Raw genomic sequence first — 273,564 nt, forward strand, 5'->3', positions numbered from 1 at the left:
AGCAACTCAGCTAGTGTAGCTGGAAGGAGGAAGGTGATGAGAAGGTGATATTAAGAGCTCTTGGCCTTTCCCGGTTTTTTTCTGCCTCCCCTTCTCTGTGTCACTGAGGAGTGCCCTGAGGGTGCTCCATGTCCTGGGAGCTTCACTGTGCAGCACTGCAGGCCCGGGGGAGCAGAGCCATTGGCCCCATGGGGATCATTTTCCTGCTTGTGGATCACAAACTGTGAGTGGGGTGTTGTAGGGATGGGATGGGGGTGTTGTTATGGTGTGCTGCTTGGTTGGAGAGGGGGATGTTTTGGGAATGCTGCCTGGGTTCCTTTTGCTCTGGCCCATGAAGCTTGACTAGTGTTTTCCAAGCATGTGATGTCCTTGCCTGTTTGAAACTGTTGGCTTCCCTGCTCAGACATGGAAGAGCAAATTCGTGTTTCTCTGGTTGGGAGCAGCGTGTGAGCCCACTTTGCTGGCACTGGGCTGGGCTGGGCTGGGCAATAGGGGCTGCTTTAGCTGGGGCTTTGAGAGCCCCAGAGTTGAGGGGCAGCTCAATGGAGAAGGACAGAACCAACCTGTTTGCCAGGTCAGCTCCGGGATATCATCGCTGCTCTTCCCACAGGCAGGCTGCAATGTGAGAGGCTGATTTCCCTTTTCTTTCCCATCCTGGTTCTGCTCACCCAGCTGCCAGTGGACACCTGGGAGTACCTTGTTGCCACAAGTGGCTTCAGTCACCTCCTCTGGTGACTCCTGGAGGAAAAGGCAACACGTCTTTTGGTCGTTCAGTCATTTGGTGTGACCACCACAGAGGGGTCGCTGCTGTCTCGTGTCCCTCCCGTGGCAGGAGGCTCTGTCCTGGTGCCATTTGTCTTCCATACATTCCATTTATCTCCGGTGAGAAGCTTCAGGCCCAAACCATCTTAAGTGATCTCCAAAAGACAGTGATAAGTACCTTCCCCCATCATTATGGCTCCATTTTATCACGGTGGTGATAGCAATAATGGCGGTTGTAACCCCCATCAAGTCCACTTAACATGGTTCATTTTCAAAAGTCACTCAATGCCTCCTGACAGTCCGGCTGGGCGGTATGAAAAGATCATTTAACCCTGATGATCCGAGGGAGCCAGTGAGTGGGAAAAGGAGCCCCGGCAGCCGGAGAGGAGCCGGCATGGGGCGGGCAGAGGAAGACCATTGATTTTGTGACAAGGGGCAAAAGCACTGTCAGCGTGGAGTAGTGCGGTGCAGGGGGACGTTTCAATTAGCACTGCCGGGAGAAATCCCAGGGAAGGCAGAAAAGACCGGCCTGCCTCACCTACTATTTTAATTTTTTTCTTTTTTTTTTAAGGCGAAAAACGAACCCAAAATTAGAATCCCTATTAACAATTAGCGTAATTAAGGGCGACACGTTGTAATTTCAGCAGAAAGGTGCTTTCTGATGGCATGGTGGCCTGAGATAATTGCAGCCCGCGCTCTGCCGAGGCGCGCGGTAAATGGACGGCGCGCTGGCCCACCTGCCACTCAGGCAGCCCTGCTATTATCCTGCCTGATGCTGCCTCACCATCCAAAGCAAAGCCATCCTCTGGTGACCTCGGAGCCACTGGGAAATTGCCCCTGGAGCATGCTGGGTTCCAGAGAGTGGGGAGGGGAAGGAGCACTCTGCTTTGCGGAGGGGGTGCCCTGGCAGTGGTTGGTGCTGTTCTGGCTGTGCCCATGGCCGTGTTTGCAGTCATGGAGGAGATCCCAGGGCAGAGATGAGCCTCCCTTCTGCCTCTCCCACATGGCTATGACTCGCCACCATGTTCAGCACAAGCTTCTCCATCCAGCCCTCTTGCCAAATATCAGCCCTAGCATCCCTCCTTGTGTGTGCTGTTCCTCCCCAAAGAGAGAGGGGGTAAAGCCAAGCCCGAGTTTATGAGCTGTCCCCCTTTTCCTCACCTCTCCCCAGGCCCCCACTGCCCACCAGGGACAACTTGAGGACATGGCAGCTGTCACCTGCGGTGGGGGAAGCGCCTACCAGTGCTTTGAAAGCAAAGTCTCTCAGATTTGGCAAAGGACTCGCTCACGCTCTCACTTTCAGGTTAGCTTATCTGAATAATTACATGAGTGAAGCTATCCCAGAGTGTCTTGGAATATGCAGAAATGCATTCCATCTGTGTATGCCACAGCATCAAAGTCAAAGAGTTCTCCGAAAGGAGGTCAGTCTCACTAACATCCTAATTTGGGGTGGAGAATGGGGGAAGAAACACTAAAAATTAGAATTATATGCTGCCAAAACGACCCATTTGGTTCTAGGCCCAAAAGCTTGAATTTATTTTGGATTTGAGATCATTTTAGATTATAGTTTACGCAAGACAATGCGAAGCTTGAAAGCATTCAGCTGTAAGCAGAGCTGTCAATTGCATGGCAAAGAAGTGCTTTGATCACCAGGAGAGGAATCATTTGGAGTTTTTCCTTCACTGCAGATCTAGAACTTGCCGGGGAGGTTTCACCCCCTGTTTGGAGGAAAGTCTGGAGAGTGGATTTTTTGCAGCCCCTGAGTCTCTCTCTGCGCTGCAGGAGGATAAATCCTGGAGCTCACAGGAGAATCACTGCCAGCAGCACCTCTGCATCCCAGGGTGGGGAGTGGGATGTGCTGGGGCTGGAGCAGTTTGCTCCTGATGGAAGGAAGGCAGTTACCGGCAATTTACAGCATGTTCGAGGAAGTCCCTCGGAAGAGGGCTTAAGAGTTGTTGAGTCAACACGAAACAATATATCAGTTAATGAAGCTTAATAGCACTGAGTAAGAACTGCACTGCGGCTCTGGGATCCTCTTGCAAATGCAGTTACAGTCTGGAAAAGCGAGCCTGGGAAAGCAGTCCCTTGCTCCTGTCCATATGTTGTTCCCTCCGTGCTTTGCAACTCAGATGCCTTTAATCGCAAGCCAGTCCCACAGAGGTGATAACAGGAGCTGGCTGGCATCTCTCCTGCTCCTGCAGCATCAGCAGGATGGTGAGCCCTGGGCATTTCAGCCAGGCCTTCTCCAAATTAGCTCCAAACCCCAGCTTTCCCAACTGTAATGCCCAGGGTGGGGCTCTGCTCTCCTCTCTTGAATCCCTCTGGAGGTCTTTGAGTTTTGCAGGAAAGGGATTTTTATGAAATTGAGGTTTCCCCCATACACGTGCACTCAGGAATGAAGGTTTTGACATTACAGAGACTTGCTGGTGGTAATTTTTTTCCCCCTTTTTTTTGTGAAAATCTAAAAATATCTTGGGGCATCTGCAAAACTAGGGAATGGGAGGAGAAGAAAAAGTGCAAGACTACAAAGAAACTACAAAAGCATTCCCAGGATGGCAGATCCTTTCTCTATATCCCATACCCCTGCCCTGGGCTGTCCTACACAGCTGCTGACTGCCACGATACCAAAGGAATGGGCTGGGTGGCACCTGCTGGCGTAGGAGGGCAGGGATGAGCCCTAAGCACAGCCTCAGAGTTTTTCCAATTTAATTTTTTATATTTATTAAAAAAATAATAAATGACAAAGGTGTTTTGGGATGTGTTAGACCGTGGAGCTGGGCAGGAAGGGAGTGTGCCTGCAGGGCGTGTTTCTGGGAATTGCTGGGTAGGCAGTGGCTCTCCTGGAAGCACCAGCCATCCTTGGAGCACCTCTGGCTGCAGAGAGGAAGAGTTTATCACATCCCTTTTCCCACTGCTCCACTGTGTTTGGCTTTCCTGATGGCAGAGCCCCATCATCCCTGCTCACCTCCCACCCTGCTGGGATGCTGCTCCAGGAGCACTGAGCTCCTGTCTTTAGACAATCCTGACCCAGTTTTCTCTGGAGCACTGGGAGGCAGTGCATTTAAGGAGTGCTGTGTCCCTGCCAAGCTCCTCTGCCAGCCTGAGCAGCATCTGGGCTCCAGAAATCCCTTCAGGAATTTGTGTGTCTCGAGGAGGCCATTGCCTCTCCCAGCCTGGCCTTGGCTATGGCAGGACTGGGCTGTTCCTGCCAGAAATGCAACCAAAAATATCCTATGTCAGGCAGGTCTGGTGAGGGTGGGAAAGCCATGAGGAATGTTTTGGGTTGCTCTGGTTTTGGGAGTACCTGGGACTCGTGTGCTTGCAGGTGCTCTTTCCAAAGTCTGTAGCTTGTCCCAAAGTTCTTTTTTTCCTCTCATTGCTCCTGAGATCTCCCTCAGAAGGAAAACTGGGCCTGGTTCATCATATCTCTGTTCAAGAGCTGGGGAGGCGATGGTGACAAGGCCATGATGGTGACAAAGCCAGTCCCCTGAGCAGTGTCCTACTTGGGAAATGCTGACTGAGCAGGTGCTTGCAGGGGCTCACAGGAGGTGCCCTGGGCAGAGCAGGAACGGGGGGTTGACTCTGTTGCTGCCCTTGGGGTGTGGATGAGAACAGCACCTGCTCCAGCACCTCCTTGTACCAGAGGTTCCAAAGCCACCTGGACATCCCCTCATCACCAGGACCAGGAGCCACCTCCAAACTCACCTGGCCGTGACCTTGACCCCTCTCTGCCTTGCACAGTACCTGCAGTGGGTGTTCCTGCTGCAAACTGGCCCCGGTCTGGAAGGCAGAGTGGGAAACCCAAGAGGCCAGAAAGGCCCTGGATGTGTTTTGCTGGTGCTGCACGGGCTGTGAGAGCGTAGCAGAGCCGAGGGAGGCTGTGGCACGTCCAGCAAACCCACAGATCAGAGGGGGAAAACACCCTCTGGCGCTCTCAGAGTTCAAATATTTAGAATAAATGATGCCTGACCCTTTCTCCCTCTCTTCCCCTGCCTCTCTCGCCTTCCCCAGTGCCAGTTCCCAGTAACCCAGGTCCAATAATTCGGTCGTAATAAAATGTGACTGCTGGGGCTATTTTTACGGAGCTGGCACTCATTTGCATGCCGGCTCTGTGTGGGGCCCCAGGCAATCTTTTTTTTTCCCTCTCTCTTCCCCCTCCCCTTCCCCCCCCACTTCCCTCACCCCGCTGGCATCCCTCTGATCAGAAGTGACAACAGAAACACAGCCGTATTTCCCGGAGATTTACAGAGTTAGACGATGAAAGCTCAGAGGAGCAGTTACAATAGGAAGGGGGACGCGAGGGAAAGCAGCGGGGGAAGTTCCTAAACTGATCGTTTTCAAATGTCAACTCTGCTCTCAGCGGCTGTGGCGGCTCCAGGAGCCAGCCCGTGGCTCCGGGAAATGCCAGGGGGGAGCTGAGGTAGAGGGATGAGGATGGAGGAGCCTGGTGTGGATGGAGCAGGCCAGCCCAGTCCTGCTCATTCCCCAGGGCTGGAGAGCCATTGCTCCTTCTGGGTGGGGTTTTAGCCTTGCCCCTGTGCTGGTGTTGCCACCCCATCTTTTGGGGGGGTCACTGGGTGCGTCTGGGACTGCTGTCCCTCTTCCTTTGGATCTGTCAAACGGCCCAGGAGCAGCTCCTTGCTTGGCAGCTCTGGCCTCCTTCAGCCTTCCCAGCCCTGGTGTGTCCCCTGGGCCCTGGAGGAAGGACAGTGGCGGGGACCAGGTGGAGACATGGCAGGAGCAGAAGCTACAGGAAGGACAATGGCTGATTTTTTTTGAGGAATTTACAGTTTGTTGTGATTTCTCCCCTCCCAGCCTGGACAAGCCTCTTGGGCTGGGAGCCAAACAATGCCCAGGTAGGCTTGGGAAAGAAGTGCTGCTCTCCTGATGCCCAAGGCATCCTGGAGCAGGGCTTCAAATCCACATGTAAAGGTGCCAAGAGGCTCCCTGAGGTGATGCTGTCACTGGGCTGCAGGAGATGAGAGGTGGGGAGGTATTTTGGGGGTCCTCGATGAGGACTGTGGCCAGGAACCAGCTGTGGTGGCCAAAGCGTGCTGGTAAACAGGGCCCTGGGCACACAGTGCTGGGGATCCTGGAGGAATGGGAGCAAGGTGAGAATGCCAGGCCCTCTCCTTCCACCCCACCAGCTGCACATGGGCACCCAGCACCCTCACACTGGCTGTTTTGGCAAGGAGCTCCACTGGAGATGGAGATAAGAGGGACCTTCCCTGCTGGGGGTGCACTACAGGTGCTTGGTCCCCCCATCCTCTGGCCTGTCCTCACCCCCTCTCCACCCCCCGCTTCTCTCTGTTTCTCTCCTCAGCGCCACTGTCAAGCAACTTGATCACCTGCCAACCCGTATTGATTTTTGCTTCCCAATCTCCAAGCTGGATGGAAAGAAAAGATTAAAAACAGTTTGTCAGTTTGAAGTTGAATAAGAATTCAGCACAAGGGATATCACAGTGGTTTTGGGGGGGGCCCAAGGGGTCAAGGCCAGGGATGGCATTGGGGAAGGTGTAACCCTTTGGCACCCTGTGCTCCAGAGGGGGACCAGATCCAGCATTCCTGATGCCTGAATGTGACCTCCTGCCTGCTGCTGGGGGGCTGTCTGCATCCCTTGCCCTCTGGGTGTTTTTTTGGGGATGCCAGCAGCCCCCACAGCAGCATGTGGGATGCCTCTCCCCCCTGGTGTCCCTGCGGCTCCACTGGCAGTGCCCAGCCCCGGCACTCCCGTCCCCACGTGTCCCCTCCGCCACTGCCATTAGTATTCATGTGGTGGGTCCCCTGCTGTCCTTGTCAAGACTGAGTGGGCAGAGTAAGGAAATTTGCCCTTCAAAAAATGAGAATCATTTGAGTCAGGGAAGCTCTTCCCTGGCATGTGGTTTCTTTGGCAGCCCTGGGGATGACGAATGGTTCGCAGACATCCCTGTGAGGCTGAAAAAGGGGATTTGGTGGGGATTGGGAAGGGTTAGGGGTGCCCTGGGGTGGCTGGGCTGTGGGAAAGGGACAGTGTGTCCTTGCCCAGGGTCTGACACTCCAGCAGGTGATGAAGAATGCTCCGAGGCAAGAGAACCTCTTGGCTGCTTGGTTTCCACAGGCTCAGGGCTGCACTTCTTGCCAGAATCTCCTGAAAACTCCCCATGGGGTGGGACAGGGCTGGCAAGTGAGGCTGGGGGCATAGTCCTTGCTGATGTCCAGACAGCCACAAGCCTGTGCTGGTGCCCTGGGTGAGCGCTGCTTGTCCCATCACTGCTTTTTCTCCCTGTTTCTTTAAGGGAAAGTGAGAGCTAGAGGCTCAGGACTCTCATTGCTGCTACTATTTCTGGTCAGTGTCCAGCAAGGAGCTGCTGAGATGTATTTGCCTAACTTAAAAAGTAGGGTGGATTTACCTCCATTTATACCTGCAGGTGTATTTCCTTACCTAAATAATAGATGGTGATGTCCTCAGACAGGCTGGGCTGGCAGAGTTCCTCCAGGGTCAGCAGAGCTGTGCTGGCTAGCATCCAAAGGAGAGGGCCTGGTCCTTCCAAGGAGGATGTGCAGCAGCTGTGTAGGGAGAGTATGGAAAGGAAGGTGGCCCTTTTTCCAGGGGTCTGGACTGTAGCTCCTACTTCTGTCCCAGGAGACACAGAGATCTCAGCCAAAGCTGTAGTGTGCACCTCATGGTGGAGAAGCTTCATTTGGTAGTCAATGGGCAGAAACTGGCACCTCCTGCAGGCCTTTCTGCCTGTTCTGGGTGGTGTGGGAGCTGGGGCAGCTGCTGGCAGTCACCACTTGGTGTTTTTATACACTGCTTTCCCTCTGGCTAAATCGAGGTGGTCTTTGGGGAGCTTGGGACAGTGGTCCTGAGGACAAGTTCTGCCCTGGTCCCACCTCTTCCCTGGAACCCCTGGATCTCCTCATATCTGAGTCTCAAGGACACTATGGCATCTCCTGGGCAGGAGGAGAGCAAAGAAGAAGCCCTGCACTTGCCAATATCCCAGGTGAGCACGTCAGCTGATGTGCACTGACAGGCTGAGGGATGCCTTGGCTGGGGGAGCTGCAGGGTATCCTCAGCACTCAGTGCTGGTGACTGGGAAGAGGCAGCTGGACCTGCTGCTGGCCACCCTCTGCCTGCAAACCAGGGTGCTGTGCAGACTGGCTGATGGCCAGGAATGGCCAAGGGACACCAGCTGGGCTCAGGCTGTGCTGGAGAAGGCAGGCAGTGAGGTGATGGCTGCATGGCCCTGGCTCTGGGGTAGGAATGCACCACAATGCACCACGGGATCAGGGAGGTTGGCTTATCCTCTCTGTGCTGCTGGCACCCCACAGGTAAAACTGGACCCCAAAAAGCCAGGACTAGCCTTGGTGGATGGAGCCTGTGCTTCCCCTTCTCCTCAGGGTGAGGGCAAGGTGCTCTGGGGGGGCGGCAAGCAGGAGATGCCAGAACAAGTGAAGCACAAGAGGCTCACAGGGAAAGGTCATGGGGAGTTTTAAGTAGAAATGTCACTGCTGCTCTGTCACAAGGATCAGGGAGCCAGGGCGCATGCGGCCACTGGCTGAGGGCAGCTCACCCAGCTGTGCTTCCCTGGCCCTGGGGAAGGGCTGGCTCGGATCCCCTTCACCCATCACCTCCCTGACTCTGAGCTCCCTTTTCCCCCTTTTCCTTCTCTCTTTTCCCAGTGCTCATCAGCTCATCACTTTCCTCTTTGGCGCCACTGAAGGTGAGATTGTGGCGCCTCATGAGCAGGTGGAAGGGCAAAGGGGAAATCCTGCATTTGCTAATTCCAGCCAGGCTGTGCCTCGAATTTTTCTCATACAAAACATGGCCAAGTGAGCCACTGACCTTTGCTGTGGCTGTGGCTCCAGGTGCCAGCCTTTGCCCATCCCTCTGCCTGTCCTGGAATACTCTGTGTGAGGAGAAGATGCCATAATCCCACCACCCAATGGCAAGGAGAGGATGCGGCTGTGGAGCTGCCACATGGCCAGCACCAGCTCTGGAGCCTGCTTCTGATTTTTTTATTTTTTTTTTTTTCCCCAGCCTTAATTACTGAATTTCCATATCATCAATTCCCTGCGAGTCAGCACTTGACAGGGAAGGCTGTGGCTACTGTCCTTGCTGCTGCCATCAGAGAGCACCCTCTCCGTCCAGGGGACAGCTCTCAAAACGTTATTTTTATCTCTGTCTCATAAAGCCTGTTCTGTATAAATATATTTTAATTAATTAATAAATGGGATGTAATGAATTCTGGCAGGGTGACATTTGAGCATAAAGCAAGGCTTAAACAGATCCTGACATGTGTTAGCTGGGAAAACACAACACACCCGCGTGTGCACCACACACACACACACAAAATATATTTATATAAATATGTAAATTTTTTTACTCATTGGGATGGTTATGCAATGCAGAGGTTTGTGAAGGTCACATTTGGGTGAGAGGTGAGAGTCACAAGTGCTGCCTCTGCCAAAGAACCACGTAGGCAGTCCCCTGGGTTGCCTCTGTCCTGAGCTGGAGAGGAGGAGGGAATAGATTGCTTCCTCTCCCAGAGACTGATGAGATGTCTCCAAAGAATGGAGGGAAAGCTGGAAAAACCCTGTCTCATCCAGCCTGTGCCACTGGCTCTGGAGGGCCCTGTGGCTCTGCTGCACATTGGAGGAGGGGGGACCTAAATTTGTGGCAATATCTTGGATAGGATACTTGTATTCCTGCTGGCTTGTGGTCACGCTCCAACCCAAGTCAGAAATCAAACCAACTGGTGCCACATTTGTCTGGGGAGGTGATGATGATAATGATGCTGTGGTGCACTGCAGAGTTTGGGGTATTTTTGTTTCTCTAAAATAAAGAGAAAAAGAAAAAGAAGACAATGTAAGATAGTACAAGGAGTAATGGAATCAAATAGGAAGTGGGAAAATTCAGGTTGGATATATGGCAGAAATTCTTGGCTGTGAGGGTGGTGAAACCCTGGCACAGGTTGTCCAGAGAATCTGTGGCTGCCCCACCCCTGAAACGTTCAAAACTAGGCTGGATGAGACTCTGAGCAGCCTGGTCTAGTGCAAGGTGTGCTGGCCCATGGCAGGGAGGTGGAACAAGATAATCTTTCAGGTCTCCTCCAACCCAAGCCATTCCATGATTGTATGAATACTAGGAAAAAGCACAGAGCTATGCTGGGGCTCCCTGCCAGCTCTGGCACTGATGGGAACCTCCTATAGATCTGAGGGGTGGGGAGGCACTCCAAGAGTGGCCATGTTTTGGACCAGGGATTTGTAACCTGAAAGAATAAGGAAGATCCCAAACTAATGACTGGTTTGGTGGTTCAGACCTAACTTGGTTCTAGTGGCACCTTCTGGGGGAAACATTCATCACAAGAAGTCCTGTGCTTGCAGGATGGATACAGGATGGGTGACATGGTGGAGTAATGAAAACTTCACCCCTTTTCTTCCAGTACCTCTGTGCATCTGGAGGCTGCATTCATGCACAGAGCCAGGAACAGATCTGCTCCTCCACAGCTGGGATGCAGCTCTGGATCCAAAAGTGAAGAATCTTCTCAAAGCCAGTCGCTGCTGTCTGAGTACAGCCCACCTGGAAGAAGAGTAGGGTCTAATGGTGAACATTTTCCCATCTAAGATCTTTACAACAGGAATCTTCTTCCTTCCGAAATTTAGGGCTGTGAATTCATGGCCCTGCTCTGGTCAGAAAATGATGTTAGTCCTGACCACATGTGCTCTAAAGCGAATTACACCTAAATATATCAGTGTGTAAGAAGTTAAATACAATGCAGAGGAGTCCTCCATTAGCACAGAGGGGTTGCCCAAAGACCCATAACCCTGATAAAGCTCACAATCCCTTGGGATTGTCCCTCTCCATGCAGCTGCCCTTCGTTATGGCCAGCAACTGTCCTCATTGGCTTCTCCTTCCTCTGCCCAACCCACCAGGACTTTTCTCAACTCTGCTTGAGGCTTTGCAGCACCTTCTCTCCATCCTGGGTTATCCCAGCACCATATCTGCATCCTGATCTGCCTTTGGGGAATTTTGAGAGATGAAAGGGCACCTCCAGGACACCTCAACCTACTACAGTTGCATATGTACACGTGTTTGATCAAATAGGAGAGGCTTGCTGTTTGCCCTTCAGCTTTAGTTACGAGTTTTGGCTGCTGCAAACATCACAGGGTAGCAGATTTGAGGCTGGTCTCTGTGTGGGAGGGGGCGGGTGGGTAGACTGGGGGATTTTAGATGTTTTTCCTCCACAGAACGGGTCAATATTCCTCCCCTCTCCCTTGAGTAGCTAATAATATAGTGGTTGGCTCTTCTTCGCCCAGCAGGGTTATTGTCATCCTTGCTAAAGTTTGACATTTTACACTTTAGCTAAGCACAGCCTTAGGCAAGAAGCTGCTAAGAGACAGATTTCCTTATTAAAAGAAGATGTCACCAAAAGAGCAAGTCAACAAATATGCCACTGCCCAGAAACAGCCCTGCGACTGGGAGAGCCGCAGAGGGCGGTGAGCAGAGCCAAGGGTGGGTGAGGGGCTGTGGAGGGGACAGCCAGAGCCATCTGGGGACACGAGGGGCCTTCACCCACTGCTTGAGACTCCCCCTGCGGTGGCACCTATTTGCAGTGAGGCTCTGGGGACCTCATGCAGAGTGAACCATTCCCACCGTGGTCTTTTAGCTCCAGGGTGTTCATCCGGGTGTCTTTCCAAGCCTGAAAACATTTGCTGGGATTTTTTTCTCAATATTGCAGTCACAAAAATGCCAGGCACACATAGAAAGCTGCAGGCAGCTCCTTCTTGTATTTTTTAAAAAAATGTATAATCTGAGCATGCCTGGTCATGTGCCTCTTTCACTACACTGCTGACAATGGGGGTTTTTTTCTACCCTTTATGGAGTTTAAGGATAATACACTTAATAGCAGTTAGTGATGTCAGTGCTCTTTGGTATAGCAAATCTCTGGTGTGAGATAATCTTAGTTAATGATCAGCATAAAACAGGTAGAGGTCAGTATTTTAGCGTTGCTATAAATCCCACGTTTGCTGTGACTGAGTTGGAAGGGGACGATCCCATTAACCTTTCCATTGTATTGACAGGATGTGCAGCCTGCCCTGGTCACTCAGAGTGGAGGAGCTGCCTGCTTCAGCCCTGTGGACCTGCTGCCATCCTCCTCCTCTTCCTCCTCCTGCAAGGCTCAGGATGGTGTCCAGGGGGGTGGGTGCCCCATCTGCCTCTGCAGCCTTATTTAGGGTGTGTCTTGGTTTGGAAAGCAGGTGTCTGCCAGGGAAAGCTGGAGTTTCCCTTGGGATGGAGAATGTAAATCCTGTCCCTCCAAATTATTATAAATTTGCAATTAAGGGGCTTTCAGGCAAAGATATGGGAATAGGAATAACAGTTCTTTACTAGGAATATTAAAAAATACCAATGTAGTGCTACAAAAAACAAGCAAACAAAAAGATCCTAGAAACACTGACAATCAGAACACGACCTGACACCCTGTTGGTCAGGGTGTTGGGAGCAGTCTAAAATGAGTCCTCTTGGAGTGACAGATGTGGTTCTGTTGGAGTAGAGATGATCCTGTAGAAGGGTCCAGTGGTGCTGAGATGGGTCTGGTTTTCCTCTGGGAATCCAGTGCAAACAAGCTGTGCTGGTGTTCTGACTCTCAGGTTTCATCCAGGTGGGAATGCTGGGCTCCTCCCCCTGGGTGGAGCATCTCCCCATGGGATGATGGAATTGTATCAGCCCTGCAGTGAGCCTGGATGGCCGATGAACAGCAGATATCCCCTGGAGGGAGGATGGGTCATGGAAGAGATAAAAACACTGCCCCGCCTGGTTTTAACAGTTGGCCATTAACAGAAGGCACCCACCCCCTCCCCCCTGGAGTTATCAGGAATGGGTTATACAAGAGATAAAGAAAACACCTCCCCAAGTGGTTTCAACAGATGGCAAATAGAACACACACTTTTGGTTACATATTGCAACCCAAGGCAGGGTGACACTGTGTGATGGGAGAGCAGCCTCTGCCACAGCAGGGGAGGGCAGAGAGGTGCCGGCAGCTTTTACCCTCTGCAGGTCCCACCTTGGAAAGAACAATAGGCACCCAAGCCAGGCACAGGGGTGGGAGGAGCCCCTCTGGTGCCAAAATCTGGATCACCACCCTGTTTGACAGCCCCAGTGGGTTTGGGTGGGTCTGGACAGCTGTGAGCCCACTCCTGAAAACCAGGAGATCCAGGTGGTGTAGAAGGGGAAAAATAAGATTAAAAAAGTCAATGAAGCATCATGGTTAAGAATCAAATTGCATAGAAGTCAGGAAATAAAATATTTAAAGGCTCCTACAGGAGTGTTAAATCGGCAAAGGCTGCACTTATGTATACACGCACAGTTTTCCCTTGGTGTGGGCCTGATGGGCAGTGCCTGGGGTGAACCTCGCTGCTCCAGGCACCACTGCCAACCTTGGGCTCTGTTGCAATGCACCCCCACACCCCAACAGGTATTCCCATATTATGAAAAGAGTTCAAGCCTCATCCCCTGAACTTTTAAGGGAGAAGGACCAGAAACTTCCATGCTTTTCTCACCATAATTGGTCCAGTGTCAGGACAAAGGCACCAGTTGGACCCTTGAGCTTTTTCTCAAGAAATGTATCATTTTTCTATTGGGAAGAATGCAAAAAAACCCTCCTAGAGCATTAAATACTTACGAGAGAGCATGGAGCTTCTCGGTGCATTTTCAGGGTGTCTTAACAGGTGCAAGGGGTCTCCCTGCACTGTGCACAGCGTTTATTCTTTTGTTTTGTATAGTTTTTTTAGTTTGTATAGCTTTTATAGTTTTTAGGAGTTTTGTTCTGTATAGTTTGTTATTTTCTCCTTAATTAATGCCTTTTTTCCTTTTTCAAAACCCCTCCAATCATCCCTCTCGCTAATTATTCTCATTTCTGAGGGGCTGCTGGCAACCCTCAGAGCCTGATACACCTTCGCAGGGCAAAAAACACTCTGGCCCCATGCAGAGCTGTATCAGGGTCCATGCAGAGGGGTTTGGGTGAGGATGGAAAAGTCCTGTGTGAGGATGGAGGTGTTATGAGTGTTATGAGGAACATACTGTATTAGATAATTCGTGCTAAAATAGAGTATAAATAAAAAAGCAATAAGCAAATACCAATTCTGAGAAAACTAGGTTTGCATTCAAAAATGGGTGGCTCCCGCAAAAAGAGAAAAGGAATCAACACCTGAAAAGAAGGTCCCAGCCCTGGGGATGGACCATTAACGATGATTAATCAAAGGTACACCAAATCAAATAAGCCTCAACAACTGGGCACACCCAATGCGGCCTTCCAAAAAAATTCATCAATTCATCAGGCTCTACCCAAAAAAACTATTAAAAAAACCCAAAACTCTTTCAAAAGAAGACTCATGAATACACAATCCAAGCAAAAGTGGACAAAGAATCCAGCCTGGGGGAAAATAAAGAGTATAAAAACTAGACTCATGGTGGTAAGATTCATGAACGAAAAAGGATAGAAACCTGTCCCTACGTTCATCTAGTCTCAATCCCGGGATCGAGGCTGTCTTTTTATCGTGGCTTTCCAAATTTACTGTTATGTGAAAATAAACTTTGGATTTTTATTTTATTTTTCAAATCTAGCTGTTTCATTTATAACAGAGGGATGGCCACAAGGGCCCACCACAGGTTCCCTGTGGCACCATCCCCTTGCAAGCCCCATCCTGCCTCTCCGCCCTTCTCTGCTCCCAGTTTACAGCAAGGATTTGTCTTGGAACATTACTCAGAGAGCCAGGGTTTTGCTGCCTTCCAGACCACACCTTCTCCCTGCTGTCCTTGATTAGTTACCTTGGTTGTAGGGTAGCTCTAATTTGATCAGCGTTGGAAATCAGTGCAGAGCTGGAACCTTTTTCCCTGTCTTTCAACTGAATGGATAGAGAGGGCAGAAATAAAGGCTCCCTCGGGTTCTGGTTCATATGTCACCATGAACTGCATTAATGAATCACTGGTCCCAGAGCACATTTGCGGCTTGTTACCAGCAGATAATCCTGCACTGTGACCCAATTGCTACTTGGCTGCCCAAGAGGAGATCTTTCTCCAAGGCCCTGAGGAGCAAAGATGGGCTGGGCTGGAAGTTGCCCTCAGCTTTGGAGCTGGAGCTGATGCATTCATTAGGGAGGTTTTTCCTGGCTAGTGCTTGGCTTTGGTGTTTTTTTTTTTTTTTTTTTATTATTATTATTTTTTTCTTTTTTCTTTTTAATTTATTTTATTTTTAATTGAGAAAGCTTGGAAAAACAGCCCCAGAAAACTTGCTGCCATATCATCCTGCCACAGGAGGATGTCCCCAGCTTTGCTGGATGTCTCGTGCCTTTGATCAGATACTGAGAGGCTCCCCAGTGTTCCCAGTTGCTTCAGGCCTCTGTGGCATAGGGTGGTGGGGCTGGCACAGAGAGGGGGACACTGGGCACAGGAGGGAGGTGGAGGTGGTGAGGATGCTGAGGTGAGGAGACCATGGGACATTTGAACTCCAGAGGAGCTGAGAGGACACCAGCAATGGCAGCACAGCACACCCAAGCTGTCTCCAGACTGTTTTGCCTGTGAGGGAACTGCCATGGCTGGTGGCATGTGCCCAAACAAAAGTGCTCTGGTCTCTGAGAGCTGGTAGATAATCCGAGGCCAGGCTGAGTTCTGCTCCTCCTCCCTGCCCTCCGAAAACCAGCCACACACATTCTCCACAGAAAAGAGACGGTGTTTTCAGCTAAGGCATTTCTAATCCTGTAATTAGATGGTTTTTATCTGGCTCCTGATTTTGCTGGGAAGAATGATGCTATCTCCAGTGCACTTCCCAGGCCTCAGGCTCCTTCTCTGACATTGAGCAAGGTCACTCCAGCTCCTCCTGCCCCAGTGCCCAGCCTGAGAAAAGAAAAGGGGCTGTGGACGCTTTATCTAGAATAGTTATAGTAGCTATTTATTTATAATATATATTTATTTATAGATATATCCCACCTGGCTGATCCATGGGCTCCCCAGGACTGGTCATAAACTGATGCACCTGGCCCGTGGTGGCCAAGGCTCAGAGGAAGCTCCTCCAGCCCTGTGGCCTCCCTTCAGCCACCCTCATCAGCAGGAGCTGGTGACAAAGGCCCTCTCAGCCTCCAGGGAGGCAGCTTGTCCAAGGAGACTCCTAGTCCACTAAAACCAGAGGAGCTGTGAGGAGATAAAGGTGAACAAGTGAAGATTCACTCACTGGCAGGTAAGTTAATGTTTTCTTTTATAAGAAACATCTTTGTGAGTGTTTCCTCCGTGCATGGTGGAAATGACTGTGCAGGTCAGGAAAGTCACCAGGAGTCAGCAAATGCAAGCAGCCCTCATTTACTGGAAAGTTTATCTCTGCCATTGAATTTCCACCACAGAGGGTTTCATTAGGCCCACCAGACTGGTATAAATGGGGTGCTGGAGCAGTGTTTCTCACAACGCCAGAGCTAATTTCTCACTCTGTTTTTTTGTTCCCGTTGTTCACACGCTGGTGCTGCCAAGTGCAGTGAGAGCAGAAGCCTGTATTCAAGTCAGATTTTTTTTTTTATTTCCTGCATTTGAGCAGGCCAGAATTTATACTGCTTGGGTCTCCTTAAATTAGTCCAAGAGGATTTCATTTTACAGGCCTGCTTGACTGGGATCCTTTTGGCACGATGGGCTCAGCTTTGTATACAACTGAGATTCATATTTTATATGTGTATAAAAATCCCAGCCATGAATCTAGCAGCTTAAAACTTCACCTTCATTCTTTACAGCTCAATTCAGAGCACTCTGCACATTTCCAGCCACTTGGTCTTGCGGTTGGCTGAGCTGCAGGAAAGTGGCCAGAGATGCAGAGAAGGCTCCAGAGGGATGCTTTGCTCTCCTTGGTCACCAAACGTGGCCTGAGAGCCCCAAAAAGCTCCAGCTACAGCAGGTCTGCACTTCATGATGATGTCTTCCCTCTTTTGGGAATCCAGTTCCAAATCTGAAGTGAGACTTAGGGGATATTCTGGGGAATTAGGGCTATAGCAGCAATTTCAGACTCCAGGGAGCTCCAGGATTTCATCTGTGTCTTTGCTCCACTGGGGAACGCGTGATCATCTGGAGCTGTTGTTCTCTGTTGGTGTTTGTAGCAAATATCTTGTGATTGCCTCTGAGCCACCAGAGCTGGATGTAGGTGGTGCAGCAATGCAGGTGTTGGTCTGCAGAGTCCAAGCACCAAATTCCAGCCGGGGTCACCAGGCCAGGCTGCGTGTCCTGTGTGGGAACAGCGAGCTTCTCTGCTGCCCAGGGCATGGATGCCTGGAAAAATGAAGGTGCAGAGGAAATGGATGGTGGGAAGCACCAGGCTGAGATATTTGTGTAGTTCTAGGTGTATTTAAATGCTGCTGGGCTGGTCCCAGCAGAGCTGGCTCCTTTGGGCTGAAGGCAGCTAGACTGTGCCCAGCCAGCACCCCCCTGCAATGCTGAGCTCTGGGGAAGCTGCACCAGAGCAAAAAGCAGCTGGACTATTGCCACCTGCATCTAGTACTGCATGGGTGGCCTTGGTCCTTGTTTCCCTGCTCTCCTGGTGCTTGGATCCACACACAGGGTGCCTCCACCTTCCCTCTGCATGAGCCCAGTGGTGCAGCTAGGCCAGGCTCACCTCTGGAATGATGTGGCATGGCTAACTGGATTGGGGAGCAGCAATGAGCTTGGTGTGGGGATAGCAGAGTTCTTTCTGTGTGCAGATAGCAAGGATCTGCAAGATGTGTTGGGATACAGTGATGCTCCAAGTCTGCCTCTATATGGGATAATAGGGTGCTATGGGATGCTGCTCCACAGCTCCTGCTGCTGAGATGGGAAGAGATGAGTCCTCATCAGTCATTCTCTTAGAGGTTTTCCTCTTGGCTGTGACTTCCAGCAGGGTTCAGCGGAATTAAATTTTAAAGAAGATGGGATTTAAGAATATGGATGTCCAAATGTTGGGTTTTACTTCAGGCTTTTTTGGCAGTACCTGGTCTGCATTTGGTTGGCAAGCTCCTCTGTGAGGCTGCGCTGCCTTCCGGAGTCAGCCTGGTTTGGCTGGGGAGGTGTGAATCCCCTCAGGCGCTCGTCAGCCTCAGCAGATCCCTCCTGGTCCTGAGAGACTGCAAAGAAAACTGGAATAAGAGTGGGAAAGGGGTAGGCAGCAGGTCCTGGCTTTGCCTTGCTGGGTGTAGGATGGCTGTAGCAGGAATGTTGCTGCCATGTGCTCTGGGACCAAGCAGTTGATGGCCTGGGAGCTTTTTCCCACCACGAGTGAAACATGCTGCCTCTTGGGTTGAGAATCCAAAGCACAACCACTCCCTCCCCAACTCATGTTTGGTTTTCCAGTGGTTGGGTTTTATCGAGCAGTTCTTTATTGGATTTATCATGCCAGTTGTTAAAGCTTCCAGCTGCTTAAATTTACTTTCTTGTTTTCTCATTTTCTCATCAGTCTTTTCTGTGTTCTTTACAACAAAATCCACACGGCCCCCTATATCATTAACTCCACGGGCAAGTTAATCAAATTTACTGTCAGGCTCTGCTGTAGCTGCTGGAATGTTTCTAATTTCTTTGGAGGGGGATATTGGGCTTGCAAAGAATCAAACAGCGCCTCCATTTCTTTCTCCAAGAGGCACCCCAGAGTGGCTGCAATTCCCAAGCCAGCTCAGACACTCTGCTTCCCACTGTGGTCTCTCCTGTTTCTGCTCTCTCCACACCACCACCAGCTCAGTCCAAATTTGGGGTTTGAATGATTTTCCATGGATACCACATCTTGGTTGGGGTGATCCGGGAGAGTGTCCAAACTAAAGACCAACTTTTGAGCGGGAGGGCTGGGAGGTTTATCCAAACCAGAACAACCTCCTTGGGTGGAAAGAGACTCTCCAGCCCTCATCCTGGGCTAGCACTTGCTGTTCAGTGGCTGCATGAGGAGCCCTGTTGCATAATCCCCATGGCATCCTTGGGACTGCCACATTTATGGGTCACAGTGGGATCCAGAGGTGGAATGGAGACTGTCTGGAGTGCCTGGCTGTTTGCTGCTTGCCTGCCCTCAGCATCCCAAGGAGCAAGGACCTGTTTGGGTGTTGTGGCAGTCACAGAAAAAGTGGGGACTGCTACCAAGGCATGGATCAGAGGGACCTCACCCTGCTGCTGCAGACTGCACCTCTCTGGGGACTCCTGAGGGTGGCTGCTGGTGCTGAGGAGGGAAAAGTGCTCCTGCACTAAAGCTTGACTGCAATTTGGGCTGTGCTGCTTTGCAGAGTGGGCTGACATGGTGGTGCCTCACTGAAAGATGCTTGAGAGGCTTTATATACCTGAGGCAGCTGCCCAGGAAGAGGTTACAAGGAACTCACATCTGCCAGGTGGTGGGTCTGTTCAGACAATGGGGCAGGAGCTGTGTGGTTTGGCTGGAGCTGACCAGGCTGCTGGACACTCAGAGCCCTTGGTGACCATCCCCTGTGGAGCAGCCATCAGTCCCCAGGCCAAGCCCCATCCCTGAGAGAACCAAAGCCAGGGAAAATCTCTTCAGGTGCGAGGGCTGTGGGATTTGAGTGGGGTGGAGACACCCCATGCACGTGTGGAGATGACACAGCTCTCCTGCAGGGAGACCCTGGTGCATCTCCTGTGTGTGCGAGGTGTGAAACAGCTGCTGCAGGAGTGACACCCTGGGCTCCCTCCCAAATCACCACGGGACTGTGGGCAAGGGAGGAGCACAGGAGGAAAGGGAGGTGGGCTGGGAGTGGGTGAAGGAAGAGGAGGAGGAGGGAGGGAGGGAAGGGGGAGCATGAGAGAGAGGGCAAGGGGAGGAGGGACGGGGAGAGAGAAGTAAACAGGGATGAAATTGCAGGTAAAAATAAAGCCGAGGAAGCCCAGGTGGAATTCATGCAAAGTCTCCTCATCAACACTGCGACTCCCTCCTGTCACGGGAACTGTCATCCGGGCTCGGCTCGTAATGAAAGGGAAAATATTTTATTCAGATTTATTAATTTGAAAATGAAGCCCGCCTGTCGAGAGGGGGACAGTTCTTCTCAATCTGTCATCGTTGAACCACACGCTCCTGACACCGGGATTCATTTGTCTTGTCGGCTCTGACAGTCGGATTCTCCCAGAGCTGTTCCTGGTGGATCGCCCTGGGATTTTAAACCGGATGAAACACATTCCGACAAGGAACAGCCTCTTTATTAATGCAAATTACACGAGGAGGAAAGAGCGTGAGGGAGGGAGAGAGGGAGGGAGGGTGACGCCAGCAGACGCTCTGGTTCCTCTCCCCGTATCAGTCATTTGTTATTTACATTTATACACATTTTTCAGGTTTAATAAAAGGAGATCGGGATTTTCAGTGACATTTATGGATGGATTGTTTGGGGGGGGGGGGGGGGGGATGGCCCGCAAAAAAAAAGGGTATCCTCACTAGAAATGTGTGCAAAAAAATAATAATAATAAAAAAATCTCTGTATATATATATACTCAGAGAGGCATGTGTGCAAGCTCTGTCTCCCATGGGCAGAGCTGGATTCGGACAGGGAGAGCACATGGGCTTTCCCAGGGTGCAGGAGAGGTGGCTCTGAGCTGGGGTGGAGATGTGTGGCACTGCCATCGGTCTGATGACACTGCTGAGGTGGCCGATGGTGGCTCTGAACTGGGGAGGAGATGTGTGGCACTGCTGAGGTGACACTGCTGAAGTGGCTGATGGCAGGGCTGTGGCATCTCCCGGCGTATCAATAGGATCCACCCTCGGTTCCTGGTGGGAGTGACTGGCTGGAAAGAGTTTTCTCGGGGTTTGTGGGGTAGGAAATTCTGCCCTACCTGTGCATGCAGGGCAGGGGCTGGAGGCAAGGCTTCCTCACATCCATGGGGGATGTCACTGGTGAGACTGTGGCACCTGGGCATCAGAGCGACCTCCCAGGGCATGGTTGTCCCTCCAAGCCCTGCTGCTGCTCTTCCACAGGGGAGACAACACTCACCAAACACCAGCATCTTCCAAAGCCCTCTTGCCTCCCTCCTATGGGCAGCATCAGGGCCTCCAGGACAGGTTTTTGCCCCTGAGGATCCCAGCTGTGCTGAGGTGGGCTGGCTCCAGCCCCACCCCCGGGTCCCCTCAGCTCCTTGGAGCTGCATAAAACAAACGCCAGAGCCAGGAGTGTGGAGAGCCTGAACGTGTGTGTGTAATGATGTCTCCACAGTCTATGGAATGAATATTTAATAGCGCTTGTCAGCAAGATCTTATAGAGGGATTTCTGTCCTAAAATGCTCGTTAACTCTTGCCATTTCCACAGCAGCCTCAGTGTTTATGGTGGCTTCTGGCTGGTTGGTCACCTTCTCCCTAGACTCACCATCCCTCCTCAGCCAGGGCTCAGCAAAGTCCCCCAATGTCACCATTGTCACTCTCGGCAGTCCCATCCCTGATGAAGACAGAGGTATGAGACAGCAAATGGGAAAGCCGGAGCTGATGGATGCCCTTCTCTCCAGGGGCAGGTGGGACCCCCTGGTTTAGTGTCCCAAAGTCTCTAAGGTGACTCTGTGTGTCCTGCAGCCCCCCACGGATCCGAGCCCCCTGCCCCCAAAGTTCTCCCACTCTGCTAAAGCTCCATCAGGGAGACGTTCAGGCTTGACTTGAGGGCTGCAAGTGATGGAGAATCTACCACGTCGTTAGGCAAATTGTTCTGCTGGTTAATTAGCTTCACTTTTAATGTGCTTGGAGCAATGAGAACAGTAATTCACGGTAGGAACAGGGATGTGCAGTGAGGGCCTGGAGAGGTGTGGGAGAGGAGAATGAAAAGCCAGAGAAAAAGGACTCAAAATTAGAGCAGAGACATTTTTCAATGAATCTTTAGTCTGTGAGAAGGACAATGAGAAAAGAGAGGAGGAAAAAGATAAGTGAAGAGAAAAGAAGGAAACGTTTCAGAGGGATCAGTGTTATTTTTGAATTTGGGTTGAGTTTTGTGAATGCTATTTTTATGACAGAAAACTAAAGAGTAGAAATAACAAAATGCCATTTGGTAGCATCCTAGAAATGCACTCATGCACTTTTTGTTCTGGAATGGAAAGTTTTGAAATCTAAATCTTGGTCTAAAAACATGTTCATATAAGGAAATGGGGGGAGGCAGTCACTTGATGCTTGAACGTCGATGCTTGAAACCTTCCTCAAAAGCTTTCCCAGAGTCAGTGGACTCTTTTTTGCTTGCCTACCTCTTGCTTGAAATGAGGCATGTGCCTGCCCAAAGAGGAGCCCATAACAAAGAGCTTCTGCAAGTTTCTTTCTTCAGGTGGACCCACAAGTTGCTCTGAGAACAAACTCGGGGTTAATCCTTATTGTAAAGGTGCATTAACCCATCACGGTGGCACAGAAAAGCAGATCTTGCTGCCTGGGGAGCACAGGGACACCCTGGAGCCGTGCCTCAGCTGTGCTTCCCAAGATCAAGGCCCAGAAAACAGCAGGGATGTGTTTGGTGAGGCATCCCCAGAGCTGCTCACTTGCAGGAGAGAGCAAAGCTGGGGGTAAGGAAATGTTTCTGCAGCTGCCACAAGCCTGGGCTCACCTGCACTCAGCTGTCAGAGGTGACAGGGACATGACACCAAGGACAACCTTGGGAGCACCTTGAGGAGCCACCTGCAGCCCTGGCCCGTGCCTCAGCCCAGCCAGAGCACCTCTAGGTACTGCTTCCAAGGACCTCTCCACCTGGTCTGTGGGGACTGGCTGAAAAATCACTTCTGTCCTTGAATTCCTATTTCTTTTCAAACCCTGTGGCTAGGGCTCAGCCCTGGTGTAATAGGCATCTGCTTGTAGTAATCTCAACACCCCTCCCCAAACCTACTTATAAAATACTGTACCTTGCACCAATTTTATCTGTGACATCGCATAAAAAAAAAAAATCCATTAAAAGAAATAAAAGCAGGTGCAGCCTGATGCTGCAAACACTCCTTCACTCTCATTCTCTCCCCTTCGTTCTCCCTCTCCTTCACTCCCGGTGTTTGCTAGTTTGTATGATTAATTTTATCAATTTTCCTGACCTGCTTTGCCACTGAAATAAATATGACAGCTGCAGTGCTGCCTCAATTCGTTCTCTTGCCAAGTGAGCTGCTGAGATGTGTTTTCTTGTTGATCGCAGACTTTGGTAAATATCAAGTAAATAGACTGAAGAGGATTCATTTCAGCAGCTTGGATTGTCAGGACTTCAGCCCGAGAGCACATCCTTCACCGGGGAGACAAAGGGAGAAGGAAAGCTCCTGTCCCTCCCCAAAAAAGCAATCAAGAAATCCTTGTGGTGCACCAGGCTGCTGCCAGCCAGGCCCATAATTAGCAATGTCAGCAGATGTCTCAGAGGAGGCTCCTGAAGTCTGGGTCCTGGAAAGAAGCCCCATGGCCAGTCAGCCCCTGTGGGGTGTGTGGGGCAGGGTGGCAGCAGAGATGGAAGTGTTGGGCACTGCCATCCCCATCCTCTTCTACATCTCAGAACTGTCATGGAGAAAAGTCCCTCACCAGATTTTCCACTGTGAAATTGTCTCCTGTCCCTCCTCAGCAGAAGGTGCCCCAATGGGCCAGGGGTTTGGGGAGCACCAAAATCCTGGCTGGTGTGGGTGATACGAGCAGGGAATTTTGGTGATAACCTGGCCTTGCAACCTGCCTTCAAATGAATGGGCAGTGTCCAGTACCCTGATTTGTCTGTCCTGGTGAAATTCAGCCAGGAGTGAGCTGAAGGCTTCCTGCCTTCCAAGGAGTCTCTCCGGAAGATCTCTTTCCATGGTGAGCCTGGGAGTGTGATCAAAGCAAGTCTTCCCCCCTAGGCAGATGTTACCTGTGAGCACACACCCAGCACTGAATCCTGAACAGACCACTTGAATCCTGACACTTGCTGCCCTTGCACAGGGCTTTTCACAGGCATCTCTGATGGCTGCAGGGCTCTGCTGGCATGGCAGGACCAGGCTCCCTTGCAGTCCAGGGCACCCTCATTGTTGGTTATACATATGGTGCATTGTTGTGCACATGGAGAATTTAAAACATTAGGAGGGAAATGGTTGTGTTAGCAAATCCACCATATGGCCTGTTTAGCTGTTGTGGCAGGAGAGAGAGGGGAGGACTGAAATATCACTGCTCAGTGCTGGTCTTTCAGCCAGCAATGTCTCTGATACCACCATCTCAGTGATGGTGGTCTTTGCCCTCAGGACTTCTAAGTGCCTTTCAGAGAGATTTGGGATCAATCTCAAATCCAACCTCAAAGCAGCTGCATCTTCCCTAAATGGTGGTTGTGCATTTTTTTGGGCAGGACTCCCTTGTGTGAGTGCCTGGAGCACCAGAAGAAGTCAGGGCCAGAGCATCCAAACAGATTAGAGCAATGAGGATGTGATATGGGTTTAATTTCTGGAGCAACTCCTAATGGTGATGTGGACAGGAGTGATGCTGCTGGGTCAGCATTCAAGCACTGTGTGTCCTGCCCTGTTTGAGGGGCTTGGCTCTTTGAAAGTATTTAGCTATGCCTGTGGAGGAAGTAGACATGCTTCCTCAGGCATAGCCTTAAATACTTCCAAAGTAATGCTGGAGAAGAGTGCTGAGCAGAATTTACTGGTATGCAAATCCTTACCAACTAAGCATTCAACTGCCTCAAAAGTCCCTCAGTGGGGTGATGCTCCCAGTGTTACCGACCCCACCTGTACAAAAGCCTCGAATGTACCTTCTCCTCCCCAGGAAATCATGACATTGGGATAATGTCATGATTCAGAGACATCGGAATAAAACCCAGGGGCTGTTTTGTGCCTATGCAGACTTTGGCTGCAGTTTATATATAAGCTTTATTGCTATAAACAAAAGCCTTTTGCTGATTTCGAACAGTTTTGTATCTTTAGAGACTTTACAAGCAAGAAATGCTGCAGAGAAGGTTTTGCAGTCTGATGGAAGATGAAGATGATCCAGTGATCAGTAATTAACCAGCACAGCCCACAGACCAGCCCTCTGTCCGCTGCAGATCTCAGCAAAGCTGCCTTCACTTGTCACATCCAAACACAGGGAGAAAGGGGAAAAAATAGAAACTCCCAGCCTCCAAAACCAGAAGAGAACTTGTAAATGTGACCCAGATAAACACGATGCAGGATGGCATCCTTGAGTCAGCAGAGAGCCTCGAACACCTGCTCATGGACCTCCTCCACCCTGGCATGCTGCAGGAGGCTGCAAAGGCTGGGTGGCTGCTGCAGCATCCCAAAATTGTCCCCCCAAAACTGCCACAGCCTCCACCCTGGCTGTGAGTTGCTGAGCTTTGGCTCAAGAGCTTGAAACCAGGGGGCAGGACAAAAGGGGCATCATAAAATACCTGTAACTGAATATAAACCCAGAGACATAGGGCTCCCCTGCTGCCTCTGCTCCAATTTCCTGCAGATTGACTGTGCTCCCATAGCTTTACCTTTCGGAATTATTGCATTATTACCATTAACTAAGGTGATAATTTTCATTGATGACTTACTGGTGGAGGCTGCAGAGTCCAGGACTTTCCATCAGAACAAAGGTCTGGCTGGCTTTAGGGACTCCCTTCTCCTTGTCTTTGTACTAGGTGGGGCACTCAGCAACCAGGAGCCAGTGAAAAACATTTCATTTGTTGGAAATGTATTTGTTGCCCTTGGATGAGGCTCCAGACTTGTGGGTGAAGTGGTGTCACACTGCTGTCACTCCTTGCATGGATGTGCTCTTGGACAGAAAGCCCGAGGTGCAGGTCAGTGTTTTGTGCAGGGGTCTGTGCTGCTGCCAGACCTGGGCTGGTCCTGGGAAAGACACTCTGCACACTCTGTTAAGGAACATTTTTTTGGGAGCAGATGTTACAGCCCACTGCCAGGAGTGGTTGGGCCTAGGTGGGCTGAGCTGCTTTGGGAATTGTGCTGTTGTTCTCCTAGACTGTGTTATTTCGTAGAATCATTTAGGTTGGAAAAGACCCCTAAAACTATCAAGTCCAACGAATAACCTCATACTGCCAGGCCAACCACTAAACCATGTCCCTCAACACCACATCTATTCATTTTCTGATCACTTTCAGGGATGGTGAATCCACCATTTCCATGGGTAGCCTGTTCCACTGCTTGATCAGCCTTTCAGTGAAGAGCTTTATCCTAACACCCAATCTAAACCTATCCTGGCATAACTTAAGGCTGTTCCCTATTTAACCCAGCCAGGTGAGTGCTGCCCAGACCAGCCCTGAGTGTTCAGCATGGAGCTCAGTGTGCCTGTGCCAAAGGTCTCCAGGCCAGCTCCAAATTTCCCCAGGCCTTGTGAGCTCTAGGGGTCCCTTTTGGCTCTGGTGGAGCAGCACAAGTGATGGTGGCACCACAATGTGGTGCCTCCCAAAATGGAACCAGCAGCACCAGCCCTGCTGCCAATGCAATGGGCTGGGATGACCAGGCAGAGCTTGGATCATCAATGCCTGGGAACATCACCAGTCCACCAGGGAGCAAAGGGCAGCAGCACTCCCCTCCTTCCCACCAAGATGTTCTGATGGCTGCTATGTTGACTGGGCAGATTTTTTACTGATGCAGATCACCTTGGTCCAGCAAGGAGCTCCCGCAGCAGCCACTCCTCATCAATTCAGATACCCCCCTCCCCTCTTCTCAAGGACTTCTGAGAGCAAAAGGCTTGTGGCTACAAAGATTTACACCCCCTCAGCAAGGGTTAACCTCATCTGGCAGCCACTATTGTCTCAGGACAACTTGTCAGTCTGTGAGAACGTGCCGTAATGGATTTGAAGTGGATTGCTTAGCCCACGGAGAGGGTGATGCTGTATTTATTGAATAGACATTAAAAAGAACATTTCTCAATTTCTCAGCACTGAACTCGAGGTCAATGGATCTTTTTGGCACTGACATGCTGAGTCAACTCCTAGCTTAAAGCTTTTAGAAGGACCAGGGTTAGATGAAAGGATTAGACTCCGTCTTTAGCGTTTCCCTGGCAAAATCGTTGGGTGCTAAATCATTTATGTTGCTTTGCGGTGCTCTGCTTGGCCTCTCACTGTTACCTTGGAAAAGAAAAAAGAAAGCATTCTTCCCTTTTTTTGGATTGAAATGACACAAGTTGGTTATTTCCCCTGAGATGGGGTGGATACAGAGTGAGTTGGGTTCCTAATGCTGTTGGGCAGCTGCTGAAGGAGCAGCAGAGCCCTTTTCCCTGGAGAGGGAGGTGGATCTGAGGAGAGGTGTGGTGCCAGCTCACCCACCCGATGCTGAGAGGGCCTGTGGCTCTCTGAGTGGTAACAAATTCCCTGTGCACCATCAAGACAGGGTTTTAATAATGAAGCAGGGATTGATCACAGCAGCCGTGACAGCAGGGCAGGGCTGGCAGTTGGTCCAGAGCTGATCCCTGTGGGAGCAGGAGCTTCCCTCTGCCCCTGCCTGTGGGGCAGGATCCAGCCGGGGCTCCCTCAGGGGCAGGGAGGTTTTGCCTGAGTGCCAGGCAGCAAACAGGATTAACTCCAAGGGATTTGAAGTGGAGGGGATGAGGCTGTGCTCTGCTCACAGTGATAGTGGGGTGAGTCTGGAGCATGGCATTGGCTGCAGGAGGTGTTTCCATAGATCCCAACCTCTCTGGTGTCATGCACATCTCTGCTGTTCCCTGTGGCTTCAGGCAATTTTGTTTAGGCCCATTAGTGTCACACTAAGGACACTGCTGGACAGGTGGGTTTGGACAAGCCTGTCTAGCCTGAGAAATCCTTGGAAAGGCATTTTTGGAAAGGGTGCCAGCCACAGAAAGGGTGGTGAGTGATAAGAAGCTGCTGCTGGGCTCCTGCTGTGCATCCCTTGTCAATCACACTGACTGCTGGGGAGAGACGCTCCTGCATTGATTCCAGTTCCTCTCAGCAGGAGCTGGGAGGAGCACGGGCTGGATGGAGCAGCATTTCCTGCAGCACAAGAGGAAGGCAGCCTTCTGCCAAAGCACGGCCACATCCAGCTGAAGGTGTCCCTGCCCATGGCAGGGGGGGTTGGACTAGGTGACCTTTAAAGGTTCCTTGCAACCCAAACCATTCTGTAATTCTGTGATTCTACCTCCTCCTGCAGCCTTTCTGCTTGCAGACAGTATATCCCACGCTGGCAGCTTGTCCATGCTCCACAGAGCCCATCCCACAGCCCTTTTCCCAGGCCAGATCCCTGTTGCAACCAGCACTTCCCAACTGTTCCAGGCCTTCTGGTAGTGGTGCAGCAAATAAAATGCAATCCGCCTGTATCATAAAGTCCAATAAAAATGAAACTGAACATCCACTTTGCAGACAGCAAGTACACTGTAAATTTATGAGATCATATCTCGTGGAGGACAGGGTACTTAAGGGGGGAAGGAAGGGGCTGGCAAAAATGGGAGAGAGCGGCCGAGGGGTAGTAAATATGTTTTCAATAATGAAGAGGCCCGATTACCCTCTTTGCAATAAAAACGTGCGCAAGGCAGTGCTGCCGTAAAAATTACTCCCGAGCAGCCTGGCGTATTTGCACCTTGTCATCTTGTCAGCTCCGTGCAAATTTCCAAGGCGCAGGCAGCGGGTCGGCTCTGCGGGGCTCGCTCCTCCCTCCCCCCCCCCCAAAAAAAAAAAAAAAAAGAAAAAAAAAAAAAAGCCATTTCCTTGACAGCCCCGGCATCACAGGTCCTGTCGGCCGCCCCCTCCCGCCCCGCCGAACGCACCGGTTCGCCCGTAACCGTGGCAACCGGCGGGATGCAGGGACGGAGCGATGCGGGGATGGAGGGAAGGATCCCCCGGGTGCCACGTGTCCCGGGTTTCTCTCCAACCAGACGAGGGCGGTGGGAAGCACAGCGGGATTGGGGATGTGGCTCCTTGTGGGCTCCACGGTGCATGGCCAAGAGCCCAGGTCACGTCAGCAGGTGACATTTCACTTTTTTTAGGATGCTTTACAAAGCTTCCCCGGGGTGGAGGGCACCAAATGTTCTCCAGGGCACACCAACAGCACTGGGTGCCACTGAGATTCGTGTATTTAAAGGAAAAAATAAGCATTTTGTCTTGTGCCAGGACAAACCAGAGCAGAGGCTGAGGTCTGACCTCAGTCAAGGTGTTTTCTCAAGAAGTGAGTGTTTAAACTTATTGAAAGGAGGAGATATAAACAGCTCAGGAGCAGCTTCAAGTAATCTGAAAATCATCCTGAGCTGTCCTCAAATAAACCACTGCTGGGCCCAGAAGAAAGCAATTACACAGGGGCTTAGCTGAGCTGATTTAACAAAGCTGCAGTAATTAAACCTCATACACTTCAGGCAGGGGATTCAGCTCCGAGCGCTATCAGGATCCCGTCTCGGAAGGTAAATCTTTTTGGTGTGAGCAGCCGAGAGGATTTAAGCCAAGGTAATTCTCCTTTCCCTCTTTCCTGCCTCTTGGCTGAGACACTGCCCTGGTGGCTGCCAGCGGGGTTAGCAAGGATTTCTTTTGTGGAGCAAAGGCAGAGCAGAGCAGAACTCCCAGCCCGGAGCTGCTTTAGAGGACCCAGCAGGCACCCGACTGCCGAGGACAATTTAGTGACTCCATCCTGCAGCCTCAGTGTAGAAAATCCCATCCTTTGGGGTTCACGACCCCGACTGGGAGCCTGCTGAAGCTAATGGGAGCCTTTCTCCGGCCCTCAATGGGCTTTGAACCGCGCTGCTGAGGCGGAGAGAAAGCGCCGAGCGTCGGGGCCCCTTTGGGGACAGGGGTGGCCGGGCTGGGGCTCCCCCACAGAGACGGCCCCGCTGGGGAGCACCAGCCCCGACCCGCTACTGGAGGCACCGCCCGGCGTGCCGGGTGTCCCCGCCGAGCCATGGGCTGTGGGGATGGAAAAAAGGAACCGTGGTCGTGTAGCTTGACCTCTCCCATTCAGAGCGAGATCAAAGGAGGGCCAAGAAAGAGCAGAGGAGGCTGTTGTGCCCAGGAGCTGAATGGAAGATGAATGGGAAGGGGGTGAGGGGGTGCTGGGGGCTCGGGGTTGTGACAAAGCCGCGGGATTCAATTAGCGAGAGGAGCCGTTTCTGGGATCGCGGCACTAAAGGGATGCAGGGAAGGCAGGCAAGGGGTGTTCTCCATGTCAAGGGTGCAAGTGTTTGCATGGAGGGGCAGGAAATGGTGGGATTACGGTTCCTGAAGGTGTCCAGCTGGTGGTTAAAAGGGAAATGCTGGTGACTCTGAACACCGGGTAAAGGAGGCTTTAGTGAACAGCTGGTGCATCATTGGGTTAATGTGGGATATCTGTTCCTGGGAAAAGAGGAGTCTTGGAGGTGTATGGGTGACCCATCTCCATCACCAAGGGTGGGAGAACAGGGGAGACCCTGTTTTTTACGGTTACTCCTGGTCAGGGATGTGGAAGGTGCCCTGTTAGAGTTGCTGGGAAATGACTGAACTGGTGCAGAGGGTCAGGAGGAAGGAAGGACAGCACTAGATCTATGTAGAGATTTCTGGACTCCAGCACTGGCTGACCATGCCCAGGTAAGGCCCCCAGGGAAGCTGATCTTGAGGGGGGAAAAAAATCTGTTAATGAGGGGAGAGCCTGTCACAACTTCTTGTAGGCACAGTTCAGACCACGGTGCTGCAGGAGAAAGGGAGCACAGGAAAAGAGCTCAGATCTGAGAAAGAAACCTGGGGGAGATGAAAAGTAGGTCAGGCCATGAAGATCAAGTACAGAAGTGCAGCGTGCACATGCAGAGACAAGATCAGAGAAGCCAAGGCACATGGTGAGATGCAATTAGCAGGGGACATCAAGTGTAACGAGAGGCTGCTCTAGCAGTACCTCAGCAGTTGCTGGAGGACCACAGAAGTGTTGGTTTGGTATTTGGGGACAGGGAGAGCACTCAGCAGGTGATGCCAAAAAAGCAGCATCGCATTTGTTTTCCCCTAAGAAGGTCGGCTCTGATCCTAATTAAGTACTAAGGAAAAATACATTTATCTGTAGAAAGGGAGAGAAGTAGAAAAGAGATGATTATGAAGGCTTCAGTCTAACTGCAGTTCCTAGAAAAGTACTGGGGCCTGTAGTCAAACGTGTAAAAACTTAGGAGAAAACAAGGCTATGAGAACAGGTAACACATGTGGCTTCAAGGGAAATGTATCAGCATGATAGGCTCTCCTTGCCTTTGTCCAGAGAAGCTGTGGCTGCCCCATCCCTGGAAGTGTTCAAGGCCAGGCTGGATGGGCCCTGAGCAACCTGGGGTGGTGAAGGTGTCCCTGCCCATGGCAGGGATTTGGAATGAGGTGATCTTTCCTGTCCCTTCTGACCCAAGCCATTCCGTGACTCTGAGTAGCAGGTCTTAGGAGAGAAGACAAACAGCAGAAGCTGAGCATCCTGAGTTAGCCAGATGTTACTGGCAGGGTGGTCTTGTAACTTTCTCATCTTCATGAAATTCTAGAAGCTGAAAAAGTGCCTAGAAATTCAAACTCAGATTCACAGTGAAAGGCTTTGTTGAACAAGTGCACACAGGGCAACTCTGGTATCTGCTGATGCTCCATGTTTTCATTCATGACCCAGAATGGTAGAATGGGACTGCAGTTGTTTCCAGCTGACACAAGCCTATCTGAGCTGGAGAACCAGACTAACAGGCAAAATAACTCAAATAAATGGGAGAAAGGGTCTGGGGGAAAAAAAAAAAAAAAAAAAGGTGTGACTGGAGCAGGGTTGGTTTGGGGCTTTTAGATGTAAGCCTAGTGGCAAGTTTGGTCTGGCACGTGAATAGGTGTTGCTTCCACACACGTGAGCAGGATGAGATGATGGACTAAAATACACAGAGGGATGACAGAAAAAGAAGGTTCTTTAGGGAGAGAAGAGCAGGAGAGAACAGACATGGTCAGCTGGCAAACAGGACAAGGAAAATGGCCCAAGTGTCCCACTTCTGGAAGGACTGGGGAAAAAAGGTGAGGAACATGCAAGGCATTGAGAAACATTCAGCAGGTTGTGCCTCATACTAGAGCTGCAAAAGGCTGGGCCAGGAGGAGCTCTGACATTTTCTCAAACCAAGGTGGGACAAGGTTAAGGGATGGAATTCTCCCCTTTCCCCTCCAGCCCTTGTCAAGTGCAAGTCCACCAGAAGTGATGGAGACACTGCAGTGTAAATCCAGATCTGGGAGTGAATGTCCCCTTTGGGAAACTTGGACAGCCCAGGAGCATTTTTGGAAGGAGAGAACTGAGGAAGAAGAGGAGAAGGAGGAAGAAGAGGAGAAGAAGAAGAAGGTGGAGGCAACAGGTTCCAGAGGTGGAAGGACAGCTTTGTGATGGGCCATGTTGGCATCTGGGCTGTGTCCCTGCTGGGTCACTGATCTCCTGCACAGCCTTGGCCTCATCCCCGGGTGTTTTGCAGTCCACCTGCCCAAGCAAACAAAGGCCTCTCCTTGCAAGGTAGGAAAGGACCTGGTGTGAGACCATCCCTTGCTCGTGGTGCACCTGGAACCAGAGGGGTCTCAGCCCCTTCTCAGGGTTTTCATTCTTAATGTGAAGGGAGCCCCAAACCCCACGTTGTGGGAGAGCCTGGAGGAGCAGTTTCCACCAGGACACAGCTACTGCGCCTGTTTCAAGGAGAACATTTAATTTCAAAACCCAACAGATCAAATGCAGCTGGGGGGTGGAGCTGTGCTTATCTCTCGCCTTGTCCAGAAGTTGGAACAGCAGAAGAAACGATCCGATGGTGTTTTTTATTGTGCTTCTCCCCTTCCCCTCCACCAGGCAGCCATCAAGCAGGGATAATCTGTAATTCTCCCTGCCTAATTGTGCTGCCCGGCCACCTGAGCGAGGAAATGTCTTCCCTCTTCCCGGCCCTCCGGTGCCGGCAGGGACACGGGGCCAGCGCCGGCTGCCTTCGCAGCTGGCTGCCAAATCCCGAGATCCAAGTGTTCCCCAAGGTAATCATTTGCTGGGATGCTAACTGGGCCCGTCCGCAGAGTGAATTAAAAGGACATTCCTCCACCGGCTCCGGAGCTGTGGGAATCCTGTGGCTGTGCCCAAAGGGTAGTGGGGGAAATCACAGAGAAGTAACTGGAGCCTGGGAGCCTGTTTGTAAGGAAATTAAACTAAAAATGTGTAGAAAAACAGCCGTGGGGCTTCACATTTCAAACTCAGAGTGGTATCCAGTAGGTCTGAAAAGCTGTTTAGCATGTGAGTGCTGGCTCACAGAATGCAGAATCTTATTTTCGCTAAAATATTAGAGCTCTTCCCCCCTTCATTATAACCAAATGAAATGGAAAAGTGACCATTCGCTCGATTCAATCCAACTAAAAACCAATTGCAAGCACCCAGTGGTAGGCAAGGCATTTCTTCCCCATTCCTTTTTCCCTCCTCTCACAAAACATCCATTTTCAATAGGTTTAACCCAGAGCTGCCTGTTTTGCTATGAGTGGCAGAGGGAAAAAACCAAAACAAAACCGCAAAACCAACCTCCAAACAACAAGAACATTAAAATCAATACTTTATATTGTCTCTCTTTTTTTTTTTTTTTTTTTTTTTTTTTTTTTTTTTTTTTTTTTTTATGAAAAGGTATCAGCCCTGCCCGGCTCCCCGAGGAAGCTCCCTCTACGGGCGATGCTGCGGCAGCGTTGCTCCAGCTCCACGCCACATCCTGCTCCAGAATCCCATGGGTCAGCCCTGCACAGTGGGCACCAACGCGGCAGGAGACTTCCAGACTGTGAAACTTTTAGGTTGAATCCTTTTTGGTGTTTTGTTTTTTTTTTTCCCTATATAATAAGGTTAAAAAATAAAAATCACAAAACCCTTGCATTTTCATCTGAAGCAATAGGATGCTCTGGTGCCACCAGAATTGGTATCAGTGTGAGTGTCAGGGGCTGTGCAAAGGGGTGGATGTGCTCAGCTCTGAATGAGAATTTGCATCTTGTGATGGAAATCCACCTTATTGCTTTGGGAAAGTGCTTCTGTATTTCTGTTCATAAAATAAACGGGGATTCGGTGCCGTGGTGGGGAAAGCAAAGCCATTTGCATATTTTGGTGTCCCTGTTCAGTCAAAATTTAACAGACTTGTATGGAATACACTGAATTTTCCACCTCAGGTGCTCCTGTGATCTCTGATAGTGCAGCTGCTTGCTAGGCTGTGATGGAAAATGTTGGATTTTAACCCCATATAAAGGTTTGGAAAATGCTTCTACTCAGCACAGCCACAGTTTCAAAGCCACCATCAGAATGGGCATAAAATGCTATAAAGACATTTTGATTCTGAAATATTGGCACGTCCTTAGAGTAAGTTCAGGGTCAAAGGGAGATATGCTGTAGCTGTGAAATCAGAAATTCCCCTGCCTTTGTGGAAGGTTTGGAGTTTGCCAGGGGCAGGAGATCTGCCAGAGAGCACTTTGCAGTGCAGAGCTGAGGCTCAGCAAGCTGGAGCAAAACTGCTGGTGCTGGGGCCAGAGGCTTGGTCCTTCAGGGAAAAGAATCAGTTTATAAGTTTGCTGGTTCTGAAGAGAAAATTTGTGTGTTTTCCTGGTGTGTTGTCCTTCTCCAAGAGATGATGTGACAGCATGGGCTGGACCAGAGCTCCTCTGAAGGGTAAAACCTGACTGTGGGCACTGCAGGATGTGAAATAAATCTGTGACTGCCAATCCAAATCCCCCTGAAGTTCTTAGGGTGTTGAGGGAGGGGCACTGGACCCCAGAACTGCCATAAAATGCTTCTCACCCACTGTGGTGGGTGGTCTGTGGCCCTGGAGGTGGCAGGACAGACCAGAGGGTCTCTGGGCTCAGAGATGTCCCTGACAACCCTGCAAAGCTGAGTTATGTGGAGTCGTCATGTTAATGTACAGCCAGGGAGAAAAGACGGGAGAAATACTGCCAGGCACAGATCCATATTTTTCTCCATGGAGTAAAATACTGTGTAATTTTATCTAGTTACTATAAAACAGTTTATACTCCTTGTTTACTAAAAAAAAAAAAAAAAAAAAAAAAAAAAAAAAAAAAAAAGGAGGGGGGGAAGTCCTTCATATTTCACTTCCTCTACTGACAGGCTATGGAGGGAAAAATAGATGGTTTCTTCTGCATTTCATATTTCAAACCAAGTAGACCCAAAAGAAAAGGCAGCAATTAACCACAAGTACCAGCAATGTGTTCCTTGCCTTTCTTCTCTCCAGATTTGGCTACAAAGAATCAGTTTAGTACAAACCTATTTCCAGTCACGTTACAGCTTTTAGCAATAATTTTCCAAGCTAGGCAGGAGAGCAGTGCAGCCATGCTTGTCTTCCAGACTTCTGAGATAGGACCCGAATCTCACGTTTGCTCAGGATTTAAAATCCTTTACAGGATGGCTAGGAAATGGTCAGCACATATCTGACCATATGTTGGAGTAAGCCTATGCACATACACAGGGAAGGAAATATATGAGCATAGCAGAACCCAAAAAAATGGGCAAAAGGTAAAATGGGCATTGACTGCGATGCAGGTTCTCTACCTATGGACATCCAAATTTGTGCTTGTACATGCAGGGCGCTGTATTTTCCCTCTTCCCACTGTAAATTCCACATGAGCCCTGCCCTGTGTCTCTGTAGCAGGAGGAGAGATTCAGTCAAATAACCTGAAGTTGGAGTCAGGAGGCACCTGAGCATCACCCCGCCCACATCTGAACCACTTTGCCATCACTGTTTGGTTCCTTGTCACCTAAACAGCAGGGTTAGCTGAACCCTCATCAGGAATGCAGCAAAGACACGGAGTTCCTTGCCTTCCTTCTCCACACAGCCTGCACCCAGAGCTGGCAGCATCCTGTGACTAACTCTTCTAGACTGGATTTCTCCAAGGGACGGCCGGCGCTTAATTTGGCTGACTCCGCGCTCTGTGGGAGCTCTCATCCATGCCAGCTTGAGTCCTAGCAAAAACCCATCATCATTAGCCCTCCAAAGGCACAGCTCGGATATTCTCCACCCCCGTTCCTGCAGGCTGGGCTGCTCTGTGCATTCCCACAGACCGAAATTCCTCTGGTGGGCTCAATTACAGCAATCAGCCTTCATGCTCTTTTCCATGGTGCTGCTGCCTCCCGCTCCACACGGACACCCTGCCCGAGCAGCAGCTTTCCCACAGGTGTCAGGGGAGATGACACTGCTCATGCAGCTACACCAGGCCTGTAGGCAGGCTCTGTGCTCTTTGGGGGCTTGTCCCTGAGGGCGTTGTCCTAATTGGAGCCATTTGGGATGTACCCAGGCTCTGTATTCTGAGAATCTGGTTGGAGCAGAGCACTGAGCGTGGGGCTCTCCTTCGGCAGGGTCTTCACTCCAGTTTGCAGCAGATTTTTTTCTGGTGCAAGGCAGGGCTGGGCTGGGGAGGATCTGGCCAGTGTGCATTTCTCTTTGCTAACTTGGCAGCCTCTCAATGAACAAACCAGTAGAAAACAAATCTGGATCAGCCCTCGGCTGTGGTGGCCAGACCTTGGCTGTTAACTGGGCTGAAGAGTACCAGCTGCTCTGCTCCTGCCCCAGGGAGGAGAGGCCCTTCTGCTCTGGTCTGGGGATGAGAAATATGCCTGAACCAGCTCCTGCAAACTGGGATGGCTTTTAGACTCCAGCTCTGGATCCAAATCTAAATTTCATGGATTTACATGCTGCCTGAACCAATGTCTTGGCTCCAAATATCTCTCTGCTCTAAAAGGGCAAATAATACGGTGGTGACAAACTCTTTTTCTGCTCTTGGCTCTGGGTAATGCTGACTTTGAGGTGCTCTGGCTTGGGCTTCCCCAGCTGCATTGCTGCAGCCAGGACAGTGCTTGAACTGAATTCCCTTTTTCCACCCCTCTGGCAGTGGGTGCTGACCGGGCAAAGTGACTTGCCTGGATTTGTGCATCGAGCTGAGAATGTGTGGGTCATGATGCTTGAGCCATGGGGGCTTCCCCATGGGAGGAGCAGCTGTGCCCAAGGGGGACAAACCCTCTCTGGCAGGGGATGGAGAGCCAGGGTGGCTTTCCCAGCTCTCCCTGCATTGCCCATCTGACCACCGTATCCCGTCTCCTCCTACGCCTGTGGACCCCTTCCCACAGTTTGCTGATGCTCTTCCTCAGCTTGGCCCCCTCCCAATCCCCATAACTTGTGTCTGTCCAGCCTGAGGATGCATGGAGCTGACCTGTGTGGATTGGAGATGGTTTCTGGTTTGGAAGAGCTGTGTGTAGGGTGGGTAATGCTGGAGGCTCCACTCCCAGGAGGGGCTTAGCAAGGGGGAATAAGGACAGAGGAGGGAAGGTGTTATATTGGTTCTTGCAAGGCACTAACTTTTCTTTCTCAGAAAAAGACTGAACCTGGAAAACCTCTCACTCTCCCTGTGTTTTCTAGCAGTGCCTGTGCAGCAGTGGGGTAATGCTGGTGCTCAGACACCAGCTGTGGTCATGCAGGGCTCTGCATCTGCTGGGTGAAAGAAGATATCGCTGCTATAAATAGGAAAGATTTGGTAGAAGAAAGGTATTTTCCTATTTGCATAAATTTTATTGGTGTTTCATAGTTCAAAAGGCATCACCCAGCTTTGCCGTGGATTGAAGAGTGAGGGAGGAAACTACACTCGTGACACATAAAATCTTATCCATCTTCAAATGGGAAACACTGGGTGAGCTGCTCAGCAGCTTTGTCCCAGGTTTGCCCTTTGTGCCAGTGGCTGGAGTGGTCCCTAGCCCTTGCTGGGCTGTGATAAGCAGCAAAAAACATCCAGGGTGCCACAACACCCCTGCCTGTCCCCTGTGGCTGGGGACGGGGCCATCCCTGGACAAAAGGGTCCAGCAGCACTGAGCCATGGCAGGGTATGTATTACAGATGTGCTACAAAATCTGTGGATGGGGAAAGAGATGGGTCAGCTGAAATCCTGACCAGTCCTCAGCAGCACCTCTGAGGGGCCACCATGACCCCAAAGCTGTTGTGGGAGGTGGGTTTGCCCCTTGAGCTGTGTTCCCTGATTTGGTGCTCAGCTCCTACCCTGCTGCTGTCTCCCACCTCTTCTCTCCTCCTAGGATTCCCCTCCTGAAGCCGCCTCAACCTGCTGTGGCACCTTCTGTCAAACGCTTCACACGTTTGTCACCAAAATGTTTTGGCAGCAGCAGCATCTCTAGGTTTTGACATAATCCCGACAGGAGACTTTCTCAATTATTACTAATGGAACATTATGCTCCTCTTTGGGAACTCCTGCATGAATAAAAAGGGTCATTAATGACATCTGCGCAGAGCCCGGAAATTATTAGTCAACGCTGATACAGTTTTATTTTATTTTTTTAATTTTTACATATATATTTTCTTAAGCTCCTGCTAATTTCCCACCTTGCCTCCCACCCCCTTCTCCAAAGTCTCCCATGCAAAGTGGAGCCGAGTGGGTTATTGTCAATGTTCTTGCTTTTGTGCAGGTAAATGCTCTTCCCCTCCCACCCTTCCTTCCCTTTTATTCCCTCTTGGCTTCTTTAAAGATTGTAGCTCTTGTTTCAGTCCCAAGAGATCCCGTCACACCTCTCTCTGGGCTAGATTTTATTGCCAGTCACGCTCAAATATTTCTTGGACTTGGAGAAATCAATATTGCCCCCGTCCTACCAAGGCACTGCTGGAGAAGGAGCAGTGGCTGTGTCCTGCTGCCTGTGGACCTCAGGGCGCCCTGTCCCCACCCCTGCAGGAAGCTGGTGGCACACAAAAGATGCTGGGAGAGGGACTGGAGGTGTCCCCAAGTCCCACACAGCATCATGCAACAGCTCAGCTTGGACTGCTTTAGAGGACTTTCTAGATAGACAAACAAATCATTGGGGTTTTTTCTGTCCTTCTCCAGGTATTCCACATCCTCTGCTCAATACCCCTAGAGTTACCCAGAGAAGGCTTTTTCTTTACTTTTCCCTCCATATTTCTGCAGCAACTTGAGGAACTGTGACAGAGCCCTATAGAGATGTGACAAACAAAAGGTGTCTCTGCCCTGAGCCATTTCAAATGCCTCTGCAAGTCACGACTGTGAGGAGGTGACAGGTGCAGGGTGCATCTGTCCTGTGTTGGTAACAACATGTGGGTCTGAGCTCCGGGCTGATGGCAGGGGCACATCCAGCAGGACAAATCCCTGAGGTCATTCCTCTTGCTGCATCACTGTGCCAGCATAGGAGGTTTGGAGGCACATGTAGGGTTGGGTTTTGTTCCCAAAAAAGAGGAAAGGGGAGGTTTGGGAGGATGGTTAGGCTTTTGGTGAGAGCTCTTACGGCCTGTGGAAGAGGAGAAAACTGATGTCTTCACTGACTCAAAGCTTGTTTTTCTTTCCTGGGTTGGTATCAGTCAAATATACAGCACAGAGGCTGAAGATGGTGTTGGTCTCTACCCAGCAGGGAGGATCTCAGTGTCCTGAAGCCAGCTACAAGATTCCCAACTCCACAGTGGGTGTTTCCAGTTCTTCCCAACCCATCAGCTGTGACCGTAGGGGACGTGGCTGCTGTGGGGCTGTGCTTGCCCACCAAGGCAACAGAAGGAGCACCAGCTGGGCCATGGGATTGGGTGGGAGATGTGACAGCTGCCTGGACTCACTGCAGAGCTAATGCATGTCCCTGGGGAAGGCCAAGCAGGGTCCACCAGCACCCGTTCACACCTGGCACCTGGGTTAAAAAGGTTGGTGCTGTAACTCTAAAAAGGAAACAACTAAACAAGAAATAGACTCCTTCAAAAGAACAAAAAAGGGAAAAAAGTCCCTGAGAGAAAAGGTATTTCAACCCCTTTTTGATTTATGAGCTACTATAGGATATTGAGACGTTATTTACAATCGATATCCGCTCCTGCAAGGCTCCCGCTGGAGCCATAGACCTGCCTGCCAGAGGGGAGCCCGGTCAGCCTGCTCCACTGGAAGTGCCAGCCATGGCCTGCTGGAGCAGGCTATAAAGCTGGAGGCAGCTGTATATCTTTCAGAAAATGGACCTGGTTACATGTGTCTTTGGGCAGCTGACACAGGGATATAGTTTAGGGCTAAGACAGCAGTTCAGTAGCAGAAATCAGCATTCCTCAGCCTGGCCAATAACGAAATCTCTTGCGCAATGTGGAGCGCTCTGTGGCCTTAAAAGGTGCAAAATGGAGTTGTTCACTTGACTTATAATGGAATGGGGCCAATTTTGGAGCAAGAGCTGGGTTTTATTCTGGGATTTTATCTCCAAAGGGGGATTTGCAAACACTTTAAGGAGGATGGGGGGGGAAAAATTCATTCAGCATAAAATTGCATCCTGGCCAAATTCCAGTTTGGGTAATTACGTTCTCTCTGTGTAGTGGCTGCAGGACAAAGGGCCATTCATCACACTGCAAAGTGCTGCAAAGGGCTCCCATGTTCCACCGGAGAAGTGCCCGCGTTTGAATCCAAGCGAGAAAGTTTTCTTCCCGTGCTCTGGGCCACTCTGGAGGGTAATGGAGCTTGGCACTGCTTTTTAGGATCCTTTTGGGTGAGATAGAGGGGCAAGGACCTTGTCAGGAGCCGCTCAGGCTCCGGCAAATCTGGGTAAGTAGGGCGCTGAACAAAATAGATTCCTCACAGCCTCCCGTGGCTCGCCTTTCACCCCAAGGACATGTTTGTCTTTGCCGAGTGCCACCAGAGCTCCAGGGGATCTCTCTGGAGCAGAGGAGCTGGATTTCCTCTCTGCAAACCTCCCGTTTTGGAAATGCCTATAAGAAAGAAACTGGGTCGCATCCAGCCGAGCAGGGCTCAAGGACTTGGGGTGTGTTCAGAAGTGGTGCAGGGGAGCCTGGAAGGACGTGGGTGCTCTGCCTTCTTCTTCCCAGGTCTCCATACAGCCAGAGAAGAAATATTTGCAACCCTTCCTCCCTTCCTCCCGCTTTCCAGCTAGAGATGGTTATGCTTAAGCAGTGGAGCACAGTTTTCAGTGGAGCATTGGATATTGGGAAGGAATTCTTGACACTGAGGGTGGTGAGGCACCAGCACAATTTTGCCAGAGAAGCTCTGGCTGTCCCATCCCTGGAAGTGTCCCAGGCCAGGCTGGACAGGGCTTGGAGAAACCTGGTCTAGTGGAAAGTGTCCCTGCCCACAGCAGGGGGGTTGGACTAGATGATCTTTAGGACACCTTCCAACACAGACCTATGATTCCACGATTCCTTAGCTCCCTGGTATCTCTCTTTGCAGCCACTTCCTGTCCAGGCAGAGTGAGACAGCCCCAGTGCTCAGGGAGAGGCCAGGTGAGGAGGCAGCATCAGGAGCAGCAGCATCTCCACGGGGTGAAGGAGCCTTGTCATGCCCCCCACCAGCTGACCTGCCAGGGAGCATCCTTGGCCTATGTGCCTTGAGAGTGTCCCTTTAAAGCAATTTGTAGACTGTTATCCTGTATCATTAACCTAATTAGTGTAATTGCCGCCATTTATGTAATGAGTATAAATACTGGAGGAATCCCATAATTAGGAGATGTAATTAGGTAATTAATAGATGACATGGTAACAAAAATCCAGGGGAAACTTTGCAAGGTGGACAGTGCCTGTGTGCGTTTTGTGCACGTGTCTGTGGCTGTTCTTGTCAGGGTCTGTCACAGATGTGCTCCAGGGTCAGCCTCAGCCTGCAGCCCCTCCATATCCCAAAGGGACCTTCAGGAGATGTGAGAAGGCTCTCCTGGAGCTCTACAGACCTTGCAGAGGGGGTCTGGAGAGCCAGGATTTGCTTAAGGGGAAGAGCAGAGCTGTGGCCATTGACTTGCCATAGGGACACGATTTGCTTTTAGATCCAAGGTGAATTTAGCAAGGTCTGAGACATTCCTCAGCCCTACTGGAAGGTGGTTGGAAGCCCCATTTGTCCCACAGTGCCTCTCTGCCATGAGCACTGCTGGAAATAGCATGACAGCCAGCTCCTGCACCAATAGCCCAACCAGAGGGATGATAAGGGGCCCCAGGGTGCATTCGGCTGCCTGATAAAGTCTCATTTTAGTTCTCTTGTGGGTTTGGCTTAGAAAAGAGATTGGAGCTGGCAATTGTGTTTGTGCTGTGAAGAGCTGATAAAGTTCCTGCTGCATCTGAGGAGTGTCTTTTAGAGTGTCATGAGCTGTGAGTGCTTGAGCTGGGCCCTTTCTAGTTGTTGAAATGCTGACTTTTTCCTGCTGCTCTGTTTGTTGCGCCTCCCAGCCTGTTCACACTTCTAGAGAACTTATATGTCCAGATGTATCTGAAGAAAATAAGCTGCAGATAAGGGAAGCTTGTTCTTTGTTGTTTTTTGGTGTGTTGTTGTTGATCATCTGCTTGACAGCTGCCAGGAGGAGTCACTACCACCAGATTTCAATACCTGAAGGTGGCCTGGAAAAAAAAAATGAAGGAACTTTTGGCAAGGGGCAAAAGGGACAAGTGGTAATGGCTTCAAACTGACAGAGAGCAGGGTTAGATTGGATATGGGGAATAAATTCTTTAGTCTGAGGATGGTGCAGCACTGGAACAGATTTCCCAGAGAAGCTGTGGACGACCCATCCCTGGAAGTGCTGAAGGCCAGGTTAGATGGGGTAGTGAAAGGTGTCCCTCCCCACAGCAGAGGCTTGGAACAAGATGATATTTAAGATCCCTTCCAATCCAAACCATTCTGTGATTCTGTGATAAACCATAAGTATCTTGGTGTAGGATGTCTCCCCTGCAGAGGGTTCCTGGGCTCTGCACCTTGACCAGTGTACACTGGCTTGTTCTGAAGAAGCCACCGACTTTGTGGCTTTTACTCTTGGCCTCTCCACCTCCCTTCTACAGCATGTTCTCTCCAAAGGATGAGCTATTTTGCACTCCTTAGAGGAGCACTGCAGCCAGCAGGAAGCAACCACAGGACGTACATCACTGGAAATGCCAGCTCGCAGGAGAGGTCAGAGTTTGTGCAAGCTTTGGGTGGTCAAAGGCTGTGGAGTCCCTGGGACCAGCAGCTAGAGGGAGATATGACCTCACGCTGAGGGCCAGCCTTGCCTATGCCGTGGATTCTTGTCGTGGTGCCAAAGAAAATCCTCCCTGCTTTCGAGTGTTCAGGGCCCATGTAATGAACAGCCATAATGCAGACTTCATTACATAGCACAAGTGATTCTCAGGATTAAAGACTTCTGAAACGGCTGCTGCTGCAGTTTCTGACAAAGTATTTCTTAGTCCCTGTCTACCTGGGAAGTTTTATCAGGTGTATCATGATCAGTGGGTGTAGGTCCAGTTACACCAGAAAGAGTCTGTCTAGACATTTTAATTCCATTATAAAAAGGGCCTTTCTTTCCTTTAGCTTGAATTCCATTGCTTGCCCATGCCCTTCACAAAATCTGTGCCTACTTCATCAGTGGAAAACCCTCCATGTTTAGTTTAAATACCCACCCTGGACTGCAACAAAGCCCCCTCTGCCCCGAGGCCAGCAGTTTCTGCTCCTGCAGTTTCCCTGGCTCATGGATGGGGAAGTGGATTGGTGCTTGGCAGCTGCTGGGCTGGAGGTGGCTCTCTGTGTCCTATGGTCTTGCAGGACACTTCTGCAGTCTTTCAGCTCAACCTTCCTCTGCCCCTCTCTGCTTCCCAGTCCCTTGTTCCATGTCCCCCACCCTCCCACTTCAACGGGATGTATCCCATGGGGCACCATAGCTGGAGTCTGACCCTCCTCTTTATCCAGTTTGGGGATTTGCCTACTGAGATACCAATTTGCAAGAACAGTGTTATGTTTTGGCTCATTTTCCTTGCAGTGAGCTCTGAGACCTATGTGATCTCAGCTTTAAACCTGTTTCAAGGTCTTGCAGCCCCTTGCCCACTGCAGAGCTGAGTGAAGGTGCTACAACTCCTACCCTGTGATCATGGAGGGTGACTTGGCTGCTGGCTCTCAAAGGGATGGACTGTGAGGAATATCTGCCTCCCTCTGCCCTGGACCATCACATGGGTGAGGATTGTTGCTATTTCTACATTTTGCCCTCATTTTGCTCTTGTCTTTGCCCTCACCAGGCACCAGGCATTGATTTATTCTTGTTGCCATATCCAAACTGCTTTAACACAGACCTCCACTGTGGGTGCGGAGCAGCCGTACTTTCTCTTGTTCTCCTTCCATGATAAAACCCCTTTTTGCTGTGTTTCTGTCTCCCCTTCAAGGCTTAACTCTCCCTGAGTCCTGCCAACTTTCATTTTGTTCCTCTATTTCCTGATTTCAGATGTGTCTTCCTTGGCTGATCTCTTCTCCCACCTCATCTTTTTGCCTTTGTAGTCCTGATGATGCGTGAACACAATTTTCCTATCAAACATTGTTCCAGGCTCAAAGCCTTGTTTGCGTGGTTGTCCCATCTGGGTTTCACACTCTAACAAAAAAAAAAAAAAAAAAAAAAAAAAAAAAAAAAAAAAAAAATTACATTTCCTCCACCTTCAAGCCCTTAAGCTCTTCAGTTGTGCTGAGTGCATTAATAGTATTGCAATTCTGCCCAAACTTTGTGCATCTTCTCTAGTGAGCTTCATTTATCTCTGCAGGATCAATCTGAAGTTGTCTTCTAGGAATGACCAGATGTTCTCCAAAGCTGTGGCCAAACAGGCACCCATGGAAAGCCATAGATGTGATTAGAGACCTGGGTGTAAGTCACCTACTGGGAGCAGTTATCTGGAAGAGGAAGATTGAGCAAAGCTTTAACTGGGAGCAGTGAATTATGATTCTCTTAAGATGTGTCCTGGTTCAAAGCAAGATGGATCCAAGGAAGTCCCGAGGCTCACATTAGGCAAGAAGATTCTAATGTTGTAAATTTTTTTTTCCCTCCTAACCATCTCTGTCTACAGATTTGTTGGATGACAGGTTGCCAGGACAGTGTTACCAAATAATTATCCTGTGGCTCCTTAGAGTAACCTCTGCAAGAAAGTGTTTAGATAGGGAAGCCACGTGAACTAGTCATTAATATCTTATGGGTCAGAGTTACGGATGTTGCATTGTGATGAAATATGTATTTCTTCCTATTTCTTAGGAAAATGGGCTTGTGAGACAGAGCAAGATTTATGATGATCTTAATTAGTTATTTCCTAGCTTTCAAAATGTTTGGGTTTGAGAGATGATATGATAGATAATTAACTTGTTGTCAGACAGAGACTTCGAAAATGAAATGTTTGTTCTCAAAATATTATTTATCTCAATGTGCATTGTATGCATGCCATAGTGCACACACAGAGGTACCTATAGATAAACATGTGGATATTTATCTGTGCAGGGATATGTGCACCCCTGAGCCAGAGGAGTTAGGAATATGGGTTAATGCTTCCATAGAGGGCATCATTCCCGGCTCTCTGTCAGGGTGAGTGAAGCACACAGGAAGCCCTTCCCTGGGGGTTGCTGCTCTTCCTGCCATGCTTGTCCTCACCCCCCTGCTGGAAAGGTGACCCACAGAGAGTAAAGGGACTGTTGCCGTGCCCTTTCCTGTGTGGGGTTATGGGCTAGGGTGAAGGCCAGAGAGGTTTTCATAGGCTGAGAGATTTGGAGTTGTTCATCCTGGAGAGGAGAAGGCTCCACAGAGACTTTAGAACTCCTTCCAGTACCTAAAGAGGCTAATAAAGAGCTGGAGACAGAAACTGGGAGTGATAGGACAAGGCCAAATGGCTTTAAGCTTAAGACAGAGGGCAGAGTTAAATTAGATATTCGGAAGAAATTCTTTCCTGTGAGAGTGCTGAGGCTCTGGAACCAATTGCCCAGAGAAGCTGTGGCTGACCCATCCCTGGAAGTGTTCAAGGCTAGGCTGGACAGAGCTTTGAGAAACCAGGTGCAATGGAAGGTGTCTCTGCCCACGGCAAGAGGGACTGGAAAGAGGTGATCCCTAAAGTCCCTTCCAACCCAAATAATTCTATGTTTCAATGATAAGTCCTCCAAAGCAGCAAGTTCCTGGGACAACTGCCACTAACACGGTGCTTGTTAAGAGGTGGGGACTTGTGATATTTTTTGCTAAACAAGTAAAGCTTAAATGAAGGGAATTATATCCTTCTTTGCTATATCCCTGAAGGACAGAGAGAAGGCTGGAGAGAACCTTCAGGGAAGGCAGAGGGCAGGATTGCATTGACCCCAAAGCATGCTGGATGTGATCCCTGAAGCCGTGGCTGCTGCAATGCCTCGTTGCTGCGGGGGAGCAGAGCTGCTGCAGAAGAAAAGAGGTCACCTGGAAGTTGATTTATGGTATTTTTTTTTTCTTTCTCTTTCTTTTGCATTTTTTCACCAGAGCTTTATAAATAACAGACAAAAACCCTGGGGAAAAACCTCCCAACCAGCTGCCTGTTGTAAACACTCCAGGAAATGGGAGGTGGCAGGGGAAGAGGGAAGGAAGGCTAAATTTGGTGGCTTTTATTTTTAACAAGGGCTATTGCAATTGGCTTCAAACTCATGTCCAAAAAAAAAAAAAAAAAAATTAAAAAATAGAGCCATGACAAACTTTTGCCAGCACCAGAGGGGCCTGTGGAGCCGAGCACTCTTTCTGGCCAGCACGGCACAGACACGGGGTCTGTGCCAGCCCTTGCTCCAGGACTTGACAGCTCAGACACTGCCAAGGCCATCAGAGGGACAGAGAGCTCAGTGACAGAGATGAGGAGATATATTTCAAGGCAAGATTTCTCCAGCAAAGCCAAGAGAGGCTCAAAACTTTCCAAAGCAACCAAAGGAGGTTGCAAGTCCTTGCTTTTCTGCAGGACTGCTGTACTTGGGTCTCTGGTGCAGCACAGCAAAGCTGAAGTTAATGAACCCGAACAGCCAAGCAGAAAGCAAATCCTTTCTCTTATTTTGCTTTTACAAAAAAATTCTGTGACAACCCTCTCCCTCCTGACCAGCCCTTGCTAAATCTTGCTGTTTGCAACACCTGAAGTCGAGGCGTATAAAATGACTTGGCAGCATCCCTTTGACGTTCCCCTGGCACTCTTGGGAGAGCAAAGGTGTTAACCTTGGTGTCTTGGCTGCATGCCAGGGTAAGTAATTACATTCGGCCTCTATAAATTAGCCCGTGCTCACAGCCGGGGAGCCGCAGCGTCATTTCCTCCTGCTTGTGCCATGCCCGACATGCTCCACCCGGGCACTGGTTGCATCTCAGTGGAGGACAGGCGCAGGGAGCAATGGGGGTTTGCTGGTGCTGATGCTCCCTTAAATTGTTCTGAGGTTACAGGTCTGGATTTCCATGCTCCCGCTCCTGTGCTGGGAAAGGAGAGTGCAGAGCTGAGCAGGACTGGGCTCGCCACCCCAACAGGGTGACCTGATAAATTGCCACCAGTCAGCTGAACCTCAGTAACAGCCTCTCGGCTCACAGCTAAAATTAGCTGAAATGGCATGAAGAGAATTGCTGAAACCTCCACGAAAGTGATTTAAGGCGAAGCACGTGACCTTGCATTTGTCACGGGCCGGAGCACGCGCAGGCTGCTGGCACAGCGCAGGTGATGTGCGGGAGCCTGTTCAGCCCTCCGAGCCCTGAGCTGGGACTCCGTGGTTGGACCGCAGGCTCCTCCTGTGACCTCATCCCACTGGTCCCCAGCACTTACTCAGCCTAACCCCTTCTGCTGGGACCCAGCTTTAGGGGTCTTCAGCTGGTGTCTGGTTAAAGCTTTGGAGTGGACTTTGGAGTGCAGTTAATTTTTTTTTTTTTTCCCCAGAATGAAATAGGTTGAAGAAGACCTTTTGAGATCATCAAGTCCAACCTATGACCTTACACCTCCTCATCAACTAAACCATGGCACTGTGTGCCACATGCAGTCTTTTTTAAAACACATCCAGGGATAGTGACTCCACCAGCTCCCCAGGCAGAGGATACCTAATTTAAGGTTAGGTACAATGTGTTGGTCAGCTATGTGTGTTTCCCACTGCAGACACCAAGATAACCCTGTCCAGTCTGGGCTGAGATGGAGTGTGCCTTCATGAGGGACATGATAAAGCAAACAGGGCTGGAAGGTCGAAGCAGGAGGAGGTGTGGTGCTGCGTTCCAGATCCCTTTCAAAGGTTTTCTGCTTGGTCTTTAATTTCTGAGAAACTGCTGGATTCTGCACCTGGGATGGGGCAACCCTGGATGCAGGGACAGACTAGGGAGTGAGATTCTGGAAAGCACTGCTGCAGATAGGGACCTGCAGGTCCTGGTCAGTGGGAAGTTGAAAGTGAGTCAGCAGTGCCCTGGCAGCCAGGAGGGTCACCTGTGTCCTGGGGGGGAACGGACAAAGCACTGCAGGCTGGGCCAAAGAGGGCATTGTTCTGCTCTGCTCTGCCCTGGCGCAGCCTCACCTTGAACATTCAGTGCTGGAAAATATGAAAGATGCTAACTAGGCTGTTAGAGAGCATCCAGAGCAGGGCAATGAAGATGATGAAGGGCCTTGAGGAGAAACTGTATGAGGAGCAGCTGGGGGCTCTTGGTCTGTTCAGCTGGAGGAGACTAAAGGGAGCCCTTATCACACTCTATAACTGCCTTGTGAGGAGAAGATGAGGGGCAAGCACTGATCTCTTCTCTGAGGTGACCAGTGACAGGACCTGAAGTTGTGCCAGGGGAGGTGCAAGTTCAATATTAGAAAAAGGTTTATCAGCCAGAGGATGGCTGGGCCACTGGAACAGGCTCTCCAGGGAAGTGGTCACAGCGCCAACCTGACAGAGCTCAAGAAACATTTGGACAATACTCTTGGGGATGGTCCTGTGCAGGGCCAGGGGTTGGGCTTGATGGTCCTTGTGGGTGCCTTCCAATGCAGGATATTCTGTGATTCTGTGTTCCCTGGGATGCTGCTGTCCCAGTGTGGGTGCCCTTTCCAGGCTGGCAGCACAGGCTGTGGCTCCGGTGGCTGCCTGTGGTGCAGCAGCTCCACCTTTGCATGGCTGTTCTGTGTGTGGGGAAGGATTTCAAGAAACAATTGACCAAATGAAACCTCCGTAATGCTTCTAAATACTCAAACACATTAGACATGCCTGCCCAGCTCAGAGATAAATTAGAGCTATTATCACTAGAGCCCAGACAAACAAACGGAGGGCTCTCTCCAAACAAGCCATTCACTCAAGAGACTGGATTTACAAGGGTCATGGAAGCAGCTCGAGCTGCAGGAACGTGCTTTCTGTGGAAACCTATTTAAATTGGCCATATTGATTGGGGCAGAGGGAGGGGAGAGAGCACATCTCTGCCCTTTGGGATGTGGGGAATCACCTCCAAACAGGGACTGTGGTGCTGTGGGGTACTAACTGGCATTTTGCTGTCTTCAGTCAATGCTAGAAGTCAGAGACAGATCCATTTTGCTTTTCTCCCATGGGATGGCTGAGAGATCAAGGTGTGCAGGAACACATCAGGGATGCTGAGGCCTCTTTGCTTTGCCCTTGGATTTTTGCGTCTGCTTCCAAGGACGGATGGGGAGCCAAGCTGGTGGTAAGGTGGCATTGAGGGAGAGGTCAGTTCAAATCAGCATCTTGGGCATCAAGGAGACTGCCTGAAAGGGTAAATGGCAGCCAGAGCATGTATTTGGGGCTGGGGTTTGCACGGCAGCTACAGGAAAGGAGTAGATGCAGGGACAAAAAGGAGTAAAGAAAGAGATAATTATTCTGCTTGCTGGCTGTGATGGGCAGGCAGTGCCCTGGAGCAGGGTGGCCAGCACAGCTTGCCACCGTGGCCAGGAGCACCACGCTGGGGCTGAGCGTGACCGAGGCTGTGACTCGGGGCTGTGACTCAGAGCCCGGCCCAGGCAGGGTGTCTGGAGAAGGGCCATGGTCAGTGCAGGGTTTCAGGGCTTGGCTGGGCCCCCAAAGCAGCCTGGGGGAGCCAGGCTGGGGGGAGAGGCCGGGCTGTGACCGCAGCACCTCACTCACTTGCCTGGCAGCTCTGGGCAGCCACCCACAGAGGCTGCGATGGAGGGTGGCATTCTCTCCTGAGGGATGCTCTTGAACACAAAAAGTTGTTCCTCCACCAGAGTGTTGCTTTTTGGAAGACATCCAGTCCCCATGAGCGACCTCTGACTGATGATGAATTTGCTATTTCCCTTGGTAACTGGGCCTCCTGATTAACTATCCTCTCTGCTCAAAATTGTCTTTTATTTCCCATGCAAGGTTCCCTCGTTCAGCGTTGTCAAGTCTCACTATTTATTTTGGGTTTTGCTGCTTAGTGTGCCTTTTACCTGTGAGCCTAACGCACATGCCAATCTCAGCTATTTTCACTCTGTGGGTATCTGGGATCAAGTCACGACGAAGATTTTCTTTGACTGCTGAGCAGACAGAGCCCTTTCAGTCTTTTGCAGGGTTGAGCACAGGCAGAGCAGAAGCTGTGCTCACCACTGCCTTGAGCATCTCCCCGTGCGTGGGATTTTATTTAAAGTCCCAGCCTCTAGACTTGCACCATTACAAGGACCTTCCTTTCCTTTCTCTCTCTCTCTCTCATCTTTTTTTTTTCCGAAACCTGACAACTCAGTCTAGAAGACGAACAATAATAATAATAATAATAATAATAATAATTTGGGAATTTTTTAAAAGGCATCAGGAGTTCTGTGTTATTTTTGTTTATTGTGAGCAGAAGAGGTTTGGTGAGTAACTTGTAAAGATGCAAACTTGCTGAGGAGACACCATGGGGCTCAGGGGTGTCTCCTTCCATCCTGTGTGGTTCCTGCAGGCAAGGCAAACACCCACCTGAAATTCCCACAGCTCCTCTATCTGCAAACTCCCAGGGTAGGTTTAGTTAATGTGGGTGGCCTATATGGTCTTGACAGCTCTGAATTTCGAGCCTTCATCCTGTGCAGGTTCTTCTGTGTTGCTGGGCAGGCTGAAAGGCACAAGTGACTCCACCATCAGTGTTGTGCACATGGAGAGAGATGAAGTTTATTTTCTGGTTTCCTTTGAGGATCAGAGGTCCACTGCACTGTGTCAGCCTCTCTCAGCTGAGCTAATGTGCTTCAGTAATCCCATGGATTCAGCTTTCTTTGTTTTCCACTGTGTTTGTCACCCTCCCCATGTCTTCTCCTGGTGCTCCTGACTCTCCTGGTATAAACCAGGAATGTTCACACTGAAGCACCAAGATGTCTTGTCTAAAAATATTGAAATTCCATGTTCCCCCTAAATTAATTCCTCTCTTTATACTTCTTCACCAGAAGGAAATTTGTGAAGCTGGATCCAGAGCAATAGTATCTTTGGTGGCTGAACCAAGCTAGTTTTCTGTTGATTTAAAGCAAGTCCTCCTAATGGCAGCCTGCCCCTCTTAAATTTCTCCAGCCCTTGCAATGAAGATCTACTTCATTCACCATTTCCAAACTTCAAGATTTGGGTACACTTATCTGTCATTTCTGCTTCTAAAAGGACTTGGGAGACTGGGAGTTTGGGAGCATTCTCCAGCCCTCGATAGATTTTGTTATGTGTTATCCCTTCCATAAAAGAACCAAGGTGGTGCTCATGCCCTGAAATGCTTGACTATTTACTGAATGAAACAAAAAGCTGCAGCAAATAAGGTTTGTTGATGTCTTCAGGCCTGGAAAAAAAAAAAAAAAAAAAAAAAAAGAAGAGGGAAAGATGTGTGTGTCCAGATGTCCTACACATACAGGTTCATGTTTCCTACAAGGTGAAGGAAAGCCCTATTTGTAGCATACACCTGTGGTTACTGTATTTGCTTCAAACTTATCACATAAGGCCTAAATGAGGGTGTCAACAAATACTCCAGGGTGGGCATGTAAGACAGCAGTGAGTTGTGTTTCATGAAATGATCCAAGGAGCAGAGAGGAGATGGGTTATGTCCATCTGGCATGCCTTGATGAACCACGGTGAGGTTGCTTTGCCCTCATTTTCAGAGAGGAATGCTTGAAGATGCCCAGCTCTGCTCCTGTCCTGGTACCCCGGTGCTAAGGGGCAGGAGAGACACTAGTAGGGGCTCAGCTCCTTGGGAAATTGTCTTATTTATGTGATAGCAACGGAGAAGTTGGTGTTTCGAGGCCAGCAAATTAATTAATCAGAACACAAAGAATCAAACTTGTGTTCATTATTTTCTGTAAAACAAACACAGTCTTGCCTTCCATTTACTGCAGAAGCATTTGAGAGATTATCCTAGCAGAGATCAGAGCTCCAGCCAGTGAAACCCTGTAAGAAAGAGTCCGTGCCTCAGGCAGGAGACAAACAGACACAAAGCAAGGCAAACAGAAGCAGTGGCTGGTATTTGAGCACATTTAAAGGAGCTGGGACCGCGGGGCCAGCCCTGGGAACCCCAGGCCATAGAACCGCCCTCCTCCCTCCCACAGCAATGCTCTTAACATTGACCAAGACACGATCGTGCATGTGTTGCCCCTGGAGTCAGCGGCTGAAAAGCACTTTATGAGGCAGCAGAAACACAATGGGCTATTATTTTTAGGCTAGAGCCATTCACACATTTTCTCTGTAAAATGGGTACCCTCCCTCTTTGTTGTCTTTAGTTGTTTGTGCTCGCCTGATATTCCCTGCCCACCCGGCATCTAACAAAATGAGATGCTCATCTTGTCTGGGGACGTAAAATAGTGCAAATTACCCTCATCTGGAAACCCTTTGGGTCTGAACCTGAGCGCAGCGCTTCTGCTGTAGCTCGGTGTCCAAAGCAGTGGAGCTAATGACCTGAGGCTGCAGGGAAGTTTGGACACAGACTGCAGCTCCTTCTCCCAGTAACGCTCTCCTCAATGGATTAGAAGAAGCTTCCCTGGCAAACTGGGAAGAAGTCCAAGATGGGGAGCTGGTGTGATAGGAACTGACAGGGCTGGAAATTTGATTTCTGACTCTTTGTGCGTGTATTTCTTGGGAAAGAAGAGGGAGAGGGAGCCAGGGGTACTTTGAATCCTGCAATCATTAAAACCAATTCCACTTTTCCTGCCCCTGCCCACCTCCTGATATGTGTGTGAAACAATCTTTACAGCTACACAGCCATCAGATGGTATCGACCCTGCGGTGGAAATTGCTATTGACTGCTGCTGGTGCTGCTCTCTGCACTTCCGTGGCTTTTAAAGCGACACTCTTCAGGTGATTTCACTTTGCACTTGATACAGCCCGAGAAGCACTGCCTGAAACGGGATGGGAAGAGCCTGTGTGGGATTTGTGTGTGCAACAAACCCGTCACCATCCCTTGGCCACAGGGTGTTTGAGCAAGTGCGAAGAGATGCTCCTGCAGAAGCACTTGTTTAATGGGAAGATTCAGAAATCTGATTTTTTTTTTCCTTTAGTCCATCATGAAAGGATTCCTGTGTCTCACTACAGATTTTTCTGCTGCAATGCTAACACAAAGCCAAGACTATTCTTCCACCCCTGTGAAGGATCCATCCAGTTCTACACCAGCTGAGGACTAAGTACATTGATTTCTTGTTTTAAGAGGCACCTCTGATTCTATATTACAAATTCTCTCTTATCTGCTCTGGGTTCCAATGAAAAAAAGTTGGAAATAATGATATTTGCCTTTGATGCAAGTGTTTTGTGCAGCTGAAAGAGCTCCTCTCTCTCACAGAGCTCTGCCTTTGCTCCCTGGCTTCAGTCACACGGCATTGCCCAGGAGCAGCAGCTGGCCAGATGTGTCCAGTGCGTGAGTGCAAGGAGTTCCCTTTCTTGTTATCTGGAACAGTGACTGCCTAAAGCTTCTGAGCCAGCCCCTTAGCTTGAATGCAAATAACCACTGCTATTAGCTCTGAGCACTCCCTGACAGGCTTGATTTCAGGTCACAAGACTGGCAGGCTGCTGAGGTGTCAGGAGACGTGCCTGGCATTTCCCCACTCTCCAGCCCAAGCCCTAGGAGCTGCTCTCACTGCTGTACACTGAGCCGTGATGTTCATGTGGGGAGTGTGACTCTTCTCAGCCTGGCTCTGTCTCAGCTGAAGGGAGGAAGAGGTGGGAATAGAAAGGGCTGGATGCTGAGAGCATTTCTTGGTGGGATAGTTTGTATTGCCAGCCCCAAGCACTGAGCAGGCTGGGAAGGGAGATGGGGTTGACTGGAATTCAGCAGATCTGGGCACAGCTCGGATTTGCTGTAGAGGCAGTAAAAGGCCTGGCCTAGGAGGGGTTTAACATACCAAACACTGCCCTGCGTGCCTGGGGAGAAAGTACAGGACACTTGGGGTGAGCACATGGCCCTTGGCTGCTTTTGCATCTGCTGCTCACCCCGGGATGGCCACAGGTCGAGCATGTCAGCTGAGAGAGGGACTGATGACCTTTGCTTCTTTCATGGCAGGTTGCATCTCCCAGCACACTGCTTCCATTTCTCTCCTCCCACTCCATTCCCATCCAGCTCCTGGAAGCCTGGTGCTTCCTGTTCCATGGAAACAGGATGGGGACCTGGGATGACTCTTCTACCTGCTCCTCTTTGGACTCTGTCACTGTCTTTTTCTCTGTCTTGATTCTGATATTGCTCCAGACCCAGGGAAAGAACACTTAGTTGGGAGAGGAAGCTGGAACACAGGAGTTGTTTCAGCTCTTTGATTTGAGGCCAGGGCAATGTGAGCCAAGTGGGATCTTCCCAGCCTGGACCTTGAAATCCAGGTCTTCCGTGAGTTAAATTGGGACTCCTAAAAATTAGAAATTACTGTGAGTTAAATTTGTAGTGCTTCCAATGAGATTTATTAATTTGCATCCTTTTAGGGCCTTCCCCAGCATAAGACTGGGGAAAAAGTAGCATGTTAGAGTTGCCAGTGGCTTTTTGGTTGTTATGTGTTCTTTTGTCTTCCCCATTGCCAGAACCACAATGCCACCACCATTGTTTTTCCAGCCCTCTGTCCCCATCCCTTGGACACCTTGACTTTTGTGCTTGCTAAATGGAGGCTGGGAAGGCTGAAGCTGCTGCTAAATAAGCCAGTGTGGGAGCTGAAGGCTCCTTCCAGAGCAGTATCCAACAGTTCCACCTCCTTTGGTTGAACAGGACCTCCTTCCAAAGCCACAGTCCCAGTGAACTTGCCTTTGCATTCTCATGGCTGTGGCTTTTCCTGCCCAGCAGGTGCTGAGCTGATGGGGCTGCTGTGCCCCTCCTGGAATGTGAGTGTAGGTGGCTTTGGGCTCATTGCAAGATGTGCACAATGTTTGCTCTGCAGGCTTTGCTCTGCTTCAGAGGTGGTGACAACCTGTCCCTTTCTGGCTTCCCCTCTGGAGAATGGTGCCTAGGAAGGGCGAGCTGCTCCCCCAGCCCAGCTTCCAGCTCCACATTTCCCACAGTAACCAGGTGCTGCTAGAGTGTACGTGTGTCCTTATCAAACAAGCAGCCTTTGATAGTTTCTCTTTCTTCCGGGCTTAACCTGCCTAAGTCTTTTTGGGGTGAGATACAATATGCGACTTGACAGCAATTCGAGGTGAGATTTTTTCCTCCTGGGAAAGCATGGCAAGAAATTAAGCTTTGCAGGTTTGCTGCCCAGTCGACCAAGCAAAGAAAAGTCCTTGGTGAACTTGGGTTGGGTCTGGGGACAGGAGAGCTACTGCTGTGATTTGTGGTTATTCTCTCTGCAGCACTGCCTCCATAGTCACAAGTGAGAGGCAAGTGGTTTTGACACCTCTTTATGACCTGGGAGCCACAGGGAAGTAGTGGTGACTCGTGTTCCGGAAAGACAAGGTCATTGACAAGGGTGGTGCAAGCAGCTTTGGTTCATCTTACCATGCCAGAATCCAAATATTTTCAATTCATGGGAATTAAAGTGAACATCCTAGTTTTAGGCTGCTGGGTATTTGAAAGTGGGTGCTTCCCAAGGTGGTGTGCAATACAGGGATATTACAGGGAAAGCTGTTGATAAAAGCAACAGTGAAAATGGATGTCTGGTTTGAAGCCTATCTGTCCTACAACCTTCAGGGCCTGCCAGGGGACGTGTTTCCTGGGCTGTGAAAAACCAATATGGGACACAATCATGTATCAGTGATTATATCGATCACTGTCTCAGACCCATTCAGTTCAAGGACACCAGCACCTTTTGGAGAGGTGTTGCTCCTGCTCTGGGAGCCTGGGGAGGGTGTGGAATGCCTGGCAGTGCTGGTGTGTGAGGGGAGGTGACTCTCCTTTAGGGAATGCTGGGTCCATACTCAAACCAATTAGTAGAATGGAGCTGAGTGAAGTACAGAAGGGACCTGACTGATAATAAGCAAAAGGCTCAAATATGGGAAGTTGGGGAAGAAGCCAAATGAAAATGAAATGAAAGGCTAAGGTCCAACTACTGCAGTTGCGCAAAAAGGATGGGACAGCTGATAATAGGAAAGCCTGCAGGAACAATGGGTCAACTCCCCAGGGGAGAGACTGAAGGAATCTGTGAACAAGCCAAGCAGGGGCGGGGGGAGTTTATGGAAAAGTGTTTCAGCAAATTGGAGCTGTTGGCTTGCTTACCACCACGGAGACCTGCATTTCTCTCTGTGACCTCTTTGCTCAGTGCTTTGTGGTGATGGCCAGCTTGAGAGGAGCATGGGATAGTGGGGCCCTGACTCAGGGAACACAAGGGGCTCCTTGGCATGGGAGGACATTTCTCACCAAATGTAGTGCTGCAGAAGGGCCGATGGTGTTGGTTCTATCCCTCAGCTCAGGGCTGGTGAGAACTGTCTTTGGGGACAGCCTCAGACCCCTCCCTTTTTATGAAGGTGATACCAGAAACCTGTGGCTGAGCCTCTTCAAAGGCAGCCTTTCTTAGTCTGGGAAATCCATGGAAAACTCAGGAGAGGAAAACCAACTTCTGACAGCAGATGAACTCCATGAAGACCATTTGAAGAGGGATGGTGTGGTGGAAAATATTTCAAAAATCATGAGTTTGCATCTGAGATGCAAAGAAAGTCATTCTGGTTATGTCTAATTCACATGAGGCAGCAGGGATTTCTTTCACAAGACACTGTGACTGAAGCAGGTATTCCATGAGACCTTGGAGTGAGAACCTTGCCTCTTGCTGGTGGCCCCCAGAGGTAAGGCTTTCTCTTGGCTCTCCATGTCCCTGTCTGTACAGGAAGGCTGAGGATAAACCTTCTCAGTAAATCACCTGAAAACGGGCTTTCCACAAAAGAGAGCCCATCCTGATGGTGGTGAAGAGGTCTCTAGGTCTCATTAGGAGGCTTGACTTGTGAGAGCTCATGGAGAATCTGTGGAATAGAGTCATGTGTTTGTACCTCTAATGTGGCTTTTTCTCTTTCTTTAAGCACTGCACAAATGTGAGAGTCTCTAGATAAAAGTGAATTTAACAGCTATTTGTATCCTTTGAGGAACATCAGTACTGGTTGAAAGCAGGTAAAAGACCTTTTTTGTTGAGTCTGGAATGGATCTGCTTTTATTGGAGGACTCTATGACTGCTTTTGTTGCTATTTCCACTGATAGCTTTTACCTGACTTGTTTTCAAAATCCTTGTTGGATTCTTTTTTTCTGCCTTGAAAAACTGCATTTCCTTGCTGAAATTCAAGTTTGGGGTCTGGAAAAAAATGTCCAAAATGATTTTGCAGACGGCTTGCTGTGATATAGAAGTCCCAGAAATAGGACATTCTGTAGGGGAAGTCACCTGTTTATTTCCAGGAGGGTAGACAATTTATTTTAAACAATGCCATTTTCTTTTCAATTATAGACGTTTTTGTGGGAAAAAATTGCAGCAGTGTCTAAGAAGGAGCACGTGACCACAATTAAAGGATGTGCTGTGCTGTATCAGAAGGTAGCATTTAAACCAGGGAAAGGCTGAATATTGGCTATAACTCATTGTAATTATACCATCTATTTCAAACATGTAAATATGTTTGGTAGCACTTACATGTTTATGTCAGCTATTGGGAAAAGACATTTTTCTTTTTTGGTAAACTTCTGGTGGTAGGAAGGATTTTGTTACTTGTATTTGAATAAGTAACAAACAAATTATGTATCACAAATTTTTGTGTAAATAGAATTTGTTCCTCTCTCTTATGGTTGTAGGATTTTGCCTGTGGTTAGGTTATTTATGATAATTTCATGAATAGGTAATATTAATGAGCAATGTATTAATTAAGACATGAGCATGACAGAGTTGGTGTGACACACGGGTTGAAGGTGAGGCTGGGATGAGTGGGAATATATTTCTTGCTCTTCCCATTTTTACTGGGATCAGTAGTATTCAGCTCATTTTGAAAGGGCTTTGAGATCCCCAGGTTGAGATCCCTCCAGAAGGCCTGAAGACTAACACACAAACCCTGCAAAAACCTGAAGGCTGATTTAACCTGGCACCTGGAGTGAAGCCGTGTCTCTGCTCAAATTGATGAGAAAACTCCTTTTGCTTCTTGGGGACTGGGATCCTTTGCCAGGGGAAATCATTCTGAGCCTATTTCCCGTCCCTTTGACATTTTCTGTCTTATCAAAAGCCAAAGGAGTAAGGAAGAAGGTTAATGACTAAATTGACAAATAAACAATCAGTTCAAAGCAACAAGACGTTTCCAGGAAAATTTTAGAATTTCCTCTGAAAACCAGTTAGGAATGTAAACACTGCCACACTTCAATATTAAGGGGACCATCTATATGGCGCTTACTGGGTTACAGGGACTGTGGCTGTCTGGGAAATAGAAAGGGCCTTGGGTTTTCCATGGAAGATTTTCTGTTAAGAGGAAAATTGCAGAAGAGGGAGGAAAATTAATTTGGTCATGGTGAATGAAGAAGGGCATGGCCAAAGTGGTGTCTTAGGCAGAGCCCCTCTGATGGTGTGAGGTATGATCTGAGTACTGTCTGGCTCTGGGAGGTCAGGTTTGGGGCAGCAAAGCAAAGGAGTCTCTCTTCAGTAAAAAGGAAATGTTTAAGGAGTCCCAGGCCAGGAAGCCGCTTCTCATCCTGGGGGCTTTGCGAGTGTTGAGCGATGGTGACAGTGGGATGCTTCCCTTGTACTCGGAGAACAAGAGAGTGTGTTTGGCCTTCCTTTCCAAGGGCTCCACTTTGCCACAGTAATGGTGCATTAACAACAGCTTGATTTTCATTTAATAAATAATAGGAATTACGCTGTGAGGTAGCCAAGATTTTAAACAAGAGGCTCCCATAAACATTTTCTGCAGGAATCTGTGATAAACCAAAGATAGCGTTCAACGTACTCGGGGGGAGTGGGGACGCCAGACTTGGCCGCTGTCCATCTGCTATGCCACTGAAACAAAACCACTTTATAATAACCACAGAGGAGAGGAAGCGAGGAAGCTTGGCACATACACTTACACTATGTGTGGTGGAAATGTTTATTCTTTATTTCAGAAAGATTTAGTGGGTGTAGAGATAATAGAGCATAGTGCTCACTTGTGTCTTGGGGAAGGAGGGGTGATGGTGTTTAGGTTTTAAGGGAGTCCAGTGTCGGCTCCCATGGGGAATATTTTCGGTAATACCTATTGCAATCTCCTGCACTTGGAAGGCAGGAGGAGACAGAGGAATGAAATGTGCCTTTCAGGAGAGGTGTTGTAAAGGCCCCAGGATTAGTTATCTCTGACAAGAAGGATTTTACAGACTCCAACAGACGGCAGAGGCAGAATCCTGGCCATTTCTGCACTGGCACATAGATCCTCCATGGTCCTGTGCTGGGATGCTTCCCTTGGAGCAGCTTGGAGGGTCTCCTGGCTCCTGCTTTCTCCAGCCTGATGTGCTGAGGCATCACAGTGCAACTCAGAAAATAGGGAAGGATCTTCAAGAGTCAGGAGGGTCAGCAGGCCACTGCATCCCAGAGTCCCCAAGGTCCCTATCACCATGCTCCCTTTCCCGCTGTGCATGCTCAGCTCTGCTGCACTGCCTGTCCTTGGAGCTGCTCAAACTCAAACCCAAAAGACCCTGGGCTGACCTGTGGGGGTGGGAGAGTCCCTGCCAGGGCTTGAGACAGCAAATGTCTAGACTTGGTATGTGAGCAAGCAAGTGAAGGGATGACTAAGTGTCTGAAAGTTTGGACCTTTGGAGAGGAGTCCCTTGGCTCTTTGTTTCTTGGATACAGTTCTGCTTCCTGTGGAGCCATGGAGATGATAATTTTTTTTTTCCCTTTTTTTTTTTTTTCTTTTCAGAAAAATAAAAAATATACAGATATGTCTTGGGCGAGAAAGCAGAAACCTTTGAAAAATTTTGGCAAATCAAGACACATGAAGAACGTGTTGAGTGAAACATTTCAGAGTGACAAAAATCAAAACATCTCACTGTGCCTTCAACCGCTTTAAAACATTTTAATGGTTCGAAAGGAAATTTCAAAATGAAAAGTCGTGTTTTGCTTAAAACACTGGAAAGTGTTTCATTAAAAAGGAAGAGTGGAAGCAAAACAGTTGCCTTATATATTTTTTCTCTCCAGTCAACCTGATGGGTCTTTCCCCAGCCAGTGTTGAAGTCAGGAGCTGGGACTAGACACATCTTTTGTTGCGTTCCAAGGTGCCGGGAGCTGGCATCCTTGGATCTGAGAAAGGGACAATCTGATGAAGCCATTTGCCATGCAAGAATTCCTGAATCATCCTAACTTTTTTATTTATTCATTTTTAAATGCAAATGTGCAGGACAGCCCAGTCCCAGGGCCATACCTGCTGACCAGATGATGCCTAGAGATGCTTCCAGACACTGGACAGACTCAGATGCCAGGGAATGAAGAAAGGGGCTGGGGAAGTTCCTCCTTGCCAAACATGTAGGTTGGAATGGTGGTCTTGGGATCTCTGGTGGCTGTTGCTGTGCTGTTTGGGCAGCTGAGGAGCCATCAAGTGTGAGATGTGGCACCGCTGGCCTGCCTAAAGTGCTTGGACAGGCTCCGCACCGGGAAAGGAGAGAACCACAGAAGCAGTGCTAAATTGGAAGGGACCACAGTGGGTCGTCTGGTCCAAGGTTTAGAGAGAGAAACAGCACCATGAAGACAAGCTGGTGGCTGAAAGGACTCCCCTGGGGCCCACAGTGGCCGGGAACCCTGCTCGTTCCTGGCAGATCTGGAGACAGAGCGGGGAGCCAGAGCCGGCTGGATGGCAGAGGGGCAGTGCGGAGGCACAGAGGCTGCGGGGGGCCCAGGGGATGGGGAAGGCCGACAGGAGGCAAGGAGGGCTAAGGGGAGGTGGGATGGCTGGCTATGGGCAGGCAAGGAAGGAGAGGCTGAGATGGAGAAGGCTGAGGGGAGGCAGACTGGCTGAGGGGAGGTGGGGGGCAGAGGGGAGCCTGAGCAGCAGCCGGGGGCCCGCGGTGCTCCCGAGGGAAGGCGGAATGGCTGAGGCAGCGCTCGGAGGGGCGGGGAGCGCGGCCCGGGGCCCGGGCAGGGGGTGAGGGCCGGCGGGGGCCCCACAGCACCGGCCCGGGCCGCCCCTTCCCCCTTGCGGCGCCGCGCTCGGCCGGGCTCGGTCGCTTTAAGGCGCGGGCGGGGCGCGGCCCCGTCCCACCTCTGAACCCGGAGATTGACGGGCGGGCGCGCAGGGGGCGGTGCGGCCCGCGGGCCGGCCCTCCCGCCGCCGCCGCCGCCAATGGGGCCGGGGGGGCGGGCGGCGCCGCTGCTCCTTCCTCCCCCCGCCCCCGGGCTCCTCCGTGCCAGTTTGAGGAGTCCGGAGCCGAACAAAAGCAGGCGGCGAGGGCCGGAGCGGTGCGCGCAGGCCCGACGTAGGGGGGGGCCCAGCCAGCCCCGAGCTCGGCCCCAGGGTGGGGGAAAGTTTGGAGCCCTCCCCCGGTGCGCGGGGGCTCCGCCGCGCTCCAGCCGCGGTAGCTCCGGCGCTGCCATCGCGGGCGGCCGCCCCGCCGCGGCCACCGCCGCCGCCGCCGCCTCCTCCCCGGGCGCAGCCCCTGCCCCTGGCCCGCCCGCTGCCTCCGCGGCGCGGGGCTGAGCTGCCCTGCTTTTGGAGTCGCCGCCGTTTCCCCTCCCTTCCCCGGAACCCCCCCCCCTTTCCCTCCCTCCTCCTTCCCTCCCTCCCTCCCTCCTCCTCCTCCGGCAGCCAAAGGGATTTTTTCCCCTTTCTTTTTTCTCTCTTTTTTTTTTTCCTCTCCTCCCCCCCCCCCCCCCCCCTTCATTTTTCTCCTCCTCCTCTTCCTCCCCGCCGCGGAGCCGGGCGCCAGCGTGAAGGATAAATAAAAAGCGAAGAGGAAGAGGCTGGGGAGGAGGAGGAGGAGGAAGGGGGGGGAGGAAAGAAGAAGAAGAAAGCGAGCAAGAAAAGAAAGCAAGGAGCCAGGCGGCCAGCCCAGCCGCGCCGCTCCCGGCAGCCAGGGCAGGAGGCGGCGGCGGAGCGGGGCCGGCGGCCGGCGATGGATGACCAGCCGCGGCTGATGCACACGCACAGCGGGGTGGGGATGCCGGGGCACCCGGGCCTGTCCCAGCACATGCAGGATGGACCAGGCGGGGCGGAGGGGGAGGCAGGCAGGAAGCAGGACATCGGAGACATCTTACAGCAGATCATGACCATCACGGACCAGAGTTTGGACGAGGCGCAGGCCAGGTGAGAGCGGCGGGGAGCAGGGTGGGGGGCAGGTGCCGGGAAGTTTCCCCCGCGCCCCGGCCCGGCCTTTGTTGTCCGGCGGGGGCCGCGGGCGCATCGGGGGACGGGGATCCTGCCGCTCCTGCTGCGGAGAAATGTGGCCGGGGAGGGAGGGGAAAAGAAAGGGGACCGGTTAATAACACGCTCCCCTCCCTCCTTTATTATTTCCAGTCTTTCTCCCACCTCCCAACTTCGTGGCGGTTTCGAGGGGTCGCCGCGCCCGCAGCCTCCTCCTCCCTCCATCCACAAACTGGGCCTGGCTTTTCCCAGCCTTTTTGGGGTGGGGGTTTAGCTGCGGAGGGCGGCGGTGGTCGGGGCTCCGTTCCGGGCTCCTCCGAAAGAGCCACGAAGTGCTGCCCCGCTTTTAGGGCTGCTAATCATGTTCTTTCTTAGGCCCCTGTAGTGGTGTTATTTTTTACAGCTCGTTTCTGCGCTTTGAAGATGGTCATGGAAGCTTTGCCCTTTTTTGGGGGTTGTTTTGTTGTTTTTTTTTTTTTTTTTTCCCTTCTTAGTTGCAGATGTATTTAAAAAGGAAAAAATAAGGCTACGAGAGCCGGTATCTTCATTGTCCTGTGCTTCGGGAGTGCAAACCTAATGCGCACCTTCAAAGGCACTACCAAAAGTTCAGGGAGGGGGGAAAGAAAAAAACCTCAAATAAAGGAATTACAATAAAAAAGTTGCCCTGGATTGCCTGGGTTCCACTTGATATTTCTTCTGGGCTGCAAAACTGCTTGGTGTGTTGTCCTTCCTCCTGATATCTTTTGAAGCCCGGAGTTGAAGCAGATTGCTAGAATACATTGTTCCTGGAAAAACGCGCCGCACAGCCCCAAAACTCGCTTAAGAACTTGCAGAAGGATAAAAGTAGCCCCAAATCTCAGTTTCCATCCTCCCTGTCTCCACAGATTCTATAGAGCTCTCACCTACCAAAAAGGCTGGTTGCAGGGTAGATCTTGTTCATTTTCTTATGTTCTTGCAGGGGCAGAGTAGCTGTGAGGAGGAAATCATTCACTTTCTCCCCGGCCAGACCCAGAGCAGTGAGGGGCTCTTCCTTTGGAAAGTTGCAGGAATCGTGTGTGTTCCTGCCTGGATAATTCAGTGTAGTTAATCAAATCAATAAAACCGAAGCAGAACAGAGCTAGGAGAAAGCTTTATGGGTTTGCCTTGCTCGTCTATTTCAGCTGCTTCTTCACAGTACTTCTTTTTTTTCTTTTTGTAGATTATTATTATTTTTAACTCTGAGCTGGCAAACACACCGTATTTATCAATAACATTTGGCTTTGCATTTCCTACTTCGGTCCTACTGTTGCACGATTGTTTTGCTACCTCTTTTTTGTTTGTTTTTTCTTCTTTTTTTTTCTTTTTTTTTTTTTTTTTTTTTTTAATTAAGTTTTGGGAAGATGCAAAGTGCCAGCATTATTTGTAAGAGGGCCCTTACAGCATATGTATGTGATTTGCGTATACCCAAATGTCTGCGCCCATCTGGGTGTGCTGATAAGGGAACACTGTGGTTCTGCAAGGGTATATACCTTTGAGAGACTTCATCAGATATATAAATCTTTTTAACATGTTGTGGGTGGTGGGGTAAGTAGTGTGAATGTTTGCCAGATGTTCACATCGTCTTTCGCGTGTAATTTTGGTTGGTAAACAGAAATCCCCGTAACCGGCGCCTGATAGCAACAGCCCTGTGTGCAACTGAGAACCCTTGGCTAAATCACCCTGTGGCTCAAGAGGAAAAATTAAATCACGCTGTTTCTTTGCCCCAGCGGGCGCGTGGTGGGTTTTGAAACCAGCCAATTAAAACGCCCCCTCCCCAAAGTCTCTCCTCAAAACCCACAGGAGAACGGTCAGCTCTGGAATAACAAGAGCCGAATGGAGCAGCTTTGAATAGCACTTCCCTCCCCTTCCCAGAAGCAGCCGGCTGTGATTTTTAATGTGTTTACTGTCCCAATTGTAAAGAATTAAATTTTAACACCTGCAAATAAGCTGGATGTAAGTAGCATGGAGGCAGAGGAATGGGGTTGTCTCTCCATACATCTTTCTGTGCTCCAAGTTGGGTGCTGAAATTCCCTGAATTGACAGCTCTAAGCAGAGGATGTTTCCAGCACTGGGGCAAGGAGGAGTTTATTTCCCCTCTGCCTCACAGGACGAGCCTAATAAAGCACATGGCCTGGTGTGATACAGGAGGTGCGGGACAGGGAGAGCCTGGTGCTGTGTCTGTATTGGACGAGACAGTTGATCTGAGCTGGGCTCCCAAAAGCTGCTGGCTTTGCCGTGGAGCATCGCCTGCCTCGCGCCGGCTGTGGAGCTGCTCGGTGGCAAAGGCCATTTTCCAGCCATTCCCAAACTGGTGACATTCATCTCCCCTGACTTGAGTCGGTGGCTGTTTGCAGCACTGGGGGCTCAAACCTGCCTTTTCTACGCCAGCCCGCATGCATTTGGAAAGTTGTTCCTCATGGTGACATCCTGAGCTCACCCTCCCCTCTTTTCTTTTCTCTCCAGGAAACATGCTTTGAACTGCCACAGGATGAAGCCGGCGCTTTTTAATGTCTTGTGTGAAATCAAAGAAAAAACAGGTAGGAAATCAATGCTGTTGGTCCTGTATTATTTTTCTTTCTGCTCTTTGGGGATTTTATTCCCCCAAGTTTGTGCCCTGCCCTCGCCCCCCTCCATGCAGTAGTATTTAAGTGGGGAGAAATAACTCGTTGGTATTTAATGCTTCTGGCACTGGATTTGCATGATGTGGTTTGTGTCTAGAAGAGAAAATATCGTGGTTTAATTTGCATTGTATATCCTTTCTTTATTTATTGCTTTTTCTGGGGAGAAAAAAAATTCAACCCCCTTGCAATTTCTGTCTTGCTCTAGTTTTCTCCTTTAAGATATGACACTGCTTAAAATACAAAATAAAATCTGAATGCAGAGTGAGCGTGTGGGAAATAATCCTGATTAAACTGTGCAGTTTTATTACCGTTAGTATTCAGGTAAACACAAAGGTTTCTTACTTTTGTTTTTTTAAAGAAAGGGTTAAAATGCTCTTGTCTGCCAATCATCCAGGCTAGCTCATGTAAGAGCAAGTTGTCAGTTGCCTTTAGTGAAAGCAATATATTAGATTGTTAGCTACTTTAGGGTACTGTTGTTTTATGGCATGGGGTGTTCTCAGGCTTCTTTAGAAGCTAATGGCATGAGAGCGTTGGTTCTGCTGTTTCCCACTTTCCAGACCTCCTACCATGTACTAACACACTTATAACACATCCCAGGGGGGCATTTAAATTTTAAAAGCAACAATTAAAAAATAGCAGTCATCAATCAAGGGTGATCTTAAACAACAGATGCTCAGGGAAGGACATTTAGCAACATGCACCACTTATTTATGTATTTGTTGGAATCTCTTTTTTTTTCCTTTTTTTTTTTTTTTTTTTTTTTTTTCTTTTCTTTTAATGTAAAACAAAAAAGTAGGGGGAATGATGGGAATTTGGGGGGTGGTTCATCTCTCCTGTTGGCTTTCTGAGCTGACCAGAGTTGATCTGTGGGCTTTCCCATGCCGGTGTAGCTGCCTTGTTTTAGCACGCTGCAAAGTACTTGACTTTTCCTCCCTTCCCCCTCTTTACAACAAGGACTGAAACAGTCAATAATTCATATCTAAGCCATATAAGCAAGGGCATGACATGAATGAAAGTGACAATAAATATGATTGCACACCCAGTTGATATACATTGATAGTTACACATAAAAGGGGAACAGCTTTCAGAAACCTCAACTGGGTCTTATTTTTCTTTTTTTTTCCCATTCTTAAATATATATATATATGTATAAAAAAGCTCCCAGCATGAGCAGCTGATTGAAAATACAATTACTTGACTCTTGCAATATATATAAAATGACTAAGAGGGCCCTTTGTTAAGCGTTGTTTGTGCAGCGTGTAGCCCAGACAAAGCACCTACCAATGGCATTCGGCTCTCCGGAGTCCTCGCGGCTGCGGGGCCGCCTCTGACCTTCCCGAGGAGTCCTTCCCTACAGACTTCCCATAATAACCAGCAGTGGGTTTGGTATGGGAACCTCCAGACTGTTCTTACGCTGTAATGTGAGAGAGTCTACGTAGAGATAAACGTTCAGGATTTTATAGCGTTCCCCTGCGCGCCTCCGCAAAAAAACAGCCACCGAGTTCCTTTCCCTCTTCTCTCTTTATCCTTTAATTTTGTGTGAGCCAAAGAACCTTTGCTTCCCTCTTCTCCAAGTGTGTTTGACGCTGTATTTGATGCTCCGCGCGTTGTCTGCGCAGGGGCACTTTTTGGCAGAGTAGTTGTTTAATCCCAGCTCAGCTTTGCTATCAATGCAGTGGCAAAGTTAGGGAACAAGGAATGTGCTGGAACCAAACTTGGTGGGAAAAGCCAGGTGAGCTCAGGGATGCTGTGAAGTCCCGGTGAGCTGGGGAGGGATGAGGAACTGTACATAGCCGTAGTGCAATAATTCCTGTCTGCTAAGGAAAATGGAAAGAGATGGTATAGGAAGCATGCTGCTGGAAATCAGGATATTCCGGTGTGAGCTGGGGCTCTTTTTACATTTTTATAAATGCTGTTTGTTGGGGTTGTGCCTGGATTGCTTGGCTTATGGGGCTGTGCTGTGGAAGCCTCCAAAGAGGTTGACTTGAGATGGCTTTTGGAGCGTTGTTTATCTACCCTTGGATATGTTTGCGGTGAATTCTTTCACTTTGCAAATTCAAAGACCTCCTCCCCTCTCCCCCCATCTGCGTCCCCAAAAGTCACACTTCATAAGAAAGCAAACAGCCAGATGGTTTCAGTTTATTTTTATTATTTTTTTAAAATTATTGCTTTGTGGGCCCAATGCTAGGAGGAAGTTTGCCTTGTTTTTTCTGGGGCCGAGGGTACTGCCTGCGTCTGTTTGCTTACCCCTTCCTTGCGGGCAGCGGCGTGAAAGTTGAGCCAACTTCTCGCTTCCCACTTTCTATTTAACTTCCCAGATTTTTCCATGTGTGGCGTTTGAAATCCTGGTGATTGTTTGTGGTCACTGGTGGGTGTTTGGAAGTGCGTGCGTACATCTTCCCCCCGGCGTTATGATGTGCAGAAATGTGCGTTCAGTTACCCCGTTGCCTGATTTAAGTGACTCCAGAGCCTTACAGAGACTTTACCACCATCTCTTGCAACATTATGGCTACTATTTCATAGCATTAACCTTGTCTTGAGCAAACCCAAAGTGTCCATAAAGTTCTTAGAAAAATAGGTCATTTCTGCTGGCCAAAGAGTTGCCTTTTGCATTTGGGCTCTTTAGCTTATTTTAAAGTATTTAGTCTCACTTTTAAAAATTATCATGATAAAAAAAAAGCTCAGGGGGTTGCCTTTTGTCTGCAAACCTGGGGATTGCTGCTTTTGGGGTGATGTCTGTTTAAAAGTAATAAAAGTTGAGAGGTCAGGAGTATGTAGGGGAGGAGAAAAATTGCCACTTAAATATACGTTGAAGTTGTCGGTGTTCATTTGGTGTGTTTTCACTTGCTGTTGGTCGCTTTGTTGCGAGGGAAGGGGCAGGACTGCCTTCAAATGGCTGGCTGGCTTTTTGGAATAATAATTATGGAAATGGGAGGCATTGTTGTCCTAAATACAATTGATTCCTCCATCAATAGGGATTGAAATCGGAAATTGCATTCCTGATTTATAAAAAGTTTGAAGGCAGGGATAGGGGCTCTGTCTTTATGGCTGGTTTGTTGTTTTTTTGGTTTTATTTTTTTCTCCTTGTTTTTTTTCCCTCTCTCTTGGTATTTTTTTTTTTTAAGCTGTTCTCTGCATGAGCAGAATAGCTAAGCAGAAGAATCAGGCAAGGCGTACGCAGACGTGGGGTCCTTGGATGGCAAACTGGAAAATATCTGCTGTCAAAATGCAGCAGCATCTATTTCAGCTGTGAGCCTTTCCCAACTCCCATCTCGTTCGGCAGGGACCGGCGGGGAGAGGCTGAGCACAGGATATATGACCATTTAATCTGATCCTCCTCCTTAAGAGCTTTTCCCATCGTTTCACTTTCTCTGCTCATTTGGGGGAGGTGAGGGCATCGGGCAAATTCTACTTCTTAAAAAGACCCTGACTTGCATTTGAAATCCCACAATTTTTATTTTCTTACTCTCCTCTCCCTCCTGTGTTGAAGGAATTCAGGATTAAAAGAAAAATGTACATAGCACCAATGGGGGGGATTTACAAAGTGGAATATTTATAGACAGCACTGATTAGCTGTGCAGTTCTTGTTGAATAATGGGTTTGTTGCCTTTTATTTTCTTCTTTTTTTATTTTAGATTTTAGAACATAATAGCTATATAAGGTGCCTCTTAGCTACCTTTCCCTGTGCATTATCTTCCCCAAACTTAACTCAAATCAGATCTTTGGAGGAGGTAGGATTTTTCCCCTTCTTCTCTTCCTTAACACCCCTTTGTTCTCTCCAGCTCTGTATTCAATTAACACCCCCATTGCAGAACTGTAGTCTTTTTTTTTTTTAATGTCTGTTACTGTATTTCACTTCTGACACCTCTCTTATTATTCTTGCCTGCTATTTCTCTTTAATTTAGCAATTATGATATGGGGTTTCTTTTTCTTCCTCCCTCCCTCCCTCCCTTCTCCTCCTCGACGCCCCAAGTAAAACCCCACCAGGAGCAGCATGGGGAGAGGAGGGGCAGATGTGTGTGCACTGCTGGGGTTTTTGGGGTGTGGGGCAGAGCTTTAAGAAGGGTACACTGGCAAGCCCAGCGCCCCTTGGCTCAGGTGTTCTCCCAGGAGGATGGGGCAGCTTGCTTTTCTTCCCCCCAGCCCTTCCCCAGGGGATCAAATCCTGCCCTCCTCCTCATCCTGCGTTTCCACGAGGAGGTTTCCCAAGGCGCAGGGGAGAGTTCAACACCCCGATTTGAATTTCAATGCAATTCTTGCACCTAAGGCATCATTCTGCTGCTTGGAAAGAAAGCTCATCAGGAAAGTGCTCAGTGCTCCAGCCCTGCAGGATCTAGGTCTCTGCTCAGCTTTGGGCAGGTCCAGCCCTTGCCCAGCCGCTCTCCCTCCTGCCCTTCGAAGGGGAGGAAGCCTTTGCTTTGATATTTGTTATTATTATTTTTCTTTTTCCTTCCAGCTGAAAGGCTTTGAAAGCAAAAGTGATGCTTCTCTCTCTGTGCCAGGCAGAGTCTGCAGGGTCCCTGGTGTGGCTGCCCTGGGGGGAAGTGAAACATTTTGGGAGAGCAGGGCCTCCAGTCCGATCCATGCTGCCTGAGGAAGCCTCGCTGTAACTCATAATTAAATTGCTTCCAGAAACCTGATGTCTTCAAGGGAAAGGAGGGGAGGGAATGTGCAAGGGACTGGAAGATAGGAATGGTTTGGTAGACCTTGTTTTGGCGGAGGACTGAATTAACACAAGAGGAGTGGCTACCTCTGGACTGACTGGGAAGGAATGGAAACCAGTCGTCCTGATGGGAGGTAGGGCATGTCCCACTAGGTCCTGGTAGCTGGAAGGAGCAGAGTCTTCAGGGCTTCTCTAAAACAATTCCATTTTCTGGGCTTTTATTTTCAAGTGTGGTGGTGTCCATCAGGGATCTGCTGGGGCTGGATGGCTTTGGAGGAGCGTGCTTGCGGGGCGACTTCTCTTTTCCCCTTGTAATTTCGTATTTTCTTCTCCTCCCCTGGTAGCATGTGGTTGGAGCTCTTTGAATGGAGCAGGCTTAATTAGTTTAATCAAAATTGGCCTCCTGCAATCCTCCAGGGGAGGAGGTGGGAAGAACAGAGCTGCCAGTGGGCTCTTCTTCCCACCTCCTCCCCCTCGGCCGTGCCATCAAAGCAGAGAATCCAGGCCTGGCTCTGGCATAGCATTCCTGCTCCTGAGGGACTCCCCACGATTTGTGGTGTACAGGATCAAACCTGTTTGCTTTTTATTTCAAGGCTTGGTTTTTGTGGGTGCCTGATGTTGAGCAAACTTTGTTGTGATTGCAGCACAGCAGGAAGGTGCTCTTGGAGGGTCTGCTGTGTCCTGTTGCTCCCAGGCCTGTTTGCTCCTGGGAGATGGATGAGCCAGTATTCCAGCTCTTGATCCCAAGTTTCCAAGTCTTTGCTTGCGCTGGCCTCCCCAGGTTTTGAGTAGCTTTGAGTCCAGGGAAGGAGGGCTCCTGGAAGGTGCTGTTCCAGCAGCCCAGTCCTTGGGTAATTCCTGCTGACAGGACTGAAGGAGAACAAATCTATGTTCACTATTAGTGCATGCTGGAAAAATACCTGTGTTAACCAGATGTGGACATAAACAGCAGCTAACCAGAGCATTCTCTTCCATGAATGTTGGGTATCTTCCCTACTGCCTTGGGTCTCTCTCCTGTCCGTCTCCCCTTGCCTCTGCGTGATCCTGGCAGCAGTCAGTTTGTGGGTGAGTCCGGGGAAGGAGATCTTGTTACTGGGGCCTTGTAGCTGCAAATGAGAAACTCAGAAGATCTTTCAGGCCTAAATTTCTCCTGGGAAAAGTGGTTCAAGTTCCCTTATTTGAGACCTGCAGAGGGATTTCCTCCTTGGAGTGCTGAGTGTCTGCAAGCAGAGCTTTTCTAAATGCTCTCAAATGTGAGATTTATTCCTGTTAGCAGGACTTGTGCCGGCCCTGGGTTTGAGGGCAGTGGTTGTAAACAAAACACAGAGAAAACTCTGAGACAATTTCATCATGGGTTTTTTTTTTTTTTTTTTTCTTTTTTCCCGTCACAAGGAAATTACTGCATGCAGCAATCCTTGAGGGGAGTAGGGTGGTGGTTTAAACATAAATGGGTTTGTTTGCAGTGAGATATAGTAGGCTGTGCTGCTGGTGGTGCTTCTGCTGAATCAGAGCTGTGGATTTTGGCAGGGAAAAGGGAGGAAGACAGGATTCCTCCTCTGCCTTTGGTTCAGCACCTTATTCCCCAGTTCCTCCTTTAATCCTGGAGCTACTGCCTTCTCTGCTAATGAAACTCTGCAAAGGGTTTCGTGATATCTTGGAAATCTGCTGGGAAGCATTTTACTACCTTTTTTTCCTTCCTGTGCTTGGAGTTGGGGTGCTTTGGCAGACAGGAGAGCCTGTCTTGTCTACCCTGTGCACTGCAGGGGTGGTTTGCAGTTGATGCAAAATACGAGGGACCCTATAGGAGCAGGGGGTGAGTTTTCCCCTGAAGATGTGATAGTATATATTGTCTACCCTTTTTTATTATTTGAATTTTTTTTTTTCTTCCTGCTTTGCATTCCTGTGGCAGTTTCCCTATGCAGTGAGTTTCTCCTGGTGACATGTTTTGCTTTGGGAGTTGCTGTGGGGAAGGTGGGCTGCACAAAACTGGTTCCACGGCCCCTAGAGCAGGATGCCCAAGCCAGGCTCCACACTTTTGGGCTGAGTCTTTGGGCATTTGGGTGCCATGCCGGGAGAAGTGATGCTCCCTTGTGCTGCAAGGATTTGCCCTGTATAGTGCCTAGCACAGGGGGACTCCGTGCTGGGTCAGGGTTTGGAAGGAGGTAATGTGATTTACAGCAATGGATCTGGTTAATAATCTCCAGCAGCTTCTGTATACTCAGGGGCTGCTCGTATTCCCAGCCAGGTGTTTGCAGACCAGATCAATATGGCCCTATTTGCATGGGGCTGTCTGTAATCTAATAAACCAACCTCAATCTGCATCCTTTGCTTTCCCCAAACATCCGCTGAGTCCCGATCTGCTGGCTGTGGTGAGTGTTCCCCGTGCTGGGAGAAGGTGTTTGTGAGCCCTGCCTGGCTCCTGGGCTGCCAGCCTGGGGTTACACGAGGCAGCCCAATGCTGCACCCTCTGCCAGAGCCCAGGCTCTGCGAGCACCATGGGTTTTTGGGTGTGCTGGTGCTTGGAGGTGCTGCCTGGTGCTTTGCAGATGACCACCTCCCCAGTGTGCTCCAGAGGTGTCAATTTTGGGGGTTTTCTGTGAAATCCATGTTTCCTTTGGGGAGCATCTGCTGGGAACTCCCTTAGAAACCAAAAATGATGGTTTTGTGGGCTGGGTGGTCAGCAGCTTCTGCTCGAAACTGCCTTGGAGGTGCTGCTTCCCCCAGCGACTTAAATAATCCAGGGTGGTCGGTGCTATAGGGATAAATTACAGAAAGCTGTGGCCTGAGGAGGCTGTGGGCTGAATACATTAGTGTGTGTTGTCAGGCCAGGCTCAGGAGGGACTCAGGTGATGCTTTCTCCCAGTGCTGGGAATCACTTGGCCTGGAATTATTGATTTGCAGCTGTGTCAAGTTAAAAAAAAAAAAGGAATAATAATATCTCTTGGCCTTGTGTTTGTGAGCTGTGCCCCTGTATGTGTGTGTATATATATATATATTTTTTTTTTTTTTTTTTTTTTTTTTTTGAGCTGGAACAGAAAGCCACTTCTCCTGGCTCCTTTTCCTTGTGGGGAAGGCAAGGCAGCCAGAGAATGGGCAGCCCAGTGGAGGGTTTGGCTGCCAGGGAAGCTGTGCCTGCCGAGGAGCAGAGTGCTGCTGGTGATGCTCTGTGTTTTGGGGAGGTCTCCACCACAGATAATGGAAATCTCCCTGTGACACCTTGAGGGAGCCATACATTGTCACTGTCCCCTCCCTTCCCAGCTTTTTATTTATAGGAGAAGCCTTACCCAAAATAGCTTTTCTGCTTGCCCTAAGCTGATGGGCTCTTTCCAGCCCCCCCTGCCCTTTTTATTCTCCTAAATGTACTGATAAATGGAAAACCCTCGGAAGAGCCAGTGCTGTGAGGAGCTGCTCTAATCTAAAATGATAACTTTGCCATTTTACTTCAGCCTTGTTGAAAAACGAGCAGAGCTGCCTTTGCAAGTGGGATCAGCCTGCTTAAATAAATGCTGGTGCCTGGATTTTTGTTTCTTGCCTGAGTTACAGGCCTGGAAACTCAGTTCATCGCTTCCATGTCCCAGTTTTGGTTTCACACAACCTGGCTGGCCTGCCCATCCTCGTTACCAGAAGAGGAAAATCAAGTTTCTCTCCTAGCTGGATAACATTTCCAAATTCCAGAGTGATGTTGATTAGCAGAATTAGCAGTGGCAGGTTACCCAGCAGAAATACCCTTCCAGTTGTGAAGTGTTCCTTGCTGGTTGCTGCTTCTTTCCCAACTCCAGCGGTCCCGATCTCGGATATGTCTCCACAGCATGGGGATTTTTCTCTCTTAACTCAGTGCAGTTGTTTCCTTTTGACATTTGATATTTACAAGGCTGGAGCCAAACTGAAAGTGAATCTGCCCATAACTCTATTAAATGTGCCTTTCTAATTTCAGCATTAATGTTTCAAAACCCAAGCTGCTGGTGGGTGTACCTACGTTTGTTTACACACATACTTTCTTTTTTTTTTTTTTCCCTGTGCAGTGATTCTCTGGTGAAACATTAGGAATGATACAATACCTGAAGCCTCTGCATGGATTGGTCTCTGGCTTTCAGCTGTAAATTTAGCTTTTAACTCATAAGTCTCTAATTTTAAAAGATTGCAAGTGTTTTAGGTTAGTATTTTTTTTTTTGTTTGGGAGGAACCTGCTTATATGCAAAAATATTATTGTAATATATGATTCATTTCAATAATATTGCAAGCATTTTCAATAATATGATTGATTGCAATATTGCAATAAATTGCAAAAATATTATTTCAAATACTGAGATAACGTGATGAATTTGTAATACTCCAATTATTGCAGATCTCTAGACAAAAGGCTAGAGATTGCAGTTCACAGGGTAAAAGGAATTAGCTGGAAAGAGTTGTGGCTGTCAATCCTGACTTGATAGTACAGGACACGGGACTCCCCCAGTAGGTTTGGTGTGAAGCTGGTGCTTTTCAGAAGAGCACTTGTTCACGTTTAGGGAAGTTACAGACAGTGGGACATGCTCCACTGGTTGGAAGTGTGTTTTGAGGGGTTTATGACTCTTGCTTTGAAGGGATCACCTCTTTATTTCTGGATTCACAAGGCTTCTGGCTACAGCATAGTGCTGTGCGTGTGCCTGCAGAAAGCGAGGAGCCGCTCCCGGAGCGGTTGCGTGTTTGGGGGGAGCAGGTGGCAGGAATGGTGTTTTCACTGAATGTATTATTCCCCCGGAAAATCCTGGCTGTTAGATCTGGTCAGCAGATGTGAAGTGTCGATCGGTATCGGCGGTGGGAAGGGACTTGCAATATACTTTGCTAATGGAGAAGAACCCAAGGAGCAATTCCCTGATTTACACTTTTGGCGATGCGAAATGAAACCGTCTGAAGCGCTTTGCTCAGCGAGCTCTTAGCAGACCACTTCTTCCTCCCTACTTCACGCAGATTTTTCCAAAGAGGCTGTTTCTTGGCTCCGTTGCTGGGTGGACAGAGGTGGCTGGGAGGCATGGACGCTTTAAATGCATCTGGAGGCACAAAGCATCCATGGGAGCAGGGAGCAAGCGGCAACCGCTGTAGCTCACTCCAAAGCCCCGGTGCAATTCTGTCCCCAAGTGGCTGAAAAGGTCATTTAGCACAAGAGCAAACGTTGGGGTTTTATTTCACTCCCTCAAATAGTCAAATTAACATCTTTCCTTTGCCACAGGAGCTGCTGGAGGGGGCATCCTGAGAAGGATTATAGGGAGGAGCACCTGGGCCTGGGCTGTTCCTTTCCCAAAGGTCCTTGGCTGCTATTTGCACATCCCAGTGTCTGACTGCAGCTGGCATTTCCTCAGTTTGCTGGAATTTACTTTCTGCCTGGTGAGGGCATTGGGTAACATTTGCACACCTGGGCTGCTTAAGCTGTGGAGGGGCTGGGGGGATGTGTCAGAGAAGGTCAGGGGTCTCTGCTTTCCTCATGGGTAGGAGGGAGCAGGGAGAGCAGATGCTGGTACTGTGTCCTCTCTAGAGCCAGCAGCAGGAGGGGAAAAATGGTGTTGTGTAATGCCACGGTACCTGTGCAACCATCTGGAGCTGCTCTGATGTTGGGTAGATGCAGGGTTAGCCCTGGCTCTGGAGAGCTCAGACCCTGCTTGGTTTCGTCTTGTGAATGGGTCCATTGGGCAGTGGGTGCCTGGTTGGTTTTTATTGTGGTGGAGGGGGCTATGTTTCCTTTTGGATAGGATTGCAGTGCATGTCTGGCAAGTGCACAGCCCAGGGTGGGAGTTTTCCTTGGAAATAACTCTTCTGCATGCAGGTCTAGAAAGATGGGATCCTTGTAAGTGCTTGAGGGGAAGGATGTGCCAGCAGCACGATAGCATGGCTGGAGGTTTAGGGAGACTATCTCTAAGGGCAGACTGGAACTGTTTACCATGAAAAACTCACAAGTCATATAGGAGGAGGTGAGGCACAGCAGAGAGTGGTGGTAGGGGATATCCCTGGTCTTTCCATGTGTCCTGAGGCAGTGGCTAAGTCCACATGGGTAGAAGGACAGATTTTTATTTCCCTTTTTCTGGCGTGTTTGATTAGGCCTTTCTGGAGTTGTTTTGCGAAGGCAGCATTTCCAGGGGTCTGAGAGCCAGGGGCCAGGACAGAGAGTGAAGCCCATGGTGCCACAGTGCTCCAAGACCCTGTTGGGAGCATTGGGCACAGCTGGCAGAGCAGGCTGGTGCTGCGGGCAAGGGCAGCCAGTGGACCTGCTGCATCATCCCAGGCTGGGATTAGGAAAGGAGCTGTGCAATTGGGAGAGGTCCTTGTGGTTTGTGTTTGCAAGGAACTCCATCAGGGTAGTTTCTAAGCTGCTGTTTAATCAGAAGGCTGTCTGCTAATAGAGAGGGAAACGCTGGGTGGGTCTGTGCTTGCGGTGCATCCCCTCTTCCTGGTTCCTTTTGCTTGTTTTTAATTGCTTTTGCTTCACCCTTTGGGACTGCTACCCCAGAGGCACCCAGGTGCTCATCAGCACCATTGGGTAGCGCTTTCCAAGGATTTCCTTGGCCTCTTGCCTATTGTGTGTAGTCGTATCCTGCTGCCTTCCTCTTGCTGCATCCCCTCCCTGTGCACAGGCACCGGTGCTGGGTCTGACCCTGGTCAGTGATTGCCCTTGCAGGTTCCCGAGGGAAGCCAGTTCTGGATCCTAAGAGTTGGCAAGGAACATGGAGGAGACCTAAACAAAGAACAAATGAGAACTATATGGAGACAAATGGGAATCAGATTTAGGAAGCAGACGAGACAGGCCTTTGGAAGGGGCAGGGGGTATGTTTGCTTTAATCAGTCTCCTTGGGTTTCAAGCAATAATAAAGCCGATTTGGTTTTTTTTACTTTCTCTTCCCCAACCCCCATTTTTTCCCTCTGTTTCGTCTTCCTTGCTCTTCTCAAAACAGCCCTGGATTCAGCAGGACCAACATCTCGTTCCCAAGCTCCCACTCTCTGCAAATAGGATTACTGGCCAATCCAGTCAACATCCTGTCCATTTTTTCCCCCTCCTTCTGTCTGGTTCATGCTAGTGGGAGCTTGTTGCCTTGAGACAAGCTACCTTGGCTGAGCTGCTGGGTGCAGGTCCCTCCCACTGCCAGATGAACTTTTTGGAGTTTCTGAAGCGAGCAGGGGAACAAACTCTTCCAAATGTTCTGCGGTTTTCTGCGTGGAGTCGATCTGCCCTGGCACACTCTGCGTGCTTTAGAGGCAGTCCCCAGAGATTGGCTGTGCTTGGAGGAGATCAAAGTTTCTCCATCAGAGGTCTTGGGCAATGCCTCTGAGATGCTGGAGTGACCTCCTCACATGTGCTCCTCTAGGATGTGATGGTGGCTGCAAGGGAGGACCCTGCTTTCCCAGCCTGCACAGACAGCTTGGTTCCCTGCAGAAATGTGCTTCCTTCCCCTTTTTCTTTCATTTTTCCGTGGTCATTGTGTTGGTGCAGAGCAGGTGAATCTTGGGAGGGCTGGGGCTGTGCGTAGCTGTGAGTCAGTGAAGCCGAGCCTTTGATCTGTTCCACTTTGTGGTTCTGGTGGTGAGTTATTACCTTTCCAAACAGAGAGGCCAGATTGGAGCTGGGATTAGTGGTCTGCAGCTCTCCTCTGCTGGGCACCACAGAAGGGATGAAATTTCTCCCAGCCTGAAAGGGAGTGTGGCCCCTGCTTGCTGCTGTGTGCCTGGTTGGGGAGATCTCACCAGTGCCTTTTGCTGGGCTGCTGTGTTTGTTTTCCAGGGAGACCTTTCTTGTGCAGAGCTGGTTTTCTATTTGCTGGTGTTTAATTGGGAGACAAGGCATCCAGGGTGATCTCCAGCATGTTCCAGTATATTGCTTTCAAGTGCTCTCCTACGTTTTGTAACTCGCATAGTCTCTGTCTTATGTAGGATTCTCCATCCTGGAGAGTAAATTCACCCAGTCTCCTGGGATTTCCAGGGAAGGCTGGTGGTGAACAGCCTCCAGTATGTCCCTTGGATTCCCAACTGCTCGTGCCTTGGGCAGAGACTTCCAAGGTGGCAGAGCTGGTGTTCCCAGCCAGCCTGTGGGGCTGAGGGTCCCCTCTGGAGTTCAGTGGGTGATGCTGGTGCAGCATGGTGGGGTGGTTTGTCTGGGACACCCTTCATGCCCAGCACTCAGCAGCTCTCTCAGGAGCACTGCAGAGTTGCCTGTGGAGTTGCAGTCATTTTCCTGTCTGTCTTGGCACAGCTTGTGCCAATGCTCTGCTGATCGATAATCCTCGATGGAGGCTGTCCCATCCCAGGGCAGGCACCTTGGCTGCTGAGCAAGAGCCATTCAGGAGAATGTGTGTGGTACCTCTGCTGCTCAGGAGGGGCTGATTTACCTAATGTCTGCAAGATTGCCACAGAGCTTTCCAAGTGGCAAACTGGTTTGGCTTAGCCCTGAAAAACGGAGTGAAGCAAAGGATCCAAGTATGCCCTGTGGTGACTTTTCCAGGTCCCAGAGGTTGGCATGAGAGAAATCACTTCTGCCCCAAGAGAGCCTGAGCCTCCTCCCTTGCTCAGAGCAGAAGAAATCATGGTTGTAAACCTTCACCCCAGTACGTGACTGTCCTGTAGGCAGTGTTCTCTCCCAGCTCCTCCGGGTGGGTGCCAGGGGAGCTCACGGGTGCTTCGGTGCCCTGGCCCTGGCTGCATTCCAAAACTCCCTGCCCTGCGCTGTATTTCATCTTCCCATGCTTCCAGAGAGGTCTATGTGCAAAATACTTCATGTTGCTGCCAGAAAGCTTCCCTTTACCCGTGCCGTGGTGGGGCTTTTAAAAAAAAATTTATTTTATTAGGAAATTCCCATTTGGTTTCTTTAAAAAGCAAGCCCTTGTGGCTGGCCCCTGGCCCGCCGCTAACAGATTTGTTTGAGAAAAGGCTGCGTTGGCATCCTGCTTTATTGAACATGCCTCCTGGGAAGGCGGTTTGAATATCCTTCTGTCTCCTCGGAGCAGGGAGCTCTCAGGACTGCCTGCCGCCATGGGGATGGGGAATGCTCTCCTCTCCCTTTCCCTCCCACCCCTTCCCCTTGTTCAAGCCTCCCTTTTCTTTTTTTTTTTTTTTTTTTTTTTTTTTTGAGGAGAGAGAGAGCGCGCTGCGCACGGTGTGTCCCGCTCCATGCGGCTTTTCTCTTTCCCCACGGAGTTCATCCAAAGTTCGTATCCAGACGATGAACAAAGTAGCTCAGACCTTTTTCTGACTCCTCACCCTTTGTCCTCATCACTTAGTGACAGACAGGAATCAAATGCCACAGACAGGCTGACGGGACGGGGCTGTGTGAAAGTCCTTGGAGGAGGAGGAGTGGAGCAGTGCTGGCTAAATGGGGGACTCATGTTTAAACTCATCTCCCCCTCCCTGGGGAAAGACCAGAGCTACTTTTACTTTGAAGGGCAGAGGGGAGGTGCAGTGTTTTTTATATATATAGATATATAAATATTTTTTTTTTCTTTCAGAAACCGGATAAATTTTTAGCGACAATAGACGTAGGGAAGGAGGACCGGATGGAGTTAGGCTCAGTGTTTAGCACTGGGTGTGCCTCCCGTTGGGAGCAGGGGAAGGAAGGGGCTGCAGGCCATTATGGATCAGAGGGATGGAGGCTGCTGGCCTGCCTGCATTGCCTCTCTGCTGGAACAGCTTTGCCCTAGGGAGAAGGGGGTGCATTGTGCTGCAGCCTGACTGCTCCTAAAGGCTGGCTTGGTCTTCATTTCCCCTGGCTCTGGAGCTCTCCTCTGGGTGGTGGGTGGTACCCCTGTGAACGGGCAGGGAGCTGGGTTTTAGTGCTGGGGACCTTCTTGTCTAGACTGGGCTTCTCACTGCTACCAAATCTGGGAAGGGACCAGACCTGGTGTTCTGGGTGCTCTCTGGGAACTTGCTTTGGCCTGTCAGGAAGGGAAAGGAGCAATTTAGCCTTTTTGTTCTTGAGCCCTTGTCTAACTCAGCTGTCAGGACTGGGATAACTCCTGATAGGTATTTATCCCTCTTCCAGATGTCCTCCCCAGAGTTAACTTTTTTTAATGAAAAATAATGACAAGTCCCTAGACAAAGAAAGGATGTAAGCACCTCATGGCAGAAATTTTGTGGAGGCTTTTGTGGAAGCTGGGTTGGCTGTAGCCCAAGTCTAGCAGAGTTTTGGAGGGTAAGACTCAAGCCTCCAGGGAGAGGAGGTCTCCACAAAATGTGTGGTGACCCTTTTGGTCACGGTTGTTCCTCATGAGGTGCTGTGATCCAGCAGATGTGCTGCTGGTGCAGGGGCCACTCTCTCGTCAGGGAGATGTGAACGTCCCTTGCATAAACCAGCTCCATGGTATGAGGCATGAGTGTGTCATTGGGAAGGAGGGGAAACACTGCTGTCAGAAAAGGACTTTGAAAGGACCATTTACATTTGGTCTTTAAATCCTGGGAAGTGCTGTGGGTGAGAGGACATTCTCCTGAGTTGTTTGCATGTGGAGAGAGACAGCTCATGGCTAAAATAAGTGAGGTTTGTCTTCCTTTGTTGGGTGAGGAGAAACAAAACCGTTCAGCGAGCCCCAGGACTGTGTTCCCCAGGGAAGTGAGGCGACCACCTCCTTGCCCCAAGGCACAGCAGATTGAGTCTTTATCCCAAGCCTGGCTGCAGCATTCCACATGCCTCTAGCTGCTCTCAAGCCCACACTTGTGGGGGTTATCTTGGAGGCAGCAGGAAGGGGCAGGGTGGTCCAGGTTTGTTTGCTGATGTTGCAGAGCTTGCTGATCTGGGCCCTGGCCAGCTCGGCTGACTCACAGGAATCCTCTCACGAGTCTCCTACACCCTCCATTACCTGATCCAAGTGCTTCCTGGCGTGAAGGGAGCTGTGCATTTGTGCAGCTCATGTCTGCCGCAGGCTGCCCCGGACAGGGACCACAGCCTGCCTGGCCCTGTCACCCTTCGCAATGCTCGTTCCCATCAGTAGTCACCATCTTCCTGACCCCGCAGACATCCCTAAGTGACTTTACAGAGGCATTTGCTCTGCTTGAGAGGTCAAAGGAGAGACCTCCTTGCTTGTTTAGGAGGGGTGTGTGTGTTGAAGGGGTGTCCATGTGCCTCTTAGTTGATTTTTGTAGGGCTGTTGCCTTTCTGTTCATCAGTGAAACAAGTCAGATGTAGAGGAAGATTGTATCAATGAAGGAGTTTTTAGTATCCACAGGCTCCTTCCAGCACTCCCTATCTCTGGTAAATGGTCAAATCGAGTCAAAATTCCCACGTTTTGGTGCTGTGAATGCTGCAGTCCCTGTTGAGCAAAGGCGGGTGTGAGACGCTTGCAAATCCCCTGCCTTGCAAGCTGGGGAGTCTCCTGGAGTTCCTGCCTTGCCAGTCATGCTGTGAGGTTTTTTGCACGCAGCTTTACCTTCTCAGGGAAGCGGCTGGGGCACGTTCCCATCTGAAGCTGTACCCCTGTGAGGTGCTTGGGTTGGCAAAGCACTGCTGTTGCATCAGGCTGGGCCGTGCCCTGTGAGCACAGGGAGAAGGTTCTCATGCCTGTGGCAGGAGCATCGCTCAAAATAGTTCCATATTGTGGCTCCTCTGAGGACTTGGGGAGGTCTGTGGGTTTGTGGCTTGTTTGCATGTGCCACACGTGAGTTTCTGTCCCATGGGTCCTGCTGAGTTGCAAGATTTGGGTGTTTGGTGGCTTTCTGGCCTGTGGCTGCCAAGCTGTGTGTGATGTTGTGCCAGTGGTTTGCATCTTGTGTGACGTTTGCAGGCGCTTTGTGGAGAGCTGGAGGGCAGGAAGGTGCTGGTTTGGTACAATCAGGGGGTCACATCCCCACTTAACTATGGAGCAAACCTCTCTGTGTGCTGAGGGGCAGTCTGACCTGGTACAGTGGCGGGGAGGCATTTTTGGGGTCTTGCAAGCCACACCCAGGGACTCCCTGTTTTGTGACAAGGGGACATTGAGGGGCCTCACTGATCCCTCACAGAGAGGAGAGTCCTGGATGTCCCTGGGTGCCAGAAGACTGGGAGCAGCCTTGTGCAGGACGGGAGGCTGGAGAAGCAGTGCTCTCCCCTCTTGTAGTGAGGTTATGCCCGTGGTGGGGTGCACTCATCTAGGACAGTGGCTGAGGTTTACGTCTCCCCTGAGCTTCCCACTTGTAGGGCCTTGGTGCAGTCTGTTGATAAAAGGGGAAGTGGTGTCCTGAAAATGCCCTCCTAGGTGACTTAATCACTGAGGTTTTATCACCTTTCCAACAGAGCTGGCGTCCCACTGCTGGTAAAAATTAGCCACTTGTTCAAGGTTGTGGGCTCTCCGTTTGGCAGAAGTCCGTGTGCATGGGTACACAAGGGGATTTGGGGTATTGCAGGGGAGCTCTGCTGTGTGCCTTGATAGGTTCCCCATTCTGCATCCCAGGGAGTGCAGCAGTGTCCCCCAAGGGGTGTGATGGGTTGCTGAGCCAGCCCCGGGCAGACCTCTACTGCCATGTCCCCCTTCCCCGCTCTCCTGCTCGGCGGCAGAGCCTTTGTCGGCCGGCCAGGACCCGCAGTGCTCAGTCAGCCTCCCTGAAGTGCCAGCCATGCGGTGCTCGGGTCCTGGCCCCCCTCCTCGCCTCTGCCCCAGCATTTATCAGCAACCTCCCTTCCCTCCCAGCCGCCAAATTTTTTCTCCGTGCCGTCATCCTCCGGCCAGAAGCCGCCCCGTCCCACTCTCTCTCCCTCCCTCCCTCCGAAACCAGCCCAGAACTGCTAGGCAAACATTTTGCCTGTTGTTATTACAGTATTCCCATCTGCATGCTTAGTCATAAACCCCTTTTAATTCCAGCCTTTTTCTGGGGCGGGGTTAAGAGTTCAAACCCATCATTTTTCTTTTGGGGCTGGAGGCTTACAAAAGCAGCCCGTGGCGAGATTGTTCAGTAGGATGGGGCCGAGAGCGAGTTTAGGGAAAGGGGCGGGGGGAGGGGAGTTGCACACAGCGGTACTGGCTGTGCAGTCCCTCATCCCCGGGGAAGACTTTGGACTTTGGAGGTTTGTGTGGGGCTGGCTGGGGCAGGGGGTGCTTTCTGCCAGCCCCCTCCTTTTTCCCTTCCAGCAGCTCCGACCCAGAGGTGGATGAAGCTGGCCCCTTGGTGGGATGGCATCAAATCATGCTGCTGCTGGTCTTGCTTCCTTTGCTGGAGTCTTTGGATAATAGAATGCCAAAAGGAGAGTTTCTGACTGTGCAGGGAGAGGAACAGCCCTGGACCTGTGCAAAGGTCTCTCCAGGAGAGCTCCCCAAGAGCAGCTTGATGCTACTGTTCTTCAGTCATGCAAGGGATGCTGTCAGACTCCCTTTGCCCAGCTCTCCATGCCCTTACTTTAAAAGGCTGTGCCCTCCCCAGTTGGGGTGGTGAGGGTCTTGCTCCGTACACTCTGTCTGCAGCTGCGCTTACCTCTACCCTGTGCAGGCACCTCCAGGCTGGATGAGCCCAGATACTCCTCCACATCTCCCAAAAAACACTGGGGTCTATTGCTTGTGAGCCTACCTGGACTTCCTAGGTGGCTGTATTAACAGTTCCTTATTGCCTTTGGGGTGTGGCTGCTTTTAATTCCCTCTGTGGCAAGAGTTCCTACATGCTGGCACTTCCCAGCAGCCCATGGTAAGGAATTCCTGCCCTCTGTCTCCTTCCCTGGGACCTGAGTGGTGTGGGTAAGGCAGCAGGAGGCAGAGAGCCCCTAAGGGCTGTGATTAATTCCTGTGCAAGTTTTGGTGCCTGCATCCTGCCCCTGTAGCTGCTGCTGTACCCCTAGACTGGCTGCTGACCTGAGTCTAGTGGGAGATAATCCCTCCTTCTTCTTGCCTATGGCAGATACAATGCTGCATCCCTGTGGGATGGAATATGGACCAGTTGTTGGTTTGGGGCTTGAGAGGCATTGGCATCTCCCTGTCTTTGGGCAGGATGAGGTCTTACCCTGCGCCCCTCCAAATTAAAAGGTCTCAAGGAGGAAAAGAAATAAGAATGTGCATTTGGGTTGACAGAAACGTTGTACAAATTTGTGCAGCTCAATTTCCCAACATGTTTCAGTAAAGAAGAATCTCCTGCTTGGCTTTTGAGAAGCATTAAAAAAGATGGACACGTCTCATATTTACATATTTGAAATTAAGCCTTTGCCTCCTTTATTAGAAGTATTTCTCTGAAATTTGACTTCAGTTTTAAGTTACAAATACCTTTAATGACAAATCCAGCTCTCAAGTGATACTGTTAAAAAAAAAGTCCTGAAAGAACAGCTGTTCTGTTTGGGCTGTTCTGGTGGAAAGTTACTCAAAGGCAGGAATGCAGAAACAACTTCCACTCCTCTCTGCGTATCCCACCATTCCATCTGTGGTTGTTACCCCACATGGACTATGTGATGGCTTCTCATTGTAGTTTTCCCACCCCCTCCGCTGGTTTTCTTAGATGAAGGGTTTTATTCATGACAAGGTAGATATTGAACAGCCACAGGAAAACAATCTAAACAACATGCTCTGATTTTTAGAGGATCAGGTAGGAGCTTTCTTAAAAACCACTGTGATCTTGCAGCTTCACCCAGGTGGTGGATCCCTGGCAGGATGAGTGGTCCAAATTTGCATCTAAATTACCTCTACTGCTTGATCCCCTAAATTGTACTTCTAGGTGGAGAGATTTTTTTTTTTTTTTTTTACGTGGGTGCTGAATGCTTATTAAGCTGCCGTAGAGGGAAGGAAGCTTGTCACAGGAGAAATTTGGTTTTAGTCCCCATTAATCTCGCAGGCATTCATTCTGCCGGCCTGAACACTTGGGTCCCTTGATGTGATAAGCCTCAGCATGTGTTAGATCTGCACTTTTCTCTTTGCAAGTGCAAGGGTGGAAGGGGAAAGGTCCCGCTGCGAGGCAAAGCAGCTTGTGAGCCTTTCCGCAGGCCTGTGCCTGTGCGGGGAGCAGGAGGGGGGCTGGCCGGCTCCTCCAGCTGTGAGCACGCCCGGGATTGTGTGCTCGGAGCGCGGGGCTCTGCCTACCTGCCCTTGGCGTGCCTGGCAAGCCACGGCTTGCAAGGCATGGCCAGGTTCTGCACACAGCCTGCCTGGCTCGCTGCAGCCTCCCCCGGCTTCGGAGGGGAGCTGGGCGGCTCACAGTCTGCCACCCACTTCTCGGCCTTTCTGAAGGGGTGCTGCTCTTTCCCTGCTGCTGCATGGAGTCTTGGGAAGCAGCTTTCAGCTCCACGAGCAGTCCTGAGCTGTGCTGGCTGCTCGGAGATGCAAGAGGAGAGGCTCTGCAAGGTGCACACAGCGTTTATTAGACCTGTTTAACAGGAAGCTTAGATCTCAAAAAAGGACTGGCCAGGCTGCCTGGTGCGGGGCAGGAGAGTGGCTCAGCCCTTGTGCAGGAGCCAAAGGAGGTGTAGGTTTGGTTTCTGGGCATGCCGTGCTGTTGAGTGATGCTGGTCAGGTCACTGTGCTCCCGTGCTGACCTGCCTGTGCGGCAGGGACATCTGTATCTGCAGGTCTTACAGCTCTGTTATCGATTAAAGCAGCTCGGGTTGTTGTGGAGGAGGGAGCCAGCCCGCCTGTTGTCCTCTGTCTGCAGCCTTGCCTCGTGCAGCGAGGATTCTCTGGCAGGATACTGGGCAGGAGGGGGGCACTGGTGGAGTTGGTTTTGAGTTTTCTTCAGGGAAACAGAGACCACTGATTCCAGAGGTATTTGAAACCTTTCCTCTTTTCCACATCTCCATCCTCAAAGTAGATGCATCCTCAGGATTTGGATACTTGTGGCCGTCGCTCTCTGCAGGTGCCAGCAGGGACATTGCAACACCACGTCCTGCCTCCCAAACAGAGCTGCTCCAGCAGGAGAGGAGCTGGTGCCCCAGTGGAAGGGCACTGGGGTTACATGATCTGTGTTTGAAGATTTCATTAAATCAGGATTATTTTAAAGCTGTTTCTGTGTACAGTTTGACATTCTTCTGCAAACGGGCACCTTGCCTGTGCCAGGAATTGGGAACGTAGAGTATGCACATTCCTGCTCTTCATCTCCTTTTATTTGAAAATGAGAGTGTTTGTGAGATATTTTTTCCCCCCCCCCACCCTGTGTTCGCCTGTGCCTTTTGCCTTTCTGCTGCCCAGTGCCTTAATTACAGCTGAGGAAATGACGTGCTGGTAAATCTTGGGAAGAGGCTGGCCCTGCCACATGCCAGCCCGGGACGTGGCCGCACCATCCTGGCTCCAGCTCCCTCCCGACCACGAGCACGTTTTCATCACTGCTCCTTCAAGCTCTCTCCCTCCTTTCTTAACGTGCTGCTTGTGTAATTGTTGGCTGTTTGTCCGCTAATGATTATAAATTAGCGGCCGAGTGTATAAAAAGTTAATGAAGTTCTGTTGGTGGAACCATTACGCCTTCCCAGGCTGGCACGTACAGGTCGGCTGAGCCGGTAAGAAAAGCCAGACACCGAGTCCGGCCTTTCAGGGGATCAGATTTCAGCTCGCTTGCTCTTTCCTGCTGTGTTTTTTCTTGCTGGATGGAGCCAAAGTTGAGCACTGGGAATGCCAAAAGGTGGCAGGTGATATTTTCTCTGCTGTGGAGTGCAAAAAATCACCACAGTGCTTGGATTCCTCCTGCCATCACTTATTTCCAGCCCTCTTGTCCCACCGTTCCAAGGGCACATCCTCTACTTGTCTCCTTCCTGGCTATTTCAGGACAGCGGTCTGAGGTTACCCTGAACTCCTCAGTTCTGGCCTGTAGCAGATTTCTGCACATGGGCTTCTTGGGTTGAACCCAAATTTTTCAGACCCCTTCAGCTTCTGCTGCTTTGCTTCTTGAGCATCTAACCATGATGTGGCAGTAACAGCTTCTTTCATCACAGAGCTCATGTACAAGGTGTAGGATGGGTGTTGGAGGAGATGGCATGATCATACAGGTATAAATCTACCTGCTGTAAACCGCCCACCCCCTTAGTTTTTTCCTCAACACTCAGAACTTGGCAGGACTTTAACTGTGTGCCCTGGCATTTCTCTGGGTAGAGGCAGGCTTGGCATAGGGCTTGCTAAAATGAGCCCAGTGGCTTAGGGGAAAAAGTGCTGATAAAAAAAGAAGGCGTCCTCTTTGCTGTGGTGAGATTTTTGGAGGTATCTCTTGGGCTCTGGCACCCCTTCTCTGAAAGAGCTGTGGAAACTTGGCAGTAGGGCTGTCTTGTGTCATCCTCATGAAAATTCAGTTGAATTGGGAGGAGATAGTCGTCTGCTCGGCAGGTCTCCGAGGAGCCCGCACAACAGCCAGACCCTGGAGAGTGGCTGCCAGCCCTATGAAACTGCAGGCTAGGGGTCCCCTCTGGTCATTCCTCAGTGGAACTTTTCCTGGACAGTGGCTGCTGCAGAATGGGAACAGGGGGGAAATGCAGCTCATGTAGCTCCTTGGAGACAGAACAAGGGCCAGAGAGACTGTGGGATCCTGCAGTGGCTGTGTCATGAGGTGCCTGAGTGCCTTGGAGAAGGTGCCATCTTTTCTACCAGACTGTTTTTTCCCAGATGAGATGATCTGTGTTCTTGTGGTGCTCAAAGTGTGAACACCAGTCTCCTTGGCCCTCTTCCAGGCTGAATGATCGCTTTCAGCATCCCTTATTTTTCCCCTGCTGAGCTGTGCTCAGCAGGGCTCCTTCCTGGGCCTGGTGGGCTTCCCTTCTCCTGAAGAATGTGGTTACAAGGGTGCTGGAAGGGTGGCAAGAGGAGCATGAGCCTTGCCAGACCTCCACAGGGTGTTTTGGGGTGGGCTGGAGCCACTGGCCAAGCTGCCAGTGTGGATAGCCAGCACAGGGCTGGGGAGAAGCTCCCTGCAGTCAGCAGGAGCTTTCCCTTTGACTTTGCCAGGGCTCAGATAGGGCCCTGGATTTTGGGAATGACTCAGTCAACCTCTGTGTCCAGCTGCTGGCACGGGGATTAATGACAGGAGGCGTGGGTGAAATCTGGAGCTGAGGGTGGTGTGGCAGCAGCCCAGTGGCCTCGGGCACGTGGTGGGGATTATGGGCAGGAGTTCTCCCTGCCGGCTGCAGCCCTGCTGCTGGCTGGTTCTTCAGGGCTGGGCTGGGGGTTTTGGGGTCTGCACATCCCTCCTTCAGCAGAGGAGACGCATGGATCTCCGGGTTTGGTTGTGCTCCTCCTGTGGAGGAGATGGCCAGCTGGGAGCTGCTGCTTGTTGCTGGGGAGCTGCCAGTGATGAGGAGGGGTGACTGGGAGAGCCCCCAGCCCCTGCTCCCGGGGCCGGTGCCTTCTTCTGCCCAGGGCTGGATTTCGGGGGCGCAGGCATTCCAGGAATTTGTGAGGAATTAGGGAGCGGGTGGGGAAGAGCGGGAAGACTCATGCAACATGAACCATCTGGCCTCTTCAGTCTCTGCGCACGGCAGTGTCTGGGATAAAGGAACTGATCGAAAACAGACATTGTTTGAGACAATAAAACCGTATTACACGTTAATGAGAAAATACATTGGAGAGCCGAGGGCCTGGGGCAAGCTGGGTGTTCTCTTCCCTCTCCCCTCGACCTGTGCATGGCCTGGTGCTGTGCTGCCCACAGGCAGTGGCAGCTCCTTTCCCTCTGCTGTGGGTTTGCTCAGCAAGGCAGAGTGCTGCAAGCAAGGAGGGTTCAGTGCTTGGCTGGGGTGCATTGTCCCTGTGTCCCTGTCTTGGAGGGGAAAGCATAATCCCAGCAGGAAGGCAAAAGGCAACCTCCAGCTCTGCAACGTGCATGGTCGCGGGGGGGGGGCTCTATTTGCACCTCCTGGACTCCCGCTTGCCTCAGGCTCCTGCAGTTCTTCTCTCGAAGATAAAGGAGTGGGTTAGGGCTTATTCCCTTGTTGTGGGGCGAGTGGCACAGACTGCCTCCATCTACCTGGCACTGCCTGAGTGCTGTGGGAGAGCCCCACAGCCTTTGCCTGGCCCTGTTGAACTCACAATCTTGGGGACCCTAGCACTGTGCTGGTTATTAGATCCTACAGGCCCTGATTTCCGTCCTGCTCTTCATCAACTCGTGCCTTTTCCTGTGGGGTGGGCAGACACGCTCTGCCTCGGGATGTGGGGGCTCACTTGAGTGTCCATGGCTTGGCAGAACTCCTGTCAGGTTCCCTTCTCACTCTTCAGATGTTGGGCTCCCTGTGTTTTTCCATGCGGGAGCTGGGCATGGGTTTCTGCATGTCCTGTGCTCCACATCCCCTCCTGTGAGGGAGTTAGATACCCTTGGGAAGAAAGGCAGGATGGATCCTCACCTGGAGGAGGCTATTGACTCCCGCTGGTTTAAAGTCAGGCTTTAGTGATCTAATGACTGGGCTTTCAGGCTTCCTGCCACCCTTTTTTTTTTTTTTTTTTTTTTTTTTTTTTTTCTCCTTTTTTTTTAAATCTTAGTAGTGGCTGAAATTTATAAGTAAGGGAAAAACAGGAGTTTTGAAGGTGGGGATGGAGAAGCAGAGGGGTTGTGGGGGGTTACATGTCTGGACTCTGTACCTCCCAGCTGAACATTTTTGGAGATCTTTCTTCACCTCAGGCAGGAGCGGGAAGCTGATGGTCCATGACAAAGGCCCCTTTTCTTCTCAGGGCTGGTGTTTTCATAGTGTTGGGTTACATCCCCCTCACTTTGGGGGTGGGCGGGAAGGGGGCATTGATAGAACCTGACACAGCTACATGATGTAATGTTATTTTTTCGGTACCAAAACGAGGCAATTTTTCACTCAAGGTCAGCAGAATTTATGTCAAGCCCTGCTGTAGGGAGGGAGCCTGGGATGGGGGTACAGGATGGGGTGTCTGACCCAACCCTGCACCCCGACACCCCCTCTAGCCCTGCCACAAACACTGCTGCAGAGGTAACAAGGACAGCACCCCCAGACTTTTCCCCACTCCCCCTACCCCTTGCCTCGTGCTTGAGCTAAAATATTTTAATTAAAACGGATTCTGTTGGGAGCGTGGAGCCGGGGAAGTCCGCTGCAGACCCTGCTTTTGGTCACTGGGCCCTCAACATCTGTTTCCTATTGAAAGCTCCTTTGGAAAGGAGAGCTGGCCCCTCCTCCTATCCCCAGTTTCAATCCCTTTGGAGACCGACATGCAGCCCAGCTTTCTAAGGGTTTGTCCCCCTCCTCAGCCTTCTTTCAGCTCAGCCTAGCTAAAGTTTTGCTTAAATAAAAATAAACAAGCAGAGTTGATTGCAGGCAGCAGGGAGGCTCGTGTCCTGTTGCATGTGTGAAGCATTACTGATGTGATCCCCCTGGAGTTGCTGGGGGTGAAAATGGGGTCTCCACACTCACCCAGCAAGGAGGGAAAAAAACCAGTAGCTTTGATGCTGGGGGATTGAAAAAGTAGGGTTGGTTGTAAGGATGTGCATGGATGAACAAGAGCTCTGCCCATTCCTCTAGTTTGGAGCAAAAGATGCCACTGGTGTGAGCATTTTTGCTTGTTGGTATGGTTCCTGCCCTGGTCATGGTTTGCATTTTGGGCATCAGTTAAACTTTCTGTTTCCTCTTTCCAGCTGAGATGGTCCCAAGATGTGGGGAGCTCTGGAGCAGCTGTGGTCTGGGTGAGATGTTTGGAAAAACCACCCCAAGTGGTTGCAGTGGTTGTTTTTGGGCCCTGCTGGCATGAGGCCTCATGTTCCTCAGGACCATCAGTGCACTCTTCCAGCAGTGTGTTGAAACTGTTGGGGTTTTGGGAAAGGCAGCTCCTATGAAGAAATGTGACTGTGTGACTTGTGGGGAAAACTGGTGCACACAGGGGAGGGAGCACTTGGACCCCCGTATGGAGGAACATGATGTGGTATCAGTGGCCATCTGGTTTGGCCCATGCGTGGCTTGGAAAGGCAGAGCATGGGCCACCTCATGCTGCACTGTCTGGGGAAGGCTGAGGCTGTGTCAGGCACTGTTTTGCTCAACAACCTGGTGAGATCTGGTGGACTTGGTGCACCGCAGGAAGGAAGAAAGGTCACCAAGGCTTTTCCAGAGCTCCATCAGAGATGGTTGTGGTTCTGTAACCCCTGCCTGAAGGATGTATTGGTAAAGGCACTCTGCAGGGGTATAGGATTTGAATGGATTTGTTGATGTTGGTGCTATTTGCTTTAGTTATTTTTATGTCTGGCCAGTTTGAAGTCTGGATCCTCTTCTCCTTGACTCCCCTTCTATCTCCCGAGCAAAAACACCCTGGATTGGGGTCTGTGGGAGCTGTGAAGGCCAGGCCTGTCTGGAGGAGCACCCCATGTGAGACAGTGCCATGTCCCCAGCATGGCTGGGATGGAGTTCAGCAGAGGGACAGGAGATGGGTGGGTCGCAGAAGGGAGGTCAGAGGACCACGATTCCGGGAAGGTCACTGCACTGCCGGCGTTCGCCCTTGAAAGCCGGAGGTTGCAGGCATGTCCAGATGTGGAGAGGTCAACCCAGAGCCCTCCTGCACAGGGAGAGGAGAGGTCCCTCCCTGCCCTATTTTAGTGGACTGCTGCTGCCATTTGGAAGTGTGGGAGAGGGGAGTAAAGATGATGAGAAAACTAAAGAGAAAAAATATAAACCTGTAACCCGTGAGAGCTGATTGTCATTACATTAAAGGGTTTTAAAGAAGGTTTTTTCTCTTCCCTTTCCTGGAACTTTTTCCTGACCTCTTTCAGATGGAAAAGCTTTATCAAATGTTAGTGGCTTTTCTTTTCTGTGATTGTTGCTTTTGGCTTGAAAGGCAGGAAGCCAACAAAAGCAATTTGTGCTGTGCTGACTGCCATAACCCCCTCTCCCCAAAACAGTGGATGCTTCTCAGTGTCCTTATTTGAGTGCAGTGTTCTGGTTGAGGTGGCAGGGCAGGGAGTCTGCTTGGGACTGAACAAATCCGTCTGCTGTTTAGGGAGACCTCCTGGTCCTTCTCTGGGGTGTTGTTGACCTCCTTGCAAAATCCCTGGATGTGGGTGGTACCCAGTTGTGTGGTGACTGAAGAAGGGAGATCTGGCTGAAATGATGAGATGAGCAAGTTTTGATTTCGTGATTCCCTTCCATCTCCCAGCACAGGTCAGGCACCTCTAACACTCTTCCCGATGGCAAAAGATGAGGCACAGACACTCTGTGACTTTCCCAGAACCATTCCCAGACAGGAGTGGTAGGGAATTAAGCCCTTTCCCTAGGATTGCTGTTCCTGTAGGCTACCATCCTGCACTCTGCTGCCCTGTATTTTGTCTTCTTGGTGATAGTTTCCTGGCTGCGATGCTCCTCTGATATCGAGACCAGCTGCTGCGTGAAGGCGCGCGCATGTGCGGGATGCAAAGGTTGTGCGTATGAATGAGTAAAAACTTGGAAAGGGTCTCGACACTGCCTTTATCTCATGGAAGAAGAATTTTTTGATGAAGACTTGCAAAATCATCCATCTTCCCCCTGTTGTTTTGGCAGTGGTGCTGCCCACGAGGATGCGTTCTGCCCGTTCCTTAGGGACCTGTGGGGGTCTCTCCAGATGAGTGCGTAAAAACCCCCAGGCTGCCTTTGCCGAGTTTGTTTTATATCTTTGTTCTAATGAAAGTTGTGTGCTGCTTCCCATTTCCAAGCTGTTGCTGCGGTGGTAGTGGTGTTTGCTCTCAGCAGCTGAAGAAAAGCTCTTGGTTGTTTCCTCCTCCTTCCCCCCCCCCCCCCCCCCCCCCCCACCTTTGCATTAACATCTGGACAAAGATAAATGCATATGCGGGCTGTTTTCACTTGCTTCAGCGTCTTCGCAGCTTTAATGAAAAGATCATTTCTGCCGTGGAGGAGCAGTGGCTTGGATTGCAGCAGGGTTTGCTCCCCACCTCTCCCCAGACAGCGAGCAAGCAGCGTGTTGGGAACAAACTCTGCAAACTTGGCGCAGGCGGGGGGAGCGTAAGTGAAAGCTAATTGGAAGCAGCCCTGACTTGCACTCTGCTGGAGCTATTTACAATATCTTTCATGTGGTGACTTATTGAGTTATTCTCTCAAAGGAAAAAAAAAAAACAACAAAAAAACCTTGCTTATTTATAGCAATGGTGGTAACCACTGATACATGAGCTGGCTTGGGCATGGAAGCGTCTGTCCTGGTTGAAGCTTTGCCTGTTAATTCACATATTTACCCCTGGATGCATTGGAGCAGCTATGCAAATATTGCTGTCTGGGAGTCCCATTTGGGTACTGGAGACCTCTCCGGCTTTTCTTTTATGTTCTTGACCAAAGTCTTGTGCTGCTGTGCCATCCCAGGCTGTTGTGTCCAGAACCCTTCATCTCCTACTGTGTAATGCTGGTGGGTGGTGGTTTTCCATCCCCAGGTTACCTGGGGTGATTGCTCAGTGTTGTGCAGTCTGAGCTGCTGGGGTGAGGCTGGTGCTTGGCATTGCCTCAGACTGGTTTTATCTTGGGGCGGGGGAGAGTGAGAGCTTAATGTTGGTTTCAGGAGAGAGGAACATGTGTGTCTTGCACTGAGTTTTGTGTGCAGAGTATCCTTGCAGGGAGCAGGGCTGGCCTGAATAGGTGTGAGGAGTGTCCTGGAGTCAGCCAGACAGTCAGGGTTCAGCTGGGGCCACAGATCTGTGCCATGGGACTCCTGTGGATCCTGGCCCTTGCTCCCATTTTACCCAGATCCTGATGGTAATGGTTCAAGTCTGTGATCCTGACTCATCTCTGTACCTGTGCTATATCCAGATCATGGGAATGTTACCTTAGTCTGTGAAAGACATGCAGTGTGTGTGAAGTATCTGCCTGCCTGGAGATGCTTGTTTCACCTTCCACATCACTCTGGTTTCCCAGCAATTGGCTTCTGCCCCTTCTTCTTGCTGATCTTGTTGTTATTTTTTTTTTTCAAGCCTGGCACTGATGCTTTTAATGTTCTCAGTCTCCTATCTCTGCACGGCTCCTGCAGTACCAGCCCCGTGCCTTTCATTACCGCATTAACAAACTCGAGTCGTGCCTAACGAGGACGCCTCATACGTTATGCTAATGATCAAGAGACATGTTAATGATATTTTAGAAGCCTAATTAGTGGAATATATAACTATATGCAATTTGGTAATGGACTGTGACAAGAAGTTGTTAAAAGGGGGCTTGACAAATCCAGTTGCATGTGGCCTCAGACAAACAGTTGCTGAGAATAGATGAAGAGGAGTGGGGTCTCTGCATGCGTGCGGGTGCTTGCGTCTCGCTTCCCCATGCTAAGGGGTGTGTTTCTTGGCGCCTGCGCTTGTCAGCCTGACTGACACAAGCTGGTTTCTTGGCTCTAAATTTTCTATTCTGCTTCTTGAACTGACGTGACCAAAGCTTCAATTTATGGGCTCAGTAATTTTCTCTCTCCATCTGTCGATATCTGCACGCATACGTGTAAAATACAGTCAGTCTGTCTGTGCGGGGAGGCTGCACTGAGGACATCCAGAGCTGTGGTTCTTCACCACTTAGGAGGAGGCAGAGGAGTTGTCAGAGCAGACCTCATGTGCTGTATGTGCCTCCTGAACATCTCACTTAGTGGCAGCTCTTCCCAAGATGGGGACACAGCCAGGCTTGAGGGTACATGGAGAGGTGCACAATTTGTGCAGGACTTGGGTCAGGCAGGTCCTGGAAGCGTTACCTTTGATGTGAACCTTAGCAGAAGGTGAGCTCCTTGGTTTCTCTTCCCTGAACAGTGGAAAGAGTAGTCTGGCTGTAGAAACCTCTCCATGGGCAATGCAAATAATTCTCAGGTGGTTTTGGCTGATGTACTTTGTACAAACTTTGAAAGCCGGTTGCCTGATTGAAGGCCAATGCTGAGTGTTTAGAAATCTGATGTTCAGTCTTGGCTGGACCAAATGTAGTTTGAGCCTTTAAAAAAGCCAGTAAGGATATAGTTTTGAAGAAGTGCTAGCTGGCAGGTGTGATTTGGTGGCATCTCTGAGAGCTGGATTATGGGGCCTGTCCAGTGAGGATGTGAAAAACACAAATCTGTGTCTCATGGTCCTTGTGTGTCATGGATGGGAGCAGAGATGACAGCCAGGTGGTTGTTACCTATCCCATTTCAGACTTGCTGAGGTTGCAGACTGTTTCTTTGTGTGTTGGGTACCTCTTCTGCTTAGCAGAAAAGGAGCTGCCTTCCTGCATCCCATGGGAGAGGTGAAACCTGGTTTCTCTTCCAGCCTCTGCTCCGTCACTGCCGCGTGACCTGCAGCAACTCGTGTTGCTGCTGTGCTGGAGCCTCTCGTGTGGGGAGGAGGTGATTGTCCTTGTCTGACAGCAGTAGGGCAAAGGGTTAATGGTATCAATTCCCATTCCTTATGAAACAGTGCCAATTATTAGATCTTATTTCATGATACCAAGGCTAATTTTTGTCTGTCCTTAATGACTTCCCAGTTTTCCCAGCTGTATCCTGAGACCTGCGCTGTTTGATTACTTTATGCCTCTTCACATGTATGAGTTATGTACCTACCCTAAAATCAAGACTTTAATAAGATTAAATTCCCATTAAAACGCTCACTTTCTTATTATTTGAATATATGCACTGTGGCTCTCTCTGGAAGGAGGTGGTGAACTGAAGGGACAGGGGAAGATGTGCGTGGCCTCTCAAAGGATTTTCCGAGTAGAAGGCTGGGTGAAAGGAATGGAATCACGTGGTTCTGCTCTGTGTGGAGGCGTGCTCCCATCCCAGGTGCCTGTCTGGTCTGTGGTCTGGAGGATGCTGTCTGTTTCATCCAGGAACAAATGGATCTGTGATGGGAATTTCACCCCAGAGCAGCTTACTGCCAATGGGGCTGCCTGAAACTTTTGAATCGGGAATTCACAACGGCCTTGAAGCTCCGAGAACTTTCATCCTGTTGATTTTTCTCCTCCCTTTAAAATACATTTTTTTAAAAAAGATGTTAAATTTCTTTTACTTATTTGGTTTCTTTTCCCCCTGCTAATAACTAAATTATAATGAGGCTCCCAGTGGGATTTAAAAATATTAAGGGGAAAAAAAAAACAAACAAAAAAACAAAACAACAAACAACAAAACCCTGCAGAAATTATTTCCCCCCCTTTTTTTTTCTTTCCAGTGCAATCCTTTCTGCATAATAGCTCTTTGTCTGGCTGGCAGATAGGCACGGGGGAGGCCAGGCGCTGCAGCGACGAAGTGATGCCGTACAGAAGAGTTCCGTGCCGTCCTTGGCCAAATGGCACAAACTCCCCTTTGGGGGCACAGCGCAAACTCTGCACCCCCGGGCAGCCAGGGGGGATTTTTGCCCTGGTACCACCCTGCCTAGTCTGTGCTTGGGTTCAGATGAGCTCACCTCGCCAAACATTCCTGCCAAGAGACAGGTATAATAAAGCAGGAGAATCTTTACACTGCGCGATTTCATTCCACGGATCAAAGATCAAAGCAGAGGAATACACAGTGACCATAAAATTAACTGCTTTTTCAATTTTACAATGCTTTCGGTGATAAAGAATCATATAAATTTAATATTAATTAAACACTTAGCTTTTAACCTCCTCCTGCATCTACTTTTGGCTCCTTGTTGGGGAAAAATTAATTGGGCATCTTAAATCTTGCGTTACTAAATGCTTTGACAGGGGGTTTCAAAAGCACTTAGAACTTGAGCAGAATGTATTTGCTCCATTCGTCCTTCCACTCACTTAATTGAAAATCTTAGAGGGGAAAGGGAGGGGGCAGGGAAGAAGAAAGGGAAAAAGTACCATTTTATGGGTTTGTTTCTTGAAAGGCAAAAAAAAAGGAGGGAAGGAGAAAGGCATAACTTATAGCTGCTCTTATGTTCTTGGCTTTAATTCAATCCCCGTCACACTTAACACCTTGCAAAATGGAAGCGATTGATCTCCTATTGCAGATGGCCTATTGATTGGGAACTGCTGCTTGCTGCTAAGGCTTCCTTCCCTCCATCCCCAAAATTCTCCTCTGCAGAAACCTCTCCGTGTGGCACATGGGTCATGTGGGCAAGACATAAACACCAGTCCGTGCCTCTCCCTGCCTGCCTCGCGGTGTGGGAATGTGTATGATCAGCTCCTGACCATCGCAGCACAGCTGCCTTTGGGGGAGAGCCCAGCAAGTGGCTTTTTAGTGGCTAAACGGCAACACTTCATGAATGTGTGAGGAATGAATTGCAAAATACTACCCTCACGATCCAAACCGGAAAGATTCAGTGGGAGGAAAGCCCTTGGAAATCAGTAATGTTGCAAAAGACCTAAGGAGCACAGCAGAGAGCAAATTAGATGTGTTACTTGGAGTGTGGTTTGGCAAAAATGGTAGCAGTGGGCTTTCTGGGCTGCAGAGGCCACACTTGATAGAGCAGGAGAGATCTTAGTTCCTTTTCCATACTGGGTATGGCATGTGTCTCCAGACATCTTATTAATGCAACGATACTGGTGAAATGAAGAGAGTTTTAAGAAGTCCAGATGTATGGAATCAGAGCTAGCAAGTTACAGAGAGCAATTCTCCCTTCATGATGGAGGCTCATTCATTTCTATGGCAGAGCAGGAGATCCACCAGCAGCCACTCTCTTGAGGGGATGTTAGGTGCTTGCATGTGGTAGGAAACACCTGGATCAAGAGAAACCAAGAAAATCAATGAATGAGCAACAGGATGTTGAGTACAAGCTCATTGGATAAATTAGATAAACATTTTATCTGTTTGTCCTGATTCTTTGCACAGCACCAGTTTCATAGGATTTTTTGTGAAAACAGAAGAGTAACAGCAACAGAAGACCTTCTACAGGAATCTCTGTCATGGTCTTGGCTGCAGATTATGGAAAGTCTCCGAATGCAAGTTCATGAAGCTGCACAAGCATGATGCAGTAGTTTGTACTCTGGGATTCTCCACCTGAGTTTGAACCCAAAATTCCCTCTTGATTTTGGGGATGCTTAAAGAATTTTTTCTTCCAAAAAAAGAAGCCCTCCTCTTGCCAAGTTCAAGGAGCAAATATTGCTGCTTTATTTCTTCCTGGATGAACTTGATGGAGTGTCAGATGGTGAGGAATTACTGAATGAGTAACATAGACCTACCCCTGGACTAGGAACTGGGCGGTAAAATTCTGGATGGATAAGGAATGAATTGAAAAATGGGGCCAGAAACAGGGTCTGAGTAGAATTGCAGGGGATTATACCGTGGGGGGCAAAAGCTGAGAGGGGCTGGAGATACTTTGCAGCACACTGTGTGGTTGGCACTGTTCTACATAGCTCCTCTTCTGTGTCAAGATCCCAATTCCTGGCAAGGTTCATTTTAAACTAGGGGAGTGGAGGGAAGCAGAATAACCTGGTGCAGATCACTATGGACATACCACAGGAGGATTGGCTGTTGGTTTATTTTCTCTCTCTTTCATTTTTTTTAAATTGTTAGATTTCTTTGAGCATTTCCCCATCCCGTTCTTGGCTAGTTGTATATTTAAGAGGGAGACTCATGCTGGTTGCTGAGAACCATGTGGTCCAGCAGAGCAATTTCAGGACTCACCATTTAAAGTAGGCAAGGCTCTTCACTGGAGGGTTGCAGCCTATGCACCTGGCAAGTGTTTGGATAACAAGGTAGGGCCAACAGGATCTCTCCTCTTGTTGGAAAAGCCACCAAAGTCATGGCACTGGTTCTTTGTGGCCAAGCAGTGCCTTCTTGACTCTCTCCCAGGCCATACACCTTGGAGAACAGGAACTGCATCCCTTTCCCCTGCTGGCTCCCTCAGTTCAGCCCTGGGAGAATGAGCTGTGACGTGTGTGCGGACTTTCCCTGACAGGGTCTCACCCTTTACTCGTGAGTGAAAGGGCTGACACTCAGACTCAGTGTCTTGATGGATTGATTTACTCTAAGAAATGTCTTAGGTTACATGGAAGGCATGAGTGGAAGACTGGGGAGCGTAGATGTTGCATTAACTCCACGTGAGTTCTCACAGAATGTGTTTGGAAGGGATAAGGGGCGTTCCCACCTTGAGGTGTGTAGACAAATCTGAGGCTCTGCATATTTGGGATGTGGGACTCAGTCCTTACTTGCAGGCTGATTGTTGGTCTGTTTAATAAACACACTGCAACTCAGAATGTGTTTTCAAACAGGACTAGATGAAAAATGTGCCGAAGACACCTCTGAAGTTTGGTGCCAAGCATCCCATGTCACCATGGACCCTTGCTTGCTTTTGTCTTCACCCTAAAAACTACCAGTGCTGGGTTAGAGGCTGCAGTTGCTTAAATAAAAGGCGTAGGTTACTCCAGCTCTCTGTATGCAGCTGTGGAAATGCTTTGATATGTCTTATCCTCTAGGATCCATAAGAAAAGTCATTGAGAAACAGCATTGCTCCAGTGAGGCTTTTCTAAGTAGTCCTTTGTGCTTGGGAGTGTAAGATAACATTAAGGGGAGAACACAGAGCGGTGCTCACCTGCCGTCCCCAGCAGCAGCAGCAGTAGTGAATGGAGGAGAGTGCTGCTGGGCCCTGCTTGCTTCCCTCTCCCCAAAGGCTCCAGTTTTAAAGGTTTCCATGTCTTCAGGATTGCTGGCAGCAGAGAGAGGTCTCCTGGATTAGAGGTGACCTCCAGGCATGAGTGAACACCTTGCTGTACCCTGCTGTGGCATAGAGACTATGGAAGAGCCTGGCACGATGGCACAGCTTGTATGGGAGCTTTGCAACGGTCAGAGGGGCAATACTGGAAAGGAGAAGAGAAAATACAGTGAGGGATTGACAGTGGGCTTAAACCAGGCTATTCCTGGTGGTGGTGGAGGGACTCTACCCATTTATACCAGCTGGGACTCGTCTTGTTTTTGTGCCATGTGCCTGCAGCTGCATCAAGTGCAGAACTGCTGGGCTTGGCTTATGTTTAAACCCTTATGGTAATGTTCCTGGATTTCCCAAGTCTTGCTCTTGGGAGAAGCTGAGAAGCTGCATTTCTAGCCAGCTTTGAAGAGGAGGCTTGGGGTCTTGAACAGCTCAAATGCTTTCAAAAACGTTGGTGTTTCTTTGGGATTGTAATTCTTGAACAGAGGTGTGCAGACTGAGTGCCTACAGCGTGCCTATGTGCACGTGCAGCCTGTGGTGGATGTAACTCAAGCTTTGTCAAAATGATTTCATGCTTTAACAAAACTTTGACTAATTCAGAGTTTGTTAAGAAGAGGAAACATTTCAATTTTGGTTGCCACCTGCGGTAAAGCAGCTTTGGGTGGTGGATTGCTGTGGTGCCAAAGAGGCTGTGGGCAGCATGGAGATGTTCAGGGCATGTTTGCAGATGCAAAAAAGGTAGACTGCAGTATGGTTTATTAAAAATCCCCAAACTGCTGGAGTTCAGCTGGGGCAGGACATAGACCAAGCCTAAACCTTCTCATCCTGTTGATCCCATGGCATGCAGTGCTCGGGATGAGTGTTTGAAAAGATGGCATGGATCATCCTCGCCTTTACCCTGGATGGGAGCCTGCCATCCTGACAAGGCTCTCCTGGCTCAGCACATCCCCAGAGATTTTTCATTCTGGGGGCTATAATGAACCCTCAAATGTTGAGTTTCTGTCCTCTGTGTTCAGGCTCTCATCGGTGCAGCACGGCAAGGGCCCAAAGGCAGCTACAGCTCAGCACCCGTCACTTTGCCAATGCTGGCAGGAGGAAGAAAGTGTTTGAATTTGAGTCAGTCACTCACCAGTACTCCTCAGGGAGGCTCTGGTTTCTTGTTCCTACGAGAGTGGGATTGCCCAGTTCAGAAAGCCTTGAGAAACGTGCAGGAGTTCTTGTTATCTGCTCCAGCCATGGAAAATTAACTCTGTGCATGCATTTTGCTCTGGGGAACTTTGCAGTCTTTTGCTCTTAATTCATGGTATTTTCACTAGCTTCTCCCTCTAGTCTCTTTCCCATAAAAGTAAGTAAAAGAAAAAAAGGAAGGCAGGCAGTGGAGAGAAGAAGGTGGCTGCAAAAAGGCTGATCCACCAGCAAGGGGCATAAACCTGTTTGTCAAGCCCTCAGTCCTGCTGAGAGCTGCAATGGGCTGTTCAGCCCTCAAACGGGAGTTGAAACCACCCTTGTCCCAGCACTGGGTCTGCCCTGCCCCTTGGCTGTTCTGTATTTCCACCCACGGCCCATTTCTCCAGGGCCCCAACACGTGCAGTATTATGTCCCTGTTGTGTTCCCATGCCTTTGTAGGGTGTAAAAAGCTCTGTTCTGTGACCAGGCACATGGAGAGGAAAGGAGACCCTGCCACCCTTCTTGGGCAGCTCATGGGGAGGTCATCTGGCCTCCCCTGTCCTCTTCTTGCCCACCCCCCCCCCCCCCCCCCCGCCCCCTTCCTGCCATCTGAAGGAGGGAAAGAAAAGGAGAAACAACCATATGAAAAAAATGTTAATTTATTAATCATGGAATATATAGCAGTTCATCTGAAATGCTGTTGCTATGCCAACACCCTGGGAGTTTATTTTCTTAATCCAGGAGTGAAGCGTTTGGTCCCCTGCTCTCCTGCTGAGCTATTTGAATATGTTGCTGCTGCCGCCATATCTGTTTAAAAGGGAGAAGGAGGGAAAAAAGGAGAAAAAAAAATAAAGTAGGCTAAACCACCAAAGCAGTCAGATGCAAAGCAGTAAGAAGCCTTTCTCAGTACGACTTAGTAAAAATGACACAAATTAATATACTCTACTTAAACCAGACCAAGATTAATGCTTCTCTTTCAGAGCAGCTTAGTCCAACTGTCACTCGACAAGCGTTCGTCGGACAAAATCAACACTAATCAACATTTATTCCTCTCTTGCCCTTGGGTCTGAGGAGCGTAGAGCGGGCTGCGCCATTCTCCAGCTCGTCTCGCCACGCTTTTCACCCTCCATCCAGCTTCGCCATATATCACCCTTCCTTTCTGTGCTTCTGCTTGTACGGATCCACATGCTCAGCTATCAGGCTACATTAGAGGCATGATAGATTTTCTGTTTTAATTTACATCTATTATATTACAACATAACAGATCTTGATTCAGTGGAGACCAGTGTCTCCTATAGCCAGACTCTTTGGGAGGGTTTCCTCGTGAACTTTTTAAGGCTGGTTGCAAAGTGACTTCAGGTGGACTCTTCTTCCTCTTCTCACTTGTGAGTGCTGAGTGAAGGTGGCATGCACCCTGCTCAGGGAAACCTGTGGCTGTGTTGGCTGGCTTGTCATGTTGCTGGGAGGTGATGGCTTTGGAGGGGACAGGCAGTTGAGCACTGGATCCTTCTTCTTCTGTGAGCTGGCTGCCAGGCTGCTTTGTAACTGGAGCCTGGAGGAGCTCTTGCTGATGCCCTGTGCCACAGACCCCCCTAATGGGGTGGAGGGGAAGAGGCTTGAACCCAGCTGTTGATGTTGGGAGAATGAGGTCACAGCATATCCATAGGGCATCTTCCCATTTCCTGTGCAGGGGTGCTGAAGCCATGAGTGTCTGGCACACTGGGGTGGCAGGGTTTTGTGAAGATTCATGGCTCATTTCTGCTCACCGAGGTACTGGTTCCTGCCATCACTTTGGAGCAGGCAAAGGACAGGTCTGACCTAAGTCTGAGTGATTTCTCAAGGTGTTGGTGGGGTAATGCTCCAGTTGGCTTTGCTGTTGAGCATTACATTTGTCTTCTCCGGTTGTCTGGAGGGTCTGTGGGGAAGAGAAAAAGGCAGAAGAGTGGAAGAAACTGGAGCATGTTGTATTCATTTCCTCTCCGATGAGCAGAAAACCGGTGAAGGTCGTGATGCTGCTGTGCCCAGCTCAATGTGATTTTGAAGAGGTCTTCCTGTCCTTGCAGCATGGGGTTATTAAAATGGGAGGGGAATCCCTCCTTCAACTTCCCATTTCTGCACTTTGTGTTCAATGCTTTTTTGTTTCCCTGATTTGTCTCATAGAGCGCTCATTTGGGGTTTGGGTGGTCTGTATTTGACTTTTTTCCAGGGCCACATAGCTGCAGGCTTGGACAGGACTTTGTCTTACAGTCACCTAGATGGGAATGTGTGAGGCTCCTGGGCAGACTAAAATCAAGGTGGTTCTTGCTCTCCTTAGTAACCTCTTCTTCAGGTTTTGTGCAAGTGTAAATCCATCTGGGAAGGTGGTAAACTCAGCTTTCCAGTGGATGTCTAGTAACAGTTTAAAATATCTGTCAAGGAGGCTCCTGTTCCAGTGGTAGATAAATAATTGCTCTCCAGGTGTCTGCCCCGCCCTTCCACTGCTGATATGGGGTGTGAGGGACCAGTGTGGTGTTGGGCCTCCCAGTCAGCCAGTGCTGATGTGATTTCCATCCATTCTGCTCCAGCTAGTTGTGGGTAACATGCTAAGGTTCCCTTTTTATGAATGGTGTTAAGGGTAACCCTGAGTCCTAAGGTTGCTCTTTTGGATTCATTGTCTGGAGGTCCACACATAATGTCTTGATTGCTATGGCTGAGCTTGTCTCCATAGCATGCTATGGATGATGGATCAGGAGTCTGAGAGATGGTATCCATTTAGGAAGTTGCTGTCAGTCTTCCACGTCAAAGCAAAGCTTGATAATCTTGCTGGGAATTCCGTGTCCCTCTCCTGCTGTAGGTCCTTTATACCTTGTTGCTAAAACTAGTTTGGAAAGTTGTGATTTTTCCTTTTTCCCTGGGAACACTTAGGTCTGTGCAGGCTGTGACACAGAGGCTTCTGCTGCTCGTTTCTGCCCTCGTGGCATCAAGCAGAGGCTGCTGGCTGGCAAAGCACTGGAGCGCGCTCCTTCCCAGCCCGGCTGGACTCAAGGCCGGACTCAGGGAGCTGGTGGGATCTCTCTCTGCCTTTCCCCCTCTCTCTCTCTCTCTCTCTGCTGGTGTGAATGAAGATTTGATTAATGCGGGCACTTTAGCACAAGTGCCATTTTCCAGGCTGTAGCTCTTGGCACGGGGAATGCTGCCGGACGGGAGCAGAGGAGAACTGCAGGCAGCATCTGTGCGCGCCGGGCACTTTACGGCGTGCCTGGAGGGGAGCGCCCTGCTTCCCTCCCTGCTCCTCATTGCCGAGCAGTAAAGTAAATGATGCTTGGTATAACTTTGCACTTACAGGACTGCAACTTAATTTAAAAACAACCCCAAACTCCAGGAACAGGAGGGGGCTCTGTAGCTGGCTCGTCTCTGCAAACCCACCTCGTTAATTTTAATGGTGGGAGAAATTCTCCAGCCAGGGAGAGAGGCGAGGCAGAGATGCTGAACTTGGAGTGCCGGCAGCCTTCAGGGATGGGAGGACAGCAGTAAGCCCCAGCCCGTGGGAGATTGGCCAGGGACAGACTCCTCTGTCAAGTCCTGGCTCTTTTGATGACTTATAAATTATCCAGGCTCCCACTCCAGCTCCAAACAATGGTCTGAAGCAAAGGCACGGTGGGAGCCTGGATGGTGGGACCACAAGCTTGCATGGGGGATTGCTTGCTCCAAGGCTGCTCCAGGCTGTGGGGCTTTGCCAGCTCCTCAGGGAGGTTTTGGAATGGAGATAACGTGTAGGAATTAATGCTGTTTGTAAAGCACTTGGAAGATGGGAAGAGCTATAGGAGAGCTGTAATTAATAGAGGCTGGCTAATTTAATGTTCTGCCTTGACATCATCTCAGCTGATATATATGTAAGGAAAAGCACCTCCATTAGTGCTGGGGAAAATCATTCCCCCTCCAGTGCCGAGGCTAAAGCAACCAGATTTATTTCTCTTTATTGTCTTCAGGAACCAAAATGCACACATCTGAGTCTTGGAAAAGGCTGTCGCCTGTGCGACAGCAAAGCTTTGCAGAACGTTTTTGCTTTGGAGAGATGCCTGAGTGCCCTGTGGTTGAGTGCCTCTGCAGTGGCAGAGGACAGCCCAGGTCAGGGTTGGGGGAGAAGTTTGGGGTAAGCGTGATCAGTGAGCTCTTAAAGAAAGCTGTGTGGGCCTGGAACAAACTGGTTTTTTACTGGGAAGAGAGGGCAAGTTTGTTAGGGGAGATGGCTCTGTGCCATCAGGTCAGGATGGCCACAGAATGAGCACTTTATTTGGGTCCTGGGGAAACTGAGGAAGAGGGCATTTCTTTGGTGGCAGCATATGAGGTATCAGCTGAGGGATGAAGTTTCTGCTACCCTCAGTGGGATACCCAAGGAGATTTGGAGGCAACCAGTATGAAATGAGTGAAAGGAAATTGGTCCTGTCTGCTGTGTATTAATTATTGTTGCAAAACGGAAAGATTTGGGTGCTGGTTCTTCTCCTTCCTGAATGTCTGTGTTAAGCCAGATCTGGGCTGTTGTGAACGCCTGATGCTGCAGTACTCTTACTGAGAGCTGTGGTGTTTAGTGACATATTTATACTGCAGAAAGTCTTGCTTTTGTTTTGTTTGAGGATCTAGTGTAAGCTGCATCTCTTTAATCCATGCTCTAATTTACTTTGCTGCTCTGGAATGGGGTGAAGTGGAGGAAATCTCCACTTCTTGCTTTTGCTTTTAACTGCTGTAAAGCCGTTTTCTGGTAGCACGTCCCCTGTGGCTGTGTCTCAAGAGCACTGGTCAGCACAACCCTCCCACCCTCTTCTCCCAGGGTAAACCAGACTGGACTCAGAATCCATATATAGCTCTTGGAGAGGCTTTCTGTGATGCTGGCTGGTTTCTGTCCAACTTTGGATGTGCTAGGCTCACTGGGAAGCTGGGCTAATTCCCTGCGCCTCAATATGGCATTGGGGCCTGCCCAAATCTGAAGCCATTGGCCTTATATGCATAGAACAGGCAGCTTCTATATAAATGTTTTTATAAGGGCTGTAAACCGTAGTGCTTTGGAGTGTGAGCCAAGCTGTGCACACTGAGCTTGGAAGAAACTTCCCTGTGAGCATCTCATCGCGAGCTCCTTCTCCTTCGGGCTTGCTGTGATGGCATGTGCAAACTGGAGAGCTGCCTGCACCAGCACTGGGATGGCAGGAGTGGGCAGAGGGGATGGGGAGTCAGGGCAAGGCTTGCCCCGCTCCTACTGGATGCTGCTAGTGTGGGAAGCAGCCCCAAAGGAGCTGGGGTGTGAAACCAGACACCTTGCCTGGAAAGTTTGTGGGTGTCTATGTGTGTGCACATGCCTACAGCCCCCCCAAGGGCATCAGCTCGCTCAGTAAGTGACCTTCTCCCAGGTCACTGCCTGCCAGGGTTACTTGGCAGCTCAGCTGCATGTCAGGGATGCTTTTCCCTGCTGCTGAAAGAGCAAAGGAGAGATCCTGCTGGAGGAGGGGAGAGCTGGCATCCCCCACGGGCTGGCTGTGTCTGGACCTGGTCCAGAGGAGGTGCAAGAGGAGCTGGGGAAGGGGGGTGGCTGTGCAGCAATTGGGCTGGTCAGTGCAGCATTTCATGAGCCTGAGCTGGCCCTCAGGGCTGCCCGTGCCTCAGTTTCCCCAAATGCAAAGCCAGTGATCTTGCAAACCAACTCACCCCTTTCTCTTGGCGCAGAACACCATTGAGACTTAGTTGAAAAGTGCCAAGGGAGCCTGTGCAACACGTAAGCTGTGAGTGATGGTCTAGATCGAGAGCCTAGTTGCCAAGGCTGACTTTTTCCTGAGAGGGATGCAAAGCCACTGCTGGAGCAGGTCTCCCTGCAGGAGGCAGTCTGACCCATCTGTGTTTAATGGGGACCACACAACACGGCAGCTGGCCCTGGGCCCAGAGATATTCTTGTAACTTAATAGCGCCCTGCAGAGTCAAACAGTGCTGTAAAGGGGGTACAGATTTTTTAAAAGGTATTTAGAAGCCTGGGGCTACAGAGAGGGGTCCTGTGGACTGTTTAAAAGCTGTGTGCTGCCCACCTTGGTTGTCTGTCCTTATATTTCTGAGCCACTGGGATCATGTTCTTGTAGTGAGTGCCTGGCTTGGGGCTGCAGGGGTAACAGGTGCTGTCCTCTGCTGGGGCCTTGCCTCCAGGCAGGGATGACTCAGCCCCAAAAGCTCTCCAAAATGAGTTGAAGTGATTTGGGAGCTTGTGATCTAGGGTTTCCAGCAGGACAGACACTTGTCTTAAGGGCTCCACATTGGGTGATTTTGTGTAAGATGGATAGGAGTCTTGGCCCTGCACAAGGGCTTTTCCACAGCAAGCATACTGTGTGTGATCTTGGAAAAATAGGGTGATCAATGGGTTGCCCACACCCATTCATTGCTCCTTTTTGGTAAAGCAGAGTGGGGGAACAAGCTTCCCTGGCAGAGGAATCTGTGGAGAGGGTTTGACAGTGCTCCAAAGTGTGATTGGGGTATGGAGGGGAGCTGACTCTGCGTGGTGGCCCAGCACAGCTGCTGCAGGCCATGTCCCCTGTGTGTGAAGGGGTAAGCTCTTGGGAGGAGCTGGAACGAGATGTGCCCAGCCTGCCAGGTGGATGTGTGGAGTGCTGGGGCTGGGAGCTTCAGGAACATCCATCACCCTGCCCAGCTGGCTGCTGGAGAGGTGTCAGAAGGCAACAGCTTTCTTTTGCCGCTGACCTGGACTGGGGTTGAACTTCTGACCTGGAGATAAAAGCCTTTCCCCTCCCTCCCTGGCTCCTGTGCCCTTTTCCTCAAATTGCCCAGGCTTTCCAACCCGCGTCCTACCAGGCTTACAATGGAAAAAGATCACTTATTGTGCTGCTGCCCCTCTGCATCCCATTCCCCTGGTACCTTCCCCACAAGACCATCTGTCTCTACCAAAAGCCTACCTGCCTCCTGCTTTCTTTCCTCATCCTCTGCTTGCCATGGCTTTAGCACTCATTCCACAGAAACTTCACAGCAGATGCAGTGTGCCAAGGTGAAGAGAGAGGGGCTAGTGGTCCTCTGGCTCTGGTGGGAGCTGTCAGAGAGCGCTGGTGGACAGTGTAGTTCCATGTTGCAGAGGCAACTTCGTGAAATCTGCAAGAGATTTTGGCTTTCGTTGGGTCCTCAGAGCCCACAGAGTGGACAGGTGTAGGCATGAAGGTGGGAGAGGTTTCCTCATGCTTCCCCTCCCTTTCCATCCTGCAGAAGGAAGAGATGAGCTGGGGAGTGAGAAACAAGGTCCATGCAAATGTGCGTTATGTCTGCCACTAATTCTGTGATTGGAAACGAAGCAACAAAGGGAGGTGGTGCAGCATGAGGATGGTTTAACCTTGATAAAACAGTGATTTCACCAAGGATGATGTTCTCCCATCTATCTTCATCCATCAAGGCGCTGCTGAAATATGCTGATGAAGCCTGTGGATAGGAGTACAGTGCAGTTAAATGGGGCGTTGCAAACGCTCTCTGTACCCCCGTGACAAGGTGGTGTTACTTACTGTCCAAATGTAGTGCTGGGAACAGCATGATCCACTGCCTTCTGCTCCATGAGCTGGGGTGGGATGCAGCCAGGGCTGTGTCCCCTCTGAGGAGAGTCAGAGATGGCAGTGGCACCTCAGCTCATGGCTTAATTCCTTCCTTTTCTTTAGTGCCAAAGAGAGTCAGTAGTGCAGGAACAGTAAACAAATTCAGCTTCACTGTAAAAATGCCTTCCCCTCCCTAGCAGAGGGAAACATTTGTTCATGAGCGATACCAGGGCTGCAGGTAAGTCAGGCAACGGTCCTGTTGGCTTCAGTTGAACAGTAACTGGTGGGTCTGGTCTGCGGGGGAGTCAGGAAATCCCGGGGCTTTGCTGTTTGTTCGGCTACCACACATTTCGCCTGCGCATGCTGTGTCGGAATAGCAGCAATTAAGCTTTATTTATATGGGGTTTCCCAGCTTGCCAGGTGGGAAGTGGTGGTACGTGGGTGTGAGCGCTCTGTGTGAACTTCTCCTCAAGTTCAGGGATTAGCAGCACGGGCCAAGTGCCACAGTCTTTTTTGGTCAGGTATCTGGGGGTGGTTTGCTGGCCATATGCGAGTGTAAATGTCGATAGGTCAGTGGTAAGCTGAGCCCTGTAAGCCAAGCTGCTCCTGTGCCCAATCCCTCTGGGACTATGGCCGTGGATGTGGCCCCAGCACTTCCAGCTTGTGGCCCCAGCACTTCCAGCTTGGGTTTCAGCAGTGATGTCCCTGTGTCTGAGCTGGGCTGTGCCAATGCTGGAGTGAGCCGGGATCTCCTCGCCATGGGAAGGTGGAGCTGGCAGGAAGAGTTGCTCCATTCCTGCCATGCTGCAGAGAAATCATCTGGCGCTGCTGGTGGCATGGGCCCATCCTGACTCCTGGAGGAACTGAGGGTTCAGGGTCCTCTCTGAGTGCAGGCATGGCTCATCTCCAGCCAACTTCTTTTTGCAACTGGGTTTATCTTCCTAGGTTCTGGTTTCAGGAGTTGGCAGTGTTTGAGTGCTACCTCCAGGCCTCCTTCCAGACTTGAGCTTGCAGGAAGGTAAAGCTATGTGCAGTGCTTCTGCAGTCAGCAGGGCTCTGACACTACTCCAGAGCTCTCCTCCATAAATAACCCAGACAGGCGGATACCTCCTTACAGACCAGACATGTGGTGAAGGCTGGAGAGCTGGCTCTGTACCTGGAGAAGGGACATGTCCCTCCAGAACACCACAAGGCCGGCATAACCTGCCGTGAGGGGGCAGAAAGCCAGAGCAGAGCTGCCACTCCCCCTGAGGCAGTGACCAGAGCACTGATTTCACACTGTCAAAGTTCCCTCCATCTTGGATCTTTCCGGCATCCTGCTTTCCCTGCTCCATGCCAGCCTTGGACTGTTCTTTGGGCTCTCAGTTGTTACTCAGGATGCTGTTCAGCTACGCTGAGACCATCCTCAGCCTGACTACCTCCAGGTGCACACAACAACATGGACACAGCAAAGACTTTCAGCACACAAGGTCTTTATCCCACCAGCAAACTCACTCCTTGTTGGTAGCACAGACTTTGTGGTGGCCTCCCTCCTCCTCAGACATCTCGTGAGACGCTTTGGGAATTGGAGTGATGTGCTGGTCAGCTCTAAGCAAGGCTGTTTCTTCCCCTCCTCAGCCTCTTGTGTTCCCATTCTCCTATTGCTGCTTCCACTCCTGATGCTTTCGGGAGCATTTGGGGGAAAAAAAAAAGTTGACAAAAGAAATGAATTATGCATAAGGAATTAATTTCCTTGATGAATAGGGACTTACAAACTCAATTGCCATTCGCTTTCAAGGAATGCTTGGGGGAGGGGGGTGGGGGAAATAAAAGCAGAGGATGGAGCAGTGGCTGAGTGTTCCTGGCCTTTGAGTGGACTTTGGGAAACAGCCCTAGGTCATTTAAACCATATGATGGGTCTTGTATTCCTATCAACGTGGGGGGTTCTTAGCTGGAGTGAAAATCAGGGTGGCAAAGATGCCATAAATCTAATGGTGCATCTGTTGGGGAGTGCCATTTTTGCTGTGGAATAGAAGGAGAAGAGGATTTGGATTTGGAAGAGGAGATCAGGATTTGGATATTTTAATAGAAGGGGAAACTGAGTCAGGTATGCACATATTCAGACTGGGTACAGGCCAACAGCCAATGCAGGAGTGGTACTCAGTGCTCTTGTTTTCCAGAATTTTGCCTTTTTTCCCTCGTGTGCCCTTCCCTCCTGCATGCTGCTGTGTCCTGGGAGCAGAGCCAACAACTGGGAGCACTAAAAGCAGTGGAGTGAAAATGCTGTAAAAGAGCCTTCTGGAAACTTTGCCCAGCCAGAAAAACTTGCCCCCAAACCCAAGCAGAAAATTCAGATTCCTGATGGGAAGAGAGTGATCAGGAGTGAAGAGTCAACCCAAGTGATCTGCCGGGCATCAAGCTCTTGTGCTTTGTCCATGTTCATGGGAAGTGCAGAGGGATGGGACAGGTCAGGGCTTTGGAGGAAAGGAAACCTTTGTATTACTCTCGAGCTGAGTATTTCACCTTGCAGAGCATCAGGGGCATTGCAGGAAAGTCTGACCTGGCAGTTGTGCTGGCTGATGAATTGGAGAAGTGATGGGCAGGGCAAAGGCACCAAGAGGAGCTGTGCTGGGCCCTGTGCTACAGAGACATCCTTCTTCTAGATCCTGGAGCTTTCCTGCCCTTTGCAACTTGCATATTGTTCCTCAAACATTACAGTCTCGGCAGAAATTATGTACCTGAGTACTCATGGACTCAGGATAAGGGTTTGCAAGGGAGCAGAGTAAAGTGTTGCTGGCTGCCTGCATATTGCCAGGATCAGAGAGGGCAGTGAGTGTTGGCAGAAGCTTGGGAGTTTGGAGTTTGGGATGGTGCAGGCCAGCTGGGAGGAGGTGCAGCTGCCTGGGGAAGGGTAGTTTAACCAGGGGAAGGGCGCTTTAATTGCTGCTTTTCTTTTCCATCCCCTTCTGAGCCGCCGTCCCCTTCCCCAGGCTGAGGGCAGAGGGGCTCCGCGGGCAGGGGGCTTTGGAAGCTGTCACTTTTCATTGCGCGGCTGGGGAAAGGTCTCTACCTGCCTTATTTTGTCCCTTTTGCTGTCAGTGCTGACAGTGCTCATGTTTATTTCATCCTGCGTGGCGGCTGTCTCGTTTCCCTATCCTCCGATGTCATTAGCGCGCCGAGAGCGGGCCCTGCAGTGCTCAGCCTAATGAATTCCGCTGTGGCTCCTCTCTCCCCACCTCGTTACCAAAGCTCAAGGTGTCAAATTAAACCTGGCCGGGGAAAGGAGAGAGGGAACAAGGCGCAAAAGGAGGAGGAGAGGGGGAAGGGTGTGTGTTGTAGGGGTTCCTTTGATTCCAGGGTTTCCCCTTTTTCCAGCTATTTTTCCTTTTAAGCTGCTTCCCTTGCAGCTGGGGTTTCTCTTAGAGGCTGGATGTGTCGTCACACCAGAGGTGGTGACTTTTTGTCCTTGGTCCTGAGTCCTCTTCAGTGGGGGTGGAAGGAGGAATGGCCTCCTCTGCAGAGTACATCTTGGCTTTGAGCAGCCTGGTCTAGTGGAACATGTCCCTCCCTGCCTATGGCAGGGGACAAGATGATCTTTAAGGACCCTTCCAACCAAAACCATTCTATGATTCCTCAGCCCCTGCTATGTCTTGTCTACACAGCAGACAGCAGTGAGTGTCAGAGTGCTGTTTTAAAAACCAAGTGGCTGTTTCTCAGCTCCTGCTCCACCTCCTGGGCTGTGTCCTCAAGCTGGGATGAGCTTTGCAAGTGGTTTTAAATGAAAGCTGCCATTCCCTATCTCTGAGAGCTGCTGAATTTGAAGTGAGCTCCTGTCTGCCTTGAGAGTAGGAGTACTAAAAGCCACACTGGCAGTCTCCCATCAGCTCTGAGGCCATGCTCTGCTAGACCATGTTTCACTTTTCTTTAGTATTACTCATCCCTGCTTTGCCCAGCCCCTGGCACAGAAAGCTTGGGGATTCCCTGGCTTCCCTAACCAGGGAGTCCAGCCCTTTGGAGATGGCTGGACCTGGAGTGATGGCAGCCTGTCCCCAGCACTCCCCTGCCCCATCCATCTTGGCTCTCATTGATTTAAAATAGTTTTGTAATATAATTATCTCCTCGTGGATGGGCTTTTTCTCATTATGTTGGCTGCTTCAGCTGTGGGGAGCATATTAATATGGGATTAGTGCCATGGTGGAGCGTGTGTCAGCAGGGACAGGGAGGGACAGCCCTCCCCACTGTGACTGTTCTTGGTGTCCCCCCAAACTGTGCTGGGTCTGGGATCCACTGGGGACAGAGGAGCAAAGCAAGAGCCAAGGGGGACAGGGCCTTTCTAGGATATTGGGAAGCTTGGGCCCTTTTGCAACCCAGGTTTGTCTTCTCAGGGCCACTGGTGGATGCTGCTGGGAGGGTTTGGCTTGGACAACACCAACTTGAGTGACAAAGTGGCCCAGGGGTCCCTCCAGTGACCTCTTGACCTGGTGTCCTCGCTGGGTGTGAAGCTGTGATAGTTTGTGGCATTTGTTTTTGCTTTGCCTTGTTTGCTGGAAGGGGAGCACGTGGTGAGAGGGGACAACAGGTTTGTCCCTCAGCATGGGATGGAGCACTGTCACTGCTTGCCTGGGGAACCTGGATCTTGGTCCCCCCGCCTGGAGAACAGAGGAGGGACCCCAAACCTGCTTCACTCCTTACAGCAGCAAATTTTGGGTGAAAGGAAGAAGGTTTAGAGTGGGGAGAAGGCAGAAGTGTGTGTCTCTGTCCTCACAGCCTGCTGGACACAGGCCTGTTTGAACTGATAGGCTCAGGACCTACAGCCTCAAGCTGTGGCTTGTGGCAGTGGCTTTAACCCTGTGCTGGTGTGCAGGGCACAGCTGGGTGTGCCGGAAGGTGAGGAGCAATGTCACGTGCAATTGGAACCGCAAAGGGACCGTGGAGGGAGGCACAATTTAGTCACCTCAGCTGACCCTGGGCCAAGACCACCAAGGTTCAAACACCTCTCCATGGCAGGAGAAGCCAGAGGAGTATTAATTGGCATAATTCATCAACCCTTTGGCGCCTCTTGGTGTGTTGTCCTCGCAGTGTCCGGGTGCTCCGGACTGGGGGGAGCAGTTTGGGGAGCTTTAGGCTGTTCTGGAAAGCCGGTGAGGGCCAGTGGCCTGGGCAGCTCCTGAGGCCAACACATGGTGCCTGGGGGACAGTGGAAGGTTCTCCAAAGCTGCCTGCTGCTGAGGAAGGTGTTCTGGGATGGATTGGTCTGTGGCTCCTGGTACACTGGGCACTTCTTCAGCAGGTTGGTTCAGGAGCTGAATGGACCTTTCAAGCCCGGCTTAGACTTTCCCTGTGCTTCTTGAGAAGGATTTGGACCAAAGGTGCTGAGGAGGCCAGACAAGCCCCTCTGGCAGCACCTGGCTTGCCAGCTGCCACATTTAGTTAGCATGGGCCTTGGTCGGCTCCCTGGAATGGCACTGAAGACCTGAAGAGGAGTTAAGTGATGTGAAAACTTGCAGAAAGGGCGGTCTGAAATAAAGCAGAAATGTTTTCCCTGCACAATCCTAAGAAAAGGCAAGAGAAGATAAAAGCAAGCATTGCATCTGATACAGCTCTCTGGTTAAAGCCTCAGCCACAGATCATATGAACATACCTCTTTTTACTTTTTACCGTGCAGCCAAAAGGGTAAGTGTGGCTGAAACTGGACTCAGCACGAGTATCAGCCTGGTACATGGAGGTGTTGCTGCTTTTCCTGGCCACGGGAGGCGCTGAAATGCAGCCAAGTCATCTTGATTTGAGTAGTTCGCGTCGTGTCCTCTCAGCTGGCTGGTAATGGTGCAACTGTCTCCTCCTCTGAAGAAGAAGTAAGAAAGAGTAAAGGCTCTCGAGGTCTGAACAGCATCATTTTCTGGGAAAGCCTGAAGGTGTTGCATGGCAAGTACCTGTGTGGTGTGGGTAGCTCGGGGTGGCTGTGCCGGGCCAGGCTGAAGGTGGACCCAGCTGTGCCAAAGCCTGGTGGCAGCTGCTGTGGAAAGGACCAAAAAGGGACAGAGCCAGAGTGAAATACTTCTTTGCTGGTGTCCCAAATTGCAGCAGTGAGCAGCAATGTGTTCAGCGATGCTCAGCACAAATTCCCTCACCCAGCTTGGGCGGCTGTTGTTTTGCTCTGTGTGTAAACCTTCTTGTGTGGCTGGGGACAGGTCCCCCTGCACCATGCCTCAGTTTCCCCATCTGGGCAGAGGGTTTGGTATGGATTTGCTTCTGCTCTGGAGTGTGGTGGAGACAAGTTCGGTCAAGCACTTTGAAGTTCTCTGATGAAAAGCACTGGAGAAGGACAGAGGCTTATTAATTGTTGTTGAGAATTATCTGTCAGTCCCATGTGAGGAGCTGCTGGCTGAATTTCTGCTGTCTGCTCTTCCTAGCAGAAGGTAGTGACAGTAGTGAGACAGTGAGAGTGGGTCTGTCATCCTTACAGAAATCAGTTCTGAAGGCTGAAAGCCTCCAGGTTTCTGGGAGCAGTATGTCCGGGTTGTGAAGGGAGACATGGCTCTGTCCTGGCATACCACTGTGAAGACTTGGCCAGCATTTCCTTTCAGGCACCAGTGGAGCCATGAAGACACGGGCACTGGCTGTTGGTGGCCTTCCTCTTCTGGGATGGAGCTGCTACCTGGTTTTTGGGTGCTCACATTTGTGTGGGGCTCGACTAGCCCATGGGAGACTTAGACACAGGTCTGTTGGCAAAAACAGGGAGTTGACATTGTGTGTGCAAAACTGATGGCTTTTGGAAGGCTGGATTTTTTCCTGAATAAGTGACCTGATCAGCCTCTCCAGAGTATTAAAACACAGCATTCTCTGCAGCTATGAGACCCATGCTGGGGCAGTGATGAACCTCTGGCTCTGGTTGGATCCACACACGTTTCAGAGTCTGCAGCACTGCTGGACGCGTGGTTGGGGTGCGAGCTGCAGGTGCTGTGTCCCTCTTGCTGATGCTGCCCAAAGAGCCTGTCCCTCACACCTTGGGGAAGGAGGCACAGACTCCTCTTGGAGAGCCATGGAGGAGATTGCTGGAGGGCCCTTCTTCCCTCAAGCCAGCTCATCATCGCCTCTTGTGCTTTCATCCTGTTGAAAGGCTGGAGCATCAGCTTGGCTTGCAGAGTTTGACTTTTCTGATGGGGTGGGTTGTCTTCCTCAGCCCAGAGCGAGTTTGGAGCTGGGAACTTGACTTGCAGGTGGTGTGTCTCATAGTTTGGAAGCAGGGATATCTCCATGCTCAGAAGCTGAGGCAGACAGGGAAGAACAGAAGTCTACCCTGGTGACAAATCTTGGTAGATCAGCACAGCCCCTGGCTGTGAAGGCCATGGAGAACTGGCTGACCTCAAACATGATGTGTGTGGGTGAGCACTGATGCTGTGATCAGAGTGTGGACCATCCTCCTGGCTCTGCTGAAGTACCAACTCCCTCCCTGGTTGTGGTGGTGCCAATGTGCATTCCCATCCACCCACTCCAGCCAGGCCCAGGGATGCTCTTCTGCTGCAGACTGGGATCTCCCAAACCTGTCTGTTCCTTGGGATCTGCCTCCTTTGGGATCTGTCTCCCCAGCCCTGTCCTGTGCTTTCACACCCCTGCCATGACTCCGAACTTTTTTCTCATGGATGAATTTGGCAGTGCCAGGCCCAGCTTTCTTGCCAGTGTGGCAACAGACACGGCTCTCAGCTTGTTAGACTGAAAGAATGTGCCGTTTTAATTAATGATATGTAAATATCCTTGAATGGGCCGCATTTGCATATTAAGAGAGATTTGCGGAATCTGCGGAGTAATATATTTTAATTAAGGATTAATTAAAAATAATGGGAATTTCATTTCGCCTGGCAGAATTCGTTTAGATCTTCGCACATGTCTGCTCAGGAGCCCGGCCGGCGCGCGCCGCCAGTGCCACGGTCGGTCCGCAGCTGGGGCCGGGCGCCGGTGCCGCTCCACGCTGGGCCCCGGCACCGCCAGCACGGCCCACGGTCCCCTCAGCCAGGCTGCGCCTTTTCGGTCTGTTTTCCGATATTCTTTATGGCAAAATAAGCAAATGGCTGTGAGACACGGAACACTGGTTGTGTTGGCAATTATGTTAATAGCATGCTATTAGGCTATGATTCTATATGAGCAATTGGGGAGAAGAAATGCCTTACTGAGAGAGAATGATACAACAGACGTCTGTCTTATTGATATAGCTCCAGAGGAGCTTTCTGCGTAATTACACTCGGCCACTTTTCAGAGGTGGGAGAGAGGCTGTGGCCACAGGGTGGAGAGGAGAGTGGCCCCCTGCTTGTGCCCACATGCGACGCAGAGACACACTGGGATGCCCTCATGATGCTTTCAGGAGGGATTTGTTATCCAGCTGCAGTGGGCTGGGTGTCCAAGTGTCCAGTGGGCTGCTTGGTATTTTGCTCTGTATGGTCTTGCAGAAAGGTTTTTGTTCTGCATGGCCAAAGGGTCACTGGGGAGCTCTGGGGACCTTGGCTGGACCCTGCAGTTTGGTTGTTCGAACCACGGTGATGGAGAGTATCAATGAGGGACCTCACGGCTTCTTTGGGAAAGTTGGCTGCCAATCCAGGCAGATAGACAGGTGGCTCTGGTGAGGCTGGTGAGGAGCAGGGTGGCTCTTGAAGGCTTGAGGTGGGTGGGGAGCAGCAGGGGGAGAGCAGGGAATGGTGGGGGGTGCTGCTCCCTCCATCCCGCCCGCCTTTTCCCGACGCTAAGCTGGCTGCAGCATATCGAATGCAAATGGAGAAAATGCAGTTTGTGGTAAGTGTCCGCTAATAAATAACCTCCGAGTCTTCTCCCTATCAGGCAGTGACATCCTGCATTTCTCTTCCCCGCTGCACCAGCCCAAGACATTTAATGATGTGGTGCTCCTTACGGGATGTGCCGCCCATGCTAAATATCTCCAGCCTGCACAAAATGGTGGGCAGGGAGCCCAGCTGGGCCCCGGTGCTCCCCCGCCGCCCTGGGCACAAAGGTCGGCGGTGGCGGCCCCGCAGCCCCTCCGGTCCCCGGCGCCACTGCTGACCCCTCTGCCGCGCTCGCCCGCGGTCGCTGGAGGATTTCATTAACTGCACCAAGTAAAAAATAATCAATTTCAGATGTTCCCAGTGTTTGTGGTAATGGTCTCTCTAACCATTCTGATTAGCCGAGTGAAATGGAATTTTTCTTTTAAATTACAGCGCGTTGACATTAAATATAGGGAAACTTTGTGTGTGCAGGGGAAGGGGACAGGCTTTCTACATTCATCTCTGTCCTTCTCCCTGCTCTTCCATCACTCCCCTTATCTCTCCATCACCCCCACCCCAGTCACACCAAAATCTCCAGCGATTTCTTTCTGCTGCCCACCAGACTGGATTGTTTTTCTACGCTGGGCTTTGTGAAGCATTTTCTGGTATTTCAGACCGGTGGGGGTACATTTCCCCCTTTTTTAGACATTATCTTTTTATTTTTTTAAAATATGTTCCACAATGCTTTTGAGCTGGAGCCAGTGCCACCAGGCTGGGCTTCTTCCCTTCATCCTCATGGCTTCTTCCCTTCATCCTCTGGGCTGTACAGCAGGGTGTTGCTGCTCTCCCTTTTCATTTTCCAGTTTCCTTTTGGATCCTGAGCAGTGCAGTCCAGAGTGAAACAGGGAGAGCCCTGGCCATGTGCCTTGGGGATAATGATGCTGGGCTCCTTCCTCCTTGCCTTCCCTCCCTGTACCCCTTCTCTTACCCTAGGCTGCATTTTTCAGACTCCAACCAAGCCTGCAGCAGCTCTTCCATTATTAATTCTATTTTTTAAAATTTATTTTTCATGCCTTTTGCCCCCACCTCCCTCTGCTGGCCCTGTGGCCAGCACGTGGAGGACGCCGGTGTGGCGGGGCTTTGGACTTCTCCTTTTGATAAGCTGTCATCCCCCGGCCTCGCGTGGGGATTTGATCAGAGCGCTCTCTCGACCCCGTGGAAGACATTAAACACCCTCCCAGACCCTTTTCTCTGTCTCCATCTCTGAACCTTTCACTCTCCTTTAATGAGAATTTCTCCTAATTATTTCGGTGGCTGCAGCACAGGGACCGCAGTGTAGTTAGATCTTGATACTGGGACGTGACTGTTATGCTGATAAAGGCAAAAGATCAATAATTTAGGCCCTAGCGTTAATGGCAGAGCTGAGAGCTTAAGTGTCTGTATTTAGGTTTAGTCCTGAAGGTTCCTGGAGTATTAATGATTTCCAGAGGAATTTCCCCCCTTCCCCTTTCCCTGTGCTGCCCTTGCTTTTTCCCTAGTCCTGTCTTGAAGCCCCCTTTCTCCTCATATTTTTATTTAATTTTGTTTTGGTTTGGTTTTTTTTTTTTTTTTTTTTTTTTTTTTCTCCTCATTGTTTCCCTGCTCTGCAGCCATTGTGCTTTACTTTTGGGTCATGCCTTTCACAGTTTATCTGGGGACGTGGCAGTATGTTAGAAAACCAGGGGAAGGGGGGGAGCCTGGGTCAGGAGGAAGCTTTGGAGAAGGGTAAAAAAATTATCTATTCCTTTCTGTTTTGCTTTGGAGGCTGCATGATTGCCTTCAGGAGGTCCCTGTGATGGAGGTGGTGGTGCAGGTGGGGTTCTGCTTTCTTGCTTGCTGGATTTTCTTCCCCAGGCCAGCATGTCTGAGCAGATCCAGAGCTGACTGGAAGTATTTGGAGGCCCAGTGTGGAAAGGGGGAAGTCTGAGATGAGAGAGAGGGGTTGGAAACACTAACCAGTTTTCTAGTGGTTCATAAACACTTTCCTCATAGTTTTGGTTTTTTTGTTTTTTTTTTTTTCTTTCCAGCCTGTTAGTACTTGAGAATTCAGGAAATACTGAATTGATTTGAAGAAAGATGACAAATGATGAAGGGAAATTGGGGGATAAAGACTGTAACTTAGCCATGAGGAGCCCTGGCTGGGAAACACTGCTATGTGCATTAGCTGGTTAATAGGAATTTTGCCTGGGTTATCTCCATCCTGATTAGGGAAGTAAGGCTTAGGGGTGTGTGGATGTTGTGGCTTCTTGGTCTGTTTGGCACCCTGGGGTGTCCTTTGCTGCAAAGGGAATGGGAAGGATTTCTTGAGAGTTGCAGAGCATCCCTCTTTCTCCAGAGTTCTCCACAGTTCTCCAGGCCTCTCCTGAGGACCCTCTCCTTCTTGCCAGTCCTCCACTGCCATCCCCAGTCCAAGATCTGGGTAGGAAGTGGCAGAGCTTCCTCTGTCCTAGCAGTGTCAAGAGCATCTCGTATGTCCTGAGTGCCACACACCAGACTCCCCAGAGGAGTTGGAAATACTGGTTTGTGTATTCTAAGGATATCTTAGGGAAAACCTCACTGCTGAGACCTGCTCTTTCCTGAGGATCAACACTGCTCTGTGTTGTACTTTCTTTTCTGATACTGTGTGTTGTGATTCTCATGGAGCTTTGAGGGGGTAAAAATGCAAGTACTGCACTGAAGCTGGCAGTGCTGCCAGTGCCACTGAGCTCTTCCTTCCAGCTGCAGAGCTGGTATCTGCTCTGGCTTGTTCCTGTTCTCTTGGCTGACAGTGAAGGGTCACACTGGCATCCTGGGCACGCAGGGCTCCTCTGCATACCCACAGCCTGGGCCTTGCTAAGCACTCCTGCAGCTCCATGGTCCAGCTGGCTCCTCCTCGCTGCCTCGCCTTGGCAGGGCAAGCCAGAGTATAAATTAGTTTCAACTTATTGTAGTCACTGAAGTATAGAAATATTGCTGGGGACATGCGGGGAAAACATCTGGGCAGTGCAGAAGGGCTTGTTGGCTTTTATGAGACGGCATTAGTTGGGGCTGGGAGTGAGCAACCTCAACAGCAGATTTTTTTTCGAAGAGCAAAGAAGTGTTTGAGTGCTGCCTGATTCCGTGCTGCTCACAAAAACACGTTTATGTGTGCATATATCTGTCTGTGCACACTTGTAATTGCACGTGTACGGATACTAACGTGGAATAATGGGAATATGAGCTGTTGGCCTGGTGTATAACAAGCTGTGTTGTAGAGTGTTCCAGGGGGTAAAGGAACCTCATGCAGGGTATATTGTAACAGAAATGTTGCATTTCTTCATGGAGGGTAAGGGATGATGTGTCCTCATCCCAAATACTTCCTCTGATTACCCATTAAAGGCAGACTGACCTCGTTGGGAATGTGGCCACCAGGGCCAGTTCCCTGGTGTCACAGGAGGTGTCTCCTTTCTGATGATGACCTGTTATCCAGGCAAGAAACTTGAGCACCATCTTCAGTATCACCTTGTATTTCCTCCTTGCTTTTCCTAGCAAGTCCCCTTTTATTCTCCTGGGCAGGAGGTTCAGCAGCCACCTGATGTTCCTGCTTGAGTGTTTCCTGGTTGAGTTACATGTTTACACCTGGATGTTTGGTAGCCAAATTCAGCTGGCTTCAGTAGGACCTTCCTTATCTCAGGCTTCCCAAGGTGTATGTTGGATTTGCCAGGCTCACTTAGGAGGTTGATTTCTGGATGCTCTGGCATCCAAAGCCAGAGTATTTGAGTATTTGCAGAGCTTGTCTCTCTGGAGAGTACTTTTAGGGACAAATATGAGTAGCTGTAGGTTTTCCAAGCCACCAAACTGGTAGTGAAGTAGGGAAGGGTTGCCCAAAGCTCTGCTGATGTTTGTGGTGGGTAGCCCAGGGGAGCAGGTATTTGTATCAGAAATGTTAATAGAGAGGCTGAATTGAATCGTGTGTGCTGTCGGGGGAGCAGTAAAAGCCATTTACAAAAGAAGCCAAGAGAAGATCAGTAGAAATGCACACAAACCCTAAAAATCCCAATGTGACGCCTGAATAATTGACCATTTGTCTGGGGAAAGAGATTAATCCAGCCAGGGTTCAGTTTAACAGGATTATTGAATGGGGTGGGAGGGAAGCAGAAGGAAAAAGGCTCTGGGATTTTTCCATATGACTTCAGACCATGGATCTTTCTTTTCCAATGGCCCCAGCAGGATGGGGAAGTGTCAGGAGCTGGGGTGGCTTTGCCAGATGTCAATGGGTGAGATGTGGTGGGACAGTTGGGATCATGGAGGTCTGGCCTGGTCCTTCCCTCTTTGGAGCGCTTTGGGGGTGCCTAATGGGATATGCTCCTTGTGAGGAGCTGAAATTGGCAATTCAGCAGGTTTTTAACCCTACCATAGAGAAGTATATATTTTATCCAACCAAAAGCATGAAGTCCAGCTGTGTCTCTGTGGGGGCTGCCATCAGGTCATTTGTGTCCTTTGCAATGCTACTGAAAATGCCTGTCTTTGGAGCAGTCAGGACAGAGAAATGGAAGGAGTTTTTGGGAGGGACATAAACCTTCATTGTCCTCTGCTGAAGGGTATGGAAGAGGCTTCTGATGGGGCTGGAGTAGCCATTCAGTCACCAAGGGACCATCCTGCCTCCTGACCCACCTGGTGTTGATGAGAACCCTTTCACTGGGATCAGGTCCTAGAAGGTGTTGGGGAACAAGATGTTTTCTGTCTGTCAATGCTTGACTGCCTTGTGCCCCTGATCATGGCAACACTCCTGTCATAGGCTCCTTTCTAGGCATTAATGTGTTTTCTTCTTAAAGCAGCTTTTTACCCTTAAAAGCAGAGAGATGCATCGATGAGAAGGGAGACAGTGCTGCTGCCTCCACAATGTCCCCACAAAGCAGATCACACAAAATAAAGCAAAAGGAGAAATGTTCTTGTGTCATTGCCTGCATTTATATGTGTGTTTGTGTGTCTCTTTGTGCATGCTTCATATTAAACAACTGCAATTGCTCTACAGTGCTCCCAGAGAGCTGTTGATGTGTGTCAGGTACTGAAACTAATTTAAAGCCTACCTTATGTGTAGGGTATCTGGCATATTTGGTGATCAGAAAAAGAAGCAGGAGGATAAAAGTGGGAGGAAAAACAAGGGGGCAGCTCTGGCTGTCTCTTGTGCAGTGTTTTCCTCCCTGCCCTCCCCTGTCTTGGCTCTTCAGGTAAACACTGTTTGTTAGTCTTTTGATGGTTTTTGGAAGAGAGAGAGCTGTGGAAGATGGAGCTCCCATCTTTTGGGTGGTGTAGGGTATGTTCAGGGTGGGCTGGGATAAGCAAGTTCATGGCACTCACATAAACAACACCTTGCTGTCTCATAAAGGCATCATTTTCTGATTTTCCTGTTTCCGTGCATCTTAATCCACAGCTTTATTTTTAAAAAGCTTTTCTGCAAGCAGCATTGCCTCTTACAGATGTGTGAGAGGAATAACGTGGTGTTGCCTTCCAACCATGCTTTCTTCAGCCTGTCCTGCTCTCCTGTGCTGTGCAGCAGAACCCTGTGTCCTTTTCCAGGCCATACTTGATTCTCATTTTCCCACTCTCCATGCCCTCCTTGCTCTCTCCACTGCTCAGTTTCTGCCAGCTCCATTTATTCATGGCTATGCAGCCATGCCTGCAAGGACCTGAGGGCTGGGCATGGAGAGAAGATGCAGGCGTCTCTATCCATACCTGCATTTCCTTGGGGAATGCTGTGAGCATTTTATTGCGGTGTAGCCTCTGTCTCCAGAACCCTGCTGAGGTGCACTGCAGGCCACAAATCTGCCCAAAGGCTTGAAGCTGGGAGCTGGCTGAGGTGTTCCCATAGAACAGTGGTTTTTCTGGAAGGAGATACGTGTGATGGAGCCTCAGCAGCACATCTGGTGTCCTGTCCCTGCAAGGCAAGCCCTGTGAGCTGGATAGGATGTTTGCTTTTGGTACCACACAGAGAATCCTCTGTCTTCAAGATGAGGATGCAGAAGTGGAAGGCTGAGGAGTCTTGGAAGATTCAGGAGTCTTCCAGCACAGATATTGCCCTTCCACCTCTGGCACATCCCATGGTTCAGTAGCTGCTAATACTCTTCAGAGCCTGTTCCTGAGGAGCGGTGTTTCCCTGCCTAGGCTGAGAGCTTTCCTTTGATGATCCTATGGGGTGGCTGAAGGCTGTACCCCAAGGTAAGCAGCCAGGTAGGGCTGCATCTTTCCTAATATCTGCTCCTTCTTAAGTCATTTAAATAGCAAATTAACTCCAGCAGGCTCTGCAGAAGGGTGAGGTTGGGGCTCTGCTTGTCTGTTTTTTCCCCATGCCAGGGATGTGCTGAGCCAGGGATGAATGATTGGGAATCAACAAGGTGTTTAAACACCAGAATTGAAATTAATGTCCCCTCATTGCTGGTGAGGTTGCCAATACATTACAGCAAGCACCTTCCCAAAGTGAAATGAATGTTTGTTTATCCTCATGAAATATACATCAAAACATGTTGGTGGGAGAGGCTGCTAACAAGAGCCGGACAGCTCTCCCTTAATTCCCATCTGGGAGCAGGTACTGCTCCTCTCCTCTCCTTTCCTCTCTGGGTCTGAGTTTGGAAGCCTAACCCATCCACAGCTGTGTATCCAAAAGCATTAATACGGCTTTAATGAAAACTCCGGTTGATCTGTCCAAAGATATTGATGAGTGGTCCTCAACGGTATTAATCTTCTCATTGCGGGAGGAAATGAAGGCAGTGAGAGCGGCCGTCAGGTGCTGCTGGAAGAGGAGGGTGAGCTGGGAGCAGGGATGGTCACGGCCAGCCTGGCCCTGCCTCCAGGCCTGCACCTTCTTCTGGTTCTGCCTGGCTTTTTAAAATTTTTTGGGTTCTCTCAGAAACTGGAAGTGAAGGGTGGACTGCACGACGCAGTTCCAGGCCGGTATTTAACATTCAAATCATTAAATTTCCGCCAATAAATCTATTACTGTTAATTATATTGAAGGGGCTAACGATCCGTCGACAATATTCCGCCATTGATTCCCATTCTTGTCCAATGGCCACCTCACCTCCAGCCCCAGCCAGGGCGTGTTTTTGGGGGTTCCCCCCCTGCTTTGCAGCTCTCTCCGCAGCGTGGTGCTCCTGCCATCCCCTTCTCCCTGAGCGCAGGCTGCTCCTCGATAGGAACATGCTACACTTCTTTATGGCTTATGGCAAACTGCCTTGATTACTTCTACTGTTGTACCCATTATGTGAATTAAATATGTATTCAGTTGCATGCTGCTTGCGTTGTTATTGCAGGGTGACATATGGTAGTGACTCAATTAGAATGAAACTAGCATTAGATAACCCTTCTGATTACATGCATCCCAGCCCGCTCGGCAGCCTGGCTGCTGCCGCCACTGCTGCGCCTGATCTCCCGTTAGCGCCTGGCTGCAGGTCCCATTAGCCATCAGCACATCCAGAGGTGGGCTTTAGGCAGCAGGAGGAGACCGTGCAGGATCAGGCCATGGCCCCTGGGTGCCGTTGTGTTGCCTGCAGCAGGAGGGATGCTGGCACTGATGCTCGCAGCGATGCTCACAGCAATGCTCACAACAGTGCAGCGATGCATTGTTTGCACGCTGGGCTTTGCCCGTGACTTTCCATCCCCACTCCCTTTACCTGCCCTTGGCAGGAGTGCCTGGGTGTTTCAGAAACCAGAAATTCCCAAGCACAGGGACTGTCCACTGATGGGAAGCAGTGCCACCCCTCGCAAGCAGCCACTGACACCAGGATGAAGCTCCCAATGTTTGATGCTGTCCTCAAAGCAGCAGCAAAAAGCACCTAAGTTTGGTTTGGTACATGGCTGCTTGTGGCTGCTGGATGGCACCAAGCTTTCTGTAAAGGAAAGGGCTCAAATGGTCAGTGGTAGTGTTTTCCTGCCTTCTCTGTCTTGGTGAGAGCTGGGTGTTTGGGGCTTTCAGCAGGGCAGCGCTGGGTGGCTTTGGCACTGCTGCCCTCTGGTGCCACACTGGCTGCTCCCTGGGGAGCCCTGGTGGGCCTTCACTGGAACTAGAGCACCTTCTGCTTCCTCTGTTTTCTTCTACCCTACAAAAAGAGCCTAAATCATGCATTTCCTGAAGATGGGAAGGCTGGGTTTCCCTGCACGCTGCTTCCATCACTTCTGTCCATTGGAGGGCTCTGCTGCTGGCACAGCAGAAGATGCTGCTGGTCCTACAGGCAAGTCTGCAGCCTTGGATTTTGGTAACCAGAATCTGGAAGGTTTCCACAAATTAGCTGTGTCCATCCACAGGACATTGGGTCACCCCAGAGCTTGGGGACTGAATAAAGCAAGTTGTGAGCCCTCCCCCTTGCTCCAAATCCACTGACTTTGCTTTATAGCTCTGTGAATTGTTTGTCAGCAAATCCTGATGCAAAAGTAAATAGGAAATGGATTAATTGTATAAGCATGTGTGGGTTTCAAAAACAGATCTCAGCCTGTGAGCTGTTTACAAACATTTCTCTCCAGGAGTTGCTCTCTGGTTAGTCCCAGTGCCTGGTTTCCCCTCTCATGGGCAAAGGAAGGGCCTTTTTTTTATTAGTTTTTTTTTAAATAAAGCAAATAATGGCGGCAATCAACGAGCAAATAACATACTTCGCAGTGACAGGACTGAGCTAAATACAAATTTTATCTGGGTACATACATAGCTATTGAGAGGGATGTTTATGAATGGGAAATAATACAGCTCGGCAAAAAAACCCCAAACATTTGTGCGTTTTTCCACATCACAGCTCAAGAGTTTGGTTTGCACCTTTCATTGCACCTTCATTCTTTGTATTTCTCGTGCCTGTTCCCTGTGAGCCTGTGTGGGGGTGTGTGTACACAGGGGCTGCATGCACATTATGCTGTCAGACCACTGCGGGAAGCTTCATTCTTGCTTTTGCCAAGTGGGAAGTTTCTTTTCGCAATGGAATAAAGGCCTTTCCCAGCGGAGAACCAGGAGTCCGTGGTAAGGTGGTTGTTCCTGGAGCCCTAATCCTTTAGCTCATTTCAGACAGGAGCCCAAATCCCATTAGCAACCTTCTAGGCTCAGGGTTTTTCTGAGCAGCTCTGGGGGGCTTTGCAGCATAGCCCAGCTTGTGGTGCAGAGGACAGGCAGGTTCTGGCCTGTGAATCAGAACTGTGGTGGGTGATGCATGAGCCCTTCCAGCTGTGGGGGAATTGTGGAGAGGATGCTCATGTGCAAACGTTGTTTCTGTTCAAGCTCTTCAAATTTTGGAAGCTCAGCGGAGGTTGGTGCTGGTGTTGCTCTTGGGGTTGTGCTCTCCCTTACCAGGAGTCAGAGCACCGGGTTCAGTTTCCAAACCCGAAGCCTTTCTGGTTGCTGGGTGTGTTTTCCTCCCCAGGCAAAGGTGGCAGGGTGAGCTGGGGGTGGTGTGGAGCCCTTGGAGCAGGATCCGTCCCTTTATTGCTTGCCTTGCTATCGCTTGGGTTGCTTTGGGCTAGAAAACCGTCAGCTCATACAAATGACTGACAACAGCCAGCCTCAGCCCTTGGCAGGTATGTAAACAAAAGAGGGAACCGTTTTCTGCTTGCTCTTTTCTTTTTTTTTTTTCTTCTTTTTTTTTTTTTTTCTTTTTTTTTTTCTTTCTGTTTACTTGAAAGCGATGTGGGGTGATGTCACCCTGTGTGTATCCCCATTCACGGCTGATGAGGGCCTTGCCTGGTGTCAAGCTGCAGGGTATCAGCTTAATTTTAAAGCTGCTTTACACAAAGGAGCTGGAGAAGCAGATATCTGGGGGGCTGCAGAGATGGTTACCTGCTCCCCATGTTTTCTGAGCCCTCCAAACCTCCCTTTCCTCTGAGCATCCCCTCCAGCCTCATCTTTGTGACTGCTGACGGGTGCATCCCTGCTGGTTTCTGTAAAGCTGCCTGGTGAGCACTGCTCCCAGATCTGCAGGCTGTCAAGGGCTGTGTCTCTCTCCAATTGATTGGAAAAGTTCTTGTGCATGTAATTATTTTTAAATTCTTTTTTCTTAGTGAAGAACACCACCTGAGCAGCTCTCTGTTTGTCAGGCCTGCATGGCTCATGCAGAAGGGAGGTGATCTTGCAGATAGAGACTTAAAATGAACAGCAATGCAGTCCTATCAAGGAAAAGCAAAAATAGTGGAAAAAGTGCATTTTTTTTCTGCTGGATTTTTGCTTTCTAAAGTGCTAGGCAGTTTCTTAAGGTGGTATTTATTATTTTGGGGTTTATTATTATAAGCCGGGAATACTTAGTTGGGTGGGTTCCCCCTTGCCCTCCCTACTGCTGTGTGCTGGGGTCACCTGTGCAGCTGCAGATGGGAGCAGGCAAACCCCTGGCGTGGCAGCCTGATTTCTATCCCACAGGACATTCCACAGGAGTGAAAGGAGATGAAAAACACCATGAGGCCACTAAGTCACAAGCTGGAGTGGATCATCTAAGTGGATTAGGGATTCCTGACCGAGGCTGCTTTGGAGCAGATGGGGTTTTGCCTGGTGCTGCTATGGGGTTATGGTGGCCAGTGGTAGGTTGAATCCTCCATCTCTGATATCTACAACCCCTTTCCCCCTCACTGCCCAGCCTCCACTCCCCCAAATAGCTTCTGTGACTGCTGCCGAGGCTGTTCCTGCCCTTGGGTGTGGGCAGCTGCCTGCACTCACTCACCCTCAGCTGGCACTGGATGGAAGCTGGGATATGGTCCCCTGTCCCTCTTTTTTAAGCCATTGTGCCCCAGGGAATCTGGGCACAGGGTGGGGGCAGTGGGCTCCCTGTTCCTTTGCACTGGAAGCACCGTGCTCATCTCTGAGAGTCTTTTAGGTGGGAAGGAAAGTCAGGCCTGTCTCTCTCCATATGTAACGTGCCTGCACTTTTTTCCCCTTTTTTCTCTCGCTCTCCTGTTTTTTTCCTTCCTCAAAAAAATAAATAAAAAAAAATAAACTAAACCCCCAGCAGAAAGCAAGCTGTGATACTGTCGGGCCTGGCGTTGATGTTATTTATTTTCCTCAGTTGCTGCTCTGGAAGCCTGGAGTTGACAGAGCGGTTTTGTAGAATAGAAACATTATAGACTGTTACTGTCAGAGTGTTAAATGTGATGGATAGAGAAATACAGGGGAGGGAGGGGACTTTACACTAGCCATGTCTGCCAGCGAGGGTGCTCATGGGAGAATAAACCATCCGCATATAAGAAATGAATGAGGTAATGTGGCGGGAGGTAATGGACTCTTGCAACAGAGATGCGCCTTGCCGGCTGGACTTAACCCTCGCCACGCCACTGGTGGCACAGGGTGGCATGGAGGTGCCTGCCCTGCTCACCCCTGGCCCTGAGATCCAGCCAGTTTTGGGCCAGCGTGTCAAGGTGTGATGGGAAGAGCTGGGTTGTCCATGTGGAGCAAGGAGAGCACTGCCTAAATCCATGCAGACCCCACTGCCTCACAGCAGCGCTCGCTGGGCTCGTCGCAAGCCCAGGATGGAGAATCTTTGGTGAGCACCAAGAGGCAAAGGAACCTGTGCTGCTTGGGAGGTGCAGAGGATGCAGCTGTCAGTCATCAGCAGCCCAGTGGCTCACTTGGGGTGTATCTGGGCTTGAAGTCCTCCTGAGGCTGTTTTGGAGGTCTTGGAGTACAGTCAGCAAGGTGAAGAGCACAGGGGAGGAGAACAGGTAGCCCTTCACTCTTTTGTCAGTAGAGAGGTTCAGGGAAGCTGAAGGGCTTCACCTGCATTTGTGGCTGATTGTGCAGAGTGCTAATTGGGGATCCAGAACCAAAACCCCATGGCCTTTGTGTTTGAAATGTCATTTCTTGTGTTTGGAGGGATGGGTTGGGTGCAGAGAATCTGTGGGGGTTGGTGCCCTCCAGCTCTGTGGTTACATTGTGGGACGGAGGGCAGGCTGTGTGTATCTCTGGCCTCTTTTTCTGGTTCACACTGATGATTTTTCCAGTCATCCGGTTAACTGACAAATTGTGTTTTGAAGGCTAATGAGTGTTCAGTGCCTGTTTCCATCGCTCCTTCTCACAGTCTTTCCATACTTCTCCCCATGAGGAGATCCCATGGATGGTGTTACCTCCTGCCTCAGGACCACAGGCACAGAGTGGTTTGGGAGAAGGGACCTTGAAGATCATCTTATTCTAAGCCCCCTGCCATGGGCAGGGATCATTTCCAGGAGATCATTCTGCTCAAAGCCCCATCTAACCTTGTCTTGAAGACTTCCAGGGATGGAGCATCCACAGCTTCTCTGAGCAACCTGTACCAGGGCATCCCCACCCTCACAGCAAAAAATTTCTTCCCAGTACTTAATCTAAACCTACCCTCTGTCAGTTTGAAGCCATTGCCTCTTGTCCCAGCACTGCAGGCCCTGGAATAAAGTCTGTGTCTTTCTTACAAGGCTGCTTGGCTTGCAGGGGTAAGGAGCCTCAGGGTAGGGGGCAGCCCTGGCAGCTCTCACTGTCCCTTCCCTTCACGCTTGGCTGGACGTCCGGCCTGACTGCGCAAAGTTTGTCGTAGTCAGTGCGTGTGAGTAATCGAATTACTTCCTTGTGCATTTTACCCTCGCTGACACCATCTTATCTCCAGCTCATGGAGCTTCATTCACGTCCTTGGAGGAAGCCCTCACCCTTCGGGAGTCCTTGCTAACCCCCGTTGCTCATGTTCTCGTCAAACCCAGTGCTGCTCATTCTCTGCTCCTGGAAATAAACTTATTAAGCAGCAGTGGGCAAACCTCCCGCATCTCTGGTCTTGTTGAAAAAGTCATTTATTTCCACTCTCTGCCGCCTCTTAACCAACCTTTAGTCCTTGTTTTTTCTGAGAGGAGACTTAAATTTGCCAACTGATGAAACTTTGAGGGACTCCAAATGATGCCAGTGATGCTTCGTGCTTCTTGTTGCTGGGTGCACAGCCACTGTAATAGATTAGCCAGGTACGTTTCTTCTTCCTCATGGGCACTGCTAGTTAATCTCAGTGGTATCATGTCCATCTCAAGGCTTTATCCTATCTATTTATCATCTTAGCCTGTACTGAAGTGTGACTCACAAGTCGGTGAATCTGTGGCTCATCTCACTCCATTTTTTAAAAATAGGGTATGACACTTTGTGTCCTCTAGTGTAATGAGAGATTGAGCTGCTAATGAAAATATGCAATCATTTTATTTCTGAGTCCCTGCAGAACTCTAAGGCAGGTATTATCTGGTCCTGGTGACTTCTCATTTTTCATTTTCCAAATGTGCTTTACCATCACTTCTTCTGACATCTCAATCTCTGATTGAGCCTCATCTTTGCCACCTGAAAGGTGGCCCACGGTTATGGATCACATGGTGTTGGGCTGCTGAAGGCTGAGGACTGGGTTCTCCTGCATCCTTGCACCCAGTGGCCGCTGCCACAACCACTCCTGCAGCAATAGGCCCTACATGGATGATGCCAAGGTCCAGCCTTGCTGTTGGTTTTTTGGCACAATTTATCCTCATCTTCATTTGTGAGCTCCTAGCTAGTCAAAGAGTTAAAATTGGTTAAAGAATCAAATTTGGTTAAAGAGTAGAACCAACAGCATCATCTGTTTGTGATATGGGTGAGTTTGAGGAATTCCCTTGTATTTGCTTGCTACTTCTTTGGGGTCTGGATCAGATTCCTTAGGGGTCCAGTGGGAATCCCCAGAACATTTCTGTCCAGGAGATGTCTGTATGCTCTGGCTGCAACTACTTGAACCTGGGCATACTGGTGCTGGACCTGCCCTTGCCTTCAGGTGGTGGCAGAGAGGCAGGAGGAGCTGAACTCAACCCAAAGTCTCTTCCTTGTGAAGGAGCACTGGGGGCTGCCTGCCCTGGGGGTGCAGCCTCGTGGGAACCTCAGGAACCCCACTTCACCATCCCTTGTTGGATCGCAGCTTCTCTTACCTCAATATCTTGACAACTGGTCCACAAATTCCTTCTGCTTTTTTCTTTTTTTTGAGCCTTGCTCTCCAAATCAGCTTGATTTGGCAAAAGGCTTCCATTGCAGCACGTCACAGGTAATTTATTCCCGGGTGCTGTAATCTGAAGGAAAGCAGAGCAAGGGACCTCCAGTCACAGCCGCGCGCGCACGCAAAAAGTTAAGTATTCTTGCTTTCGCTGACAGTACAAAGGTGTCATATACGAGAAGGATTGACACAGACCAAAGGGTCTTGTGGGAAATATGATAATAACTATAAAGAAGACAGATTATTCCCCAGTTGCCAACATTCAAACCTTTTTACAGTCAGTTCAAACATATAAAACTTTATTGCTGTAGCAGAAAGGGGAACAATTTCTGGTTGCACAGCTTTCCCAGGGCTGGGTTTATACTGTCTGTGTTATTGCTCTATAGTGGCATTTTAAAGTTTATTGAACAAGACTTTTACAATTGAAGGAAGTATATAAAACTGTAAATTTATTAGATTTTTCAGGATAAGTGCCCTTTCTAGTTGTGCTCAAGAATTCGGAGCTACAAGAAACTGCTAGTTACAAGACTTATTAATATTAAAGACTGAGAGAGCGCACATTTTATACCTTAACTGATCTAAAAAATAATATTATGATATTACTGAAAATCTGAGCTGTCACTGAGCAGGGTGCGTGGAGCATTTGTATGGTTTGTGTATGTATAAATAGTTGCTACCTACATGCAGATAGAAGGGTGTGTCTATGTCTGGATATGCCTCCGGGGGTGTCTGTGCTCCAGGAGGGTGTGTGCACACACCATGTGGAAGCACACAAGTGCCTGTGTGTGTTTGAGCATATATGTCTATATAAATCTGTGTATTTCTGTGCAATATTTTATTTTTACATGGGTTTATTTCCCATATCCTGTAGTGCTTTCCAGTATGGAGTCTTGGTGTGCACGTAAGGCTTTAGGTGATGCATAAACACAATTAATGAGGTGCCTGGGTGGATTTGATGGTTTTATCATGCTTGGTTGATGTGGTGTTCATGGGAATCTCTGTGTAACTCAGAGATGAAGGCCTTTAGTATGTAAAACTCCACAATTTTTAGCGTGTTCAACCATTCACCTGGTCTTTTGTGCCTAAAATCAGTGAGTACACGAGTGACAGTTGGGATAGTGTGCTCCTGAAGGAATGCCTGCCCCCATCCCTTCTCCTTTGGGCTGTGGCTGAGTAACACTGATCATAAATTTGCAGGGCCTGGATGCTCTGGTCGGCACATTCACTCGGGGCTGCTTATGCAGCAGATCTGGGCTGCAGTGCTGCCAGAGCTGCCCTCAAAGAGCTTGCCCGCCTGCAGTCTGAGGGGAAGCCTGTTCTTGGGGGGTGCCTGCTGTAAGCTTGCTTCTTTTGGCTTGGAGATGATTTCACCTAAATGTGCGACTCACATTAAAATAAATTGTGAATCTGCTCTTCTGCCTGTGGTGCATCACCTGCCCACAGTGGTGGCCAGTGCTGCCAGGGTGGCCATGGGGACGTCTAAGAGGAGTTTACTGTGGGCTGGGGATGCCTGCTGGGGCAAAGACCCTCTTTAGGTGCCTCTCTCCAGGGCTTGGGGCTGGGAATACCTCCCCCAGCTCAGGAGGAGAGCTTTCCTGCCCTGCTCTGCACAGAAATAGATGTCTTCAACTTTGGCGTCTGTGATGGCAACTTGCAAGAGGCAGCGGGTGCTCTGGAGGCTGAGCAGGAGCACCACGAACTGGCAGTGGAGGCAAGGAAGTCAATAAGCCCTGAATCTTTTATGAGACCTTGGATATTCTGATCACAGCTCTGCTGGCACTGAGATAGGAATACAGATTATCTGAGAAAGCGTCCGTGACTTGAAGCTCAGTCCTGGGTCTTCCTAAGGTTTTTAGCTTGTCTCCATATATTGACATTTTGCTGTCAAGGTGGTTTTTTGGGTGGTTTTTTTTGGAGGGTTTTTTTGAATGGAGGGGGTTCCCCTTTTCTCCTGCTTTTTCCTGTAGGAGGAATGGAGCTCAGGTGTGATTTGTGGAAGCTAAGTCTGGCTGGAGAAGAAAAGAAGGTTAGTGTGGCTAATGGGGCCAAGAGTGTTATTTCTGAGTATTGTTAATAACAAAAGTGAGCAGCAGCACCGCACACCGGGAATTGGAAGAAAAGGAAAACCCTCAGATCCCTTGTAATCCCGCACTGCACAGTGCGACGGTGCTGGAATTGCAAGGGTTCTCACTGAATTCATTTCAGGTTGGGAGAGAAAAGAAGGGAGGAAAAGAAGGAGGATGGGGAAAAAAAAAAAAAAAAGACCCCTGCACTGAGATGAATTTATGCCTAAGCTTGTCTTGGGAATGCAAATGTGTTTAAGACTCTCTGAGCTAAACCACCCCTTTTGGGAAGAGGGAGGGAGGAAAGGGGGAAAAAAAAAAAGAAGTATGACACAGAAGGGACACTGGGAGAATATGAAATGAGGGTTTGTTGCCCCTCCTCCCATGCCCTGCTGCCGAGCTTGCACACGGGCAGGCAGTGGGAAACGCTGGGATGCAGCACCCAGTGAGGATCCAGGCCTGGGGTGCTGTGCTCTGACCTCCATCCCTGTGGAGAGGTGGGCAGAGAGGTGTCACCCCACCATCACGGCAGCCTCATGCCTCTTGCTGCCTGCTTGGCTGTGAGGTGTGACACGGCCACACTGGTGCCACCACACTCCACCTGCAAAGGTGAGGGTGCTGCCTGCTGGTGCCCCACAGGAAATGGGCAGGGCCCTGCCACCTTTCCAAGCTGCTCTTCCAGGTTCTGCACAGGCCAGGGCGGGGAGCAGGGCAGCAGGGAGAGGAGCAAAGCGGCAGCAAGCGGGAGGGAGGAGGGCTGCAGGAGGAGATGGAGCCCACTGCCAATTGGGCAGTTGTGTGTGTTGTCTGGAGGCTGCTGCTAACCACTCGTTACAATTAAAATGAAGTGTCCGTCAGCGGCTATCTTCGCTGTGTGGCCCATATGTTTCTGAGCTGATACTGTCCGGATTATTCTGTTTGGGAGAACGATAACGGCTGTTTATAACCTTGGCAAAGACTGAGCCCTAATCAGGCTGGAGCACATTTTCACCGACTGGCTGATAACAGGCTGTTAGCTGCCTTATCGCTGGGGAGAGATAGGCCAAAATAAGCAGATCTGTGAGCACAGGAGCCCAACCAAGAGGCACATACCCTGGCCTGGCCTTTATTTTTAGATGCTTTTTTTTTTTTTTTTTTTTTTTTTTTTTCCTCCTGGCTGATTTCAGAGAGAAGAGGAGATTATTTCAGCAGAAGGGGAGGGAGGTGATGGGTTTTGTTCACTTCGGTAAATGAGGTGGCAAGAAAGGCATGAAAAAATAACACAGGGGTGTTGTATGGCTTTCTGTGCGCCCCTCAATTACCCTGTGGTGCCCCCAAGCCCCTGAGGGAATCTCCTTCTTTGGAAATAAGAGTGGAGCACATCCTTCCTCACAGCATCTCTTCTTCCCTTGCTTTCTGATTGCTTCATCCTCTTTTCTCTGGGGCTGCCTCTCCCAGATGGAGCAATGGGCTGGTTTGGGGGTGGAATTGGTTTTGCGTGGAGGAAGAGCAATTTGAAAGAGGGCGGTTCTGCTGAGTTTTTTCCCCAAAACAGGCTTATGCATAAAAGATGATTTATAGCAGCAAGACCTGGGCATTCCTGCTGCAGACACCACGTTGGGCCAGAGCATCTTGAAATCATGGGTGGTTGGATACCTAAAGAGCCCAGTTTCCCTGAAGGAAGCCTCACGTTGAGGCTGGCTGGAGCATCTTCCCAGTCTGCACTGGCTATTCCCAGCAGCTGGATTAACCCAGTGCTACTTGTGTGGCAGGTGCTTATCCCAGCCATGCCATCCTCTTCCTTGGCATAGCCCGAGTCTTGCTCCATCGCACCTGTGTCACTGCTCTCGAATCTTCCAGGGAAAACAGTCCTGATCTCCCAGTGCCGCTCCTCCCTCCCTCCCTCCACTGCTCAGGCTCCGTTCTCTGCCTTGAAGTCTCAGGCAGGTGTTCAAATAAATAATGCAGCTAAAAATACCTTTTGGCAGCAGCTGGGAGTTGTTGTGAGCGGTGCTGCTGGAGTGGTGGGAATACAGCATCCCAGATCCACGGACAGGTGTGTCTGTGTGCTCCAGAAAAACGAGAGCAGGCGCTGCAGGGACCAGGCTCCCTTCCCTCCTGGGCCCCGCTGACAAGGAGGTGGCATCACCTTCACCAGGGTTGGCTTCCAGTGGAAGGAGGGGGACCCACCGGCTCCATCCCGGCTCCTGGAGGAGTGTCACACCAGCCCCGCGCTCCGGCTGTGTCAGGAAAGGATAATTTGCACTGTGGTAGCATCTCAAACCATTTCCCCTTTGGGGAGCACTTAAGGAGCTGGATCATGCAGCTGCCTCCAGGGAAGGGTGCTGAGCCCTTCCCAATTGCCTCCAGGTGCTAAGAGAGAACCCAGCACCTTGGGCTTTCAGTCTGGTTTGCTGAAATTGGCTATTTAAAAATCTCCCCCAAAAACCCTTTGCTGGCTGCATTTTGCTAGAGAGTCATCCCGGCTGAATGTAGCTCCTGGTGGCTTTTCCTCTGCCCTTCACCTGCCTGGACCTTGATCCAGCAGGCCAGAGGGTGCAGAGGACTCCATGTCCACCAGCGCTCATCTCCTGGCACTGCTTGGAGACCTTTTGAGAACTGCCCTGGCAGCAAATTGTTGGACGACAGATTTAATTATTGCAACAGAAATGTTGCTGGGGGCAGTTGGCCACAAACAAAACTGACCTTGGTTTTTCCTCTTGCCCAGCTGATAACAAACCCTTCGCTGCTCCCCAAGGCCAGAGCTCCTCCCGCTCCGATGCGCCGAGGAGGAGAGATGCTCAGCTGTGATGTTTCTGTGTCCATGCATTTTTGGAGAGGGCTGGCTACTTTTTGCACCAGTTGTGGGCCTTTTTATGGGTCATCCTTGTGCTTCTCATTTCGAGAGAGCAAAGTGGCATGTTAGTGAATCCCAGAGCAATCATGCAGGAGTGCAAGGACAGGGATTGCCAAAGCTGGGGTGCTCCTGAGTTTCACAGTGCTCCTTGAGGGCGGAGACCTGGTCCTGACCACCTTTCAGAACTTGCAAGTGCCCTTTTCTAGAAGCAAGGGGAGCTGCTGATGGGGCTGACATGGTGGCTGAGGGTCACTGGTGGTCTGGGCAGTGCTGGAGTGATGCTCGAGTCCCGCAGTGCTGCCGCCTCATTGCAGCTTTGGCCACAGCTCCTTTTGAGATCTGAAAAGATGAAGCCAAATGGCGTGTTGGAAAACCTTCCCAACTCTGAGGGAGATGCTGTCTAGGAATTGCTGGCTGCTTTTCCATGCTTCTCCATGCTTTTTGGGTGTATTTGACCTATTCTGACAGCAGAAATGCAATCCCAGTGGAAAATCAGCTCAGGGCTGGCCAACTTTTGGAGGGAAAACACGGTCCAGCTGTGGCATGGTGACCCAGCTGTGGTGTGGTGGTCCAGTGCATGCCCCCCCAAACCCGTCTGCTATGACTTATCTCAATCCCCAGGGCTGCGGGGGTTGCTGTGGCTCTCCAGCCCACTGCTGGCCCATGAAATGCAGTCAGAGCTCTGCAGATGCCACGAGCCAGGGCAAGCTGACTCTTCCATCTCATCCTGCAGAGAACAAACAGAGCTCAAGGTAAAGCGCTGAAATTTCACTGTGACCTTTTCTTAAAGCATTATAATCAAGTTGAACGTTTCCAGTTGTCCCACTAATGTTTGCCCCATGGGAGAAGGCGTCCTGCTTTGAGGGAGGATGTTTGTGGTGACGAGCGTGCCGGCCCCGGGAGCTTGTGGCGCTGGATGCCAAGTGCCTGCTGGGGCTGGGGAGGCGGGGGGCAGAGGGCCGGGGCTACTCCCTGCCTCCTGCTGTAATGCAGCCAGGGGAGGGAATCTGCTGAACGCTCTGCATCTGCTACAGCCTTTGCTCAGGGCTCTCCGACACATGGATTGTAAAGCACACAGCGCCTGGCGTGTCGCTGGGCACCCGCCGGGCCTCCCACGTGTGATTCCTGGGCTCGGACTGGGGGCCTGGCAGCTCCTGCCTGGGGGGCAGGTTGGGATTGGCTTGAGGGCACCTGGGGCTGGAGCTGATCTGGCTCACTCCAAGGATGTGGGGGCAGAGAGAGCCTTCGGAGTCCAGTTTGGAAAATAGAGGAAGCGTTTCTGGGGAGGAAGGGGTGAGCTGTATTTATGCTGCTGTGTCTGCTAGACCTGTCTTTCTCGTGTGGTCATGGGCTCTTTCTGCTGGTGTTTTGTAGTTCTGGGTCTGGGGACACAGTGTTCAACCTTCAACTTGAGCAGGCAATGGCCCTTCCTGTGTCCCTGGTCTGTGTGACTTGAGTGGCACAGACACTGAGGTTTCAGTGTCCCAGAAGTGAAGAAGGTGATGCTGTCTTTCTCAATGATGAAGTCTCCCAGAGTGACATGAAGGGTGACACAAGGGGTGACCCAAGTGCTCCATGAAGATTGTCCTCCCAAGCCCAGCAGTATGTTTCCTGTAGGACTGGGAGGAGAACCAGCTCACACTGTGGAGGGAAGATGTTTTTGCAGACCCTTCCTCATCCAGGATTCTCTTACTGAGTTTGGCTCCAAATGCCCATGACCACCTGCAATATTTTTCTGGTCCCCACTTAATTTTTGAAAGATATTTGAGGGATGAAGGATGGAGACAGTCATCCCACGTGTGTGGGAGTGCTGCTGGTTTGAGTGGCAGCACTGGGGGAGTTGCACAGAGGCCTCCAGACCCATCCAGGCACCCGTGGGACTGCAGACTGCCCTTGGCTGGCACCGTCCTTCAGCCTCACCAGCCTCTCCAGCTTGCAGCTGGGTGCCCACAGCCACATCCCTGTGTGGGGTAAGTCCTTCCCTCCCCTGCACCGGGCCAGTCTGTGCCTGCTGTATCCTGAAGCACCTCCCTTTGTCCTGGGAAGCGAGGGTCCCCTCCGGCTGTGCTGGCTCCACTGACATTTAGCTGGCAACCATGCATATGGATGAGGGGCAGGCGGGAGGGTGATGGGAGGCTGGCCCCACGACCCCACAGACACGAAGCTGCTGCTGCTGCATGTGGCTCCAGGGGTTTTGGTTTTATTTCTGAATTCTCTCTTTGAAATGTTCCAACAATCCTGGTTCAGATTTGGCCGGGAAGGAAGGCAGGCTGGCTGGGTGGGTGCTGCTGCTTCCCAGGGGCTTCCTCCAGGCAGCAGCTCTGTTCACAAGGCATTGGATGCAGCTGTAGTGTTCCCAGCAAAGCTCTGTTTTAAGCATGGAAAATCGAGTTCACCACACCGTTGAAGTCTTGTCTGAACCAGCTGCCATGCAGTTTTGTGGGGTTTTGTGGTCTGGGCAATGCTTGCGACTTTTGGAGCAGCATTATCCTGTCTGGTTGGTCCCAAATAGTGGCTCATGAGGTGCTAGTGTTGGGGGCTGCGTGCTAGGGGGTTTGAGGGTGGCACCTCCTGGGTGGTGTTGCTTTCTTGGTGTTCCTGTGCATACACAGAGTGTCTGAAGACAGGATCGTGCCCTACTTGTTTCCTTCCAGAGGGTGGATGGTGCTCCTGAACACAGCATTCCCTGCTGCTGCCCTTGGAGCAGAGTCCAGCCTGGCTTTCAGGGGCAGGTAGCTTCGTATCCTGGAGCTGGGCTGGGGGCACAGCAACTTGAGGAGCTGCTGCCATGGCTCAGATGCAGTCACCTCATGGGAGGTGGGATGGTTGGGAAACCAAAGCTTGGGGCTGCTAGAGTTAAAAGCAGTGGGTCTCTGTGAGCCCACAGTAGGGCAGGAGGTGAAGTGTGTCCTGGAGAGCCCTGTGACAGGCAGGCAGGTCTGCTCTGTGTGCACATGCCTGCTTGGGTTGTTCCTCACTCCCAGCCATTAATTGCTGATAGAGAGGCCTCTCAGGCCAGTGTCCCCTCCCCACATCCCTGCCAGTCCCCGATGTGGCTCTGGGTGCCTTCCTCCTCGAGGTGACACTGCTCCCTCCTCCTGGGCAGGTCTCCCTTGCACAAAATGGCTCCCTCCAAGCTCTCCCTACTTCGCCTTCCTCCCCTTCCCCAAAAGTTTCTTGCTCTGGGGTTCGCCGCAGAGCTGTCCTCCGTCTCAGTTGTTCCCGGCTGTCAGAGGTTATATATATCCGCTCTGCTCATGCTCATCCTCTGTAACCATTTTCTGCTACAGAATCTTCTGGCTGCTCGTTGAAGCCTTAATCCGTAATGCAGCGATCAATGGGTGTGCGCCTTTACCACTCGGATGCTCATTTTTTAATCCCCACTGCCTCCTTCAATGTCATCCCTTCCCATTTTTCTTTATAGAATTTCAGGTCTACTGTACCTGCTGATTACTTAGCGGAGACTGCTGGACATCTCCCTTAATTAATTCCATCGATTTCTCAAATCCCACAAGGTTTGGGGTCCTTAGATTTCTGAAGCAGCTAAATGGAATGTCTAAATTCCGACATTTTCCCTCTATAAATTGTTTTGCCAGGGAGACGCTGGGAGGCAGCGCTCCAGCTTTATTTATTTGGAGGCGATGTTAGCCCCGCAGCCCTCCCTGTCCTTGCTGCGGGCGCCGAGGAGGGCATTGGGAGGGGGATGCCGCTCACCCCCATCACTGGCTGTGCCCCCATCCCCGATGTGCTCCTGCAGAACCCCAGTCCTCTGCTGCTGTGCATTCCAGCAGGAGCATCCTTCCGATGAAAGGAGTGGGGTGGGACCAGCCTCGGGAAGGGAATAAAGCTCCTGGAAAGGGCCTATTAACCAGTTGGGCCCTCGCCGCGTGCGGCTGGGGAAGACTCTGTTGCTATGCGCAGGGAGCTTAATTTTATTATTACTCTCTGCTATTTAATGTCTGTCTCTCAGGCAGCTGGTGATGTTTTAATGAAGCTGGAATTGCGTAGTCTGTAGCGCTGGATAATCGTAAGCTGCCGAGTCAGAATCAAATTAATAATTCATGAAATTAAAGTGTATAATTAATTCGAACCGTGCAGATGAGGAGGGACCTGAGTGCTGCTCGGCCTGAAAGGAGCACACACATGTCTGTGAAACGTGCATGTGTTGGTCTGCAACGAGGGGCAGATCTGCCACCTCTCACCTCCCCAGCCCAGGTCCTTGGGCCACGCTGCCCTTCTGGCCTGTATGGCATTGGAGACTCAGTTTTAGTTGGTTTTATTTGGGAGCTTCCCCACACACACATTTTATCTTCAGGTTAAAAATTATGCACTAGTGTTTGGTCCAAAAAAAGGGTGGTTATTGATGGCTGGGGAATGTCACTGGGTATTGCTACGTCTCCATCCCCTGGAGAGGAGGAGCAAGGTGTGCCTCTCCCCTTCCTTAGTATTTCTGTGGTTGTATTTGTTTTCTCTAGAAATGGAGCAACCACTGGGTTTCTTTTTGAAGGGCTCCTGCAGTGAAAAGCCCTGAGGGGCTATTTGGGGTTGAAGAGATGGAGAGGGTCAACTCAATGGAGTTCACAGTTACCCCAGCGCAGCAGGGATGTGTCCCATGGTGGTTTCCCAGTAATTTGTAGTGCAAAGAGCAGCCATGTGTGTTCCCAACACCTTATGTAAAAGCCACAGGGACTCACAGGGCCACCGTGAAGGATGTAGGCTGGGAATTTTGGAATGTACCAGTTGCAAGCAGGTTGGGGCAACTGGGCTGGGCTGCCCTGGATGCTTTGGGAGCTTTTGGCTCTGTGTTTAGTTGGATCCAATGGCAGCGGTGTTGATCCATCTTGCAGGAGGCACTGATCCAGTCCTCACATTCCTACAAGTCTTTGCTGGCACCGAGAACAGCTTTACCCATATTGTCTGCTGGGGAGAGGGGTCTCATTGCATCCTGATCCAACATACGACAGTTCATAATTGTCTTGGTAGCCATTTGAGCCTCTTTGTGCACAGGGAAGGCTTTTCCTTGTGTGTGCAGGGCACCCAGTGAAATTGGAAGAGATTTGGATGTAGGACACGCACAAGCTGAAATGGAACGTCCGCTTGGGTCTGAAATGCCAGTCTTACCGTGAGTGTTGAGCTGTTCATGCACTGAAAACTTGATTATTCACCCAAGCTGAGATGTTAAATATTTTGCAGCTTTGAAGGCTGCACTTTCAGCATCCATGGTCTGAGAAGAAACAGGCCCAGCCAGGCTCTCCTGCCTCTACTATTAAATCATCCAAGGTCATCATCACTTCTGTAGCAGAGCAATGTACTGCTCTCTTTCTGCCTGGCCAGAGCAGGCTTTGCCCGTTCAGTTACAGCTTCCCAATTTATGTTATTTTTGTGCAAGGCAAAATGTTGGCATTGTGGATTTGGGGCATGAATTTCTTGAAGACATTTGTGAGGCAATCTTTTATTCATACGAATTTAATTTTTTTTTTTAAGCCAAAAATCTGGCTGCAGCAAGATAATGTGATTTGCTGTAAATGCCATGGCTGTGAAGGATCTCAAGCACAAAGCTGATTGAATATCTACTTAGAAAACTATTGAATGAGAGCAAAATTGCACTGAGAGGATGGTGTGAGTCCATTTTGGAGGTGTGAATCAGGACCCCTCCCCACTTTTTTAAGTTGGCTGCAAAATCCTTTTCCCGCTGGTAGGCACACACTGTTCTTGCTCCAGGCACTGCCATCTCAAGTAATATCCATGTCTAGGGACCTGCCTGGGTTGAGAAGGGGAGATTTGGTGCAGCATCACTTCAGTTTGCTTAATCTTTCCTCCTCCATTTAGAACTGGTGGCCCTGGTGGCTGAGAGACACCACGTTTCTTCTTGAGACAGGAGGAAAGCTGTGAATTCCCGTTTAAAGCTGTGAATTCCTCTTTCTCCAACCCAAACAGGGACAGCAACATGTATTTCTGTCCAGGCTACTGGTAGACACTGACTGGTTTGTAGCTGCTCCAGCCCTCGCTGGGTTTCAGTGGTACAGGGCAATCCTGCTCAGTGCAGAATAAAAGCAGAGGTGGAGAAACCACTTCTTTCTTTGTGGGTTTTTTTTTTTTTCCTTAGGCTCTTCTAGGCAGGCAGGAAATTCAAAAGGTTGCTTTTATTTTGCAGTCAGAAGCGAATGTAACTCTTTTTCATGTTTCATTAAATGAAGTTCTTCTGATCATTTCCAGGGCCTGTTGCAGCTGTTGGCTTTGGCAATCCTGAATGGTTTTAGTTCCAGAGGAGAGACAATATTTCAGTATTGAAGGGGTTTTTAACACTGTCTAGGTTTCCTGAGCCTGGATACACCAGCCATGCACCGTGTACTGTATGATGGAAAGGCAAGATACACAGGACCTTCATGCTCATTAATTGCATGCAATTAAGCCCTGAAGCTTTTGCAATACCTGCTGAAATCAGGAATTGCTTTTGGACCATTATGGTTGCAGTTCTGCTTTTGAAATCCCATTGGCATCTCCCTGCCTTGATGGAAATCCCAGGGTTTGGGGTGCTGGTGTGTGGCGCAGTTTGAGGACAAGGAGTGTATAAGATATTTTTATGAATTTTCCTCAGTATCTTTCTAATAGCTCAGAGTCAGCCGTATGTCCTGGCCATGTGGGAGGAAGGCATGAAACCAAGTCAGGCCCACCACAACTTGATCTCTGATCTTTTGTTTCAGTGTTCCAGCACAACAAGCTGTAACCTGTTTCACCTCTGTCTTGTGCTTTCTCCATAGTAGGAAGAAAAGGAAAGGCAGGATTTCCCCCTCCCTGTGAGCATGGCTAAACATCAGCAAAGGCACTGTGTAAATGCTGAGTGGTATTAATAATAACCTGCCCCTTTTTGCTAATGTGCTCCCCTTTGGAGTTCTGGTCTTTGTAGTATTATTATTGTTATTATTATTATTATTATTACTGTAGCTGTTACAACACAAGATGCAGGGAAGCCGAGGAGTTGAGCTGGCTGCCTCCATCTCTCTGCCTCTGTCCTGCTCCAGCTTTCTGCCTCCGTCCTGCTCCCTCTCTCTGCCTCTGTCCTGCTCCAGCTCTCTGCCTCCATCCTGCTCCAGCTCTCTGCCTCCATCCTGCTCCACTCTCTGCCTCCATCCTGCTCCAGCTCTCTGCCTACATCCTGCTCCAGCTCTCTGCCTCCATCCTGCTCCCTCTCTCTGCCTCCATCCTGCTCCAGCTCTCTGCCTCCATCCTGCTCCCTCTCTCTGCCTCCATCCTGCTCCAGCTCTCTGCCTCCATCCTGCTCCAGCTCTCTGCCTACATCCTGCTCCACTCTCTGCCTCCATCCTGCTCCAGCTCTCTGCCTACATCCTGCTCCACTCTCTGCCTCCATCCTGCTCCCTCTCTCTGCCTACATCCTGCTCCAGCTCTCTGCCTACATCTTGCTCCGTCATCCCCTGCCTGTGGAGTGGGTGGTTTATGTTCCAAGCCTTGAGCAGCTCCTGCTCCCAGGAGGGTGTGAGGGAGCCCGGGGCTCCCTGGCCCCGTGCCGGCTCATCCCCACCAGGTGGGGATGGTGGGAGACCCTCAGCTCTTGGCTCAGAGCTGTTGCCTCCTCCTGGCAGATCCAGGCAGCTCTGCGGGGGCAGGTGGGGAGGTAGAAGGGGGCAGGGGTTGTGGGTGTGGGAGGGGTGCCCAGCAGAAGGGGTTAGCGCCAAATACAAACAAAAACACGATGCAAATGAGCTGCTTGCAACAGGTAGCCTTAATCAGATGCTGTCAGATGAATTCAGCATCTCTCCGATTGTCGCCTGCACTAGCCTCCCGTTCGGAAGCCCTCATCTGCTCCAGATGTGGTTTAATTTACTGCGACTTGGCTAATTACTGTAATTAAGGATTAATTACTGTTAATTACTTTCACATAAACTCAACGCCAGTCAAAGAGCGGAGCCTTATGAAGCCTGCCACAGCAGTGAACACAACCGCGGCAGCCTGGGTGGGCCCGCCGGCTCCTTGGGGCCATCCCGGGCCGGTGCCCAGCGCCCAGCTGGCCCCTGGCCTTGGCCCTGGCCCCACGGGTCAGCCCCTGCCCGGCCCTCCCAGGGCTGGGGGACAGGCATGGCAGGGCTCCAGATGGCATCCAGCAGGCCAGCCACCGTTATTATCATTAATAATTAGATCGAGCAGAGATTTGCTCTGCAAACCCTGGTTAGGAAGGGGAGGCTAGCAGCATCTCTGGCAGGCTCTGGAAAGATGCAACAGATTAATACCTTTCCCATCCTCGGCCCTTCCCAGTGCTCCCACCTGCTGTGTCCTCCACCACCCTGTCCCCAGCCAGGGCTTTTCTGAAGTCCCTTAATATGTAGGAGATGCAAAACTGTTATGCTTCCCCCAGTGTCATGCAAGCAAAAGGCGCTTTAGCAAACAAGAAAAGAAACCAACCCTGTATCTAAGGGAACAGGAGCCGGGAAAACCTGTGGTGGGTGCGGGAAGGAGCGCCAAAATGATTCATGGACAGTGCAGTGTGTAGTGTTCCCATGGGGAACAAGTGTCTGCTGGTGGCGCAGGGCCTGCCCTGCTTTCCTGGCTTCCTTAGACTTGTTAGGCTCCATATCTATCGGCCTTATTAGTTTTAAAAGTCCTGGGGCTTTTTCCATCACAGCGGAGGGAGGAAAAGCCTTGGAAGTGGGGGATGTGAGATGTGATGGTGGCAGCAAAGCCAGGGGTGGGCTGTGCCCCATCTTCACCCATCGCCTGCAGCCCTGGCCTGGTCTTGTGGCCACACGTGTAATATGAAGGCAGGATGGGAGAGAAAAATCGGCATGATTAGATGGGTATTGTTCTATTAGATCTCTGCCTGCTTGCTCTTGTGTCTCAGCATTTGAAGATGAAACATATTCATTTAGCTCCCAGGATGAATGGTTTTAATAAGGGGAGCAAGATGAGGTGGGGTAGTCCTGATGACTTCAGAGACCCATCAGCTCTCCCCCTAAGGCCATTTCGGTGATGACATGGGCCACACGACCATTAACGCTGCAATCAGGACAAGTTTTCCGTGTCCATGCGAATCCTTCAGCTGGGAAGAGCGTGTTTTGGAGCCCAGGAGGAGATGTGTATCAGCAGTAATCAGATTGAGCCTGCAGGGAGGGCAGGCAGGGGCTAAAGCAGGGGCTCCCTGGATGTGCTTCCTGGGGGCAGGCAATGGGAAGCAGAGATGCAGGGAGACCACCCAGCTAGTGTCTGCTGGATATCCACCTTCCCAGCATCCCAGCACTCTACTGATGCCATCCTGATTAGGGGCCGAGGCCTTGCAGTGCTCATTAGCTATTTCAGCAGGCCCCAGCTCCTCCCTGTGCCATCCCACCTGGCCCCAGCCGCTCTGGCTCTGCAGCCATCCGCCTCCAGGCTGGCTGTGGCCTGCTTAAGCCCCAAATCAAGATAATTCCCATTATCAGGAGCATCTCTGGGGGCAGGGCAGGGGACACTAGGCCGTGCCGGTGCCCGGCCGGCCGAGGGAGCGCAGGGGACACACGCTCCGGTGAGCGAGACTGGGAGGCAGCCGGCGCTCCGGCTGTCAGCTCCGCTCAGCCCGCCTGTCAGCCACAGGGATGCCCAGCCCCTCATTGCTTTAATTGACACCTTCCTCTGGCATCCCACGCTCGGCCGTCCCGGCCACATCCTGGCTTTCTTCTTCTTCCTCCTCTCCGGGAGGAGGCTGGGGTGTGGTCCAGCCCTTTTCCTTGCCCCCGTGCCCCTGGAGCCAAGGATGGGGGAGAAGGGAGGAGACCAAGGGCTGGACCAGGATGGGTTCAGGAGCGTGGCCACCATCCCTCGCGTGACAGTTTTGTGTGTGCTGGTCTTCCCAAAGGTTGGAACATCCCCCGAGGATTTCCTTGCCCCTTTCCTTTTCCAAGGCACTGCAAAAATGTCTTGTGGTGGCACTCTTGGATAATTGCTGCCCATGGAAGGACCAGAGCCTGAAGAGGACCCATAGAATCTCTGGTCATGCTTTGCTGTTTTGGAGATATCTGTGCACTCATAAGTGAGGAGGAGCAAGGGCTGGTTGCTCTGTGGAGCATATCCTGCTGCAAGGCTTTGTGAAGCCCACAGGAGGCAAGGAAAAGATGGGGGTGGAGGAGTTGGTAGGATGGCTTCATCTTCCCCAGTCATCTCCAATCCAGATTGTGCCAGACACACCAGGTTGTCCTGCTGAAGGCCAGGAGAGTTGGCCACTTTCTGGGCCAGGAGAGAGGCAAATGGCCATGAGGTGCTGGTGGTTTGGGGCTGATGTCCCTTTCCTGGAGGGGACAGCAAAGGCATCTTCTCTTTCCCAAATGAGCAGGAGGCAGCAGAGCTCGTGTTTCTTGTTTCATGTTTCTTGTCCATCAGGAGCTGCAGGCACAGCCTGTGGCTCTGCTTGAACAGGACAAAGGCCTCCTCTAGAAAGCTGCTGTTCAGGGGGAAGTACCTGTTTGGAAAATGCCATCTCCGAAGCTCCAGGTGCAATGGGTGCATTAGTTCTGGGAAAAATTAGGTGTGCAATGCCTGGACCTGGTGCTTGGACCAACTGTGATGGCAGCCGCTACTGTCAGGGGTGTGGCAGTGAATCCTGTCCCATCCTGTTCCACAGCTTGACCTTGGTCTCTCAATCCAGTGCCCCACAACTTGCCTACCCCAGACAGCAGACAGACTGCACAGATGGTCCTTCTGTTGAATGGAGGCTTCAGAAAGCTTTGCAGGGACCATGGTTGGTCCTGCAAGGACCAGCCCCAGCTCTTTGCCTGGGCCTACTGGAAGCCTGCCATGCAAATAAAAACTGCCCCTCTTCCCCATTTGTCCTCACTGGGGGGGGTCTTGTGAACTGAGGTATCTCCAATGTTCCTCCCAGGCAGCCAGTGCAGGCAACAGGGAGAGATCTCCCGTGGACTGCACTGTCTTTGCTCTATATTAAAGTTGGGAGCCCTTTGATGTCTGCCTTTGCAGCTCAGATTCTGCCAGGAGGCTCAGAGCAGCCTGTGTAATTAGCCCAGAAAAATGCCGCTTTCATGTGGGTCGGGGGACCCAAGCAGGGAAGAGATTTCCAAGGGCTTTGTTCTGCTGCAGGGAAATGTTCAGGCTTTGGTGGGTTTCAACAGAGCTCTTCTTGCCCTTCTCTTTTTTTTCCTACTGTGGGGTGGAGCTCGGGGTTTTGGCAGGGAAAGCACACGTGGCAAGCTGCTGCTCCACAGGGGACAGGCCCTTCAGTGCTGGGCTGGAGTTTGGGTACATGCAGAAGCAAGGGATCAGCCAGAGCCGTGCTCCAGCTGGCCCAGGGGAGGAGTAAAAACAACCCAGATACTGCAGGATTGCTTCCCACAGCTTCAGTTTTCTTCCTTATTTGCCCTCAGAAGTGCTCAAGGCAGGCACTGTTCTCCCAAGCCCCGGTGGTCCCTGCCTGCAGGCTTTGCTGCTGCACCAGTGCAGGGGTGTAAATCACAGGAGTGTAAATCAGAGCAAGGTGGTCCCTCTCTGGCAGTGGGTTCGTGCTCTTGCTCTGCTCTCAAGCCGGTTTTTGCCAGGGGTGGGGTGGTGGTTGGGGATGGCAGTTCCATGTTTGCTGCCCTGCTGGGGTGGGGAGAGCCACTGTGGCTGTGCTGTGACTCCAGACATCCATCCTTTCTCACACCAGGAGTTTGCTAAAACACAGGAGACCCTTTAGGGTTGCCTTGGCACAACAGGTTGCAGTTTTCAGCCTCATCTTTTACCTGCCTTTCCCTCTGCCCATCAGCAGATCTGTGGGAAACATGCTATGGGCTTTCCTCTTGCTTTTGGTGCAGGTAGGGCACCTCACTGCCTCCACCAAACCTTTTAGCCTCGTGCATTGTCCTGGATGATGCTGGATGTGTCAGACTAAGAAGCACCTTCCTGCAGCTGCTGCCGCCCTGGATGTGCCTTTGCTCATTTTCCAGCCTTTTTTGAGGGAGGCAAATACGTTGCTTTTATGGGACCCATCCGAGTTGCAACAGGAGCAGCGACGAGGGTGATGCCAGAGTGATGCTCTGGCAGCAAAGGTGGTGCCCTCCTGGCCTAGGAGGAGGATTCATTGGCAAAGTGGTTTTCAGGATCCTGAGGACTTGGCTTGAGAATATATATCTATATCAAGGTGATAGTGAGAGTGTGCTCTAATTTCCCCCATGTGACAGGAACTCCCCACTCTAACAGCAGCAAAAGGCACAGACATACTGAAAACTGAGCAGTGAATGGATTTTATTTCCCCCTGCGTTTTCTCCCCTGGGGAGAAAATCAATCCCAACCCCCCTCACCCAACAAACCCCAAACCTACAGATTTCTCCTCAGACCAGGACTGTGCTATCTGCTGTGGCTGAGATCTTACCTTCTCCTGGTAATTTCGCATGTATCTCTTGCTTAAAACCTTGTGCCATGTTCCTGCCTAGAAGAGAGCCGTAGGGCCTCCCTGGGGATCCTCCTCCTCTTCTTGGGTCTGATTTCTTTCAGCTTTTACTTGGGGATGAATGGATGCAATGGAGCCCCCTGCACATGGGGTCCCAGCACCGTGCATGTGAACATATAGGGTGTGGGGTATATGTGGGATGATGGTATTTAGATGACATTAATGAGCATACAGAAGAGCAGGGAAAATGGATCATTTATGGTTATGATCTGGCTACTGTCAAAATAGGGTGTTATTTTGATGGTTGCTTTGTCTTTGCTCTCCGAGCAATATGAAGATAGTTTCTTAGCAACAAAACTGTGTTCGCAAACAACACCGCTGAAAAACAACCCCCCAGAAAAAAAGGAGGCAGCCTCAAAAGCACTGCTCCTTGTGTTTGTCCCCTGGGCACACAGCATCCATTCATTAAGTGCAGAATGTCCTACTGGACAGCAGGTGCTTGTCCATGGTCATGGTGTCATGCCAGCACTGCCCTGCTCCCTGATGGCGTGGATTGCTTGGGGTGTGATCATGGTTCCTTTTGCAGAAGGGTAAACTGAGGCAGCTTGGGAAGAGCATTACAGGATGGTCTTTAGGCCACGTGGGAGGGTTTCAGCCTCTACTGAGTGCTGCTTGCCACGTGATAGCTGGCAGGCGCTTCCTCAGACCTTTCTTGGTCAAAGTCTTCTCCAGGGTCTTGTCCCTGTGTCTCAGATGGATTCCAGGGCAGGAGCAGCCTGTGAGCCATTTTGGCAGCAGTTCCCCCATGCAATTTGGAGTGTCTCTCCTTTGAAGGAGGCGCTGGGCCTGGTGTCTGTGCTGACGTTGGAGTCCATGAGAGCAAGCAGCTCCTCCAGCCAAGTATCTGCCAGGCTGTGTCGGGAGAACTTTTATCATTTCTGTCACAGACATCACAACTCGCTTGTCTTACCATACATCTTCCTAAATGTGACAGAATATTCAGCTGTTATTAATTGAATACTCTCTAATTTAACTGCTTAGCAGGACAGAGAGCGACTGGTTTGTCTCAGCACCGAGAGCTGCTGTCAGGCACGCAGGAGGTTTTGGGGTGCAGAGAAGTTATTTGGAAAGTGAAATGGGGCTTGTTCTTTTAGTATCCCCTCCCCCCCCCCCAAGTACCACCTTGCATGGGATTGATCCTCATCCTGCCAGGGAGGGGCTCCAGCATCTGCTGTGGCTCCTGGTCCTGGGGCAAGTGGCCAAGCTCAGGATGGAGATGCTGAGGACATTGCTGCTTCTGCATCCTGTCATGGCAATACCATCTGGACTTAGAGAGGAAGGGACATCCTGGGAGCATGGCCAGGAGCTGGTGATGCTCCCTAGGTGCCCAGGATAGAAGAGTGATTTGGACTGGCTTGTCCCAATCTCCATTCAGGTGGGTAAAAAGCACCTTCTCTGGGGAGCTGCTGGAAGCAAAGCTCAGTCCTTCAGCGTTCTCCTTGATGGAGTCACATGCCCGTCATGGCCTGGCCATCCCCTTCACAAAGCCCAGTTACGACTCCTTGTCTTCCTCCTCCTCCTCCTTCTTTATATCCATATCCAGAAGTGCCAGAGATGTCTCATATGCAGACTGGATGTCATGTTAGGGTTGCTGAGAAGCTGGGATCCTTTGAAAGATGCAAGAGGCAGGTCTCCTTGCTGTCACCTGGGCAGCAGGCTGGTGGGGTCAGTCCCCTCCAGCCTCCCCAGGCCTGTGCCTGCTTCCACGCAGGTGTTCACATCTCTCTGCTGCTCTCCCAGAAAGTTCAAACCCAGAGTCAAGTTTATTGTTTCTATCTCGTTTATTTTAAGTATAGTTTTACACTTTATTATATGCTGTGACATCTTAAATGGAGCCTGTCACTCTATCTTGACTACTGCTAGGGGCTACAGCCACTTACTGTGTCAGGCTTTTCGGCAGCCCTGATTAACGATATCAAAACGAATGGATCCCAGCACAGGCACAAGCACGAAAATCAAGGTGTGATTTGCATACTCAAATGGTGCAACACATCAAAAGGCTGCAGCCTGTGCAGGTATTGCGCTGGTACAGCCCAGGGATGCACATTCCTGCTGTCCCTCATCCCTGTGTATGGGACCTGTATGTGCTGGTAAGTGCTGTGCACACCTAAATCTATTTACTCAGTGTCCTCAGCCTAAAGGAAAAGCCTTGCCCTTTTTAACAGGAGTTTTTTCATCTCCCTGGACAGCATATCAATTAGGATAGCGAAATGGAATAATATTTTTTTTTCTCTGGTGCCTGTTGGGATATGTTGCAGAATTACCCATGCAAGTGCTTTTTTTTCCCTGAAAGTAACATTTTGTTAGGTTAATTCATGCACTGGAGAAACAAACTTTCTGTTCTTCCAGTCCAATCTCCACTTACAAGTCAGGTTTTTGTAACCCTGTCATTGAAATGCGAGGTAGCCTACAGTAATTTGAATATTTCATTCTGCCGGCTGCTAATGCACTCTGCATTACAGATGGTACTTGCTCCATCCTTCTGGACTGGGTTCAATTATAAATGAAAGTAGGGAGCTGAGATTTGTCTTTTTGTCTGTGCTTGGTTGGAATAACACAATAAAGCTTGATGGGTAAGAATTCCTCAAGCTGCCTCTTCTTTGCCCGCGACGTCTCCAGTGTAGCTTTCTTCTCTCGATAGCGGATCCCGCTTGCCTTTCAAGTCGAGCTTGGAGTATTAGGATTGGCAGTGGTGGGATTTTTCACAAGGAATTTTTGGCTCAGATGTCCCCTCTTTGGAAGTGCTTAGTTCAGTCCTCTTTCTAGCTGTTTATTTACTGGGCTCTGCATCCCTCTTTGCATCCAAAGCCAGCAATGGTGGTAGGAGAAGCCTGCTAAGGCTGGGCAAGAAGGGTTGTGCATGGTTTTTGGCGTGCTGGGGTTGTCTTCTCTCCCATTGTGCCCCTGCTGACAGGGTCACCAGCCTGCTCTGCAGCCACAGAGAAGCAGTGGGGATGCAGAACAGCCCTCCTCCATCCCAGGGCCGCTGCCATGGACTCTTCCCAAAGAGCCTAGGAATAAAAGGGCCCCTAGAGATCCAAAGAAAACATTTACCTCTGCTTGGTGATTAACAGAAAGGGGGGTTGGAAGCCTCCAGCCCAGCTGCACAGGGGCTCTCTATTACATACAGATGCCTTTTGCGAGCTCCTTGGCTATCCCAGCCGGTAAAAGCAATATTGCTGAGGGAGTCGGAGGAGGTGAGGGCAGGGCTTTCAATTTGGTTTTACATTTACAAGGACCAGATGGCCTCGCTGGAGATGATCTTTGATCTGGGACGCAGCCGGAGTTGGGCAAAGTTTTTTATTTTTTTTTTTTTCTTTTTTACTCCCTTTTTAATCTCCTTGCTGGTTCTGGCGGGGCCTCTCCCGCAGGAGCAGGGGGAGCTGCGTGTCCATGTGTCCGGCTGGTGGGGCTGGGTGTGAGCCCGCTGTGCCCATGGGGATGGGTGAGCTCTCTGGTGAAGCCCTGAGCGGGGTTGTCCGAGATGGAAGGCAGAGCTGGATCGCGTTACACCACCGCCCCACAGCACGGAAATCTGCGTCAACAGCCTCTTGCATGGAATATAATTAAATACACGCAGGCGCCTCGAAACAGAAATGCCACTAATTGATTATTTTTAATTTTTCCCCCCCATTTTTCTGGCGTCTCGCACTCTCCCAGCCGCGCGGACGTGTGGGGACTCTCTCCTCCTGTCTTGCCTTGCCAGTTTTGGGTTTCTTTCTTCCCCCTACATGTTTTGAATGGAGCGGGAGCGAAGGCAGCCGATCCTATTTCACAAGCGCTTGGACTTGCAGCACTCTCCCTCCTGTCCAAACAGATCGTTTACAGAAGGGGCCTCTATTTAAAGAAGGAACTGAACGTTCAGAGCTGTTTTCTGGCCTTAAAATGCTGCCGACTGGCTGTTGCCTCTCAAAGAGTTGGGCTTTGTCTGGCACGCCCGAGGACCGGGTTTGACGCCAGGCTCTGCAGGTCAGCACGAGATACTGAGCACTGTGTAGAGGACGTGCTCCTTTGTTTGCTGCCATCACTGGATCACAGCAGAGTTGGGTTCAGGATGGCACTGTATCCAAGGGAGCTTGGTGGGGTGTCTAGGTTTGGGCAAATCTCGCCTCTCTGTGGTGGGATGAGCTTGGAAACCAAGTAAATGGAGAAGGAGCATTTGGATAGGTTTTGGTGGGATCTGTGTATGGCATTGAAAGCCCCAGGGTTGTAGAATCATTGGGGTTGGAAAAGACCTTCAGGATCATTGAGTCCATGTGTTAACCCAGCACTGCCAACTCCACCACTAAACCCTGCCCCTAAGAGCCACATCTGTCTGTCTTCTGAACACCTCCAGGGGATGGTGACTCCACCTTGTGTGTAAGGGAAGTCTGCAAGCAGTTAAAAGGAACATGTAGTTCTGGAGAGCTGTGATGCTTCAAAACCACCCAGGGGTGACATGAATCCAGGCTCCAGGGAGGCTGAGTCTGGTCCTGTCATCTTGGTGTCATCTGTAACACTGAAAGTGGGTGCCTGAAATTGTCCACTGGTGGATATGTTGCATGTAAATGGATGCAACAGGAGTTGGGGTGAGATTTCTGATAGCTTTGGTTGTGGTTGCTTCTCTTGCTTTGCACTTGACGTATCCTCGTAAGTGTAGAACTTGCTTTCAAATTTTTTCTGGAGAATGCTTTGAATTGCCTGCTGCCATGGCTGGCAAGAGGTGCATGCGTGGAGAGATGGTTTCTAATACTTCTGGAACAGGAGACCCTGTCTGTCAGGAATCAACAGGGATCCAACCTCGCCAAGGCAGAGACCCTGGGCTGTGGCTGAACCTCAGAGGAGACTGTGGCCCGTGGTAGCACTTCTCATCCACTTGTACTCAGCAGTGGTTGCCATTTACCTTTGGCCAGGGCCGTAAGTTTTCTACTGCAAAATCCGTCCCTGAGGTTTTACACTGGGTGGAGAATCCTTGCTTAATAGTTATCCCTTATCCTTTGTTTCCCTCTTGTTCCCATTCACCAAAAAAAGAGGATATACTGCTCCTGCAGCTGCATCCTTCGAGCATCAGGGAATGAGGCTGCCTTCAAGTGAGCAAAAGAGTTACAAGGGCCACACTCAGCTCCTGTGATGCATCAGAATGTTGCTGCTGGAAATAGGAAGGTGTTTCTGGGCAGAAAACGTGCCTGTAAGTGGGAGGTGGAGAGGTCCCTTGGCGGCAGAGGCACAGGATGTGGCCACAGGGTGCGCTGCAGTGGGAGCAGTTCCCTGTCTGTCCCCAGCTTTTGTAAAGATCTGTTGTGGTTCTGTGCTGCCCACTTTGGGAGAGAGAAAGAGAGAGGAGAGTGTATTCCATGCAATGGTTTGGCTCCAAGACCTGGAAGATCTTTCCTATATTGCTCAAAGTCCTGAATCCAGCCCATGGCAAGGCCACCAACTTGGCAGCAGAGTGGCAGCACTCTCGTTAGTGTAATGGGCAGCGAGTACTGTCAGAGTGTTTAGCAAACCTGAGACTTGAGTGGGACATTGCCATCTGACGAGCTCCAAGCCAGCTTTCCTTGGATGGAGTCTCATGGGTCATCTTTTTTGAAGGATGGCAGGAGAAGGGAATCTGAAACGCAGCTTTTCAACCTGGGCTTCTGCCAGTTTTTTCACTTAGGGCTTTGATCCCCCAGCCAGTGTGTGCATCGAGCAGCCTTTTGCAGACAGTGTGTCCAGGGAAGATGACCTTTGGAGAGGGGAGCAGGCTGGAAAGGCAGCTTCCTTCTGGGATAAAACTTCTCTTTGTTTGTTCTCAGGTTTCAGGGCTTGGCCTGGGGCAGTTAAAGTGGGACCCCTGTCCTCAGAGGAGCTCTGGAGGCCCCAGCTTCTCATTAACAGATTCAGCTCATTCAAAGAACCCATTTCTTTTCAGCGAGGAGAATTCATATGCAAAGCACCCAGCAGATCCCAGCCCAACTCTCTCGCGTTCAGAGGAGGGGGTTTATGGCTAGACCTGACCTGGGAGCAATCCTGTCCTTTGTTCGCTGATTTGTTCCTGCAGGGTTTAGGCAGCCCCAAGTCCATGCCTGGGAGGCAGCTCCGGGCATGAGGAGCACCAGGTCCTCCTCATGTCCTTGAGCAAGGACAGTGGCTTATTCTGTCCCTCAGTGACCATTTGTTCTCTTGGTGCCGCAGTGGGGACTCGGGTCCATCTCCCAAACTCTGCCAGGAAAAGGTGAAGTCCTGGCACAGGCTGTCTTGGAGGAGCTGGGTTTGTGCTGCTCCCCTGAGCCAGGCCAGCCTGTGGTCAGTGAGCTGGGTCACATCTGCTCAAATCTGGCCCAGCAGCAGAACACTGGTGAATCCCACTCTGCTTTCCTTTAACTCCAGCCACTGCTGTTCTGAGCAGCTCCTGGCTGTGGTGGGGTGGAGGAGGCTGGGTGGAGATGGCCATGCACCATCTCTCCCTTATGGTGTGGTCAGTGCAGCTGGAGAGTTTGAGAGGTACTGGGTTTGCCCATGCAGATAAGGGATTGATTGTGATTCAGAACTCTGACTGGAGCCTGCTAATCCTGCCCTGCTTAGGAAAGGGAAAACTGCTTTGTGAGATAAGAGTGTGGGATTGCTCCAGCCAGCTTCAGCATCGCTCCCCAGCATCAGCTTGCTTCCTCAGACCATGAGCCTGGCCTGGGGATTTGTGAGGTGCTCAGTGGGCTGGGGAGGGGACCTGTGCATGGCCAGAATTTATCCCTGCTCTTCCAAGGACAGAGTGTGCCAGTAAGACAGTGTTGAGCCCACTGAGCTGGGGTGATGGGTTGTTAGCAGTATGTTACTGGGGGAAGCTGATGTGCTTAATTAGGTGGAGCTGTAAGGGTTTGTGCTTTGTGGGACATGGCAGAGGCAGGCTTGAAGCTGCTGGGAGTGGGAGGGGAGGAGGTGGTTTGTCCATTGGTGGGGTGTTAGGCTCTGGTTGCTTTGTCTTTAATATGTGGAAGCACTTGCAGCCTGTTTTCTGCTGCTAAACGCTCTGCTCAACGGTGTGTGGTGCAGGAGGTGCTACCTGTCCCATAACATCAGCTTTGAAAATTCCAGCTGGGGAGTCTTGCTGCCCAAGCCCACCAGCCTGCAGCAAAGCATCCACGAGAAAACGTGGATTTTGGCATCAGGACTGCAAGGAGAAAAACAGAAAATATTAAAATTTGAACCACAGTCAACCCATAGCAATAACTGGGCATGTGGGGCTGGTGTCAGAAGTTTCCATACCAGGCTCAACTACTGGCCATGAGCTAAACTGGCCAGCAGGAGCAGGATACAGGGAAGGACTGGAAAGACAAGCTCATCTGTGTTCATTCAGCTTCCCCATGGAGTCACATTTCACGAGAATCTGGTTTTCAGTAATCACAGCAACACTGTGCTTTATTTTTTCAGCTATTTTAGATCATAGTCCAGTGGGGGGGGGGAGGGGGGGGTGATATTTTTTCCACAGAATATGTTAGTAATAATTTTCCAGATCTTTTGATCGTTTTGCTTCCAGATCCTTGCTCGCTATGGCAACTCAATTGGCATTTAGGATGGGGTTAGGAGAAAACTGGTGCAGACTCTTTGCCAGCACTGTGAAATAAGTGTCTCTCTTCTGCAGCTTCCGTGGCACATCCAAGCTGCATCCTCCTGAAGTGATGGAGAGCTGCTGCTGGGAGCTGAGAAACTTTTTGGCATGTGATAAATTCCCTTCTCTTGTTTCCTACACCGCAGAGTTAAGGTTTGAGGGAAATGCAGCCTGTTGTTTTTTGATTTTTTAAAAATTTGTGTTGGATTCGGCAAATAATTTGGACACTTCCACCCCACCAAGATGGGCAGTTACTATTTTTCAAAGTTATGTTTTTAAAGTTTGAAATTGACCCAAATTTTTATTTAAACAAGAAAGACAGAGAGAGAGGAAATTGATAAAATGAAGTGGGAGGAGATTTCATTTTTGATTCAGGGAGCATTTTTGATCGATCTGAATTTGAGTTGTGATGCAAGTTTCCAAAGTGGTGATGGGTAGGAGGGGTCTGGGGGAAGTGCTGCTGCCCCGAGCATCTGATGCTTCTGTTGTTGACCTTGTCTCAGTCTCCACTTGGGCTTGTTGGCTATGGCTGGAGCTGACCTCTAGGACTACATGGACCGTTACTCTGAGCTGATGTGACTTGCTCCTGTCTCTGTAGGAGTATCTTATCACAGTTTTATGGACTACAGGAACATTTCTCCACATTTAAAAGCATCTCTCTGCTTTGTTTCCAAAGAGCCCTGAAGGACATTCCTGTGTTGGGAAAAGAGGTGGGTTTACAATGATCCAGGGTGGCTTTGCAGTGCTTATGGGTACAAGCCTCCCTCTTGATTTGTTACTAGGATTTTTGGTTTATTTTATGGCTTTAGACAGTGAAAATTGGTGACAGAAATGGCCCATCAGTCTCACAGAGTTCCTCCTTTTGCTGGGAAATAAATAAATAAGTAGATGCACAAAAAAGCCATTTTGCCAGCTGAATTTTTCCATGCCTCATCTCACGGCAGCCTGTTTTGGAAAATTTGAGCAAAAATCTGTTCATCCATTTGTAAGTTTTGGAAAGGTTGGTGTGAGGAGGGGAACTTTAATGTCAATTGTAAGAAAAAACCACATGAGCTTCTCTTAATTCCTGCTCCCCGGAAGGGTGTGTGTCTGTGTATTTAGAAATTCCAGCTCCTATTTGTGTTAGAAATAGGTAATTGCGTTTTGACATTGATTTTCTCAGTGGCTTTTTGTAAACATGGTGAATATATTCAACCAAGGTTTAAAACTCCTGTGATTACTTGACATTGAAGGTCTCCACCTTTGTTATGAAGACAATGATTCCCATTGAAGGTGGACACTGTGTGCTTTGCCAAGGAGGGATTTCTGTTGTGCCACGCAGACCTTTGACCTGGCAGTGTGAACACCCAGCTAGGGATGCTTTAGTAACCTCCACAAAGCTCTGGGAGTTCATTTCATCTGAGCATTGGAATTGGAAGGCAGCTTGTGTTTAAAGAGAGCACTGTGAGGGTGATGAGGCCCTGGCACGGGCTGGACAGGGCTTGGAGCAACCTGAGGTAGTGGAAGGTGTCCTTCCCCATAGCAGGGGGTTGGAATGAGATGATCTTTAAGATCTCTTCCAGCCTAAACCATTCCAAGATTCTGTGGTAGGATCCAAGACTGCATTTTCCTTGCTGTAGGAGATTTGCTGTTTCAGAAGAAAGTAGGCTGCAAATACACTTGTATAGAAGAAAAACCTAGTTTAAATAGGTGCATGGAGTCTGGCAACTTCTTTGCACAGAGAAAGTTTGGGAAGAGCAACTCAGGCCTGTGGCATCATGGATCAGCCAAGGAAGCAAACTCCAGCTCTCCTGACTTGGTTGTGACTGCACCTTACGAGTACAAGGAAGATGCAGTCCCTGAACATGTAATTGTCCTCCGACATGTGGCAGGTGGGAGTATTCTTGTCCCAAGTTCAGTTTTTTGATCCACAGCCTTTGCAAATGTAGTCTCAGGCTCCAGGGAATACTGAGACAGGCTTAAAATAAGGTGATTAGTTACTGGTTTTGTTAGGAGAGGCTTAAAATAAGGTGATTAGTTACTGGTTTTGTTAGAAGAGGCATTTGCTGGTGTCGCCACTGTCCCTGTGTTTGCTGGCTTTTGTTTAGACCTGGAGCTGTAAAAAAATATGTTCAAAAAACCCAACAATTTCCACTGAGCTTATGTGACTCCTGAAGCTGGGTCTCCCCAAGGAAATGTTGCCGAATTTAAATCCCAAAAAGCTGGAAGAGAACTATGTCACAGGTGTGTTTCAAAGTCGGGCCGTTTGCTGCGTGGGCGTGTGCAGGAGTTTTGGGGTTCCCAGGGAGAAACTGCCACGTCTTCCTTGTCTCTGTGCCCCTCACGGGCAGCCACTGCTCCAGGAAAGGATTTGGGCTACACCTTGGTGGCTGGGTTGGGTGTTGTTGGGGCAGATGAGTGCCTTGGTGGGGGAGGAGGCATCCTCACCCACTTGAGAGGACAGAGAGAGCAGCCAGAAGTGCTCCACTAGTGGTGGGCATCTCTGGTTTCCCCGTGAGAAAGTGACACCTATGGCCCCCTCACAGCCTGATGAGAGGAATTGTCTGTCCGCCTCTCCCAAAACTCCCTTGTTGAGTGGGTTGTTCCTGCCTCCCAGTACATCTTAGGCACAGTGGAGGCAGGAAAGAAAACCCTTCTGAAAATCGCAACGTAATTACTCCCATCTGCTCCAGCACCGCTTCCCATTTCTGCCTGCCAGGATGCTTGTCTCCGATGCTAAGTAGCACATTATTTTCGATAAGTTGCAATCATTTACTTGAAATCTCCTTCTCCTTTAAAATGTCCCCCTGGAAAGGCAATTCAGCAACTTGGGGATGGGCAGAAACAACCATGATAAAACCCATCCAGAAGCAGCCGAGCTCGGGCAGGAGGGCGAGCACTCCTCCTGAACTCATTAAAACCACCCAGCAGGTTTCTTTGTAGGGTGGGTTTGTTTAAGTGCTCAGCCACCAGGTCCAGCCCTTGGCTGGTAGTGTCAGCAAATGGGGCTGCAGAGGAACTGCCAGCTCATGTCATCAGAGGGAATCTTAACCAGGCAGTCACAGAAATTCTGCAGGACCTTGCTTTTGGCTGCTGAAGTCAGCAGAGAAAAAGCCGTGCTGGCTCTGGGGGAATGATTTCTTCATTGTCACAACCTGGGTTGGCATCATGTCTCACCACCTGTGTCCTCTTGTGGGGGAGTACATGGAGTCTGGCCCGGCTTCCCACATTTCCTCAGCTTGAAGACACTGACCACAGTGGGATAAATTGCCCTTTCTAGAATAAAGATGGAGCTGGAAGGTCCTTTGCTGTTGCACTGCTAAGCCACAGTCTCCTGCTTAGCTTCTGCCATCACCCCCAGCATGTTTGATTGCCTTTGTGATGTAGTTCTGTCTTTGTTGTCTGCACACCTCTAATTTGGAGGGTTTGGAAGGAGTGAAGAAGGAAGGAGTTGCTGAGTGGAAGTATTTTGGCATGGCCTTGGAGAAGAGAGATGACTGTGTGCTCAGCTCCTGTGTTTTTCAGATTCCTTTGGAAAAATGCTCCCAGGAAAATGGAGTAAATAAGGTTGAGGATGGTGGAGTCATCCAGAGTACCAGAGGAGTCTGGTACTCTCCTTTGTGGATTTCTCAGGTATCTTCACAGCCCCAGGCCATACCCAGAATGGTGTCTATTCTGGCAAGTGCTCTTTCTCCTGCCTTGTGCCTCCCAGCGTGGCTGTACCTCAGATTGCGTGGCCCAAGGGGTCACAGGTGCCAAGGTGTGGGGACATGTGGGGTGCTAGCTGCTCATGTCATGTGAGCATGGAGCTGGCTGCTCTGCAGGTGCTCCTGGAGACAATTGCGGGAAGCATCTTGGAGCATCTAGAAGCTTTGGTGTCTCAAGGCACTTTCCAGCCTGTGTCCCTGAATTGCAGGGCACGCAAAGAGCCAAGGAGCTGGTTTTGGCTTTTTCTTCTCACCTGGGGAGAAGAGGCAAGGTCAATTCCCTCTCACCCATCTGAGATCAATCCTGCCACCACTTCCCATGTCCTGCACTGCAGCCACACCACAGAGCCAGCCCAGGCCTGGGATGTGCCCATGTCCTCTGCACCCTGTGGCTGTGATCTCTTCCTCAAGAAGGGAGAAGGAGCAAGTGTGGGAGCTGGGAGCCGTTCTCCAGCTGCTGGAGTGGGTCTCTGTGACCCTGGTGGTGATCATGCCTGGACCTCAGGCTGGTGGCTCCATGGTGCCCTGGTGCTCCCGCTGCTGCAGGGACAGGGCGCATGCCTTGGGTTTAATTTTAAATCACACCCATATATATATATATATATATATATATAACACACACACATATATATATATAATTATTTTTTGTGTGTGTATATATTTATATCTGAAAACGCATTTTGATCAGCAGGGGACCTGAGCGAGGGCTCAGCACCATCTAGTGGCAAGCACCACGGCTCCGGAGGCTGCCGAGCCAAAAGGAAAGCAGCCAAGGACAGAAAGTCTTGAAGGAATTTTCCTCCACCCCAGCTGCCAGTCGCTATCTTTCTTTTTGTTCTTCCTTTCCCCCCCTCCCTTTCTTTAGTGAGGAGCAGAAAATGGGGGGTCCTGAGGATGCCTACATGCCTGTAGCCCCATGGACCTCTTAGGATCATTCTGCTTCATTTATTCTGTTTTAATTCGGTGGGAGAGCAGGGTTCTTTTGCCACCAGCTGCCCAGGCACTACAGGCTGGGTGCTGCCATCCCAAACCCCCCAGCCAGCAGAGCCTCATCCCATCACAGGGGGCAGTTTGGAGGGTGGGAGCTGCCATGGAGCCCAACATCCTAGGCATCCTGGCAGGAGGTGTGTAAGAGCTGGGTCCAGCACTGGGAAGATAAAAAAGGAGCTTTTAAATATCATTTTGTCTTCTCCTCGGCTGAGCACAGCCTTTCAGGGATAAATCAGCAGCATCAGTTCTGCTTAGACACATCGGCCCTTCCATTTGTTTACTCCCAGGCTTTATTCTGAGCCAGCAGCCAAGCCCAGGCTGGGTTCAGGTCTCTGCTGTGGGGAACACATCCCCTCCATCAGGTGCTGGTCTGTGCGTGTGGCACAGAAATAAAGCTCCCAGGAATACACAGCACTTTTCATCAGGAAGCAGCTCTCTAAACATAAACTAATTAATCACTCGTGCCTACCTGTCAGGTCAATGATTCCTGAGATTTTTAATCTAAAAATATTTCTCTTTTGAAATCCAGATGCGCCTGTTTTGGCAACTCTGCTTTTGATTTGTTTATTTGAGGTGTTTTTAAATTGTTTTTTATTTTAACCTGTGTTGCTTTCCTTTTTGTGTTTGGGCTTTTGATGTGCTTTAATTGACTGATTTTTATTTATTTTTTGTCCCGGAAGAATAGGAATTTGTTCTCTTTATTTTCATGACAAGTCTCTCTCCCTGCTTCATCCTGTCAACTTTCCTCTTCTCTTTTTAAGGGATTTGGCTACTTTTGCCTCATATTTCAGTTTATGGACCATAGACCCCAAACCATTTTCTTGATGAAATCTGTCCGCTCCCCTTGGATCTATTTATCATGGCTGGGTGCCATGGGAAGCCTCCCGTGGTGGGGGGAGATGCTGGTCTTGTCTCCTGAGGGCTCAGCTTCAAATTTGGCACTCTGCCCTCATTCCTCCATATAGAAATGATCCTCCCTAGCGTGGAATTCTTTATTATTAGTTCCAGTTTTACTGTTCTTGGGCTTTTTTCTGCCCACCTTCCTACCTTTGTTGACAGTGCATATTTTAATCACAGAAAATGCCAATAAATGCATGAATGAATAACTTCATGATCTGAATGTATGAATAAAATTAAATGAATGAGTGAAATGTCCTGAAAATAGTAATTTCAGTAGGCTTTGAGGTTTTTTTAAAAAGCTCTTTTTAGTCTTAACCAAACCTCTCAACAGGGTCTTTTACTTCAATTTTATACTGATAATATCTGTATCTTGAACTTATTGCAAAGTGGGGAAGACCATACCCGGTGGTTGCTGGGGTTTTCTAGCTGCTGTGATTTTATTTCTTATTGCTAATGGATCTTCCACTACGTTGTTTTTTTTTATTATTATTTTAAATGACAGGAATAATCACTTGCTCTTGTTTGTGCCATTAATTGGGAGGGGGTCAAATTCATCTCAGGTGTCAGCGGGCATGGCTTGATCAAAACCCACATAACATTTCCCAGCTCTGGATGTGCTCACGGGGTGGTGTGTGTGTTCAGAGCCCCTGTGCAAGATGAGTTGGGGAAATACAATTGTTTTCCCTTAGGAAATGCCTTTTTCTATTCGCTCATCAAGGATTTATTTTATTTATGTTGTTTATTATGCAGCTGTGCCTGTGTGCATGTGGAAATCTCATGTTACCGTTCCGTGTTTGAACACAGACCATGGATGGGACATGGGGGGAGCACACAGGGCACCTCCATTTTTCAGACATGGGACATCCCAAGCTGTTGAGATTACTCCCATGTTGTTTTTACAGGAAAGCCCTTGCAGGAGAACTTTCACTTGGAGCAGTAATTTAGGCAGGGAGCACAAAGATGGGAGGAAGATTCTCTTTTCGAAAAGTCACTCTGGGAGGGTTAATTCATTGTTGCTCCTTTTCTCAGTATGGTTTAGACATCAGTGGAATAACTGGATTCTTAGAGAAGGGATTTTTCCAAGGATAAAATCTATTTCATACATTTTTTTGTGTATGTTCCCAGTGCTTGGCTAAAAGCATGGACTTCAAGCCCTTTCCACAGTCCATGTTGCAAGATGTGGAAACCAAGGCACAGTAGCCCTGGGCTCTGTGCGTCTTTCTCTGCCATCTGGGGTTGATGTAAATGACATGTTGGGTGACAGGAGAGGACCCCTGAGCAAGATGAGATCAGGCCTAGAGACTTCCAACTCCCCATCTCATGCCTGAGTCGGGATATGGTCCCTATCGCTTCTGGCAGCAGGCAGGGGTACATTTATTGGTTTTTTTGGTTGCTGTTGCTAGGAGTTTTGCTGCTTGTTCAAGCAGATAGTGTTAGCTCTGTGGTGAGCTCACTGCCAGTTCTGCCCTACTTCTGTCCTGAGGGAAGGAGGAGAAAATATAGGGAAAGGATCAGGGAGCCGGAGTACCCCTGGAAGCCAAATAGCGATGAGTGAAGCCAGACTTGGTGATGAGTACTTGGAGCATCAGGATGCCTGCTGGGGAACCTGTTGGGAAGGAAGAAAACCGCTGCTGATGGGGTCAGTCCAGCTTGGGATGAGCTTCCTTGAGTTAAGCCCCAGGTGTAACTCAGGCTTTCCTCTCCCCGTTGTGTCTCCTGCAGTGCTGAGCATCCGGGGGGCGCAGGAGGAGGAGCCCACAGACCCGCAGCTGATGAGGTTGGACAACATGCTCCTGGCCGAGGGCGTGGCGGGCCCCGAGAAAGGAGGGGGCTCGGCCGCCGCTGCCGCCGCCGCCGCTGCCTCCGGAGGGGCCGGCTCTGACAACTCTGTGGAGCACTCCGACTACAGAGCCAAACTCTCCCAGATCCGGCAGATCTACCACACGGAGCTGGAGAAGTACGAGCAGGTAACAGGCTCCTTCGTGGCGGTGCAGGAGAGCGAGGCCGGGGTCTGCACAGCCTGGATCTCTCCTGACATCTGTTGTTAGGAATGTGTGGGCAAATGGCACTGGGTGCTGGGGTGCTGACAACGTGCTTTTTTTACGGTTGGGAGGGTTGGGGTTTTGTGCTGGGATGTGGCGTGAGAATAGTCTTGGCATGGGTTGCCCCTTGGATTTTCAGTTTTCACTCCTTCCCTGATGTCTCACCCAGAACTGGCCCTATGGAGGAAAAGGCCTCTCTGACATGCTGGCCTCAGTGATGACAACTGTCCAAGGAAAACTTGAATCAGAACCTTCCTTGAATATATTTTCTGCCCAAAAAGCTCTTTTTCCAGGGAAAAACAATCAATCTTTTTTTCCATAGTAAATTACTCTTAAAAGACAGAAACTACTTGGGTCATGAACACAGCTATTGGTAACAAATTTCATGAAGAAGTATGCAGGCCAATGCTCAAAACCAATTCCTTTCAAGTGCTTCCAGATGTTTTGCAGACCTCTCTTGGCTGCTGTGCACCTTGTCCTTGTGGTTCCTACCCTAAGGTTATGGTTTATGGATGTGGGCAAGAGAGGTCACCTCTTTGGGTGCAGGACAAGCTCCGCTGCCAGGGGCCAGGTGCCAGGTGGGCTTTCAGATCTCTGGTTTAGGGCTAGTAAAAGCCTCCACTTTACCTGGCTAACCGGATGTGTGGTGGGGCTGGGGGATGTCTCACCCCCATGGCCACATTGGCCAAGCTGAGGGAAGGGTGCCCCAGGGTTAGAGCTGGAGCCAGAGTGGCCAAGCAGGGCTCTGATAATGGAGCAGCCAAGCACAGACGTGCCATGAGAGGCATTTTGGCAGAGCCTTAGGGCAGGCAGGGAGCAGGCAGAGGGCTGGTTGGAAGGATGACCTTTGGTGACTCTCCTCAGCCCTTGCTGTCCCTCCTTGAGGCAGAGGGACAGGGAGGAGCCTCAGCCATCCCACATGGGTGGGAGTGGAGAGTACTCAGGGATCATGTTGCAGGCTGAAGGGGGGTAGAGACACCTCAATCCTCTGCTACCCAAGCCCAAGGAGAGGCCCTTGGCACAGACAGGGACAGGCTTCAGGGAAGGACCTTCTGCTTCTTCTCCCCTCGGGCAGAAGTTTGGTTTGCTTGGTGTTCTTGCTCACTTTTGCTCCTCGAAGAGACCCCCAGGTGAGAGGAGCCTTTAGCCAGGCCCAGAGGGTGGGATGGGCCACATATTTCCTTCTCACAACCCATTTACAGGGTTTGGTTTTGCCACTGAGTGGCTTTGCAAGTCACTGTGCTGGTCGTCGTCTCTGGAACCATCACCCACAGTCCTGCAACATCAGGGCTCAGGGTTTTTCCACCTCCTTCCCACTCTCTCCAATCCAACTGTTGGGAACTCAGCCCCTGGCTTTATCTCTGGCTGCTGTTGAGTCAGCAGGGCATTCAGTGGTGATTTTGCCTTTACTGCTCTGTATTTCATGCCAAGAGGAGATGATCTGAAATTGCTGGGGTGTCTGGGAGCAACGAGATGCTCATCTAAGAGCTGTGATAGCCAGCACTCACCCTGGGAGATGGGAATCAGCAGCTGGAGCTCGGGATGGGCAGTTGGTGGGGCTCTGCTGGCCTTGGGGAGGTCTCCTTATTGGGTCTGAGCCATGGTGGGAATTCAGCTTGGAAGGGTGGGGTAAGACACAGCAAGCCAAGCCCATGCCACCAGTAGACAAATCCAATGTTTCTTTCCCCTGCCAGCCCCTTTTTCCCCATCGTGGGGTGGGAGCTGCAGATACTGTTCCCAGAGCAGCCACTCACATCCCAGGAGCACTAAAGGCTTCTCCAGCCATCACTGTGCTGCCCCTGGTTTTTGGGGCTTGTTCTGAGAATCAGAGGATCCCATCACGCCGGTGAGGTGCTCGTGGGGATGAGGGAGAGGGAAGTGAAGTAGCCTTGATCTGGCCTCAAAACCCCTCCCTTGTCCCCTGGCTCCTCTCACTGCCCTGTCCTCACAGCACAGCATGTGGACAGCAGAGCAGCCAGACAGTGCTGTGCCAGCAGCCAACTAATTGGGATTGTTACCTGCTTGCCCTTATTTGTCAGAACTCCTGCCTCACTCAGGCTTTAATTATTACCCTTATTTACTTCTTACCTGATGTGCCAAGAGCATGGAGCAGGGCCATGTCTCTCTAGGAGCTGCTTCTGTGAAGCACAAGGGGATCTGCAGGACACATGGTGAGGCTGCAGGAGGAGGGGCAGTGGTGAAAAGGTTCATGGTCCTTCTCAGATAAATCTACAGCTTCTCCAGTCACAACCAGGAAAACAGTGGCTGGGACTTCATGCATTACATGAATCCTAGGGCTTCATCTGACCCAGCTCCATACAGGATCCCCCTGAGAGCAAAGAAATCAACTCCTGTCTTTCCCAGCATGTTGGTTGGGAGTCTCTCGTGCCCCGTGCTTGGCAGACCAGGGGAATTTCTCTCTCCCTGATGACTATTTTGGGCTTAGCTATAAGCAGAGGCCAGGTGAAGTTAAAAGGGTAAAAGTGGATATATGCAATGAAGGGCCTTCAGGTACATTAAGGGCAGACAAAGCTTCCCCAAGGGGCTACACCCAAAATGGATGATGGTTACAAGTTTTTCAGACAGATACAAGTTTGGTCTATTTGCATATCAGGGGTTAATTCTCCAATTACAGCTTCAGGTAGTGAAGTCATATACCCCTAGTTTGCTACCTCCCCAGATCACTTTCGTTTGTACTTTCTGGGGCCTGAGGCAGAGGATGTCCTTGGATCTAAGGCCTAGAAAGATTCTTTTGTGTGACCAAAATGTGAAGAGAGGTAACTAACACTCTATATGGAGTTCAGAGTTACACACTAATGCAGTACATGATCTGAAAAATATAAAAATCTTAAGGCACCATCCCCTGAGCAGCAGCACGTTCTTGCTCTGAAAAGCCCCAGCCAGTGGGGCCTGCACTCACATCTCTGTCCTATCCTTGACGCCGCCGAATGACCTTCCCATCCCGGGGTTTCTTTTGCTTTTCCTGCCATCCCAGGCGTGCAACGAGTTCACCACCCACGTGATGAACCTGCTGCGTGAGCAGAGCCGGACCCGGCCCATCTCGCCCAAGGAGATTGAGCGGATGGTGAGCATCATCCACCGCAAGTTCAGCTCCATCCAGATGCAGCTGAAGCAGAGCACGTGCGAGGCCGTCATGATCCTGCGCTCACGGTTCCTGGACGCACGGTGAGCCCCACACCAAACCTTCCCGCGGTGTCTGCGGCTCTGGGAGGGCTGCTGCTCGGGGCTGTGGGCTCTGGGGTAAGCTGAGGGCCAGCTGAAGGGACGTTTCTTGAGCCAGAGGGTTTTTTTGCCTCCTTTATCCCTTAGTTGTCTATGGCTCAGCAGGGGAGGGGACTGCAATTCAAACCATCCGTTGTTGAGGCTCGCTGCTGTACCTTGGGAATTGCACATCCTGGTTTTGCTGTGGCAGAAGGAAATCCTGTGGCATATTGCAGCAAGCCTCTGTGGTGAAAATGTGCACTTCAGTTAGGGATGAAAGTTTATCCTCCAGGCCATCCTCTCCCCGCTAGATTCCCATTTTTTTCCCCACTGTTTTTATTGTCCCAGATTCTCAAATTGCTGTAAAATTATTTCATTTCCCAAGCTGGTTAGGTGCAGACTGCGACTTGGGCTGTAGCTTGCAATGGGGAGGAGAGGCAGCTACACCAGGGGTACAAGGAAAGAGATGGCAGACAGGTAATAATGCCTAGGTGTGAATGGAACAGACTTCCCCAAGGATATATCCAGCTCTGCTTCCTCAGCACAGAGCTTTGCAGAGCAGCACTGATGTCTTTGGTCACGACAGCCAGGTGTCAGGAGTCACCTTCCCAGGTGGAAGAGCTGGATGCCAGTTTTCAGGCTCAGCTGTGAGCTGGAGGACACAGTGATATATTTGAGATGGAAACTTGCTTGCCTTGAAAGGTGCTGAGAGAGCAATCACCAGCAAGGGGCAGATAAGAAGCTTCTAGCCATGAGTCTTGCACTCCATGCTCAGAGAAGCAGAAGGGGGATGGAGGAACGTGGGAAACTCAAGAGTATCTAAAATTGCATTCTATATTTGGATTCCTGGGGCTCATTCCCTTTCCTTTTGCTTCTATTTCCCCTTCTTTCTTCACGTGAAGGCGGAAGAGACGAAACTTCAACAAGCAAGCCACGGAAATCCTGAATGAGTATTTCTATTCTCATCTCAGCAACCCTTATCCCAGTGAGGAAGCCAAAGAAGAGCTAGCCAAGAAATGTGGCATCACAGTCTCACAGGTGAGAGGGCCCAAAGCCTGGAACAGTGGGAAACTTCAGCATGGGGATGGGTATTCCAGACCTCAGAGCAGTCAGCCATATCCAGTGTCCAGCATTTAATGATTAAATCAGTTTAGTGCAAGTTAGTGAGAGTGGGTGGGAGTGCAGATGGCACTTGCAGATTGGAGACATGGATGGAAAAGGGAAGTCTGAAAGTGGATTTGGGAGGTATGAAAGCTCCATGGAGCAGTGTGTGCAGCCAAGGTGTTGGCAACACAGAAATGATGTGGCAGCACTCAGGGGCAAAGTGTCCTCAAGGAATTAGTGCTGGCCTGGCCTGCAAGAAAAGCTTGTTTGATCTGAAAATCCTTTCTTCAAGGGATTAAAAGCAGTAGGAAGAGTTGTGCAGGTTTGGCTTGATAAGATAGAATGGGCAAGTCGTGGTTGGAAGGATCTGGGTGTAACTGTTACAGTTTGTGCTCAGTGGGGTGGGATTTCTCAGGGTCATTTCTCTCAGTCATTACCTTTGTGCTGCAGAACATGACATCTCCCTGACTTGCACATCCCTCAGAATATGGTGGTTAGTAAAGACAAAATGAATTATTTCCATATGTTCAAGGAAGCCACATAGTTCCTGGAGTCTGCAGCTTTGACCTGGGAGCTGCTGTGATTTGTGAGGAGCACAGTCAGCCCTTGAAATGTTCAGCCATACATTGCTCAGGCCTGCCCTTCTTTATTTCCTCTTTTTTTGGAGCAAGCTGTGTGATTGAGAGCCAGTCTTTGTGGCCTGTGGTAGGCTTGTCCTCACGTGAGCTTAGCAGCCCCTCTAGGTTCCTGTGGCATTCCCCGTCTTGGGCTGTTTCCCAGCCCCAGGCACGTGCCTGCTTGTCACTTGAGTAAACTGCAGACAGCAGCAGCATCTGGCGTCCTTGTGGGAACGTGTCTGCCTTCAGCAGGAGCAGCAGCATCCAGGGGTAGGTGTCATCACCGTGCTGAGTGCCTGCTGAGTGACTCCAACCACCTCCCCTGGGCTGGAAGACCCAAACCCTGCTTCTTCCCAGAGTTACCTACAGGAGACAGCACATATTGGCTTAAGTAAAGCTCCAGCTGTCCCAGTGCTTCCCCTCTCACTTCTAATTCATCTGTTCACACTTACAACTTCTCCTTTGCAAAGACAAAATGCCCAGGAGGAATGCTGAGCTTAGGAGGTGTTTTTGACTGGGCTGTATCGAGGCTGCTTTGTGCCTGTCTCCAGGATCTGCCTCCCTTCTTCATCCAAATAAGGTAGAAACAAAACCACATCCAGGTCTGGTTTTGCTGAGACTACGTAGGAGCACAGGTCCCATGAATGTGTGCAAGTCATGAGCAGAGTTGATCTGAACTCAGAGTCTGACCAGATTAGGCAGGTGCTTCACAGATTTTAAAATGCTTTAAAAGGTTGTGGTGGCTATATATTCCAACCTCTTGCCCTGTGGTGCTCAGAGTTCACCCAGGATGTGAAGCCAGGAGAGTAGTGATGAGGAGATGTCCCTGTGGAAAGACCATGAAGGAGCACATTTGTTACTAGTGAGAAAGCTGGACCAAGAGGTGGAATGGAGTTCCTTGCCAACAGCACCAGCTCCTGGTGGTGCCATCAAAATGTTTGCTCCCAGATCTGGCTGATATACGTCTCTGCAGGTTATATTTTGTCTTTCCTGCTCTGCAGGGTTGGATACCTGTAACTCAGTACCCATTAAATTGGTGGATGAATCCACTTCTGTGTGGAAGCTGCTGAATGCTCTAATAGCACTGCAGATAGAAAGCAGCACAGGAATAAAAGCTTAGGGGTTTCAGTTATCAGCACCCAAGCCCAAGCAATTTCCTTAAGATAAGGAAAAAATCGTGATCTTCAAAGGATGAACATCCATTATTGTTTTCTGTGTTTTTGGTGCTTGCTCAGTTTATTTGGAAGAGGGAGCTCTGATGTACGTGCTCACCAGAAAAGGTAGAATGTCCTTGGAATCTCACTGAAGGGGTTGGTCTTGCTAGCTCTAGATTGCAGCTCCAAGCAATTCTAAGAGTGTTGGAGCAATTCTAGGAGTGTTGGAGCAATTCTAGGAGTGTTGGAGAGCTGCAGCATCCTCCTCATTTGCCCATTCCTTTTATCCTGATAAGCTCTCTCAAACAGAGTCAGTAGTGGCTGGAAGTTGTCTTCTGTTTAGAGACCTGCACATAGGAGGACATTACCCTGATTATCTGTGTTCAGTGCTGATGAAGAAGAAGCTGTGAGCTGCTTCTCAGGCTGTAGGGTTGAATCTTTCCCATGTCTTCTCTGAAATAGTTCAGTGTGAGATAGTGCCCACGAGTGAATAGGAATATCAGCAACATGTCTTTGGGCAAACACATAGGAAACATCTTCCACCCTTTCCCAAGGCACAATTTCTTTCCTGGGACCAAAGTTAGGTTTTAGGACAAGTCCTGTGCTCCTTCTCCATTCTTTCCCTGAAGCTCCTGGTTCATGCAGTGGCTCATGCTAAACCTTGCAAAGCTAAGCTCAGCCAGACAAAGAGCATCCCCTTCTGGTTTTTTGCCCTGATTCCCCTCAGATTGGTGATACTGAGACAATTTTGTGTGTCAGCCAGGCCCCAGTCAGTTCTCTGAGTGTTCTCCCTCAGAGCTGTGCTGGTAATCAGGCCATTTATCCTATCAAAGGGATACTGAGGAGGTGGCAAATGAAAATGACACATACCTGTTCTCAAATTGTGCAATTTCAGGGTCATTTGATTGTGTCAAATGTTTGAATCCATCTTAAGATTTTTGTGGCATGGGTCTGGTGGTTCCTGTGGAGCATCCGATCTATAGCAGAACCAGCTACACCCACACAAACCCAGGGCTCCCAGGGGGCTTCCATCACCTTTCCTGGGCTTGGTGTGGCACACACCTTGAGTGGAAGGCGCTAGGAAAACTGGGGGGAGGAAAGAATCTGTACTGCTTCACCTGACCTAATCCACCTTCCTCACCCAGGTGCCCATGGCAGAGCTGAAACCTTAACGTCCTTGTCTTCTCTTGAACTCGCTCTAGGTATCAAACTGGTTTGGAAATAAGAGAATCCGGTACAAGAAGAACATAGGTAAATTTCAAGAGGAAGCCAATATTTATGCTGCCAAAACGGCTGTCACAGCTACCAATGTGTCAGCCCATGGAAGCCAGGCTAACTCACCTTCAACTCCCAATTCAGCTGGTTAGTTTTTATTTTTCTTTTATTTTGGGTTGTTAGTGTTCAGTGTTTTTGATTGTTCTGTTTCTCCCTCTAATCTCTCTCTTGTTTTCTCCTTCTGGTTATTTCAGCTTTTATTCTCTGGGTCTGGTTCGCTCATTTTTGTGGTCTTAAAAAAAAAAAACAAAAAAAGGGAAATGGGTTTGGTTTGATGGGTGTTTTGGGGGGTGGTACTTTATTTTCTTTGCTTTTTTCTCCATATTTTCTCCTTTTTTTCCTTCTTCCCCTTCCCTGTTCTGATTTTTGTTGGAAAAAAGGATGTGATCAAATCTTGTGACTGGTGGTGCTGTGGTGGGGGTTATATGCATGGATGGTAATCACAAAACCAGAAAATGATTGACAAACTGTTGCTGGAATTGCTTGCACGGGGGGAGGGGAGAGAAAAAAAAAGTAACAGAAAAGTTATTGTGTAATGATTTTATTTCACTGGGGCTGAAAGCATGAGTGATCCTAATGGATAAATCCCAGCATTTTTGAGATGTCCTAGCTCTTGCCATTTTGGGGGTTGTTTTGGGTAAATTTTTATCCTTTGATTTTCTTTCTGTTGCGGTTATCTCTTTGATTGCTTACATGACAGTGTCTGGATCACCTGCAAGAGTGTGCTCTGTGTGAATTTTATTTTCCCTTTGTGTCAGTGCAATCCAGAGAAATTCATGGGTCGTTCCCTTCCGTTTTCCCCTTTCCTTCCCATTTGCTGTGGTTTCCATTTGTTTGTTTTGAGAGTCAAAGGCACAGAGCACTTTGCCCAGATTTCAACTCCTCTGCTAGAGAACGATGCTCAGTTCATGCCTGGTGCCTGGTGCTGCAAGGTTGGCCAACCCAAAAATGCTCAGGGGCTGTGGATCCAAGAGCAATGGAAAATTGAGATTTGTTTACAAGGAGAGGAAAAAAAATGGGTGCCATGTATTTTGTAATTCCTGCAAGTATCTGTGTGCCTGTTTTCTTTTTAGGGGTGGGAGGGAGAGTGGGAATGTGCCTCTCTTGAGCCTTTGAGCTGAGTGTCTGCTCACAGTGCCCTTCCCCAGGAAGGGGATGCTTGGTGTTGTCAGAGAGGCAGGAAGGGAGCAAAGAGGATGGTGGGCAGCAGGATGTTACATAGACTCTGCAGATGCTGGCTGCCATCAGGACATGGTTCTGTAGTGAGCACAACCCTGCCTCCATAGGTGTCAGAGGAATCACACTGCAGAAACACCCCCTGGCTCTGGAGGATTTGAATGGAAGGTGGAGAGCCAGAGCTTAGACAAAGGGAGGAAGCAGTGACACGGGTCTCTGGCTGGGACAGTCTCTCCCACCTCCTCCTCACCCAGGGCTTTCTGCTCTGGCTCCGGTGCTCTGAGGGCTTTGGTGAATGCAGCAGAGCTCTGCAGGGACAGTTGGCTGGAGTTTTGTTTGATTCTTTCTGGTTTGGGGATTTTTGTTCCCCTCCCATGCTCTCAACTGGTGAAGATGTAACTGCATTTTCAAAAATGTCATTCTTTCCAAAGAACTCACACAAAATACCTGGTCAGGTGGGCTCTCCTGATGTTAACAGCCCCTGTAGAAAAGGCTGGAGGGAATTCTGCTGGAGGGGGCAGAACTGTGTGTGTTGAGGGACAGGCCTGCTGCCTATGATGCTGTCCTGCAGGCCACATCAGTCTGGACCAAAGAGATGCAGCTTTCCTTCTTTTCCTCTTTCTTCAGCTGGAGTCAGATCCAAAGGTCTGGAATAGCAAGGGAACAGCTTCAAATTGCCTGAGTGGGCTTGGATCTGGTCTGCACATAGGAGAATAAGCATTTCCTCAGTGCCTGACCAGTTAAATACTGCTCCAGAGCAAGGCTGTTTCCTCGCCTTCCCCACAGGCAGTAACATGGTTGTTTCAGAGATAAATTGGCCAGTGCCCTGCAGTTAACAGCTGAGATAATCCCTGGATAACACTGCACTTTCAAGAAAGGACAAACAGTCCTGTTATTAACAGGGAAAACTTGAGCTCCTGGGTCCTCTTTGTGGCTCACTTGTCTGCAGTCTGGAGTCATTGACCTCTTTTCACGTGCCTGAAGTGTCAGCGGTGCTAAAGCAGTGTAAGGGGAGCTTGCAGGCCACAGAGATCCTTCTTCTGCTAAGAAATAAAGTGTTCCTAACCTGGCCCAGGTCCCACAACCCTGCCTGTAATGCTGCAACAGTGGCAGAGCAGCAACTGGGAGGCCCCGGTTGCTCTGGGTGAGCTTGCAGATGTGGTATGGGTGTCCTGGTAGGTCCTTTCCTGAGAAGACAGCTGGAACTGCATGAGATTTTTATCTCCTGACAGTTGAGATCCTCCCAGCTGAACTACACAGTTGTAACAGCTCAGTCAAGCGTCCCTGCACTGTCACGTTTTGGGACAAAGACACCTTCTGAGGCCATCATGTGATCTCCCGTGCTTCACGTCATCTCGTAGGTCCCAGCAGCAGGAAACACACCTGAACAAGCTAGATCTGAAGTACCTGTCTGAGAGAGATTGGGACACTTGTGTCCAGGACCATGAGCAATCAAATGTGCTGAATTCTCCAGGAGGATCATGGAAGCCAGTGAAGAGGTGAAGAACTAAGATGGCAAATGCCTCTCCTTTTACACCATGGACATTTTTCTGTTCCCAGGTCATTGGCTGAGATTTTGGTGAGGAATTAGCCTGAACAAAGACAGGATTTTCTAGGAATTTGTAGGACTTTCTGGTTTAAATACATTGTAGGGCATGTGGAAAGAAAGTAAACAGAGGACAGGTCATGAGAAAGAAATGACCAGCAGTGTAGTCCCTGGAGGGCCATGATGTTGGAAGAGGAGGTGGAACTGGATGCAGTGGGACCTGGGACAGGAGCTAAATTCATTTCTGCTGTGGCTACGCAGGCCCATCTGTCCTCTCATTGATGCCCATGTTACTGGAGATCAGTGAATGGCTACAGTCAGTCAAAGAGATTGGCCACACATTGACAAGGGCAAGGATTGCATCTGTCTGGCCATCTGGCACGTTCAGAGCAGGGTCTCCCATCCTCAGTCACCCAGGCCTGAATGTCAAACACCTTTTCAACTGGAATACGCGTGGTTGGGCTTTATCAGCCAGATGTTCAAATCAGCTGAGAAGCCTGGCTCGTTTGGGCTAACAACTCCCCATCCTCACTTTGATTTCCTGGACAATCTCAGCACAAAAACCACATGGCAAATGAAAGCTGTTTTATGTGGGCAGACCCTTTTGCCAACCAGAGTCCTCAAGAGCCACATACAGATGATGGCATCCAGTGAAGTTTTGAATGCAAAGCAGCCAAAATTGTCCTGAGCTGTTGTTTTTTTTTTTTTTTTTTTTTTTTTTACCTGCTCACCCTTTTGTTTTGTAAAAATCTTCTTGTGAAGCTACTGCCTGGAAATGTACTTCATCAAGCATAGGTGTCTTCTCTGCCTTCCTCCATTTGTGTCCAGAACACACCACTGGAGAAGATTCTGCTTCAGCAGAGACTGTTCTGGTTCTGGTCATGGTTTCACTGTCCTCAGCATTGTTCAGGAAGTGAAAAAGAACACACGTCCTGCCAGATCATCCCTGGCTTTTGGACCTGCCTTGTGGCTTTGTCCAGCTAAGGAGCTACACAGTCCTTCCCCACATTCTTCCCTCATTTTTGGCCACAGTAGAGACACCACAAAGAGTCACAGGAGGCATAAATCTTGTGCTCTCGATGCATGTGTGTCATTGCTGTTGACTTCAACTAGGAATCTTGTAGACATGACCAAAGTCACTTCAGAGGTTCAGTGTGCTGGATCTCTCTTGTTGATGGTAGGTGGAATGAGGCAGCAGATGAGGATGGCCTGATTTCAGCTCCAGTAGAGAACACCATTTCCCTGTTTGTTTATTCGTGGTACCATTTGAATTCTCAGATACTTTAGAGAAAAGTACTTACTAGAAGTCCTGGAAAATTGGAGGTGGAAGTCAAGACTGTCAGAACACAGAAGACATTGGAGAAGCTGGAGAAGAAGCTCTCTGAAAAGCTGGGAAAGTGGTGCACGAAATATCAACAGTCAAGTATGTAAAGATTTTGAAATGGAGGCAAAATTGAGGTGGGCTTTGCTCATCAGAGGTGTTGGGGTGCAGGAAATCTCTTAGAAGGCATTGTTTTGATGTAGGCTTTCACCCAGGGCAAGATCTGACTTCCAGAGTTTGCTCAGACATTTCCAGCCCTCTTTCTGAAGCTGGTGCTGCCCTGATAGAAACTCAACACCAAGGAATAGTGGGAATAGGTCTTAGCTTTAAAAAGAAGTCTGGATGCTGAAGATGAAACACTCTTCCACACTGCTACAAGTCAAGGGTTTTCTGATAGCTTGTTTTTTTGTCTACCTACAATAACTCCAGGGACTTCCACACCAAGATCAGAGCACTTTCTTCCTGGGCTCACAAGCTCAAAGATGAGCTTCTCTCATTTACAACCTCGCAGTTCCTGAGGAACCCCAGACCAAATGACAACCACCAAAAGCCTGTGGTGCATTCAGGAAAAAGAGTGTTTCAGAGGGACAGGTTAGATTTACACTGGGGCCTCCTCTAGTGGAAGGACTTGCATTCCTGGATCTTATCTCTGTGGAGGACACCTGAGTGTAAATTTTCAGGGTTCTTCACACTGCTGCCCCCTCTCCCAGCTGGGTGCATCAGCCCCTCCTAGCTGTGTGTATGAGAGTTTGTGATTTTGGGGCGTGGTGAGCGCTGAGACAGCAGCGCGGCAGTGCAGAGGGCTCTGTAATTACGGCTCTGATCCAAATGCATCCGTACATGCGGGGCCATTGGTATGCGCATATTTACCTCTGCATCCACATCAGCAGCAAGACATATTTACTGTTTAGATATGCACATATATTGTAAAAACACCCCTTGCCAATAGCAGTGTATATCTTGTAAGTGACATTTCCAGCGCTCCTCATGATTTCCAAGACACCGTCACTCTTCAGAACTAGAGTTTGTGGCTGTTTGTTTATTTTTATTTCCTCCCGCCCGGTCTCAATTTTATGGCCAGGTTTGTTAAGTTTCAATAAAATATCAGTTAAGTTTATGGCATTTTTATTTGTTATTGTTGTTATAATATTCTTTTGGTAGGGGAAGGTGGGATGAAATGTTGCTCAGCTTGGGGCAGAGCGATAGCAGTGCCATGCCAGGTGCTTAGGGATTCCAGAGTCTTCTTTCCAGTTCTGCCACCGATTATTTGTGTGATCTCAAAGATTTCTGCTCACCTCAAAAGAGGAGGGAAATATTCTCTGGTTCTTGTGAGCAGTAGCTGCAGAGTCTTTTGGTTCTCAGCCACTGCAGGAGTACAAAGCTGCATTACTGCCCTGTGCTTTTATTAAGATGGTCAAGGCAATCACTCAGAAAATTAGGTTGGAAGCATCTTCGCGTGTGTGAAACGTGCCTATCTTCATGCTTAAATTTGAGCACTGTCAGGGTGGGCTGGCCCCAGTCTGCCAGCTCATTTCTCTAGGTTTTTTGCCTTTAAAATAGCAAGTAACCTGAGAGGTTGGGAAGTGACAGGAGCCCTTTGCCAGCTGAGCAGAGGAGGTGATAGTTACAGCTGCCTCCTGACTAGTCCCGGTTATTTTACGCAGTGCTGTGGGATTGCTTTCTGGAACAGGTTGGGCAGGTTGACAGTGAGCACAGACAATGAGCTATTCCTGGCTTCGCTCTTTTCAGGCACCGGTGGGAGGGTCCTGATCCAAGACTCACTGTGCTCAAGATGAGTCTTGCTCTTGACTGTCCTGGGTGTTGTATCTAGCAGTGATGTTTCTGCTTTCCTTTGATTCTGAGAACTGCCAGCACCTGACAAAAGAGCCAGTCACTAAGAGAGCAGCAGAGAATGTAGTGAACATGAAGTCTCCAGCATAGACCTCCCACCTGCTCCCTGACCTTTGTTAGAGGTGGCAACCTTCAGAGGAGCCTTCCTGGTCCACCTCCAGGGCACAGCTGGGATCTGTCTCTGTTTCTTCCCTCTCCAGCAAAGGGAGGGGGATTGCCAGGCATTTCTCAGAGTGTACGCATGAGCCATAGTTGGGCAATTCCACCAGGACTGTGGTTGCCATTCTTCCAAGCTGGAAATGGCAGTGTAGATGATGAGAGTATATTTGGGACTGGAGCTGAAAGCGCAGCTGACCTGGGCCCCTGAAGTCTCTCCTTTCCAAGGCTAACGTCATGTATAACTAAACCTTGCACGTTGAGCTGTCTCACACTTAACGCGCTGATCTGCACGATAAATTCTGAAATAATCCCATAAAACCTTTTTATTTATTTTTAACCCCCTTGCTGCCTTCCCTGCCTTCTAGTTACATGATGGGTTTGTTTCTTCTGTTAGGTGGTTGAGGAGGTGCTCAGATATCTCAAAGCTGGAAGCATAAAACTTTTATTTCTGCAAAAGCGGGATTTTTTTTTTCTTTCCATTTGTGTTTTTTTTTCTCCTGATCCCACCCAGTTGTCTTTGCTGTTACAATTTTTTTGACATAAAATTGACAACTGGTGCATGCAGTGGGGAATCTGCTTACAGAGCTTGTTCTTCTGGGGCAGCTGGCCCAGGAGGGCTGTGACACCCTTGTGTTCTCTCACGGGCCATCACAATGAAAGACTTTTGACAGCGTGATGGGCACTGGGAGTCTAACCCAGCTGCCTTCACGTTTTTGTGAGCCTTTGCTCCTGGTGCTCTGCAGTTTCCACCAGTTATTGGTTCCTGATGTCCAGAAGGCAAACCCCATGGACCACTCCCTCGCAGAGCCCCCGGTGGCTCAGCCAAAGCTCCAGCTGTGGGGCTGGATAGGCTCTGGATGTCTCACCCTGCAGGGAGCAGTATGGACTAGAATTACCCTCCCTGTTCTCAGCTTCTCAGCATGGGCTTAGTTGGCCCGCTGCAAAGGCTTCTGCTCTTGATAGCAGAGCTTGTCTGGGTAATTCTGGTCTCCAGTGCAGTCTGCTGGGTGGACACCTCCAACAACCAAGATCCTTCAGAGCTGTCTGAAGGATTCTGATGCTGTCCGAGTCCTCCAGGCTGTGTTTTGTTTTTCTCAGTCAAAAGCATGAAGAATCCTTCCTCCAGCTGAGGAGCTGTTGAAGAATGTTCTTGGCATTGAGCTGTAACAACATGTGGCTTTGAATAACCTCAAGAGTGCATCCTTTTTTTATTTTTTGCTTGCTCTGTTCTTCATACTACTAACCTGACTGTGTGTTTTGTTTTTGTGGTTGCTTTGCATGTTGTTCCTTCCTCTTGGCTGAGAGTCATGGGGTGGATCTTTTTCCTTTCTGTGATTCAGGTGCCTCACTCTTTCCTTTCCAGGTTCTTCCAGTTCTTTTAACATGTCAAACTCTGGAGATTTGTTCATGAGCGTGCAGTCTCTCAATGGGGATTCTTACCAAGGGGCCCAGGTTGGAGCCAACGTGCAGTCACAGGTAGGGACCCATCCAATGTACTGCCAGTGAATGCATTAGTGTTGGAGGAGCCTTTGATTGTATTGGCACTTCTCCCTCTCGTCTGAAAAGAGCAAATCTCAACCAGCACAAATCAACCAACCAACCAACACTTAAAAAAAGACAAACCAAACCAAAAAACCAACCAACCAAAACAAAACAAAAAAGGCAACAGGAACAACCACAAAAAAAAACGAAAATCAAAAGAAACCAAACCAAAAAACAATCCAAAAGAAACCAAAACCAAACACCCAACCAAATCATCAACCATGGTCTTGAGGAGACTTGCCCACACTTTGTGAATGCATTTGGCTCTGGCTTGATAGTCGTACTAGGAGGAGAGAAGGTGTAAAATAATAGGCACAAAGTCCAACAAAAGCAGCTCAGGTTTAGGTTCTGCTTGCTTTATTCTTCCAAGGGAATGGGCCAGATGTTTGAACTGGTGTCTCGTTTTACAAGACTTCCACTTAATCCTTTGATGCCAAACCAGGTGTCTGCTGAAAGGCAATAAATGTTCAAATATATAGATAATTTTTAATTCATTTTTTAATAATTAAAAGCCACCCTTGACCATCTCCCCAACCTCCCCAAAGCACAGGCACCCACATCACCCCTGTACATACCAGGAGGAGGGAGAAAGGGAGCTTTGAGCAGCATTGCTGAAACATCAACCCATGCTTGGGGCAAAAAGAATTTAAAATAGCCATGATCTCACTAAGATCTCCCACCTCCCATCCGATGTCCAGCTATGCCATGAGTCCCCTCTCTGGCATCTAAGGCTCTGTTCTGTGCTGAGAGACGACAGCCACTCTGACACTTCTGCATTGGGCAAGGAGAGCTCTCTAGAGCCAAGGCTGCTCCCCCATGGGGCTGGACGTGGAGCACACATCATCCGAGGGTGGTGAGATGTGCTCACCTCATGTGCCACTGCTTGGGCCAGGCTGGGGGTGTGAGGGAGAGGAATGGGGCACCTAGAGGAGAGCTGCTGGTTCCTTTGCCATGGTAGGTATGTTTCCTTTCTGGGCCCTCCACAGTGAAGGTGCTCAGCCAACTCCAAAGATCTCCTTCTGCTTCTGTGAGCAGTGCTTGCGGTAAGGAGTGGAAGGGGGTAGGGGTAGGAAGGTGGGTCCTTGAGCATGATGGTGGAGATGGCTGCAACGATGTGCTCCAGGAGATGCCACCCCACTCTTGTCACGCTGTTCTCCCTCCCCACTCTCCTTGTCCAAAGACATGGGACCAAGGAGAGTGTGACAGGGCTGCTGGGGCAGGCAGGAGATGATGAGGGAGGCAGAAGAGGTCCTCTGGCTCATCTCTCTCCACAAGACCAACTGCGGCTCTCTTTTATCCTTCTTTGAATATACACCTTTATTTTTGTCACGGTGATGATCATGATTATTGTTATTACTGTTTGTTTGCTTTTATCTTGCCAAAGATGAATGGAAGCAGCTTTGGCCACTAACCTTGCCTTCCCTCTAATTTGTGTCTTTGTTGTTGTTGGTCTGTTTAGGTGGATACCCTTCGCCATGTTATCAGCCAGACAGGAGGATACAGTGACGGACTCGCGGCAAGTCAGATGTATAGTCCGCAGGGCATCAGTGTAAGAAAAAAAAATGGGCTCGGGTCCTGGTCTTTTGGGGTTTTTTTTGGTTTTTATTCTCTCACTGCCAATTATTTCAAAGCCATAGGGCTTAGAATGCCACTTAGTAGGACTTGTCTTTGCTTTTACGGTCACCTAGTTTATTGCTCCTGTATTGGTCACGCCAGCGGCAGAGCTTTGCCCACAAAAAAGTGTCGCCGGGGCAGGCTGCGCGCAGGCAGCTGGCGTCTCGGACTGTCACAGCCCATCAGCGTCCGTGCGGCACCTGCGGCCACACGCGCCTGCCCGCCAGGAGCTGCTAAACAGGTGACACCTCGTGTAGCCACAGTGGGGAATGTCACCGCAAACGCCCTGGCCCCAGAGGTGGCTCTGTCCTGGTGGCACCATCCTGGAGCGGCCGGATAAAAATAACCCATCCCTGGCCGGCGTCCGAGAGCACGGCGGTGGCGATGGGGCTGGCGGCGATGGCAGTTGCGAGTAAAAAGGAGGAAAAAACCCACAAAGCCCAACCAGCATCAACCCAAGAAAACCTCGCCCAAGTGGGCTGGGGGAGGATGTGAGGGGGAGGGCAGTCTCTGGAGCATCTTCTCCTTGTTCTTGGGTGCGCTGGCGGGTTCTGACTAGCATGAAAATTCGTAGCGACAAGCTGTGTCGCATAGGGGGAAATCGATCAGACACACACAAGGAGAACCCAGTGTAGATTCGGGACAGCAATCCAACTTCATTTCTCAGATCAATCGTCCACCATCTCAGCGGTGGTGACAGCAAGCTGGGAGAGGAGGGCAGCCTGGAAGAGGAGGCTGGGAGCACTGAGTGGGTGGTGGCAGTGGTGTCCAGGGTGGCACAGAGGAGGAGGCAGCTGGCCCTGGACACGGGTTGAGATAGGGTGGTCTTGAACTGGTCAGAGAGGTGATCATCCTCTGGATGGGATGGTGGTCCTGCAGCTGAGAGCCCAGCACGGTGCACCAGCCAGTCCCATCACTCTGCAGGCCATTTGTCACCTGGCGTGTGACCATCTTGCAGGATGGCCACCACCAGCACACAGAGAGGGGTGCCCTGGGATGGGGGGCTCTGCTCCCCTCTCCTGCAGGCGCCGGGGCTTAGTGGGCGGCTTGACGTCAGGAGGCAGAGGCAGGGAGGATTTGTGAAGTAATGTAATTGAACATGTGCAGATAATTATGTCTCATTACATAAGCCCCTTGCAAAAACGGCACTTGGAAATGCCACATGAAAGAGCCTATCGTTCCGCATTAATTTCTCCGTGCGCTGAATTTATTCCCTTTCTGGCTTTTTAATACTTGGAGAGTAAATGAATCGCAGGCTGATCATGATAAGAGATGATACTTTTGTATAAATTAAAATACCCCCAAGGAAAGAGGCTGAGCTGATTACAGTTGCAGTTGGCTTGGAAAATAACAGTGGGCTGGGTTAAGCCAAAATTTGGGGGGGAGGGTTGCTGCTGGGGATTATGAGGAGGGGAGGGGGTGACTGGGGAGAGGAGAAGGAAGAGAGAGTGAAGACTCAAAAGCTGAATAGGAAAAGGAGAGCTGGCTTGGTGTTTCTGGCTGTGGTTCTCTGTGGGAGAACCAATGTTCCCATGAGTAGCAATGAGAACTGGTGAACTAGGAATGGCAGGGGCATAGTGGTTCCCTCTGTGCGTCCCAAATGGGGACCAGGCATGTTTGGCATCTGTCGTCTTCTCAGGCTGGTTTTCAGGGAGGGCAGGAGCCCAAACTGACCCATATTGGATGTTGTCAAGACAGGAGGGGATTGGCAAAGGGACTGCACTGTGTGGGTGACTCCTCAATACCCTATAAAACTGTGATATGCATGGGGAATGAGGCAGAAAGTCCAGAGCTGAGCAGACAGTTTAGGAAGCACCGTCTGGATTGCCTGTTTGTTTCCCCTGTATCCCAGTCAGTGTGCTCCAGCTTGATTGTCACTTAATGTCTTCCATCCAGTGAAGTCCAGCCTGAGGTGTGGCTGCCCTTTTGGAAGCATTGGTGGTGGGGAACTCCTCAGTGCAGGCAGGGTGACTGTCTCCAGCAGGCAGGGCTTCCCTGCCTTTCCCTGAACCCTTTCATGGCAAGGAGGGGCAGCGGGATGCGGAACAAAGCTGATTGTGACACAGAAAGCTGCCGTCCCCACATCACCCGAGCGTCCCCGTGAGCTGCTGGAAGGAGATGAGCCGAAACCTAGTCAAGAGCCCTGTCACAATGATGTCTGCACGGGGCTGAGGTTAAGTCATCCCTGGAGCCCGTCAGCACCGGGAAGTCAGCGGCAGGTTGCCCGGCCCCACTGCTGGAAACCTTGGCAGGGGACACAACGCTCGGGGTTTGTCTTCCTTGATGGAGGATGAATTTTTAAGTGCGTGTAAGTCGTGACAGCTGAGAAGAGGGATCTACCCAAAGCCCAGTTCCCTGCATGGCTCTGCTGCCATGGCTGACAGGCGGCTCCGCAGGGCGGGAAGGGCTGGAGTCTGTTCTGCATCATTACCAGGATAATGGGCAGTGTCCCAGCCGTGGACAGTGCTGTGACCCGTGGCTGAGGCTGAGGGAGAGCTGAGCCTTCTCCTGCACAGGTGGGGACACTGCCGGTTCCAGCCAGGGATGGGGACACTCTGACAGTGGAGACAGCTGTCCTGAGAATACACAGCCTTGGGTAACACTGAGAAGAAGCAGGGACCTCCTCTCTTTTCAGGAAGTTTAGGGTGTGAGCCACCCCTTTTGGCAAACTTTGAGGCTGAGGGTTTTGCACCATGAAGTGAGAGTTGTTAGATGTCTGGGCTGTCTGGACAGTGTTTGTTCATGGGGGTCCACATATGTATCCAGGAGATCCCCTTATATCAGGGATTTCAAAGCATTTAGGAAAGCTCAGGTTCTGTTGGGTTCCAGTAGAAGTTGAATCTTTATTGCCACAGTCCTCTGGAGGGTCTCACCCCAAAACATCACCTTTCCTGCCACTGCTCTATGGCTGTAAATCCACCAAGTGTTCAACTTCCCCTGTATGCTAATGAATGAGTGAACTATAGTCATCCTAAAGCCCTTTCAGAAATTTGGTTTTGGACTTAATTCAATTTACAGATTATTTAAATGTGTAAAATGACAAGCTGTTCTTAAAGGTCATCAGAGAGTGAAGGTTTTGATTTAAAACTGCTTCTGTGCAGACCTGTGCTTGTTCACAGAGCAGTGCATGTGTGTGACCTGGATGGTGGTGGCCAGTGGCAGAGAGTGACAGAGAGTTTTGGATCCACTCTTGTCAGCAAGAATTGGCACAGCAAGAGCTGAGAGCTTTTTACTTGACCTGAGATCTTTTGTTCTAAAAAGTTGAGCCTTGGGAAAAAAGTTGTTGCTCTGTTCCTCAGCCAGCTGCAGTTCACCATCACAGTCAAGTTTTGGTTCATGGTCATGGCCACCAGCTGGGCTATGGAAGTTAGTCTGGCAGGGCTTCAGTGCACAAGCTCCATCCATAAGGGATGCCGTGGTGTGCTCTGATGGCCAGGGATGTCTGGCCATGACCCTTGGGAAGGGATGTCCTGACAAGGGTGGATTCCCTGGTGTGTGATAAGACCTTCAGTGCATATTGTAAGGAGGCCCTGATAAAATCTCTCCAAAGCTCAGATGTCTGAAAAGGCTTTGGGGCTGCTCTGCCAGACTGGCCTGCAACTGGTGTATTTGTAGGCTGACCTGCCCTGTGCCATTGTTGGTAGGACAAGGATTTGGTCACAGGAGGTGGGGTGATGAGACAGCCTCCATGCTAAGCAGAAGGCACCTTTGAAAATTGGCAGAAAATTATCTCCCAGCCCCACCTAGGAAGCCCAGGCAGAGAGCCAGCCAGACTTGCTGGAGGTGACAAAAATGCTGAGACCTGTGGAAATGGGCACCAAAACCATTTTTGGTTGCTTCAGCAGTCTTTCTCTGGGGCTCCAGATTTTGACAGTCACCAAGGCTTTGCCTGTGCTTTGGCACCAGAAGGTGACATCTGAAGAGACGTCCTGGAGACCACTGCTCTGTCTTTGGCATCTGCCCTTCCTGAAGAAGTCACAGCCATGTGCAGGGACACTGCCAGGACCAGCAGCCTCCTCAACAGGGTCCCTTGTCTTTGAGGGAGATCCCAGCTGATTTACTGCAGTCAAACCTCACAGGATCTCCTTGCTTGGAAGAGGAAGAGCCATCTGGGTGCAATTGGATGAATCTTGTATGTGGCTTGATACATGCAGTGATGGAATGAGCTCCAGAATGAGTAGGTATGGTGCCTGCATGCCCTCTGCCTGGGGAAGGATCCCCATGGAGGACTTTTCCATACCAAAGGACAGTGTCAAGATGTCACAGCCTGCCTTGGGACCTCCTTTCCATCACTTGACCCACAACTTAAGGCCTTCCCAGGCCACAGTGGCCTCTCACCCAACATTCCCTCGACTTCCCACTGGCCACCACCAAGGCTTTGTTCAGCCACACAAATTCCTCAAGCACAGGAAGGCTCATTCCCAATCTGCAGTACCTTCCAAGGATTTTGGGGTGCTGAACATGAAGCCACTCATTGCTCAATTGCTTCTGTGGCTGGCAGGCAAGAGCCTCTCTAAAAATAGTTGAGCACAATAGGGCCAGAGCCCTGCTCTATGCAGTCCCCACCACTCTCCCCCCTCCTGCTCACTGTAACGACCCTGCAAACACTAAATGGCATCTGAGTGCATTAAGCAGCAAACTCTCCGGTGACATAGCAATTACGGCTCTGAAATAGATTTGGTGCGTCACGGAAGATAAGGGTTTTGAAAGTTTCTGTTGTGATTATAGCTTGTAACTCCAACAAATAACAGGCTTGGTAATAAGAGGCTGCCAGCACAGCTATTGTGGTTCTCTCTCACTGATGGCACGTAAATTGCTATTAATGTCCTAAGTGTACTTGAATATGCCAGTCTCGGGGCGGCGGAGTTGGCTCTGTGTCTCTCTTTACACGGCCTGTCATTGTCGGGCTGATAATCTACAGTAATTGCTGCCTCTTGCAGCAGTCCAAGATGTGTAAGGGTGGATATTGCATCTTGGGGAGCACAAGGATGGTGGGTCAGGGCCTGGCTGTGGGTGGGAGCTGGTGAGGGCAGTGGGCCTGGGGTACACGGGGCTGGTGGTGCTTGTGCGTCGTCTGGTATCACACTTGCACCCAAGGTGGAGCAGAGTGGGGTTTGCTAACCTGTGAGCAAGCTGAGGTCACGATTCCTGCTTTCCTTGCTGTTTCCTGAACCCCTTTGCTCCCATGCAAGACCACATAGGCACAGCAAAGGGTGTGCACACGCCTCTTGTCTTTTTTGCTTTGTGCATGTCCCACTGTGAGGTGTTCTGACTCCTCAAATGTGGGTTCTCCTGCCTGTCAGCTCTTTGCTCCCATCACAGCAGCCTCTCAGGCAGGCAGGAGCTGGGCAGCAGCACTCCAGGGTGGGGAGTTTTCCCATCCTCGGCCCTCTGGGGTGTGCAGGTTCCCAGCTGGCAGGGCCAGCGTTGGATGATGCAGCAGGCAGTGGGACAGGCAGCCAGAGTGGGCAAAGCAGCCCGGGCGTGTGTAAAGCGGGACAGCAACTGCTGCCAACTGGAGCTTGGGCAGTGCTTGGGAAGGATTAATTAGCCAAGCACTGAATCAATGTCAGAGCAAGCAGAAGAGGTTGGGTGCGACATCTGCTCCTCTCCAAAGGAGATGGCAACCGCAGAGGAGCAGCTTCTGTGCGCTGCCGGCTCCTGCCCACGGCAGCCAGGGCCCTCCGGTAGCTCAGCTCTCGAGTATCTGGAGAATTTGGCTCTGCCTCTGTTTGTAGGAGAAGAAACAAGTTGTCTGCTATGGTTTGCTGCATGAACTCTCAGATGGGATACGGTGGTGACACCTCTGTTGTGCTGTGGCTTGGTTTGCCTCGATGAGGTTGGGACATGGAGTTTTTCTGGGGGACACAGCACAGATCAGCAGTTCCGTGGGACCCTTGCTTGTTCTTCATGTTCACAGGACTTGGGTTCAGATAACATTCAGGCTACTGGTTCTAGACTGAGGTGTTGGCTATTTTCTTTATTCCATATATGGAAGGGTCATAATCAGGGGTTAAAAAACCCAAACAACCAGAGCTCAGGGTTCTGGAGAAACATGTTGGTTTTTTTTAAGGGATGAACTTTCTGTGAGCACTTGCAGTTTATCAAAACCTGTTTTCAACAGAAATGTTTCTGCCTTATATCACTGATGGAGCCCTGTGGTCTGGGGTGGGATGGGGGAGTCAGAGGGGCCATCTTTGCCTCCTGCACAGGTCCCAACTAAGGGAGAAACGGGGGTGGGTGGTCTGAGGTGGGTGGGTGCCTTGGGTGGGGCTGTTTGTGCCTTGCCATCAGGTGACTGACGTCTCTGCGTGTCCCTTCCTTCAGGCTAATGGAGGTTGGCAAGACGCTACTACCCCATCGTCGGTGACCTCCCCCACAGAAGGCCCTGGCAGCGTTCACTCTGATACCTCCAACTGATCTCCCAGCAAATTGCATCCCTGGCTGAGCCGGCCCCGGCGGGGGCAGGAGGGGAGGGGGCCTCTCCTAACACTGCAGCAGTCAGACTGGAGGTGAACCCAATCAGCACACACAAGAAGACTCCTTCTCTTCTCTTCTCTTCGTCGGGATGCTTTTTTCAGCCAATCTGGACACTTCTTTATACTCTCTTCCCTTTCTTTTCTGGGTAGAAGCCGCTCTCCCCCTCCCCGCCACAACACCGCTCCCTTCCCCTCCCCGCTTCCCACCCAAGGTAGAAGGATTTTAAGGAGGAAAAGCAAAAATTGACCACCACCACACAAACCGAGCCCAGAGCAGTGTACAGCCTCCTGCTGGGTGTCTTTCTGAGGAGCTACAAATGTACCTCAGTCACATCTCGCTCCCTGGCTAGCAGGCAGCTCCTGCCCCCCTTCCTTTCACGCTACCTCTCCGTAGGGAATTGCCACTGTAAGGAATCTGCTCCCGCCTCATCTCCGCAGCCTCCCACCTCAGCCCTGCCCTGGTGAGCTGTCCCTCGTGTGCTGCAGGGACAGGGCAGGTGGCACAGCCCCCCCATGCACGTAGAAGGAGCCAGCGTGCTCCCCCTTGCTTCCAGAAGGTACCATTCCCATTCCCAGCCCCAGGGAAACTTCCCAGTCCAGGCCTACTCGGCCAAGCATCCCTCCTACTGGCTGCTGTGATCTGGATGATCCATGAACCCTGCTGTCTTGCCTGCCTATTGCTGGAGGGGAGAAGAGGAGGGAAGGAAGGGAGGCAGAGGCAGGTGAGGAACGGCTGTCGCTGGTAACGGAGTGCTGACACCTCCACGGAGCTGTGTGGGATCAGGCATGGATGGCTGATGGGACACCAGCAGCTCTCTCACAGCACCTGGAGGGGCTAGTGGTGCAGTTCTCCTGCTCAGGGTAGTGTCACGGGGTGTTGGCTCCTGTTTCCAGGAGCTGGGTTCCCCAGTTCAGGCAGAGCCCACAGAGGTTTGTGCCACTCCCTGCATTCCCAAAGCCCTGCCAAGCCAGCAGTGAGGGATGGGCAGCAGAATGGTAGGGGCTGGAAGTGCTGGGGTGAGTGTCTTGGGTGCTTTTGGTAGCACTTCACACCACAGGTTTGCTCTGTAGGATGGGTGGCAGCCCCACTGGGGGATGTCTGTGTGCTGAAGCTGCTGGTTTTACCCCAGGAGTTACCTGGGCAGTGGCCATGGAAGAACTCATGGGACTTTCTGCCCAGCTTTTCTGGTCTACTGTTGGGACAAGCCGTGATGGCTGGCGAGCAAGGCTTCATCCTGCCCCTTCAGGCTGATGCTGGGAGGACGTGGCTTTCATGGAAGAGCAGGAAGAGGCAGCACCAGTTTCCCTGGGCAGCGGGCTGAGCTTCATGCCAGGGTGGGATTTCTGGCCATCGGTTCTTTTGGTGGGCATGAGGAGGCTGAGCCAGCCTGCATCAAGACCCTGGGTGTGGTGGGGACTGGTGTGGGTGCAGGATGTCTGGCATCTCGTGATGGATCCCAGGATCCCATGGGATCAATACCTCACGCTGTTGAATGTCTGTGCCCACCCTGCTTGTGCTGGTCTCGTGGTGGGAACTGCCAGCATGGAGCAGCATTAAGCAGAAACCATTTAAAATTAGAGCTCTGCCAAAAATACTTCCACTCTTCTGCTGGAAAAAAATAATGGTCCTTGGCCTGCAGGGCACAGTGGTGGCCACAGCTCCAGCACACTGTCACCTTGCAGCACAGGGGTGTCATGTGTCCAGCAGTGACACTTCCTGCTCCTTTTGCATCCATGCCAGGAGCGGGGACCCTGTGGCAGAGCAGGATGTGACATGAGGGGCCTGGGCTGCCTCCCAGCCATGTGTTAAGAGCATGGAGAAGGTTGTTTCCTGCAAGGACAGTCGGGAGGTGCTGCCCACCTTCCCCAGCTTGGCACCTTCCCACTCTCCTCCTCCTCTTCCTGTGGCCTCCCTCAGCGCTGCCTTTTGTCCACTTCCGGCTTATTTTACATGAACCACTTCTGGCAAAGCGTTCCAGGGACACAGGACTGGGTCAGGCCTCTTCTCCTGAGCGGCAGCAGTGCCGTGCCTGCGGGAATGCCACCGTCCCTCTTGGAAACCAGCTGGGAATGAGCCGAGAGTACGGCCTGCTGGAGCCAGCCCACGTGGGGCTGCCCCTCCTGCCCGTCCCCTGCCCAGGCCCTCCCTGCCGGGGCTGGGCCCTCGCTCCTCCACGGTACTTTGCAAATCCCCTCCTGGGTTCCCCAGTTTGGTCCCTCCACTTTGTGTTGGCGTAGCTGCTTGCTTGCCTTTTTCTTCGCTTTTTTTTTTTTTAATTATTTTTTTAATTTTTGGGTTTTGTTTCTCCTCCCCATTCTCCTCCCCTGCTCCATGCCCGAGTGTTGTGGGTTTTTTTTCTTCTTCTTTTTTTATTATTATTTTTCTTTTCTGCCCAGAAAAACCTGACTTCGATACCAAAAAAACAAAACAAAACAAAAAAAAAACAAAAAAAAAACCACAAAAAAACACAAACAAAAAAAAAACCTACAGAAACTCAAAAAAAATAAAAATTAAAAAAATCACAAAAAAAACTCAACGATTCTTTCAGCTTTATTAACATTTTCCATTGTTTCTTGCGATTTGTGTCTCGTTCTTTGTAGTATTGATGATAACGAACATTTGATAATGAATGTTCTTGTATATTCAGATAAAGGAGAAAAAAAAACCAAAAACGCAGTCGGAATTTAATAGTGTTTATAATAAAAGAATAAAAAATGACCCTCTTAGCACGCAAAATTGAACAGGGGGAAGGTCCCATCCCTGTTCTTTCTGTGGCAACAAGCGCTTCATTCCTGTATAGTTTATAACATCAAACTACCTACATTCATCCTCCTTTTTTTTGTTTGTTTGTTTTTTCCCATGGTTTGGTTTTTTTTCCATTTTCTCGCATTTGTGAATTAGTTCAAGAATGCTAGAAAAGTGTAGAGTTGTGCACACTCATTTCTTCTTACACAATGTTTAAAAAGTGACGGTAATTCATTTTGTAAAACTTTAAAAAGAAAAAAAATGGTTGGAATAGTGAGCATTAATAGGTACAGTCTAACACTTTATGTTTCTTAACGTTGAGACCCAGAAATGAACCTTTTTTTTTTTTTTTTTTGCATTATTTGGGATGGGGGGGAGGGGGCGATGATGATGATGATGATGATGATGATGATGATGATTTTATTTTGACCTGTCCGAGATGATGGCCTTGCCGCTTCCCCTGTCCTTTTGAGCTGTGACCAGAGTGATGTGAAAAGTGATGGTGGTGTCTTTGGGAGGAGCCTTTCTCCCCACTTCTTTCAGATCCGAGCTCCAGAAGATCCTTGTGTGGCTGCTCTGGGGCTGAGCAGTGGGATTGCGTCTCTGAAAAGAGATGGAATTCTGAGGGGTTTTGGGGAGGAGATGGGGAGTCAAATCCTGTGGGTCTCCATTCTGGGGGTGTTGCTGAGCTGTCTGGAAGTGATGAAAGGGCAGGAATCCTTCCAAACACGTGTAGATGGTTGGTTTTCTTCCCCGAATCCCAGTGTCCCAAAACTGAAGGATTTGGAGCAAGGAACGTTCCACCCTCATTTCGCTCACAGACCTTGCTCAGACGAGGTCTCACAGCCTGGCCCCGAGCCCTGGCTGCATCCCCGTGCTGAGCTGGGACATGGGTGGGACATGGCCAAAATGTCCCCAAATCCAGCCCCAAATCCCAGTGGCTGCAGAGTGGGGTACAAGGAGAAGCCCTGAGGAAGGTGCTGGTTGGCATTGCTTCAGTTTTCTCCTAAAACATTTTCCTTCTCCTCCCAAAAAAACTCCTGAGCTTTTCACATCACTGACCAGTTTGGGTTTGGGCTGTTACTTTTAATCCCAAGGTTTCATGGAGTCCTTTTGTTTTCGTACACCTTTATTATTATTATTATTTTATTATTATTAAGAAGATGTAAATCAGACATTGCCTGGGGGGTTGGTTTTGTCGGTTTGCTTTTTTTGTTCTTGCAAAGCCCTTTCTATCCCTTGTAAAGGTGATCCAGTTTGGAGTTGCTTTTTCTTTTCTGTTTTTTTCCCCCATCTTTTTTTTTTTCTCTCTCTCCCTAATAGATTCCAAATATTAAAAGAAAAAAAAAAAAAAAAAAGAAAAAAAAGAAAAACCCTTAAAAAAAAAAAAAAAAAAAGGAAAAAAAGACTCTCTGTTCCAACCTGGTTTTGAAACTTTAAGCTTTTCTGCTTCTGTAAAGAAAAAAAAAGGCCTCTGTCTTTCTGATCCCAATTGAAACTTTTATGTTCTATGACGATACTAACAAGGTGTAGGTTTTACAGTTTCCTGATTTGTACTGGTAATGCATATTCCAAATAAATAGTTTCTTTTGTTGCAAAAAAAAAAAAAAAAAAAAAACAAAAACAAAAAAAAAAAAAACTGGAGTATTTTGGGGGGAGGAAAAAGAAGAAAACGAGATACCCTGGGGGTTTCCCCATGAGGTGCCAGGGGCAGGAAGGGTTTGGGGTGCAGAGGTGAGGGTGAACAAAGACAATAAATATGGGATGGTGTGAGCCAGAGGGATGTGATTTGGGATCCTGCCCGAGGCACTGCATCCCTGGTGCCTCACCCCATGCCTCAGTTTCCCTGGGCAGAAGGAGATGAATTCTCTAGGACACATGGATTTGAACATGCAAAAACCAAAAACCCCACTCACAACCTTTTTCTGCTTTTTTTGACTTGTTAAGTGCACTGCTTTCCAAAAGAAACTAGAAAGGGGATTTTCTTTAGCACACCAAGGTCTGGGGCAGGGTTGGGGAGCAGGGGAAGGCCTGATAGCCTCTCTTGTTTTCCTGGGGGAGGTGGGGGGTTAGTTAAAAGAAAAAAGGATAAAAAATCGAAAACGCTTCTGGGGAAGAAAAAGAAGTAATTTAAAAGTAATTTGCAATTTTAAAAAGAGCCCGTGCGTAGGACGAAAACCAGGACAGCTCTGCCTTGTCCCTAGATATTTTAGATGGAATAGGGGGCGGCTGGAGGGGGTGGCCGTGATTCCCGAGCTGGAGAAAGGCTGGATCTGTGCCACAAACACCTCTGTCCCCCCACGGGCACCCCGAGCGGACGGGAGGAAAGAATCCCCTCGGGAAGAATCCCCTCGGGAAGGCAGCGCGGGGATGATGCTGGAGCTGCCGCCCCGCTCCCCCATGGATTTCTTGTCAATGATTATTCAATCTCCAGCCTGACCTTTCTCTTCTAAATAACACGGCAATATCAGCTCGGGCCAGCCTCCAGCTCCGGCTGCAAATTAACTGTATCGCTCTCCGGCAGAGCCCCCCGGAGCTCCCCGGCGCCCGCCCCAGGAATTATCTCCCTCCACCGCCGCTCTCCTAATACCAGTTTAAATATCAGCCTGCTCCCAGCTGTTCCCTTCTCATAAACGCTCATCCCGGCTCCAAACACAGAAATGTTAAGTCTCGCCGGGCCCCGGTGAGGGGATGGCCCAGCGAGGCGGGCGGCGGGGCTGGGGGGGGATGCGCGGGTGATTTTGGGGCTGGGGGCTCCTGTCACACGTCCTTTGGGGACCGAGGTGGCCTTCGGCACCTGGATCCTCTCCGGCTCGTGGTTCTGCCGCTCTCCGCCAAAACCAGGCGGTTTAAGGTGGGAAAACGGCACAAGCATCCTCCCGGAGCCAGGCTGGGTGCAGCATCCTCCCTTCCTCCCTCTATTCCCCTTCGCTGGTTGCTTCTGGATGAAAGGGAAACCCACAAACACCAAACTGGATTGTTTGCCTCTTCCTTGCCATCTCCATCCACCTCTCTGCATCCGCATTTCCCCCTTCTCCTCCTGCCACTCACTTATCCGTAGGATTTCCCGCCCCCACCCCCCCGTTTCCCTGGTTTTGGGCAACCAAGTTCAGCAAACCCCGAGGTGCAGCTCCTGCACTTTTCCATTTCACACTGCAATATTTTAGACCAAAAATTGCAGGGGAAAAAAGGCACAGCACGGAGGGAGCCCCACGTTCTTCCCACAGCAGAAGCTCCGAGAGGCTTTTGGTGAGCAGATCCCGGTGGTTCTGTGGCAAACCCACACCCACATAATTAATAATCCTTCCCTCCTAACCGAGGGGCTGGGAGGTGTTAAAGTTACAGTTGGCAGTAAAGCCCCGTGCGCTGGCAGGAGAATTTAATATACGGCAGAAGTTTCGCCTATAAAAGGCCAGGGTTATGTTTTCCTCCAGTTCACCAGGAGTCTATAACTTACGACCTCCATAAATGTGAGTGGGTCTCACAAGTCAGCCCATCAGTCTTTGGAGTAATTCTGCTTTGTAGTAAAATATTTTATTGTGCCTTGGATGCAGGCAGCCCCCGCTGCCCTGCTCGGGGTGGGTGAGAGGTGGTGGCTGTCTCCACGTCCCTCCTCTGCCAGCACTGTGATGATGGGGTAAAGGGCCTAAAAAATAAAATTTAATTTAAAAAATGCAATAAAATAAAGTGAAAATAAATAAAAATACAATGCGGTAAAAGAAGAGAATAAAATATATGATAAGATTTTAAAAACACAGGTAAAATAAAGTGAATATAAGATAAATTTAAGTGAAACAAAATAAACCCAAACCAAAATAGAATAAAATTTAAATAGAAGAAAATTTAAATTAAATAGAATGAAATTAAGTTTAAATAGAATAAAATATAAAATAAAATAAAATAAAATAAAATAAAATAAAATAAAATAAAATAAAATAAATCCTGCCCCCCGGGCATGAGCTATTGAGAATGTGCGCTGCACCTTTTAATTATTGCTAATGAGGTAGTTTTAATAGCTTTACATGGGAATCGTGGCATAATCTCTGTGTGCTGGCAGTGCCGGGGGTTGCGTGGGAAGAGGGAACCCAGGGATAGTGGGGGGGGGGCGGGGGGTGGTGCTCGGTGATGGGAGAGGAGGACGACGACGAGGAAGAAACCCAGAGGAGGGGGGCAGATGGATGGGACAAAGGCAGGGCTGGACCGAGCTGAAGCAAAATTTAAAAAAAAAAAAAAATTAAAAAAAAATAGGAAGAAAAAGAAAAAAGAAAAAAGAAAATAAGGAATGTCATCACTGCTTTAGCAGCTCGCCCATCCTCTGGGCCACCAAAATCCTTCTTGCAGCCCCAATCCCGTTGCCTGCAGCCATCGCTGACCCCAGGCAGGGCAGCTGAGGGGCGCAGGGAGAGCCCAGCTAATTAAAAATGTAAATGAAGGCTGGGGCCGCTCGCCTGCTGGCGCCTTCCGAAGGTGCAAATTACAAGAGGGGTTTATGGGCTCGCTCGGAGCGGGGTCCTGTGCCCCTGGCAGCGCCTGGGATGGGCTTGGTCTTCCCTCTGCTTCCAGGAACCTCCAGAGCAGAGAAAAGGTGGCAGGAAAAAGGATGGGAGAAAAGAAAGACCATTTTAAAAGAAAAAGAAGTTTCTTTGATTTTTGTTTTGTGGTTTTTGTGGTGGTTTGGGTTTTTTTCTTTCCCTTTGTTTTCTTCCCAGCGTTTTGTGGGGAAAATGATTTTTTAGAATGCAAAGCAAAGAGGCATAATGAGAAGCAAATAGTGCCTAAAACAAATTCCACAGGGGCTAAAGCAGCCCAGCCCCCTGCCACAGACCCTTCAGTCCTGCTCCATCCCGGCTTGCTGGCACTGCCCGCAAATATTCAATGTATGCCTGGAAACACCCCAAAATCCCATCTGCAACGCGCCCAGCGTGGAGAGTAAAGTCAGTACGGTGCCTTTGGGGTGCCCCACGTGGGCCGTGTCCAGACAAGACCCCAAGGGGAGGCTGATCCCCCCCGACCCTTCCAAAACCACGCAGGTTTTGCCGGATTCTCGTGGTTTTGGGGGCGCTTTGGCAGCGATGGCAGCGACCGCGCCAGCGATTCTCGCACTCGCTGATTCAGCTCCAGCACAGCTCCCTTGTCCTGCTGCTAATTAGGCTCCAGCCTCTCATCTCGTTAATAAGCTTCCAGTTCATTTACATACAAAAAAACCCCCAACAACAAAGCGGGGGGGGGGGGTGGGGGCGAAGAATGAAAGCAAGCAGCTCGTTTTACCTTTTTACCTTCAACATGTGGCTAATGCTTATTAAAATATTTAACCTTTTACTATGGCACTGAAGCATCTGTTCCAGCAGATCCCGGGGCTTTTCCTGCCTGCCGGCCTCTCCCAGCGAGACCCCCCCGCTGGAAGGGACACCTTATGGAGGGTCCCCACCCCTGCGAGCCCCCGGGGACGTGGGGAGATGCGGCCAAATACCGGGAATTTCAGCTCCTCAGGTCCGTGTCTGTGGTTTGCAGCATTTCCAGAGCCTGGCTGGGGCATTAAATGGGTAAATCCCACGGAGCATCCCCAAAACTCCTTCTTTGCAGCTGTTAAACATGAAGGGCCCTGCTAGTGAGAACCTGCTCCTGCCCAGACCCCTCTCCTGTCCAGACCCCCTCTCCTATCCAGAACCCCTCTATGACTGAGGTGTCCCCACCGAGACCCCTGCTCTCCTCCCGAGACCCTCTCTCCTATCAAAACTCACCTCTAGCGAGACTCTTCCCCCCTTACTGAGACCTTCCTCTCCTGCTGACCCCTCTTTCCTATTTAGACACCCCCCCCCCCCCCCCCCCGCTTCCTATGGAAATCCCCCTCCATCAAACTCTCCTTCTCTTTCTGAGATCCCCTCCTTTCCTATCAAGACCCCCTCCCTCTCCCAGTGAGCCCCCTCCTCTCCCGTCCCTCCGGGGCTGGATTTGGGAGCCCGGCACTGCAGGGAGGAGCCGCGGTGAAGGTGAAGCTGCTGCCCCAGCTGTGGCCACGCAGGTTATTTGATGGCAATTAATGAACCTGAGACTGAGAGGTTTGTGCGGGCAGCCAGGAGCGCTGCCCGGGGCTGGGGCGGGCACCGAGGGCTCCCAGCTGCCAAGGGCGGGGCTCTGGGAAACCAACCCCGCTTCCAAAAGTGCTCCGGGGCTGGCAGCTGCACAGCTGTGACCCCCGCATCCAACAGGAGGCATAAATAGAACCATCTCTAAGATGTGTTTATGCACATCTGTACGGATTTGGGCCGATTTGCACCTATGGATCCCTGCTGATGAGGCCACGGGATGAGTTTTGTGTTGTGGAAATACAGGGGGGGAGAATACTGGAGGAGCTGGCACCGTGAAGGAGCTCTGGGTGGCAGCAGTGCTGGGGTGCCAGTCCCAGTGTCACCCTCAGGGGCCAAGCTGCACTTTGTGCATGTCACAGCAGCCCCAGTGCTCTGCTGCTGGCAGTGCAGGCTGGCGTGGGACAAGCCCTGCTGCAGCCTCCAGAGGGAAGATTTGATGGAAGGGACACAATGGGCTTGGGAAGGCTGTGGCTGAGAGGTTTTGGTCACATACAGGGGGAAATGAGGAGGGACAGGCACAATCTGCAGCCTCTTTCACCTCAGCCTGGTCCCTCCATCCCCCTCTTTACAGGCGGGGCTGGTGGCACTGAGAGATGATGTCCCTGTGTGTCCCGGGGAGGAATCTGACATCTCCCTCTGGATGTCACAGCACTGTTCTGATGCTTCCAACAGAGCTTGGGCTCACAAAGTGCTTCTGCAACAACTCCTCCCCGCCAGACCAGCACTGACATTGCATCCTCTGGGGTCACCCTCAGCTTGGTGGCACTTTCCTGCATGGGACAATCCAGCCATGCTGTCCCTCCCCACCCTCCCACATTTGTACCTGTGTCTCAGGACACATTTTCCTCCCAGTTGGAGGAAAAGGCATTCAAGGGGCCACCCTGGCTCAATGAAAAACAAAATAATTGAGCTTTTTTTGTTTATTAGTGGAGACAGCCTTATTAGAGACATTTGGTGCTAATGACATGCATGTACTCTGCTCCTGTGGAAAACTGCCTTGAAATAAATGGATACACAGCTCAGCTGCTGCCATGCCTTTAACCAGCACTTCCCTCACATTATACAAACTTAATTGGCTCTAAAGTCCTGCTTGTTTTTTGCTTCTGACATTTACTGACATAAACACCCCCTCCCCTCCATTTGGTCCAGGGCACTTACTCCTCTCCAGCCCTCTGTGGGGAGCTGAACATGGGGATGATGAAGCTTCCCTGCCCTTGCTGACATCCCCAACACCTCCCCAAGGTGAATTTGGGCCAGTTTAAACACAGAGAGCATAAGTCAAGCTAGGAGGTAATTTCTGCTTGTCTGCAGGTGGTTTCTCAACCACAGCATGAGGATTCCCTCAAAAAAGCTTCACTCCTGGGGCAAGAGGCAGCACAAAGACATCACCCTTGGATCTCAGTGTTCCAGAGCTGCTGCTGCTCATGTTGGTGATTCAGGCTCCAGGGATAACTCTTTTCCTTAGTGATTGGAGGTTTTAGACTGATAGGTTTCAATTAGGTATCAGGAAAAACTTCTTCCTGTGAGGGTGGGGAGGGCCTGGCACAGGTTACCCAGAGAAGCTGTGGCTGCCCCATCCCTGGAAGTGTCCAAGGCCAAATTGGATGGGAGTTGCAGCCACCTGGTCTAGTGCAAGGTGTCCCTGCCCATGGCAGGGATATGGAAGCCAGGTGATCTTTAAGGTCCCTTCCAGCCCAAGCCATTCCTTGATTCTGTGATACAGCAAGCAGATCCTGGGCCATAGCCTCAGGGTGAGACCCCCAGCTCAGCCCCCTGTGTCTTTAGTGCCATCACCTCAGTCTCCATCCCCTGGTTATTACAAGCAGGTTTCTTGCTGAGCTCTGGCTGCCAGGCAGGGCCTGGCAAACAATGCTCTGCAGGGATATATCCAAACTTCAACACCAGGCCGAGTGCTGGCACCTCACAGCAGCTCAGAGCCGGCAACAGCCTCGCCTTTGTCTCCTTCCAGAGACCTGAGAGCTTGACATGTGCTGGGAGGATAAAAACCCACTCGGGCCAGGGGCTGCTGGGGAGACTTTGAAGCTGATAGCGGCTGAAGGCTTGTGGGGAGCATCCTGGGAGGCTCCCGCTGCGCTGGGCCAGGTGCGGGGCCGCCTGCAGGCGTACCTGTCTGTAGAGATCAGGGCTCTGGCCTGTCTGCTGCACGTCCTGTGAAGGTCACCCGGGCTGTCCCTGTCCTCAGGCTCTCTCCTGGCTGTGCAGACGCTGCCTTTTGTTGGGAGGTAATAGCTGGTGCGTGACTGCAGCAATAACTCTTCCCTCCCTGGCCGCTTCCCGGCGGGATGGCTGCGGCCAGGTCTGGCTGCTCCGTGTGCTCCAGCAGCCCGACCATCACACTCGGCCTGCCCCACCACTTCTGATGATGGGGGGCAGGGAGTGATGCCCCATCCCGCTGGAAAAGCAGCGTGGGGAGAGCTGCTGTGCCCAGCAGCAATGCGGTGGGAAGCAGCTGGAAATGGGAGCACGGAGCCAAATGCAAACCAGGACCACGCTGGGATTGCTGCAGAGAAGAGGAGCAGCCTGTGCCCTGTGTGGCCCCTGGAGACAGGAACAGCAGGAAGAGACACCTTGGTGGCACTGCTCTTGGTTTTGTGCAGTCAGCAAGGGGGGTGCTGGGGCCTGTGCTCTTGGCAGTGCCCAAAAAAAAACAACCCCACCATGCCAAAACCACTCAACCTCTTGGACTTGTGAGGCTGGGCTCTCATCCAGGTCTTCCCTCAACTCTTGGTAGGTGCCTGGCAGCATCCTGGGCAGGGCACAGGAGGGTGCAGACACATGAAGGAACAGGTTGGTACCCCCGTGGCTGCACATCCAAGATCCACCTCCACATCCTGGTTTGTTACACCTGGGCTGCCTCCCTTGGACAGAAGATTCTTTGCAGGGATATATCCAAACTCCGACACCAGGCTGGGTGCTGGCACCTCACAGCAGCTCAGTGCTGGCAACAGCATCACCTTTGTCTCCTCTGCAGAGCACAGCTGACATTGGTCTGATGTCACCCTCCCAACCCATGCCAGAGGAAAGCTTCAAAGCCAAAGAGAATCCTCTGCAGGGCTTCTGAGATGGCCCAGCACTCTCAGCTGAGGCCCTCCTGCACTGCCCCTGCTGTGGCAGGATGATTTTGTGGCCGCAAAGCCCCAGGAGGGCCACCACCACCTCTGTGCCGGGCACCTGCCTTTCCCACCCTGGGCAGCGGCGGGGCGGCCGCTCCCCCTGCCCTTTGATCCTCCCCACCAGTGACAGCTTCCCCGAGGATGTTTTGTTGGTGGTGTCACCCTTGACCATTAGCTCTTCACGCATGACTATAACGTGACATCTCTGATGCGGTGCCGCCAGCAGCCCGCGACTTGAGGGAGCAATTAAAGCCGAGTGAGTCACTGCGGGCGGGAGCAGCTTTGGCCACACGTCCCCATCACCCTCCCAGCCCCAGCCCCACGCCGCCCCCTCTGCCCAAACTGCCCCGGAACACCCTCTGCCCACCTTTGGGGTCGAGGGAGCCACAGGGAAGGAAGGGCTGTAGGATGGCTCAGATGGATTCAGGAGCCAGCTCCAGCACCAGCAGAAGGTGACCCATCCCTGGCTGTGGGGTTTTCAGGGGCATCCCGAATGCTCTGTCCTTGGGAACATCCCATCCTGGTGGGCTCCATCAAGATATTCCCTGCTCCTGTGCCGTCATTATTTTAAGACCAGGGAGGCCCAGGCAGTGGGGCTTTTATGCGATTAGCTGCTGAGATGAACGTTAATTAGTTTTCCATTTCCATAAAGTACCCCACTGACATAAAGATTAGTTAAACCTGCTCACGACTGCAGAGGATCACTCAGAAATTGGGAAGGGGTGGAGGAGGGGAGAGGGGGCAGGTAGAGGGGGGAGGATGGAAAAGAGGCTCTGAGCTGCATCACTGAGCCTTGCCGGGGTCGAGAAGGCAGCTGGACTCTGCTGGTTGCCCATGAAAAATATGAGGGATATAGATATGTGGTAAGTGGAAAAATAAAACCCGGCGATATTTCTGGGGCCAGACCCGACAAAAAAGGTCTCTGCTGACCCTCTCTGAGAGGGGAGGCTGAGCCACCTCACCTGGTCACAGCACCCGTGGCAAACACAGCCCTCGAGCCCTGGGGAAGGGGCAGTCGTGTTTTGACGCTTTCGTGCCTGTCCCCCCCTTCCCAAAACCCCTCCAAAGCAGCACCCCCCGTGTGAGCCGGTGCGACCCGGGGGTGCTGCGGATCCGCCACGTGACGGCCATGGAAGGGAATTGCAAATGACATTTCATTAACGGCTTGAATAAAGCTGTTTTCCCTCTTTTCTGCTGTGCCCAAAAGCGACCGCAATCTTTTGCACGAAGTGCTCTCCAAACCCCAACCCAAGCCAGCCGAGCTCTTACGGGAGGGGGTTTGCCCCCATGTTCCCTCCCCATCGGTTTCCAGCTTTTGGGGTGGAGCAAAAGCTGTGGGACGGAGCAAAAGCAAAGCTTTTGGGACGGACCTTGCAAAAGAAGAGGAAAACAGAGGGCGCAGAGGTGCAGGTGCCCCAGGAGGCGTATCCGTGCTCCGGGGCGAGGCAGAACGCCGCCTAAACGCTTTTGGGCTCCCAAAAGGGAGAGCGACTGTCCCGACCTGGGAAAAGGTGTTCGGTGCTTGGGGCAGGCGGGCAAAGCACGGCCGAGGAGCCGCCACGGGCTGCCGGGGACGCTCCGGTGCCGGAGCCCGAGCGGAGGGAGCGGGGACCCCGCGGCCCCGGGAGGGAGGGGACAGCAGCGGTCGCGGGCTGCGTGGGGGCCGTGCCCAGCTGCCGGGGGTGGCGGGGAGGGCCGGGGCCGCCGTGCCCTTGGTGAGCGCAGCTGTGCCCCCTTCCCACGCCAGCTGCCACCGCGGGCACCCGCGTCTGCGGCGGGGGGAGCGCGGCCGGCCCCATGGCACGGCTCCCACCCACAACACCCCACCGACACCCGCGGTGAGGCCCCCGCAGCCACCGGCGAGGTTTTCCCCCCGCGCAGGGCCCGCGCTCCGCCACCCAGAGGCCGGGCGGGGCCGGGCCCCTGCCAGGGCGAGCGGCCCCCGGTCCCCGCTCCCGCCTTTGACGTTATTCGGCTGGACAGAGGGATGTCTGCGCGAATCATTTTCAACGCTCTTCCATATTCATAATGGGCTAAATATAGGGGAGCAAAGTGGGACCTGGCGGGCAAAGCCCTCCCCGTGGTCAGAGCCGATGAGTTCTCCGCCGAGATGAAATGCTGGCGTCAGCCCCGCCGCGGCCCCGGGGCCGGGGGAGCCGCACCCCGCCAGCCCCGACCACGCCGCGGTTCTTCAGGGTTTTTTTATTATTATTATTATTTTCTTTTAGCTCCCGGTGGCCAAATTCAAAATCACGTTTTTGAGCCGGTCGAGGGAGGCGGCGGAGCAGCCCGGGAGGGGCTCTGGCACCCCCCGCCCTCCCCCCGGTCCTCTTCTTCATTAAGCGAGAAGGTTAATGATTTCAATTAGGGAGGAGGCAAACAACTAAATGAGTATAAATAAAGCTTTTTCTGAGCCGTGGCGGGGAACGGGCAGGGAGGGTGTGGGGGGAAATGAGGCTTATGGGGCCAGAGTGGGGCTCCCACAGAAAAATATCCACAGCAGAAGAAAGTGCTGCCTACCCCACTGTGCTGGGCCCTTCACCAATCCCAGGCTGAAGTGCTTACAAAAACATCAACGAAGTGGTGACTTCTGCCTCCCCTCCCGACATTCCCCAAGGAATAAAGTCTCCACCAGTAGGGACCCTGGCTCCCCTTCAGCCCTGGCACAGCCCCAATTGCTCACTGGCTCCAGCAGTCCTCAGCCATGCCTGTGGCCAAAGCTGTCCTCAGCTTGATGAGCACCGGGAAAAAAATACTGTAGAAAGTTAGAACTAGCCCCATATTGTGGGAAAAGGTACAGGTTTCCTGAGGTTTCACAGGGCCTTGGCACCTGTAGTGAAACTGGCACTTACTGTGCACAGAAGAGACCGTGGATGTCACCAAGTTTGGCAAACAGGATTTACAGTATTATGGATAACTTCTAATAAAGTTTATTCCAAAGTAAATCTGCTGGTTGCCCTCACCAAGGTGTCCCTGCCAGTTTGTGGTGAGCACTGGGAAGGTGAGCCAGCACAGAGCATCCCAGGGAACTCTCATGGAAGGAACCTGGGGACTGCCCTTCCCTGTTCCCACCACGTTGGGCACTGCCAGGTTTCCTGGTTCAGCTCCCAGGATGGGTTTTTCGGCAGGTCCCCACAAGCCTGTGACATCTGCTGGGTGTGATGGCTCCAGGGGACAGTGGGAAAGCCCAGGCTGCAGCAGAGGTGTGTGGCTGAGTCCTGGGTCAAGTCACATTCAGGGGTATGACCACGGGAAGCAGGTTCAATTTCCTCCCCTGCTGTGAGTTTGCAATTCAGCGTGAGACAAGGTGAGAAAAGGAATGGAGGGGGTTGGTGTTCTGGGGCTTGAATTAACATATTTTGGGGCACCTGGTGTTCAAACAGCAGAGCCTGTCCCTTCCAGCACAAACAGATCAGCTGCTGCACTGGGCTGGTTTAGCAGAAACCCAGAGTTTGTGCTTAATGCCAGCAGTTCCACTGAATGCAGGGCAGAACAGGTAGAGGAGGTTGTGTGTGTGTCTCCCCTGTGCCACAGCACAGAAACACAGCCACAAACACCCAAACCTGCTGGAACCAGCCCACCAGCCCACCCAGAGACTCAGTGCAGACACATCTGTGGACGTCTCAGGGACCCCAGAGCATCTCTGCCTTCTCTAACCCAACCAGCAGTGGTGAGTAGCTCTTGGTCTAGAGGAGCAAAACCCCTGTGAGAAAAACCTCAGGTTTGTCTCAGCAGCTGGGATGGGAATGGTCCATGAGGGTGGCATTGGCCAGGGCTGCAGGATGCCAGTGTCAGGAGGATGATGGTGCTGCTCAGCTGCTGCAATGACAAGTCATGCCCTTGGTGTCCTCCAGGACATTTTCCCTTTGTGAGAAACTCAGCAGTATCTTTTCCCTGAAAGGAAGAAAAAAAAAAAAAAAAAAGTATTCCGTGACTCATGGAAAAGGTAAGATAAAGTACAGCCCCCACACTTGAATAGATATGTGGCTATTTTAATAGATGAGGCAATAAATAAAACGTGGTAGAGATTTTTCAAGTTTTCATTCATTTTTGATAGAAAGAAATTACTCCTTTTCCTCCATAAATATAAAAAAGTTCTCACCAGGGAGCTGGGAGCTCCCAGCACAATTTCCAGGTCGCCCAGTTTCACCCTGAGGCACCTGAAATACCTTTTAAAGCCCCAGCTCTGGGAACAGAGAGCTTAGGTGTCAAATAGTACCCATGACAAAGTTTCCAGGTGCCTTGGAGAGAAGCCAAGCACCCTAATAGCCCCAGCCCTGGGAGGATTTATTTTAACTAGCTCACTTATGCCATGCAGTGTTTAAAAATAACCATTTTAGGCTGATCTCCTGATCTCAGAAAGGCCAAGCTCGGCAGCACAGAGTGGCTGTGCCTGTCCCCCCTGTTAAGTGTCAAACACAGGGACGTCCCCAGAGGCTCAGGGCAGGCAGCTTCTCTTCTCTGCCAGCAAGAACCTTCTCAGGGCACAGCAGAATCCCAAAACTCAGCCCTGGACCTCCCAAACGCCTTTGAGTTCACCTCTGAGATACATTTAGTAACTCGCCTTAATATTGATGCCCTCCACACACAGAAGGACTCTCGGCCTTGGCCAGCATAATTATGTGTTCAATATTAACAGTCTCCATCTGTCAAAGCTCCCGGCGCCTGCCTGTCCTCACCCCGGCCAGAGCTCCACAGCTCCCAAACGCCTGCCCTGGAGAGGAGCTGAGGTGGGGTTTGAGACCATCTCCAAGCAGTTCAGGGGCAAGGCTGAAACACCAGGAGGTGCCAGTGCTCACCCAGTTCCTCTCCTTTCATCAGTCTTTTCCTGCCTGGAGCACCGAGGGGGCTTTGGCCAGGCCAAACGAGAGTGACACTTGGTGGCCAGAAGTCCTGGCCAAGGAGGACAATGCAGCCACATCTCACATGGCAGCAGGGAAATGTCATCAGGAGCTCCTTGATGTGGCATGCTGCAGGCTTGGGACACCTCTGGGGGACTGCAGATGGCCCCAGCCACGCACCCCAAATTTATTCTTGCCCAATACCATGGGGAACTCATTTGTTTGGACACACACAAGTCCACATGCATGGACTGGGTGATGTGGTGGCCACAGAGAGGGGCCCAAGGGCTCTCTCTCCATCTCATGCATGAACCTCTCATGTCACATAGAGCTTGTGACCTTGTCCAGGGAAGTCACAGCATCCCCATCAGCAAACCACAGCCAAACTGGTGACATGAGCATTCCCTTTGCCAGCCAGGAGTCTCACTCTGCAGAGTGCCCAGGCAGCCCCTGGAACAACAGTGTCTGTGAGGATGGCAAAGCAAGATAAAAGGGCTTTTCCTAGTTGATCCTTTCTTCTATTAGGTCCTTTTCCTCTGGGTAAGCAAGAAGTCTGCCTCTTTCCTGGCTGTTATTAAAACTCAGGGCTAAAATCCCTTTGGGAATGGGGAAGGCAGATAATCCTCACTCCTCCTGACCTTCTTTCCCTTCTCACTTTGCAGGCTTATTGCAACTCCCTGGGAGTACCTGCTCTATTTGTTGTACTCCTTCTCCTCCTCAGAAAAAAAAAAAAAAAAAAAAAAAAAAAAAAAAAAAAAAAAAAAAAAAGACCCTCAAAGGAGACATTTGCACCGGGGATCAGCCAGAAGGGTCCCAGCAGCTGGAGCCAGGTAACCCCCAAGCACCCCATTACCCACCCAGGCTGGATGGGTGATGCCTTCCATAAACAGCAGCTACACAGTCAGCTGGAAATATACATCTTACACCTACTAGAAGGGCAAAAAAGGAGAGGGGGAGAAGAAAAAAGAAAAAAGAAAAGAGCCCTAAACCACCAAACTCCTCTGCTATTCCTCCTCTGCAGAATAAACAGCTCAGAGCAGTTTACTCTTCCCTTGCACAGAGTGGCAGACATCTGTCCCCAAGGCTGCGGAGCCGCGTGATGAACTGCAGCAGTGGGAGGGGGCATGTGTCTGCCCCTGCTTTTCCAAAAGCCCCCAAACTCCGGGATTTTCCGCCGAGAAAGCGCTGAGGCGGCTCTGGAGGTGCAGGGTACGGCAGAGGAGGCACTCCGAGCAGGGAAAGCAGCGGAGCGAGCCCCTCCTGCGCCGGATCCGAGCCTTTAATGGCAGGTTAATCACTCCCAGCGCCGCTGATTTGGGGCTGGGAATGTGGAATTCCCAGCGCTGCCGGGCGGGTTGTGCGTGGCTCCAGCTACCTCTAGTGGAGAGCGGGGAGAAGCGGCCGCTCTGAGGGGCTCCGCATCACCCTCCCTGCAAGTCTCACTGCAACACTCAGCTGCCAAAAAACCCCAACTTAACCCCCTTATTCTCAGCCCAAATGCGGTGTATGTGACAGTTTATGCGCAGTATGAATTTATCTGATCACTCAGAATCCATCCATAAGAGCTGCGGGTTTGGGTGGCTTTTCTCTTCCAGAAAGTCCCAGGACCTGCCCATCCCATGAAGCTGGGCTGCTGCAGGAGCTCCACGTTGTTTCAGAGCTCCATGAGCTGCTCCCAGCAGGGACTTTGCAGGACCACAAGCCAGATCAGAGACCTGTTTGTCCCGGGGTGATTGGCTTGGCAGGGCTCTGTGACCTCCCTGTGAGGATATCCAGTGAGGCTGGGAGCAGAAGGATGAAGGAGAAGGAGAAGGAGGATGGGCACCCTTCTCCTGGTGTCACCAGCCACCAAGACATGTCTTCAATTAGCACTGAAAGCTGGATATGAATCAGGAAAAGCAGTGTTCAGTGCTGGAACTTTTCACTGTCAGCACTGCAAAAAGCAGACTGCAGAGGTGGATGGTGGCAAGGAGCTGCCAAAAACACTACGGATGAGCAGGACAAGATTTCCTCTGCTTTTCCATGGCATATTTGTGCCTAGGAAAAAGTTCCTTTCACTGGATTTTCTGGCTTGCAACCCTATGGAGACTAAATCCACTTCTCATTTCCTTCTAGCCTCAAAACCTGATGTATTTTCCACAAGCACTACAGTGACTTTATTTCAGAAAAAAAAAAAATGAAAGTTACTTGGTTATTCACATGAATCCAGGATCTGACACTTTCCAAAAGGTCCCCACATTGATTGTCCTTGGGAACAGCAGAGCAGCAAGAGGAGGCAGCAGCTGCAGGCCCTCAATTCCACAGCCCCACAGGGTCCTGCACCCAGGAACAATTGCTGTACACATGGCCTTCAAAATGATATGCACAAATGAAAATATAAAGAAACAGGAAGATTTAAGCTCCAGCTTTGCCTGGAAGACACTTTTCAAAAATAAAGGTGGGCCAGGCAGATGGAAACAGTGGCAGCCAGTGGCACCCAAAACAGAAACCACTTTTCCATGCTGTTGTTTGCATTGCTACCCAAAGGCAAGGAAAGGAGGCTGTGCCATTCCCCCTCAGCCCAGATCCAGAAGTCCCTAAAAACCATTGCAAAAAAATGGTTAACAAGCTCCAAAAGTGTCAGGGACAAGTGGGGCTGATGGGAAGGATTAGACATTAACGAGAGCCATCTTCCAGAGCATCCATCACTCCGCCTTCATGGGTTTCTTAATGTGGTGGGAACTCTGCCATAGCTGGATTCTTTTTATTTAAAGCGGAGATAAAAATCTGGAGAGGTATTAATATTAATTAAGAGACAGACATTCGCAGAAACTTTCTTTACCCCATGTCACACCCAGCTCTCAGCCCCACTTCAGGGAACAAACAGATTTTTTCCAGAAAGAACTAAATTGTTCTGCAGAATTTATGAGTCTTTGTCACTTCTGCTGGGACTTTCATCCCACAGGGCAGGAAGCAAAGGCTGCACCAAATGAAAGCTGCTCACAACCCAGTTCTCTGTCTTGGGGTGTCTTGCAAATATTTCCATTTTTCTTGGAATTCCCTGTGGAATTTCTGAAATGGGGAAAAAAACATCTTGTGCTGATGCTGGAATAAGATTTTAATTTTTGAAAAATGGGAAAAAAGAAGTTGGAGGGAAATGCTGTCAGTTTGCACATTTCCCTCGTTAGGGAAGTGAGCTGAGCGTTTTAAGTGACAAAGCTGCTGGATCTGTGAGGCAGAGCTGATCCCTGGATCACTTAAAGGGGTTGGAATGAGGGTCAGGCTGGCAGAGGAGCAAAGGCAGAAGCAGCTCATTTGAAATAGGGAAACTGAGGCACGCAGCCTTTCCTCACCCTGGGATGAGCATCCCACTTCCTCCATGTGAAAGGGATGAGAGAGCAGGAATGTTACAGGACACCAGGCTGGTGAACATAAGGGATAAATCCTGCCCAGGCACAGCCCTGCTCCTGATGCCCCCAGCCAAGGGCCAGCAGAGCCCAAGGGGGTGGGAAAGCAGGGCTGGGGGAGGTCCCCTCTCTCATCCCTCAGCCATGGACCAGCACCCCAAGGATGCCCCACTGCCTGAATTTACCCTGCTGCCTCCTTGGTTGCCTTGAGCTCAAGTTCAAGATAGAAAGCTTCAGAAATGAAAATTTCAGAATTTTTATTTCTGCTTCTGAAATAAAAATTGGGAGAAAAAAAAAATCATAAATAAAGCCTTGAAATCTTCTGGAAAACTTCTGACTGCTGGAATAATGCACGCAAGGAAAGATCAAGAGTAATAAGTAAAAATATCCATCTCAGTTCGGAGGGACTCCAGGAATTTGCAGTGGGGGAAAGGTAATTCTGTGCTCAGTGATGAATACCAAGGCTGTGGGTTGGGTGAGGACATGGCCCCTTGTCCCAGCCCTGCTTGTCCCCAGTCTGTCGTTCGGGACTCGGCCACGAGATGGAGGCTTCTGCCCGCAGAGAGGAGCAGGGCAGCGCTGCACAGGCCCCAGAAAGGTCTTCGGCCAGTTTTGTGTCCCCAGCTGCTGTCCCCAGCCCCTGGGACACTGCCCAGGCACTGCGATGCTTTGGGGAGGGATGGTCGGGCACAGGAGCGTCCCCAAAGGTGATGGCTGCATCCTGATCCTCCCTTCCCGAAGCCAGGTCACCACCGGGGTTTGCTGCAAAACCTCCTGCCTCAACCTGGTGGACAGCTGGAGTAAACAGGAGGGGGATGCTTTGCCCCCTTCCCCACACCACTGCCCCCTCAGGACCCTGGGAACGGGGCTGGAGGGACCCCACAAGATACTCCTGGCTGGGGGAAAACTGTCAGGAATTTCAGTCAGACATTCCCAGCTAAAAACACAATGTTTCAGCAAAATTGTGACACTCCCCACTTGGGGATTTTTTTTCATCTGGCTAGCAGGGAAATTGGGAAGAAGCAGTCTGGGTGGGTGCTTGAGGTTCTGGTTGGCGAGCTGAACTGGAGCAGCAGGACGTGGCTGTGCCAGAGCAAACAGGACAACACCCCCAAGGAAAAATAAGCCCCGTTCCCGGTGTAATTTAGAAGGTGCAGATCTTTCCAGGAGGAAGGAAATTCCCCTTCCCTGCCTGTGTGAGCCCCTCACAGCTCAAGCACAGATGCTGTATGTCCCTGTCCCCAGGGTGCCCGATTTCCCCTGGATGCTCAGGCCACGGTGATGCCAAGGAATGACCCCACTGATTTATAGAGTGCCTGTGTCAGGGCCGGGAGCGAAGCATTTCCAGCCTCTTTCTTGCAGTAGCCAAAACCCGGCCGCATTAAGTCGTGCTGGCGGAGTGACCCAGGTGGCAGCGGGGGTGTGTCCCCGGTGTGGCTCGAAGGGACAGCGCGGGGACAAACCCGCAGTGCCCCTCGGCCAGTGCCGCCCCGGCGGGGCAGGGCGCTGCGGAGGAGGCGATTAATTAGAGCCGTGGCGGCGGCGAACATGTGTCGGCCTCCACATCTGCCCCTCGCCAGCAGGGCACCGTCAGCGAGGTGTCACCGCGGTGTCACCGCCTTGCCGCTCGCCTCCTTCCCCGACGTGATCGGCTGCGACATCCGCGCCAGCTGCTCCGAGCTGCCCGGGACTGTGTCCCCACGGCCGCTGCGGGGACAGGGGCGCTGGGCGGTGGCACCTGCGTGTCCCTCCCTGCCGGTCCCCGAGGCCGTGGATGTTCCACATCCCGCCTCGCAAACCTTTGGATGTCGGAGGGGTCTGGTAGCACGGGGGTTTCTCGTGGTGCATTAGTAATTAATGCAATCATTAATGGCGTGCTGGGGGTGATTGGCTCAGCAAAGGCGCTTGCAGCTGCTCTTGGCTTAGGTGGGACGATGACAAGCGCTTGGAGCCTCTGAACCAGTGCTCTGCAGGCAGAGACAGAGGGACACGGCTGGCACACACCACGCTGCCCTGGTGGCTGCCACAAACACGGACGGGCTTTTTATCCTCAAGGAATTTTTAAAGAGCTCATGTGCCTTCCTTGTCCACATGCAAGCTCCTTTTTGGGATGCACTGGGATCTCGCTGTTCCTGGGTGTACTGTCTCAGGTCCCGTCCTTTCCTCCGGCAGACCCAGCGCTGGAAAACCCCTGTTTTCCAACAGGTTTTTCGTTCCAACCCAGGTCCCAGGAAGTGCTTCCCACAAACAAGGCAGCCGCCGTTTCCCGGCTCAGTCTTCCCCCTGCAAAGCCCTCACCACATCCCTCTCCTCCGCCTGCCTCTTTTCACAAAACTTGTAGGAACTTAATTATCTCTGAGACTTCTCCCCCTGTCAAAGCGGGGCCAGCAGCCTTCAAGAGATAATAACAGGGACGGACAGGCGGCGGGCACGGGAGCGCCGCATCCTCTGCGAGCAAGGTCAAAACCATCCCTCCATCCCTCCATCCCTCCCTCCCGCCGAAGCCCGGGCCAAACCCAAGCGTGAGGGCAGGGCTGTCCATCCCTTCCTCGCCACCTCGCCGCTCCCGCAGCCACAAGTGGGAATTGGGAGGACGAGGAGGCGAGAGATGCTGGTGCCGGCCGTCAAGCAGCGGGCCGGTAATAACCTCATTATGAGGCTGGAGATGCCGGGCAGGGGGGGCAGGTGCCGTCCTTCTGCCGCCCGCGCTCCACCGGCAGCTTGCGGAGCCAGAGAGTTGTCAGGCTGTCTCCTGCCTCTCACCTTGCTTCTCATTAGCTCCCCGCCGTGCTGCCGTGCGGGCAGATGGGGCAGGGCCCCACCGCCGTGCCGGGCGTGCTGCGGGCACCGCCGCCTGCACAGATCCCCGACACATCCTCCCCTCTGCCCCGCGGGGAGGAGATACTCGCCCCAGGGCCGGGGTGGGCACGGCCCGTGTGTCCCAGGGTGAGGATGGGTGGCTGTGCTCGCCAGCTGCCCGGCCCAGGCCATTCCCGGGTGTCCCAGTGGGTGGTGTGTCTGTCAGGAGGGTGAGCTGGGAGGAGGAGAGCTCTCCTGGCTCTGTGCATCACCACAGCCTCGGTGAGGGCCATGTCCTAGGACAAGGGGACAGCCTGGTTCTGTGCTTGGGGTGTCTGGGGGGCTGAGTTCAACAAGTCACCCTGAGGACCATTCTTGGGCAGTCCCAGGATGTATTCCCTGCCAAAGCAAGGCACACATCTTCCAACAAGAACAGTCAGAGCTCTGGGATGCTGCCTGGGCAGCCTCTGAAGCAGGACAGGGACCAAGAGAAATGGAAGTGACCAGCAAGGACCAAGTCAGAAAGGACAAGCACGAGCAGAGGGAAAGGGATGGGACTGGTTGGTCAATTCCTTCTAGATCCCATCTCCAGGAAAGGGGCTCCTACGCACTTCTCCCATATCCCACACACCTGCTGTATTTCCAGGGCAAGAGATAGATCTGGAAACACAGCCCTGTGGTTTTCACAAGAACAAAGCAAAGCACAAGCCCCTGCACTTGCCCAGAATAAGCAACACTTCCAGGATGGACAGATATTCCCAGCCAGAGCTAAGTTATCCAATATGGCAGGAGTTGAGCCCACTATTGAGAGCAGGGGCTCCCTGCCATTTACTGCCTAAGGATCAAATTGCTTAAGCACTCCAGCAAGCCAGCTCCAGCAGGAGCATCACCAGGTGTGGGGGAGTCACTGCTGGGGGCACAGGCTGCCAGCACCACAGAAGGACAACACACTGCAGATGTTCTGCCAAGGGGACTGTGTAACCCCCCCCAGAAATGCCATGGGAATGAGAACCTGGAGGATGCATGGATGCCCTCCCAAGCTGAAGCCCCCTGTGTTTTTTCACCACCTTTAAGGACTGTCTCTGGTGATCTGAAGGAAGGGCTCTGTGCAGCCCTGGGAGCTGCAGTAGGGCAGTGGTGGTGCCATGTCAGACTGGGAGGAGATGACCCAGTATATTCCTCTTATCCAAGAGCCTGAGTAATTTTGTCATGATCAGGATATCCAGCCACCCTGACCCCATCTTTGATCTTGGCTACCCTGCAACACCTGGATCAGAAGCACCAAAGCATTGAATCAAGGGAGGGTGAGGAAGGGACTTTCCTGCACTGTCAGCCTTTGTACCTTCTGCTGTGCCCAGCTTTGCCCGCCAGTCCTCACCAGAAATGTTGAGCTGTCTTTCTAACCACAATGATTTCCCCCTCTCCCTGGGGGGATTTGTGTGCTGCTCCCACTGCAGTGACCCACAGAGCCTGGAGCAGCTTCTCCTGGCCATGCTGGGGGTGGCCTTGCTCTTGCTGCAACCATGGTGATGGTCACACCACCGAGAGTCACGGCCCCAAACAGGCCTCCTCAAGCTAATATTTGCCTAAAGCAGCATTCAGGATCACCATGGATGAGCCCTCTCAGTTGTCCTAAAACAAACCAGGACACCTCTGCACCGAAACCACAGAGGCCCCAACAGCAGCCATCTGCCAAGCTGTGGCTGTTCACATCAGGGGAGAACCTGGCCATGGAAATAGGATTTTTTTTTTTTCTGATATTACTCTGCACTTGAATAAAGCCTATTTTGGAGGAGCAGCACAAATGCCCCCTCGGTGCCCTCCAGTTCTCCCACATGCAGGCCAAGAAGTTGGCTCAGCCCTACCAGCCCCTCACCTCCCATAGGCCACCACAGGGATGCCCCAGCCACTAGCAGAGCTGAGAAAACACCTCTGCCTCTCCACAACCCCACAGAGGAGACAGGGCGTGGGGGGCCCCTAATTCAGCCCAAGGGTCACAGACTCAGACCAGCAGCACTCACTGAGGCAGGATGAGGCCTTTTTTCCTCCTTTTGTGCGGGCAGGCTGCAGTGCAGGGAAGGAGCTTTGAAGGCACGCGGTACCTGTGTGGGGCGGGGGGGTGTGCCAGCGTACAGAGCTATTAATTAAAATTGCTCAGTCAGATGCTATAGAGAGATTAGTTGTCACATTGTGTTAATGGCAAGCTTGGCAACGCCGCGAGAAGGGGCAGGACTGCCCGCCGTCCCCTCAGCTGTTCAAGTGCCACGTTTATACCCAGCCAGAATGACTAATTGGCAGGTTTTGTAGAACAGAAGCCCCCTTGTTATTGGGAAGAGATCAGTGCCTTAATGAAGGAGAGGGAGGAAGGGGACATGTGGGTACAGAGAAGCTGCAGCCACCTCTGGTGCAGTGGTCCCCGGAGAGGCAGAGCTGCTGTCCTGTCCTTGTGCCACAGGGAGGATGGAAAAGCCTAGAGCCATGGAATGGAACAACAGTGGGTCCTTCAACAGTGCACCAGACCCACAGTCAGCCCCAGAGCTGGGTGCCTATGAAGAGATGGAAATATCTTCCTGGACACTCCTAGCTCAGGGGTCGATCATAGGGCAGGACTCCCCCAGCTCTGCACTTCATCCTCCTTCTCAGGTGTTAGATTCTCTCTCCTCATTTTTGTTCCTTGCCTCATTTTTCTTGCAGGGAGAAAGGGAGCGCAGAAAAAGGCTTGGGGAAGCCCCCAAATGGCAGCTCCAGGAGAGCATCACAGCCTTGGCTACTGGAGGATACTCAGTGCACGCTGGGCAAGCACAGAGCCCACCCAGCCTTGCCTCAGGGCATGGGATAGGATGCCCCTGCTGCCTATTCAAGCTGTAATTTCCCCTCTTCTTTCCCACTGAGGTGCCCTTCCAAACTTCTATGCCCAAATTAACTCCTTTATGACATGGAAAGAGCTCCTGATCTGGACCCTCTGTCCCCATCAGCTGGGACAGAGATGTGCTGGGCACAGTCTGTGGAAAAGCTTTTGGTGAGCACAAATGTCAGTGACACAGAAAAGCACTGAGCAGTTTGGTATTAGCCCTGCAATCTTTGAAAGGATTGGTAGAAATGGGCAATGTTTCTGCCTTCTGATGGACAACCATACCCTGAAGGAGGAGGAATCAGGGGAAAATGCTCTTGTCCCCATTTTCCAGAAGGAAATTCAGATGCGGGGTCACAAAGCTCTACAGCTGTCCAGCACACACAGAGCCTGCATCATTTATGCACCTTGAATCTTGGTTGGTCTGACCAGGTTCCCCTTGGAAAAGTGATGGGTGTAAAACTGAGTTACAGTGTGGCTGTGCCACCCACTCCAGAGACTTGCCCAGGTATCCCCATCCAGGTGTTTTCCAGAGGTTTTCAAACTGATCAGCCTGTTTACCCTGACCAACACAGATCCCACAGGCCTGATTCTGCCTGAAATATCTGGTTCTCCCCCAGCCCAAATTCAGCTTTATTTTGTGGATTCTGGCCATGCTGGAGGGCAACAGGGTGGATGCTGATGTAGAGCAGCAAGGCTTTTCTTCTCTCCCAGGCACTAGCTTGAGAAACTAGTTGAAACTCATTGAAAATGAGCCTTGTATGAAGGGTTTCAGCAAGTTTCCAAGCTGCCCTGCTGCCCCAAGAGGTGACCTTCTGATTGCTGTGGAGAAGACAGGTGAACCCCCAGTGCTGCTGAACAACACCAAGCACATTCTGTGGGTGTGCAGTGGGAAGGTGACTTGCCAAGGAGGGGTGGAGGGGCTGTCATCCCTCTGCCACCTCCAGGTAGCCCCAGGCCAACAGCAACTTGCCCCAAGAGATTTGGGGGTGCCAAGAGTTCAGCAGTAACCTTGGGTGGGAAGCAGCTTTATACTTGGATTAAACTGGATAGCTCTGGGGTGGGATGGAAAGCTGCTGGGGCATGTTGTGCGAACAGCAAAGCTGTAATTTCTTCACAGTAGCCAGTCTGAAGCTAAAGCTGCACATGAATTGAATGTAAAGCCACGGGCAATGGAGTAATTTCAGCCCAAATCCAAGCTCTGTGCTTCCATTCCTGTTTATGGCTGCCCAGCTGGGCTCTCTTGAAGCCAGGTCAATCATATCCCCCTTCCAGCCATCAGGCACCTCAGCTGTTTCACAGCCACACTGCAACCTGAACCTGTCACCAGCCCCAGGCTGTCTGTGGATGGAGGTGAGGCAGACAGGTCACCATCAACACCATTTGCTCCCTGAGGCCAGATTTTGGGGTAGGGTGATGTGACAGCTGGACATGCAGAAATTCCCACAGCACTGGTGGTGTTCACACCTTCAAGCAGCCTGTCCCTAAACAGCTTTTTGGAAGGTCACTGAACAATACCTTTAAGCAGTGCTGGGTCCCCCTTGGCCCCAGGGTGTATCTGGAGATGACCAATCAACCTGGTGTCTCATTCCTTAGCCCTGCTCCAAGACAGTCCACAACAGAATGTCAACCTTCTCCATGTACTTCCCCCTAGTCATGGTTTCCTGTTGTTTTACTTTTTTTTTTCCACCTTTACCATTTCACAAGCCCTTACCGAGCAAATTTCTGCAAGCTCCTCATTGCCTGTCAGGAGGGACAAGATGGGATTGTGACCTGAAGACTTTGCTTCTTTTGCAAGCCAGACTTCTGCAAACTTTATGTTTTTAAAAAATACCTAATCCTTTGTTCCCAAGATGTGAGACTGACCAAACCAGACCCAAGCAAGGAAAGCATTGCATTGCACTGAAAAAAAACCCCAACCCAACATTAAACAAGTGTTGGACCTAAACTTTTCCTTTGTTCTCTGCTTTTGGCCACTCCAAGCCACTCACTGCCATCCCCCATGCAGCAGTTACCTGTCACAGAAGACACTTTGTTCATGTGTTTGAGGCCAAGTTCTAATCACTGAACATAATAGGGCAAGATGAGTGATAGATTGACACAATTAATTTCCATGTTCCCACTAGTAACATTGATTTTAGGGCACTCAGTCTTTACAAGTCACTGAATGCAAGGGAAAACTTGGCTCTGATCTGTTCAGTAAAGGTCAAAAGGGTGCTCAGATCTTTGTATGGGAGCTCAGCTGCTCGAATGCCCTTCAGGGTTTTGATGTCTGCCCCAGTCCTGAAGCCAGGAATTGCCTCTGACTGTGTTTGCTGAGGAAGGGCCCCCTGAGAAGGCTGTGTGAACATATCTGTGGTACTACTTGGACACTCAAGGCTTCCCTGAGCCTGTCCATCTACAGAGCAGGAGTAGGGGTTGAGTTCCACTGGCTGTTTATCTTCTAAAGACTGGCTACAGTGCCCAATCCTTTCCCATCTTTCCCAGCCAGGAGCTGATGCTGGCCAGCCCTGTGGTTTGTTCCTGCTGTAATGGCTCTCACAACTCACACCAGCAGAATGTCCACCTGCCCTTCCCATCCTAACCCAGTTGGAAGGACACAGGTCCCATGAGAGCAGTCATGAACCACCAGTCCATGTGGCTGAGAGAAGAGGGGGAGAGAGTTCCCATTGGGACTTTACACTGCTGGGAGACAGAAATTAACCAGTCAGGAGTCTGTTCTAGCCCTGATTGTGGCTATGCTGGTTGTGTGCTGGTCCATGGTTTGGGGACTCCGGGGTGGGATCGGGCCTGATTCTTCTCCCTGCAGAGAACTCCACAGTACCGTGAGTGGTGCTGTTGAAGCAGCCTATCAAGTGAGTGGGAGGGTGTTAAAGCAGCCTATGAAGCCTGGTTTCATGGCTCATTTTGGGGGAAATTGGCGTTCTTTAGACACATTAGCAGATTGTAACAAATGGAGAAGGAGATTATATTCAAATCTGGATCCTTTCTCGGCGCATCCAACACGAGACCCTGGGCTCACCAAACCCCTGACTCCTTATTCCCCCAGACCTCTCCCCATCCCCACCCTCTGCCCTGCACCCCTCCTGCATGCCCTGCCATGGAACAAAGCCTGTGCTGAGAGAGCCACCCCAGCAGGTGAGCGCGGCCAAGGCAGCCGTGCTATGCGCGGCATCCCCGCGGCCCAGCCAGCCCGGGAGATTCACCTGTGCCGCCCAGACAGTGAAGGATTGTTTGGAGCAAAACACTGTGCAATCAAGTGGAGATAGCAGAGGCAATGGGGTCAGGCAGGCTGCCTGGGGCATCTTTCATCTCCAGCTTGGGGAGGTGGGGTGTAAAGTGCGTGCTGGCTAGGCCCGAGGCGGGCTCAAAGGCAGCCTTGTTCTGCCAGCTATCTGCCATCTCTCTGATGTCACACGTTTCATTTGGGCAGCTCACTTCAAAGGCCTTTCTCGTGCTCCCTCCCTCCCTTTCTCCCTTCTGGTTTGGATTTTGTTATTGGAGGGATAATAGCCCAGCTTTCCAAAAACGCATATTGCCATACAATTAAAAAAATAATACAATCAAAGATTCTTAAAGAGCAGCTACTCAAGTTAACCCAGTTCAAACAGGGCACAGCTGGGACAGTCACCAGGAAACCAAGGTCTCTCATTCCACTTCCATGCAGCAAATCTAAACTTATCCTGCCTCTCCAGCACCCCAAATCCTCCTCCACTGACAAGAGGTTCCCCTTTTTATGCACCAAACATTTGGTGCAGGTCTCTTTGTGTCCTGGCTCCTGCCAGCCACACGTGCAGCACCTCTCAGAGGTCCAGTTTTGGCTGAAGTTTCTAACAGCCCCTGCTTGAACCACATCAAACAGCACCTGAGCAGAGTCATGGCATTAGGACAGGCAGCATCCAGCTCCACAGCCCCTGCTGGGTGCCTTGAGGCACGTCCTGCAGGCGGGAGGCCAAAATACCAGCCGGAATAGCAGCCACGATGTGTTGGCCATGCCAAGACAAGACATCTTGCTCAGCTGCAGCCTCTTGTTGAACAACTGTCTCTCTGCCAAGCTACACAAACTTGTCCAACGCTGCACAAGAGAAAGATGGCATTTCAAAGGGCTAATAAGGCTCTGGATGCAAACTGCCTACTGGGGAAAATGTGCATCCCAGTAAGTGAAGCCTAAAGATCAGAGCACATCCAGACACAGCCAGCAGCACCCTGGCCGAAATAAGTACCAGGTGAATTCTGGGTTTTGAGTTTAGAGAGTTTGGCAAGGGCAATTTCAAGCTTTTTTTCCCCACAACTGGAAGCTATTCAGTATAGCCAATATCTTCCTGCACACACCATGCTACCAGAAGCTGGGGATTTAATAGGTGGGGGGAAAAAAGCTGTGAGAGGAAAGGAGTGGAGGGTGTGCTGATGCCCAGCAGAGGCCCAAAGATCCTGGACAGAAGCTGTTTGAGCTGCACCACATCAGCACACCCACTGCCACACGCCACCCCTTCACATGGCAGCCAATCCACCACACGGACATCTGGCAGCTGTTCCTTGGCTCACTCTGCACCGAGGCCATCTCAGTTTTGGTGACAGCAGTGGGAAAAGGTGCATCAGCATTCAAATAAAAATATGAGAAATTCAGTAGAGGGAGGTAAAAAATCATGTCAGCTGCAGACCCATCAGTCTGTTGACCTGTGCCTGGGCCACAGGGCATAACTTTTCTAGATGAAGCCAAGCCAGCCTGAAGGGCAGCTGGCAGCTTGTCTCAGGGGTGCTCTGGTCCTTAGCTGCCAGACTGCAGCCCCTGAGGGTCCCCCAAATCTCCCTGGCTTCTGCTCACACCCCAGCACTCTGCCCTGGACAGGCAGGAGTTGAGATGTGCTGCTGCCCCTCCTTTGCCTGGAGCCTGCTGGGGCACCTCCAGCCCCACCCTGAGCATCACCTCACCCCACAAGGAGAGGGGATACAGTTTGCATCCAGGAAGCTGTTCTGAGGCCTTGGGGAATGTCATGGCAGAAATCCCTCAGGGCCATTCCTTAATGCTGACAGCTGGTAGAGGGGCAGAGGTACCCTGAATGCCGCAGTGTAAGCAGCAGCCTTTGCTCCCCAACCCGAGCATCCACAGGAGGATTTAAAGGACTCACAGAACTTACTGGCAGGTATTAAAAGTTCACTGGGGCTGTAATAGCAATCTGTCAGCTTGCTGCTAATCCGTCTTGACAGAAACTTTATAAGAAGCTGAAGCGTGTTAAATAGTCCTGGAGTTTAGGCAGAGCAAACACAAGGAGGGTGGTTTAAAGCAAAGGGTGTTTTCCATGGACCTCTGACCAAATGCCCTGGGCCAGCTCAGGATTTGACTCCTTAAACGTCTTCTCTGGAGGAGAAAAAGGAGAGACACGAAGAAGGATAGACATTTTCAGAAGACAGCCAGCCAGCAGCACCCTGAGCAGCTGAGGTGCTGTCCCGCGGGCAGCTGGGGCACGGGCACAATAGCGGCTCTGTGCGCCCGGGGGCCGGGGACAGCACACGGAGGGGTGCTCAGGGCCACCATCTGATGCACCTGCACTCACCTCCGAGTCAAGAATGCGAGTCATTCACATCTGCAAATCCTGGGAAACCCATTAGTGCTGAAACGGGATCCGCTCAGCCCACGAGGGCAGTGTGCCTGCGCACTGCTGCAGCTTTGGGGACGGTGGTGTCAGCTGGGTGTGACAGAGCCCTCAGCCTGGGCTCTGCCATACAGGTGGTGTGTGGAGAGCTGTGTTTTGTGTCCTCCAGTCCACAGATGTTAACAGGACAACCAGGTGCAGCTTTTGGGGAAAGCAGCTCGGGGGGCATTGCTAGGGCAGCCAGCCGGCGGCAGGGGTGCCACGCCAGTTATCAACCAGTGCAAACCCCAACAAAAAACTTAGGAAAAAGTTTTTTACAGAAAGGGTAATGAAGTATTGGAATGGTCTACCTGGGGAGGTGGTGGATTCACCATCTCTGGATGTGTTTAAGAAAAGACTGGATGCGGCACTTGGTGCCATGGTTTAGTTGAGATTAGAGTTGGGTTGGGCTTGATGATCTTGGAAGTCTCTTCCAAACTGATGGTTCGGTGATTCTGTGAAAGCACAGCTCAGAATAATAGGACTGCACTAAAGGACATCTTCCCATTGCTCTCCAGCAGAAAGGCGAGGCTTCCACATGCACTGTAGATTTTATTAGGGACCAGCAGCTGAGGTGCCACCTCCAGTAGGTTCCTGCACCAGCGGGACTGCAAACATTGCTGGGGCAGGTTTGTGTGTGTTGGCACTGCTCTTAAGATTCCCTGCAGTAGGTTTGCTCTGGAGCAGATGGCAAAGTTTCGTCACTGTCTCTGTCTTTCACTGCTCTGTTTCCCAGGGACCTCCTATGACTTTTGTCTTTTAGCTGAGAGTCCTGCTCCCTCACTGAAACATCCCACACCTCACTAGGAACAGTTATTATTAGGGTAACTCAAGACTTGCTCACAGGAAGAGCATTGCACACTTAAAAGCTCCAGAGTTTTTTTCAGCCTCACATTCACTACAGCTTGCTGCTGAAAGAGGGATGGAGAGCAAGACTTCCAGCTAGAAAGAAATTAAAGGACTTTTAGCACTCTGCCAAGATGCAGACACCTGGATCAGAGGCAAATAGATCCAATAAATAACAGCATAGCCAGTATGGAGCCAGTAGAAAGGAATGAGCAGTAGCAGTAACACACCTCCTCCAGCACACCACGTGTACTCATGGGTCCCAAATCAGCTGAGCAAAACTCCTGGGGTTCTTCCAGCAGAGAAACCTGTTGGCCAGAAGGACTCAGTAGCAGCTCAGCTACTGGGAAGTCTGGTCTGCCATGGCTTTTTGAATCTCTCTGGTGGGCAGCCATAACCCATTCCTCACACCTCACCTGCAGGTGTGACATTGTAGCAGTGCTCGCCAACACAATTCCGGCAGTCCAGCAAGGGATGTGCTCCCACTGAAAACTCCCCAGAGAGCAGGAGGGAACTGGAGGACAGATTTATAAATCTCTTCAGCATCCCTTTATGCAAGACCCAGAGAAAGTTAACCCCCAAATTATTTTGGCAAGGAGCTGACAGTTGCATAAGCCTTGCCTGAGGAGAAAAAGCAAGGTAGAAACATTTGCTGGGAAAGAAGAGAAACACCTCTTGCCTTGCTGGGAATGCACAGTGGGACCTGTAAATAGCAGCTGAAAAGGGAATGTGTGTTCTCGGGTGAAAGTTTGAGTAAACTCAAACATCATGACAGATGTCAGCAGGAGCAGGGAAACGCAGACCAGGTAATCCACTGTAAAGCCCTGAGTGCTCACTGATTTTTTACTAAAGGAAGCGCCTTGAAACAATCCCAGAGGAATCCACAAATTTGTATCTTTTTTTTTTTTTTTTTTTTTTCCCCCAAGCCCCGCTTCCCCTCAGCACGTTGTCATCGTCTTCCCCAGGAGCAGAGTTGCTCCCAGGAAACCGGATCCTCCCGGGCACAAAGCGCCCACTGTGCTTGCCCCGATGCTATCGGGAGGGGCCGGCCGGGTGCGCGCGGTCGGGCAGCACCTAAGCTCGGGTGGCCCCGGGTTTTGGGATGAAACAAGACTCCTCCTCCCCCAGCACGCCACGGCTTTGAGGCCATCGTGGGGAGGACTGAAAGTGCAGCATCTCCTTTGCTTATTCGTATTTCACGGGGAAGCTCCGGCCCTGGCTGACACAAGGCTCCACCAGGTGCTTCTGTCAATCCCTCCAGGAAAGCCAGCACGGCCACAAACATTTGTGAGCTCCTCTCGAGCTCCTGGCTGGAGGTGAGCTGGCCATATCGACAGCAGATTTTTATTTCGAGGGAAGGAAAGAGTAAGCAAGTCAAGGAAACAGCTGTTAAACTGCAGGAATAATCAATTAGGAGGCAATTTCATCATTTTGAATAAGCTTGCTCATAATTAAAAGCCTTCTGAAGGAAGTGATTATGCTCTAATTGATGGGAACTGTAAAGCCCAGGGAAGAGGCAGAGCAATGGTTTGTACAACTATTTCTGGGGCATGGAATGGGCTGCAGGTCCCACCACTGCTGCCCTGCACATTACAATGCTTTTGAGGATGGCAGCTGCCCTTGGGCTTCTTCATGGCTCTATCTCCTTGCCCAAGATTCACTGAGGTTTTTCTCTGGATTCATTGCCCTTGCTCCACCTCACACTCCCATATAGCCCAGCCTGACATAGGAAAGACACTGGTCAAACACCAACCACGCTGCCCCCCTTCCCTGTCACTGCCTGCAGATGGCTGGCCAGGCTCAGCCAGCTGGTGCTGAGAATTGGCCCCATTTCTCACAGCTTGAATCTGAGGATCCAAACAGGCTTTCAGGTGGTCCACAGTGCCTCTGCTTAGGCCTCTTAGTCAGCCATGGTGAGACTGCTCCTTTTGTCTAACAGGGAAGTGACCACCTCATCTTGCCCAACCACCCTGCTCACAGCTGACATCCCCTTTTTAATCTCTGCCACATTTGGCACTGTCCTGTAACCACCATGTCCTGCCTGAGCTTCCCATCCTGTCTCCAGCTCTGACACCCCAGCCTTTGTTGAAAAAGCAGTTTTGGCCCCGTGGGATTAGGCTTCCCGTGCCCCAGCCCCCGGGTCTTCTGCTGGGATGTCACCGCTCCTTCCTCACTCCTCCGCCTACTCCAGGAGGAGACAGAGCAGCCAACAGTCAGTTATAGCTTCTGGCAGACTCCAGCTAATCCTTTTGGAAGAGTTTCACCAGCCTCCTCTCCTCAAACTCCTCAGGGGCTCTCTAGTTACTTCCCAAATACCTCCACACACTCAGCTGCAGAGCCAAACCCTCCAAGCCTGGGACACCAGAGTGAGGTTGTCAGGACAACACAACCAGCCACCCAAGGCACAGGTGTTACACCGCATCTCCAGTTCCATGATCTCATGCTGCACTTTCCAGGCCGTCACTGCCTCTTTGAGCAGAGTTGCTCACTGTTTCCCCTCTCCTCCTCACTCTCTCATGCACAGCCTCGGGGCTCTCCGTGCTTGCCTATTATTTTGAGCTTGTGTTTAGCACAGACTTGTTTCCTCACAGATGCTCTTGGGAATGTGCAGAAAAAGCCTGAGGCTTTGTGGATACCTCCCTGCACAGCCCCTCCTCTCCCAAGCAGATACTGTTGCATCTGTACTGCAAGGAGCAGAGGTGAGAGAGCCAGAGCTGCTGGGGGCCAGCCAGTTTCAGAGCCCCGAGCTGAGATGCCAAAGCTCAGCTCTCCAGAGCACCAGTCTTGTCTGGGCTCTCTAAGAGTCCTAAATAAGATTGGTTAGGAGCAATTGGTTGGGGCTCTTCTCCCCACTCGAGGCCACCAAATCGAGAGGGCTGCAGGGCAGCACCTTCTGGGGTTCACCACCAGCTCCCCACCCCTTTGCCACCGGGATTTGCCTCCTGCCACGGATTCACCCTGCCCCAAGACCATGATCCAACCCACCAGGCATCCCTCTGAAAGAGCCCCCTGTTCTCGGGGTCATCAGAGGGGAAATCTGATCTCCCCTCTGAAGCGGCGGCTCCGAGGGCCCGGGGCAGTGGGAATCTGCTGCTCTTCACCGAAAGTGCTGTGGGTATTTGATCACTCCCAGTGTTTTGACATGGTTTGCAGTTGGATACGCTCGTCCTCAGCCTGTGAACTTAGACCTGTCAATCAGGCAAGCACATGTCAGCCTCCACATCAGTGTCTAGGAGGTCTACAGCTGACAAGATAACCTTTTCATGACCAACACAGTTGCTGCTTAGAGGAATGGAGACAAGAATTTGGTCTGATCTCCAACAAGATAAGAAGCTGTTATTCACCTTTTTTACACCTGAGGAGCTTCTAACCCTTTTCTTCCCTTTCCACTGCAAGTCTTCACCGTTTCATAAAGAGGTTTTTTGTTCCTTTTTCAAATAAATTTTCCATGCGGATGACCAGCAGAGGAAGAATAGACTTAGCAAATCCAAGTAACAGCTTTGGACAGCTGGTGTTACCTGGGATCTTGCTCACAGACCTACCATAAGCCAAGGCACTGGTCCTCGGTGGTTTGAGCCCTATCATGTGTCACAAGACAAGCATTTTCTAACCCTGGGTGACTTGCAGTGCCCAGAAGAGTGTCAATGTAGGTATCAAACATCTGGCAAACTATCTCACTCTGGAAAGGTGACAGGAACAACCAAAGCTTTGGCATTCCCGCCCCCCCCCCCCAAAAAACCACCACCACCACCACCACCACCACAACAACAAACAAACAAACAAAAAAACCCCACAACAACAACAACAACAACAACAACAACAACAACAACAACAACAACAACAACAAAAAACCAAAAAAAAAACACAAAAAAACCAAACAAACAACAAAAAAAAAAAACACCAACCCAGAATTTGCCAGCTCTCACGTCCAGTTCCAGGAAAGGACCCTGCCTATGGGTTCCTTGGGATTCAGGCCCTCTCCACCTTATATGTGCAGAGAGATGACCCATGGGTGTGGGCACATGAGAAGCTCTCCTGCAGATTGTTTTCCCCTAGGACATGCCCACATCACACCAGAAGGCAGCCCTCAAACACCCAGGGCAGCAAGAGGTGGCCATGACCTGAGTTTCCCACATGGGTGTGTGTCCCCTGCACCAGGATCTCTGCTGGGTTTGGGGGCTCCTCCCGCCCACACCCAGCTGGCAGGAGCCAGCACAGCTCTGCTGACTGCAGTTGCATGCTGAGCCAGGCCACTCAGAGCAAGGCAAGGCTCCAGCCCTTCACCTGGAGGTGGCTTTCTTAGACAGCAAGGTCACATCCTTCCATGAAGGTTGCCAGAAAGGTCTCCTATGTCTGTGCACTACAAGTCTCCGGCAAATACCTAAAAACACCACCAAGACTCAAATACCCAGCTGCAAACCCAGCCAGCATTGGCCAATGCCATTTTGATTTTCACTCCAGGCTGCATCTGCCACAAGCTCCTGAGCCATCTATTCACAAAGAGCAAGTTAATTAACATAATATCACTCAGAGCTGGCTACATATCAGTATCATCTAATCAGTGTCCTCAACTGACAAGTAATCTCTGACTTGATCTCTCCTTGGCCACTGAGCAGAGCCTGAACAGAAGCAGCTTTGTTTGGAGTCACTGGAGACACAAAGGTCAGCTCCCAACCGGCTCCTGGCATTGCCCTTGCCTTGGAGAGCAAGGTAGAACCTGTTTTCATGTCAGACCTTGCTCCTTTCTTCCTGCCTTTGACAAGAAGGTATCATCTGTCCTGGGAGCTACTCCCCAGCTGAGAGTGGGCTCAGACATGGAGCACAGCATGGCAAGGCAGCCCCACAAAAGGACACCCCAGGGGGACAAACCAGGGGACACCTGACAGCCCACCCAGCCTGACAGCAATGACTCTATCACCTGCAGAAGATAAGGCCCAGCCAGTTTTGCCTTGGCAGGATCCATCCACACCCTGAAATAAGGAACAGGAGGATATGAAATCCAGATGACAGGAGGACCCACATCTGCTACTCAATGGCAGGATTGCAAACTGGGCTCATGTTCGGCCTGTGTCGAGCACAGGGCCAACTGGCAGAAGAACAGGTTTAAAACCATGAATTCTCCCGATTCTGCTAGACAAGAATCTGCCCTCATCCATAATTCTGATCCTTTCCCAAAATTACATACTCTATATAATAATTTTATACACATACCCACATTTGCATCAAGAGACTGTTATTATAGAGTGTCATTACAGTTTTTGCAAGATTTTAAAAGTAGGCAACCAGTCTGTATGACATGAGGGTCTTTATTTGGGGGAAGCAATTTAGCAAGTGTAAATTGGCAGTTGGGCTGATGGAAAACCAGACTGATCCACCTGAGCATTTTTCACACAGGAAATAGCTGTGGGTGGAGAAGACAAACCTTTTATCTTTAAAACATTAATAATAAACCCCCACAAATTTAAACATGATGTTTTAAGAAGTAGCCAAGTGAGAGGAATCTTTGAGGCAGTTTTAATAACTGTTCAGGGAAACCTACTTTTACATTGCAAGCCTGGGTGGTGTTAACCCAGCCATTGCCTATAGGTGATCCTACAAATCATGCTGGTTTCATGGCCACAGCAGCTCCTCCACACCACCTATAATCCACCTCCCCCAGATATGCCCTCTATTCCACATTGCACCAGCCAAGTATTTATCCAAGACACCAAGCCCAGTGTCAGAGAAACCTCAAGCCAAAATTTCCCCAACCTGTCCACCACAAGGCAAGTCCCACCCTTTTCCTTGCTGCTGTCTTGAAACAGAGCAAAACCCCAAACCAACCCAGGCAATCCAGGCTGCTCTTGGAGCTGTTCTTTATTTTACAACTCGGAAAATAAAAATGACGTTTTCTTCTTACAGTAATGCCATTTCAGAATTTTGTTTTTTGCAGGTTGGATTTAGAAGACATTTCCTACCACAGGAGCTGCAGAGCAGGAACTGATGATGGGCAGGAAGGAGCACACCTTGTTTTGAACCACTCAGAGAATGAGCTGTGGATCCCTGTTTGCTGGCCTGTTTGTGGAACCTCTGTCTGGTAGCAGTGGTTTTGGGAAACACCCACCCATACCTTTAAGGCAGTCCTAACATGGGTTTGCTCATGGTCCTAATATGGGGGCTGGGGGTCATGAAGTGCTACTCCACTTGAGAGATTGGTGAAGACCCCAGCAAGCCCCACTCTTCCACCTTGGAAGGGTCTTGGGTGAGAGGCAGAGACAGCTGTCTCATCTTCCAGACCCACCAATCTCTCTCTGTTGGCCACAGAGGACATGCCAAGGGCCAGTTTAGTTCCAGATCACAGAATACGAGGAGGGGCCGGCACAGGTTGCCCAGAGAGGCTGCAGATGCCCCACCCCTGGAAGTGTTCAAGGCCAGGTTGGACAGGGCTTGGAGCAACCTGGTCTAGTGGAAGGTGTCCCTGCCCATGGCAGGGGGCTGGAACTGGAGGCTGGTCTTTAAAGTCCCTTCCAACCCACACCGTGAGGGGGTCCATGATTCTGTGAATACTTGATATTGAAAACCCATTAAGCAAAAACTTCTCACCACACCCTACCCAAGACCTTGCTGCCTTTAGAGACAACTCAGACCTTCTCCTCTCCCAGTCAAGAGGACACAACCACGCAATAAAACGCCACACTTTTTTTACTTTTTTTTTTTTTCTTTAACAGAGATTTTTTTTTTTTGCCTTTTTAATTTCACCTTGGTGCATGATTTCTGACAGCGCTGTCAGCATCTCCTGCCGGGTCAGCCATCTCCAGACCCTGGTACATTCAGTGTCAGACCAGACGGCAGCGACCCGCCAGAGCTCTGAGCCTCACAGTCACTCGCACGTCTCTACAGGGTTGTCGCTTACATCGTTTGTGAACAGCAGCACAAAGGACACAACGCATGAAAACGAGAGTGGGGATGAGGTGAGGGCCAGCTGAAGGCTTGGCCCCAAGGAGAACTTGCCCCAGGTTCCCACAGGTCTGGCAGGGGTGAAGCCGAGCACGGGGTGGGAAAGGGAGGGCTGTCCCTCCTTTCTGCTTCCCCTGAGGGGTGGGGACTCTGGCTGCAGTGTTTCCCAGTGCCAGGACACCAGCTCACATCGGCCTAGCACCCAGATTTGAGGAAATGGGATGGGGTGGTTGGTGGAGGCAGGCTGGGCCCTGCTGGGGAAGGAGAAGGTGATGTGGAGAAGCACGTCTGAGCCCCAATGGGCTGGGATGTCCACCAGCTCCAGCACGTCCACCCCACACTGACATGTCCAGCATGGGGACAGGACCTGGCCACCACGCTGCCCCCATCAATCTCCTGGCAAAAAGCAGGTTTCTGGACCCAGCTCTGCTCTGTGTTTCAACTGCACCTCAAAACCAGTGGGGCAACCTGAGAACACCAAAAATAACTAACCCCAAAACCCAAACCTGTTGCCTGGAATGAACTGATGTTCCTTCCCTGCCACTGGGCTTTTGCAACCTAAACATAACGTTTATAAAAAGTAAAATTATTTCCTCTTATAACTTAAGTGCATTGAGTATTTCCTTAAATATGGTTCACACTGAAAATAAAGTTACTTTTGCTGTACAGTAAATTTCTGATAGACTTAGAAATAAACTTTCTGTTGATACAATCTGGCAGGTGTGGCTGTGCAGTGCAGCACTCCCAGCTACACGGCTCTGCACACACACACGTGTGCCCACACACACACGCATCCACACACACAGCCCCGTCCTCGGGGACAGGGACAATGTTAGGGGTTTCTAGCTTTCTATATTCGCATGGGAACATCTATCTTAAAAGTCCCTACATTTAAGCAGCGGGCACTCAAACTGGTTGAGGGAACAGAGGGGGGAAAAAAAACCCAAACCCTGCAGCGACATTTTCCCCTTGTGTTTCTCCAAAGCGTTGTCAGCTTTTCAAATTTCCAAGCCCAGCTGATGCTGCAGGCTTTCCCCATGAAGGTCGGCAGTTTGCTCTTTCCAAAGGTGGGATACAGTGCTGGGATGCTCCTACAGGAGAATCCCCCTCCCCCTGCCGAAATGAGAAAATTTGTGTCCCTGTCTGAAATTTGAAAATCCACCAGCCAGCTGCAAAAGCCACTCCTGTCCCTAATCCTAGGCTCCTAAGAGAAACATGAAACTAAGCAACCCATAACTTAACTCGCTCCTTGGGAATCCCAAGCTACAACATTATTCGACGGCATCATCCCAGCAGTGTTGTTCCCCTCCCTCCCGACCCCACAGGGGAGCTCTGCGGCCCCTCCCAGGGGGACCACGCTGCGCTCAGGAGGTGAAGTAGGAGTTCTGCATGGAGTACAGGTGGTCGATGGGGTTTCCCACTCGTGCCTGGAGTGGCCCTGTGTCTGCCGTGCCAAGGAAGCAGTCCCCCAGGTTGCTCAGTGAGGTATCGTCGCTGTCCAGGTCGTGGAAGAGGGGCTCGGCACCTTGGGAAGCAAGGGAGGGACAGAAGGGGTTCAGAGCCTGCTTCTTCCTTTAGCACTTTGACAGTGCCTGGTACCCCCAGCTTTTGTAGTGATGCCTTAGGATTTTAGCTTTCGTGCTTTTCAAATCATGTACTGTTTTAGTGTATAACTCTGAACTCCATATAAATTGTTAGTTAACTGTCTTCACATTTTGGTCAGACGAAAAAATCCCTCTAGGCCTGAAACTCAAGGACACCTCATTGTCTCAGGCCCCGAAAAGTATAAACAAAAGTGAGTTGCAGGGGAGCAAACTGGGGGTATATGACTTCATTACCTGAAGCTGTAATTGGAGGATTAACCCCTGATATATAAATGGACCAAACTTACAAGTGTCTGAAAAACTTGTGACCATCATCCATTTCGTCCTTTCACCTGAAGGCCCTTCATTAAATATATCCACTTTTACCCTTTTATCTTTGTCTGGCCTCTGTTTTTAGCCTGAACAAGGCATCAGTAGCATAAGGTATTTAGGGGTGAGGAGACCCCACTACAACCCAGCATCTCTTTGAAGGGAAGAAGGTGGCAGAGACCATCCGCAGAGCCCTACCGTAGGGGTGCATGTGGTCTCCGGGCATCTGGGGCGGGGTGAGCCCTTGCCGGAAGGGGTCGGAGCCGTAGACACCCTGCTCCATGCCCAGCAGCTGCTGCGGCGGGGGCAGCGCCGTGTAGGGGTTCAGCATCCCCTCCAGCCCCGCGCCACCGCCACCGCCGTTCGTCTGGCCTGCAAGATAACATCAAGATTAGATCAAGCAGTCAGGCTGCTGCTTTTTGGCTGGGGAGAAGCCTGGAGAGAGCAGGGAAATGGGGAAACCCAAATTGTGATGGGGGTACCTGAGCTCAGGCGCTGTGTGTTTTGCTGGTCCTGCTGCTGCTGCTGCTGCCTCCTGGCAAGCTTCTTCATCTGGGAGAGAAGAAAGGGAAAAAAACAGAATGAAATCATCCCCCTGCCAAAGCCAGGAGCGAGGGAGCCCCAGCAGTGGATGCCGGCACCCCTTGTACCCACCTTTGCTCTCTGGTTCTGGAACCAGACCTGCACCACACGGACGCTCAACCCTGTCTCTGCTGCCAGCGTCTCCCGCACCTGGGACACAAGAGTGACAGCAGCGTCTCTCAGCCCACTCAGCTGTTCAGGGGGACTTTAGGAAGGGTCAGATCAGCCAGGGCAAGTCCATGCTCAGCACCCAGGACATCCCCCTGAATGCAGCTGGGCATGGGCCCCTCTTCCCATACCTTCCTGCAGGGCTTGGAGGAGACCTCAAATGACGCCTTGAACGCCCTCCGCTGCTGCGTGGTCAGGATGGTCCGTGGCCTCTTGGGCCGTTTGTGATCCTTCCCGTCCTCAGCACCCTTCCCCGAGGCCTGGCCCAACTTGCAGATGCTGTCCTCATCATCACTTTTGCCTAAGGATGAAAAAAAAGCAGGTCCTTTACAGACAACAGGCAGACACACCACCTCCCTCATGGTGAGATTATTATTTGAGAGATTTAAAACAAGCTGGTGTTGGTGGGGATCTTGTTCTGAGTATGTGTGAGAGAAAAGCTGAGGTTTGGGAGTGGCTGCCCCATGGCAGCTCAGAGACTGGGGGAGGGCTACTGCCACTTGAAGTCTGTGACTGCTCAGCCAGCAGATGTGCTTTTGGGTTCTTCTTTTCCCCAACAGCCTGAGCAGCTGCCACGTGAAACCCTGAGACAGCTGATGTTCCCTCCACCACAGCCAGATCTCTGCCTGCTTCACAGGAATTTCCAGCCAGGCCACAGCTAGGGGCACATCTGGACAGAGGCACAGAGGTCACATCCACGTGAGGGGCCAGCAGTTGTCAAGGACAGCCACACCCCTGGGGCTGTCCCAGGTGGAGACAGAGATTGGGGCCCTCCACCTAGCCAGACCAGATGCTAAGAGAGGGCAACATGTTAGCCAAGAACACCTCACAAACACCTCCTGATCTGCTCTGCCATGGAGGACATCTCCCTTTAGAGCACAGACTTTTATTCATACATATAAGGGGCACCTTTCTGCCTGTTATTTCCTTCTTTCTGTGGAGTTTTAAATCTCCCTGAGCAGAAACTCAGGATCTTTTAGCCTTCACCCCTTAGGTACTCACTGAGATGTGCTGCTCCCCTGCATTCCCAGGCACTGGGGTGTATCTGCCTGCTGCTCTCCACCACTCAGGACATGGAGCCTTTGGGCAGGAACTGCTCCAGGAAAGTGGACAATACCTGTTCCCAGCTTTTCTCATTTACTGCATCTCCACTGCTGATGACCTTGCTAGCTCAGCCTGTGTGGGAAGGGCTGTGATGCAGGTTTGACAGCACCTTCCCTCTGGCTGGCTATAAATCACTTACAGCCTTTTCCAGAAAGTTCCTGCACTGTTCATCTGTGAATCGGCAATGGAGCCGAGGTGCTGGTTTCATATGGATGTGGGCTCTGCAAGGCTGGGCTTGGCCCAAATCCATCCAGGGCTGCCGTGGCTCTGGGAGATGAGGATGCACCAGAGAGTGTGAGCCTGGCTCAGGGTAATTCATGGTGAAAAGGGGCCAGGTCAAACCCCGTGGCAAGAGCTAATCATGGATCACACACCTCAGGAAAGTTTCAATCCAATGCCAGCCTAGGTGGGAATGAGGAAAGATGGGAGCAAATCTCCAGGGTGAGGGGAGGCAAAGATCCCAGTGGAGCAGCAAGAATGCTCTCAGGCACCAGTTACCTCTCCTCTCCACACTGCTGGCCTCTCTGCTGGGTTCCAGCCAGTACAGAGACCTTCCCTGTTCATGGGCTGGGAGGGAAGGGACAGGGACAGCTCTTCCTGCTGGCAGTCCCCTGGGAATCAGAGCCTTGCTGCTGCTCGAGCTCCCTTCTTATTCACAGCACATCCATGACATTCTCACACAAACAGGAAAGGCCAACTGCTGTTTCCTTGCATGTCCCAGCCCAAGGGATGCCACACTGAGTAGATGTAAGAACCCCAGCAAGGGGAGGCCCAAGCTGTGGGGCCTCTGATGGCTGATGGGGCTGAGCAGTGGCTGCTGCTGCTGCCTCCTTCTCAGTGCCAGGCCTCTGCTCTGCCAAGCTGCTGCCTTTCCTGAATGCTGAAGGAGTTTAATTTTGATGGAAAGGTAGAGACTTTTACAAGTCATGGGAGAAAGGATGTCAACTGGTGCCTGAACACGTTTGCATGAGGTCAACACCCCACTCCCCTCCAGTCCAGGAGGGGCAGAGCCCAGCACGGCAGAGCCTCAGGCTCATGGGCTCCATCAAGTCCCTGATGCTCAAAACCCACTCCAAGGGGGAAAACCCGCTCAGAGCAGCCTCTCCAATCCCTCCCCCCGCCAACACCTGCTCCCCAAATCCCTTCCAGTGTCAAAGGAAAAGAAGGAAAAGTGAAGCCGGATTTGGCGGGGTATTACTTTTAATTAACTCTCCCTTTCAAGCCTTTCCCCACTGAGGACGGGGGGAGAAATTAATGAGTGTCTGGGGCTGCCCCTGACGTCACCTGGGAAGGGGCCGGGGCGATGGATATTGTGCGCCGTGCCCTCGGTCCGACCTGCCGAGCCCACATCCCGCCGCCGGGGCCAGGACATTCCTCGCTCAGGAGGATTTAGGGAGAGGAGAAACGTTAGGACGCTTTTAATTGGAAAGCAGGGTCCTCTTTCAGAGGGGCTTGTTTACTTAGGCTGGGCGGCGTAGGCTCGGGGGAGGCAGTAATTGAAGCGAGGGTTTGGGAGATTACAGACAACATATGGCTCGCTTTTTATCTGCGCTTTCTCATAAAGTGGCCCTCGGTGTGCGGCGGCCGGAGGGAGGGAGGGAGGGAGGGAGAGAGAGAGGCTGGGGGGCTTCAAAGCAACCGGGGGGGACCGGGGAAGAGGCTGGAGGAGCTCATCACATGCTGCTGGTGAAGGGCATCCGGGAGTGGTGCCGCAGAGGGGACACCGCTCTGCACCTCCGGGCACGGCAGTGGGGCTGGGGGGATGCAGCACCAGGGGGAGAAGCCACCACATGCTGAGCATCCACGGGGGACGTGGGATGTGTACCTGGGCTGGTCCCCGCTGTGTCACTGTCCCCAGAGCCGTGCAACGTCCCAAGACAAACCTGGTGGCCACCAAAAGCAGACAGGGATGGTGGTTGGGCCAAGCTATGGGGTCTGTGGGGGAGATGGGGAGGGCCAGGACCCCCCAGTCAGGGGCTGCCAGGCCATGTCAGGGGCTTTGGGTTAGGTTTCTGACCAGCCAAGGGGTTGCCTTGCCCTTTTGACTCCTGCTCTGGCCCTTCACATCCCTCAGGTCTCAGCTGGAGTTTCCACCAAAATAAGTCTTTTCCCTGGAGGTTTTTGCTAAGCTGATGCTCTTGGTTTGGCCGGGGCTGCTGGCAGCGGGGCTGGACCACAGGCTGATGAGTGGCTGGGGAGGAAAAGCTCCCCAACCTTTCCCCAGCTGCCCTTTTCCCCCACTAGGAACAGACCCAAACCATTGTGGCTGATTTGCTTTCTCTTCTGCATGACATCTCCTCATTGGTTCCTATTTTAACTGAAAAGGGTTTGTATATCCCAGAGGAAAAAATAGTAATTCTTCGATCAGTTAAGGACTTTCCCAGGGCTAAGGGAAGAGGCGGTGTGCAGGATCCTCCTGCACTCCTGCCCCTCCAGCTCCTCCAGGGCTGCACCATCACTCATCAGCTCCCCCCAGCCACCTCCTCCCAGGGACTCACTCTTATTTTTTAACATCACCACCATTAATTGCAAGGAGGACTTTTCTGTCCTGGTCAAGCAGGGTTGCAGAGCTCACACAGAACCCACACAAGCAGTGATGCAAGACAGATGGACTTTCACTGCAGAGGAGCACGATGTTAAAGAGAAATACAGGCTTTGGGCAAATTTTTGTTCCATATCTATTAAGACCATCCCCATCCCTTCACAAATCTTCTCCCAGCTGCAGCACTCCAGTGATAGAGAGCACCAGATTTTGCCATGTCCATGCTTCACACCTTAACAACACACCCCTAAGCCTGATTTCTACTTTTTTAAAAATCCAGTGCTTTGCTCCAGCAGGGAAGAGACAGCCCCACTTGGCCCCCCACAGTTGCTGGCAGCCCTTTCCAGAGCAGGGAATTTCAAAGGTAAATCCTTTCCCTCCACAAAGCAGACTTTTCCCCAGTGAGGGATTTTAAGGGGAACTGAGAGTCTGGTGAGGAGCAGGGCTCTGTGGGGATGGTGTTATCACAAGGATTTCGGCTAGCAGATCATCAGATCATTTCCACCCTCTCAGTTCCCAGTGCTCGGCTTTCTTACTAACTTTGTCTTCCTGGGAAACATTTGGGTTTAATCTGCACTGACTGCAGATACATATTTTAATGCTGGTCTGATGCTCTGGGCAACCTAACCTGGCTGTGACACCCTGGCTGGAGCAGGATGCCAGCCCCCTGCCCACTTCCAGCCACGGAGCCACCTCTTCTGCAGCCCCCCTCGGCTCTGCAGTGTCCCCACAGTGTCCCCAGGATGGGTCAGCAGGCTGGTTCTGGCCATCAACTGCCTTGGAAGTTGCTGGGGACAAAAGGTTTGCAGACTCCCTGTTGCCAGTTGATGTTTCACCTCCGTGCCTCAGTTTCCCCTTATTATTAAAAGGGATGACTACAGCAGAAGGAGCTCACTTGTTGTTCTCAATCTTTCCAGAGTCTCAGGCAGGGACAACGAGGCACAGGGGAGGGACAAGGGTACAGCCAGGGGTAGTCAGTGGCCAGCTCTCCCTTCCCACATCCACGGAAGCTGCACATTCCATGGGCAGTGTGCTGGTGCTCTGCATAGGCCAGGAGCACAAACCACACAGAAATGAGCCTTATGAGGTGGGATGGTCCGCAGAGCACCCTCCAGCCCTGCAGCTGACCTCCCTGCTCTGACCTCATCCCTGAGGTAGTAGAGCCCAGCTGGAGGATCCAATGGTGCTCACAGAGCACATCCCCTCAGACCAAAGGACAGGAGCTCAGAGCAACGAGCCCAAACCTCACCTCCAGACCCCCCGGGGGCCTCGGAGCGGGACCAGCCAGGGAGACGCCGGGCGCCCCTTACCAGAATCCGACAGAGCCGGGCTCACCAAGCTCAGCAGCTCCCGCTCCTTCTCGTAGTCGCCCTTACAGAGGAGCTGCCCCTCCTTCAGCACGAACTCGTCGCCCTTCTGCAGGCGCCGCTCGCAGACGCAGCAGCAGAAGCAGTGCAGGTGGTAGACGCTCTTCTGGGCGCGCATCACCAGCTCGCTGGGCGCCACGGCCTCCAGGCAGCCCGCGCACTTCACGGCAAACAGCCTGCAGGACAAGCAAGGGGACAGCCCTGTGACACCCCGTGGGGGCTGGGACAAGGGGTGATGGCCATCACCACGCTGTGTCACCCCCTTGGTGTGTGGGTCAGGTCGAGGGGCTGGGGGACAACGGTGCTGGTGGCCCATGGTGACAGGGGACTGCACACTCAGTGCCAGTGGGAGAATGGTGGGTTTGGGTCAGCTTTAGCAGTTTTGGGGCTTACCAGGTGCTTACCATGAATGGGGTCAAGTGATGAAGACCCCGACATCCAGATACTCCAGGTGATAAAATAAGGTATCAAACCCAACAGCCCAATATCACCACCACAAGACAGCACCATTTCTACACAGGTTTTATCACATCACCTTCCTCCAGCTTATGCCTAGACCCAAGGAGATGCTGGAGATCGTAGTGGGGTCAGGGAGCTCATCTGTGCCTCTCCACAAGCACCCACAGAGTGCATCCCCACCCTCCCTCACCCAGAAACCACCAAATCCTTCTTGCCTGGGTCACCCCATCCCCACTTGCAAACACTTCAGGAATGTCTAATGTATCATAAAAATCTCCAAGACAGCAAATTTGGGGTTAAGGCCAGTGCCAGACTGAAGACTTTACGTGTCAAAAGGAAAAGGAAAAGCTCAGCTTGTTCCTTGACATTGATGTGACAGCATTTGAGGCATCCCTAATTAAACCGTTCCCAGGTTTCCAGACTCTGGCTTTACACTTAAAAGCTAATAATAACAACAACAGCAATAACACTTTAGGTTGGAACAGAGCTTTTCCTTCTCTGAGTTTAAATGTCCTTACTGAGAATGATCCATGATTTACAGCTGGGGAAAACTCAGGTGAGAAGAGTGGGGGTGGCAGCATCAGTGTTGGCTTCAGAAGACTTGGAGGGGCCTGGAATTAACCTTAGGGCCAGATATTTTCAGTAAATGAGATGACCAACAAAGATGTCTGAAGGTATCAAGCCAGAACCTCTTTGCCACATCCAGATATTTGAGTTCTTGGCTTGGACATTATACAGAAAAAACCCCCACTGTTTACTCAGCCTTGTCCGAAATATCTGTGGGAACTGGACATTATTATTCCCCTGTCTTGGTGACTTTGGCCCAGAAAGAGAAGTCAAAAGTCAGCACACATCCTGCAGAGGTTACCTCCGAGCTTTCAGTCCCATCTTTTTTTTTTTTTTGGTTGTTACAAAAACCCACATAGGAAATGTGCTGAATCAGCCCCGTTCTGACAAGCAGAGGACCAGATATATGCAAAACCCTCACAGGAAAACCATCAGAAAATGGGGATCTTTTGCAAAAGTGCCTGCTCCCTCCCAGGTTTTCTCCAAACAGTGCTGGCAAGCATGAGGGTCTGGTTCAACACTCTCCCCATGCCAGCCAAATCCTGGGCACGCTCAGCAAAAGGTGGCATCACCAAAGAAGTAGGAAAGGGGTGTTTTAAAGCTTTTATAAAGCACTATTGTCATCACAGAGAGTGGGAAATCATCAAATAAAATGTAGAGGTTAGGGAGTTTATAATTCCACGTATTGCCATTAGTAACTTTTATTTTTCTATGTTCAGCTTTAATTCCCCAAGTTTACCTACAGCTGCCTGTCCCTAAGATGTATTCCCAACATCCCTGTGACTGCCCTGGGAAGAGAGGGATGTGTATTCCCTTGCAAGCAATCCCTTCTGAAGGGTCATTTTTCTCTTGTTCCAGCTCAAACACACACTGGCTTGTGTTAATATTTCTGTAGTCGCTTAATCTTTAATTATGTCTCTTTTATGTCAAAGGGGAGGCTATTTGTATTCATCTGGCAACACATTCTCATCCTGTTTAAATGATGTTTAAGCCCTACCTGTTGGGATTACCAACTGCTCTCAGTAATAAAATATTGATAAGATATTACATTACTGCCATCTAATCTCCAGGAATAAATGTGCCCAAAATTTGTTTCTGAGGCACTTATTAGAGAGCCACAAACCTTTGCCAACCAGGCACAAGCAGCACCAACCCAGCAGTGGATGTTTCCAAGCCCAGAGTGTGTTGCACAGCAGGAAGGTGTGAGATTTAGGTAAACAACTGCCTGATATCAGACACTTAAAGCCATCCTTAGGTTGCTGAATAAATGACTTTATTTCCAAAGCAGCTCCCACTGAGGGATGGTGTTCAGTCCAGGTGTCTTTCCCTGCCCGGAGCATGACTCCCCCACCCCTGGGCAATGTGAGCTGCAGAGAAATCCCCATAAAACCTCTTCCACAGCATGAGACCATAAAGAGCTGCTCATAAACACACTGAGACCTCAGGCACTAAAAGGTGACAGGCAGAAAAAACACAATCTGCCACAGGTAGAAATGGAGGGAGAGCAAAGGGTCCTGTTGGTGTCCCAACTCCCTTGAGACCCAGACTGTATCAGCTGCTCTACAGGGACTGGGGAGTAACAGCTTGCATGGACAACCCCTCATACAGATAATCCCATACGTGGATAACCTCACACACAGATGCTGCCCTTTGGGGATAACCAATTTTTGGGGGTTTTTCCCAAAAAATTTTTGGGTTTGTTTTTTTCTCCAAAAATTTTTAGGGAAAATTTTCTTGCAGCACCAGCTCTAACAATTAATTTAACATCTTAGCCTGAGTGAGACACAGCAGTCTGGACCCAGAGAGGTTTTCCTCCATCTCCAGGACCTTCAGCTCCAGGCTCAGCTCTCTCCTGCTTCACTTACAGTGTCTTAGGGATGCTTTAGTTCTCAGTAGGGGTTTTTTCCCTCACCATAACCTGGGGTTCCAAAGCTAACTCAGGCCTGACTGTGGCACTGGGTTTGTTTAGCCAGGTGGGAAGCTGGCCAGGCCACCAGACAGGGAGATCTGCTCAGCATTGGGACACTTAGTGGAGAACCAGGCTGCCACCAGCAGCTCAGTAAACACCTCATTGAGGCACTGACAGTGAGTATGGGTAAATAAAACCAACACACTCAACTTAGGAGGAACTGGAACAAAAAGATAGTGATGTAAGCAATTTTCATCACCATACACAGCCTTTTGTGTCTGATCTTAAAAGTATTGCTGTTCTTGTTTTGATTAATTTGCTGCCTTTAAAAAAAGTATTATTTTAAGTCTCTTTTAAAATGACAACCTGCGGTTTTGAAGCCAAAAAAGGGGGTGGTGGTGGCTTTCAAGAAAATCCTGAAGCAAAATATTTGGGTATTTCCCAAAGTGCAACATTTCTGGTGGCATTAGGGATACCCCTCACGCTGCAGTCCCACTTTTCCATGCCATTATTTTCCCCAGCAGAGTATCCCAGACCTCTCCTTTGGGGTTTCCCATCCACGCAGCACCACCTGAACCTAAGAACGTGGACACACGGCCAAAGCCACCTCTGGGATGCTGCATCCCGTGTCCCTTCCCGATGGCCGGGGTGCAGGGCGGGCAGCCCCGGGTGCTCAGCAGAGCCATCAGCGCCTCTCGTCCCCTTTCTCCGGAGGTGACAGGCTGAAAGGGGCCGTGATTGACGGGCGCTTCCCGGCTGCTGTCTGTCTGTCTGCGTGCGCCGCATACAAAGGCGGCCCCGCCGAGCCTCCCGGGGCGGGGACACCGATATTAAATCGTGACGGACAAATCTCAATCGCCGCGCCGAGCTCCGGGCTCGGGCGGCGGGGAAGGCGAGGCAGCTCTGCTTCCCTCCCTGCCTGCACCAGGAATGTGGCGAGAGGGGCAGGGGCAGCCCCTGAGCGACCCCAGGCCGGCACCATCCGCAGGGATGTGCCGGGTTTTCCAGTGCAGAGACCTGCCCAGCTCACCCCGCGATGTTCTCATCACGGCTCAGGAGGAGCCCGAGCAGACCCTGACCAACCCGTCAGGAGGTGCTGGGAGCTCCGGCCCGGCCACTCGGAGCCATCTCCAAATGATGAATCCCACCAAGGCCATGACCCTGGCGTGGGGACGAGCCAAGGGCCACGCACAGCCCAAGGGGGCGGGAGGAGGCTGGCGGTGAGTGCCAGCAGTGAGAGCCACAGGGAGTGAGGGCACCGGATTGAGTTGTCTTGGCACCTGGTCATCTTCTCACTCACTGCCACTCGCTGCAAGGGGGGACACCAGCACCAGGTCCTTGAGAGGCTGGCAGTGGAAAAATGCCACTTGCTGTCAACCCCTGAGCCGTGGCTTGGGAATGAGCCACTGCCCTGCTGCTGCTGCTGGGCTCACGTCACCCTGTCCCTGCTCGGGCCTCATGCAGCCAAAGGAGGAGGCAGAGGGCATGGAGCAGGGCCAGGCAGGAAGGGGAATGGTGACAGTGAGGGTATCCCCCAGCTGCAGCCATGGGGCACCACATGGATCCTGGCCCTGGCAGGAGGGATGCTGAGCCCATGGCAGGAAAGAGCTGAGTCCATCCCAGCGCTGTGGAGAGCAGGCTGGCACACCCTGGGGATGGGGAGCACAACCCAGAGGGCAACTCTGTGCCAATGATCCCGGGCACCTCCAAACCCACACTGTGTCTCCAGGCTCCCAAGTTGGTGGAGGAAAGCACCCACGGCCACCCTCACTTCCCTCCTCGTGCACCCCAAGCCCTCAGGGAGCTCTCCAGTGGGACAGAGGAGGGATGTTTTCCCCGGGGCTCTTCTCTTGACCCTTCCCCGTCTCCCAGCTCCCTCCCCCCCGACCCCCGAGGCAGACAAGTGTTCGCTTTACTGCCTGGCAACGGGGCCGGGGCTAAGCTTGCTAAAATATGAGTGTTTTTTGGCTGGAGTACCAGAAGGCTGCAGTCCTACAGAGAGAAAAAAATTGAGCACTCCATGCCATGGCTCCAGAAAGGGGGAGAATTAGGTTTCACACCGAGCAGGCTGGACCATGGCATTCTTTAGTTAATGCTTAACAAACGCCCAAACAAAAGCAGCCAACTTCGCTGCATGTTTGTAAAATGTATTCTCAGCAGATTCAGGTTTATTGGAGAATTCGCTCGCTCTGCAGCAAGTGGCGTTTTCCTTTTTTTTTTTTACTCCTTTAATTTCCCTTCTCCTCCCTCCCCCCCTCAGCTCAAGCCCTTCTCATTCCTGCTGCCTGAATGCATCTTCCAACACTTTGAGGGGACATGGCAACCGGGCTGAAATGGGCTTTTTTCACCCCAGGGGCTGATGTGAGCTCGCCTCCGTGGCCCTGGGGTGCAAGTTCTCCCTGGGATTCAGCTGAGCTGCTGCTGCAAACAGGGAACAGGGAGTCCAAAAAGCCAAGATTTGGCCTCTAGCAGATTCACCCCTGAGCACTTTGCTGGTGCCTGTATGCTCTGAGAGGCCAGGAGAGCAAGGAAAAGAGGTGAAGCATGAGACTCCTATTTTTGCTCCTTCTTCACCTAACCGAGTTCTCTCAGGGTCCTAACCCAGTGGTTCTATCCCATTCAGCATCCCACTGTGCCATGCATTCTTGGAGAGCCCATCATGACAGAGAATGCCAAAAATCACAGCTTGCTCTCCAAGGCAGAGCCAGTACTGGGGATGGCCAAGGTGTGGAGGAGGGGGCAGCCCCATCCAGGGACCCAGAGGCTTTGAAGAGGTTAAATTACAGGGTCCATGCATGGGTGTTCTGCAGGAGCACCCCTGAAGGAGCTCTTGCTCTGATGCAGGTACCTGAGCAGGTCCCATGTTCCCCCCCAGGGCCTGGTCCCAGGGCAGAGGACACCGGTGACGAGGGACACACTGGGGAGCTGGTGGCAGAGAGGAAAGAGAGGCAGCAGAGGAGAGGGGCTTGATGCTGGGCTGTCCAACGCTCCTTCTGCTACATGGGAACCATCCAAGCTTTCCCAGGAAAGGGCACCTTCGCCCCTGACTCCTGGAAGGGGTCCAAAAGTGGTCACTTAACACCTCCCGGACCCTCCAGGGACCACAGCGTGACACGCAGGGGCGCTGCTACAATGATGGGGTTAAGTAAACAGACAAATGAAGCCTTCCCAGTGAGCAACCACTGCCAAAACACACCAGCAACCCTTGAGCCTTCCCTGCGTCCAAGGAAAAGGTCAAGTAAGTGCAGATCTTCCAAGACTGTTTTGTGCTGCTCCATTTCTAATCGAGGACACACTAATAAGACTTTCACCAACAAGGTCCTGCAGCAGCTGATGGCTCTGTCTCCCCTCCAGGAGCCTGATAAAAATCCTCTGCCTGATTGCAGGAATGGCCAGAAATGATCTATTAGGCAAGGCCAGAAGGCCAAGACCAAAATGCTGATTTTCCTCCCCATTTCCCTAAAGGCCCCTTCTTTTTTAGTCCCCCCACCCTCAATAACAGCTTGTAGCATCAGATAGGAAGTTTGTCCCATCCCAGCACCAATGAAGCACCAGGTTTTAGAGGCAGGAGGGACACAGGTAGGAGGGGAAGAGGCCCACACACCACGTCCAAGCCCAAATGCCATCCCAGGGAAGCCAACCCGAGGATCAATCCCACCCAGCCCACAGCCCAGCAGCTCTGAATCCAAGCGATGCATCTCCCACCAAGATGAATTTTGAGCAGCGACCCCCCCCCATCCCCCCCTCCATGCCCCCAAGAAAACAAGGATAATTGAAAAACCACAATATCACTAGTCAAATTTAATATTGAGAGTGAGTGAGCGGGAGCCAGAGGTCAGAATTAATTACACCCCACCATATTTCAGCACACTGCCGCAGCTCCGTGTCCTTTCCTTGGGGAGCAGTGCTTCCACAGAGAGGTCGACAGACATTATTAGAAAGGACTGATTTAAACGTACCCCCAGGAGCTTTTCAGCTTGTCTCTTCAGAGCCTTTGTTTGTACTGAGATTAATGGAGAGGCAAATGATGGAAAAGCAAAGTCACCAGGAGCAAGAGGATGTGCCATTGCTGCTGCCACCACCCCGATTTGGCTGGCTTTGTGAGCAGGGCAGGAATAACCAGGAGAGAAGGAAATTGTGTCACTGCTGCTTGTGTCACTCATTTTGTGGATAAAAATGTGAAGATCTCAAAAACTATTCTTTTTTGGTTTGTTTTCCAAGAAAAAGATATCCTGGCTGAAACCTCCTGCAGGCTGGCTTTCCTACCCCCTTGGGGATTTTACACACACGCTGGTTTTTTGACGTGCTGTACCACCGTGGGGGAAGGAGCTGTTTTCATTCTGCTCCAGATTAATGTACTCCTCTTGCAAGTCATTATATTTGTTTCTGATTTTTTTAAAAACCTCCTGTGATGGAAAATTAATGCAAACACAAACCAAAATTAAACCTTTCTATTTTCCATTCAGATTTTCAAAAGAAGAGTTAAAAAAACAAAAACAACAGCAACAGCAACAAAAAAACCCACAAAGAAAACCCCAACAAACACACCAAAGGAAAGGAAAGATAGAGCATTCAGATCAAATACAGAAATCTCATTCCTTGGGCACAGCCAATACTTTACTGGTTCCAGCCCTGAACAACCTGATCCACATCCAAGTGAGCTCTGCTCCAAGCAGAAGAAGGACGGAGAAGATTTCCAGTCTTTGCCATCCCCGACTCCCCTGTGACGCCATAAATTCACCTCCACTTGTACCAACAGGTTCAAAAAGGGATCAAGCAAATCCGGGGGACTGAGTTCAACACCTGCCTGGACCCACAAGTCCAACCTCACCTTTAGGACCCCCCAGTCCCTGACTGCCCAGGGCAGCGTGGGCTCCCCTGGCCTTGCCAGGCTTTCCTGGAGCATCACCACCAGTGCGGGTGCACAGGGTCCAACAGGGAGCCTCGCCTGCTCTGGAGTCTCCTAGGCTACAATCAAGGCTTGCCTTTTCCTTTATTAAACAGAAACCCCACGTTCCCCCCAAGGACTCTCGGAGCATCCAGGGATGGGGCTGCGGGAGCTGCGGTTTCCCAGGCGTTTAAAATTCACGGGGTGTTTGTGCCGACGTGCCGACGCGGCAAATTCTCATTAGGAGGCGGCCAATATCCTGTGGAGCTTCCCGGCGCTCCAGTGGCTATAAAAATCGCTCGGCTGTATAAAAGCTAAGCAGAGTAAACTCAGTCGGACACAGGGACCAGCTGCTTCGGAGCAGCTCGGCAAACAGAGATCGGCGGGAGCGCACCGGGCGCTGCCGGCAGGGAGATAGCGCTCTCCCGCCCCGCTTATTCCTTGCCTTATCTTTTATTTCCCTCACCCTCGCGCAGGGTTTTGAATAAAATATCATCTGCGTGTGTTGTCAAGTTGTTGGGATGGGGTTGAGGGTTTGTTTTTGTTGGGTGGTTTTTTTTTTTTTTTTTTTTTTTTTTTTTTTTTTTCTTTTTTTTTTTTCTTTTTTCCCTGAACAGCATTTCCACAATGGGAAGCAGCTGTTGCGGCTAACGGGCTGCTCCGGAGCAAAAGCTGCGCTCGCATCGAGATATCTCAGAAGAGGCATCCTTCATACATAGCTCCGTGCACTAGAGAGCACTATAACATGTGTTTCCATGAAGTTTTTTAACTACTCCTGCTGGAAATGCCAGAGGAATATGCTCTGGAATGAATGGAAACACTCATCTAAAAAGACCTTAAATTTAAGCCATCTTTTTTTCCCCCCACTCCTCACTCCGCTGAGCTCATGTTGCTGCTCTCTCCTAGTGTGCGCTCTCAGGATGGGGTTTCGGGAGAGACAAATGTTTGGGGTGTGTTTTCCAGCCTCGTGGCTCATGAGACAAGGATAACAGATGATGGTACATGGGGGGGATTTTGTGCCATCAGTGGTCTGGGGAGGCAGGGGCAGAGCCAGTGCAGCAGCTCATCCTCCATGATCCCTGCAAGAGACCTGCTCCCAAATGACACCTCACGTGTGGAAAACCAGAGCTCTGCCTTTCGTGGGCCTGAGCATCAGCTTCTGGGAGGTACAGAGCATCCTAGAGGGGCTCAGTCTTATACAATAAGAGGAATAAAACCTCAGGAATGACCATTAAGAGTTCGAAATTTCCTTGAGCTTCTCTAGAGTTTTTCCTCTTCACTCTCAGGAAGCTCACATTTTTAGCTAATGTTCTCTTGAAAATTCAGTAATACACCAATGCAAATCCAAACCTCTTTTTGATTTCTGTGTAGTGAATGCATTTCAAGGTGATTCCAGTAGCCACTAGGAAAGGCTCTGACTGATGCCAGTAAATGACAAGATGTCTCAGATCCTAACACCAGAGGGGTCAATATGCATCACAGGGGGAAGATAATCAAAAGGCTCCAAAATGGCCTAAAGATGCTCAGCACTTGAGCTGGTTAAGAGCTTCCCCATAAAATTATTTTCCTTTGTTCTACTTGCTCTATTTTATAGATATATATGTTTGTGTATATATATACATGCCTACATGTATGTGTGCACGAGGTATTTGTTTCTGAAAAACCTTTGCTTTACACAGATATTTTTAAATTCAGCCACAAGCCTAAGTTCAAGTCACACTGCAGGGCTGTGCCCAGGGATGCTGAGCCATCTGGCAAAGAGGGACTCGGGTGCTTTGCTCCATCCAGCCAAAGCCCTGGCTGAATGCCATCTCACCACTCCCTACCCAAATCATTTTTTGGAGCTTTTTGATCTAAAAACAGGATTTTTTTTTTTTTTTTCCTCTTAACCATTTGGATTTTCACACCAAGGAGTGCTGAGGCACCAGAATGTCCTTCCTGGCAGGAATTATTGATGCTCTTTCCCACACACCCCTCACATCCCACAATCATACAACCCTCCACAGCGTGTCCTCATCAGCAAGGCACCAGAGAAGGCTGAGCAGGGACATGGCAGTAAAGAGCAGAGACCCCTACAAGAGGAGACAAGGGTGCAGGGACACCCTTGTCCCCTGTGCCACCACGGGGTTTATGCCACAGTCATGGTTGCAGGGGTATAGGGACAGTGCCCAGCTTGCCAGGCTACCTGAGACAGGTCCCAGTGCTGTCAAGGCAGCAGGATGAGCTTTTGATGAATTAGATGGCAAAAGCAAACACGCTTTCTCTAGGAAACAGGTTCCTGCCACTCGTCTGCTCAGGGTTATCTCAGCATCAGGGGCAGCAGCCCTTCCCAGCAGCCTCCGGCAGCCGTGGAGGCAGGATATTACTTTGTTGCTTATTCATTTTATTGCTTCTCCTTTCTAAATATTTGCTTGGCAGGGGAAGGATTCCCTTTACACCGTATCTGTTTTTACAGGTCAATTGAATTTCTGGCGCTCTCGATCCCTCTTTCCCTCCAATTGCATTTGCAAAACAAATATTGATTGTACCAATTAGCTGCGAACCCCTCGCAGAAGATATCCCAACGCCTTCATTTGGGAGAAGGCTCTCCCAGCAAGAGGATGGGCCAGTGGGGTGGGAGTCCACTGCCAGAGTGGCAATGCCACAAATTCCACCCCTGGCAGCCAGAAATGTGTCCGTGTGGGAGCTTAGATCTGACCAACTGACAGGTTCTCGCTGAATCACATCCTTTAAATGAAAAAACATTAAAATAAAGGTTTTCCCTCAAAATGTCTTTAGGGTTTTCCTGTGCAGTGCTGGGCTTTTCTGAGCTGCCCCACCAAAAGCAGCAACAGGCACATCCAACTCCAGCACCCTGTCACAATGCATCACACCGATTTCACTGCTCCAGGTTTTATCTGTGACTTCCTTCAAAGGTTCTGTAAAAATCTGCAGCTGCCACAGGGAGAAAGGAAAGACACCTTGGTGGATAAAACAGCCTTAAAGACTTGCTGGGTTTTCCTCTGGTGAAGTCTGAACAGACGTAAAGAGAACAAATGAGATGACTGAACCCGTGGCGGTGCGAGACACGATGGGGATCCTCCACCCTCACACACAGACCCACCAGCCTTTGGTGACTCTCATCTTCTGCCAGCTGCCACTGGGACAGGGGCCCCAGCACCAGCTGGGATGGTGGTGCCAGCCCTGGTGTCACTCCAGCAGGAGCTGTGACACAGCCCCACGGCTCCCAGCCCAGCGGTGGCCACTTGCAAAGCATTTGGAGCACACTGTTAAATGTGTCCTGCCTGTGTCAAAAGTCACAGCCCAGGGCAAAGGCGCAGGGGGTGCAGGCAGTGAGGCAAGGGGGAGCTGATGGATGAGCCACAGAGGTGGGACATCCATCAGCCAGCCTTTCTGCAGGAAAGGGGATCATCCTGCTGCAGGAGAGATGCTGGGCACAGCCAGCCACTGGTCCATCCCAGTGAGGATTCTCAGGCTGCCAGGGATGCCCAGCCTCGAAAAAGCCTCTTTTCCCAGGCCTCATTCCCAAAACAATGCTGCAAATCCCAGAAAGCAGGGAAAGTTCACATCCCCTTCCACATCCCTCACAGCCCAGGGAAGGCAGATTGCCCAGCCAGCCCTGCAGTGCAGGACTCCCCCACAAAATGGGGATACTTTTTTCTCCAAATTTCTCTGAATCACAGCTGGGTGAGTTCAGGTTCCCACTGCAGCACTGGGGTGAAATGAGACAAGAACACAGAGCAGTGGCCCCCCCATAGCCAGGCCAGGGTGCAGGCCCTGGTACCCATAGGGGGTCAGGTCCCCCCAGCAAGCTGGGCTAAGGCCAGGACAGAGGACGTATAAGATGCTGACACACAAATATGAGCCAGTTCCATCTGATGACAGCATGCACACATCCAGCATCCTGGGGTGGAGGGTGGGAAGCAAATGCCTGGTTAGAGAAAGGAGGGACCAGCCACAAACCACTCACACTCCTCTGCAGCTTGGACAAGTATGAGGCTGTTTGGCTCTGTGTTTTGAGGCCAGGCCCATCTCTCCAGTTTAAAGCAGCTGAACTGAGCCCAAAGTCTCATTGAGTCAGCCTGCCTGGAGCTGGCTCTGCCACCAGGCTGTTTCATCCCAACATGAAGCCCATGTTCCCCTTTGTGGCTACAGGGAGCTCAGGGTGAGAGAAAGGAAGCAGCCCCCAGTGCTTCCAGCTCCCAGTATTTCACCTGAAATGGGTGACAGCAGGTGCTTGGAATTGGGTGAGAATCCCACCTTTTCACTTTTCCCCTGATACCACTTCCCATTTTAAACTGATCTCCCTGGGCTGCACCAGGAATGGGAGCCCTCAGGCTGGCAAGTCCCACGAGCTTGGAAACAAGATTTTTGCAAAGTCAAAAATCTTGGTATTCCCCCTTGATCCATGTCAAATGCCATGATGGGAAAAGCAAGGTCAGGAGCAGTAATTTGTTTTGCCAGCCTGTCTCCCAGACGCGCAGGGCAGAGGCAGCCTGGATCCCCCTCCCTCGTGTCCAGCAGCACAAGTGCCCCATTCCCTGCTGGTGGCATCCCTAGGAAGACGTCACCATGCCACCTCTCAGCCTTGCTGAACCCTCTAAAGGTCAGCACCAAAGGCATGTCCACCACATATGGTTATTAGTTCTCCATGGGTCCATCCATCCCTCCACTACAGCTGGGTGAACAATTCACAGCGCATAAATTTATCTAGCAGATCTCAGCCCACGTGCTGTTTGCTAACAGTCTGTGGAGAGGCTATATTTTATCCCTTTGGGTTTCTTGGCCAGCATTCAAGCTCCTGACCCTGATTTATTCGCAATCAGTCAAGAGCCACATTTCATCTCCACAGGCCACGTCTGCACGGAGCTATTCAGAGCACGTGGCTCCATGTCCCACAGCACAGCCAGGACACCTCGCCACCACAAGGCAGCCCCAGCCCTCTGCAGCACCTCCGAGAGGTAATCAGGGGGTTTTGTGTCCAAAAATAGGCTCTGCGGGGGCAAACCTTGCCTGCTGAGAACAGCGTGGCTGGAACAAACTGCGCCCCTTGTGCGCATGAAGGCGATGAGAGCTCCAGATGCCGGCCCAGGCTGGCTCCCCGCCTGCCCTCATCCCATCTCCCCATCTCTTTGCCTACCTCTCTGCCTATTTATAGGCATGGAAGACCTTTGCACAGTGCCTGAGCAGCCAGGGGGTTGAGTGTATAGGCGGGATGGCAAATGCCACCCTTCAACTTTCCAAAATCCTTTCCCTTCTGCCTCCCAAGGGAGCCGCCATGGAGAGCCAGTCATGGCCCTGCTTTTGAGACAAAGCCTCGGGACTAGCTAGGAAGTGTCTCTCAGAGCTGCACCCATCACCAGCCTGACCCTGGGGGGTTTATAAAGCACCCTGTGCTGAGTCTCAGCAAGTCTTTCCTAGGGGAGCAATCTCACACATGTGAACATTCCTCTGTGAAACCAAACCAGGTAACACAACCAAGATGATGGGAGAGGTACAGAGCAACCCACAGGATTCAGGGAAAAAACAGTGGAGCATCAGGGTTAGTGCTGCGAAGGATCATGGTTAGCATCAGCCCTATCTGACATCTTCATTGGCAATTGCAATTAAGGATGTTAATTAGCATGTTAATAATATCGTAGAAGATAATAAACCGGAGAGGATGGAAGAGAGCAAAGCAATCTGAAGGGGACCCTGGAGAGATTTAAAAAAAAAAAAAAAAATAACAGAAGAAATTCAGCTTGGAAAAATGCAGCTTCTGCAGTTCAGGGAAAAAACATCCGGAGCAGACGCTGCGGGAGGAGGAGGAGGAGGAAGGCGGGAGCAGGGAAGCAGAAAGAGGCTCGGTGTGGGAGCACAAGGGAAGGCAGCCCCTGCTTCTCTGTGAGCCAGGTCCTGGCGCTGGAGCAGGGCAGCCTGCAAGGCTTCACCAGGCAGTGGGAGAAGGACCAGCTCCTCATGGTGGCAGAGCATCCTGCTGGGGTGGGTTTTTCTTGTAGGAAAAAATAATATCCCGAGTAGAACACTAAATGAAACTTGACTTCACCTGGAGCTGTTTCCCCTCACACACATTGCAAGCCCCATTGCACAAACACCTCCCCTCCTGGCTCCCAGGTGGACTGGCCACACGTGGGAAGGTGAGAAGTGGCAGAGCTGTCACCTTCCCCCCAGGTGGGCAAGGCAGTGAGTGTGCAGAGGTAATGGAGACAAAAGGAGATCCCCACACCCCAGCTGGACATGAAAGCAATTCCTTTCTTCCTGTGCAGACCCTCACAGTGCCTCCAGCTCTCAGTGCACAGCCTCTCTTGACCAGCATGATGTGCCAGATGCCCCTGTTCTGTCAGGCTGAAGCCCTCCTTGTCTGCTCCATCTCGAAAGCCCCCAGATCCCCTGGGGAAAACTGCCCCATAGCTGGGACATGGGATGCAGGGTGGACCCTGAGGGCAGGACACCTTGGTGATTCCAGTCCTGGCATCACTGCTAGTCTACACTTAATAGCGAACTGGATAGAACTGTTTTCTTGTAAGAAAATCCTGTGATTACTTCAATTCCAAAATGAGGTAACCAGAGTGCCTTTCTCACAGGGATCCTCACGGACCTGCACCTCCTGGCACAAACCATGTGGATGCAAAACCAGGCAGGATGCAAGCACTCACAGTGGGGAGGATGGTGGGGTGGCAGCTTCTCACACTGCTCTGGGTGTCCCGGGAGACACAAAGAAAACTGCATCAAGCCCCTCCTCCAGCAGCAATCCAAATCTCTCCATTTCCATGGCAGGAGGGACTTTGCCCATCCCCAAGATGCAGAGGGTGAAGAGGAGAGCTCAGGCTCACCTGGTCTTTGCAGCTCTGCTGCACCGACAGCTCCTTGTGCCAAACAAAAAGCAGCAGCCAGCAGGACTTCAGGAAAGAGCTGGGACCATTAAAACCCCCTTCATCCTGAGACACAGCTGCTCCTTTGCCTCTCAGCTGGAGTCCTACACCACCAAACTCCCCAGGCTGGACATCCTTGGGAGTCTCTGTCTCCTCTCCCAGTGCCTGATAATCCAGGCAGGACCTGAGTCACTGTCACTTGTCCCCAGCACCTGGCAACAAGGAAGGTCACACCACTCGTGTCACGGTGTCCTCTTGAAACATCTGCTGTCACCCCAGACGTCTGAGCACTCCAGCCCTTCCCTGGGGCATTTGGAAGGTTTAAAAGTACAACCAGTTCAAAGGAAAGCCCAAATTTTAACCCATCAGGACCAGTGCTTCAGCACACAAGAGCTCTGGGCTGTGCAGCTGCCCCACATTGGGAAGGGGCAAGAGTTTTATTGCCCAGAGGGGAACTGAAGTTGTTCCTGATGCTTGAGTACTTGGAGGCAGGCAGGGAGGAGGGGAGAAGCTTTTCCATGATTTGTGGGCTGCTCCCAGGCTGTCCCTGCTGCCAGGTCTTGGGCAATTTGATGACTTTTGTTGCAAACTGGAAGAACAGGAGACATATGTGAAGGAGGAAACTTGCATTCCTCTCGCCCTAAGAAATCCCTTCTCACTTTCCCCCAAATCACACATACACCCAATCCCAGCCTCTCTGGGCTGGCTTGGACACCAGCTCCCCTCCCACACCCAGATGACCTACTCGTCCAGAAATGGCCAGGGCCTGCGGCTGGGGCGTTATCCTCTTCTCCTTCCCTTCCCATGTCCTGCCTGCACAGCCCTGCTGACAGCCAAGGCAGGCAGGGGAACCCTTCACCTTCCACTGCTGAGCCAAGGAGTGGAAAACACCAGATAAAGACAGCCTCTCCCAGCAGCATCAGTGCAAAAGGGACCCCAAGCCCCCAAAACTCACCCCAGCCCCTCCACAAGCTGCGTGCCAAGCACCTCCACTCCTCCTCCAGAGATGTCTCCAGTGTCTTGCAAACATGGATGTTGTATTTCTCTCTCCCTATTCCCAGAAAAAAAATCTACACCTGGCACTCTCTACCTCTGGTGATCCCCAAAGCCAAGCAGGGATGTGACTCACTGGGTGGTTGGACACCAGGCCACCAGGCCTTCATTTCTACAGCATCTCTCCTCCTCAGGTGACTCCTCTGTCCCTGGAAGTCCTCTGTGGGATGCAAAGGTGGGAAAGGACTCACACAAAGCTGAAACACAGCGGTGACATCACCACCTCAGGCCACAAGGCCGTGTATGTGCAGGCAGAAAGCCAAAGCCAGCCTCAGTCCCTGTGAAAGCCTGTGAGGAAGGAATGCACCAGGAGGAAAACCATCTGAGCAGGGACAGAGCCCAAATCAAAGCCACACAGGAAACCAAGCTAGGGGAACCAACCGCTGACAAATTCCCCCAGCTTATTTCCATTGAGTGTTACCACTGAGGCCTACAGATGTCACCTGCTGGACACCTTGTGGGCTGATGCCTCCTGGGGTGGTGAACATCAAGAGTGACCTGTGTGCTGCCAGCATGGAAAGGCCCCTCCAAACCACCTCCTGAGAGGGAGAAAGGAAGGGACTGCTTTTAAAGCAGCCTTGTGACCATCACAAGGTAATTCCCACCACAACTACATCTCACAGAAAGCATCCATGAGGCTGATTAAAACCTGCCTCCAAGAGAAAACCCAGTCCCCCATAGGAGCTGTGCCACCCTGGGGAGCTTCTCACTGGTGAAAAGGTGAAGCTGGGACCTCACAGGAGAACTGTGAGGAGAAGCCCAGCAGAGCTGAGTTAAGCAAGACCCTGCAATCTGGCCACGGGGTGTTCGCCTCTGCAATCCTGGCTTGAATCCTTGGTTCACAGGTCCATTTAACAAAGTGAGACAGAAAATTGGACACCAACGGCTGCGAAGCACAGGGAGAGCCACCCTGCTCCAGGCCCATCTTGCCGGGGCCTCCTCAATTTCTTTCCCCCCGCTTTTAAACAGAGAATAAAGACAAACCCCAAGCTCAGACCCAAATCAAACACAACCTCACACGTGCTCAAGAAGAGAGACCAGCTGTAGGAGTAGAGCACGGTCCTCACATCACCTTTTCCATCCCCATTTCCACACCCAGCTGAACACAGGGCTTCCCGGCTGGGGTGGGACTCTTCTGGGTAAGAGGAGAAAATGCTCCGGGGTGGATCCCGCCATTTCCTATTCCAGGAAGGCCAGAACCCCTTTGAACTCTGTCCTTCTGCTGGAGAGAGTGAAATACAAAAACACACACCCCAACACCAATTTAGACCTACACCTTCCCCAGGGTCAGGCACTGGCATCCTGCAAACATCACGGACCCCTGCGTGTGCCAGGCAATCCCACAACAGACAAGTGGGGTGGGATCTGCTACAGCAACACACAACAGGCAGACAAATATCAGCACTAGACTTGCTCTTTCAAGCCCCAGTGCCTTGCTCCAGGCAGCCAGCAAGACTATTATTAGGACTCGAGGCAGCCTGGCCTCTGACTGCTTTCCCTGCAAGCGCTGCCCCATGGAAGGATGTGCAATTCCCACCACGGTACCCTCATTGCATAGATATTGGATTTGGGAAATACTTTTTTTTTTTTTTTTTTTTGCTGCAGGCAAAACAGCTCTTTTCCCACACCTGCCCTTTCAAATGAGAGCGGTTTAACACTGTTTGCAGATCTAAAAAAAAAGAAACAAACCATTGGCATCCTTAAAGCTGGCCCAGCCCCATCCCTCCGGTGCAGGGAGAGCTGAGGAACAGCAAAGTAGAAGAGGTAGCAAGCAAATGAAAGTCGTTGCTGGAGGGGGCAGGCAGCAAACAGCCCCACATGCCAGCATCTCCCTGTGAAATAGCTCAGCAGCCCTGTCCCCAAGCTGGGGAGCTGGCAAGGAGGGCCTGGGCCCCCCCAGAAACATCTTCAGGACATGGCAGGAGACGAGAGATGGATTATACACCAGGGCAAGTTGTGAAAGGGAGACAGGCACCGCCTCCCTTGCTCTAACAGTTAAATATCTTTGAGAAGCATCTCCCTGAGCTGGGGTGAGCTCAGCAGAGGCATAGGACCACTCAAGACACCCCCACAAAAAGCTGCAAGGCACCCCAGTGCTGCTGCAATGGGTGCTGGCAGCCATAGGCATCCTCGACCCAGCACAAACAGCCCCATCTGGGCTGCTCCTCCAGGAACCCCTGTGGCTTTACAACTCGCCTTTGGACATAACAGGACCCCATTTTTCTCCCCAGTGTCACATGTGAAACAAACCCTCTGATAATCTCATTTTCCAGGTTGTAAACTCACTCATCAGTGGCTGAGGACACATGGGGGCCTTCCCTCACCACGCTGCTCTGATGATCTCAAGGCCCTGGATGGGGAATCGTGCCTAGTTTCTGCAAACTATGATCTAACCTAATTCCCTCCATCCCATTAGTTCAGGATTTACAACACACAACCTCCCCTGAAATGGTTTCTGGTAAATTCTTTGAAAGCTCTTCTGGTCCTTGCATCACCGTCAGGGTCAGCCAGGCATTAATGGCAAAGCATTTACACGCAGGTAACTCATTCCCCAGCAAGAGAGTTTGCTTATGCTTTTTAAACTCAGGAAGCAATTAATAGTTGCCACAAAAGCACCAGTGCTTGTCTTGGGCGAGGGCCATAAAGGCCTGACTTGCCCTGGGGAATTCTGATGCCTCCATCTCAGCAGGCACCTTCCACCAGCGTGGTGGTTGCAAAGGTAAATCCCTAATGGTGGATACCTGATGCTGGGAAATCTTCATGCTGCCTCTAACCTGGAGAGCTGTGACTCCAGCTTCCTGAATCAGCTCGAGGTGACCATTTCAGGGAACAGCACTGCCAGCATCAAAGTCAAACAAACACAAGACTCCAACATCTTTGGGCTTTTTCCTCTCTAGGCAAGGACTTCATTGAACTCCCTGACTTTGGGACTTGCAGCTTCAAAAGCCAAAAGGTCACAGATAATGCTGTGGATGAAGCCAGGATCCCAGCAGAATCCATGGATCTGATGGAAAGGTGAAAAACTTTGGTCCCTGCATTCTCTGATCACACTGAAAACCCAGTCCCCAGAGCCCAGCATCCTCCACTTACACCAAAAACCCTGCTCTCCAGATCCCAGCAAGCTCCACTCACACACAGAAAACCCCCAAACTCTGCTCCCCAGAGCCCAGCATGTTCCACTGACACTAACAAACCCATCCCTTGAGCTCAGCATCCTCCACTCACACTGAACAAGTGCAACACCTGGAAAGCAGAGGCAGAGGCATCCACACCACGGTGCTTCCTCCCTCCTGGCCAGCACAGATGTCTCTCAGGGAGAGAGGATCCACTCTGCCTCCCACTGAACACATCAGCCGGCTGTGGAGATCCCCAGGTTTTAGGAGACATCCCTTTCCATGCCGGCCCCCTCACAGCCATCAGAAAACAATGATTTCCAGGCTCACCCCTCTGCACTAGACTTCAACCAGCTGCAGACAGGCCCGTGCATATCCTCTTCCTAATCCTTCATGCACAATCCCTAGACAGTCCCTGGCTTTTATTATTTTCTGGCAGGAGAGAGCACCACGTTAACCCTGGTGTGCAGGCTGCAGCCTGAGCATCTCTCAGCACATCCCAGCTTGGGTCCCAATTATAAATGAAACGTTTGTGTAACAAGAGAACTGGTGAGGGCCAATTGCCCATTAATATTTGAAACCTTTAATTCCTATTTAACGGCCTGTCCAAACAGTCCCTTCCTAATTCCTTGATATAATGATGGGCCTAAAATATTTATTTATTTATTATAAAGACCATGGGAGGCTCTTCCCATCGGGATGGATGTGCTTTCCTGTGGGGGGTTCAAAGCCATTGGACAGAGCATGCAGCAGCATCATGATTATTCATCATGACACAGACCCTGCACTCCTCACCTCTGCCAGACCCTTCTCTACTCAGCAGTTCCCGCAGCTTCAGGGATGCAAGATCAATTCCTTACTGGGACATGTTTTAAGGCAAGGAGAATGAGGGAATATTGTCCATAAGTATCCTGGAAGGTCCTGTCCTTGGCATGATGCTGCAAAACTCCCAGGGAACAGAGCTGCACCTGCCCAAGTTCTGGCTGAGGGCAGTGGTTTGCAGGTGTGGAGACAGTGTGTTGGGGGCACATGAAATACGGGCAGGGTTTGCATCCCAGGAGCACATCCTGCAAGGAGACATCCTGAAATGTGGGCTGCAGCCTCTCCAAATGGGAGAAAACAGCCTGAGTTCCCAAGGTGCTGGAAAAGACAGCAGAGCCTGGTGAGAGGCACAGGAAGGGCTGCAGCCTCACTAGATGGGGGTAAACAGCCTCCAGCTCCAAGCCTGTGCTCCTGAGGGGACAGAGGCTTTGCCCCAGGAGGGAGCAGAACCCAGGAGAGGTGCAGAAGGCAGGAAGGGCTGCAGCAGGAGCTGCCCCTGTGGCCCCCAGCTCTGACCTTGAAGCGCAGGGCAGGCGGCTGCCACGGCTGGCATCGTATGACCCGTTACAAAACACGGCGGGCTCTGCTCAGAGCTCACACGCTGCAGGACAAATTTAACACCCCAGAGCGTTCCCAATCCCACTGAAAGAATTCCTGGCAGGGCCTCAAGAATCGCCCACTCCTGTGAGTGGCCAAGTGCCATCCCATTGGTTTGGCCCTAGACACACGAGGAGGACCTTGTTCCTTGCTTCTAGAGGGAGAGATGCTTCAGCTGATGGAGGACACCAGGCAAGATGATAAAACCCCCAGGAGCAGGTGGGCCTTGAACCAGACAGCAAAGGGAATGTGGAAAAGATGCTGCTCCCAAATGCTTTTGCTTGTCTGTGAAAGGTATTTAAGGGCTGCAATTAAAAATTTGCATTGAAGGCACTGTGCAGCTCTCCCCATGAAGTGATCCTTGGGTGGAATGATGAGAATCATTCACATCACTCAGAAGAACAAGCAGATGGAATGAAGGCACCCTCAAAGGATGCCCGGTCCATAGAGTCCAATACCAAGGGACTTCCTGGTGCAGCTTTGGGAAGGGAGGCTCACCAGGAGGAGAACTTGTCCCTGCTGCCATCCCCCCAGCCATGCTCTCTCTCCCAGAGCTACGCTGGCTGTTTTTGGAGATGGAGTGGGTGGGTGCTGCTCCAAAGCAGAGCTGGGCAAGGTGCAGGCCAGGCAGGGTGAGGGAGCCTCTCCCAGCTGCAGATCTGGTCACAGCTCAGCAGCAAGCCAGACCCTGCCTCTCCCTCCTCCTCCTCCTCTCCCTCCCTTTCCTTTCTCCCGGCCCCAGCCCCGCATTTCTGGAGCAGCAAGAGTCAGCTCTGCCGATGCTGCTGAAGGGCCCCAAGCCAGCTCCGGCTGTAACCTCGGGATAAAAACATCAGCTCGGAAACACAGCAACGGGAAAAACAGACAGGAGGCCACGTGTGTGCACATGAGGATTCCTGGACCAGGAGAGCTCCCACTCTAGCACTGAGGTTTGCAGTAATGAGCAATGTGGACTCTCGATTCCAGGCAAAGAGGGATCTTGGGTTTGGTGTCTCCTTCCAGCCCCTGGGAACAATAAACCAGGACCTGCTGCTCCTATCCAAGTTTAGCCTCAGCCCTGCACCCAGTGCCCACCCCTGAGCTGGCCAGGAGTTGCTGGGGAGGCAGGTGAGGATGCTCTAGCTGGGTGGGGCTTTGGGTGCCCCCAGCACGTGATGATGAACAAAGCCCAAGTTGGGAGCACCAGCCTGGAGGCCATGGAGCAGTGACAAGACGACAGAAAATGTCGTCGGGCCAGGGGCTATTTTTATCTGCAAGGACCAACACTTAATACTCTCCTATCTCCCACAAAATGTCACTTGAGCTCGGGCAGAACGTTTACGCCACTTGCAGACAAGGGCTGAAATCCGAGCACGTAATCCCTGCTCCAGTCAAAAGTTTTAGTGGGATTCGCAGCGTCTGGACAGGGGAAGCTGAGGAAAAAGCAAAACAAAACAAAACAAAACAAAACAAAACAAAACAAAAAACAAAAAAAAAAAAAAAAAAAAAAAAACCCAAAAACAAACCCTTCCCCTGAGAAATGATGGCTGAGACAGCAGGGACACAGGACAGGCAGGTCCCCTCCTGGCACCAGGTATTCCCCCTGCAGAGCCACCTGCCACATCTGCAGGGCACAAGGGACTTTGTGAGCCCTGGAGCTACCTTGTGGCCTCCTCACTAGCTCCAGCAGAATTTAAAAGGGTCTTCAGCAGAAAGGGGAACAGGGAAAGCAAGGCATCCACCACCCCACTCTCTAACCCCCACAGCCCCAAGGAAGATGAAGGGCTGGGAGGAGTGGGGTGAGTCAGGCAGAGCCCACAGGGGGTTTTGCAGAGAGTCTTCATCAAGGTATCACCCACCTTAGCAAATCCCCACTCTGCACCAAGCACCTCTAATTACTTCAAACACTCCCCCCTCTCCTCTCCCACCTCCTTCCCTCTCACCCCAAAGGCCAGACTCTGACGTGCCTGGGGTGTAAGGAAAGGAGGCTTCCCTCACTTAATAAAGTCAAGGTAGAGCAGTGCTGTTATTAACAGCAGCCTGCCCACGGCAGGAATATTGCAGCAGCAATCCCAGGGGAGCACTGCCCTGACAGCAGAGGCAATAACACAGCCCCAGCACTGCCCTGTGATATTGCAGTGAGTGCAAACCCCAGCAGGTCCTTCCAGGTTCCCCCTGGCATCACAAGCAGTGCTTTAGTGTTAGGGATGAATGGATACCTGCTCAGGCATGGAGTAGCTGAGATTTGGGACAGCACTGTCCAGAGGGCTCTTCCAAGAGGGGCAAAAGAGCAGGGGTAAAAAGAGCTCCAGGCACAACAAAACATGGTACAGCACAGAGGTGCTCAGAAAATTAGGGTTCCATGCTAAGGGCTTCCATGGAAACTCACAGGAGGTGAATTTTTCCAGGGATAAAATGCACAAGTTCATGTGTGTGTCTTGGAGCTGCCCCCAGCTGCACCCAGGAGGTTTTTTTCACATCGTGCTGTCTGTTTTTTTTTTTTTTTAAATTAAAAAGACTGGACAAAGTACTGAGGATAGAGGTACAGGCAAGGAGATGAGCCAGCAAAGGATAGGGCTGGGCCCCTGGAAATGCTGCAGGATGCTGAGGAAAGGAGGATGGCCATGGCTTCCCAGAGGGACACACAGCACCTTGGAGGAATCAAATAATAGACATTGACAAGGAAAACCCGCTCCACTAGCCCCAGAAATCTTCTCTTACAGCAAGGAGTAGGGTAAAAAACCCTGGGGAATATACTGGAGAGGCAAAACTTGCATTCCTGGGATGGCCAAGAAGTGATCACATCTATCTCCCTCCATCTCCAGTTCCTAAGATCCACTTCTGAAGCATCACCAGCCAAGAAACTTTGGTTGATTGGACGTGGTTAAAGCGAAAAATGCATGCAGAAAATCTTATAGCTGAAACTTAAATGGCCTCCACAAACATCTTGCATATTTTCAAGGACACTAAGGAAATTCACTTTTTTTTTTTTTTTTCCCATATTTTAGACTTAAAAAAATGCCTCAAGGGAAAAAGTTATTTAGAACTACTTAGGAAATACAAAGGATAAAAAAGCCTGTAATTATTTCTCTGCCAAGGGCTTGTCAGTTTGAAAATCCCTGCTCTTGAACCACTAATCCTCACGGAAAAAAAAAAAAAATGTAGCTTCGGCAAGATGCATCGTTGGTTGACTTTTGCTGCACTTTTCTGGCACAAGGGGAAGGCGTGGGTTTGGGTGTCATTTCATCAGCACCTTTCACCCACAATGTGCCTGATACACGTCCTTGGCTAACGAAGGAGACCTGCAAAGCATCACCCCAAAATGAGGCTGCTCTGCCTGAGAATGGTGCTCTGAAGGCATCAGGCCCGGGAGGGAAGGATCACGGCTGATGCTTGGAGACAGAAGTGCCAAAACAGGCAAAAATAAATCAGTTCAAGGTGGGGGTATACTTACTCTAAAAGCCAAGGATTCAGGGAGTTCCTGGGATGTTTTGTTACGTGGTTGGAAATAGCATAAAGACATTATTGGCAGGGAAACTGCACTTCCTCTGGAGGATGGGGATGGGCCATCCCAGCAGAGCTGGGATTTGGGCCTCTGGTTTAGCAGCCAGATTCATCACTTCACGTCCTCCTGCCGGGGTAAGGACGGGTGCCATCAGTGCCTCTGACCCTGGCTGGCCACAGAGAAACAAAACAGTGCCATGGAACTTGTTGTGTCCCACACACCAGCATCCCAACAACCCTCCCCAGCCTGCAGCATCTCCCACAGGAGCTGCCTGAGCCACCCAGGTGCTGCTGCACCCACCCACCTGCACCACCTGGGTTTGGGGCTGCAGAGGGCATCTGGCACAGCAGAGGCCAGAAAAGCTTTGTCCCTGTCACAAGCAGCTTTCCCACTGCCAAGGATAAACATCTCATCCTGAGCTGCATTCACTACATGGGGCCCTTCACCCACTTTCACCCATCTCTGATGTCTTCTTTCATTACTTTCTTCTAATCCATCTCCATAACAGCTCCTCCCATCAACATGGGGTTTAATGTCCTTGAGGTAATGCATGCAGGAAGCCACCCTCTCCTTCCCAGATCCAGAGCTGAAGCAAGCTCACACTCAAGAGCCCAACCAACAAGACTTTAAGCTTCATTAAACTTTTACACCAGTCCACTGAGGTTGCTCTCTCTCAGCCTCTCATAATTACGGGTGCAGAGGGAAGGAGCAACATCCACCTGAGCAGGCATCAAGAAGTTTCAGACACTTAATGATTTCCTAGCCAAGCTCCCACATCCAAGGCAATGTTTAAAAGGCTCTGCTCGATACCACTCCTGCAAGCTGCTGGCCAGAGGAGATGCCAAGATATAAATAATTCAGGATTTCAGTTCCCCATCACCAACCCAGCTGGTCACCCCTCTGGCACAGGTGAGACTCCAGACACAAAAGCCTGAACCATCCCAGCACTCCAGAGTCCACTAACACCCAAGCCAAGAGGATGGCTGGGTTCAAGGACACTGTTCAGGTGAGCAACATCTTGTTCTGCCTGCAGCCAAAACCTGGAGTTCAGCATCTCCATGGGGCAATTCAGACCTTGGCTTGGTTGAATCTTCTTCCTCCCCTTCAGCCCTTGAAGGAACCTACAGAAGGTGGTCTGTAAGGGGAAAAGAGGCTGTCATCCCCTCCTCAACACCCAGCACAGGGCTGGGGTCCTACACACCTGACAACAGAGCACAGAATCCCCTCCTCTCCTGCTGAGTCTCCAGGATCAGAAATGGAAAAGATGCCCAGAAAAGGTGCCCCAGAAGCACATCGGAGGGCAGTTCCAATCCAGGCTCAACACAGAAATCATCAGGAATCAAGCAGGAGTTCTGGGGTTGTTCCTCTACAAACGCCCATCTCCACTAGCAGCAACCATGAATTTATTCATCTCAATCACTCCCGTGGAGGCCACTGCAAATGTGACATTGCCTTCCTCCCATTTAGATAAATCACTGCAGGGGTTAATAACCCTTTTCATAGCTAAGATGCAGTTTTCCAGAATTAAAGGCTTAGCAGAGCCAGCAAATTCCAAGCAGAAATTTTGCCAACAAAAGCATCTCTATGATTTTACAATGGCAGGGGTTGAAGGCAAGAAATGACAACACTGACTCTTTCAAAGAAAAAAAGCTGCTGCAGCTGAAAATCCCCTTCAGGTCCCTTAACCTGTTTCTCCCTCCTTTCCAAATTTTTCCAGCCAGAAGCTTCCCCAAGCTTTCAACAGTAAAGAGAAAAATCCCACCTTCCTCTCCCAGCTCAGCCACCTTGGGCGATGCTGTGCAGTGAAAAATCAACTTATAGCATGGCCCCAATGGCCCCAGGCAGGAAGAAAGGAGTCCTTGGGCACAGAGACTCCAGGACCATCCAAGGATCTCTGAAGCACAACATCAGAGGAGAGGATGCACCTCCCAAAGAGATCAATTGCATCCAAACAATGGATTCTCCAGGAATCGCCCTCGCTTCTTATGCTTTTAAGACCCCACTTTGCTCCCTTACAGGGCAAGGCAACCTTGCCCAGAGGGATTTCAGGGGCTCTCCACCCCACTGAAATGGTGGTTGTCATTCCAGAGGAGCAGACACACCGGGGAGGGGGATTTTGCACGGTGGCGGCAGGGGCGGGGAACAGAGGGTCCCGTGAAAAGGGATTTGTTCCGCTGTCAAGGACCGCCTCAGGAAATGAAGCCCACGAGGGAAGGAGAGGGGTAGGGAGCAGCAGAGACAATGTAGGGACAGCAGTGACAGGGGGACAGCTGGGGGGGATCAATGCTGAGCCCTGATGGGCTCGCAGAGCATAAGGACTGGCCGGGGAAGACTCCTGCAGCATCCTCTGCTCTTCCAGGCATTCACCTCAAGGAAGAGCAGGATGTCCTCGTGAAGGGAGAACCACTCACCTGCAGCCACGGAGCCACAGGGACCCTCCGACATCCGTGCCTGCTGGGATCTGCTGGGATACAGAGGAGTGGGGTTCTCCTACTGATTCATGCCTTCTGCTATCAATCTGTACCTTAATCGTGCCAATTTGTGCCTGGGAGGAACTGCAACACAAACTCTGCCTCACCTTTGGTCAAAGGTAGCCCAAGGTGGAAAATACGAAGGTGAGCGCGACATAAAAATCAGGCAGATCTGGAGAGACATAGAGGATTCATATCCAGCATTCAAACTTGCCCAGCAAGATGCTGTAAGCACTTATGATGATGACAGGAGCATTTTTAAGCTAGATTTGTGTTTCCAGCTCCATTTCATGGGTGACAAAGCCAGCTCTCAGTTCTTTCTCCTGCGTGCAACCATGGTTCACTGTACCCAGACCAGATATTAGTGCAGAAGACCTGACCCCAAAAGACAGGATCATATTCATGGGCACTTGAAACACTCTACTGAAAACAGGTAGGTGCATGCAAGTACAGTGCAGCAGGAGAAAATAAGTTATTTGCACTGAACACGACATGATTTCACCCCTGTACTCAGAAACTCACACATCACCCTCCTGAAAGCTTCAATCTCTGTGGGAGAAACTCCCATTTTCAGCCAGCCAGCCTATAAAACGTTCAACACCTGAAGGATCCCTGATAAGCTAAAGAAAATGGTCTTTTGTTAATAAGGCCCCAGAAAAATCCCAGATAAGCAAGAAGACAGAGCCACCAGACAGAAAACCCCCCAAATTAAGGGAATTTGGTGCCATCAGCCCAACAATGTGCCCCTGCACAGCCCTAACACAGCATAGCTCAGCCTGCCCCACACTTTTTGCAAAAGCTGTGGCATCTGGCTGTCCGTAAATATTTGAGGTGGGAAGCCAGGAATTACAGAACCCCTCTCCTGGGCAACCAAGGTTTGACCATCTTAAAAAAAAAAGAAAAAAAAACCTACAAAAACAAACAGCAAACCTCAAACAGAGCTGCAATGAGATGCCTGCTGGTTTCGCAGAGACACGCAAGACAACAGGGGTGCATCCTTTGCCCCTGAGAGCCAACAACCCCAGGAGAAGATAACCACAGACCAGCTGGATTCTTTCTGCCAGGAAGCAGGATTCCATCAGGATAAAAGTATTGAGGAACAAAACTGTGGGTTGTCACTGAGTTTGCCATGACAGAAAGTGCCACTAGCTCCCCTCACCTTCCCCCTTCCAAAATCTCAAACAAATACACAGAAATTCAGATTTCTCATGAAAACACATTATACTAAAAAAAAAAAAATTAAGCTGGCTTGACCCCAGTATTTTTCCCTAGTAAAATTCAAATATTTTCTCTCTGCTTTAAATATATTCTTCACTCCTGCTATGGAGGAGGTGATTGACTGAATTGCAGGTAAAGGCACAGTTCTCCAGCCCAGGCCCCATCCCTGCTTTGTGTTTGCATCTGCAGAAGGCACAAGCCAGAGACAAGAGAGCACAAAGAGACAAAGAACATCCTGAGAAGAAAAATACCCAGGACAATTCTCATTCCCACCTCCCTCCACCTTGGCTGTAGCCTCTTCTTCCTCAGACATGCTCCAGCACCAAGTGCTGAGCACTGTCTTAGCTGCACACCACGAGGTTCACCGGAAGTGGGGAACTGTGAATCCAGATTCAAACTGCTGGGTTTTTCCCCTTCTCAGCCCCAAGCAGGACCTGCATCCTCGTGAGCAGGAGATCAGCCCTAGACCCCAAGTTCCCTTTTCTCCTGCTCCCACCCCCTTGCCACACCCTGGGGTGAGTGTGCAGCATCAGAATCAGAAACTGCTGTGGGTTTGGGCACGTTGAGGCCATCCCAGTGCTGCCAGTGGGGACAGGGACAGCCAGCAGAGATCAGTCTCCCCGGTGGCACAGGCAGCCACCGGCAAATCCTGCCCGCATGCTGGGCAGCCGTTAGTGAGCACAGCTCACACCCAGCACCGCCATCCGCTCCCAAATCAGCTGCCAGTGGCCACACCATCAGGTTCAGAGCCTGCTGGAAGGCTCCCCGAGGAAGCAGCGAGCAGGAAACTGAACTGTGGGCTCTCCAAAATCCCCGGCTCGGCAAATCCCTCCCTGCGCCTGGCGGCTGCGAGCAGGTGAAGAACTGGCGAGGCGAGGGCTGGCGAGCTGGGGCAAGAGAGGACCCCAGCTGTCTCTCCAGCTGGTGGAGACAAAATTCTCATCAAAACGAAACAAACCCCTCTTTCTTCCCCAGTCCATTTCTCTTTGGTGCCTTTGTCAGGACTGCAAAAACCTGAAGCAATTCCCACAGCTTTAAGAGTCGGGGGCTGATAGGGAGCACCAGCTCGTAGAATGGGGGAAAAAAGGTAAAAAAAAAATCACAGTATGCCCAAAAAAAGATGGCAGAAACCATGAGGAGCCCCAAGGAACCTCAGGTTGTGGCTCTGAGGCACTGACCTGCAGTCTCCACTGACACTGGGGTGACCCCAAACCCACCCCTGTCCCCACCACGGAGGGAGAGATGACAAGTCTATTGTCATCTTGCTCCCAATTTGCCAAACTTCACTCACTTCCAGGCCTTTCTATGAAATGTTAACTGTAAGACAAATCTAATTAAGAGCCCAGAGAAGGGGCAAGATGCCAAATCTCTCCTTCATTCCCTCTGGAAAGGGGGAACCCCACGAGTGAGAAGACAGGGCTTGGTGGAGATGGAGACAAGGCCTGTTTGGTTGCCTGGCATTTCCAGCATGGATCCCACAGTGGCCTCTGTAACATGCCTCTCACTGTATCCCACTGCTTCCCTGCCTTCCCACCCTCTGCCAGCACGAAATGTTGACTTAAAGAAGTGGTGCCTGGTCCCAGCCCAGCAGTACCAACCATGGCATCCCTGGTGGGCATTCGGCTGCCCCACAGCCACACTCCTCCCAGCCCACAAGGAGTCAGCACTATTCCTCCAGGAGCTGGGTGGGTGAGGACAGAGAGGTGTTTGCTACAGGAGATGAGGTGCTAGGTGGGGATGGAGAGCAGGCAAGAAGCATGGGAAGCACTAGAGGGAAAGACTGAAAGATGGGGAAAGAGAAACCACCAAGAGGGATATTGTGCCATGAAGCTGATGTATGCTCTGGTACCCCATCCAGGCCAGCCTGACTGCTCCCAGTGCCTGGCCAGCTGGAGAAAACCAAGTCAGCAACATCCTCTCCACAGGATGCCCTACAAGAAGGGGAACAGGGCTCCAGAGAACATGCTGGACTGCAGCTGGGCTGACATGTGGCTCTCTGGAGGGATACATCTCTGCCATCAGTCACAAAAAGCACAGGAAGTGCCACTTCTCCAAGTGAGAGAAGGCAAGGGACTGCAAACCACCAGGACAAACCCACCACACCACAGGAACTTCCAAGCTGGTGGGACCAGGCTGTGCTAAAGTGTCCAGCACCACCTCCATTGGATCCATCTGGAATTACTCCCCTCACAGCCCTTACGGGCTGGGGAAGCAGCGCCAGGGCTCACAGCTAATTGCGCAATGACATCCATTACCCACGTTAGGCAGGATAAACAGCCACCATGCTCCAAACCTCTTCCCCCCTCTCCTCGGCTGCCAAAGGAGCCTCCAACAGGCGAGGGGAAGCTACCCCAAGCCCACAGGTCCATCCTGGCCTGGCAGGACCACGTTGCCAAGGATTCAGGCTCATCCCCCACACAAAGGTGCCGGGTGTGAATTTAACACCTAACACTGACGAGTTCCTTTGCACGTGTGCTCTTCTGCCTGCACACCAGGAGGGTGGAAGGATTTTTATTTCTTTCCTTTGCAGCCGGACACAACTTCACATTATAACTCATGAAGGAGAAGGTGTCAGCACCCGCACAAGCCCATGACTCCGGGGACACGGGGTTCTGGAGGCAGGCAAGGAGAGCCCCTCGATGATGGCGTGGAAGCTGGCAGCAGCACAGAGCCATCAAGCCGTGCGAAGACAGGGCGAGCATCACACAACTGCCTGCCTCGGCCGGGGAGCCCGGCATGGCGGTGGCGGCTCGGGGGCTGCAGCCGCCCCTCCACTGCCGGCGCCCACATGCCAGGCCTGCTCCGAGATGTGCTGGCCATCTGCTCCTGCCAGCCGGGGCTGGGGCTGGGGCTCTGCGCCGTGGCTGGGGACGTGCCAAGCCGTCCCGCCGTTGCCACGCTCCCCAGCTGCGCCCCCCATCATGACCACACCGCTGTCAGCGCTCCCGGCCCCCAGAACCTGCAGTGGGGATCTTCCCATGCCTCCAGGTCCTCCCTGCATCCCTGGCTCTGCTTGGCCTGTGCAAACCTACTGTGAAACACCATTAGGCAAGAGGGGTGATTCAATGATTCCCGTCCTCGTGCAGATTTTAAGGCTCCAGAGTAGCCCTACTCTTCCCATTGCTTCCCCATTTATGGCCAGGTTTGGTGTTGCCCCCCCCAAATTCACCACCACAAAAGCACATCCCCCTGACCACCACCACAGGGGCCCCACAGCCGGGGCATGTCCCCAGGGCCATTCTGCAGTTGGGGAGCCGGCCAGGACAAAGACTGAACCTTGTCATAGTTGAGACTTATCAGGTTTGGACAAGCGCCGGGGGCTGCCGCGGGATTCGGGATGTTCTGTAACGAACGTCCTCTGCTCCAAATAGACGCCGTCCCAGGGGCACAGGCTTGAGCCGTCCCTCTCCAGGAGTCCTCCCTGTCAGCGCTGGGGAAACTGCTCCAAGAGTGACCCCCAAGTTCCCAGACAGCATCACCATCTGAACCGCCCACAGGCCCTGAGCCATGACACCCCAAAGAGATACCGAGACCTGACCTGGCACCCTCGGCCTTTAATCCATTCCCTTTCCAAGTCCTCTCCCAAGTTCTTTATCTTTGTGAAAGACGAAGAAATATAAAACATGTGTTTTAACAAATTATTCCTCGATTTCTAGAGCCCAGCAAGTCAGATGCTCACTTAAATCCATCCGTAACACTTTCCATGGGTGTATTTATAACCGAAGGCATAGCTGCCGTCTCGCGCTCCCTCGTTAACCCTCTGCGGCCTTGTTGCAAACAGAGCTCAAACAGAGAGTGCAGAGATGCGTTGGAAAATTCTGTACCTACTTGTCCCTGGGAAAACACCCCAATGCTCACCATCTGGAAGAGAAATCCCTTCTTTCAATTAAAAAAAAAAACAAAAAAACCAACAAAACCAAACACAACCGCAGAGCACCGACGCGGTGACAGCGGCAGGTTGGATCCTGAGCATTTCCCTGACACCCCCAGCATTCCACACACAGACACCCCCCAGCCCTCCCACACGGAGAGGCCTCCGGAGCCTGGCTACACCACTGCCACCGGGAGGATCGGCCGCTTTCCACCACAAGGACTGTCAGTCACTTGTGATAATTAACCAGCTTGAGATAATGAGCTCAGCCTGAGAGCAGCGGCTCTTCCTCCGCACGTCTCGCTCTCAAATCCCTGCTATCGGCATCGGCACCGCGGCCAAGGCAGGCACAGTGCTCCTGCACCCAGGAAAATACTCAGTCCAAAGGCAGGACAGGCATTTGGGAAAAGAAAGAAGGATTTTTGGTAAATAAAGAGTATTATATAAAGCTTGGCAGAGGCCAAAGGGAACAGCTCTTTGGGACTCTGCATCCTTGCCATCACCAGGTAAGGAGTCGCACCACTGGCACACCAGAGTGCTGCAGGACGGATGAAAGAGGGGGCACAAACCTGCACCCCCATGCTAACATAATTAATATGAAATGCAAGGGGGCAATGACATGATGGCCAGAGGTAGGCAGGAGCAGGAGGGGAAGAGGTCAGTGTGAGTCAGGGTTAAAGCCATCACATCTCGGGAAACTGCACGTCGCAGAGCCTGAACTTCCCGGCTTGGGCAAAAGTCACCCCAAACACAACCAGGAAATAACCAAGAAAAATGGTGCTATCACTGGGCCCTAGAAAAAATTTGTGACTTTTTTTTCCTTCAATCATCCTTGTCCATCCCAACAGGGAGATAGATGGGCACAGCAAGAAGCCAACTGCGGCACCAATTTCTTTCGTGGCCAACAGACATCAGAGGAGGGTTTCAGGTTGGAGACACTTCAAGAGCTCACAAGCTGCAGTCAAGAGTAAAATCCACATGTGCTGCAAGCTGGAAAGACATTTCTGGGTGACAGTCACCCCAATTTCCCTTTGACAGTCGAAACAGAAATATCAATAAAGCAGAAATTGAGAATTAAATCGTATTGGAAGTCATAAGAGAACCAGTAGCCAAATTTCTACAGACAAACAAGCAGTACACCCAATCTCAACAAAATTTTTGCCTACAAAAATCCAGCCTGTGGCACAGCTCTCTCCTTTCCACTCTCACAGCAGCTAATTCTTCCACTCTTTCGTAAACATTTGAAAACAAGGTCACGCGCACAAATTCTGCTTTCAATTTGCCTTGTATCCATAGTGATTAAACTCAGATCCACAATACGGGATTTAAAGGAGGGGGAAAAAACCGCAAAAAACCCAGAAAAACCCCTAAACCCCAACTTTAAAAAGGCCTGGAGCTGGGCTAGACCCCGGCACACTCGCCAGCTCACCAAAGACCAGGGATGAGAGCATCAACAATCACTGTTTTCTGCTATAAAAAAAAGGGAATTAAATTGCAGGGCTTCGACAGCCATGCTATCACCACAACAAGGGATCTGGCCCCCCACCTACACCTTCCTCAAGAAACAACCAGCCCAGAGGCAACAAAAATTTTTAACAGCTCCGAAACCCAGCCAGGCAATGGGGTCCGGAAAGGACAGCGAGAGCAGGATGAGCAGGAAAAAACGAAAGCAGCCGCAGGGGAGGAAAAACTCAGCAGCCTTCTCCCCACTCCCACTGGAATGGTTTTTCTTTTAAAAAGGAAAAGTAATTTTCTCATTGTCTTTCCCCCCAACCCCACACTTCCAAAGGGGAAAGCGTCAGGGCTGGCAGCTTTAACACCCAAATTTCTTCACCATCACAGACCTGGATGCAGGAAAAGCCTCTGTGTGACAGTCAACACTGAATTCAGCAGGGCCTTCCCCGGTTCCTGCCGAGTGCCTCAGTTTCCTCACCAACCAGGGGGGAGAGCAATAGCACTTCCCTGCCTGTGAGGATATTAGGATAGTAGCTTCGTCCAGGACCAGGTCAGGGAGGATATAACTTTCCTCCTGCAGATGCTCTGTAGGAAAATAAAGCCAGGGGGAAATGCTTGGCCCCGTCCCTGCACAGACCTGGGGTTACCGTGGGTCTCCCAGGCTCCCAACAAAACATCCTCAATTTCCCAGGGCACAATCTGAGCACAACGAAACACCTCTAACAAGGGGAGAACCAGGCAGCAACGAGGCTGCGGGGCAGAAGCACAACTCGCCGCGCAGCACGGGAAGGAAGAGCTGACACCTCTTGGGACACACAGGGCAGGGGAAGCGGGGGAGCAGCACCGGGACGCCAGTCTCCCCTTTTGCAGGGCACTGGGGCTTTGAGGGCGGTGAGGACAGAGCGAGGGGGAGCTCCCCGAGGGGCAAGCGACACTTACTTCTCATAGTCCAGCTTGCAGTAGAGCTTCTTGTCGCGGTAGAAGCAGGTGGTCTGCAGGGGCTCCTTGCAGGACGCGCACTGGACGCACTGCTCATGCCACAAGCTGTCGTTCAGGCGCAGCAAGAACCGGTCCAAAATCACTCGCTGACACCCCTCGCACACCGACTTGGGGGTCGCGGCTCTGCCTGCGGGGAAGGAGCCGAGGGCTGGGGTGGGCGGAGGGAAGGGCGGCCGGGGAGACGGGCCGGGCGAGGGACGGGCGGAAGGTCCCGCGGTTCTCGCTTCCCCTGCACAGGCCGGTGGGTCCCGGGGGTACGGGGGTGTGCGGGGAGCTGCTGCGGAATCCAGGAGGGACCTGTGCCTTAGGGCAGCTCCGGGGGAGACACATCGCGCCCAATTTCGTTCCACTTGGAAAGGCGGCAGCGGAGCCGCAGCTCAGAGAGGGAGAGACCGTTCGAAACCGATATTAAAACGAAGATAGAAAGAAAAAGTGAATTATTTATTGCTCGATACGAAGGAGAGCCCTTCGTTACAAGGGGGGGTTAGGGGGACACACAATTTAATGCAATCGCGCGAAGAACCAGGAGCAGCGAAGGCGGCCGCCGGGGACACACCCCGGGCGAAGGCAGCGGCGGCGGGCAGGAACGAGCCGGGGAAAGCTGTCCCCGGGCCTCCCGAACCCCCCGTGCCCATGCATCGCTCGGGCCCGCCCGGCCGTGCCCCGCCCTATGGGGTCCCCAGGAGTGGGGTGCCCCAACTTACCCAGCAAGGAGGAGAAGGGGGTGGCGGGGTCCAAGGCGCTCTGCAAACTCTCCTCCATCTTCAGGCCGTCCAGCATTGTGGGGAGCCGGGCCGGGCGAGGGGCCGCGCCGCCCGCCTGCCGACACAGCCCGGACACAGCGCGCTCAGCCCGGCCGCCGGCCCCGCCGCCCCCGGCCGGGGCTTCCCCGCCCGGGCTGCCCGCCCGCTCCCCGGCTCCCTCCTCCCTCCCAACAGGAGAACCCCTCGGGCCCCCCGTTCCGGCTGCGCAGCCGCTGCCCCGGCCGGGCTCGCAGCAGCCTCGCAGCCCCGACGTGGGGAGGCGATGGGACCCGGGCCCCGCGGCCGCGGAGCGGGGGATGCGGGACGGGAGGATGCGGGGCTGCCGTCGGCGGGGCTCGGCCGCTTACCTGGGGCGGACCGGGCGGTGCCTTCCTGCGAGGAGCCGGCGGGAGAGGCGTCCGCAGCCACGGCTCCCGGGGGGTCCTGCGGCGGCTCCGGCCTCCCCGGCTGCGTCGCACCCCGCCGCCTCCCCGCCGCCGGCGCTGCCCGGGGTGCGGATCGAGCCGCGGCTCCCTGGGCGGCTCCGGAGAGGAGCGCACCGACCTGCGGGGAAGCGCCCGTCCGACTGCTGCCAAGGCACATTTCCTGGAGCTGATACCTCCCTGCCCGACCCCCACCCCCTGCCCTCCCCTCTCCACCCCACTCGAAATAAGTTTCCTCCCCGCTCTCCTGCCTGGCTGCAGGCACCGGCCCCGCCACGCCTCGAGGGGCCGGCGGCCCTTCCCGGCTCCGGGGTGCACGGCTCGGCCCCGGCTCCGCTCCGCTCCCTGGCTTTTTTCCCCCTTCTTTTCTTAGAAAAAAAAAAAAAAAAAAAAAAAAAAAAAAAAAAAAAAAAAAAAAAAAAAAGGGGGGGGAAAGAAAAAAAAAAAAAAAAGGTAGAGGGTGGTGTCCCACCGCAGCGTCTGTCCCAGTAATGAAAGCGGCTGGAAATCAAGTCCCCCTTCCAGGAGAAACCCAGGCCGGCAGTTTTTGGGGAAAGTCGGTCCCCTGCCCGGGGCAGTCCCCGGCGGGGATGCGCTCCCCCGCGCTGCGCATCGCCCCGGGCGCCTCGCTCCCGCTGCTCCCGAGTGTTTGAGGAAAATGAGTGCTGGGAGGAGGAAAACAAAAAAGAAATATCTACCAAAAAAAAAAAAAAAAAAAAAAAAAAAAAAAAAAAATCCCCAACACCAAAGCCGAAGAGCTGCCCCGGAGGGCTCGTCTCCAGTGATCCCTGGCGCCGAGCGGGGCTCGGTCCGCTCCGGGCGCGGGTTCCGCGGGGCCGCAGGGGGAGGCGGCTCCGGGGAAGCGGAGCTCCGGCTCCGCCAAACCTCATCAGTTTCGGGGAGGGGAAACCCGCGGAGCAACGATCCCGCCCGGCCGCGGAAGATGAAACTTGGAGCTTTCCCGCAGCCCCGGCGCTGCTTTCCCGTCCTGCGAGGCTGTCCCTTCCCTCCTGTTTGGGGGGTTTCGCTGTTTTTCGGGGTTTCACGGCCCCGCGGGTCGGAGCGGTCCGCAGCGGGGCTGGGGCCGCGTACCTGCCGCTGCCGGAGCAGCCTGGACGGGGATCCGCGGCTTCCCCGGCACGGAGCAGGGCTGGGTCCCCCGTCTCCGGCCGGCGAGCAGGGGAACGGCCGCAGAGCTGCGACGGACCCGCTGTAGGTTCGCGGAGGATGGGAGGCTTTTAGGGGCCTCACCTCCTGTGTTCAGCGCTGACCTTGGCGCCAGGGGCAGATGCGCTCCCAGCCTCTCTGTGGGGCATCCTCGTCACCAAGTGCTCCCCACACCCAGATGACGTGGGTGATGCAGGGACCGAGGTCGTGTCCTCTGGGAATTCGTAGGAAGGAGAGAGGCCACAGGTTATCACAGGCAGCTCACCGCCCTGCCAAAATCCCATGGGAGAGGGAAACAGGTCCTGGGACGGCCCTGCTGTATCCCAGTATAACTCCACCAGGAGATCGGGCATGAAAGCCGTGGTACTATCACAGGGATCAGTGTGAAACAGCTCTCACCACTCACACCCAGGAGGGCTGGGCTGCAGCAGGGAGGCACCGGGCTCTGACACCTTTGTCTTTGGCTCTCCTTGGAGGTCTCCAAGCAGCTTCAGCCAAGTGTCTGAGCGCCAGATCCACTGGAGCCACCTTGCCAAGACAGTAGCCCAGCGAGGACTGCAGCACGACCAGGGGCTCCAAGTACTGTGTGCTGCTCTCCCTGCCTGTGCTTCCCCACACTGTCCATCCCACCCCACAGAGCTGTGCAGGGCACATTTTCCTAACACAGCCAGGGAGTGGCAGCCCCGTGGGGTGGGAATACCATCCACGAGCACTGCTAAAAACCGTGTTCCTGTGCAGGGCACTTTGCTGGCAGATTCAGGCTGCCCATCTGATCTGCTCAGAGATGCAGGAGCAGCTGGGAGGGAAGTCATTCCTTCCTGGATGTTGCCACCCCATGGTTTTCTTCCTCCTCTTCTCCATATGAGGAGGGTCTGGAGACTCACCTTGCAGCTTTCATGTACAATTCCCAGCTTGGTCTATGAAGATCAGGTTTGGGGGCTGAGGCAAGTGTGTAACACCAGGGAGGCTGCAGCAGGGTGTTCTTGCTTGTGATTTACACATCCACCAGCTCCCGCACAGGTCAGAGGTACTGGAGCACACCTGGCCTCGTGAAAAAGGTGATCACCAGCTGAACCAGTAAAATATGCAAGAAATACACTCCAAACCCCCTCACTCCCAAAGTGCACCTTCAACATGGGCAGTGTCCCTACAAAACATGGGGGGAGTATTTCAAGCAGCTCATTACAGCCTCTGAGCACCAATTTCCATTATTAGCTCACTCAGAGCTGAACTAGGGGCAGAAGCCCACGGCATCGGCAGCCAAAGAGAACTAAACCAGAGGAAAAGCAGGTCTTGCCTTTCTCCTCCTAGCTGTGGGGTCTGCAGGCAGCCAGGTGTTGCAAAAAGTGGGTGGTGCTGAAGAACTGGATTAAACAGAAGCTGCCAACCGAATTAACAGGGCAACAACATTGGCAGAGGGGCTGCACATCTTCCCCAGCTGTCTCCCCACTGGGGCTGCCCAGCTGTCATGTTTTGTGCAGGTCCGCACTGCTCACTGCTGGAAGGGGCTCAGCAGCACTCAGCTCCCAGGTAGCCACAGTCACAGCAACTGCCCTGGCTCCAGACAGCAGCAGCCAGATCCCTCCTCCAGCATCACCTTAACTCTGCCCAGCCAAGCAGATGCAGGAACACCCAGGAGCAGGGAGGGCTGGCCCCAGAAACAGGCACAAAGGAGACCAAGGAATAAGATGGCTGTGAGCCGCCTCCCTTGGGACAGGAGCCCCGTGCTGGGCCAGCATCATCCTGGTGCCTCTAATGCCTGAAGCCAACTTGGCACAGGAGAAAAAGCCTTCCCCATCACCACAGACATCTGTGGACACCACTCATCCCTGCAAGGACCACACCTCCCTCTACTGCCTCCTTCACAGCCCTTCAGAGGCATCAGCAGCTGCACAGCCAGCTGGGCTGGCCAGCCTGGCAGAGAGGCAAGCCAGAGACCAGCCCACAGCCACGATGCTGTCAGATAGCCCTGGGGTGTTAAAATCCTCTCACTTTACCATTGAAATACCAGACCAATCCTGTCTCAGGTAGAGCTGATTGCACAGAGGGCACAGGAAAAGAGGAGAGAGAAATGGAGTGGCCTTGCTTAGATAGAGCTTGGTCTTTATCCACTCACTCTGATAAACACCTGGGGATTTATCAGGGCTTCTCTATCGTGCTTTCCACCACAATGTACCCTGCCATCGTCCCCTGAAAGAGGATACACAACACACTGGATACACAGCAGCTCTGGGGAGCCTCCTCTTCTTCCCCTTCCTCCCTGTGCCCTCTGGTGCTCCAAAAGGCACCAGGCAAGCACAGGCTCCCCAGCTGGGCCTTTGATGGGACAGCAGAGAGCTGGAGGGAGGACATAGAGGGGAAGAGCAGAGGAATCAGGCAGCAAAGAGAATATCCCAGGAAAGCTCGGGTGCGATGGTGAAGGCAGTTTGGGGCCCAATCTGGACAAGAGGTCCTTGAGAAAAGGTCAGTGTTGGTGGCACTCAGCTGGATTCACTCTGTTGGTGTCTGAGAGTCGTGTCAGGCCTACAGGATGTGCCCCTGAATCACTTAATCTATCAGGGAGCCTGGAGTCAAACTGAACATAAACCAGCTCAAACCTGTATAGTTTGAGATGTGGTTTTTTTATTCTCGATCCAGAAGTGCTGTTGTTTGACTCACTAGAAACTGAAGCAGCTGCTACAGAACCCAAAACTCCACTATTTTCAAAGCCCCCTCCAAAGAACATTTGCAAAGGGAGCAGCTCAGAATTAATAAATGCTTTGACACATTTGGCCTGTACATCAGAACAAAGCTTGTCCATGGTGGGGGGGACCTGCTGCTACCTCGGGAAGCTGGTGAGATGTGATGCCTGGTGGTAAAGAGAAAATGGCCCTGCACCAGTCATTCCCAGAGACTGGTTTATTTATCAATCCCAGAGCAAAGGAAAAATTATCTGAGCTTAATCTGAGGCTGTGAGGGGCTTCATGGGGTAGCCAATGACTGGATAAGGTTTTCTTCAGCTTATCAATGATTGTGATTTCTACTGTTTTATGAAAATTAGGTTTCTCCAGGGCTGTAGACTGGGGAAGCTCCAGCCATGCCTAGCTGATATTCTTCAGCTGCAGCTCATAGAAGGATAACCACACCAGTGAGTTTTTAGCAGCTGCTATGGGATTTGTTCCTTGGGGTGTCCAAAAACTCACTCCTATGCTTTGCAAGGCTTGGGGAAGCACAGCTCTTGGACAACACCCCTGTAGAGAGGTCTACAACATGAATGAGGAATCCAAGGGTTGGGACCAAATCCAGGAGATTGCATCAACCCCCAGGTCTCCAGTGACTGCAGATAGAGCTAGGTTGCTCCATGACTTGTTTCCTCTGCAGAGGACATAGGTTTGCTAGTGGCACTTTCAGATGAGCAAGTGGTGTCTTATTCACAGAGACCACATGGAGAGTCATGGCCTCTCTGCCCTGCCAGACACAGGGTGGGGGAGTTTGTGGTGGGCTGTGTGGTAAATTTTTCCAAAAACCCAGCAGTCATCTGGAGAAACAGGACAAAGCTCTGCTCAAACTGAAGCCTGGAGACCTTGTGGCTCAGAACCGACACACTGCCCTTGCAGAGTGCTCAGAGTGAGGCTGTCCAGCAGCCACCTCGAGACTTCCTGCCCCATTTTGGTTACCATATCCTATCACTTCCAATATCAAAAAATCACAGACAGCAGTCTGGATTTGTTTACAAACAGTGGATTGAGATCAGCATCAATCAGAAAAGAAACCCCTCCCAGCCAGCTGGGGATCTGTTCTTAGAAGTTTACATCTCTGAGAGGGGAAGCCTGAGCAGCCCAGGCTGGAGGTGACCTCTTGCTCCATCTAACCAACAATGTGGTGTGGTACCATCCCAGCACAGCCTCAAATTCCAGCAACAGTTTTACAATGAGAAGGTTGTCTATTTTTTGTATTTAAACACTTCTCTTTTAACCAAAAATTACCTTTTTAATTCAAAATAGCTTCTTGGTTAGTGATTTTCACATCTTTTGAAATTCTCCCTGGGTTCTTCTCAGGAGGAGAAGAAAAAATTAAAGCCTTGTTGTGATGTTGGGGTTTTCCCTCTTTTTCTCCGCTCTTTTAAATTTTCCTTTTCCTTCTCTCAACGAAATACTGGAAAATGAATCATGTCCCCGTGTGGGAGCTTTAACAAAATGTTTCATTTTTATCCCTCTTCCTTTTCTGTTGTCAGCCCTCCTCTCCCTCGAACTTCCCCGAGCCGGCAGCGTCGCAATCTGTCAGGCAGACAGACAAAGCTGCATCTCACCCCACTGTCTGCTGAGAGGGTCAGGAGGGGCAGATCACTTAACACTACACCTGTTTTATGAATAATAATACAGACAGTTTTGCTAGGTTCCTGGGAGGACATTTTCCCACCAGGATAAGCACTGCATATTGAACAAATTAATGTCTTTAACTCGTTTGCCTCTGGTTAGCTCAGTTGCAATGGGAGCTCCAGTGGTGCTGTTGGAGCAGGGGAAAGACCAGGCAGGCCTTGGAGGATGGTTTGTTAGAGTGTCTTGTTCTTTTCTTCCCTGCAGGTTTCACTTGTGGAAGTGTGAGATTATAAATTTGGGGTTTGTGAACCTGTTTCTAGAGCAAAAATATGGAGGGGAAAAAAACCCCAAAAAAACAGGACACATGAAGCTTCAGGTAAATGGAAAGTTTTCTATGAGCACACAAGGTCTGTGCCACTCCAAAATACTTCACCTGAACCAAAATGAAACACTTTGGTTCTTTTGTCAGTGGCTAGACTAGCTCAGAAAAAAAAAAAAAAAAAAAAAAAAAAAAAAAAAAAAAAACAAAAACAAAAAAAAAAAAACAACCCACCAAAAACCAAAACCAAAAAAAAAAAAAAAAAAAAAAAAAAAAAAACAAAAAACACCAAACTAACCAACCAACCCCAAACAACCACCCCTGCAGACATTAAAAACTTACTTTTAATATTACTTTAAAACTCCAAATAAT

General features: G+C 51.0%; 2 protein-coding genes across 3 annotated transcripts; one reads left to right on the top strand and one right to left on the bottom strand.

Moving 5' to 3' along the window:
* Nucleotides 1–61,229: 61,229 nt before the first annotated feature.
* PBX1 (PBX homeobox 1) lies at nt 61,230–189,626 on the top strand. Of its 2 annotated transcripts, XM_083867434.1 has the most exons (9): nt 61,230–61,827; nt 64,366–64,439; nt 162,128–162,372; nt 165,443–165,633; nt 166,572–166,707; nt 169,747–169,906; nt 177,236–177,348; nt 178,874–178,963; nt 185,356–189,626. In XM_083867434.1, the coding sequence occupies exons 1-9, from the start codon at nt 61,637–61,639 to the stop codon at nt 185,446–185,448; spliced, it is 1,293 nt and encodes a 430-aa protein (XP_083723560.1). In that variant the 5' UTR covers nt 61,230–61,636; the 3' UTR covers nt 185,449–189,626. The 2 variants fall into 2 exon arrangements, with proteins under 2 accessions (XP_083723560.1, XP_083723561.1); XM_083867435.1 differs by lacking the exon at nt 177,236–177,348.
* A 36,506-nt stretch (nt 189,627–226,132) lies between these two features.
* Nucleotides 226,133–267,002, bottom strand: LMX1A (LIM homeobox transcription factor 1 alpha; the record flags this gene model as incomplete). Its single annotated transcript, XM_083867899.1, has 8 exons — nt 226,133–226,293; nt 226,880–227,053; nt 227,164–227,233; nt 227,336–227,413; nt 227,563–227,732; nt 232,388–232,620; nt 266,163–266,349; nt 266,927–267,002. 8 exons carry the CDS (start codon nt 267,000–267,002, stop codon nt 226,133–226,135), a joined length of 1,149 nt encoding a protein of 382 aa, XP_083724025.1.
* Nucleotides 267,003–273,564: the final 6,562 nt, after the last annotated feature.

The sequence above is a fragment of the Zosterops lateralis genome, assembly GCF_965231275.1.
Source record: "Zosterops lateralis genome assembly, chromosome: 9".
NCBI lineage: Eukaryota > Metazoa > Chordata > Aves > Passeriformes > Zosteropidae > Zosterops > Zosterops lateralis.

Excerpts from the sequence above, each read along its gene's own strand:
- PBX1 (XM_083867434.1), top strand. The coding sequence starts at position 61,637 with ATGGATGACCAGCCGCGGCTGATGCACACGCACAGCGGGGTGGGGATG. Across the intron at positions 166,708-169,746 it reads GTGGCATCACAGTCTCACAG|GTATCAAACTGGTTTGGAAA; the intron begins GTGAGAGGGCCC and ends AACTCGCTCTAG. Across the intron at positions 177,349-178,873 it reads GAGCCAACGTGCAGTCACAG|GTGGATACCCTTCGCCATGT; the intron begins GTAGGGACCCAT and ends TGGTCTGTTTAG.